This window comes from Archocentrus centrarchus, chromosome 16 (genome assembly GCF_007364275.1).
Source record: "Archocentrus centrarchus isolate MPI-CPG fArcCen1 chromosome 16, fArcCen1, whole genome shotgun sequence".
Classification (NCBI taxonomy): domain Eukaryota; kingdom Metazoa; phylum Chordata; class Actinopteri; order Cichliformes; family Cichlidae; genus Archocentrus; species Archocentrus centrarchus.
The window spans coordinates 31,881,685-32,131,526 of record NC_044361.1 but is presented as its reverse complement, the minus strand read 5'-3'; the positions used below and the strand labels follow the sequence as shown (position 1 = coordinate 32,131,526).

Sequence of the window (249,842 nt, the reverse complement as noted above, 5' to 3'; positions counted from 1 at the left end):
TACTTGGTTTGTAACTGTGCTCACTAGGGATATTTTATTTATTCGTTTTTATTTAGAAATAACAGCTTTGCCACAGTCCTGGGCTTCAGGCGGTTTCTTTTGTTTGGTCAGACACCCCATACTCCTGCAGGACCTCCCACATGATACCCTGAGGGACACGGTCAAATGCCTTCTCCAAGTCCACAAAGCACATGTAGACTGGTTGGGCAAACTCCCACACACACTCGAATATCCTTGAGAGGATAAAGAGCTGGTCCAGCGTTCCACGACAGGACGAAAACCGCATTGTTCTTCTTGGATCCGAGGTTCGACTAACAGGCAGGCCCTCCTTTCCAGCACCCTGGCATAGACCTTACCGGGGAGGCTGAAGACTGTGATCCCCCGAAAGATGGAGCACACCCTCCAGTCTCCCTTCTTAAAAATGGGGACCACCACCCCGGTCTACCAATCCAGTGGCACTGCCCCAGATCTCCACACGATGTTGCAGAGGCATGTCAACCAAGACAGCCCTACATCATCCAGAGCCTTCGGGAACTCAGGCGAATCTCGTCCACCCCAGGGGCCCTGCCACCAAGGAGTGGTTAAACCACTTTGGTGACCTCACTCCTGGCAATGGAAGTCATCCCCCTCATCCCCAGACTCTGCTTCCACTACAGAAGGCATGTCAGTGGCATTCAGGAGGTCTTCGAAGTATTCCTTCCACCGCCCGACTATAGCCTCAGTTGAAATCAGCAGCACCCCACCCGCACTATAGACCTTGTGAGTGCAGCATGCTTTCCCCTCCTGAGTCGCCTGACTTTTTGCCAGAATCGCTTCAGTTCTATGCCATCCGAAAGTCTTTTTCCATAGCCTCACCAAACTCCTTCAGCCACTGTCCAAGCCGCATTCTGCTTGGCTTGCCGATACCTGTCAGCTGTCTCCGGAGCCCAACAGGCTAACCAAGCCCGATAGGATTCCTTCTTCACCTTGATGGCTCCGTTCACCTTCAGTGACCACCATCTGGTTCAGGGGTTACCACCATGACAGGCACAAACCACCTTGCAGCCACAGCTCTGAGCTGCAGCCTCAACAATGGAGGTGCGGAACATGGTCCATTCGGACTCAATGTCCTCAGTCTCCCTCGGAATGCTGTCGAAGTTCTGCCGGAGGTGGGAGTTGAAGATCTCATGGACTAGGGCTTCTGCCAGGCGTTCCCCATCTGATCCAACTCACCACTAGGTGCTGATCAGTTGACAGCTGAGCTTCTCTTTTCACCCGAGTGTCCAGAACATATGGTCGCAGATCTGGTGATATGATTACAAAATGGATAATCGATCTGCAACCTGGGGTGTCCTGGTGCCACATGCGCTTATGGACATCCTTATCTTCAAACATGGTGTTCATTATGGACAAACTGTGGTTTCCACAGAAGTCCAATAACAAGAGACCATTCAAGTTCAGATCGGGCAGGCTATTCCTCCCAATCATGCCCCTCCAGGTCTCACTGTCATTGCCCACATGAATGTTGAAGTCTCCCAGCAAGACTATGGAGTCACCGGATGGACCACCCTCAAGCAACCCGCCCAGTGACTCTAAAAAGAGTGGGTAGTCTGAACTGTCATTTGGTGCATAAACGCAAACAAGAGCCAGGACCCATTGCCTGGTCCGAAGGTGCAGGGAGACAACCCTCTCGTCCACCGGTGAAAGCTCCAACGTGCAGGCAGCAAGCCGGGAGGGGATACGAGAATACCCACCCCAGCTCGCCACCTCTCACTGAGGGCAGCTCCAGACTGGAACAGAGTCCAGCCCCTCTCCAGGAGACTGTTCCGGAGTAAAGGCCATGCATTGAGGTAAGCCCAACTATATCTAGCTGGTATCTCTCAACCTCACACACTAGTTCAGGCTCCTTCCCCACCAGAGAGGTGACATTCCATGTCCCAATAACCAGTCTCGATAGCCGGAGATCGGTCCGCCAGGGCAAAACACATGACCTATGATCATCTGGGCATCCCTTCCTGTTACAGTATCCAGCCAGCATCTTAGCTGTTACCTGTCTGTCACGTACCAGGACTGGTCCCATGGCTGCCATACTTCTTCCAGCCTTTCCTCATGTATGGGCTGAGTCCACAGACTCGTGCAACCTATGGACTGTTTGCATTGCTGCCATGGACAATTTATAGACTTCACGCAGACTGTTGCCATGGTCATTTGATGGACTGTCTACCTAGACTGTTGCCAGTGACAATTCATGGACCGTCCAAACAATGCTTAATGCTGTTATCAAACTGTGACCCTTGAACTTTGTTGGTGCACAAGCTTGGAGAAGGAGCTCTTCAATGTCAAGTTTGTGTGTGACTGCAGTTGGAAAAAAGGAATATTTGAATAGAATAGAATAGATTTATTGTCATTATACAGGGTGTACAAGAGATAAGAGGGCCACTTCTGTCCAGTGCCATGCAGTAGAAAGTCACAATTTCTAAAATATAAATTAGAACTTCTAAAAATATACAGAAAATGTATAAAAATGTATAAATTTATACACAGAAAATAAAAATAAAATTGCAGTTGGTGAATGAATATTGGATATTACACAATATAGGAGTGATAGATATTGTTCAGTATGAATAATATAATATTGCACAGAGATGTGGCTGTTGCACAGTTACAGTGAGTGAGTGTGTGAGTTCACGGTGGTGATTGCTCTGGAGAAGAAACTGTTCTTGAGTCTGTTTGTTCTGGCTTTGATGCACCTGTCGCTCCTGCCAGAGGGCAGCAGGTCAAACAGTTCAAAGCCAGGGTGTGAGCTGTCCATGATGATGTTCCTGGCTCTGCTGATGCAGCGGGAGGTGTAGATGTCCATCAGGGAGGGGAGAGGGAAGCCAATGATTCTTTGTGCTGTCTTGCCTACCCTCTGAAGCCTGACCCTGTCTGCCTCGGTGTAGCTGCCGTACCATACTGTGATACAGTACGTCAGCAGGCTCTCAATGGATGAGCGGTAGAAGGTCAGCAGCAGGTTTGAGTCCAAGTTGTAAAAATTGATAAAATAAATAAATAAAAAGTTTGTAATTGATTTGTTTATTTCCTTCTTTTATATTAAGAACTAAATTTAAAAAGCATTATCAGTTATCTACAAAAGTGGTCTGAATCAGATCATCTAAGATTGATTGCTTTTGTCTCTGCCCAATAGCCTAGGGGAAATTGTGGTATTCTTCTCATTCAAGTAAAAGCTCTCAGTGAGGAAACATCACTTTTGTGATTATTTCTCCCCTTCAGGTATGTTTACAGTGCTTGATGCTGCTAAGTTAAGTTATAAAAACAGGTATGCTAATACTATTCTAAGCATTCATAAAATGCGCATATAGGTTGAAAAGTTTTGCATAGTGTATGTTTGTGTGAGCAAAATCCCACTCGAGAGTTAAGCCTAGCCTATGGCAGCATCGAGTCCTGCCCCATTTTGTGAACATACATGCATTTTATGGAGTTGTAAATTGTGTATATCTTTGAAATAATTCGACTAAAAGTTCTCAGTGAAGAAACATCAGCTCGTCACTTTTGTGATTATTTCTCATTCATTCATATAAACAAACCAGCAAAGAAGGTCATGAGTCTGGTGCTTTTGACCAAAAGAAGCAACAGGCACCAAAACAGTGAGGCAGTGTCTGAAGGTCAGGAATTTCATATATGAACCTCATTAACTTTGTGAACTGTCTTTTTGATGTATTTTTATATATACTGACAGACTGCTCACTATTCCTCTGAAACTGGAAAAGGAAGTTGTGGTAGAGGGTTGCAGCATCAGTATGGGGTGTGCTGATAACAGTGACACTTGTGGTTCAGAAGACTGTTGGGTCAGAACAGAATAAATTCAGCTCACAGTGAAAAATGTCTCTCAGCAAAACTACATAAGATACTTATCTGAAGCTGAAGTACAGTCATCAGAAAATGTGCAGTGATTTTCATAACTGACCATCACCGTTTCAAGTATAACCACATGAAAACACAGTACGTGAATCAGATTGAAAGTTGATTTAGACTTTGATTTATAGAACCAAATTCCCCAAAATCACTGTATCATTTTTTTCTGATGACACATGGATTTCCTCTTCTACTGCTTTTTATTGCTCAAACAGCTAAAAAAAAATACTCTAAAACTCCATATTTGATGTCCTACAGTGTACATTACAACATAATCTAAACTGTTGGCCTGACCTTTACACAGTAGATTCCACACAGCTGCCCCACTTCAGTTGTGTATTTTGCTGGACTTGTATATGCTATTTAAGTATGTGCATCTATAATTGTTAAACTTCAGCATAATTCATAAAAGCACCAGTGATATTTTAAACATACAGATGACCACACTTATTTCCTTTTGCAGCACTTCTTATTTCCTGTTGCAAGCGATCTTAATCTTGAGGAAAGGAAATGAGTATTAAACTGTCCCTAAGCAACAGAGAACAGAACTGTAGAGGCTAAATGCTACATGTAAAGCTATTTCTAATTAATTTCTTAACCTGATTATCAGGCTTACTTCAGCAGAGAAACATTGGGAGGAGGTCCATTATTAACCTACCAAAGAAAAGGTAAACATGCTGCAATTTTGCATCTTAGTTAATATTAACCCCTGGTGTTGGTTATTGCATATTATGGGATGAGTAGAGAGGTGTGACATACGTGACTCGAGTGTGACTCTATGTTTCCGGCTTCCAGCATTTTTCTTTTTCAATTTTGACCTCACAGGCTAGAATCTGCAAGTCTTTGATGAAGCGTACAGCTTGTCATTTTAGTTGCTGTTAAGTCCGGAATTCTTCTTCTGCTTGGTAAGTAAGTATATTTACCTTATCAAACCAAACAGAGCAGATCCTGTTTGCTATTGAAATTCTACAGCTGGTGGTGAGAGCAGACAGGCTCGTTTGTTTGGCGCTGGTCAGTAGTCAGAGTCATAAAAAGACATTTTCCTAAAGAATTTTATTCGCACCAATATAAAATGTAAACAGTAATAACAAATTACGAATCAACTGAGCAATGTCTCAAAGGGCTTATTTGACTTTGTTTTACATCAGATGTATTTGACTAGTTAGACACTAAATGAATGTCTGCTGTGGGTAAATCTACAATAACTGCCAATTACCATCTGACAGTTAATTTTGGGTTCACTGTAAGTTGCAGTTGTGTTTCAGTGATGGATTGATGTCTTGGACTTCTATATAATACAATTGGTCAATTAAGTATTAGATGAGCAACATGCTTAAACGCTGTTTGTAAACAAAGGTAAGAATACGTGCATACATACGCTGTTCTCACTGGTGTAAAACAGAAAGTAGTATTTCATTCTATAAACTATGATTAATACCTGTTCTTTCTTTTGGTTTAGGTCCATAATGGATTCAATAGTGAAAAGTGAGGTCATACTCTCAGTTTATATCATTTCATTCCTGATCGGCTTCCCCTGCAATCTCATCGCTCTCTATGCGTTTAGTGTCAAGATCCGCTCAAAGCCAGTTCCCACAGACATCCTGCTGCTCAATCTGACCGTCTCTGACCTGCTCTTCTTGATCATCCTTCCTCTCAAGATGCATGAGGCAGCCTCTGGTATGGAATGGAATCTGCCAAACTTCATGTGCTCCATCACCTCCTTCACCTTTTTCTCCACAGTCTACACCAGTTCCTTGCTGCTGATGGCAGTCAGTGTGGTCCGCTACATAGGAGCAGCATTCCCTGTCACCTATCTTCAGCTGCATAAACCTGTGTATGCAGCTGTTATTAGTGCTGTTATTTGGCTGATCTCAACAGCACACTGCAGCATCACTTTCATCATCCAGCACCACCCATCTCTGGCCAGCAACAACTCCAGTGTGTGCTATGAACACTTTACAAAAAAGCAGTTGGAGGTCCTCCTCCCAGTACGTTTGGAGTTTTTCTTCGTACTCTGCCTCATACCTCTTCTAATTTGTGTTTACTGCTACTTGCGCTGCATCTTGATTCTGTACAGCCGCCCCAGGATATCCCAAATGCAGAAACAGAAGGCCATTGGCATGGCCTCAGGCACTCTTGCTGTGTTCCTCATTTGTGTTCTGCCATACAATTTATCTCATATAGTGGGTTATTTCCAGGGACAGAGCCCAGAGTGGAGATACTACACACTGCTGCTCAGCTGTTTCAACACTTGTATTGATCCGATCATCTTCTACTTTTCGTCCTCCATCTTCCGCTTCACAAGTGAAAAGTTCATTTTTAGGAATTTTTTCAGGAATTTTAGGCACACTCCTCCAGGGCTGCAAGGGCAGGGCAACAGCTCTAGCTAAGACTAATAATTATTTTCAATAGAAATGGTACATATTCAGCTTATTTACAATTATTTTACTGCAAATTACAGACATGGGATCAGATATGTAATCGTATATTTAACAATTTATTTACAGAGAACTGTCTGAGACCATTAACACATCTTACCGCAAAGTATCTGAGTCCTCTGTTCAGAATGACTGTCAACCCACACAAACTATTTTTGTCTATTTAAAGAACAAAACAAAACAACAAAATGTGTAGAGTAAAAAGTGAGACCATTTGGAAAAATGATTTCCTTTAGAGCCTTTCATGCTTTGTCTCATTTGAACTTGTCACTCTTCTGTCCTCATTCTGCAAGTCATCTCTAAAGACAGTTAAGAAAGAGAAAATGTGTTTATTGAGGGTAAGACTTTATTTTTGGTGTATGGAAAGTTTGAAAATGTATATAGTTTTTTCATAAGTGCAAATCTCAGAACTGTGCTCACTCATAGCTGCAGTATTGTGAAGAAAGACTCTAAATAAAATATTTTTGATTTTATATTTTTTTAATCAAAGACAGCAAAGATTTTCATATTCAATTTTGTAATATGGAATACTAACTACCGATTTTCTTTACTATCAGCACAATACGTTAATTTTTATATGACTTGAAAGTGCTCATTTACATAAACAAACCTGCACAGAAGGGCCACGCAGCCTGGAATAGCAGCGCAAAAGAAACAGTCACCAAAACGCTTGCCCAGGAAATTGCCACCTCACCTCACTGTTAATGCCCACTGCAAGTGGCTCAAAGAGGTCCAGTCTGGTATGCAGAGAGTGACACGTAATAGAATTTATAAATCTAAAAGTAATGATCATTTCAGCTGGATGACACATGGTATATCTACAGTTCTCTACCAGCCATGAAATGTTTTGGAACTTTGCATGATATACTCCATGAATAATTTTAAAATAAAGAACACACACCCAGCAGCGAACGACTGGCTGAATTACTCACAAAGTGAGTAAATGAGAGAATGAGTAGTACATCACATAAAGTGCAACAAACTCTGCAAAACTAGCTGTGGCTAGTTAGCTTGCTTAGCAAAAGCCATCCTTAACTCACTGTGGTGAGAATTCTCTTTAGCCATGCAGTGTCTTTTCTGTTTCTTTTACAAAGATACTTTTGAAAATGACAATGAGCAGAGGTTCAAGAGGTTTGCTTAAATTTGGTCTCTTTAGATCACTCAGTAAGCCTACCTGAGTCATTCCTTCACTTGAAAGGAAGCTTTCTAAGATGTGTCTGCCTGGCTGACACAATATCTCTAAGGCTGCATTACTGCAAAAGACTCTTCTGTGCTCATTCACCTCTGTCTCAACAAATAAAAAAATATGGTCTCTGAGAAAAGGCTGCTGGCTAAAATATGTAGAGCGCAACCTGGAACCCACTCAGAAGTTCAATTCAATTCAATTCAATTCAATTTTATTTATATAGCGCCAAATCACAACAAACTGTCGCCTCAAGGCGCTTTGTATTGTGGGTAAAGACCCTACAATAATACAGAGAAAACCCAACAGTCAAAAACGACCCCCTATGAGCAAGCACTTGGCGACAGTGGGAAGGAAAAACTCCCTTTTAACAGGAAGAAACCTCCAGCAGAACCAGGCTCAGGGAGGGGCAGTCATCTGCCGCGACCGGTTGGGCTGAGGGGAGAGAAAAGACATGCTGTGGAAGAGAGCCAGAGATTAATATCAATTAATGATTAAATGCAGAGTGGAGTATAAACAAAGTAAATAAGGTAAATGAGAAACAGTGCATTATGTGAACCCCCCAGCAGACTAGGCCTATAGCAGCATAACTAAGGGATGGTTCAGGGTCACCTGATCCAGTCCTAACTATAAGCTTTATCATAAAGGAAAGTTTTAAGCCTAATCTTAAAAATAGAGAGGGTGTCTGTCTCCCGAATCCAAGCTGGAAGCTGGTTCCACAGAAGAGGCGCCTGAAAGCTGAAGGCTCTGCCTCCCATTCTACTCTTAAGTATCCTAGGAACCACAAGTAAGCCAGCAGTCTGAGAGCGAAGTGCTCTGTTGGGGTGATATGGTACTATGAGGTCTTTGAGATAAGATGGGGCCTGATTATTCAAGACCTTGTATGTGAGGAGAAGAATTTTAAATTCTATTCTAGATTTAACAGGGAGCCAATGAAGAGAAGCCAGTATGGGAGAAATATGCTCTCTCTTTCTAGTCCCTGTCAGTACTCTAGCTGCAGCATTTTGGATCAGCTGAAGGCTTTTCAGAAAGCTTTTAGGACAGCCTGATAATAATGAATTACAATAGTCCAGCCTAGAAGTAATAAATGCATGAATGAGCTTTTCAGCATCACTCTGAGAAAGGATGTTTCTAATTTTAGAAATATTGCGCAAATGCAAAAAAGCGGTCCTACATATTTGTTTAATATGTGCATTGAAGGACATATCCTGGTCAAAAATGACTCCAAGATTTCTCACAGTGTTACTGGAGGCCAAAGTAATGCCATCCAGAGTAAGTATCTGGTTAGACACCATGTTTCTCAGATTTGTGGGGCCGAGAACAAGAATTTCAGTTTTATCTGAATTTAGAAGCAGGAAATTAGAGGTCATCCAGGCCTTAATATCTTTAAGACATTCCTGCAGTTTAACTAATTGATGTGTGTCATCTGGCTTCATTGATAGGTAAAGCTGAGTATCATCTGCATAACAATGAAAATTGATGCAGTGCTTTCTAATAATACTGCCTAAGGGAAGCATGTATAATCAGAATCAGAATCAGAAGGTTTTTATTGCCATATGGGTGAACAGGTTCACAGCATTAGGAAATTGCTGCGGTACTTCGTGCTTACAGAAAAAAAAAAAAACAAATAAGTATAAAAACTATAAGACAATATACAAGTATACAAATTGCAAATATACAGAGATATTAGAGCTTACAAAATATACAGTGCAGAGACTAATTAAAAGATAAAAGAATGTAAACTATATTCCACTAATATGTACATCAGTGCAATCAGACAGGTGCATAAACATAGGGTCATCAGCGTTTGTGGAGGGTGGTGGTAACAGTCTTAGGGTAATTGTTCATGAGTCCAACAGCAGAGGGGAAGAAACTGTTCTTATGGCGGGAGGTTCTGGTCCGTATGGACCGTAGCCTCCTGCCTGAGGGGAGAGGGTCAAAAAGTCTGTGCCCAGGGTGAGAGTGGTCGGCTGTGATCCGACCTGCACGCCCCAGTGTCCTGGAGGTGTACAGGTCCTGGAGAGATGGGAGGTTACAGCCAATCACCTTCTCAGCAGAGTGCACAACGCGCTGTAGTCTCTGTTTGTCCCTAGTGGTGGCTCCAGCGTACCACACAGTGATGGAGGAGGTGAGGATGGACTCAATGATGGCAGTATAGAACTGCACCATGGTCCTTGCTGGCAAGTTGAATTTCTTCAACTGCCGCAGGAAGTACATCCTCTGCTGGGCCTTTTTGACGACAGAGGTGATGGTGGGCTCCCACTTGAGGTCCTGGGTGATGGTAGTTCCCAGGAAGCGAAAAGAGTCCACTGTGGTGATGGGGGTGTCAGTCAGGATGATGGAGGGTAGAGGGGCTGTGTGCTTCCTAAAGTCCACTATAATCTCCACTGTCTTCTGGGCGTTCAGTACCAGGTTATTGTGGTTGCACCAGGACACCAGACGTTTGACCTCCATCCTGTAGGCCGACTCGTCCCCGTCTGAGATGAGTCCGATGAGAGTCATGTCGTCTGCAAACTTAATAAGCTTGACAGACTGGTGGTCAGAGGTGCAGCAGTTGGTATACAGGGAGAAGAGCAGAGGAGAGAGGACACAGCCCTGAGGAGTGCCGGTGCTGATGGTCCGGGAGTCCGAGACATTCTTCCCCAGCCTCACGTGCTGCTTCCTGTTCATCAGGAAGTCAATGATCCACCTGCAGATGGGATCTGGCACGTTCATCTGGGACAGCTTGTCTTGGAGGAGATCAGGGATGATGGTGTTGAAGGCAGAGCGGAAGTCCACAAACAGGATCCTGGCGTAGGTTCCCTGGGAGTCCAGATGCTGTAGGATGAAGTGCAGAGTCAGGTTGATGGCGTCGTCCACAGACCTGTTGGCTCTGTAGGCAAACTGCAGGGGGTCCAGAAGGGGGGCTGTGAGGGACTTGAGGTGGGACAGCACCAGACGCTCAAATGACTTCATGACCACAGAAGTCAGTGCCACATAATGTAAATAAAATTGGTCCTAGCACAGAACCCTGTGGAACTCCATAATTAACCTTAGTGTGTGAAGAAGACTCCCCATTTACATGAACAAATTGGAGTCTATGAGATAAATATGATTCAAACCACTGCAGTGCAGTACCTTTAATACCTATAGCAAGCTCTAATCTCTGTAATAAAATGTTATGGTCAACAGTATCAAAAGCTGCACTGAGGTCCAACAGGACAAGAACAGAGATGAGTCCACTGTCAGAGGCTGTAAGAAGATCATTTGTAACCTTCACTAATGCTGTTTCTGTACTGTGATGAATTCTGAAACCTGACTGAAACTCTTCAAATAAACCGTTCCTCTGCAGATGATCAGTTAGCTGTTTTACAACTACTCTTTCAAGAATCTTTGAGAGAAAAGGAAGGTTGGAGATTGGCCTATAATTAGCTAAGACAGCTGGGTCAAGTGATGGCTTTTTAAGCAGAGGTTTAATTACAGCCACCTTGAAGGTCTGTGGTACATAGCCAACTAATAAAGACTGATTGATCATTTTTAAGATTGAAGCATCAATAATTGGAAAGACTTCTTTGAACAGTCTAGTAGGAATGGGATCTAACAAACATGTTGCTGGTTTGGAGGAAGTAACTATTGAAGTTAACTCAAGTAACAACAAGCATCTGTCTAAAGGCAACCTGTGTATGTAAGTAATACTTCTGACTAATCATTCTTATGTGCATGCCATATTATTCTCAAAGTGTTTCTTCACACATACACACACACACACACACACAAAAAAAAACCTCCAGCATCAGGTTGTTTGTATTGTTTTATTTAATCTTTGAAGCTATAAAACTGGATTGTTTGTTGAATATTTGACACAAATTTATTTCTAATGCTCTGAATTCAAAACCGGCCACTAATTGCTTTGTTAAGGTCACATATTTTGTGGGTAATGTCCTACAAGAATAAAGATACAACTCTCAAAGGTGAAAAAAGATATTTCTTCCAATCTAAGCATAAGTACTTTGGCTGTTAGTTAAACTGGGCCACAGGTATCTGGAAAGGTGTTCAGTGCCTTCAATTAATGAGCATTTAAATCTAACAGGCTGATTAATGCATAACACTGCTGAGTGCATTGTTTTTTTTTATGTGCTATAGCCTGGCATTGCTTCCAGCTTAGGAATTTTTCATGATGCTGATTAGCTTCATTCACCAAATCCTACCATTTATATTAACTATGTTGTCTAGGGATTGAAAATAAGCCGTACAGCTCCGATAATATCTGCCTATATCTTGGGGGGGGCGGGGGGGGGGGGGGGGGGGGGGGGGGTGGATAAAGACTACATGTATAGGTAATCTTCCCTCAGGCTCAATGGAAAAATAATTTATCTTAAATTCTGATAACTGCAGGCTTCTGGCCTCATGAAATCCAAATTACCAGGCTGATAATTTATTTTAGTGGCAGCACGTCACTTTATTAAGCTATCCAAGATAAAAGTCAACATGAGCTGCAGCTATTTATTTTAGTTAATATTAACCTGCTGGTGTCTGCTATTGCTCACTGTGATGTGCCCCGGTGTGTTGCGTGGTGTTTCCAGCTTCTAACATTTTATATCAGCTCATCTTTGAACTTAGGTTATGAACTGAAAGTCTTTGATGGAACGCACAGAATGGAGTGATGATTGTGAAGTTTTGAGGGCTTAACGTCAGGGGAATATAACACAGCTTGGTAAGTAAAAACATACCAAGATCCTATTTGCTACTGAAACTCTGCTTCTGCTGTTGAGAGCTGGCTTTTTTTCCCCTTCTTCTTCTTCTTTTTTGAGTAATAAAAAGGCATTTTCTTAAATGACTTTATCCATACTCATGTGAAATGATAATAGGTTACTAAGACTGAGGTTTTACCAACATCTAACAATCAAAACTGCAAGATGCTCATTTGTCTTTATTAGAATTTGATGTGTTTGACTTGATACATTCACTGTAATTCCAGTAATACTGTAATTGCATTTTGGAAGCTTTAAAATGCCTACATTAACTGCCCATTAATATCTGTCAGTACATTTATTATTCATTTATGTATTATTTATTAAAATTTTTGTTCATTTTTATTCATTGCTGGTTAATTTGATATCTTGGACTTTACGATAATATTATTAGAGAGGCTAGCTGTTTAATCTCTGTTTAATAGGTATAATATATCTATAATATATACACAATTGCAACTGTTGCAAAATAGAAGCTAATATGTAAACAGTTTGCTATCACTGTTATTTCATTAACTACGTTGCTATATATTGTTTACTTTGGTTTAGGTCCATAATGGAGTCCATAGTGAGCAGTGAGGTCATTCTCTCAGTTTATATCATTTCATTCCTGATCGGCTTCCCCTGCAATCTCATCGCTCTCTGTGCGTTTAGTGTCAAGATCCGCTCAAAGCCAGTTCCCACAGACATCCTGCTGCTCAATCTGACCGTCTCTGACCTGCTCTTCTTGATCATCCTTCCTCTCAAGATGTACGAGGCAGCCTCTGGTATGGAATGGAATCTGTCTCATTTCATGTGCTCCATCACCTCCTTCACCCTTTACTCCACAATCTACACCAGCTCCTTGCTGCTGATGGCAGTCAGCGTGGTCCGCTACATAGGAGCAGCATTCCCTCTCACCTATCGCCAGCTGCATAAACCTGTGTATGCAGCTGTTATTAGTGCTGTTATTTGGTTGATCTCAGCAGCACACTGCAGCATTGCTTTCATCATCCAGCACCACCCATCTCTGACCAGCAAAAACTCCAGTGTGTGCTATGAACACTTTACAAAAAAGCAGTTGGAGGTCCTCCTCCCAGTACGTTTGGAGTTTTTCTTTGTACTCTGCCTTTTCCCTCTTCTAATTTGTGTTTACTGCTACTTGCGCTGCATCTTGATTCTACACAACCGTCCCAGGATATCCCGGGTGCGGAAACAGAAGGCCATTGGCATGGCCTTGGGGACGCTTGCTGTGTTCCTCATTTGTGTTCTTCCATACAATTTATCTCATATAGTGGGTTACATTCAGGGACAGAACCCAGAGTGGAGGTACTATGCCTTTCTGCTTAGCTGCTTCAACACCTCTATTGATCCCATCATCTTCTATTTTTCCTCCTCCATCTTCTGCTTCTCCAGTGAAAAACGTATTTTCAGGAAGTGTAAACAGCCTGTTTGAGGGTTCATCAGTCCTAGCAAGATTAAAAATTACTTTATATTTAATATTGTATGTACATATTCATCTTTATCTTATTATTTTACTATAAATTATAGAAATTGTACCAGTATTTTAATCTGTTATTTAACAGTTGATATACAGCTGTACCTGAAACCCTTTCAGATATCTCAGCTTAAATGTTCTAAACTCAGCTTTGTTGATGATGATCCAGTCTTGTTCAACAGGTCTGTGTTGTCCTACATAAACCATTTTGACCATTGTATAACAAAAACAAATGCACATTTGGTACATATGCAAATTTCAAAATTTTAATGTTTTCCAGCAAGGTGGCAATCTTTAAATGTAAACTGATGTTCTCTGCAGCCCTGACACATTTTTCCTTTTTACATTAACGTGGGCCAGCCACTCTTCTGCACTCATGCATTCTGTAGGCACACATGTAGAATATACCTGCAAAACAATAACATAAGTCACCTGTAAAGAGATACAAAGATGATTTCTGCAGTGTAAAATTTTGGTGCCAAACAAATCATTGAACAGAAAATTATTTTTTCTGATGGCAAGATATATTTTTTGTGGGTAAGAGTAAATCTGTAGCAGCTTTAACAATGCATGCATAATATTTTCAGAAAAGTGTTCATACATGTATTTCAGATTTTTTAAATAAATGAGAGCGCTGTTGTAATTTCGTATAATGAATGTTTGCTGCATTTCCGAAGGCTGATTCACATAGGACTAATTTTCTATAATGACATGCAGTAACAGAACTTCTCTGAGCTCATTGAACAATGAGCTCAGAGCAACAAACCTGCAAAGAAGGTCATGAGAAGGGCCACCCAGCCTAGTATGTAGGACCAAGAGAAACGCCAGTCACCAAAGCGTTTGCCCAGGAAATTCACTGTCACCCCAGTGTAAATGGCCATTGCAAGCAGAACAAAGAGAGCTGGTACAGTGGGCAGAGAGATAGATACAATATAATTCTTATATGTAAAAATAATGATCATTTCAGTTTCAAAATGATTGTTTTCTGTGTCCACGACTCACTTGAAACAAAGAACATGATCCCAGCAGCGAATGAGCGGTTAAACCGCTCAAATGCAGAAAAGTGGGCAAAGGAGAGGATTCCTGCGATGATGCCAGCAAAGCATGACATAGCTGACAGGATCATAAAAGCACGAGTGGCATTCCAGTATGCTGAATAGGAGCAAAACAAGGAAATAACATGAAGATAATGCAGAAGTATGCTAGAACACAAAAAATACAAAGTGTTACGTATCACATGTGCTTTTATCCATAGAGTGAAATAGTTAAGTGGGAACAGGAGGAAAGTTAAGATGGCACAAATTGACACAATGATAATTTTAAATTATAGGATAGATAAATTTCTTGAAACTCCAGACCTTTAGGATTTCATTACTTTTCAATTTTAATCAATAGCACAGATGTTTCAGTGTGTGCAGCCATCAGGTCCAAAACTGAAGCTATCAGACACTCTGATTTATGGTAAATGGTAAATGGACTAGTTCTTATATAGCGCTTTTCTACTCAATCAGAGCACTCAAAGCGCTTATATGCTTATATACGCTTATATGATTTATCAGCAGATAACCTGTGAGAGTGGGCCTCAGCTGTGCTTTGTGGCATAATTACCAGTTTGCCAATTTTAGCATGCAAATAGGTTTACTTGCATAAATATAAGATTGTGAAAAATGTAAACATTATATCTGCTATGTTGCACTGTGATTATATTGTCATCCTGACATTAGAGCAAATGTCATAAAGGTCTGCTATAGACTTCAATCTAATAGAATGAACTTGTTTTCTAATGAAATTCCTATTGTTGTGCCTTAAAAGTAAGAAAAATGATTAGTTGTGATTAGATAAACAAATCTTGTCACTGTGGAGCATCACTGCTCCTTACGAAGTCCCAAATGTAATGGATTTGGGTCTAGGAAGATATTTCCCTACTTACCGATGCTGTCAGTCTGCATGTAGCACTTGCCAGACATGCAGTATCTCCACAGGCCCTGATGGGCAAAGCTGCCAGACAGACGATACTGCATCCAGTAGTCTGTGGCTGTGGAGACCACTAACAGGATGTTCCCCACAATGGCACAAAAAAGGCCCCCTCCCATGAAGCTGTACATCATGAGTGACACTATGACTGTGGTTAAGGCTTTATGCACTGTCAAAACAGAAAAGAAGATGGGAGTCACTGGTGCAAGAGTAAACTTGTAGGCATGAAATTGATCATTTTCTTTACAGCTTGTTGCTTTAATGTTAATTTTTTTTTAAGTAGGAAATGAATCACACAGTAGTGGCCTGAAGAAATAGAATCAAAGAGTGAAAAAAAATGCTACCAGATCTTTGTCGCAATAGTGACAGTCATTCATTCACTTCCTGTTTTTAAGATTTAGGTTTAACTAGAAAAGACAAACACATTCTTGTAAAACCATTACTCCACTTCCTGGAATTATTATTGAATTTATACTACCGCCATGTCAGTGAATACTGACATGGCACGTCAGTGCAAAGCAAAGTGGTAGCATTGTTATTAAAGCTATATTGATTATATGATAAAAACAGCTTTAATAATACACTAACATTCTTACTATCAAATTTAAAGTTCCTTTTTCAAAGGTGATGTTGCATGGAGAGCTATCTATCTATATGTGTGCATATCATTTTTATCTACACAGTTATCTGTAACAACAAAGCATCGGACAGCTGCAGGCCTGGACAAACAAATCATGCCAACTGCAGTGCAGTCAGCTCATAGCAACATGTGTTCACTCCGTCACTCTTTGAATGTGTTTTATGTACTTACAGCTGCTGCAAATACATTGCCTAGACTGACCACAAAAGAAAACAAATAAGGAAATGAACTGACACAACAAACACATAAAACTTGCAGTGCTCTAAAAGGCAGTGATAGCTGATACAAAGAGGTGCAGATGTAACCAGAGGTCATCTTGGGTTAACGGCATAGTTACATAAGTAATCATACTCATTTTCATTTAAGCAAAACATTTGCAAAGTTTCATGACTGCATCTTGTATTAATAATCTCTGTCCACAGACAGCTATAAACACTTAAAACTGCCCTTGTGGTAATTCCTATTACAGTTGGTGTGTCTGGGGCCACGTTTTGCCAAGATGACACATGCATACAAATTGAAAACAAAACCAGCTATGATACCAGCTATCAGACTGGTATCACCCCTGGTAAATATTGACAAATGTTTAAAACTGAACATATCAAACATCTGGTTCAGGTCACGTGGGTCCAGTTTTGCTCTGAGCTAACAGAGACAACATCCTCCACACTCTGGTGTGTGAACACAATATTTCTGACCGGATATACAAAAGAAACAGATAAATCTTGAATCTCAGTTTCTTGAAAGGATCAAACCTTTAGAAATGCATTATGTATTATGTGAAACTAAAGATGCTGAAAATAAAGATGCTGAAAAATGAAACACAAAATAGTCACAGTACATGAAAACGATGTAAGCTGGCTCACATGTAACACATATAGGTGCTGGTTAGCATCCAGTGACATCCATTCTATTTGATCCATTCTACTGCCATTAACAAAACCTCCCCCACCAGCATCTTACCTGAATTCCTCAGGATAAATCAACCCTCTTAAGTATCAGGCTTTCCTTAGGGAAAGAGTGAGAGAGAGTGCAAGCCAGGAGTGTGCGAATGTCAAAGAGGATGCTCTAGGCTGAATTCCAAAAGGTTAACCCCCCACTTTTCTGTTGATGGAGGCAAAATCCTTTAAAACAATTACCACAGTACTTGAGCTGGTGGGCAAAAAGCCACGTGACTCGTTCCCACTGAACTACATGTGAGTATTTGTGGAGGGGGTCAGGGGAGATGGGAGGGGTGATGCTATTGGCGTAAGGGGGAGGGTCTGGGATGCGAGGCCGCTGCACCACAGTCCTTGTCTGTTGTTCTGTTTGGTGTTCTGGAACTGTGGATGTGCAAAGGCTTGCAGTACTGCTGCAGTCAATGGAACGTGCTGAAGTGCACACTTTCTTTCAGTGTAACTGGGGTGTGGTCATGGGGACACATTAATGCTTAAAACAGATACATAAACTTATACAGTTCATACAGAGATCACTTTGCATGTTCAGTGAATATGTGATGATGTTGGCAAGGCAGTTCCCTAAGAGTAAAAGGTTGAAGTTTGTTGCATAGTTAGTGAAATATATGTTAACTCTACGCTGACTGCACTTACTCAGTTATCATTAGATAATGCATCAGTATTCTCAACAGCCTCTTCATATACACCTCTCAGTACTTTTGCAATCCAGTACAAAAATTCTGGCAAAGAATTGTCAGGGGCTAATGTGATATGGTTGGTGTTTGTTAGTTAGAAACAGTTTAAACTGTACTTTATTACACTGTGGGGTGTCTTTCTGTTTGACCCACCACAGTATAAGTCCAGCACCACCACTAACCACAACCTAAGTAATAACCATACAATGGTATTTATCTCTTTGACAGCACTGACCATGTTTTAATCTTTGCAAGAAAAATGATAGCATATAAACCGCATCTCATTAAGTGGTAGCACACAGTCACAGACGATATATGATACTATTTCAATCTTAGATGGCCTGTACTGTATTAACATCCAGGAAACTCTTCTTTCTCAAAGGTTGAAAAACCTGTGACAGCCCTTTTTAGGAGATTTTTGCGCTTATCAATAATAGTTTCTCTTTATCTCTGTCTACTGTCAGTGATCATGGATAGATTTTACACTACTGGGAAAAAATGTCAGCATTTTGGCAGCAAAACACACCCCCTCAGTGAAACCTCTTGTTCTAGATCATCATTTCTGCAGTCGTGATAATACTGTTTCCTCTGTCATCCGTCTCCTCGCCTAGAACTGTAGAGCTGCTTCTTATGTACTGAGCACAAACTATGTGCCATTAATGACATTTTAAATGTAAAAATAAATGACACCTTTCACAAGGCTATTTATTCCAGTCTATAATTGTAACTGTGCAGTGGTGCTCAGATGATGCTCCTGCCTACACATCAGATGACCTCATTTATTTCTAAACATGCCAACAGTCATTAGACAGAGACAAAGAGAAAGTATTATTGATAAATGCAAAAATCCCCTAAAAGGGGAATCACATAATTTATTATGGTCTTTGCTGATCTCTCATCATGCTGTGCTTTTTATTCACCGTTTTTGCATTTAGCATAGTTTTGCTATGAATGCAATCAGGGTCAAGAGGCCAAAATGCCACAGTCCCATACTTTTCCCTTGAAAAACGCTGAAGAACTACAGCTGCAGCATCATTTTGATCATGAAATCTGTTACTCAGACAGATCAGAGATAAGTTTGAAGTCAAAACCACAGCTGATCATGTATTCATACACGACTTTCACAAGATCAACCCTGGCTGCACATTTGCAAACCATATGATAAACACGACAGAACGAAATAGGCTGTTCCTTAGGAATTAACTGATATTACATTGCTTAAATTATAACTATTTTGTTCAGTATTTCAGAGCTGAAACAGGCCATTACCGTTAAATAAACTTATTGAGAGAGTAGTCACACTCTGGACTTAACAGCCCTTATTCGGTGAAAACAGAATACTTCCTCATGTTTTCAGATAGTGAATATTTCAGGTTGTGGCTCAAAAATGTAAGAATTCATGAGAAGGTCCAAACAGAATATTACTCAATAGGAAGTATGTTAGATGTTTTTTAGTTGTTTATGCATGAATAGTTAAACCAGAAAAATACAAAAATAGAAGGATGTGACCTAAAAGAAAACCAGCATTGACCAAACACTAATGAAGCAATTTCTTGCTTCTTGTGAAACCCCAAACCCCAAGTGCACTTCCTCAAAGTGGACAAAACATTAAGCATTAAACATTAAGCATCACACAGAAAGCAGCATTATTGTCATGATCCTGGGCCGGTGGCCCAGTGTTGAGTTCTTTTGTGAAGTTCTGTTTGTTCTATTTCTAGTTTTGGTTATAGTTTAGTATCAGGATTGTAGTTTGCCTTTGTTTAGTTTTTCATGTTAGTCCTGGTCTTCCCTGTGCTGTCTGTCTTGGCCCTTCTGTGTTTAGTTATCTTCCCATTGTTTCCTTGTAAATGGTATTTAGGTTCCCTCCGTGTTAAGTTTTCATACGCGTCATGTTTAGGCCACTTCCTGTTTTATTTTGACCATGTTGTGTCCTTGTGCTTTGTGTTTAGGTTTACTTCCCCTGGTCTCGTTAGTGTATTTCGTTGACCTGTGTTATCACCTGTTTCCCTTTTCCCTCATTATGTCTCTGTGTATTTAAGGTCTCTCTGTTGTTTAGTTCCTCGTCGCGTCGTCAGTCTTACGTCAGTTGTTTGTTGGTTTTTTCTGCTGTGTGCTCCATGCCACGTCCTTGTTAATGCCATGTTCAAGTCGTTTGATTAAAGCCTTAAGTTCAAACCTCCTCGTCTGAGTCCTGCACTGGGGTCCTCTGCCTTGCCTGCACCAGCCAGAATCCTGACAATTATGGGGTTTTCAAATTACCAAAATTTAAAATATATATCCCTGTTTCACTGTAATGTTTATAAATGATGCACACAAACATTTTAAAAAATTAGAAAAATGTAAGCGTTTAACATTTTATTGTTAAAACCTTGCACTAAAATATCCTCCATCTTCTGCTTCTCCAGTGAAAAATGTATTTTCAGGAAGTGTAAACAGCCTGTTTGAGGGTTCATCAGTCCTAGCAAGATTAAAAATTACTTTATATTTAATATTGTATGTACATATTCATCTTTATTCTATTATTTTACTATAAATTATAGAAATTGTACCAGCATTTTAATCTGTTATTTAACAGTTGATATACAGCTGTACCTGAAACCCTTTCAAATATCCAAGCTTAAACGTTCTAAACTCAGCTTTGTTGATGATGATCCAGTCCTGTTCAACAGGTCTGTGTTGTCCTACATAAACCATTTTGACCATTGTATAACAAAAACAAATGCACATTTGGTACATATGCAAATTTCCAAGTTTTAATGTTTTCCAGCAAGGTGGCAATCTTTAAATGTAAACTGATGTTCTCTGCAGCCCTGACACATTTTTCCTTTTTACATTAATGTGGGCCAGCCACTCTTCTGCACTCATGCATTCTGTAGGCACACATGTAGAATATACCTGCAAAACAATAACATAAGTCACCTGTAAAGAGATACAAAGATGATTTCTGCAGTGTGACATTTTGGTGCCAAACAAATCATTGAACAGAAAATTATTTTTAAACCTTGCACTAAAATATTTAATATAACTTTTTTTACTGAGCTAATCTTTATAATTCTTGTCACATTCAGAAAATACAGATTCATGATGCTAAAAACTTTAAATACAGACTTTCCAGTTCCTCTATTAATATTTTATTCACATCTAGTCAAGTTCATGTTCAGGTTATGATGCTAGAACACCCTCTGCTGCACAGATGTAAAATTTCAGCTCACCACGATGGAAACGAGCATTGTTGAGAGGAGCCATCACTAACCACCTTCCATCACTGTGTCACCACTAGTGGTGTAAAATAACTAGGTTATATTTTTTTCTAGTATTGTATCAAATATGCATGTACTTTAAGTGAGCATTTTAATTTAATGCTACTGTCTTAAAATTCACCATAATTCAGGGAACAGTTTACTTCTTGAGATTGTACTTATCTGACCTTGAGATGTGATTTAATTTTTTGTGTGTCCTTGTGTGGTTAGTGCGTGAGTGAGTGAGTGGCCTAAATAGGTGTGTGCGCATGTGGGACACGTGACCAGATGTTTTGGCGTGCCTGTTGGCCCGCTCGATTGGGGGTTGTGGTCTGGGGATACAGGTACCTCGGTGGTTCTGCTGGGTGTCAGCTGGTATTCGGGTCTCTTGTATTTTCCTCTGTCTGCCTCTGTCTCCTGGGGGGGCATTTTGTGGATTCTCACCCTCATTATCAAGTTTGTTTTGTGACAAAGACACAGACGTTCACACGCTGTCTCTCATGCACAGAGAACAACATTTTTGGTTTTGTATCCATTTTGCTTTTTGTCATTTTAGGACAGGTTATTAAAAGAAAAAGAAAAGAAATCTCCTACTTGTCCCACTGTGACCCACGTCCTCTCCTCAGTGTTTCCCAAAGTAAAGACAGGAGGACCTGGCTTTAAAGTAAAAGCTACTTCATAATTATGGACCAGAAAAGTAACTAATGATTATAATGCATGTATGTTGAAGAATTTCTAGAACAGCCCCACAGCCCTTTTTATAACTTTGGATTGCACCTCTCAGCCACATTTATCCATGTACATTTGTGTTCATCAGTTCTTTCCATTATGCTGCAGCATGTGGGTAATGCTAAAGATCTGTCATTAATATTTATTCAAATGCCACCTCTACCACTGGGCTAGAAGAGAATAATTTCCAGTAGGTCACACAAAAGACCTTTGATGAGCTGTGTGTATTTAAATGATTTTATAACAAAGGCTGATTCAAACAGACTGTGTCAAATCACATTCTGACTCTCGCCAAATTACTCTAAACAAAAGGTTAATCAAAGGCAAAGCAAATGTGATAGTGATAATGGGACGTAATGGTGAACCACAGCATGAGGATCAGGATATGCATACCAGCACGCCATTGAAGGAAATCAAACAGATAATGACGGCCTTATCTACCTGATCTGAAGCCTCAAATAGTTGCAGTGGCAAAAATGCAAACAAAATTAATCTATAAGAAGGAAACACATTCACAAAAAAAACAAGGTCCTCTGAGCTCATTACTTGCTCCATGAAGAAGGGGTTAAAGAAATGCTAAAGCTCAGAATAGTTAAGGTCATGGTAAAAAGAAAGTACACCCTTAGTCAATTCTTAAGTTTTACATATCATGACGTCAGAAAAAATGAAGTCATTACCATGTCTTAAAATTAGATAAATATAACTTCAGATAAAATAAAAAACATGACATATCACGCTGTCATTATTTAACAAAAACTAAGCCAAAATGCAGAAGCCGTGTGCACAAAAACTAAGTACACCCCATGATTCAGCATCTTAATTAATACACCCATAAAAATCAATCCTAACCAAGATATGGGAGAAAAACAATGTTTATTTCAAACACATATAAATGAATCAAGGTTTCTCATGAATGCTGGTGTTTACTTCTTTCAACTTAATTAGCAATTGAATAGATTCATGTCAGTCTATACAATCAACCCCCTTGAACAAATTGCCCGTTTGTGCCAGCTTTAGAACGTGAGGGGCATTTTGAGGGGCTGTGTGTGACTTCCTGTTCATCTTAGGCCCACAAAAATTGCATCTCTTCTTTTTGTTGCTACTGAAACGAGACCAGAATTGACACCAGGAAACATCAAAAACTTTTTGTGATCAGTGTGAAGACATAAATGTATAAATTTTATACTGAGCCAAAAGCATGGAGTCTGAGGTTGAAATAATAAATCACATAATCTTTCTTTTGTTAAACATTGAAAATGGGTCCCACAGACCCAAACACTGCACGAGAGTTAATGTCCCACCACAGTATTTCACTTGGGTGGCAGAATGAACGTTGATTGTCATAAATTTGCTGGTGTGCTTGGGATCATTGTCCTGTTGGATGACCCAGTTTGGGCCAGCTGTAGCTGTCGGACACATGTCCTCACATTGACTCCAAAATACTTTGGTATATAGAGGAGTTCATCGGTTGACTCAGTGACTGCAAGGTACCCAGGTCCTGTGGCTGCAAAACCAGTCTAAATCATCACCCCTCCATCGCTGTGCTTGATAGTTAGTTTTAGGTTTTTGTGCTGTACAGTGTTTGGTTTTTCTCCAAATGTGGTGCTGCGTATTATAGCCAAACATCTCAACTTTGGTCTTATCCTGGCAGTGTTCCAGAAATGTTGTGGTTTGTTCAGCTACAACTTTGCAAACCTAAGCCATCCTGCCCTGTTTCTTTTTTTTTTAAGAGATGAAGGTTTTTCTCCTGGAAACTCTTCCAAACAAGCTCGTTCAGTCTTTTTCTAATTGAAATGTTATGAACTTTTATAGAGGTGGTCACACTTGCTGATGATCAGTTAATCAAGTGGACTTGATTAGCAGCACCTGACTCCTATTCTCTTAATTTCTATGAGAGCAGTAAGGGTGTTGTTAGTTTTCACAGGACTGCTTCTGCATTTTGGCTTAATTTCTGTTAAATGACACAATGTAATATGTCATGTTTTGCAGTTCATCATTAACCTGATTTTAAAAACTGCTAAGAACCAGAGTATTTTCATTACATCCTGGTATGTAAAACCTTAGAATTTAAAAAGAAGGGCGTTTTTACCATGACTATAAATTCCCCAGAAAACTCAAAGAACAAACAAAGGAAGACAGAAACCAAAATTAAGATTTTATTAAAAAGTTTAAATTAAGAAGAATTTTATGCCAATATTTGTAAAAAATAGCAAAAAGCCAAAGGCCCTTAATGCTGGTCAAAGAAAGCACACTGCTACACGGGATATTAACACCTAACATTTTTAAGATGTTTGCATTGTTACTTGAATGTTTAAAACAACAACCTAAGACAAGATAAAAAATGGAACAAGCAATAGAACAAGCTTTTCAAAAATTAACACGCATACCAATGCAAATGTTTTTACAGATGTTTAGACAGTTGTAGCAAGTCTGACAGGTGGTGGAGGGATAAATGTGGGTGGAGACACAGATTTTTCAGAGAATTTCTAAAAGAAAAAAAAAAGAGAAGACACCTTTTCTGTAACAAATGGAAACAGTTATATACAGTACCAGTCAAAGGTTTGGACCTTGGAACCTTAGTAAAAAAAAGTGTTAAACAAGAACAGGTTTAATATTTTCGATTCTTCAAAGTAGACACCTCTTGCTTAGATGACAGCTTTGCACATCTGGAATGGCTTTCAGTTAACAGCTGTGCCTGTCAAGAGTTAATTTCTTGAATTTCTTGCCCTCTTAATGTGTTTTGAGATCATCAGTTGTGCTGTGAAGAGGTAGAGTTGGTATACAGTGAATAGCCCTGTTTGAGTCATATTATGGAAGGATCTACTCAACAAAGTAAAGAAAAACAACCGTCCATCACTACTTTAAGAAATGAAGGACAGTCAATCTGAAAGATTTCAAGAACTGTGAAAGTATCCTCAAGTGCAGTCGCAAAAACCATCAAATGTTATGATGAAACTGGCTCTCATCAGGACTGCCCCAGGAAAGGAAGACCAAGAGTTCCTGCTGTTGCACAGGATACGTTCATCAGAGTTACCAGCCTCAGAAAGTTAACAGCACCACAGATAAGAGCCTACCTAAATGCTTCACAGAGTTCAAGTAGCACACACATCTCAACATCAGCTGTTCAGAGAAGACTGCATGAATCTGGACTTTATGGTTGAACTGCTGCAAAGAAGCCACTTCTGAGGAAGAACAAGAGGAAGAGAATGGCTTGGGCCAAGGAACACAAGGAATGGACATTAGACCAGAAGAAATCCGTCCTTTGGTCTGATGAGTCCAAATGTGAGATTATTGGTTCCAAGCACCATGTCTTTGTAAGATGCAGAAAAGGTGAGCAGATGGTTCCTACCTGTGTAGTTCCCACCATGAAGTATGGAGGGTATGGGGGTGCTTTGCTGGTGACACTGTTGGCAATTTATTCAAAATTCAAGGCACACTTAACCAGCACGGCTACCACAGCATTCTGCAGCGACATGCATTGCATCTGCTTTATGCTTAGTAGGACCATCATTTGTTTTTCAACAGGACAATGACCCCAAACACACCTCAAGGCTATGAAAGGGCTATTTGACCAAGAAAGAGGGTGATGTAGTGTTGTGTCAAATGACCTGGCCTACACAATCACCTGATCTAAACCCAACTGAGGTGGTTTGTGATGAGTTGGACTGCAGAGTGAGGTGCCTACTTCGAAGAACCTAAAATGTGAGACATATTTTGGTTTTGACTGGTAAAATATATTTATTTGATATATAGAAAGCTTACCTTCTGTAACCTGCTGTAGTCAGGGAGAGGCTTCAGCATGTCATTCACGGTGATATTTGGCTGGGTGTGTTTTACCTGTGAGTGGCAAAAAAATACACATTAAAATAATCCATTGTGAATTTCTGAATTTCCACATGATGGGACTAATAAAAGGGATTTCTTTCTCTGAAACATGAAAATGTATTATAACACACAGCAGGCTGCTAAACAAACAATATAAGTAGAGTGAGGTAGACATTTTACCCCCAAAATCTCCCCATTAACAGTAACTATTAAAGCTACCCAGATAAATTCCTGCACGTTGATTATGCTGGCTAGTGAATTTCAAACCTTATTGACTGCTCTGGGAACTGGATATCTTGGCTGATGGCCTACAAAACACACAGAAAAAGTCAATAAGTAAAGTAAACAAGTCAGTGTTTTTAAATGTGATTTATATTTAGTGTTTAAATTTGCCTACTTCTGTTCCTGATGCAGTAGACACAGAGGAAGATGAGGCCAATCAGCAAAATTAGGAGCAAAATGCTGCAGGGGATTCCAGCTGCAATGCCAGCAATGACAGAAGCACTAAGCCTTTTACCTATCATCAACAGGACAAAATGTAAACTAAAATTTTACTACTGTAGGATCAGTATTAGCCATGAGCTAAGAGATGTCTCATACAGACTACTATGCTATACCTGGACCAGTTCTGTGGATCTGCGATGGCTCCCCTTCAGTCATACGAGCTTTGGGAATGACTCGAAACCAGTAGGTCAGTTTGGGATCAAGGAAAAAGATGTCCGTACTCCTGGCGGAACCAGGTTTCTGCTGGATTGTGCGGTATCCATTCAAGCTGCCTTTAGTGTGAGGGGGATTTACACTCAGGAGGTCTGGTCCTTTCATTTGGATGTCAAACCCTTTGCAAAACCACACACAATTCTGTTTTGTAGCATCACAGCTGACAGAGCAAACCAGATAATTGCAGCAGGTCTCACGATTTCACTGATCAATGTTAGAGGGTTATTTAATCACATAATTATATATACATATAAACAAGCCGATACTACTCATAACCAAATCTGGCATTTGATTTTCATAGCAGTTTCTTGCTAAAAATATTTTGCCCAAAACACAGCCCCACACAGGTTTACAGATGACTTATTATTTACACCCTTATCTGTTTCTGTTTTCACCCCTGTCAGCATGCCTCCTCATGAGTTTTGCAATGTCAAATCAAGACGGATGAGTCAGTGTGTTTTGTTTAGACTTACACTCCCCTCTAAAAGTATTGGAACAGTGTGGCCAATCCCTTTATTTCTGCTGTACACTGAATATGAAACAAAAGATCGACATCTCAATTTTTATTTCCAGGTATTTACATCTGGATCTGATACACAGATCAGAAGATAGCACCTTTTGTCTGAAGCCACCCATTTTTCTTATGAGCAAAAGTACTGGAACATGTGACTGACAGGTGTGTTTTGTTGCCCAGGTTGTGTCCTGTTACATTGATTATTCAAACAATAAATAGCGCTGTCTATGCTCAGTTTCAGATTTGGAGTAACCAACATGAAAACCAGAGAGAAAAACAAGCAATTGTGAAGCTGAGAGAAGATGGAAAATTGTTTGGAACATCCTAAAGAAGAAAGTTGTCACTGGTGTACTAAGTAACGAATGTCGAACCGGTAGACCAAGGAAAACTACAGAAACTTTTTAAGTGCTGTAAAACAAGACCCTTAAACAACTATTAATGACATCAGAAGCAACCTCCAGAGGGCAGGAGTGAAGGTGTCACAATCTGCTGTTCACAGAAGACATCATGGACAAAAATGCATAGGCTTCACCAGAAGATGCAAACCACAAATTAGCTACAAGAATAAGAAGGCCAGCCTGGAATTTGCCAAGAAGTGTGTGTCAGAACTGTGTATCAGCAGACCCAGCTGTAAATATCTGGAAATAAAAGCTCAGCTGTTGATCTTTTGTTTCCTATTTTTGATGTCAAACCCAAAGGTTTTCAGTCTACAGCAAAAATAAAGGGATTGGCCTCACTGTTCCAATACTTTGGGAGGAGAGTATATTCTTGTCAACCTAGAACTTTTCAGAGCTGCTTAAGTTTATCACCTGTAAGAACAGAAGTAGGTGGGACCTCCCAGGTCAACGTGATGACGGTTCCATTTCGGTTAGGGAACAAACTGGAATGTGAGATGGATGGTCCTGAAAAAAGAGAGGGATTGTGAGAGTAGGGGAGATCAAGCAAGGGCAGAAGAGGGGGGAGGTGGGAGTACACCAAAACTGAAGAGCTTTGTTTGAAAGGAAATAGCAGTCTCAGGTATTACTTAGCTCTTTTTCTGAGGGCCCATTGTGACTTTGTTTCAGGCAATGCAAGCAGAACTCCAAATAAGAAGAAGGCGGCAGAATTCATACAATCAATCCACATATTTAACTTTAGAGTCACTACAAAAATGTCAAAATTTTCTTTAAATATTTCATCCTTAAGTAGAGCTACATAACAACTACTTTCCGCTTCATAGAAATGTAACTTTATTTGAAAAACCCGTATTGCCTAAACCCAAAGTTATTGTCTTCAAATAGCATTTTATGTCCACAGCCAGATATCTACAGTTTACTGCCTTAGAAGTGAGAAGCTACAACCAGGCAATTTTAGTTATTTGTGATTATATTGTTCTATTATAAAAGCTGTTGCAGATTTGTGTCCATCCATCTGCACCAATTAATCAACTGACTTATATTTCCTTTACTATTTTACATACATTTTTCTGAATACAATTTTATACTTTTACTTATCTAGTACATGTAAATGTAGACTGTTTTTTTTTAATCTAATAGACTAATTTTACATTATCATGCAGATGATTAAAAGATCTGAGTATCCATCCTTTTGTTTTTTACACAAACCACATTCAGAAAAGAATAATAAGTAGCAACTTTCATCATCTGTTAAATACAGCAGTGTAAGAAATAAATGTCTATAAAAAGTAGACATACATACAACAATAGAATTACCTGAAAACTGAACAACAGTGTTATACCTTGTAAGTAAATTTCTCTTTTCTTGGTGCCGAGAGGGTTGCTGCATGTGCAGGTGTAGTTTTGGAGAAGGAAGTTGCTGACATTGTAATGATGCATCATAAGCTGTGTGGTGCTACTGCTGATCTGGTACATGGACCCGTTGGTGACAGCCTCACTGCCTCTCAACCAAGACACCACAGCCCTAGGCAAGGCCTCACTGAGACATTGGATAGTCACCACTATTTTGCCAACAGAGTCAATTGTGGTTCTCACAGTTGGAAGGAACCATACTGGACTACCTGGAGAACACAAGGCGCTTGTTTAGAATTGACCAGTAAAGTCAATAAAGCACATTATGCATAAACTGCTTGGTGGGGTTATGAATCAAAACTCAAAAACTTGCTTGCAGTGACATTGCACTTATTCTGTTTGACGGGGTGGTCTGCCGTGCACTGGATTGTTTTCCCATTTAGATTATCGGAGGCACTGATGGTTACGCTGAAGTTCCCTACTCCACCGCTGGAGTTGCTTAGTTCTGGAAAAGACAGCTGGGCCTGTGGGGCTCCCCCCGCCCATACGCAGTGATACTGCAGGTCAATGGCTTTCACTGAATCCACCGAGCACTCCGGGTTACCCGCTGGGCCCTCTGTACCAAGAAAAAATGTATCTGCTATTAATGTCTGGGTGCACATTTACATATCTTATTTAGACAAATGTAAACAATGTTGGGTGAGTGCCATGTATAATCCAAAGTATAAAAAACTAAATTATAATACTCGATACAGATTGAGTACTATTTCATAAGAAAATCTGTAATATGGTGACATGCGGAATTATGACTCTAGCCACCTACATGCACACATCTGAAGGATAAAATCTCTGTTTTTTCACATACCATAAACATTCAAGGTTATGTTCTTTTGACGCCTTTCTTTTGTATCTTCATTGAGCAGCATGCACGTGTAAACACCTCCTTGACTGGTCTGTACATTTGTTAGATTTAGGACTCCTTTGCGGGAAATGATCCCTCCACCAAAGACCCACTCAACAGCTGGCTGCGGGAATCCATCAGCCCAACAGGAGAGGTTCACAGAGTGTCCTGCTAAATAAAAAGGCTGAAGTGGATGGGCCTCAAGTGTGGGTTCATCTGGTCCATCTACACACCATGTAGAGTTATAAGAAAACACAGGGATATAAATAAATAGACTTAGAAGTATATTAAGGATTAAGAATTTGTCATTTTTAAGTTGTTAAACTTACACCACACAGTGACATTTTTAGCTGCCATTGCATTTCTGAAAGGGTTTGTCAGTAACACGGCGTACTCTCCTGTATCATTTCGGTTTGGCCTGAGGATCACAAGGCTCTTTGCTTCCATTTTCACAACATAGCGTGAACTGTTTTTTATCTCAGTGCCACTGAAGAACCACTTCTGTTGCTCGTAAACTCCTTGCAGCATACTATACTGTAGGGTGAAGTTCTCAGTTCCCTCTTTGACAAGACCCGACCATGTGCTCAGAGTCAAGTTCTGGATGTACTCTGTGAATAAAAACATGACGGGAGAGTAGAATCGGTAGATCTACTGTACTGGTTTTCCCTTTCAAATGCATCAGTCTCATTAAAGTGGCAAATACTAAAAGATAAACTGCATAACTTCTTAGATGTCTGATTTCAATTCTTTGCATTCCATGTATGGTTCATCTCAAGTGTTAAAACAGCTGTTTAATGCTTAAATAGTTATATTTTTTAATCTAAGGGATCTTTTATATTGTTTCATGTTGTGCCTTGCATTGTCTCGTTAAAATGTGCTATACAGATAAACTCACCCTGAACCCGTTTAAAGTGTTTTTGAGACCTCTTTCTGTAAATTTCATTCAGCCCACAGACTTGTAACGAGGACAGCCTTTAAATCTTCTTCCTACCACAATCAACAGAACATCTACACTGGGCTCGGTCAGATAGGCCTACTCACCAAATATTTTCAGGGTGAAAGTAGTTGAGACTCTTGGCATTCCAGATTTAACAATTTCAATGGTGTAGTCACCAGTATAGTTAAGTGGAACATTTACAAAGGTGAGGGACCCATTTTTCTCAGTCCTGAGCACACTGCTGAAGGCTCCAGCCACAGATGGATCAGCACTGGAGCTTATCGTCCATGTAGCAATATGTAAAACTCCCTTAAACCAGGTAACGACTGGGTCTGAGGCACCACTGAAGGAGACAGCCAGAGTCACGTTGCTGCCAGCTAAGGCATTCACCAGACTGGGGCCAGCAGGCAAAACCAGCAGCTCACAGCGGCCACCTGACAGGACGGAGCCAAGCAACGAGGTCAGACAGGAAACTGCAAGGTCATGCATTAAGTCTACTAACATTAACATAGTCCCCTCAAAAAACAAAACAAAACAAACATAAAAAAAACAAAAACTTAATGTTGTTTAAATTTTAATCTTCCAAACGGGAACAATGTCGCCCCCTTTTTTAAACCCCCAAATGACGGGTTATTTCGTAATACTAACATGTAACAACATGTAACTACGTTTTAATCTAACCTTGAAAAGTAAAAGATAAAATGGCCAGAAAAACCGCGCTTAATCTCTTGAATTCCTCTCGACACGGCATTTTTGTCAAACCTTAAGCGCGCCTGCTAACTGCAGCACAGAGTTGGCTTATTTTCGAGCTGTATTTCCAGAACAAAACATCAAGCGAAGAAACGTCCATGCAGAGTCCTAAAGCGGTAACTAATGTATCCTTCTGTCAGAGGAAGCTCCGGCGTTCAGCCAGGCGCGCGAGTATCTCACCTGTGCTGACTCAAAGCCGCGATTGTGCACGTGAGGGCACGCCCCTTATCTAATTACACACAATAGCTACTTTATTTTTATTTGCTTACAGATGAAAAAATGTGACTTGACGTCCATCCGGAAACCGGAAAACCCGGAGAAAACCCAGCAAACACGGGGATCTACTTTAATTAATATACCAGGTATGTTAATTAAAGGAGGGATAGAAAGAAACTACTACGAACTACTATACACCTGTGTCAGCTGGGGCCCTCATCTTAGCAGTCATACGGTGTTCTAATGTGGGAAAGTCATGAGGCCTACCTCCCCATGTAGGTTTTCATACAGTACCAGTTTTTAGCACATGCACTTGCTGCAGCCTAATGTGCATTTACCACCAGGCTTCTTATATGGTGTCCATGACCTTAAAAAGCTGACATTTGTAGTACTAAATAAAGAACACGTTTCATCAAAAGAATAAATGTGCTATAAAGTACTACAATCATTAGGCTATATTTTGAAATTATGCAGTAAACCCTTAAAAACTTTATTATGAAATGTTACTCTTTTCACACTGTGAGAATTTATCTTGGCTTAATGCTAAAGTTTTATTCTCAGACTGCTTTTACAATTTCTCAGCCTTTTCTTGTTTTTGAAAAGGCTTTTGCTGTTTTATTCTAAACAAACAATGCTAAATCTGTGTTGCATTCTCTCTGGAAAGGGTGGACTCCATTTTTATTAATTTATATTACTACTCTATGGTAACAACACTGGTATACATTAGAGATGAAAGATCTAAAATAAATTTTAAAAAAAATCACGACTTCTCGACCAGTCCCAAAATGAACATTATATAAAAAAAAAAAGCTGCACCCATTTCAGAGGTTTTAACCATGTGTTGCAGACTAAATGTTAAGGATTTCTCTAGCAGTACTGTGAGACCACAAGAAAAATCAAGAGAACAGAAACAGCTGTAGATGTGAAAAAGACTGGCTGCTTTATTGTTATTGTGATGTTCTGTACAATTAAAAGAGAACTGAGGCGCTTACGGTAAAGTTCCAATTTAGGATCATGTTCCCTGCTCATACTGAGAGACACTGTCTAGTCAAAACTTGAACTCAGTTTCAGTAGTCAAGACACAAATGCTCGCAGGCATCATCAACTCAACATGTTGGGTGGTTCTGTATTTACATACATCATTTACAAAAACTGCACCTCTAACATGTGATTACAGCTATACAAGATTTAACAGCTGAAATGCATCAAACTGGTGAATACAAACAGCAGCATGAGTGACAGGAAGAGTCTTGGTTTAAAATGACTGCATAAACACCACTCTTAAAAAGGTGCATTATGGTCCTATGAACCAAACTACCTCTGCAAGTTCAAATGCATATCAAAGATGAGATGATCCTTCTGGGCTTGTCTGACTGCGGGACAGTGCGTCTCAATATTGCTCCACTCCTATCAGTACCTCCCTGCATATCCTCAGGAGCCACAGTCTCAAACAGAGGGATTAGACCAACACATAAGCTTGTCCTGTGGTTGGGCTTAAGTAATTCAGTTCCATTATTCATTAAAGAGTCCTGCAAGGAAAGAAGAGAACACAGATAAGCAATTCAAGACAAGCATTGCAATTAACATCTTTAATTACTTTTTCTTCAATCACCAGAAGACGCATAATATCATTTGCCGCTACGCAATTAATATGATATTTTTTTTCCAAATGATGAGATTGTTATATAAAAAGGATATTAATGCTCTACACAAACAATTCTATCATTCATCACAAGAGGTAATTTTGCCGCACTCTTAAAACATTGTAATCAAAATGTAGATACAGGTTTATCATGGATAATTAATTTTTGGTATGCAATGTTCTATAACTAATTCAGTAATGATGCACTGTCACTTTTTCAAGAAAATCTTAAAATTAAAAATGTTCCATTATTGCTTAAAAAAAAAAAAAAAGGCCTGTTAAAATTACTTGATATGATATAAAAATGACCCTCAAGCCCCTAACTTTTTCAAACAAATATAATTTAGTTTGCACAAAAATATAAAGATTCTTAAGAAATACAGGTAAGAGATATAGGTGGAAACACAATAAGTGTATTAAATCTACTAACTGATACTGGTGATATTAAATGAGTTAATACGAAAAATAAATAAACTTGCAACTAATCTGAAACTCATAGCAGCCGATGTTTAAGGTTAAAAGTCACAGTTTTGAGCCTTCCTTCTTTTTTTCTTACTCACGCCGCTCAGCGGCCACAAAGCAGCTTAAAAAAGACCCGAACTACACTGCCTTGCCAAAAAAAAAAAAGGTCCGACACTAATATTTCGTTGGACCGACTTTAGCTTTGATTACAGCGTGCATTCGCTGTGGCATTGTTTTGATAAGCTTCTGCAATGTCACAAGTTTTATTTCCATCCAGTGTTGCATTAATTTTTCACCAAGATTTTGCAGTGATGATGGCAGATTCTGATCACTGCGCAAAGCCTTCTCCAACACATCCCAAAGATTCTCAGTGCGATTGAGGTCTGGGCTCTGTGGTGGCCAATCCATGTGTGAAAATGCTCCCAGAACCACTCTTTCACAATTCGAGCCCAATGAATCCTGGCATTGTCATCTTGGAATATGCCCGTGCCATCAGGGAAGAAAAAAATCCATTGCTGGAATAACCTGGTCATTCAGTATATTCAGGTAGTCAGCTGACCTCATTCTTTGCACACATAATGTTGCTGAACCTGGACCTGACCAACTGCAGCAACCCCAGATCATAGCACTGCCCCCACAGGCTTGTATAGTAGGCACTAGGCACGATGGGTACATCACTTCACCTGACTCTCTTCCTACCCTGATGCACCCATCACTCTGGAACAGGGTAAATCTGGACTCATCAGACCACATGACCTTCTTCCATTGCTCCAGAGTCCAATCTTTATGCTCCCTAGCAAATTGAAGCCTTTTTTCCTGGTTAGCCTCACTGATTAGTGGTTTTCTTAAGGCTACACAGCTGTTCAGTCCCAGTCCCTTGAGTTCCCTTTGCATTGTGCTTGTGGAAATGCTCTTACTTTCACTATTAAACATAGCCTTAAGTACTACTGTTGTTTTTCTTTGATTTGATTTCACTAAATGTTTAAGTGATCGCCGATCACGATCATCCATCCATCCATCCATTTTCTTCCGCTTATCCGGGGCCGGGTCGCGGGGGCAGAAGCCTAAGCAGAGAAGCCCAAGCTTCCCTCTCCCCAGCCACCTCCTCCAGCCCATCCGGAGGGACCCCAAGGCGTTCCCAGGCCAGCCGAGATACACAATCTCTCCAGCGTGTCCTGGGTCTACCACGGGGCCTCCTCCCCCCGATCATTCAGGATTTTTTCTGCCCAATTTCTTCCTCGAAGACGATGGGTCCTCACTGTCCCTCCAGGTTTTAATAATGCGTTGGACAGTTCTTAACCCAATTTTAGTAGTTTCTGCAATCTCCTTAGATGTTTTCTCTGCTTGATGCATGCCAATGATTTGACCCTTCTCAAACAGACCGACATCTTTTCCACGACCACGTGTCTTTCAACATGGTTGTTTAAAAAATGAGAAGCAACTCGTTGCACCAGTTGGGGTTAAACAACTTGTTGCCAGCTGAAAGATAATCGCCCATGCAGTAATTATCCAGTAGGAGGCTCGTACCTATTTGCTTAGTTAAATCCAGGTGGCAACTTCTTTTTTGGCCAGGCAGTGTATAATAAGTTCACTCTAGGTCATTTTCTAACACACAAAACCACTATTTTCTCCATCCACCTCATGTGAGGATTCTAAGCTTTTTTTGTTTGCTATATACATATATCTGCAGACATCTGGCAACTTTACACCATCATCTGATTAAGTAAAAAAAAAAAAAGTTATCACATAAAATTGCAAATGTAGCCCTAACTGGCATAATAAAATCACAGCTTTGAAAATTATTGCAGGATATTTGCAGTGTTATTTCCAGCAGCATGTTCACACAGCTGACACACTTAGTTTGCTGCCTCAAAGTCCCATCTGTAACACTCACACCGCACTTTGATTTCACTACAGACCAAGAGCAAACTTTCAACTTCATAGTGACGTGACTTTCATGTGGAAGAGGATTACTGATGAGACCTGGTTCTGCCTCTACAAACTAGCAGCTTTCAGAAGGTTTCAAATTAGTTCAAAATTTCAAAACCCAAATGCAGTGAAATAGTTCAGGAATGGCACCAGGATAACACTTGTTTCTTTCTTCAACATTCATGAGTTCCACTGTAACGTCCTGAAGGATGAGGGAGAACATCTGGTGCAAAAGCCCTGAACTGCTGCTGAGGCTTTTGGCTACACCGGCATTCATCGCTCACCATTTGCACAACTCTCTGCAACTTTCCTTTAAGTTCATTTCCAAAAAAAACCAAACTCAAATTGAAGGATCGCCATTTTAACACAGTGGAGGAGATCCAGCATGCACTGCTGAGGCACAGTTCCAAGGGGACAGAATGAGTGAGTGCTCTAAAAAAAATAGCAGGTGTGCTGGAAGGTGTTTAGTCATACCAGAATAGATGATCCTGATGGCTATAAAGATGTAGGTTTTACATTTTTATGGCCCCAAGTCCCATAACTTTCTGATGGTACCTTGTAAAAACTGATACTCACCTCTCTGTTAGGTTCTGCACTCCTGAGCTTATGTGATTAAGCCTCTATATCCTCCCTGCCTCTTTTAGTTTGCCCACCAGGTCCTCCACTGTCTCCACCTTCATCCCTGCCTGCCTCTGTGGAGGCTCCTCCACTTTCAACACCTCCAACCGTGACGTCAGGTCTACCCCCAAGTCTGCAGGCTTCATGGTAGCGATCTTCTTCTTCTTGGCTTTCTGAAATAAGTCACACACAAAGGATGGATAAAATTATTATTTTTATTACCTAACAGCAACTTTAAAAAGTAAACCCAGCAGTTAATGGGGTCAAAATTTCTCTCTAATTTTGTCCCAGAAATCAGCAACATGATCTTAATGACTTTTTAACCTCTTGTGTTTCTGAAAATCATTCCCTGCTGCTTACCATGATATTAGGCAGTGTGGCATATCTGGGGGTGTTGAGTCGAAGGTCAGCAGTGACCACTGCTGGTGTGTTGATCTTAATATGCTCCAGGCCACCATCGATTTCTCTTACCAAATTAATCTTGTCTCCTTCCAGTGACACCTCTGATGCAAAGGTACCCTGCAATGTTAAGATACAGCACACATTCAGAAAATGAAAAATTACAAATATGATAGGAACCCTTGTAGAAACAGTCCCTCCATTTCCATCTGCTACCCATCATACGGGTTAGTTAGTCCCATCTGCTGGTTTGCTGGTGTAACTACAACTTCAACCATGAATAATCTCGATTACAAGAGTAGTAATGTCAGTAATGATGTACCCCAATATCCAGATGAGTAAATAACTGTTGGCAAATGCGTGCATTCATATTTTAATTTCTCCATCTAATTGCTTAACCTGTACACTGCGAGAAAGCAGATTAAAGCGCACTCTGTTGGCCAGCAAGAAGAACTTCATTCTATGGATAAAGCAACTTTTGACCAGCTTTGTTGAGTTGTGCAGGATCAATGTAGATCTTACTGACTCAAACTAGCCTTCACTAATGTTGATAAGGTTAATGAAGGCTAGTGTGAACAGAAGCATATCCTCACATCAGCACCGCTACACAACACAAAAATATGTTAACTTTATCTAAATGACTTCAGAGCTAGATGCTTAGAATCTCAGTGTTGTTATTTTAGATTATCTAACTCACCTGAGCCCAGTCCAGTAAAGCTGCTGTCATCTGGCCAGTCTGATTGCAATCATCATCAATGGCCTGTGGAATAAACACAAGTTATTAAACAATTTAACAGCAGTGCAAGTATTCTTTAGAGTAATAAAAAAAAAAGTGATTTTTACAGTAGGATATCAATAAAAATTAATTAAAATCTTTAACCTGTTTGCCAAGGAGGATAAGCTGAGCATCCTCCTTTTTGGCCAAAGCTGCCAGGATCTTGGAGACCTGAAGGGGTCCCAGGTTTTCATAGTCTTTCCCACTCACTTCCACATGAATGCCACGGTCAGCCCCCATGGCAAGAGCAGTACGGATGGTCTCCTGAGTGAGGGAAAAATATGTCTAAGAGAACCTGTATTTTTTGGAGGGGTAGAGAAACATGTTTGATGATGCCCTTCCAATTATATTGACATAAATATGATATATCTTAACTACTTTCTGGTTAATTACAGTGAGTCTAACAGTTTATATGCATGGGATTTCAAAGGTTTTTCGTTTGTTTTTACATGACAGGCCTGAAATTATATATGTACAAAAATATATTTGTATAATTAGAGTATATCAACTCTTGTTAAAAGTTGAAGCTCAGCAGAAAAGAACATTTCTAGCTTCAGTTTAAACTAGAAAGAACTCTAAAAAGTAGTCAGTTTGTTAAATTACATTGCATATCTCGAGAAAATTAGTCAGCAAGACAGGACTGCAGAATATGGTTCCAGATCAATCACCTGTGACTGCTGTGGCCCACAGCTGACAGCCACAACCTCCTTAATAAGCTTTTTCTCTTTCAGCTTGACCGCCTCCTCCACAGCAATCTCACAGAAGGGGTTCATTGAGTGCTTAACACCATCCGTCACCACGCCAGTGTTGTCCGGCTTCACGCGAATCTGTGAAGAAACAAGGCAATGGCACAGAGTAACTGCAGGCGAGCTAGATTCATAATTTCCCTTACGGGATCAATAAAGTATCTATCAATCAAAGTAACCTGTCAGACACAGTGACAAACATGCAGTGAGCCAATGCAGTGTATTAAATGTAAACACATCTTATGATTGATGTTTAAACAGAAGCAATATAGCTGGTAAAAACTTCCATCGCTCTTGTTTTTTTTAAAAATGTCTACATTAATTAGTTCTAATTCCCAAACCCTTGGCATTAATGTGCTTTTATCATGACCTTGACTCTTCCAGGTAATACTGGTGATGGCAGTGGGTGATAGGACCTTGCTTTAATGTAGTTAATGTGTAATTTGCCAAAAAGTCAAGCTCTTCTATGTCAGACTAGGAAAAAACATATTGATGGACTCAAGTTGTTTTGGGGGTTTTGTTTTAGGATTGGGAGGGTATGTTGTGGAAAAGGTCTTCCCCAAGTGTTGTCAGGATATCTGCAGCATATTGTTGTTGTTGGCATTGCATGAAGTGGCTCTAACATTTCTGAGAATCCGTTTTGTAATAAACATACAAACAGCTGCTAATTCAAAAAGGTCCATGTAATGCATCTTCACATATACAGAATGCTTACCATTTTAAATATGCAATAATCAGTCAGACCAATATATAAAACACAGCTGATAAAATATGACCATATCATGAAAACATGACATAACAAGCACATATGTGTATTTCCCCCAAACCACAGACAATTTTAAAGAGAAAAAGGGGTAATGTTCTGAATAAGTACTGACACCTCTTCCTATCAAACAGCTGAATATGTGCACGATCACAGCCGCCTTGTCGCTGTGCAGATCCTGCTGAGGGCAGCTGAGGCAGGACTGCTCTTGCTGTATGCACCAGCTGATATCGCTTATTGATTCAAGGAGAATATTAAAAGGTAAAAAGTATTTGCATTTTAATTACTGTGTTCCTGTAACACACTACGCTAACTTACAGGGTACTTTAAGATCTGCGAAAGACGCTGCGCCGTTTGCATGGAAGACCTGCCAAAAGTAGTTTGCTGCCCTGCTAAGCACAAACTCAGCTCCTCAGCTAGAGACTAACAACGTTTCTGTCCAAAAAAAAAAAAAAAAAAAGACCAGTCAGTGGTGTGATGTTGTTCTTGTGCCACAACCAGCTGAAGACTGCTGGCTAACATTAGCTAGCAGAACACAGAATGTCAAATCAGTGAGCAAAGAAAAAATACTTTTTAAAACGTGAAAAAAAAAAAAATTCAGGTGATTTGACAGAAGATATTACCTTAACTGCGTAGTCAATGACACGCTTAACTCCGACGAGGACACGGCCAGACATTGCAGCTGAAATGTTTAAAGATGACAAACAGCTAACGCAACACAGTCACCGCAATGAACCTTCACTCAAGAAGAGTCGGAATTATTTCATGGTGAAACCAGAGCAGGGACTGACGTGACCGCCCCCCACTCCAGCCAATGAAATGCTGACATTACACAGCGTTCTGCGTTCCGATTGACTGGCATGCGTGTAAGACGGTTGCTAAATTCATCAAAAAATCGTCGGTTGCCCCGGTTTTAGTGACTGAATGAAAGCTCAAACTTATTTCGGTTGTTGGTGCAAGGGTCTAAAATTATTTACAATGTCACGTTATTGATTGTCTTATTGATAAACTTGCTTAAAATGAGTGGATTACAACAAACACCTGCGGTGCTCGCTATCTATCTATGTCAAAAACAAAACCCAGAGAAGAACAGTTCCGCTTTATCTGGGGCAAAGTTCATGGATAACAGTGACATAATGAGGGTCAAAGCAACTGAGCGTCGAACGATTACTTATTGATTTATGACGATCTTTTTTTTTAAATTTTCAGATTAGTCTTTTAATCACGCCTGGGTGTTCCTATGAGAATGTTTCTTTTAATATCAAAAATAAGTGGGGAAAAGTGTATTCATAGGTCATGTGTTTTACTGTATTTGTAAATTGTATTTGTATATTTAATTAGCCACAAGTCAGTGTACTCCTACTGCCGGTGTTGTGCCAAAAAGTGATCGTCTGCCAAAAAGTGATTGCCAGAAAATGATTGCCCATATTTAAACTGTTGTAAATGACTTGCTGACCTATAATCTGTGAAAAATATGTCAAACATTTCTCTTGTGAATGATATTAAGCCATTTTGAGTGAGAAACAACATTTCTGTCACAAGGTAGAAGCCGCAATCAGTTTTTGGCAGCAACTTTTATATATTCTTTATTTATCAGGGTAAAAACTGTGATTGGTCAGATTTTAAAGAGAAATCTGGCCAAGAGGGCAGCAGAAATCAAAACAAATATAACATTACACTCTATAAAGATACTCTACGTGACCAAAGAGGACTGGATTTATTATAATGTATGTGCAATAATGCAGAGTCATAAACATACTTGAAAAACAGGTCATTTCTTTATTTTATATTTAAGCCCTTCATAAATCCTATTGACTACACTCTATTCACCAATATAAGCAAAGACAATACACATAAAAGCACATAGAAACATCAAAAATCACTTTATGGCAGCCGATCACTTTTTGGCACAACACCGGTCCCAAGCCCGGAAACTGAGTAGGATTGCCTCAAGAAGAGCATCTGGCGAAAAAAGTACAGGAAGTGGTGGTGGCGATGTCAGGCAGGAGTCTCTGTGGACTATGTTGTTTGCAGATGACAATGATCTGTAGTGGAAGAGAGCCTGGAGAAGTGGCGGTATGCTCCGAAGAGAAGAGGAATGAAAGTCAATAGAAGAAAGACAGAATACATGTGTGGCTGAGAGGGAGACAGGTGTAACAGTGAAGATGCAAGGAGGAGAGGTAGTGAAGCTAGATGAGTTTAAATATCTGGGGTCAACCATCCAAAGCAACAGACACAAGAGAGGTGAAGAAGAGAGTGCAAGCAGAGTGGAAAGGGTGGAGATGAGTGTCAGGGGTGATTTGGGACAGAAGGATAGCAGCTGGAGTGAAAAGGATGGTTTACAAGATGGTAGTGAGACCTGCTATGAGGTGTAGTTTGGAGATGGTGGACAGTAGGCAGAGCTGAAGATGTTAAGAAGTTTGTTGGCAGTGACCAGGATGACCAAGATTAAAAATGAATACACCAGGAACAGCTTGGGTTGATATGAAGTTAGAGAGGAAAGGCTGAGATAATTTGGACTTGTGCAGAGGAGAGAAAGACGAAGACCAGAGAAGATTCACGGATGTAGTGAAGGAGGACAGAGGGTGACAGAGGAGGATGCTAGGGAGACGGTGAGATGGAGGCAGATGATCTGCCGTTGCAACCCCTAAAACGGAGCAGCTGAAAGAAGAAATATAGTCAGTTATTATTGTATTAGGTTCATGTTTAAAGAAGTGTTTTTTAAAAGAAGTTAGATCAAATATTTTTACTGTTGTGAAACGATCAGTGTTCATTGAAATTATTTTGTAGAGGACTTTATAATCATTTTTAAACTTTAATATGATTTTTCTTATTTTGCTCTGTAATAATGAGTAAAATCACGAAAGCAAAATAAAATAGTTTGAAATAATTTGTGTAGCTTATGTTTTTTTAATTATCTCTATAAGAAATCACTTAAATGCCACTTTGCGATGTAAGCCTAGGTGTTAACTAAAACTAATGCACTTATAAATAATTATGTACCACCGACACCTTACTAGTTCCGATCTGAGCCACAACATCGTGCCACTCGCTCGAGTGTAAAAAAACAACAGCTGCTCCGCGCTTAAGTTACTCGTAGAGCCTCTGCGTTACTATCAGAGCACCAACAGAAAATTCTTTTTGTTTCTATTTTAATGGGTTTGAGAGGGTCAATGTCCACCCTACGCTCTGGCTGATGTTATTTCGCACTTTTGTGGTTCCCGGGGGGAGACAAACCGAAGTAAATCGTATTGTCCGTGGTCCCCAGACAACAGCAAATCCCCCCGGCGCGACTGCTGACCGAGAGGAGTTACCTCGGATCATCCAGCGGCAGCAGCGGCCTCCATTTTAACTTCGACACCGAGCCGTACCTCACGTGTCCTGGGCTGTCTCTCTCACATGACCCGAGTGTTTGTTCCCGTGATCAGCACTTCCATCTCCGTCTGTGACACCGAATATCACTTTTTATTTCAACACTGATGGATATGCTTGAACCGAGTCTGGACAACGCAAGGTAACTCGGTCAAAATGGCTAACTGAAACAAGCTAGCCGCAACATGCTATTTCACACAGCTAGTTTACGGCGCTAAGTAAGGCCTGACCTAAAAAACTGCTGTCAAAACGAATTTAATGTGAAGACTTCACTTAAGTTGGCAACAAAGGTGGACGACTCTAGATGCAGGATAACTTAGTAGTTGGATCCAAGGATACTAATGCCCCCTTATATAAATAAAACATATTCATAGTCAGCATCTAAGACAGCTTAAGCTAGCCTTTAAAACAAATAACTGTGTTCTCAGCCACCAAAAGGCAGTTGCATTGCTGTGTTTTTCATTGTGATTGTGCTGCTGGTTGACTGGTTTCTCAAACATCACTTGCCGTCACTTAAGGTTGGAGGGTCAGTTATTACATTAATTTGATAAATATTTTTCACTATTAGCTGGTTGCGTAGTTTGTAAGACTGAGGTATGTCTGTATCCGCTTTGCAGCCAAGAAAAGCAAGAAGAGGAGGTCCAGGGATCTGAAGGTAGGGCTGTATTTACTAAGCTGTCATTGCAGTTTTGTGTGCATGTACAGTACTTTGTGAAAGAGCCACAAGCACTTTTTTTTTTCAGTACACTTGCTTTTCTTTACGTGCTGCTACATTAAGCATCTTTTTTTTTTGTTTTGTTTTTTTTTGCAACTCCACTCGGGGCTTGTTAGCTTTTTAATTACTTTTTCTAACTCCTGTTTCTTTATCCCCCCCCCCCCCCTTTTACTTGGAGACGGAACAGGAGAGGAGCAGACAGCTGTTACAATAGCCAGTGTTCCTCAGGCTGCAGCATTTGGCGACCATAACATACAGTATCAGTTCCGCACTGAGGGTGGGCAGGTAAGCAGCTAATGGATGAAAGTGTGGACACTACTGATTGTTGCTTTTTAATACTCATTTCAGAAAGAGTGTAAGTTCCTAATTACACGGGGGGCCTACGGCAGATTGCCTGTTTGGCACTCACAAGAATACACAAACAGGACAGAGTGCATAAATGTCCATGGGGTGTTTGTGCAGCATAATAATTACCAACTGAGAACTCTCCATTGCATATTCATAGAGGTAGTTGAAAAGATGTTGTGCATATAGCAAACAACAGTGTGATTATATATGTTGCTAAATTACATTTCCCACCACATGTATGTGTTTATTTGTAAAAGTACTCTAATTGGGGTTTTCCATACTAAGAGTGTTCAGCATAACTGTCAGAGCGCAGCGAGAAGAGCCACACTCCCACCAACAGTCCTTACTGTTTAAAGTTAGAATTTTCCTGTTATGCTGTGTTTTGGTTTTTCTGACTCCCTCCCCTATTCCAAAGTCAGGAGGAAAGGACACGATAAATTGCCTGAAGTTATCAATGTTTATAGTCTCTTTTTTTTTTGTTTTTTTATAGTCCTAAAATTGACTGTTGACCTTTGTCCAGAGTGTCTCCTTCCTGTTCACTAATGTGGTATTCACACCACTGCTGGTCAGTGGTAAACAGTGGGTTAGTAATGCCAGCATATACACTGAAGGAAAAAAACAAAGTATTGTGACATTCATGTTGGTTTACCCTTACTGGGTGATTTACACTGGGGGAAATTGAGTCAGTGAGCCATGTGGCTCAGGAATAAACAAGGTTAGTGTGAGAAATCATGTGATTTCAGTCTGGTCTTGGATTGGCATGAGGCTGCTGTCACATGTCAGTCAGGAGGAAAGTCACATGATAGAGGGATACAAATACTGATTCTTCGAACAAACAAGCTCATTTTCCTTCCTTTTTTAAAATTAAATCAGGCGCATTCTGAAGCGTAAGCATATTGTGTGGGATGGTGAGATCAATGCACAACTGAGGTTAGGACTGTAGTGTCAGATACTAGGCTGAGAAGTACGGAAGCAACAGGTATGATAAACAAATCGACAAGTCAGGTAAGATATTGTTTTATGCAAAGTGCAATAGTTTAATACATAATATAAATGGAGAAGTGGCTGGTTGCTATTTTTGTTTTCTTCTCGTTCTCTCTTTTTACCCGCGTCTGCTTTTGATTCATGCAGGTGACGTATCGTGTTGTCCAGGTGACTGACCAGCACCTTGATGGAAGAGATGATGCAGGAGGAGCAGTGAGTGTTGTCTCAACAGCTGCATTCGCTGGGGCTCCTCAAGCTGTGGCACAGGTACCAACATTTTACACTTTTGAATGTATTGAAGAGAAAATGCTGGCAGTGTAGACAGTTTTTGAAACTTGCTGCTTTCTTTGTTTTGTTGCTTTGTTTTGTCCTTTTGCACGCTCTCATTCTTGCCAGGCTTTAAAATTGCAAGCTTCCAAACACCATTAAAGGCATGAAAGAGACAACACAATATATTATGGGTCAATAATGTTGTTTTCTGAAAAGCAAGAAATTGAAGTTATTATTGTTCCAAAAATACAGTTTTGTCTGTAAATTACATCCAACAGTGCAGAGCATGGCTGTGAACAAGGGACACTAAACTAACTTCCCTGTGATTATAGTAGCAGCTTTAATTTCTCTTAGCTTTTCAAGATAGAAAAATGATTTAAAGGCTGAATCGTGTGCCTGAATATGAAGTCTACTCAGTGCAGAGTGAGTCACGGAGGTGTGCAGTTTCCTAGTTGTTGCACAAAAACTGCATCCAGACTCAGAGCACAGTTTCAGCTAAAAAAAAAAAAAAGCAGTTTTTCTAGCAAGAACAGACCAAATTTGTTTTCATTAATGCTATACTGATGGCTTGACTGACCTTGCTATTATCCCCACTAACAAGATCACTGCTGCTTCTTTGCCTCCCTTTATCCTAGCTGTCAAACGGAACTGTGTCTTGCTTGGGGCTTTAGTGGGGATACCAGTATTGAGTCTGACAGAGGATGAGGTGTGCGTTTACCTGCTGTGACTGCTCCATTGCTACTTGTTCACAGCTCTCCTCTTTCTCTCTCTTATCTGTCACAGGCTGTGATCCAGAACCCTTTCAGTAATGGAGGAAGCCCAGCAGGAGAGGCAGTGGGAGGGGAGACCCGCTTCGCTTACTTCCCCGCAACTGCGGTGAGCGACGGGACTGTGTCTGTGCAGGCCGCCACGGACCCCACACTCACACAGGCAGGGGGTGAGTCAGTTCTCACACTTAATTTGGGCTGAAGCTTATCACAGTGCTGCAGAGCTAATTAAGCCATTATTTTCAGTGACAAACAGGAGTGTGTTTAGAAGTGCCTTAAAGAGAGAATAGCTGCCCTTTTTTCAGGAGTGAACCATGATCCTGACAGTTTGGGCTGCTAACAAAGAAAGCAGAGCTGTATATACAGCAGATGTAACGTTAGGAGGTATAAAAAATATATATCAGCAATGCTGAATCCCTCCCTGTTGAGATAAATTGTTTATACTGTGGGTCTAAATATCAACATTTTCATTATGTATACAGCTGATCTAAATAGATCGCCTCACCAATTTGATTTTCCAGGCTCACAACTCCATGACGCCCACTGGTGGTGGTTATACGATGAAAGAGGGCTAAGCAAATATGTGCTCACTAACCTTTGTTGAGGGAGAAGAAAAGCAGTGCAAAGAGCTACTATTAAAATCAAATAATGACAATCCTGCACGCTGATGAATTCCTGTTTTGTTTTGTTTTTTCACTTTTTTATGTCCATTTTTTTTATACATTAGTTATACATTATAAATCTAAATATGTGTTGCAGAATCAATCTGCTCTGTGATTCCTGCCCCCCTCCCTCATTTGACAGTTTTGCTCAGTAGGTTGTTTAAAATAACATTTGTGTTGCTGGTGGGCCCAGTTTTCCCCAGCAGTGACTCAGCATTTTTAGAAGGGTCATTAGATGTGTTTATTAAAGTTGTGTTTATATGAGAAATTATTTAAAATTGCTCATACCGAGCCACTCATTTTGCTTGGTGTCAGATTTCTAACTTAGATATGTGATAAACATTTTTGCCATGACTAAAATATGCCTCCTCCAAGTCAAATATTATCAGATGCCAAAATTAAATTTGCCACACTTACAATGTTTACTTGTTTGCTTCATGTCACATGTCCTCCTGCTCTGCTTCTCTTCCTTTTTACTGCCATATGCTATCATTTGGCTTTATTAACTGTCCTTGTGGTTGTATGGTGGTTTTCCAGATGAGGCGGGTCAGAATATCACTGAATGCAGCTTCAGACAGCGCTCAGTTGACCTCAAGAGCAGGATGTAGGCTTTAATGCCTTTTAATAAAAACGGCCATCGGCTTACTCTGGGTTACTCAGCCAGGTCTAGATCTAGCAAGCCCACTGTTACTGCTAGCTGGCAGCTGAATGGTGGATTGTCATTATTTGTCTTCAGGGTTGTTATCAAGGAGTTGGACATTGCAGGTCTCCAAGGGTTTTATGTAGGAGAGTGTAGTGCCTGGGCAGCAGTTATTGTGGGAACTTGTAATTCATCACCCAGTGTTCCTGCTGCTGGCAGTGCTTCTTGCTGCCATTTTGGCCCAGACTTGAAAATGCTTGAAACTGGGATAGACCGTATCCTTGACATGAATCTAAAGATCCGAGGCTTAAGGAGACAGTTCAAGTGCCACACTTGAGATTTGAGGCCTGTACCCAGCAGGGCTGTGCCGTATCATATTGTCCACAATAATACTAGTATAAATATTTCCCTGATATAAATAAAGTGTCATATGTTCACTAGGGCACCCAGCAGCGAGGCAAACCCAGGCATGTCTGAGACTGAGAACTACATGCCAGCCTCTAGTAGTAACCAGTACTTTCCAAAATATGCAAGAAAATATGCAAACCAAAAGTAAACAAATGACTCAACCAAGTACTCGCTAGCTGCACTTGGTATAACACAGCAAATGGTGCTTTGAAATTATTGATTTAGTTACATGCAGCTGGTTGAACAAACTCGACCCAGGACACAACATCCCAGGTCGACAATATTGCTCAGTGTCAGTTTTATTATGTGTAAACAACAACTACTAATTCAAAATCTCTGCGCACCAAAATGCACAGTGGTTGTGTCAGATGAAAAAAAATCCACAAAAATAATTAAATGTAACTCCCACACACTGGCTCACTTATGGTCAACACGTTTATTAAACTAGAAGGGCGCTCAGTAGAGTGCTTACCTCCCCCACCCCAAATTTTCTGTGTGCCGATATTATGCTGCAACAGATCCCACCCTGTGTTATCATACTCTATCATAAATTACTGGATCACGAAGATTAGAAATGTATTTTATTAGGCTTTAAAAACTCTAAGGTATGATTTTATATTTTTATTTAAAAATTAGGCCCACATGGAGCGATCCCTAATTCCATGAAAATAAAGAAAAACAAACATTTGTTGAGATATGAATTGTATGTGATTTTTGTGTAGGGTTTGTAGTTCACTTTGCATTAGTGTGAGTATTTTAATTCAAAATAGGAAAAGACAATGAATTATCAGCAGTAATTATTTTTACCTGAACACCAAATTTCATCACAATAGATTGAAAAATTCACCGAGATATTAATTTTAAAATTTTGCCAATGATGAGATGGGAATTTTTTGTGAAAAGGTTTGGTGGCCTTGACCTTTGACCTTTAGCTTGAAAATCTCCAAGTTTAATCAATTTTGTTTCGTTTTGAGTTATATTGCTGACAGACAGACTGACAAATAAACAAACAGGGTTTTTTGTGTAATTATGTAACAATGTTGTGCAGAGTTGCGATGTTAAGTTCTTTTTTTGTTAAGCTGAAGTGTTAAGCAGTTGTGTTGTACTTTTACTTAAAAGAAACGAATGAATAAAGAAGGATGGAAATGTTTGCTGCTGCCTCCGAGCTGCAGTCACCAGCAAAGTGTTGTTCAGTATTTTTCTAATGATTCATCAGAAATGTCATTAGCGCAAATTTCCTTGAAGCATTACAATACAATTTTGAGGCTATATGGTCCTCTTTTTACACTCAGTGTGCGCCTATGTGTTGTTTGTGTCTTCTTGAGAGAAAGACAGAAGGTTTCTTGGGACACACAGAACTCATGGATTCATGTTTGTGGTTAACAAACACAGAATGAAACCGGCTCGTAAACCCAAATCCTTTTTCCCAGCTGAACAGCAGAGCTCAGTCACGCTCTAGAAAACGCCTACGTAGAGGCACGATCATGTGTCGTACGAGGTCATTGCGTTGATTCACTGATTGGGCTTTCCTTGAACCATTAGGTTTCTTTGATGTATCTCATCCATTACTAATTACTGACACAGCTTGTCAAGCTCATGCAGAACATCCACACACACTGCTTTTCTCTCTGGCTGAGCAGTGTGTGCCTACTTCCATCACATGACTTAAACCCACAGTAGTCAGACATCCTTAAGGCCATATCAGTTGATGCACCTCAGCTGTAACTTATGTAATAGGTTCAGTTAGGTGCAGTTTTAAAAAATTAGATTGGAGCCAAAGTGTTAATGCAGTTTGATATAAAAAGCAAAGACCTTAATGTGCGTTGAGCATGTTAAAATGTGGCCTTGCTCAGTGGAAGCATCTGCAGTCTGCTTGCTTTGTTAAAAGACTGAGTGTACCTTGCTGTTTTCATCTGAAAAATAAAGATTTTCTTGTGTGTTTTCTGTCAGCTACTGTGAGTGATTCTGCGTTGTTGTAGTCGTAGTTATACAGGCTGAATTTCTGTGCCAAGAAGTTATACGACCTCTTTGAGGGGAAAGGTTTCTGTGTGAGAGGACCTTCATTGTTTTGGAGGTATTTTCTTTTTTTCTTTGGCAGAAAATTGTGTTGCTCATTTTGTTGGTCTGTCAGGTTTGCCGTGGCTGACCCAGATGATAAGATTAGGTGGCTTATGGTGAAACACGTGGTTTTATTTGTTGATACTTTTTGTCCTTGAATATCTTAAGGTCTGGATGAGTAGTGTTTTGAATATTCTTCTGTCTACATGTTGATTGTACACAGTTAGAACTGTATCTGTACAAGAAAGGCCTGGGTTCAAGCTTTGCTAGTTGACTTGATCCTTTCTGTGTAATGTTATCCTTGAGTTTCCTCCCACAGTTTAAAGACACACACACGTTAAGTTAACTGTTGATTCTGAATCAGTCGTAGGTGTGGATGAGAGTTTAAATGGTTGTCAGGCTCTTTGTGTTGAGCTGCCTGCTCGTCCCTGCCTTTTGTCCAGTTTAGCTGGGAAAGGCTCCAGCCTCCTACCCCTGGATCCTGGTTGGATAAGCAGTTAAGAAAATAAATGACTCAGTCTTCTGTGAAATGTTGTGCCTTGCTCCTCACTGTTGACTGAATATACCTGTGCCTTCCACAGGTCAGTTTTATGTGATGATGACCCCCCCTGATGTCATTCAGACAGGCACGCCACGAACCATCGCCCCACGAACACAGCCGTACCCTGCGTGAGTATCAATGCTGTCATTTGCTGTTTGTGTGAAGGGGACAATATTGACATTGCAGCTTGAGACTTGTAAAACCAGGCATGTTTTATGACTAATGGTGGGGTTTAAAAGTGGGTTTAATGGCTAAAGCTTTTAAATAAATTTGATGTAATAACTTTATTATTATGATATGTCTCCGTTATTTTTGATAAGGACTTTACCCATTTATTGGAGCAATAAATTATTTGTGTTTAGCAGTGATGCTCCAGGGTGCATCGCCACAAAACACGTCCTTTCAAGAAACGCCATCCATCAGACTGTGAATTAGTACTGCCATAACAACGAGGGCATAGATTTTCATTAGAAGATAAATATAACAAGAAGATACGATTCTACATTAAAGAAGGTAGTGCGCTTTTTCAGAAAGCCTCTAAGATTGTGATGCATTGAAAAGGCAATAAAAATCAAGTAAAAAGCAAAACATTGAAAAGAGTGATGATAATAGGACAGCACTGTGAGCAAGAAGAGCTGCAGCTATGTGAGCTATGTTGTGTGTGCATAGACTGTGTAAAAGGATGTGTTTTTCCAGGCCATAAAAGGGAACTCCAGGGTGGAATTGCCTTAAACCTATATTCCGTCTGATGGTCAGCAGTTAGCAACTCCTCTGGTGGTTGTACAGAAGTCTATGAGGGAAATGGCCCTATTATTCCCCATCAAACATTTTCATAATGAGCGTTTGGTCTTAATCGCTAGTCTTATTTAACATACTAAGATGTTCATTTTGTACATTATAATCCCCATTTTAAAGTACAGTATACAGTAAAGCAGTGTATGTTTCAGTGTTGTGATTAACAAGAGTTGGTTTTGCAGTCAAGATAATGATGCCCAAAATATTCGAATTGGGGTGTCAAAAGTTCACAAATGAATGAGTGACATCACAGTGAATATTCCCATACTTAAAGCACAGTCTGCGTGTGAAAATGAGATAATTCAGCTGCATTATCTCACAACTGAACTGTTTTAAACCACTTTCCAAATTCAGGATTTAGTTGATGTCTGTTATTTATTCAGCACGCTGAAGTCATAGAACTCTAATTACTGATACAGGGGCACGGCGTGGAAGTAAAGGGGTTAAACTGCGGTGCAGCTGGCTGCAGTACTCTTATGTGAATAAGAAAATCAGCTATTTAAGAAATACCTAATTGTCTCATATGAATGAATGTGCTAAAAAGCATAACTGAAAGACCACTGTGATGTCCATCTAACCAACTGCAAAGCTCAAATTTCTCAGCCTCGCTGCTGCTGCTGTTTTCTTTTACTCCAGGCTGTTTTTCTTCCCAGGTAATCTCTCGCACATTCACCCTGACTTCATGGTTATGATTTTTTTTTTTTTTAAATAAGTTTTGCATATGGTGGCCACACATTTGTTACCCTGTTTCCTGCAAACTCTTAGACTGTTTATCTGTAAAATTCACAGCATGCGTTATTCTAGTCATGTATCAAAAGGGCTCCATCTCAGACTCTCCAACTGTTAGCCACATGCTGATGATTGCTGTTATTAAGATCATCAGCAGGCTCACCTGAGTAAAGGGAATTAATTTTAATTGCATGCAAACCAAGCTGTTTTTTTTTGTTTGTTTTTTTTTTTTTCTTTCCCCCATGGTTCACTCGAGTGCCAAAACACAAGAGCCATAAAACTGAGATTCAAGGTTCATGAATGTCATCTATCCCCCCCCCTCCCGTTTGGTACAAGCCAGTTATTTGCCTGCGTGGTCACTTAAAAATTAACACATGACCCAATATCAAATTGAGTTAGCTCTGAACCTAAGTGAGTATTCCTTTACTTTCATCCAGGCCTATATTTAACCTTTAACTCGTGAAACTGACTGGATTGTGGTCATTTGGATAGTACTCCTGTAAGGAGTAACATCCAGGGTACAACACTTTAATATTAGGCAGTCTTTAAGCCTTTATTACCTGTAATGCTAACTCTCTCTGTCTTTTACATTTCATTTCTTAGTGATTTTACACCCCCCCCTCCCCCCACTCTACCCCCAAGAACTAGAGACTTCTCAAAGATTCACAGTCCTTTGTTGTGAGCAGCTTTGAGAGGAGTTGTAAATTGGTGCATATGAATAATTTATGTGGTGTTATATTATGTAGCAGAGTTATATTTACATGTAACCTAATGAACCGTGACATTATCGTTGGCATGTGAGCATGTGTGAATGAAAACTACCCAACCTATCTGCCGTTCACAGAGATGAAAACGAGCTGCTGCAACACGAAGTTTTAAACTGGTGAGGACAGTTTCCACATTTCTCCCCACTCCTTTTACAGCAAATGAACTAATCAAATTAGAGCGCAAGAAGAAGAAGCACACAAACCTCTGCCCTTCACTTCTCTCCGCCCCTCCCTTCCCATAAGTCCCTGGTGATTCTCCTTGCTCTTGATGTGTGAGACACAGATGTAGCAATTTTTTCAGAGCTGACCCTGATCCATTGTTGTTAGTAATGCTTGTGGCAAATGTGTTTTTCCATTAGGACCGAGAAATCAGGTCATTGTTCTCCATCTGGAAACAAATGGCTCACTCCACACTGTTTTTTTTTTTAGTGTAATTTTCAAAGTGTCCTCTATTGTAGTGATTTGAGTTTGGTTCTCTTTTAGCCTAGTTTTGAAGTTGGTGATAAAACTTCTTGGACAGTATTTGCTCTCGATGTACATGTTGTTGATATAGAACAGGGATATTGAGATAAATGGAGCCAGTGGAAGCCATGTGCTTTCACTTGAATGATCACTTTTCCAAATAAGTCATTTGTGACTAACTAGGTAATACACACTCATTTTTGTTAAATCATCCATTGAGGGAATATAAAGCTCAGCTGGCAGGTTTTTTTTTTTGTTTTGTTTTGTTTTGTTTTTCTATGGCTTGATAAAGTCAAATTTTGGAAGAGGCTGGAGAGTGGAGCTAACATTGGTAAACGATTACATTTATCTTTCTACTGATCAATAAAAGACTGTACAAATCCTTTTGTTTTATACATTAGTGCTTCAAAAAATATGATGGTGCTTCAGCAGAGGGAATGTGCTCTTAATTTTTTGGGTTTCTTTGGAAACATTTACTCTCAGGAGCACTTAGATGAGGTGTGCAGAGAAAAACATTCCTCTAGGCATGTACATTTAGTTATTCAAACCATCATCCACATTTTTAACACTTTCCCTAAGAGTACTGTTTGGCTGCTGAAGCCATTATAAAGCTGAAATCCCATTAAGATGTGTTGCGATACATGTGAGAGTGTCGTTTGGCTTAGCCGACTATCTCAAACGAAGCTATCAGCAGTCAAGTTGTGTTGATTGGACACATTCGCTGCTGTAGAATAGAAAAACATTTTTTAAGGGACAGACAAGACAAATGGCCTCATAGGTCATTTATTACTTCAAGCAAAGTGTAAGCAAAACGATGCAATAAGCAGTAGTTGAATTCATTTTCAGGATTTTGTAGTCACCAGTGTTCAGTTAGTGAAACAGATGCTTGGGTGATGTGTGCACCCATCAGCTGCAGCTTTAAATGTAGGTGACGTGAATAACATTGATTACCTTCTTATAATGTAATGCTCTGTCGGGGAATCCTGGGTCCTGCCTTTAGTGTGGTGGATATGACTTTGACAGGTACCTTCAGTGTACAGTGGGCCACCTTTGATGATGTGTGAGTAGGTTACTGGTCTGTGAGAAGTGTCCCTGTCACGTCTCAGAGACTTAATTAACTGAATCCTGAGGGAGGTTGCAAAGACAAGAGACGATTGTGTCATTAGGTGTACACTGCAACTTCAATAGGCAGCATCTGGTTTTCTACTGTGTTGTAATTTTACAGCATAATAAAGCATTGCACTCCCTTCGGGCCACACCTGGGCAGAGGACAGTCAGCTAAAGTAAGAAGGTTGGCTGGTTCTCAGTATTCCAGACGAGGCTGCCTGGCTCGAGGCCGCAGGCATCAGGACTGCGTATGTGACCTCGTAGGGCTATGCATCATTTAGCATTTCTACCAAAGGCACTACCCATCTTCAGAGGCTCATTTTAAATGGCAATAACAATGGGCTTGAATTTAAAGATAACAGTGAAGAATGGTTTTTAATAGGCAAAGGATTAGTTGAATTTGGAGGATTGGATTGGATTTGTGCCCGATTGTATGAAGCGCAGAGATGGGAGATATTGTAGTGTATGAAAAGTGTTTTATTTCCTGTCTATCTGCAGGAAAATGGATGGACCCCGAACACCAAGAGATGAAAGGAGAAGAGCACAACATAATGAAGGTGGGTAATTAGTCATGATTGTGGCTTTTGATTTCATCAGACAGTCTTAACACAATGCAGTGTCTTGCCTAAATGGAACATTTTTTGATGAAAGAAAATCACTAAGCCCTATCAAAATATTCTGTTAAGCGTAGAAAACACCATCTTATTTTCACCGGCCACTAGAGGTTACTGTTGAGCTGTCAAAGTCGGTCAGGAAAGTTTGTAGTTACAGGATTCAGCAGATGAAATTTACTGGTTTTGTAAATCAAAATGACCTGTGATCCTTCACTGTAGCTTAAAATAGAAATCTGGAAATGCAGCTTGTATGTGTACACTTGATTTGAAAACAGTTTCTGTTTCATGTCTGTTCATCAGTCGAAAGACGGCGAAGAGACAAGATCAACAACTGGATTGTCACGCTTTCCAAGATTATCCCAGACTGCAATATGGACAGCACCAAGACTGGAGCAGTAAGCAGTCTTTCACTCGACTCATTACTGCTTTTTAAAAATTGCAATTTTTTTTTTTTAACAGTGTGGCGATGTCTCTATATTTCCAGAGCAAAGGAGGCATCCTGTCTAAAGCTTGTGACTACATTCGTGAGCTGAGGCAAAGCAACCAGAGGCTGCAAGAGAGTCTGAAGGAAGTGGAGAGGATACAAATGGACAATGAGTTGTGCAGGCAGCAGGTACGAATATCAGTCTTTGCTCTAGGCTGCAAATGCGGCATCAAGCGAAGTTTCCGTGACTTCGGTAATGTGTAAAGAAGGGCTATGAATGATAATTCAGAGTCTTCCTTTGAGGTGGTTGGGTGTAGCAGATAAATAAACTTGCACATAATAAGGCAGGCATAGTGGGCTGCATATGTGGCTGTGAAGATTGCCACTGCTTTGAATAGATTAGTTTGCTTTATAATTCAATGCAACAGTCTTTCACTTAAGTCTCAGAAGCATGAAATCCACCTAGCCCCATATGCATCTTCATTTCTCCAAAACAAACCCCCTGAGACTTCAGGCTGCATAGCTGATCATCACAGCCTGACAAAGTGGATCAAAGCGGTAGCACTCATATAATGAGAAGTGTTACCTGAAATCAGTGCTTTGAGAGACTGTGGGAATAATATACACAAGGGTTGTGTGATAGTGCATGCTAATGCACTCAAAGTATTGTGAAATCTTGAAGCTCTGAGGATGCCACGTCTCCCGCGTGGAATCCCGGGCCTGCAAGAGACCCAGTGATATATTCTTATTCTGATGCTCAAAGCTTAATATCCTTCCTCAGTCCCACAGTGGGGAGGCAATGAATTCAGGATTCACCCAGGGGAAATGTAGCAGAGATGACATACCTCAAGATTTGATAATCCAGTTGGTTGTGGACAGGGGTGTCTTTTACAAGGGCTGCACACACTGTTCTCTAATCCTGGGGATTGCATAGCCCTGTGTGTACATTAGACAGTCAGCTCTCTGTTTTCAAAGGAAAGTTTGGTCAGTAAACTTAAAGCTGTATTTTGCTGTGGAGAATGTTGATGATGCAAAAAAAAAAAAAAAACCCAAAACACTTTTCTTTTGTTTTTAAGATTGAAGAGCTGAAGAATGAGAATGCATTGCTCCGAGCACAACTCCAGCAGCACGGCATCGAAATGGTTGGAGAAACACCGCCACAGTGAATGAAAGGAGGAGAGCAGTGCAGGGCACACCCACTCAGACATATAACTGACACAGTGGAAAACAAAGCGAGACGATTTAAAAGAGAGAAAAAAAAAAAAAGACTTTCTTTTTAGTGAATGCGTCCTCCCCTGGGGTTCCCAGGTTGCGAACCCTTCACCAGTCGATTTTGGCTGCACTTGACTTTTCCAATCCTATTGAGATGACCACCCGCTGCAGCTGAGTAGAAATGTGCTCCAAGAAAAGGTGTCCACTCACCTTCATCAGGGTGCTTTACTGTAGTACTAGCTATGAAAGAGACCCTCTGCTGCCCTTGTTTATTTGTATTTATGTAGCCTCATTCATGGACTATGATGTTTGTTTTTTTTCCCCCCTTCCAAGTTTATACCCTTTCCCTCATTATTCATTTTGACTTAGTTCATGCTTTTATTCTGTTTGTGTTTTTGAGTTCTGTATTAATGTTGTTTTTAGCTCCTTTAACTTATTAGTCCGCTTGCTGACAGAAGCCTTGATGGAGACCGGTTATGATGAAATTTATGCATCCAAAAGAAGCTGACATCAAAGTATGAAAAACATGATTCTACAGACAGAAATAATGTGGCACACATAGCTTACCTAGACCCAAAGACAAACAAGAATCTGTGCTTGCTGATAATTCTGGGCTGATTTATGTAAATATGGCTTCTCGTGTTTTAATACAGATGATACAGAATGTTAAAGGAGATTATCTCTGGGAGTAAACAATCAATAAGTCATTAGTTCCATGGTGGTCCTTTGTCATAACAATTACCACAAAGTGTGTGCAATCTGTAAAGTTCAGTTTCGGGGGGGGTGGTATACTTGAAGTGTTGGGCATTTGCTGTTGAATGAAGTGGTATTTAAATGCAAAGTGAAATGTAAAAGTGTGGAACATGCAGACATGTCAAGCGCTGCACTTTGGATCATGGTCTGGAGAGGAGAGCGGTGCAAATCCCAACTTTTGCCAAATTATATTTTGGTACTATGGGTTTTGTTTTCATCTTTTGTTCACGTATGACTTACCTGTATCCCAATGCGTGCAAGCATAATCCCCACATTTCATTTCAAGCTGTTTGCTCTATTTTGGTATTGCAACACTTCAAATGGAGCTCAACGCACAAGGGGGTGGGGGGGCACCCTGGAGAGCAGTGCTCAAAGACTTTGCTCACTATGGAAAATGAGTACACAGAAAGTCTGTGTAGCAGTTCTTAGTTGAGCATGACTCATTCTCCACGAAAAGACTAAATAGTTTGCATGTGGGTAACTTGGAAATGATCTTACATTTTTCTCCACCCACGCTGGCAAACAATAAGTAAACTAATTGGTTGTACAAACAGCAAGAGACAATATTAACGTTGTTGTTGATGGTTTTGTGAATGAATATCCACAATGTGTTTTTTGTTGTGCTTTGGACAGTGCGAGTGGAAGAAAGATGTCAAATTTCAGAGCCACTTAATAGAGCGCGATTGCTTCTCCTCATATCAACAGCTCAGGATCCAGCAACGAAAAACCAACACTCAGACCCCGGGTAAAATCAGGCAGACTCTCACATGTTAATATCTCACACTCGCTTGTGCTTTTAAAGTGCTGTTCTGCTCCAGCAACTGGATTCAAACCTGGGAGGTATAGTGCAGGTGTCTGATCTATCAAATGAGGCTTCTGGCCAAAGTTGAATGACTGATGTTTTGCAGTAGATTTTTTTTTTTTTTTTAACACCTCAGTGAGGAGAGAAAAGAATGTGAAGACATGAATACTGCTTAAAAGATGGTTGATCACACATGAAAGGTCATTCATGGCTAATTCTGTTTTGTTGCGTTTCTTTTTTTGAAATTGCAAAAGGAAGAAAAAAAATCCTTTTTTTTTTCCCTCTGTGTAGCAGCCTCACTGTTCTCAGGTTAGAGACATCTTTTCTAAGCAAAATGGTGGAAAATAAAGCTTTCACTAGCTACAAATCTTTGACTGTGGTTATCACTAATTGTCTTTTACCAGATCTCGGAAAAACCAAAAGAATTATGTATTTCCTGTCTGTTAGTTACCACTGCATATGGAAGTTATTTTGGATTTCATTGTAATTTGAGATGTGGACTTCATTTCAACTTTCAGTTTTGAATAGATTTGCCATAATTAAACTTCCTCAGTCTTTGTTAAAATTCAACAAAAACTAACCTCATCATAAGGGGCCTGGACTGCGCAGCAAATTTAACATATATTTAGTCTTTTGTTTGTTTCTTTTTTCAATCTAGCCTTACTTATCCTAACATCAGCAGTCAGCCATCATTATTATTATTATTATTATTGGTTGTCAACTTAATAAATCAGCAGTTTTCCTTTTCAGTTATGAGTAAGTTAACATAAACGAGGAGGTATTGGCAGCATTTGACCAGTAGCAAACGTGCACACGTGTACTGGCAGCAGAGTGGGATATTTAATATTGCTCCACTGCTGCAGCAAAAGCAGCTGTGTGTGTGTGTGTGTGAGAGAGAGTCATCAAAGCGTGACACACTATGTTTAGTCTAATATTTAAAAATAAATTTAAAAAGCTGTGGTTGGCTGGACTTTGACTGGAAAAGTGCTATATTAATAAAGTCTATTTTAAACCAGGAAGGAACACCGGCAGAAATACTGACTGTGCATATGAAGACCTATCAGTATTATGGGAATATTACAAGTATATATTCAATTAAATTGGCATGTGTTACTGTAACAAAAAGTATTCGAATGGCGTGAAAGACAATTTTAACTGTCTTGTTTTAGATGGAAGGCCAACGATGTTAAACAGCTGGAGAGCAATTAAAGATTTATAAACAGATTTTAAAAAGTGGACTGAAAACCCGGAGTTAAAGTTACCTTTGCTAAGCTGCAGCCTGTCACAGTGGCTCCTGCTATTCTTTTTGAGCTGTTTCTTATATATTTTTTCTTCACTCTTTCAACTTTCACCTATTCTTATGTTTTACCCCCTCTAATCAGTTTCCCCCGGGATTACTAATTTATTCTGATCTGTTAACAGTGCTGACAGCAACAAGGAACCCACCAACCTGCTAAAATTCAAATAATTTGAAGTCTTGATTAGTGCATAGAAGTATATTGCAGTACCTTTTTAATGAGGCCATGTACATTTCAGAGTTGAACATTAGCATAAAAAAACAATTTCAAAAAAAAAAAAAGATTGGTCATTTTACATGAATCTTGATTCTCCTAAAACAAGTAGAGTTTCTCAATTAAGTGCCCTCAATCAGCTAAAATAATTAGACTCTTATTGGTTTTTTTTTTTTTTTTAATTTAAATCAGTTAGCATGAGGCTAACTGATACTGACTGTTGGTACAACACAACATACTATTTTGTCATCTAATTCCATTGACATGCTCTGAAAGGCACCAACACTGAAAACATGCTCCAGACATCCAGTTACCATCTCTTGAATCACTGAGGGGACACCCAGCAGGCAGCTACCAGCTTACAGCCTGCCCATATCCCTTAACTTTAAGCCATATTAAACTTTAACTTGGTGAGTTAACTCCATTTCTTTCTGTACATTTTTTATGAAGGGGCAAATTGGCTAACTAAATCAAAACACTTTTTTCTGACCAAGCTGTAAAAAGGGGCATTTATGCTATAATGTTGGTAATGTTAACATGGGAGTCTTTAAGGATTTGGTTCCTTTTAGAGCTGAATGGTGGCACAGTGGTTACCACTGTTACCTCACAGCAGGAAGGCTCTGGGTTCAACTCCACTGGCTGGAGTTTACAACTGAACTTGTGCTTAACTGGGCACTCTGGCTGCCTCCCATAATCCAAAGACTTACATGTTAACTGGCAATTCAAAATTGGCCTTAGGTGTGAATGTCAGTGTGTTAGCCCTGCAATAGGCTGGTGACCTGTCCTGGATGTACTTTGCCTCAAGCCCTATTATGTCTGTTGGGATAACCTCCAGTAACCCTGAACTAGATAAGCAACAGAAGAAGACAGATGGCTCTACTCTGAGTAATTCTGAAAATTGGACTTGGTTTTTCACTACATGTGGAACAATAAATTCAATTTGCCACCAGTTGAGGGTCCTGGAACTGACTTCCTTCAAAATAAGCTTTTTTTTTTTGCATTAGACATTTGGACATCATTGCAGAAAAAAGCATGGGTGTAAGTGATAACAAACAATTGCTTTTCATTTAGATGTGCCAGTTGCAGGGTTTTGGTCCTGGGCATGTTGGTTTAGCAATTTGGGACACCTACAATATGTGTTCTTTGCTGTGACCAGTTGGCATGTCTAACACAAATGTCTATATTCTCAGCAGGGGTTTTCCAAAACATCCGGGTTTAGGCATCCGCTGGAATGTCTTATCAGTGTTACAAGACTGGATGGAGATACAGCTTTAATTATATTTAGGAATTTTCTTTTAAAAGGATATACTTCCTGTAGGTTACATGTCCTATGTGTACTCAAATCCACACAATCAACTGATCAACACACTGGTAAGTATTAAGAAAACACAGAGGGCACCTTGGGTGAGAAAGATCAATGATGGATAAAAGCTGTATCCAAGCCCTTAGGGAGCCTGAGTTGGACACAGCAAGGCTGAAGCATTTAAGCAACTTTCTGCTGTTCTTAAAAGGATTTTTTTTGATATATTGACTGCAGAGTAAAATGCTATTTGCATCCAAACAGTAATACTGTTTAGAACTTAAAAACCCATGCACTATAGTATTCATTAGACTGACAGCATGTGTTAAATCTGATTTGTTTTTGTTTGTCAGCTGCCATTTAAACACGCATAGACAGCCAGGCAGGCGTCTATGTGTCCTTGTTTCTGTTTGAAGTGGATGATCTCTGATCCCACGTGCCTCTCTGATTGGTACATATGTGCTCTCTATCCATCTGCCTGTTTTCCTTCTTCACCCTAAAAGCTTTCTGAACCGACTCAGGCAAATCTGAAATAATATTGATTTGGGGGAGGAAAATTAAATGACATAAACGCCTGTTTCTTTAACAAATGTAATAGGAAGCATGTACGAGGGAGTCAACCCTCACCTCTCAGTCCAGATAATTCAGTTAGAATTAATTGATGTATTAAATGGAAGAAGAGAGTCTCTCTGCTTTGAGCAATGAACTGCTATTGCTAAAATTTTATTCAACTGATTTGAATTCAGTAGTTTATGTCTGGTCAGTACTCAACAAATGTCTGCTCCACATTTGCCTGGAGGAAAGGAAAAAAGCCACTTCTATAAAATCCTTCATGTGATTTGGAAGAATCCTTTTTTATTTTTTTTTTAAGTGTGTGTGTGTGTGTGTGTGTGTGTATGGGCATATCTACCGAAGCACATGGTTGAGTGATTTTCATTGAACTCATGCTGGCCAGCACATTCTCCTGGAAAGCCACAGTTTCATGGCCTGCAGGCTTGTCTTACCTTTGTGCTTTTTTAGCTACAGGAGCACACTGTCAGGAGCATGTATTGTCCACTGCCCGAGCTTGTTACACATTCCCCCTCTTTCTGAGGTTGTTATTTGTTGAAAAAGCCTGACAGAAAGAGTCTTATTCCACCTGACATACAATGCCCCCTCACACCACACTTACCATCTTTCTTGGGCGTACATTAATAATGACATAGCACCTGTCACACTCATAAGAAAAGTATCAGCACAAAGGTTTGTATTCTGCTGCTGCCATAAATGGAGGATAGGTATTTTTTTTTGTGTGTGTGTTTATTTGTTTTGCCTTTTTGTGCATCCACAGTGTCATATTTGACAGTACTTCCAGCACTAATCAAATTGACACATCAAACTGGTGCACGTTTTGAAAGACGTGCGTGCGTCTCCCTCTTAAAGCTTTGGGTCATGCAGTTTGGATTGCACCAAGCATATTGTTTGATGTACCATCACAGGGGGTAAACACTGAAAATGTTCCTGACTGGCATTGCCATTTTTGATCACAGATCTGTTTCTCAGAAAAAAAATTCTCACTTCAGAAAAAAAAAAAGAAATTAAATTAAAAAGATAGACTGAGAGATTTCTTTTTTTTAACCTGTTAGATTCAGTGAAGCCTGTGCAGCGCATGAACCCTCAATATCAATCAAATTAACACCAAATTAACCAGACTTTGCATTCAGTAATAAATCCATTTAATGAAACATCTAAATAAGACGGGCACTGCTCAAACGTGCATGCAAATAAACAGAAAGATGGTGATGTATACTCAAAGAAGAGTTTTATATTGTGCACATAAATGTACACATTTAAAAGAGTCTGTGTCTGACTTTACTATGACTTCCTAATCATTAAGATTTTCTAACCTCAACCACAAATGGTAGGCACAGATCCAATATTGAGTTGCTAAACATTCGAAATAGATACATTTAATTTGTTCAGTGAAGCCTGCTCAGTGAATTATACCCCAAAAGCCAGTTTAACCAAAGATTTAACATCTTTTCAAGCTATAAAAATATCATGCATAGCAGCTACATTTAAATGAAAAAGACAGTTGACTTGAAAATTAGAAGTAAAGCTTTTCACCTCGGCAGACAACCGCAGGTATGCTTTTACACTGACGTGACAAAAGAGGCTTTCCATTAAAAGGAAAATTGGGAAAAGGAGACATCTTCCCGCTCTGAAATATAACCATGAGATAGTTGCTCATAAGCTGCTAGATGCTGAAAAGCTAATTCATACTTTCATTTTGAGATGACTGCAATTGTTGCACTCTTACACTTCTAGGCAAGACTAAAAGAAATCTCACTTCAGTATCAAGCTTGTTCCCCCCATGTGGAGATACCAAACTCAGTTTGACAAATTAAAACATTTCATAGTGTTAAACTACATTTTTATGTTTGTAATGTTTACCTTTCCTTTCGCTCTCCTTTTGGGGCATGAAATGCCTTTATTACAGTTTTTGAAAATAGATAAAAGGAGATGAGGAAAGAGAGTTGAGCAATGACATGCAACAAGGGTGCACTTAGTCTTCATTTTATAATTTTTAACTGTTTTTCTTCATTTATTGTTTAAATAAAGTTGCTGTAGTAGTATGGATAGATCCTCTCCTTGCTGTTATTTTTATATATTAGGACTGGCCCAGCTTACTTAACTTTTGGAAGTTCCAGTAGCATATTGTACCCTCTCATTCCACACGGACTGGGGAAATCCCTGCAGTGACTGGCAACCCATTAACCTGTACTCCGTACTCCTCTCCCCGTGATGTCCCAACAGTGGTTCATTTGTGGCCCAGTTTTGAGAGAAGATGTAAGCTAGTGGGGAAACAGATGACTGAGGTGAGGGACAGTGTTTTTGTGTGGCAGGCAGATATAATGTATGGTTTGTTTTACAGCTTCCAATAAAGCATGTAGGACAGGAGAGGAGGAGGGGGGAGAAATGGATGGGGACAGCAGTAGAGTATGGTGATGAAACAGAGACAGACGGGGGCAATGTCCTCGACCAGGGGGAAAAAACGGGAGAGTGGCGCCTGCTGAGGTGAATCTGTCCGCCGTGCTGGTGCCGGGGTTTGTTTGGCAAGAAGATTCCTGCTGATAGCCACAGGGACTGTTAGGAGACATGCATGCTCAGGAAAAAACAGGGCAAAAATGTGTGCTTGGAAAACCCTCCTCTATGAGTTCTTTTATATATATATATATATATATATATATATATATATATATATATATATATATATATATATATATATATATATATATATATATATATATATATTTTTTTTTTTTTTTTTAAACTTCAATGTCAAACCTTTCATTTTTCCTTTTTCACACTCAGAGGATTGAAATATATTCTTTTTTTTGTCTTTATACTGTTAACAAGCGTCATACTCAGATCTCACGAGTCATGCTCAGTGAAGCACAGTAAATAAAATGACATGTTCATTATTTGTGGACATAACGTGCTGGTTCAGATAATGGAGTAGAGCCTCTTTTCATCCTACGTAAGCACAAAAAAGTATAAAGTATGATAATGTGAAGGTCTTGCTGAATATCGGAAAACTATGGATATATTCCATCAAATGTGGAGCCATTCATGACTGTATTTGTTGACACTAATGTTGTGGTCACCCAAAGCAAGCACACGGGCCAGTGGGGTTATCAGTGAACGAGACAGACTGACGCAGGGGTCCTGCGACATGTTGTTCCTTAATTGAGTCAGGACGTGCAATTGGAAAGACTTTGAAGGTATAATGAGAATTCAAATGGTCTCTGATTTTATCAGCCTGCACAACCCGACCATTTATCAGTTTGCACCTTTATTTAGCTGTTTTCTTATTTCATTTCCACCATTATTGATTTTTGTATTTATTCACAGCCTGATGTTTCTGTGGAGTAGTTTTCTTACGCTGGCTCGTTAATTAATCCGTAGTGTTTCTCGTGGCTTCAGTGGTAAAGGAGAGAGAGCTGGTTTTCCTGCAAAACTGCGAACAATCTGCTATTGTTCTCATTGCACCATTAAATAAGCATGGTTTTAATTATGCACTGTTTGAAATCTATTCAGAAACTTTGCAATTGCCAGAAATTTTTAAGGGAACAAAAGCAGCTGTTATTTTGTGTGTTGGTTCTTAATTGTCTGCTCTAAGAATGATGTATGAAAGTATAAAAACGTTGGCATTGAACAGATGCCGATTAAAATACCCGAAACAATGCAATTTGTTGTTGTCAAGACATAATAAACCTCACTACATTATTTTATATTCATCTTTAACACTTGCATGTTGAAACACCTTGACTCTCAAATGGAGCTTTTTAATCCTGGCTACTACTCTCCAGCTCTCAAAGGGATTTAATTTGGTTCAACTGCAGGTTCCTGTGTATTATGCAAAAACTGAACGTGTTGAAAATGAGGGGCTAATTATTCCATTTGAGAGGTTGTAATTACATCCTTTAAACTGAGCAATGGATATTCCAAAGTGGCTCCTTCTCCTTAGTGAAGGATTTCCTGGGTCGAAACAAGTGCAGCTCAGTCAGCCATGCAATAGATTGACCTATGCTGTCTAGGCCTTTTTGCTGGAGAATGTACAGTGCTCCTGCCAGGGTTCCTCCAGAAAAAAGAAAAAAAAAAAAGTCTAATTTACACAATACATATCGCGCTAAGAGATTGTAAAAATAATGGTCTACAGCAGCTTGTTCATGTGTGGAATTATGTTCTTTCAGTGGAAAGTTATTCTGTTTAAAAATCTGTGGATGATTTCATATCCTTCACAGACACTGGGTCCCACAATCAAAATAGATCACTGAATTTCCCCAAACTATAGCAGAAGTATAGTAAGGAGAAATGAAGAGGTCAAAAACTTCCCCATTGGAGTTAGGTAACTGCTGCCAGGAATGGGCTGGGCCTCCAGTAGTGATGAGGCAATATGGAGCCCAGCTGTGTATAAAAACCAGCGCAGTCAGCATGCCATCAAGCAGCAGAAGGACACGAGCTGACAAGGGTCAGTGAAAGATCTAAAGAAATTCACTTGCCCAGACAATCACCATCCATCACTGGACCTGAAGAATAAATTGAAGGTATTGTGGAGTTCTTCGCCGCACTGACACCCATGAGAAAGACCTATCAGCTCTAATCTTCAAAGGGTACAACAGCTTAACCATTTAAACCCCAGCCAAAATGAAGGCATTCAGCATTGCAGTTGCAGTGACACTCGTGCTCGCCTTTATTTGCATTCTGGAGAGCTCTGCCATTCCATTCACCGGGGTAAGAATTTGTCTTAAACTCATTTCATTTGCTTATTAGATGTAAATGTTTTGCCAGGACACTAAGATGCATCTCCTAAATGTGCATAATTCATTAACAGGTGCAAGAGCTGGAGGAGGCAGGGAGCAATGACACTCCAGTTGTGGCACATCAAGAGATGTCAGTGGAATCATCAATGGTATGTTCAATCGACTGGATGAATTAAGCCAATTACCAAGAACAAATTAAAATTTAAGTGGATGCGTTTTCCCCGCAGAGCATCTTGGTATATAGAGCGGATGGTGTTGAACACCTTGCTCATGTCTTTTTGTCTTTTACACAGATGCTGAATCACATCAGGCAAAAGCGTCAGAGCCATCTTTCCTTGTGCCGCTGGTGTTGCAAATGCTGCCGCAACAAGGGCTGTGGCTTCTGCTGCAAGTTCTGAGGATTCCCACAGCAGCCACAAAATATTAATTTATTATGCTTATTGTCAGACTCTAAGAAATGATTTTTTCCTAAACGCTTTCCCCAATGCATTTATTGTGGTACGCACATTTTGTATCATGTTTAAGAAGTATTAAGGAACAGCACTGAAAAATGAAGGGCTTCTCTTTTGTATTTATTTTATACATTTTAACATTTCAACCATTTTGTGAATTTCTTTTAAAGAACATTAGATGTGTGCATTTCTTTCATTGGAAATTAATTATTTCCCAGTGAATATAAAAAATTAAAAACTTTGACGCAGTTGCAAATATTCTTTGTGTCACTGTGAAAATATTAATCTGCAGCAGTTTGCAACAGAAGAAGGTGAAAAAAAAACATTTCTGTCATAATTATCAGGGCATATGATAAATGTGAGATTTGAGATTCTACCCTACATTAGAAAACGAAATCACTTAAAACACCTGACATGTTGAAGGGTTTAATAGTCAATATACATAACTTTCATTTACAATTAATATCACATTTTTTTTCTGTTTTCCATCACTGACAAATGATTTATATACTAGTAACTGAACTGACAGTTTAAGTTAACATTTACTGTTAATCACTGTTTTTCCATCAAGGACTCTTTTTAAAAAGATATAGCATGAGCCTTTATTGATTAGACAAACTACAAAGTAAATAAATATTCTTGAATGTTACCTGAGGTTTATCTGGGGAACAGTAAGCAGAAAGTGCGAGCAGAAGCAATTTTATAGTCATGAATTAGCCTTCTAAACTGGGACTATAATGCAGAGCATCATAATTTTTTATCTGCTGAAATGCATACTGCAATCAGCTCAAATTGATTATTTCTTAAAACGATCTGTAGAGTAACTGGAAATAACTGAAAGCAAATAAAATAAATCACTATTTATGGGGATGTGTGCACATGGTTCTCCTTCAGTATCTTTGTAAAGCATGCTTCAGGTTACCTGCTTACTCAGCAAGCAGTATTAGTGTTAGTGAAATAGAGAAAGAAATCTCTCTCGCTCTCTCTCTCTCTGTGCTCGTGCACCACTACCATGTCTGGTTGGTTAGCCATCACTAGTTTGTCCATATTTATCTGGAAGTCCCACAGGATCTTAGCTCAATCATTCTCAGCCACCTTTGGGAGTGTATCCCACTTTGACCTCAGGACTTCCAGGCCATACTCAGCACAGATGTTCCTGTATACCAGGGGTCATCGACTACATTTGTCCAAGGGCCAGAATTTTTCTTGGCAGACTCTGTGAAGGCCAGATGCTCTCATAATGTAAAATAAAATTGATATTGTAATATATTATAATTTGATATATTAACTTTCCTTTCAAATTTATGCTATTTTTAATGATGTTTTGTGCAAGTCTTGCACTTACATGTTCTTTTCTGTTATGTGTGCAGTTGTGCACGTGAAACACTAAAATGTTAAATGAGAGCAATGAGTTTATCGTGATTTTGATTGAAGGAACATATTTTTTCCTCCTCAGTCTTGATTTTAGCAAAATTCTGGAGGCTGGATGGAAAGCTCTGGTGGGCCGGGTGTGGCCCGAGGCTGCCATTGTTGTATATTATGGCAGCCACTTGGTTAAGCTGTTCAATGTATGCCCTGCCCAGCATCTTCCATCCTGCTGTTATGTGCTGGATTGTCTCAGGGGCAACTCTGCAGACCCTGCACCTGGGGTCTTGTCTGGTGTGGTAGATGCCAGCTTCTATCAGTCTTATGCTTGGAGCTTGTTCCTGTGCTGCCATGATTGGTACCTCTGTGCCCTCTTTCATCCCAGCTTTGTCCAGCTATTGGTAGGATTTTTCAATATCAGCCACTTCTATTTGCCGGTGGTGCATGCCGTGCAGGGGTCTGTCCTTCAATGATGGTTCCTGTTCTCACTCCTTTTCTTTCTGCTGCCTGAGGTATTCACTAAGCACATGTTGCGGCAATCTTCCTGATGTACTCATGGATCTTTGTTGCTTAGTGGTTCTGACATTCACTAGTCCTCGACCTCCTTCCTTCTGCTTAGCATACAGTCTCAGGGTGCTGGATTTGGGGTGAAACCCTCTATGCATGGTAAGGAGCTTTCTTGTTTTGATCTCAGTGGCTTCTGTCTCATCATAGCCAACTTATTATCCCAGCAGGGTATCTAATGACTGGCAGGACATAGGTGGTGATTGCCTGGATGTTGCGCTTCCCATTCAGCTGACTCCTTAGGAAGTCCTCCTAAAACTCACTGCACATTACCACCAAATGGCAGATTAGTCAGGTATGCATCCAGAAGTTCTTCTGGTATATAATGACTTAGCTAAATATCAGTTTAAAAATATAGCAGATTGTGGGTTGAATGATAAATTACTGTATGAACAAAATCACACCTGAATTAACACACTACAAGCAAGTATCCCATCATACTTTTATGCAACACTGATCTGAACTTCTTTTGTATCACTTAGTCATGAACATGTTATGTATATTATATTATTATCATACCAGACCTTAGAATAGGTGAGCTGAATATAAAAGCTCCTTTTACTAAATTATTTTGGGGGAAATGCAGTGCAACACCACAGCAGGAGTAAACTCACAACAACAGCATCAAAGATGCTGCCAGAATAAACAAGCTCATATTTTGTGATAAGCTGTGACCAGCTAGAGGAGCGCGCTAACATAGGAAAGTAAATTCAGGTTACTGTGCATATGTTTAATGCTTTCCCCAGAGCAGGCTACAAACACGGGCATAGGTGCATAAAACCAGTACACAAAGACAAATTCACTGGAATTAGTCAATTTGAACAAAGAATCCACTTTATAATAATAAATGCAAAATGATGGACAAGCATTGTAAAAGCATTTCTTCTACACATTGTGCATGCTGTTATATCATCACAACCGTCACGCACACTTGAGAGAAAGATTCCAACTGACACCCTTCAACATTTATTATAATCTAACAGCGGCGCCACTGTAAGTATGGCTGTTGTGCCTTTCATGTGGCGCATGCATGTGGAAACAAAACACATTCCTTGTATTTTGGCAAGATTAGCCAGTGAGCATACACAGAAGCAGGAATAAATAGGAGTTGAAATGTTCCAGCAGGCAACAAAAATTGAGCTATTGAATTGAGCTAATGAATGTAAAAAAAAAGAAAAAAAATAAACCCCGTTTTTCTTCTCAGCAAAGCTCTACTAAGAATGATTCAAGTTCTTTCTACAAATCAATTTTACATTTTGTGAGCTTTTGCTTAAACACCAGTGTTTTTTGGAAATGCGTAAGCAACATGTTTAAACTGCACTTTCCTGTACCTGTGAAAATGAAAGATAGAAGAAACAAATTGCATACTCAAATGCCTCATTAACAGTACTATACACTTTACATCCAAGCTTTAAAAGCAGAATTTTTCCTTTGGTTGAATTAAATGTTTTAGCTCTTGTCCCTTTAAGACCATGCACCATTTAAACTAACTTTCTAATTCTAATTAGAAATTAATTCTTTCAGCCACAATCTGTATAAAAATGTGCATACATCCCCGCTGAAAGGTTTACATGAGGGAAATGCACTGAAATATCAAATTAAAAAACTTGTGGGGTCAGGAAGTACCAAAGGTAACGAAGCACAGCTTCCAGTAGTTAGCGGAATGATTAATAGAGATCATTTGGTCTGAATACCAATACATTTTTAGTGATATTAATGTTACTTATCTGGTTCTGATTCCTCAGCGCTGATGTTCCACTAAACAAAACAAAAAAGTCTAATGTTAAGTATCAGCTGTTGTCGTGTTCTTTTTTTAGAAAAGGCAATCAAATTTAGCTTTCATTAACAAAACGTTTGATAAACCTCTGAAATTTGTAGATTACTCTGGGTGGCTCTGGCTCTTTTCACATCCAGAGCTGTGTCTGACATTGGGGGCACACGTAGCTTGTTTGTACATGCACTGTCATCATTATTTGGCCATCTTTAATATGAAAATATACCATTGTAACAGTGTATGACAGAAAATAAGGAAAACTAAACTTTAAGAATAATTTTTTAAACAAAACCAATTATTTTACATATTAAGTGGCCTCCATGCAGTTACTGCTAGACATCTCGTGCTACCTCTGATTCGAAGATTTTCATTGAACTGAATGAACCCTGGAAGTATTCAAATCAAACACCAGTTCATGCAATAAACTCAGATGGCCTACTTAATATAGCTAGGCTTTGCCCTTTATTATGTCCAAGCCAGCCAAATGCTATGAAAAGAAAAGAGTCATCAAAAGAAAATCAACATCATTGAGAGCAAATAGAACTTCAATAAGCATTTTTAATGACACAACAAGAATGAGTGCCAAAGGCACAACAAGCACAATGATCCCTGCGTTGTCTCGTCTTTGGTAGTTTAGCACCTCCACCCCAGGCAAGTTTGTTTATTGGATTTCATTCAAATTAAAGTAGCCTCATTGAGTGTAATAACGCGTGTTTGGAATTTTATGTGTAGGAGGAGAAAGTGACGAAGAGTCCGCAAAAGTTGAGGGATTCGGAGGCAGTATATTGTCAGTGAGATCAAGCTTACAGCTGGCAACAAGCCGCCAGATGGAACAGGCAAACAAACAGGTAGACGTCAAAGCTCATACAACACATAACATAAGTCTAGTAAGTTGAAAAACTCCCTTTCCTGTGCAGTGGGGACTTAAAAAGCAAATGAGAAACAGCTGTGCAGGAAGGTGTCAAATAAAACTTACTGAGGCCATCTAGTGGGCAGGTGTGGTATGACAAGAATGCAAAAGAATATACACTGCAGGTATGACTAAATGTAGCAAGCAGTAAGGCCCATGTCCCCACAATGCATTCACTCCTCTGGCATAGCTGATATTGCACATTCTCAATGCAACTTGTCTGTGTGCCAGTACCTCACAGTGTCAAAAGTATACATACAGGTACAAATACATGCACTAATACCTCCACTAATGTTTGGCTAAATGTCCCTTAGCTAGTTGCACCTCGACCAGATGCTTTTGGTAACCTTTACAAACTATAAACTCGCAGCATATATCAGGGTGTGATACCTGCCAACAGCAGTGAAATTTCAGGTTGAATTAAACGACCAAAATCTTCTTCAAAGTACCCTTTTACTCAAATCGATTTTCCAGAATTAAATTCAGCCATATTTCACAGTTGTGATAGTGCCTGCAGTATCAAGAAGGTAACTATTTGTCATAATTACATATAGATCTATGCAGTACACCCTTTGGGTAGAGCAACACTCCACAGTGCGTTTATGTGTGTGTGTTAGAGGAATAGAAGTGGCAAGATGGCCTAAGGGGCTTGAGACCTGGTGTGATTTAAAAGGACAGGAATGGGAATAGACAGTTGCTCTCTCACTCTCTTCCCCGTCTTTCATTGATCACCAGATACCTCAGAGGCTGAAGAGCGAACATGTTAATCGACTCCTTAGCTGCTGAGAAACAACCTCCCCCATCCCAAAGCTTTTGGAGAACATTTAGAAGAGTGGTATTGCTATTGACCTGCAGCCATCATTGAGATTCCAACTCTTTTGCTTGAAGAAAAGATCTTCCTCCTGCTGCCTATATCACTTCTCCATACACCTTGTATAATGCATCACACCATACCATTTGCATTTAGATCACCTTTTTCTCCAGCACTGCACAGTGTGTGTTGGGATCTGAGTCGATACTGCGGTGGGCTCCTAAGGAGAATGGATGGAGGTGGTAATGAAGGCGAACCACCAACACAAACAAGCCACCCGTCCGTTCCTCTGCCCAGCACCATGCCGCACCTGGAGTCGTTAGTTTTAATTAGTCGAGGGGAGTGATAGGAGCTCCCCCCCCCCACCTATCCACCCACCTATCCACCCACCTATCCCCTGTGGTAGAGAGCAGCTAAATACTGCTGTTCCCTCATACTTCTGCATGTTTTCTTTCCTTTTGTTATTAGTACTTAATTGCAACAACAGATGAAGAATATAACAGATTCAAAATGTTTATAAGACAAAAAGTGCTTCTATGATCTTCTAGGTCAATATATTGATGAGTCAGGACTAGTTAATTAAAGCCTTTTTTCCTGTTTAGCTGTCTGTTGTGGTATTTCTTCCAACATATGGCAGCAAGAGTCTTTGTAGAATCTGTATGGGTTGTAAATGCGAAAAAAAAAAAGTCAGTTGAGAGAGAGAGTGATATATAATTTGTCAAGTGGACAGCACTCCATAGCAATTTCATGAAATTAACCTCCTGACAGCTGCAGAAACTTGAACTGTAGATTTCAGCATCCTTAAACATTGCCTCCCCCCTGTGACCTCGCTCTCAACACTGATAAGACCATAGTCACCTACACTGCCCTGACATTCCACCCACACACTACACAGACGACTTGTTAGCTCAAGAAGAGGAAAAAGCAAAGGTACCGTCCTCTAAATTCAGGCAAAAGCATGAGATTAGCCACTAGGCACTGATAATGTCTCCTGATATTTTAGAGAACAGTATTGCAAATCTCCTGTTTGTCTAATATTACCGTTCCTATGATGGCTCCTCCAAGTTTTATCTATTTCATTCTTATTCAAAGCTGCATTTGGAGGATTTGGTTCCTGATAGAATCGCACTGCTCAAACCCCCTCCCTCCTCTCCACTGAGGCGTATTCCATGATTTACATTACCTATCAAATCTTCCAGTCTCTTGCTGTCAAATACTTTACACACCCTTCCAGCCTATACTGCAAAAGCTTAGGCTTTACCTCATCCTCGCAGTGCATATATGCCAACCTGACGGGATGGGAGGGTGCAGCATTTTTACAGACTTGTTTCTGAAAAAAATAAGTCCAGTGTTTTAGAAACCTGTAACACTCTGGCAATCACATTGGTATGTAAAGTCCTGTCTTGGTTCAGACATGTGGAACTTTTTTTCATTTTCCAAAGCTTCTTGAGTCCCAGCCACACTGTAAAAATGTATATAGTATAAAACTGTTGTATGCTCCAAGTTCAAGCTTGCACTGGGATATGAGGCAACTTGTGTGGGTGAAGTAATGCCTCTGAAGTGAAGCATAGCACTGGCTCGTCGTCTCTTACAGTTCGTTTCAGCAAAACTGAAAATGCACTTGGGGAATATTCTTTCCTGGATTGTGGCTGTACACACGAGAATCTCCACACCGTGCGCTCACATAGTGACCTTTAAATATTTCACTGCTTCTCAAAACCTGCAAAAAAAAATTGTGCTTTTATATATAATATTGCACATAGCCATGTGGTGATATCTGCATAAATCATGTCAGTGTTACACACGCTTTTATTACCCCTGGGAGGGCTATGTGTTTGAGTGCTGCGCAGTACCCCCTGGTCTATGTTGATTATATCAAACAATATGCAGCGCGACTGGAATACATAAGGAGACCGTGCACATCTCCCCCCATGGCTAAAACTCTGCAAGAAGAAGCTTTATCTCAGGGCTCAGTTTAATACTCTAGACTTCGGAGAAGCCACCCTGGGGTGGATAGATAGGCCTTGTCATTGTTTTACTGGCTCACACTCCACAATGCAGCTGTATAGGCTCCCCTGTGTGCCTCTAGTCAATGTAACGGTGCTAAAAATCGTAGAGCATGGATTTGTCATTCCAAATTTCACATGTGTTTCATCTCCTACCAGCCAAAGTGTAGTGAGTCACAAAAATGGATGTCATTTCATAAATGTCTGCATAAATGTAACTGTTTCATATCATACTGGCAGATTAAAAAAAAAAAAAGATAATGAGTTTCTTTTTTGTGCCCTACTTCAAAGAGACACTTTGCAATTTGGTGCATGTTAATATGGTGTTGTACGGACATGTATAGATTCATACCTGTAGCAAGGGAACATATTGCAAAACTGTGAGAGCGTGTCCAGAGATAAGTAGCTAAATTAGTCCAAGATTTATGTAACAAACTAATACAAGGCATATACATTGCACTGTGATCATGCATCAGTGCATTTTCATGTAATACTGTAATGCCGTAGAAGCCTTATTTAATCTGTTTTCACACTCTAAAGGTCTTTCTCTTTCTCGGTCCCTCCCTAAGCCTTCAATCACATCCATCACCATGAATGGCCGGTGGCCTGAAACAAGCTTGCCCCCATATAATGGATGGTTCCGATTAGCCGCCTCTGCGTATATGCTCGACGGCGGCATGGTGCGTTGAGCGCTGTGAGGCCGGTGATTTGTTAGGCCACGTGTGATGGTACAGTGGGAATGGATATTAGCAAGCCGTTTGGAGTCCCAGGAGAGCTAGGTTTCCTGCTGACGCCATCACATCTGTAGGGAAATGTGCGCATATGTTTACTGATCCTCAGTCTCCAGTGCTGCGTGTCTTGCACAAATAACTTCCTCCAATACTTAAAAATGAGCTTTGGTTGCACCATGCATCGATTTGGCATTCCTTCTCCATCCTCCTACCCCCGGTGTTGGCATAGTTTCTTGTCAAGGCATCCCCGCTTCTCATACTTCAGCTTGCTTTCCTGTTATATAGTTACACAAACTGCTCAGTGCATTTTCCTTTGGTGAAAATTCAGTTCAACTTCATTTCAATTCAGATTGTGCCAAAAAAGTCTGGATGAGTTTAAAGAAAGAAAAATGTGACGGGGAGTTTCTGGAAAAAGCAGCTAAAAAAAAAAAAAGCGGGGGGGGTTACATTCTTTTTTTTTTTTTTCATATCTGAAAATGGGTCAGTAAACAAGAAGATGATACAGGAATACATTTTGGTGAATAGCACATGTACTGATTTGTGGACAGCTGAATATCTGTGTAACTCATCTCTAGTGGTGCAGACACTCCAAGGATGCCCCAGACCAAAGCATTATGGGAAAGGAAGAAAATGCATTTGAAGCTAGTGCTGGAGGAAAATCATCCCTAATTAAGAAAACCCTTCTGTAGTTTGTTTGCTCTGCTGTGCTCTCACATTCATACCTCCACCCCCCACCCCCACCCCCACCCCCCAGTGCCTTACATCCTCTTATGCAATTCTGAACTGATTCCCTAAGAGAGGGCCTTAAAGGGATTTTGGAAGCACCTCTTGAAAGCAACATGTTAACAATAACAGCACAGCATTATTTGTTTTTCATGTCACCTCAAGGGGATTTCAAGAAGGGTCTTTCTGTATGTTCCTCAGGAAGCTAGCTGTAGCTTAATCCAGGCATTATTGTATACATTCTGTGTGTATGTTTGTGAAGACTCAGCTGTTACATTATTTTTTGAATGATCAATAAACTTGTTAAAAATAGTTGTCATGTCATTCTACTGCATGTCCTACTGGTCCTCATCAAAAAATTATCATAATAACTTAGATGGGGGACAAAGCCTTTCAAAAGGGGCCTCTTTTCTCCTTTGGGTAAAAGACACAAACTCGAAGAGGAGTTATTTATTAGAGACACATGCAGCATCTCTCCATCCTGCTGATTCAGCTCTCTAGTGGCACTCCAGAGCATAAATCAGCAAACTCGGGCCTCATTCCCCAAACATTCATCCATATATCCCTGCCCCTGGCCCTGAGAAGTGCTGCAGTATGTGTCTATCATCTGTTGCAACCATCCAAATCAAGGTTTTCCAATCCAATTGCATTCTGGGAGTCAAGCGGCTACTGTACAGCATAGCCTGGAGGGGTCCCCTTGGTGCTCAACTGTGACTCCCCTCAAAACACATCCCATCTGTGCTTACTGCTGCATGGCAAGCTAAATGGAGAGGAACAGAGTTTTGGGAAGGGGAGCAAAGATGCACCCAGCTGTTCCCCCTGTCAGAGGGACTGTGCTGATCCTAGATCCACCTTCTGAGTGCCACATTCAGGAAAGCACATTTTCTAGCCAATCAAAGACAGGAAGAACTAAAGGAATGGCCAGGCCTGTGTGTGTGTGTGTGTGTGTGTGTGTGTGTGTGGGGGGGGGGGGGGGGGGGGGGGGGGGGGGGGGCACAATTCAATAGGATTCAATAAACACAAACACATGCAAAATGATCACAAAGACAACAACATGGAGATGAAAAAAGTGCTTGTGCTGTTTGCTTGTGTCTGCTGCAGTTTAGCAGTATGTCTCAAATTACACACTCAGTAACATGAAACTTTGCAGCCATATGGTCCAGGTTGACATGATAGCATCACACAAGTGCTGGAGAATTGTTGGCTGCAGATCCATGATGTAAATCTATTCCACCACATCTCAAAGATGCTCTACTGCATTGAGATCTGATGACTGTGGAGGCCATTTGAGTCCAGTGAACTCATTTTCATGTTCAACAAAGTTTGCATTACTGTGTCTTTCTGGAAGCAGCCATCAGAAGATGGATGCACTGTGGTCATAAAGGGATGGACATGGTCAGATAGACTCTGGTGTTTAAACAATGATCAGCTGATACTATGGGGCCCAAAGTGTGCCAAGAAAATATTATAGCTCCACAGCTAGCCTTAACTGTTGATACAAGGAAGAATGGATGAATGCTTTCATGTATTTTAAGCAAAAATAACCCTAGCATCCAAATGTAGCAGAAATTCAGTCTCAGACCAGGCAACATTTCTGCAGCCTTCTATTGTCTAATCTTGGTGAGCCTGTGCGAACTGTAGTCCTGTTCTCAGCTGACAGGAGTGGCGTCTGGTGTGGACTTCTGCTGCTGTAGTGCATCTGCATCAGGGTTCAACATGTGTGATCAGAGATGCTCTTCTGAATACCTTTTTAAGTTACTTGAGTTGCTGTTGCCTTCTTATCTTATCTATCTGTTCTCCTCTGACCTCTGACATCAAAAAAGCATTTTCATCCGGAGAACTGATCTGCTAGGAAAATCCCAGTGGATCAGCAGTTTCTGAAATACTGAAATCAGCCAGTCTGGCACTAAATACCATATCATGTTCAAAGTCACTTAAACCACCTTTCCACCTCATTCTGATGCAACTTGAACTTCAGCACGTCACCCTGACCATGTCTACATTCCTAGATGCACCGAGTTGCTGAAATGTGAACAGACTGACCAATGAGTGTAATATCTAAATTAAATTTTGTTTCAGCTGTAACTGGACCATGAAATATCATGTTCAGAATCCTGAATCAAATTTGTTTAAAAAAAGGTTAAAAAGATTGCCAAGTTTGACCCAAAATAGGATTTTAAAGAGTTGTTGCTCTTTTCCCACAAATTTCACTGAAAGAATGAGATTGCAAATACAAGCGGGAGAAATGAGCTTCCTCCGAAGGGTGGCTGGCTTCTCCCTTAGAGACAGAGTGAGGAGTGCAGCCATTCGAGAGGGGCTCAAAGCAGAGCCGCTGCTGCTCCACATCGAAAGGAGCTAGATGAGGTGGTTCGGGCATCTGACGAGGATGCCTCCTGGGTGAGGTGTTCTGGGCATGTCCAACCAGGAGGAGGCCCCGGGACAGACCCAGGACATTATCTCTCAGTTGGCCTGGGAATGCCTTGGGGTCTCCCCTGGATCAGCTGGTGGAGGTGACTGGGAAGAGGGAAGTCTGGGCTTCTCTGCTTTGCTGCTGCCCCCGCGACCTGCCCCGGATAAGTGGAAGAAAATGGATGGATGGACTGATGGAAATTGATAGTGTCCATGTGTGTCCATGGCTGCTGGGTGTTTGAATTGAAACAGCTGCTACTTGAAGTTATGTCATTCTTGAAAACGTGAGGTTAAATGTAATCCATTTCTGCATTAAATAAACAACCTAAGTAGTTCATGTAAATGCAGTTATTACACTGAGATTGTAAGTAAGCTGTCATGATATGGGCTGTTGTTGGAGTCCTGCTTTGCTGAGTTATTCCTGTAGGCAGACTCCTCCTGGATGGGTGGAGTTTTTGGTGTTTCGTTCTTCGGCTGTACGCACCTGTTCCTCATCCTCATCATCCAGCTACAGTATCTAAGGACCAGAGGTGCCATCCATTCTCTGCCAGATGGTCTGCCTCCCACAGTGGTAATCAGGTCAGCTTTTCTCTCTCTGTGATAATCTATTCTGTACTCACCAGTTTCTCCCTCGTTCCATTAGCTGAAGAGTCTCACGTCTCCACCCCCAATGCCTGCCAACCCGCTCGGACCTCTCGCCTCCAGGATCAGTTCTCGACTTACCTGCCTGCTCGCCCTCCAACGCTCGCAAACTCTGGACTCCTGCGGCACCCGTCACCTCCCCCTCTTTGTAGACACTACCCTGAGCTCAAGTAAGACAGAGACATGCAGATTACTTTATTCGCATTATACTGGAAATGTTGTAAATGGACCTTAACCTCCTTCTCCCTAATCTCTCAAAGGATCATCAGTCCCTGGACGTCACTCTCTCACTCCCTGACTCTGTGCAATATCTGTTGCCTTATTTGTGTTAATAAACACTGTGAACTGTGATGCTGTTTTTGCCGGCTCCGCATCGCAGGTCCACATAGCTATAGGCTTACAAACAGTGACATAAGCGATGAAGCAGAGAACCAAGACTTTCAGTGTGCATCTTAACATATTTTTACTCAGTTACAAATACCAATCTAAAAGAACACAGAATGTACTGAAGCTGTCAAGGCCAAACCTGACTAACTCTACAAGAAAAAACTTGCTATGCTCAGAAAGGCTTTTCATTTTCACATCTTCTCTAAAAATAGTTTGTGGTAAGATAAGGTCCCTGGGGGAACTTGTAAAAAAACCCACTCCTTGCTCTACCTGTTTTATGTTGTCCATTATTCTTGCAGAGCTGATAAAGTATTGACTTTTAAGCTTGTAAACCATTATGACCTTTAGCTGTTTTTCTGTGGAATGATCAGAGCGAGACAAAACAAAGCCACCGACAATTTACCAGTGACCATTTACTCCGGCTGAAGGCTGGAAGAGAATGATAAAATATGCATAGGTGACACCAAATGAATACCAAGAATGACAGTTACTGATAAAACTTTTATTTTAGCTTTGTCTTCAAATCTTAATGTTTTAAACTTGAGAGTTGTCTTCAAGCACTGGACAACCATAAACTGATTCCAAACCATTCAACATTTCTGAAATATAATTCATCAATGAATCATAAAGAACAGTATTATGAATTTGAGCCTCTTTTATTCTGTTGCATCCTGGGTGCTTTGGGTATTTTTATAGAGCACTTTATTTCTCAAATGTAATATCTCTTTCTTCTCCGCCTTCTGAGCCTCTGCTAAAACATAAATCCACTCTAGACTAGCGTGCTCCACAGTCCGCAACGATTCCACCGTCTCGCAGATTAAGGCAGAGTGATCCAAACAACTTGGCAACAGTCTTCCTGACGCTGCACTGATTTGCAAACTGATTACCATGTAAGAAGAAAAAAACACAGCAGTGGATCTGTAGGGATGTCATTTTTTTTCTAAAAAGGAAGCAAATGACACAGAAAGTGTAAAAGAGGCAGAAGATGGCAGAAGAGGGGCGACAGGGTGAGGGAAGGGGGGAGAGGGAAAAAGGAAGGCTACAATAGTACTGATTGGGATGATCTATCTGACAAGATGGGGAGAAAATGGAGAGTCGAAGAAGAAGATGAGTTATCTGCTTTAGAAAAGAATAAAGTGGGGGTGGGAGATGATAGTGAACGTGACAAATTACCAACTCCTTCACCCTTACAAAAGGTATAAAGTTAAGAAATATGAGGTTTTTCAGTTAGTTGAGTGGAGAAGAAATTAATATACTGTAGGTACTTTAAAATAAGTCAAGGTCAAAAATGAAAAGGTACACACAACAGAGATGCAACACTGCCAAAAATAAATGTCATGGAAAAGATGGTAGTGCCATGTGGCTGTGGGCAGTCCGAATGTCTGCTTTTGTGTATTTGTGTGCACAGCCATAAGCCTGCAGCCAACCTCCCAACATGGAGTGGGCCACAGTCCAGAGAGCTTAGGTAATTTGACAGATCGTGCCACTCAGGCTGGTGATGCTTGCAGCTCTCCCTTGCTATGGATTGTTTCCCCAAGCTTGTTTGGCCAGGCTGGCATGCCGACATAAGATGAATAGCGGCTCCTTCTCTCGGCCTGTCTGTCTCTGATCTGTCCTCGCTGCTCCAAGGTCAGCCAGACGCAGAGCTGTGGAGAATAGGAATGTGGGCCTGGGTGGGCTGTTTGGCTGGCTGACTTACGGAGAGTGGAGAGAGAGGTATGGGGGCAGAAGCACAGGCAGAGGTGAGAGGAAGGTATGTGTGTGTATTAGAGTGAGAAGATAGATTTCAGGGATTCTACAAGTAAGGTACATGACTTGGATGTGAACAGGTCTGCAAGTGCCCTCTGTTTGTCCTGTGTGTTTCCAGTGTGCTTTTCTGTTTTTGTGTGTGCAAAGAAATAAAAACTGTGAGAAATACATCAAACACCATCAGCATGCTGCTGAGCTGGAGCCTGCATTCAGTTTGCTCGGCCACCTGCAGTTAAGTGCATTGGTCTCTGCAGCCTCTTGGAATGGAAATCACAACAACTTCTTCTGTTTACCCAACTCTGCTGTTAGATAAGAAATCATCAGCCCTAATAGATAATCTGAAGGAAAAGATACAGGCTGTATTTCAGTCAGAGGCACTTACCTACAAGAAATTGAAATGGTCATGTAATTTTGTTGATGGTTTTTTGAGGGGGCTCTCGATGAATTAGAGCAAAGAAAAAAAAAAAAACATCAAAAAGAGAGCCAATCAGCTAATAAAAACATACGATCAAGCAAACAAAATGCAATCTATGAAAGGGTTTTGGGGTGTTGAGTGTGATGTTACGTGACTAAAACATTTGATTAAAGGATTAAAGGAAAGCTAACCCAACACGTGCCGGTCACGGATAAAATCTTGATCTTGAGAAGACACGATGCATGCCTAATCATCAAAGTGGCCTCTTATTTTTATCTGGTCCTCAATGAAGCAAGAAAGAGGAAAATATACATGGTTGTGATGGTCTGGATGTAAGGCTGAGGAAAAACTCCCAACTTGGGAGACACGTGACAAATATTTGAGGGTCGGCTTCTTTTGAGCCATCAAAGATGGATTATTTTCAAACCAGTGGATCAAATAAACCAGAACATAACACAGTGTTTTGGTATGGAGGTCATTTTTGTGTGTGATGGTGTATTTGTTTTCCTGTGCTACATGAGATCAAATCTGTTTTTCCAGATTGTGACAAACTTGCTTTTGGCTATTGTTGTTACTCTTTACACCCACTTGTTAAGTTGTGGTTTTTCTGTACAGTGCGTGTGTGTGTGTGTGTGTGTGTGTGTGTGTGTGTGTTTAGTCTCTGGTTCTAGTATCTTTCTGTTTGCATACCTGAGGGGTGTGTGTACATGCGTGTCAGTGTTCGTACGTGAGCCTCGTGAGTGTACTGTATAAATGTCACTAGATCATCTCTTTGTGGATGCAGCTGAGTAAGTATAGCTCAGAAAAATCAATTTGTGGCCCACAGTGGGAACATAAAACCACATTTTTTTCATTATTTCAAGGCATGTTAGATAAGCTTTAGTCTTAAAGCCTGTAAATCATGTTGCATTTTTTCAGAATAACTCTGTTGAAATCAAAATTCATGTGAGGTTCTCTCTTGTTACGTTCCCTTAAAAGGTCCAGGGGATGTGGGAAAGTAACAAACAGTGTCCAGTTTGACAGAAAGGAGACAAGGAGGGAAAACTGTTAAAGTAAAAGCTTTTTATTAATAGTTGAACTAAAAGAGACAGACAGGGAAAACAACGGGAAAACAAAATCTGACAAAACCAGAAGTTAGTCATCAAACTAAGTCAAAGGGCCTCAATCACAAAAACACCCTCTTCTCCACAGAGCAGGAGTAAACAACCTCAACACGCACACAGCTCACAAGCTGCATCCAAAAAAAAAAAAAGAAAAAAAAGAAAGGCTCTTTGGCACCGGAGCACTCCTCTCTCTGGCCTCAAGTACACTGGCTTAATTCCTGAGTTGAATCAGCTGTACAAAAGGGTGGAGAAAGCAAGCCACACCCACTAGGTAACAAAAAAAAATCACAGCAGGCCCTGTTAGTGCTGTAACACTCTACTTTTATATTTTGAGCAACTGACTGCTATCGAACATGTACTTTCATTTTACATGTCATATGATTTGTGTTGGGATGGTGTATGTGTAGCAAATGATCTCTCGCTTGTGTGAAACACATCCTCCTCTTGGAAAAAAATTGGCCTTTTTGTAATATGAGTATTGCAACTTCCAGAAATGATGTTTCTCCGATATGCAGTCCAACACAGAGCCTCTGCATTCCTTATTTCATCAGCCCACTCTTCACCCCTGTGCCTTTCACTTTTACTCTTAACTTACTTCCCCCTCCTCACTCTTCCACCATCCCTGTACCCCCTTGTTCAATCTCTGCACTGTCAGTTTGTGGCTCTCGCCTCACCTTCAGTCATTGATCATGGTGGCAATAGTGTAGTGTTTGCTGGTCTGGAAATGTGTGGCTCAGCGGGGAAGGGAAGGAGATCAAACACTTTAATTACAGCAGACTTGTAGGTGGTGCCAGCTACAGGCAGCAGTCATGTAACAAGGACAGGTAGAAGAGAAACGCCTGGGAAAACACGGCAGTATCAGAGCAAATACCTCCTCAATCCAGATGCACTCACTCTTACACTTGCACACATATATTGACAAACATCATAAATACCTTGCCATTCTTGCGCTCATATATCACACTGACAGTGATGTGCCCTGAATATGTATCAAATATGAATGCGAGTGAAAGCTCTGCTGAACATATTTATAGGAAAGGAGATCAGTCACTTATGTGTGCAAACACCACAAATGCATTAGCATATATCAAGAGTCAAAACCAGCATGTGCATGGTGTACAGTATATAAACATTCACGCACTTCATCCATAGCTCACCTCTTAATCAAAATAACTAGCTTCATTAGCCAGTCTTCCACTAAAAATACATCATCCTGTAAGACCTAAAATCCTTTTGTCATCCAGCTTTTATCGCCCCACCGATTCATTTGTACGACCTGCCCCGATTCTGCAGAGAAATACCTAAAACGGAGAGAAAGTCTGACGCACACTAGCGCTGTGATTGATGTCCTGTCTCACTCATCCCAGTGCTGATTCAGAGCTCCAGGCACTGTGGGAACCAACTCTCTACTTCACTGGTTTTTATTCCTACCAGGTAGTGCCTCGCTGTCACTCAGGGCCCAGTCACGACTGCACACAGTGTCACCCAGCTGATCAGATGGGTGAGACACCAGGACTTGTCAGTAATACAGTGTTTGTAGGACTGGGGCTCAAATACTTGGGTGAGGTCAAGAGATAGGGCTGTGTGACCTAAAGGTTAAGAAATCAATGTGGAATGGCAATCGGCTTTGGCAACATGGCAACAGGGTGATAGATAAAAAACTGAGAGGCTGATGAAAAATAACAGGTAGGACAAAAAAAAAGGTAAATCATGAAAAGTCAACAGAGAAAGAGCGAGATAAAGAATGCCCGTTCTAATTAAGATAGCAACACAAAGCCTTTTGCTGTTAGGATTAGGTCATAATTGTTTGGGCTGCTTTGTGGGTGCCTGTCTTAGAAAGCAAATTAACTGAGTACTGATTTTAGTTTAGCCTGAGCAATGAAGTGTTTTCATTTTTCTCTATGAAAAAAAAGAAGAAACAAGTTGGCACAATGTAATCGAGGAGACCCATCCTGTGTTATTGTTTGTGAACATAATTGATATTTTAATTGAGATTCTCCACATATGTGTTATCCCTGACAAAGAAACTGAGGACAAATTTAGAGTGATGTGTGAAATAATACCTCAAAACTGATGGTTGTATTCTTTTAGCGTTTCATCATTTCGTATTCTACAATATTACTTTTTATCTGCTTAAATGTAATGTTTCAGCTATTCCCACAGAGACTGCCAAACACATATCAGCTTTATGGTTGTTTGGTCTGGCTTGCACCACAGAAATTTTTTTTTTTTTTTTTTCCATAAAGAAGCAAGGTCTTTGATATGGAGGATCAATTTTTCAGAAGTGTTTTTCTTTGATAAACAAGGGCCTTTTCCTCACCGGGTGAACACAGGCACAGGCTTGGACCTCACCCAGCGCAGGCTGGAACGAGAGCAGTCAAAGAAATTATGGAGAAAACAGAGAGAGTGAGACAGAAAGATAGAGGAAGGGGGGGTCTTGGAGGGGAACAGCTGAAGATGGAGGCAGCCGCAATGAAGAGTAGAGAATAAATATTTATGTCCTGTAATGTTTTTGCATGACAGATTCTATATTATATTTGAATGTGGCGCTACACCTCAACCATGAGAAATGTGCTGGCAATGAATTGTGCACGCCAATAAAGCACATTGGGGGATTTGGAAAGAAAGAGGAAGGGTAAACAGATAGTAGGGCTGTGCAAGAGGGAGAAAGCTATGAAAGATAAGTGAGAGAGGAAGGGACAGGAACAGGAAAGAAAGAAGAAAATAACTGATATGAAAGGAGGAGCTGAGGGAGGAGATACAAACAAAGCACCGACATCAGAAATTGACATCACGGGTATGGCAAATGGGACAACGTACATCAAGCAGATCGCGATAGTGTACACATGGAAAGATGGCAAAAGAATGAAAGAGAGGTTTGTGGCCTGTGGAGTGAAGGGCATGAAATGAATAGATCCAGGGGCCCACTGGAGTGTGCCCTGGGGGATATGTGTGGCTGGGTCACAGAGAGGAGTGGGCTGTGGGAGCAAGGATCGTTTTGAGCTGGATCTATAGAGCCAGGAAAGAAAAAACCTGACAAGGCCCATTAATTCAGCAATAGTAGGATCACCCGGGGAGGGGCGGCAATTTACATCTGCAATGAGGATGTTTTAAATGGTAATCTGTAAAATGTTCTATTTTCTATATTTATGCGGTATCATTGTTGAGCCGTGCAGCTTTGCACCATACTTACTTTCAACATATAATCACAACCACTTTTACTTCACATCTGAGTTTTGAGCCATAGGTAAAAATTAAATATCTAGCGTTTCGCTCTTTCTTTTTCTTCATATGAATAAAAAGAAAGAGCAGAAAGGTCGATTTTTCACACAACTCACACAACACAATGGCATGATATAAAAATGTGATTGCTGGAATATTTTGTCATAGGCAGGGATAGTATTAATTCATTTGTGGTTTAATGTAATTATTTTACCGCTTAAGGTAGTTAATTTATTTAAAAAGCAATTTGGAAAACAGAAAAATTTGGAAATAAATGTATGGGAGATACATTTAGAAACATAGGCTGGATGCAAATATTCATAGAACTTACATCCAGCAACTGTAATCAGTTAAAGCTTACATTAAAAAAACCTGCTGCATATCAGTCACAATTTAGTTCTTCTACATTACAGTAAAGCATAAATGGGGAGCCACAAGCCAGTGTACTCCTACTGGCAGTACCAAGCCTGGATAAATGAGTATGGTTTGGTCAAGAAGGGCATCCAGCATAAAAGCTTTGCCAAATCATAAAGAATGAGATTTCCATGCCACATCGATTGGAGTCCAGGTTAGCAATTACCGTGAGCTGGACAGTAAGGAAGGAGAAAAGGACACAGATGACCCGGAAAGGACGTGCAGCAGGTTAGGGTGATTAAGGACAGAAATGGAAATGTGCAAATGAGTGAAGGAGTACACTGAGGAGCTGATAAATGAAAATGAAAAAGGGGAGGACAGACAGAAGAACATTTTTGAATCAGGGAGTGCAGAGGATTAGTAACTAGGAAATGACAGCAGCTATGGATGAAGAGTGGAAAGGCAGTTGTGGAGCAGGTGGAGACCAGCGTCAGGGGTGATTTGTGACAGAAGGACAGCAGCAAGAGTGAACGGGAAGGTTTACAGGACGTAGTGAGATCTGCTATGATGTATGGTTTGGAGATAGTGGCACTGACAAAAGGACAGGAGGCAGAGCTGGAGGTGGCAGAGTTGAAGATATTAAGGTTTTCATTAGGAGTGATCAGGATGAACAAGATTAGAAATTAGTATATCAGATTGACAGCTCAGACTGAGGAGTTTGGAGACAAAGTTAGAGAGATGAGGTCAAGAAGGTTTGGATTTGTGCAGAGGAGGGATAGTGAATATATTGGACAAAGGATGCTGAATATGGGGCTGCCAGGCAGGAAGAAAAGAATTCCACAATACTGCAGAGAAGATTCATTGATGTAGTGAAGGACATGCAGAGGCTTGGAATGACAGAAGATGGTGCTGGGGATAGGGTGAGAGGGAGGCAGATGATCTGCTGTGGTGACCCCTAAAGGGAGCAGCCAAAAGGAGAAGAAGAAGACATTACAGTAAATGGAAAAGCAAAAAAGTATGAACTTGAAAGTGGATATTTGGCATGAGCACCTTTAATCTTCAACACAGCCTAAACTCTATTGCTGTTATGGTTCGAGCTCTGAGGAGGCCAGTCCATGACAGGCTAGAAAAACACACACTGTTCCACTGTGTGCTTTTCTATCCAGGTGTGTCTCTGTTTCAGATACTGCTCATCTGCTGTAGGCAGTTTTTTTTTTTTAGGCCTGCCACTTCTTTTGTCCTCCACTTGTCCAAGTTCCTTAATTTTTAAAGACACACTGCACATCATGTCGAGATGTGCCAAGTTTTTGTCTAATAGCTCTGTGGGTCTCAGCTTGCTTGTGCAAAAATACTATTTTACGCCTGTTGAACTTGTTTGGTATTTTTCATGGAGTCAAGCAAAGAAATGGTAAGAAATTATGTGTTCTTGTGGCAGGCTGCTAGTAGCACAGTGCCTAAAGATACATTTTACATTTGGATTACATTTGGATCTTTGCTAAGTTGTCTATTATGTGTAGATACAACACTGGTTCTTTCCTTGAGTTAGGTGCCTTTTTTATGCTTGAATGATTTGTAGGTCAGTGTGAAATGGCTTAAAAGCTTCAGAAAGCCTGGAGAACTATTGCTCAAAACCATTAAAAAAGTTACAAGAAAGTCATTGGAAGCAAAATATAAAGTATTGAGGAGCAGCTGTTCCAACATTCAGCAACTTACATAGAAAGGTTTTGTTTGTTTGTTTTCATTTATTTATCTTTTTTTAAGTCACTGGAGTGATATCATATTAAGTCCTCTATTTTCAGTATGAGAAACCATTATCATCCCTCTAGATACACAAACTCTCCTGACACTAAAACATGTGTATTTGAGTTTAAGAGAACAGTTTGTGGAGGTGGACTTCATTTATTTATTTGTTTATTTATCTCACACAGCCGGGACTTTCCATCAGATTGTGTTCACAGACAAAGAGCTCACCAGTTACATGACATTCAAGTGCATTCATGAATTGGTTATAGGCTGGATATGTGAGGCAAATTGTCAGTATTAAGACATAAATACATATATTACTTAATATAAATAACATAATATTGTCAGAGGTTAGTAATTTAAGGCTTTGGCTGTTTCCCAGGCTTTACGGTTTCAACACTGGCAGAAAATATGTCGACGGGACACCAAAAGGAGCTTGAGTTTCAAACTGAGTTACAAATGTGATAATGAATGAATAATGAGAAATAATGAAATATATAACAAAGACAGACTGGAAAAGAGGAAAAGTCCAATTCACAAAAGATTAATTTAACTGAGGTCTATCAAGTGGTTTGCAATAATTGCATTGCTCGATTTTGGTTTAATCCACGGGGAAGATGTCACGTCTACTCTTTCAATATTCCTTGTGCCACAAAAAAAAAAAAAAGAAAATGGTGGCAGCTGGTGGTGAAATCAATGAAGGCCTTTTTGTTTTGCTGAGCCTCCAAAAACCTGCCTTCAGCGTTGCAGTTAAAGATACTGACTCTGTAATGTGAAACAGTTATGACTGTGGAGTTATCACCAATATATGACAACTACAGATCTATGTCCATTTCAGCCACTTCTGCTTGCTGTTTTGGTTTGCTTTTCTATATTGTTGAGCCACGTCTGACTCAACTACTCCATATTTAACCATGGGCAGCCACTCTCGTGCACACACAATCTGATTGCAGGCTTCCTGCCCGGCGTGAAACGATGGCAAGCCAAATTATTTGAGTGGCTAGTGAACACATTCGAACACCCAGGAAGCCAGAGGGAGGCAGCTGTTTTACTGAGGAGTTGGCTGACTAAACCGTGGCAAAAGTGCCAGTGAATACTGGACTTCATTCAACAGGTGGTGAGAAAGAGATGTCCAACTGAATGCTTATGTTGCTCTGATTCTTCTGGATGTGTAAGCAATGTTTGTTAAATGTTTTCTAAACACATTAACACTGTGATAAATGAACTGTTTCTTTTTTCCGTGAGCTTGATTTGGAGTCTACTTTCTGTGCACTAGTCATCAAACTGATTCACGCATCTTTAATTTTGTCATCCAGTTTGAAGTTTTGTAACAAAATGCGCTGATTGGGTGATAATGGCCCGAATAATGCAGGGACAAACTCAGTCTTTGCATTTTATCCACATTACAGCCTTGGACTATATGCACGAGTTTGCCCATGTGCTTTAATGCCTTACAACACTGAGAGGAAGCACTGATGTGTGACAGACTTGCCTGATGGCTGGGAATGTGCTTTGCAGGCCATATCAATGGAAGTGTCTTCCTTGCTTCCCTTAAATGCGCTCAGACAGTGACAAAGACGGAGGCTGCAGACTGAATCACTGAAATGGACAGCCCTGGGACGCTGAGTGAAAGTCGGACAGTTTAGTGCAAAGTAGTTAGAGAGTGAAGCTCAGTCTGCTGGATCCTGGTGAAACAGGTGAGTGCTGCAGTGGTGCAGAGGCTGACATATGCCGAGCCAGAGGGGTAAGACCCCCTGGCTTCAATGTCATCTATCACCACTGTGTGATATGTGCCTGTGTGATGGAGAGAAAGGGAAAATTATGGAGAAAGAAGAGAAGAGGGCAGAAAACCTAGCAGGCACTGAACAGGGAAATGCAGCTCTGTTGGTTTCAGTATTCAGGAAGATGGGCTGGTACGTTTCATAATCCAGAACTGACACTGAGCAGTGCACAGCATCAAAGTGAAAACTTTCCAATTTGACATTTAAAATTAGTTTTATGCCTGTGAGTGTGGGCTCTATTCATCAACAAAGAAGGAAAACTAAAGAGAGTCAGTGTTACTTCATTTCAGAGTCTCAAAAGGTCACACCCACTGTGCAATCTCAAGGTGCATCATTGTGAGGTCAGTCTGGCACTTAATTGATACACATTTTATAGAAATACTGCATACTCCTTCCCTACCAAGTTGAAAGAGATACATACATACACGAATACACTGAAGAAGCTATATTCATTAGACATTTCTACTGACAAAGTCACAGACGCATTACCTGACTGCATTTTCTTCACCTCTAAGGAGCTTAAAGCACGATTCATTTAACTATTTTCTCTTTCTGCCTGCAACTTAACTGTTTTGATACACTTTCACTGTTGTGATTTCATTTTCAGACAGACCACTCAGTTGTAGTTAAAAACCTCTAAAAACCACTGGGCCTAATCTGCCCAGTATCAAATGTCCAGCAAACACAATTAAGAACTGGCAGGTGAATACAGTGGCTTATTTAGCTGCTAAGTGGCTAGGTATTTCCCTCAGGAGTTGGTGGGAACCAAAACCAGAGCTAAATGAGAACTATTACCTCATGCTCATGAGACCTCCGTATCAAATTACAAAGATTATTGTGTTCAGAGGTTGTTTCTTCTGTCCCCAAGTGTCTCCAGAATCAGTTCAATAAGAAGAGATCGTTTGAAAGAACTGAACATGATTTATTGAACAACAGAGTTTGAGTAATAAGTTTTATGGTGATTAGATTCCGATGAAGCTACACAGCAGAGTGGAGTCCAAATGGTGGTTGGAAGTAGGACAGGACCCCCTGGACTCTAGACGCTGGTGGTGGTGGCACAGATGAGGCAGGTGGAGACCTGGATGGGGGTCTCTGACTGGCCAGAATGAGGTGGAGACGGGGTGGATGCGGGTAACACAAATGAGAGTTTGAAAGGAAGAATGACAGAAGAGGATTCAAAGCACACCAAACAGAAGCTGATTGGTTCACAGGAGTCAGGGAAGAAAATGACGGGGCCAGAGTGATGACAACAGAACTAAGTTTGACAGTGTGAGAAAGAAGAAGTGATTTAAAGAACAGACCAGCAGCCCGAACACCCAGGAATGCAGGCAGATGAGTGAACACAGATCTTCTTTATTAAGCTCATGTCTAAGCTTCATTTATGGTAGGTAAGGGTATAAAGTTAGACTTCTGATAATTATATCAAAGCAGTTGGCCACATGGAAAGATGTGATCTGCAGATATGACCTGAGGATGCTCATTAAACAAAGGCTGTACTCTATACACTACAGGGTCAACTAAACTTAAACTTTACAGATGCAATAAAAAAAAAATATTTGCATGTTTTTCCATCCATTTGGCAGCCACGTATTTCCCATGTAAAATGTTTCAGTGGCTCACAAAAGTCGTTTTCACTAAATCTAAAATATCTGCAAAGACCTTTCTTTCAGAGCCTGAAATAAACCTGGATGATAAAAAGAAAAAGTCCATTCAGCGGAGCCAAACTTCGAGAAATCACACACACTCAACCACACAGGCACTACGCTTTATCATTCAAGTAATGCACACAATTTCCCTCTTTATTTGTACTTTCTTTTTTTCCCTTTTTGATGACAAGCTGCAAAGCCAGGTCCTTACATGACACACTTTCTTTTTGAGCCTATAACACCTTATAACCCCTCTTGAGTTCCAATTTATTATCAGGCAGCAGAATGAATAGTAGTTGAGGGACTTACAACCTATGATGTTCCCTTTCTTCTTTTTGTAGTCAAGGTAAAAAGGACACAGCTCAGCAATAAAGCCGTAAAGCTAATCACAGCTCAGTGTGTGCCCAGCATGCATTTAATACTTTAATGCATTTACCGTGCTATGTACATTGTGGCTTTATCCATCCATGTACTTTTATAGATGGATGTAATAATTAAAACAACTTTGAGGACCTGGTTCTTCAGTATAACACAATTTAATTTACTGACTAGAATTTCCAATTAATCTCATGCATTAAAGCAAAATGTTTAATTGTTTGTGAATTAAATAATGTGTTTTATCCTCTTTTTTTGTTGACCATAGTGTGTGTCTGTGGGGAGTTGTCTGTCAAAGCTGCTACTTAATTCCCTCTCAGTTTAGTGAAGACCTCTCTTCACCTCCATCACTGCACTGTGAAACATTTTGTTCTGACTACAGAGCTTTCTGCCTCTGTCCAATGTCTGCCTATTTTTTTCTTTTTTCATTTACTTCTTTTCTTCTCTTTTGCCGCAGGGCACAGCATGTCATTGCGCATAGCCGGTATTGCTGACAGGGTATGACGTTTAGGTGAGAATGCACAATGGCCTTGCAGGTCACTTTTATTCATTATCAAACTTAGATCACAGTGAAATATTCAGCGCAGCTGTTAATACGTGTCACCTGCATTGTCACTGTTGAGCTTGAGTCAAATTTCCCAAGTGTAATATCTGCCAATAGCCAGATGAGCTGATCACTTATTCTGAAATTACTTTCCACCTTCCCCTGAGCTCTCCTGTTGTGCTTTGAAATTATCTCTCTGGGCTCTAATATGCTGCTTTCAGAGGTAATCTAACAACATTACAATGTTAAATTGCTTTTGCTTAAGACTCGTGGAAGTGGTCACTATAATAAATCATTTTCTTTATGCGATGAAGTCAAATGAATGCTTTTGTTGTCAGTGCACTTACTTTACAATCACTGCTGAGAATATTCCTCATGTTTGCTTTGACTTATTTATTCCATCTAAAATATAATCATTAAAAATAAATATTCGGTTTGTTGACAGTCACGGCAGCCCCTACATTAATATTCTCAAGTGGGTCCAAATTTGGATCCAAATATTTGGCAATTTGAAAAGTTTCAGTGAGTGAGACCCACGCCTGCAGGATCTGTGCTGGGTTATGTGGCGGCTTTGGTGGAGCAGCAAACCCTTCTAGCACAGTTAATTTGCTCATCACATGGTACACACTGGAGCAAACCAAATATCTTTATAAAACTGATGCACAAAATCTAAAAAAAAAAAAAAGATGAAATATTTGAGTGTTTTCCTTATCAGAATTTGAACCATTCATCTCATTAGGTCTAGAAGACTGTTTCTTCCTATTCATGTGTGTGCAGGAGGCTTGGCTGCAAATGAAGGTAACTAATGTGCAAGCCTCAAAGGTCTTAAATTGAACAGTCCAGCATCCGGTATTCATTTCTCCATAATACATTAATAATGAGTTCTTGCAGGCAGTGAGGATGATGTTGTTAGCTCTTGGTTAGACCAATCTGTGATGTAGGTGCTCCGTATATTACTCTGATTTGATCTGAATCACTAAGTGTGCGAGAGCTGCGTGCGACTCAGGAGGTTCTGAAATAACATAAATGAAAGATAATGTGATGAATGAGATGACTGACTAAAGTTTAGATATTGTTAGATACAGAATGTAATGTAGGTTGGTGATAACAGTCTGCTTTAAAAAAAGAAAAAAAAAAGTTTTATTGCACCAAAAGCTTTTTGAGACTCTGCACACATGTCCTTTTAATATGACCATCATTACACCCACTGGTTTGTGATCTCCATATTTTTACTTTGGCTTTATGGCCACCACCACATTGAGAGACCATATTTAAATGAGAGGGTTAAGTGCTAAGTTATCAGTTACTACTACCAAGTCTAGTTAACAAGCTGTATCTGTAAAATGTATTATGGGTACAACACACTAATAAAATACTGCTATTTCACACACAAAGCACAGTTTTCTCAGTGGGAGTATACCTCACAGCAGACTGGATTAGGAAGGAGAACAATAACTAAACACCCTATCACTTAACTTTAAATGTGTCAGCATGGACAATGTTCAAATAAGAACTAAAAGTATTGAAATAGTATTACTCTATTGCTTTTCCCACCGTCTGCCTTGCTAGTAAATTTCATAGTGTGAATGCCATTTTCTAATCATTTGATGGTATCTCGATGATTCTTCAAGATACACTTTTATGATGTTTGGAGTCATTTTGGTACAAAGAGTCTGCATCTGTGCTCACCAAGATCATTCAATCCTCTTTCAATTTGTTTTTGAGTACTTTGTGTAACAATAGCTAAAAGACCTCCTCCTCCCTCACTGTTTAAACACCTGCAAGTAGTAACTCTGAATTTTCATCTTACACTTATTTACTTACTTTTTCATTTATTTATTTATTGTACATGAAGACATGCCTTTGCTTTTCTCTGGTTTATAGGTCAGACCCTAACGTGTATCAGATACTTACAATATTTATTAATCTGACCCTCTTAGATTGTGTCACTGGACCCCATAGTTAAGCTAATTTCCCTACATGGATGTTAATGTATTAAACATGTTTTCTTTTGCTCTAAATTATAAGAGTTCAACACTGCGTGTCTGACCAGCTATTTAGGAGCAAAAGGCACCACACTCTTCACGACAATTAGACAGAATTGCCAGGGAACTGAGTTCAGCTGGGAAATGCATCCCACTTGGATGGAAGACCAGCAGTGCATCTTGAAACTAAGCTTTTGGAAGCAGCCACCCAGAAGTGGTGCCTGAAGCTAGAATTATACTGCTCCACTCTCAGAGTCAATCTTTGCTGTGGCAAATGGGCACTTTTGGCCTCCTTAAGCAGGATCAGCATCCAACACCTGCTGCAGTATTGGGCTACAGGTGCGTTTTTGTCCCTTCAGGACATTAGTTAGCAGCTCAGACCATCTTCCCAAGACAAAAATGATGCAAACTTATGTCAAATGTTATCTGAAAGACTCCAGAATCCATATCATGAGCTTACTGGTCGTTCGAAAATACATTTGACATGTACAAGTACAAGCCCTTGGTAACATAACGAGCTATTTTGCATATAAAGTACCTTTTTTCCAGACATTTTTTTTTTGATTTACTGTGTCCTGAAAGTATGCATCCCCATTTGAATTTTGTGATTTTTATCACAACGCAATCAGCAGAGCAATGTGCTTATGCAGCTGACTACCTTTTTTAAAAAACATGTCCATCTGGAAAACCTTGAGAGAAATTTTTTCAAGGCAGCTTTTTTCATTGTCTTCACAGTGAGAAGCTTTTCACAGCAAGCTTTAAATGCTTGGGACTGAACATGAGGGCCATCACTCACTGACACCTTCTGCCAGAGCCACTTTTCACCAATGGCACTTGGCACATCTTTTTTTTTTTCCTCCTTTTTTTTAAAGTCAAATTCTAAGCAGTGTTTTTAGAGTGTCAAGACCTCGTGTCGTGTTGGTTCAAAGACAAAGGACCAGAGGAGTCCTGGAGAAATCAGATTCTCCACTTTTATTCTGTCACTCACGGGATAGTGTCGCAAGCATTTCTGCTGTGGAAGGAGTTTTTTTGAAGGCACTGGAGGGAAAAAAAAAAGAGGACACAGAACGAGATCAGTGAACGCTTCTCCACTTTGCCAGAGAGGAGTTTTCCAAAGGTCACAGTGCCCATTCACACACCAATTTACATTGAGTAGCACTCCCCACAGTTCTTCTGTGCCTTGAGTTTTACCCGGAAAGCCCGCCATAAATCAACCATGGACTGAATCCAACATCAAGAAAAATCTAAAAATTTCTTCTTCCATATAGGCAGTGGCAACAGAAGCTGCAAAAGAAGCTTTTTTTTTTCTTTCTTGAGATATTTCTTTGTCCTCTTAGATATCATTTGGTTTTCCTTCCCCAAGTTTAGTTCACAGTTGCTGTAGATCAAAGCACAGAAGATTTCACAAAGAATCAGGCTGTGAATCCCAGCGGTCACTTGAAAGGACTGACAAAATAAGTAAATAAAGAGCAACGATAAATTCTCCTGACATGTATTCAGTTAATCTGTGTTTCATCCCTGTCGAGCTCTTTGTATGATTAATATATCAATGCACACTTGTCTTAATTGGGGTAAAGTGAACAATTACTATGATGATCAAATCAAAATTAACCCGCTATTTTGCTGTCTTCTTTCTTTTCTTTTTTTCTCTGCACCTTCAGTTGTTTTCCCAGGATACTAGATATTAGACTTGCATGTGCAGCACAGTCAACTGAATGCATACACATAAGCCCATGAATATGAAAAGTGAGCACAACAGGTGGTGAAAGTCTGACAGCAAAGTATGATTTTTCTTGTGTACATATATGTAACAAACACATAGTCATAGTGAGCTGAACACCAGAGCACCTGCTTTAAGTAATATCACAACATAGAATAGCAGCACCTAGAATAGCCATTACCATCTGTTTTCACTCCCAGTTATTGATTAGATGTGCTTGTTTGCGGTCCAGAAGGTGTTGTAACAATCGTAACTGTGTGGTGTCTCTTTACGACAGTCTAAGCTTTTGTTAGTGATGTCACAAGTGTGTGCCACCGCTCCTCTGTGGAGAACGTGGGAGAAACGTTTTGGCAGATGGACGCATGGACCGAGGTGGACCTATAGTTTTGTCTCCCTAACTCTTAGTAATGTTACAGGTTGTATGAACACTGCTTATTTCATGTATGATAATGCAGCAGCCGTTCAACCAGGTTTTGTAAGGTTGGTGAAGAATATGTTTATTAAAGGACAACACTGTGGAATTCCTAGTACCAGTGCGATTGTGCGTTTTTGACGGTCTGCTAAGTACATTTGCCGCCTCCTCTTCACCACTGAACACAATCCAAATGTTACAGTGTCTTACATACACATATGTAAGACACTTCAACCTTTTAAAGTGAATACAGCCATAAAGAATTTCTGTGAAGTCATTAAACGCTAACCTTGAACCTTGTTTGAATGAATGAAGTCGACACTGTGAAAGGCTAACATTTTTTCCAACTGTAATCAAGACATTTTTAGTACCTAACTATAATTAAGCAGTTTTAGTTCTTAAACCGAGCCAAAACTCAGCTCCAAACATGAATTTTAAACTCAGGTGTCCTGGATCAAAGTCAGGCCACTGTCACTGTGTTGATTAAGATCAACTGAGCTACAGGCCAACTTTATTTAAAAAAAAAAAAAAAGATGAATCACTGATGAATTGACTAAAAAAAAAATACACAACTAAACTCAAACTAAGAGCACAGGATTGCATGTGGGCCAAAGGTGAGAACCAGGGGAACACAGGAAATGGACTCAGGAAGGAGAGCAGACAGTCTAACAAAGCCAGAGTGAAAGACGAGACTGGAGGCTTTTCTCATGTCTCTGATTTGTGTCTCCTTGTCTTCTCTGTCCTCTGCCTGTGACCCAGAAATCAATCTCAGTATGCCATGTTGAAAAGTGGCTCAGTGATATTCCAATTCCTAAAATGCATCTGGAGGACAGAAGAGTGGAGAGAGCAGGCTTACTAGAGAAGTTATAATCAATGATAGAGGTGTGAGACACATCTGGAATATACAGACCATGATTGATGCGTGATTGAACTTGTTGCTTTTCACTGTATATCTGTGACTGAGATTAAAAAAAACTCTCATAGTTTATCAAATTACACTATATTGTGAATTTAAAGTAGCCCTATATATAAAAAATGTTTTGAATGCTCAGAGATCATAAAACGCAGCAGCAGTTTATTGATTTGTTGAGCTAGAACAATTTATGATGCAGCTGTGGCTGCAGTCATATTTAATTGACATGGCTTTAAAATGACAGAAGCAAGGATGCCTCATTTAGTTAAACGCTGCTTTCCTCGGCTCCTCTCTCCTCGTGCAGCTTCCTTGCCTCCTCCTCTTGCATCTCTGTTTGAGAGCCATTAAAAAATGTGGTTGAATATTCAGATTTGCCTGAGAAAGTTTCTAACTGAGTGAAGTGACCCAGAAGTATCTGTGAAACTGACATGAGAGCTGGCTGAATTATCTAGAAACTTAGGAAAGGTGCTTCAGTGCTTCCTTCCTTTAGTGTAGGATACACTGGAGCATCCTTTATGGAAGGAAAAGCAATAAGCCTATCCCATAATTCATAGCAACACATCATCTGACCTTTGAACAAGTGGCAGTTATGGCATGTAAGTGTTCATTAATAGTGTGTTTTCTATTTGATGTCATAATCTGCTGATATGTTTTGACCTTGTGACGTTTTCAAATCAGGTCAAGGAAAAGTGATTAGGAAATGGAGGTCAGGATTTTAGACTATACAAACACACCCTAAAACACAAGGAGACGACACAAGGTGAGAAGATACATAATCTGAGAACTGAGAAAGAGGTTAATATACACAGAAGGCTGATGACAGGGGGAAGAGCTCAAGGTGGGGCAGAAAGTCAGTAAAGAGGGGAAAGGAACAAAAATCCCAAAGTAAACACCAGAAGACACAAGAGAAAATCAACCTCCAAACAGGAAGCAACCAAAAGACAACACTGAAAACGATTAAAAACACGAAGAAGGACAGATGAATCACGGAAGCCTAGTAGCACAAAAACCCATTGTATCAAAACATTTGAAACAGGTGACTCAGACCATGTACTACGCCTGATATCGCATCTTTATCTGCCGTAGTCCTCCATTTCCAAAATGCTATAAACACATAAGAAAGCCAAACCTGGGACTGTAACACTTACCTTATCACGAGTAAAGGCATCAAGATGATTTGTCTGATACATTATTTGTGTAGGTATGTTCTGGTATTATTTTTTTTAAATATATTTTTATTGTTGCCTTTTATGACTACTTCAATAAACAGTTGGTCTTCCTCTCACAGTTCAAACACATGCTTGTTAGGTTAAAACATATTGCTCAAAATATTAAAGGAACACTTAGAAAACACAACAGATTTCAATGATGGAAAGAATGATGATATCTATACTGATGTGGACTGGGTAATGTGTTAGGAATGAAAGGATGCCACATAGTTTGATGGAAAAGAAAATTATCAACCTACAGAGGGCTGAATTCAAAGAAAAGAAGTCCAATCGCCCCTTTTTCAAGCTCAAGAGACTAAGATGACCTGGATGATGAGAACCTACTCAGAAAACCTGACCAAAACATAATGTCCCAGAGGTGTTCTATTGGATTTAGATCAGGCAAGCATGGGGCCACTCAGTGGTATCAGTTCCTTCATCCTCCAGGAAATGCCTACATACTCTCAGCACATGAGGAGAAACCCAGGACCCACTGCACCACCATAGGGTCCAAGTATTTCATCCCTGTACCAAATGGCCTCATTTCAGGCAGCACAATGTTCTCCACAGCTTTTCCAGACACTTTCACATCTGCCACATGTGCTCAGGGTGAACCTGCGCTCATCTGTGAAAAGAACAGGGTGCCAGTGGTGGACCAGCGAGTTCTGTTATTCTATGGTAAAGCTCCACAGTGCTGAGCAGTGAGCACAGGGCCCACTAGAAGATATCACGCCCTCTGGCCACCCTCATGAAGTCTGTTTCTGATTGTTTGGTCAAAAAACATTCACAACAGTGGCCTGCTCGAGTGCTCATCCTGTTCTTCCTTGCACAAAGGAGATGATACCAGCCCTGCTGGCGGGTTAAGGACCTTCTACAGCCCTGTCCAGCTCTCCTAGAGTACCTGCCTATCTCTTGGAATCAAAACGAGCCCTTGTGAGTAAGCACTTGGCGACAGTGGGAAGGAAAAACTCCCTTTTAACAGGAAGAAACCTCCAGCAGGACCAGGCTCAGGGAGGGGCAGTCATCTGCTGTGAGTGGAGGGAGACAGGACAAAAAAAATGTGCTGTGGAAGAGAGCCAGAGATTAATAATAACTAACGATTAAATGCAGAGTGGGTATAAACATAATGATGTGTCATCCTGGAGGAGTTTGACTACATGTGCAACCTCCGTAGAGGCCAGGTATCACCTCATGCTGTCAGTAGTGACGCTCATTTACCTTAAATGAGGAGGGAAAAAATGAGCTCCACCTGAAAAACCATTTCTGTTTTGGGGGTTGTTTCATTGTTGCCCCTCTAGTGCAGCTGTTGTTAATTTTGTTAACAACAAAGCAGCTGAAACTGATTAACGACCCCCTCTGCTACTAAACTGACAAGAGAATATCCCAGAGGTTTACCTGACTTGATGCTATACTCTGGTTTAAAAGCGTTCCTTTAATTTTTTTTTTGAGCACTGTATAATTCTAAATTGATTGTAGGTATTAATGTGTGGGTGGGTGATTGTGGTCTGTTTTCAGTGTTAGCCCTGTTTAAGGTGTGTCCCACCTTTCGCACTCGACTACGGAGGAAAAAAAGGATAACGTTTTAATTTCATATCAGTCCATTCAACAGTTGCTGTTTTCAGTCTGAGTCAACCGACCAATATTGCCATCCTGAGAGCCACAAGTGCTCATCTATTTTAGAAAATCAAATTAGATGTTTGGATGCATTTTTACAGATTTATATTTGGAGCTGGGTGACAGACAGTATTACTTTTGATCTTAATAAGACAAATGTAATGGTAACACCTCCATTATCCTTTTGTTCAATAATTTTGTCTCATAAAAAAATGATTTCCAGAGAAGGTGTCCTCCTAACAGGTGGCATGCTGCCATGGTCTCAATGCCAAAATAGATTATACAAAAGGTGATGCTACTTTGCAAATGCATGATAATGAGATTCTCACTGAGTTGCAAATCTGTTAGTTTCAGAAATTTCAGTGAACGACATTATAACAACAGCTGCTGGCCTGTCATGACAACTCTATCAAACAAGACAAAGTATCCAGTCTTAGCATCCATTTTCACTCCAAACTGTCCTGTATCATTTCAGTTTAAAAATAACACCCAAAAACTTGGACACAACATCTGGTTAAATTTGATCAATGTGCATTCAGCAAAGAGGTTTTGAAGGAGGTCAAAAGAGATGGAAGAGAAAGCTGGTGGGGCTGAGAGATAGATGGATATCAGCTGGGTGATTGAAATGCAGAGCAACGGGGATGGACAAGTTGAGAAGCCGGTGATGCATCATTGATTGGCACCATCTCAGAGCCAGCACAGATACTACATCACCACTGAGGTGTTCGATTCAAATTGACAAATGTTCAATCATGTTTTGGAAGGGCAGAATGTGTTTAATTAATGGGTGAAGCGAGGGGTATATGTGACCTGTAAGCAGGGCAGAGGGGAAGGACAAACCTGTAACTCTTTCACACAAATTGCAGACAAGCTTGGCAGTGTCTACAATCAATACATTAATTATGGTAGTGTGTGATAATCAGGGAGTGAAGTTGATGACAGTCCTACTTTGATTAATGATTTCACTGGGAATCAGTCCAAGCACAAAGCAAACGTGCCAGAACAGTGGCATTAATAGTATAGCATATCTGGTATATGACCATTTAAATGTGTAGTGATAGACCATGGTAAATGGGTTAAAGCACAGCCAAGAAATAAATGGCAGCACCATAAACAATCAAACATTTAATGGCACATTCCATTCCACTTAACATATTCAATTCTGTATATTAATTGATTTTAAAAGCCGACTTGTTCAGTAACAAGAGTGCTGAGTCTGTTTCTGGATAGACTTTAATGCACTGTAGGCATATCAAAGTCATGTTGAAACCCTTAATACTTCAACTTGCACAGAAATGATTGCATTGCTGTAACTTTCTGTATCTTCCCTCATCTCACAATTCCAGCTCCGTCCTCTAAATTTTTTTTTTCCTCCTCCTTTGTGAACATTACAAACACAGCAGAAACATTCTGAGAAAATACAGTGTGGCACAGATTGATTATAGGTCGCTGTTAATACATCGGAGACCGTCACTGTGTGGGGATGTTGCTGAGTTTTGAAGGGGAAATGAATAAATCTAGCAGTAAACGCTTGTCTGATTGAACCGCACAAATAGCTGACTTTAGCTTCTTTTAGAATTTCAGCAAGCCTACACACTGATGAGGAGTTTATAGTGATGATGAGCGTATATACTTTTGTATACATTCCTGTTTGTCAGTTGAAACCTGCTTATCAATTCTCTTTCATTTCCCCCCCCATCAATCACACATCCCACACTGCAGTACTTCTTCAGGCAAAAAAGTGTTTCCAAGCAACGGCTGAACAGCTGAGACACAACTATCAAAGAGAAGACTAAAAACACAACCCAGTCGTGTGCAAGGCCATTTAGCTGCTTCTTCAAAATAGTTTGGGGGTTAAGCTGAAAGAATCGATACCTGCCTTCTCTCGTTCCTGTAAAAACATTTGCTGTACTACGAGGCGGCACCGAAGTTAATGGTAAAAAAGAACTTGCATGTTTAGCATGCTTTTTGTGCTGTAGGTTTAAGGGCTTCATTCATCAATCAGTGCATTTTAACAAGTCTGACTTTCACAGATGAATCTATTTTTTTCAGTGTCAGAAATCACATCTTTAGTCAGTTTAAACAGAGGCAGGAGATCTTTTTAAGATTCAGGCACTCATTATTTTGAAAGGCAACCAGACACAGCTACATATTACTTCTGAGAAGAATGCACTGGATTTTTCATTAAGCCACGAACAGAAGTCAATATGGTACTTACATGTTTGGCAATTTTTTCTTCTGCTTTGAAAACTTGCTCCATGTGTTGCCGCTAAAGGCTTGGCAAATGATGGATTCCCTCTCTCTCTTCAGTCAAGCATCTCTTATTCTCACTGTACTGTACTTAGTCTTCTGTACACAAACATTCTCTCTGGTAATTGTTCTTGCAAAACCGCACGATAGCCACATCAGCACTGATGATAATGAACTAATGGCGGCCAACATATTGCATGCATGGCACCAGTCCTGGAGCGCAGAATACTTAGCAATGCCAGCCACATCCACTCAAGACATTGTTCCAGAGCTCTGTGGAGGTTACCAAGTACGAAGACAGCGCAAAGGAACCACATATGTAATGAGCTGCAGTGGAAACAGCAGGGTAGATAGAGAATGAGATAGAAGAGTAATGAAAAAAAAAAGAGTGAAACATAGAGAGCAAATGGACTGGATGAGCTGGTGAGAGCAGATTGCAGAATTGTGTCAACGATAAGAGATGGTGAAATCAATTCTGCACAAATTGGGGAAGATTGATTTGTGAGTGAAACAAAAGAAATAGTGATGAGGGTACCCTGGGAGTATAAGGAGGGAGTGATGGAAGGATGGTTGAGAAATGGCTGCAACCTAGAAGTCAGTGGAGAAGTTCATTTTTAGGTTAATTTGGTGTTCTTACTAGGCTAATTTGCACTTGATAAATGCATTATCAATAACACTATCAGCATGTATTAAGTCTTCTGTTTATTTATTCTCTTTAATTCATAATCAATTTCCTCTCTTCATTAAAGCCATGCTAATATCTGTCCCCAGTGATCTTTAAGATGAATGAGAATATCTACAGTACCATTATTCTCTCACCTCCTCTTGGCAGAGATGCTGGACTGTGTGGGTTGCCTTGTGTGTCTGACAGTGTGTATCATTGTTAGATTTTTGCTTTTTTTTTTAAAACCATGGGAACCTTGGAGAGGCAATTAACAGATAATAATACATCCGTCACTTAATTGTTTATATACTGAAATTATGAACACTGTGATAATAATCACCAGTGATTTATGAATCATTAAGACCCTAAAAGAGTTGCACACACTCACGTAGTCCTAAAAGCAATTATTAATTTCAACATATATGCAGTTCTCATTTTGCACACGACCCACTGCCGGTCTTGCTTGACTTTGGTCATTTGTGCATCTGCTAAATTCATTACTGTAAATGTTAGAACTATCTGTCTGTTTGCCTGTGTCCCCGGCCTTGCTCTCTCTGTTCTTCATTCATCCACTTACTCCCTTTTTACACCTCAGGCAAAAAGCGAGGTTCCTCTCCTCATTAACCTCCCTGCCTCTCTCTAGCTCACCTCAGGCCAGCCCCACCTTAAGCTGCACTCATTACTGCTGAATGGGCTCGAGCTGGGTAGACGGAAACTGAGCTGAAGTTGTGAAGCAGAGAAGGTAAAACGGGGTGAGACGAATAGTCTGCTGAAGAGGGAAGACTGTGATGGTTGAGAGACAGGAAGAAAAAAAAGAAAAAAAAAAGGAGTGAGACACAACTAGAACGAAAAGAAAGGTGGAGAAAGTAGTGATTCACTTCAGAGTGGTTAAATGGGGGGAAAAAAAAGGGTAAAAGAGACAGAGCGACCAAGATGACAGGGACAGAGAATCCATTAGAGAACTCATGAGTGGCTGAGATGATATGTGAGCAAGTCATAAGCAGACATGCTCAAACTTTAAAACTGTGGCACTTGGCGTGGTTATCCTTGATAGATACCTACCTTCAGAAACCTGTTATTCATCAATGCCACATTTCTGTTGGCTTGAGACCACCAATTCAGGCTCTGAGCAAAGTGTTTCGCGGTGTCTCCTATCTTCTCCACCGTTTTTACAAGACTGAACTGCTTTTATGGACCTGTCTGCTGTGTCTTTATTGCTGACTCAGAGTTCAGTAATCCCTACAGATGTATTAATGATTAATGAGCTGCTGCGCTAAGTACAACAATTATGGATAGATATTGATGCAAAAGTAGTCTTGCTGATAATGAAGCAAACTGTTGTGTTTTTGCCACGACTGAATGTTCTGCTTTTTGCTACCCAGATCTATAGGATATGTAGGTGATTAATGGCTTAAGAAATGCTCTTTAAGTGCTATCATTAAAAAAAATTCTTTTAATTAGAAGGGGATCGTTTGTGGAGTGAGAGGCAGAACTTGTTCTCAGAGAGAGGAAAATTAACAGCGCTCAGCATCAAAAGCCTCCTTCAAGGCCAGAAGGCAAATAGCGGACACTAACTAAGGCAGTGATGTGACATGAAACATGACTGGCCGTTCTGACATCAGTCTGCTCTAATAAAGTAATTATGCTGATGGTTTTTTTCTTTTCTTTCTTTTTTTTTTTTTGGTCACTGTACTTCAGTAACTTTCGCCAGTGACTTGGATCTAGAAAGTAAGAATTTTGCGATGATGGAAAAAAAAATTTGACAGAGTGGAGAATTAAAATTAATGAAAAATAGCAGTTGCATTTTAAAAGCCATAAAAGAGAGAGGGCAATAAAGAAGGAGAGAGTGTTAAGCAGCAGACATGATTAAATTCCATCATCTACTATGGCTCGGCTCAGCGCTTTGATCTGGTTTCAAGGCCGCACTCTCTGACGTGCTCAGGCTCCGTTCTCAAAAGGTGACTCTTCCTGTGCCTTGTTTTATCATTTGCTATTACTCCATGCCTGTGGGGAAATGCATCCATGTATATATGCTCATGTGTGCCCACATACACTTCCCCACATACTCACCCTTAACAGGGAAAGATCATTTAGATTTGACCGTCAAAGGGAGAAACTTTTAGCTTGTTTTCCTTTTCTCTATTCACTCCATTCAACATCTCTGTGTTTCCCTTTCCTCTTGGCAACCCTTTCTTTGTCATCTTTTCTTCAGATTCAAATGCAGTTTCTCAATTTCAAGGTATTTTACAAGCATGGAATGGTGAGGCAGCAGCAATCGGCAGTGAAAACAATTGTACTTAAAGTGGATGTAATAACATCAATGACTGAGGCACTAACAGCAAACGCTGTGTCAGTAGTGGAAGTGAACTAAATGAATGGGTTCTGGTTAACAAATCAATTTTTTGAGATAAAACGTGAGGCCTGTTCTTTCCTGACATTTTTTTCTCTCAATTTTAAAAGTTTACACAGGATGAAAACCAATTAAATTACAGGTGATGTCAATCGACCTCTCTCATCTTCTCCTGACCTACTACTCCCTGCTTTTTTCCTTCTCATCTTTTTCACGTCAATCAAATATCCTATCAACACCCCCCCCCCCCCCACACACACACACACACACACACACACACACACCACACACACACACACACACACCTCCCACCATGCCTATTCCCACAGATCCATCTATCAATCTTTGTCCCTAAGCCCCTATATGAATCTCCTACTTCTTCCCCATTCTCGCCTTCTTCCATCTGCAGCCCTCCATTTTCCCGGCAACAGGGAGCTTGTATCACAATTTCCTCTTCAACTTCTTTCTTTCTTATCCCTCCTTGTTCCATATCATCCTTTCTTGCTTTCCCCTCCCTGCCTGCATGCTTCTTTGCACCTCTTGGGATGACATAATTCAGAGGACAAGCCTTTCAAGACCAAAGGCTCTCAGTCACTCTCCCTGTGTCCCGCTTTCCTTCAATCCTTCTCAGTGGGGTTCTCAGAGGGACAGTGATTACAACCAAGTGACTGATGCCTCTGCCATGCCAATTAATGTGGGGGGCTTAAAGATGGAGCAAAGGGAAAGAGGGAAAATGCGCCTGTGCCCGCATCTCCACACATTACCATACTAAACAGGCTGGTGGGGTGTCTCAGCCCAACTGGTAGCTCTACAGCAGACACTTCAGGGACAGGTTTCTCCAGCCAGACGTACTCCAAGTCAGACATGTTTGCATAAACTGCCCCGCTCTCCAGACAAACTTGGCGACATGTCCTTCTGTGTTTGTCCTTACAGTCAAGGTGCCAGCATTTGACATTATAGTATGGGTCTGCTTTGTACTCTATTAATTGGGTGTGAAATTACTGTCATTTCAGTCTAGGCACTAACATGGTCTAAGTGACTCTGCCTGTGGATGATAGGTGCATAGACTTGGGCATATACTGTTCATTTGAGCAGAGGCCTATACAGAGAAACCTATGCACACATACAGTATGCTATAATGCATCCTGCACAGTGCAGGATGCATTATAAAAGTTACAATCTATCAAACTAACATCACTGTTCCTTCCCCTGATGAGTAATGGTGCACTCAGACCCAGTGTAGCCATTCACACTCAGCCATGCATCATGACCCCTTTCATGCATTAGTTATACTCAGCAGAAAAAAAGGCATCACTGTGACTCTGAGAGTTCAACACACACACACAAAAAAAGCCAAGAACGAATCAAAGAAGCATGCTAGCTCCGTTTAATTGCCCCACGACAGCCCCATGAAGCTCGTTAGCCGAGTACAAGAAGAACTACAAGAAAATGGTCACTCACCAAAGTCACAAAACATGAAAATGGTAATAATGTAACATTTTTGCAGAGAGAATGGGATTATTAAGTCAAAAGTTAGTTACACTAATTGGTTACTGCAGCTAAAAGAACTTTCACTTACAGATAAATTAAAGACTGAAGGTAAAAACAGAAAATCTACTAAAGGTCAGGGCTCTGATATGACTACTCTAATTAGTGTTACTTTGGAACAGGATGAGGTCTTCCTCTTCAGCAAAAAGTCTCCTGCTCTTCTGTCAGTAAGAGGACCTTTTCATTCTACTAGTATATTACAACTTTCTTTTTCTAAAGAAGGTGCCCAGTCCCTCTTCAAACATTAGCCAAGCACAACACTTCATCTCAGCCTGTCTTTTGCATTGCTTCACCTTCAGCCAACATTTAGCATTAACTCTACACTCAGACTCATTTCTAACCTTAAACATGTACTTTGCAACTTGTATTATGTACGTACCTTTTCTTGCTATTGTTGATTTTTTTTTTTCCCTCTTTGTTCATTACACAAACATGTGCCCTCCATCAACGCAGTCTGAGATGAAAAGTGATCTTAGTGAGCCCTTATAATGTTCAGTGCAGCCCCTCCAAGTCTGCAGGAGCCCTCAATTCCAGCTCAAGTCTCGATGCTGCACACTGATGCAGGATTAATATGACTGCACCTGTTCTTCTCTGTGGTGTCGCCCTCCAAGGGACAAAACCAGACACTGAGACAATAATGCCTTCAGATAAAAAAACAATAATAATAATTAATGAAACAGAAAACATCAAACCAGACGTAACAGCCAAAATTACTCTAAATGCAATAATCATAAAGTATAAAGAGATAATAATGTTCGTTTTTCATTCTTGTATATTTCAGTCCTCAAATGATGAGAACCCCTATTCAGTAAATGATTATTTATCTTTGTAGCTCCAACATGAAATATCTTCTGTTTGCTCAAATTGGCACCTCTTAAAAGATGATGCACAAAATGGGAGAAAATGATGGTGGGACTCGTGCTGCTTTGTCATCACATGCCATTACCACTAGTTGATTGTCTGTTTTGCAGCTGTGTATACGTAGCAGGTGTATTAAAAAAAGGCAGATTTATATTTCATCGAGTAGCCATCTTCTATTAGTGTTTTCTTTTTGTCATTATTTTTCCTGCACAGTTTTTGTATTTATAGGTTTGGCAGTTTTTATTTTCTTTGTGTGACCTTTGACTTCCTGTGGGTGCCACTTGAGACCCTGCTGGTAAAGGTGAGTTTACGCTACTGCTCCTATTTACAGAGTGATTAAAGACACTGAAAGTGCTATGAGTTGGTTAACAGTGTGCTGTTTTTGTGTAAGACTGTAGGCTTGCCAAGTTTTAATAAAAGCCTACTAATAAAGTTATTAATCCACTTCCTGTGTGGCCTTCTGACACACATTTATTTATTTATTTTTTTTTACTTACAGCCCACATTTTGCACAGCTAACTTGTGGAAGTGGTACTTTCATATTTTGAGCAAATCAATTTTTAAAAATAAAATGGGAAGAATAATGTTTCCATTGATTTACAGGCCTGTGGTGCTCAGCAGGAAAGTCTAGAACCTTGGAATACTTTGGCCTCACTTTTGCATCGTGGGAGGAAGTAGAAATTTACATATGATGATGCATGTCACTCTTTCTAAAAATTAAGAAATATTCCTCTGTATCAGCTCTGCTTGCATGCTTACGCTGTGCTCAAGGTGTCACGCGGTTTGATGGAAGCTGGCGAGGTCTGAGGGTAATTGGCTGTGTAAAGTCTGCGTCAAAATGCAAATTTATGTCAATATTTTCTCAGGTGTTTCTACTTTTATCGCAAAAGTTGGAACAACAGAGTACAAACAAACTGCAATTTGTGACAGGTCTATAAATAATATTTGTGAGTACACAGGAACCCAGTTGAATTACTGATTGCAATCATGAATACCATTAATGAAACTTCCCAAGTGCAAATACTGTATCTGTTGTTTGGATCAGAGTTTTTAGTGTCACACAGAGGCAATCCTTCTATGCTAATGTGGAAGCTGTAAAATGGCTGTCCTACGGCATTTACTGAATGTCCAACTGAAGAGGAGGAGGAGGATATGCTGATTATAGGAACAGCATACCATGCTGTGCTTGGCTGAGTCGTTTTGTGCAAACAATGGTGTATAGTAAAAGGTGTATAAGCCCATTTTGAAATGGGACATCATTCAGGCCAAAGACCAGATCTGGACCGGTATTTATCAAGCTCTTTTGATGCACTATTGACCACTAAAAGCACTTTATGCTATGAGCAATATACACAGTGCTTTGCACTTAAGTGCTTTGTTTCACACCTAAACCTATGGGCTATTTAGAAACACCAATTAACCCTACATGAAGGTCTCTGTAATGTGGAAGGAAACTGAGGCGAGCACATTTAGCTCCTAAAAAGACCTGCGCTCTTTACTCTGGTGCGCCTGTGATCTTTATACCACTGCTGTTGCTAAAATAAAAACAGGAATTTTATTGAGCTATTGATTGTATATCTCTGTCAAATCCTTTTCTGCATCACAATAATCAAACCAGAAAATATCATTTTATAACAGCGGCCTAATAAACCATTGCTTAACATCATAAGCATTACTGGCTCCTGACTCCTTCTGCTCTATTGGATCTAATACTGAATAATATTTTTAAACAAATCAGCCTCTACACATAATTAATACTGATCTTTGACTAGCTGATTCATTAGTCAGAGTTTTCTTAGCGCTTGTCCGTTCACGTTCCTCCATCTTTCATCTGAGGGAGATATGTAGTCAGTTTATCCCCAGCTGTATTTATTCTGATTCTGTATTATAAATCAGCAAGCAATGCTTTATTATTTATATACTTGGTAGTAATAAAGCATTAATTTGTTATTCTGGGGATAAAGAAACAAATGGAACAATAAATTAGCTGATATGAAAATGATAGTCCAAGAGATGTAGTAAATTTTGCAAAAAAAAAAAAAAAAAAAGTGGACCCAAGGGCACTGAATAAGCTGTATGTTTCTGACCGAGAAGGCCAGCTGATATGATGCAATCTGACTGTAATGAACTGCCAAATGCTGGGAAAGTATGCAAAAAAAAAAAAAATTGCTATCAAAGTTTTCTGAGTTTCACAGCTGCCTATCTGTGTCTTTTTTAGCTTTAAAGCAAGATGATTAACTCACAGTGTGAATGGCTCTTTAGATCTTTACAATAGGCAACTGCTTTTTCCACTTTTAGTACCAGATGCAGCACAGACACTAACATGCTTACAAATGGCTCATTAGGACTCCTGCATAAATATAAAGTGTCTCTCTAAATGGGTTTATGTTGCCTACCATTAAGTCAGGAGTGTGATCAGATGGTGAGTTTTCTGCAGTGCCACAGACATCACTCAGTCCATGCAGTCAGTGCAAAACTTGAAAGTGTGCAGTTTTCTCATGCTCTTCACAAACTTCACCTCCTCTGTATCCTCCGACATGTATTTACATGAACTCGGTAATATCTTCTCATGGCAAGACAACCTGTCATTCTTCATTTTGTTTTCATACATCACGTCCAAAACCTACCAGCAGAGCCGATCTGGTTTCACCTGCCCCTTAGCCTCCTCCCCTGTCCCTGTAGTTACTATGCCTGCCTGTCCCCCTCTGGACTGTTTTCTCTGAGTACTGCAGCATCACCAAACTGGCTATAAATCACATTGCATTACCACCGCGCCGTGCTTCGCCTCGCGCTGTGCCCGCCCACCATACGCCTTCGATTGGCCGGTGAGGTTCCTCGGTCAGCCTCTCTGAGCGGGACATCGGCGCAATCGTAAATCCCGCCTCCTTTCTTAGGGCCGGTGATTGGGAGAAAGGGTTCTTTGCGATCTGTCAGTCATGCTCTTTTTTTGTGTGTGAGCCTCGCATTCAGTACTGCTGCCTGCGACGCGCGGAGTGCGGAGCGAGGAGACGCGCTGCATACCAACAGAGACATACGGCTAATTTTGGCCAGGACGCACAGATCCCCATCCCGCTCTGTGACAAAATTACATTTATATCTGGTCATTGGACAGTTTAAATTTTACCCTTTCTTCTCATGCATTTTCTTAAATATTTTTCTGTTCTTCAGTGTAATAAGAGCTAAACTAGAGTCTGGGATATTTGTTCTTTCTGTTGTAATATTTTTTTTTTCTGGTTGAGAGATTTTGCACCGAAGAAGATAAACAGCCCTACCCACCTCTCTCTCTCTCCAACGGGAGTCACCAAAAGGAAAAGTCAAGACTGATGTTTTCATCCACTCACATGTAGAAGCGTTTGGACTATTATTGTTGACACTCATTCACTGGGTCGATTTTTTATGAACAGATTCCCCGCAACGGCACCCTAAGGGAGGAATATCGAGACATTTGGCTGATAAAAAAAAAAAAAAAAAGCATAAAATCAATCGGAACTCCATCATGGGCTGCCCCCTCTTGCGGAACGCGTTTGCTGGTTTGATTCTGGTTCTGCTGTCTAAAGGTAAGTTCCTTATGAGCTACTTTAGTGATGTGCTGACGGGTTTGTGCTGCTGCGCCTCTACGCATGCATCTTTCATTTTTCTGAAAAACGGTTGTGGAGGTGAATACTAATGATGGGGGGGGGGGGGGGGGGGGGGGGGGGGGGGGGCACCTGCTTGTGAATCACGCGTGTCTACCGTGTACTACGCTTCAGTCTTCTATTTGCTTACACAGAGATGTAGAGAAATACTGTGTGTTTTTCTACGGGCGCACACCATTATGCGCGTACACGTGAGCGCAGCGCCAGGTTCATCTCTACAACAACCTCGTGGTTGAGTATATAAGCACGAGTGCTGCATATTAAGCTGTTTACTATAGAAAGAATAGACTCCCATCCGCTCTCTTCTGTGAACATTCCTTTACGTGACATGAATGGCCCGGTACCCCCACGCGCACGACGCATCATCAGTGCGGGTGGGGGCTGTGAAGTTAACGTGAGTAGGGGTAGTAGCAATGCAGAGACTCAAGAGACAGGCACTGTTTTGTTCTCTCGCTTCAAAACCAAGGTCGATAAAGAGACAGAGAGATCCATGTTGAAGGATGGACAGTTGGGAAGGCTAAGTTGGGTAGTCAAGCTTTAATTCCCTATTTTATTAGTGCTATAAAACATCCCCCCTACAGCACTACAAAAGAGGCAAACACACTTCATTCATCTCCCCTGAAATTCCTCCACTTAAAGCAGTTTAGTGCTCAGATAACTTGCAAAGCCAAAGGCCTTTAGGCTTCTTTATCACGAAGAACACAAACTTATGTTTTTGTCAGGGAACGTTGATTTTCATCTTCCTCTAATATTCTCTCCATGCTATGGGATGTCCCACCATATATTAACTTGTACAGCATATTCTCACCATGCACTATAATTTCCCTCTGCCCATCCATCACGGAAACACACACACACGCGCGCACACACACACACACACACACACACACACACACACACACACACACACACACACACACACACACACCTGGTTCAATTAGTCCTGCCTTCGTCCTGTGGGAAATCAGTATATAAATAAATTACTCTGGCCCTTAATAACAATAATTGATGTGTCAGTGCAATAAGATGTGAGGTTAACAACCTGCAGATGCAGAGGAGCTACAGCCCCCTACTCTGGGGCTCCTTGTGGGCAGGAGACCCCAGCTGGTTATGGTTGGCTTGACACAGCGAGCCCCTTCTCCACACCATGCAGTGAGCAGACAGACAGCCCTGCAGGACTCACACAGCACACAAAAACAATAGGCTCAGCACCGCACAAAACGAGCCCGGCAACCCGATTGAGTCTCATTTCAGTTTTAAGCCATCTGAGTTTGGAACCTTGGGGTTTTGTGGTGTGAAGGTATGACAGATAACATAAGCCACAGCTGAGGAATGATTGGGTATTGATGTGAGTTGTGCACATCCGAGTACATGTGAATCAGATTCATCTTGGGGAGAGATCATGCCTTCTCCTTTGAGTTTCTGTAGGTCCACAATGCATCCATCTTTTGAGGTGAAGAGCATGCATTATAAAGGAAGAACAAGACTGTTAAAAGGGCACAGTTCGCTGGTTGATAAATCATGCAGCAGTGGAATAATCCTTTGTATCTGTGCCCCTGAGAGTCAAACAAGTGTGGTGTGTGGTTGCTTAAATGGTTCACCAACACAGTTTAGCAGTTTGTGTGTTGTTATTACCTGTTTAATGATGTATAAGATAAAGTCCTCTAAATGACTATACTGCTTCTATGGTATGTTATTAATTTGAAGATATTTCATCCTCTGGAGATATTTCATCCTCTTATTATCACTCATTTAGTCATTCACACTATGAACAACAACTAGCATTGTATTATACAATGCCATACCAACCAGGTCAAGAAAGGTCTTTTTTGTGCTGCATAACACCATTAGGCTATTCAAAGGTTTCCTATTGGCTCTGCGTGTGAATGCAAAAACCATTCCATGGGTGTTACAGCCAGGCCCTGGCTTGACATCATACCTTTCTGTTCCTCATTAATTTTCTCTTTTTTTTCTTAAAATGTATGAATAGTACCATTAGACTGGAAAGGTGGATGACCACTCATACATGCAGGAAAATATCTGCATATTTCTTGCACAAAAAGCTGTCTGCAATTACTCAAAAACGGTTTCATCAGCGAACCAGTCCAGTGATGAAACATTAAGACTGGAATCCATCTCCACACACCTCCACACAAAATTAAATAATTTACCCTCTGTTCAGAGGATTTCTGTTATGACAGAAACCTGAAATATCTAATAATGGGAATAATGGCTTCACTGATTCACTGAAAAGTGAAGATGACAAGAGAAATTGCTCCAGCATATGGTAGTACAAAGGTCACAACAGAGGACATTTAAGGTTAATTCAAAGGATAGTATGTTAATGCTCTATTTGGATGTTTACAGATTTATGCCTTACAGACATGCATTGTAAGAAATTCCACTTTCACAATGTACTATATACAAAACATAGTAAATGAAAAATGTTTAAATAGCCCAACAGATGGGTCTTCCCACCAACATGATGGAGGTTCTGGTAAGCGGAAGTGTACAGGGCAGGAACACAGGTGAAAACAAGTGGGGTCGCTTTGCAGCCCTCCATCCTTCTTGTTTCAGCAACATATGGGGGCCAAGTGGGGTCAATGCACATTGCACGTTAGCACGTAAGCACCTTCCTTTTTCCCTGTCCACGCACACACACACACACACACACACACACACACACACACACACACACACACACACACACACACACACACACACACACACACACACACACACACATTCAACTGGATCACCAGTCTTGGCTTGGACATGAAGAGAAGGGAGATGCCAGCATCAACAGATGCCTAGTGCTCCTATTCTGGAGGGGCCTCTGTTTTTTCTCCCTCCCTTTGAAATCCACAGTCTCTCTGTGCTGTTGTTCTCCATGTTTGGCTTACAAATGCTTTGCCATTTTGGCAGGTTTTATGTATCTGCAAATGCTGGAGTAAGAGGGCCTGGATTTGGACTGAAGAGCCTTTGGGACTAGGGTTGGAGGTGTAACCAGCCTCGAGAGGGCCTGTGGTCTGAATGTTTTCCCTGAAGGTTTTGCTTTTTTATTTGCTGTTGTGTGGTCAGCTATAGTGCAGAGCACTGAGCATCTTGCACTGAATCTATTCCTCACATTTAGTGAAGCAGATCACATCTAAAGAATGCTCAGCTGTGATTTACTTGTCAGACATGGGCTTGATAGGCAACAAATAGATGAGTTTGATGTTGTACTTTATTTCAAATGTCATATTAAAAAAGTGAAATAGTAAAGGTGGAGAGAGGAGAACAAAGTTGAGATTTTTCCAATTCTAAAGCAATAGAAACACTTTATAAATGTACCAAAAGTAATTACTTCGAACTGAAGGTTGTATAAAATCACTTAAATTATCTTAATTAAATACTACTTCCAGAAATGAAATGACTATTGTAACTCTACTTGTGTGAATGCAGTGCAATGACTCATGTGATTCATAGCAACCACTAGCAGCATTTGTATTGAATTTCAAGGTTTTAAGGACACACATCAGGGACTGTAAAATGCAACCAATTCATTTTAATGTTTATTGTCTGCACTGGCGAAATTCTTCTTCCAGAATAGCAAAAACAGAACTCCCCGAAGTTGATTGATTGGTGCATAAAACAGATTAAAATTGCTGTTGCAGCAGTGGTGATGTCAAATGACCAAAAAAATAAAATAAAATAAAAAAAATATCAAAAAAGACTTTTGCTGTATTGTTCTTGTTCCCTTACAATGTGGCTTTTCCAGCATTTCCAGCTAATGATTTATCAGGGATGAATAACCACTCAAGCAATGACCGCTTGATCTGTCACACTGAAGCTGAGCTCTGCATCTCACAGGGATAGCTGCTATCAGGCTAGAGCAGTGACCGAGAGGTCACGGGTTGAAGTCCTTTGAGGAATGTTTAGCCAAAGTACTAGTGTGGTTGTTAGGTGGGTTCAGCACCACCTTGCCGCCCTTGAGATTGCTCCTGTCGGTTATGATTAACACTTCACTGGCCCTCACATATTGGTTTGGGGGGGTTGGCAATTACAAACAGTGCCAGTGTCATAAATAATAATTACAACAAGGCTTGTTTGCAATTATAATTGTAGTTAAAATATATGGAGTTCAGTGTAATGGAAAGTAACCAGACTGCTTTCAACTTGGGACAGGTAGTTATACCTTAAATTACTGCCGTAATTTACTTTGTTACAACCACCCCTCATCTTCCTCTTGTCCCACTCCCAGCCTATAGACTTGCATTATCTGCGCTGTGAATATGAACTTGAGCGGTGGTCTCTCAGCGCTATAAATGCTAAAGGGTTATTTTTTATTTAGTGCAAGTGAAGGATCATTCAAAAGGTAGCAGAGTGGGTGTAGAAGCAGTAGTAAGCAGTGGCTTACGTATTCATGTGGACCTGTGCCCACAGAGGGACGCACACATCACGCAAACATATGTACACACACAGACACACACACACACACACACACACAGACACACTGTGGAATAGTTGCTTTACTTGGGCCATTGGGAAGATGAATTTCAGCAATTTTCCCACTAAAGGTGTTAGCGGTAAAATCAATGGGAAGCCAATAAAAATGGGACATCTTTTTATATACATCAGTGTGGATATTAATAACTCTCAATGTTCTTCTCAATAGCATTCACATAGAGAAATCAAATAAGTCTCTGAACAGTGCAGATTTCTTCCATTTGGTCTGCAAATCTTCAGTCCACAGTGCAGATTGAGCTATCTGCAGGGAAAAGGAGAGAGGGAGGAGGGGAAAAAAAAAAGATGTTTTCTTGTTTGGTTATGTGGAGATGTTACACATTTAGGAGGAATGAATACTGTTAGAGGGGGAGAGAGAGAGAATGCCTTGTGATTTTCTTCCCTCTATTCCTCTTCCTTCTAGTCTTTTTTTGTGGCACAGAGTTAGTGTCATTGGAAACACAATTCAGATTAGTGCAGGCGGCTTGTCCTCAGGGATCCGAGAGGGACGAGGGTCCCGCTTTTCTCCCTGTCCTCATTACCAAAAGACAAGGAGCTCGCCGGCAAATCAATGGAAAAGGCTTAGGCACTAATGCAGGCCATGTCTGGTGATGGGACTTAGCTTTGTGTGTGTTTTCGTGCCTCAGTGTGTACAGGTCCCATTTTGTGTGTGTGTGAAAGTTTAATCATTTGTGCTACAGCAGAAGGCTGGAGAAAAACATTAGTTTCAAACGACAGCTGAATTGCTCGCTGTTGGCGTAACCTCAAAAGTCCTGGTTAACTGCGCTGATATTTACCATGGGGGTGTATGATAGCACAGAAGCCCTTTAATTATGCGGAGATAACGTAAGATTCATCTGTGAATCCATTTAGTCCAGTATTAACGCCTTTCCCATTGCAATTATTATTGCTGGGGGCATTGTTGCCATGGCTACCACTACTACTTCAATAGCCAGCAGTTGTGTACAACTTCCTTTACACTGACAAGAAAAGAGCAGCACCTTGGTCTTCCCTATCAGCAGCCCCCCTGCAGTGAATGTTGGCATAAAAATATGTCGAACAATCTACTCGTCTCACTGCTCAATCTGCGCCGCATCTGTTCTTGCACCGGTTGATGCTGCTGTCTGTTGTTCTTACATTTGCCTTCATCCCCTGTGTCTCTTATTTTGTTTACACAGGTAAAACTACTGGGTGCAACAAATGCTAAATAATGGTTTTATGTTGTGGATTTTCAGCCCTGCTGCTGCCTCTGACATCTCATGGTGCTGGAGGTGTTTTCTGGGTCTGCGCGGAGGGGAAGGGAGAGCAAGAAGGAAGAGGGAGAAATAAATAAAACTGAGGAAAACAGATCAATAAATATTTCAGCAGCTGCTCCCTTCACAGACTTCTCCTGAAGCCATGAGAGATGGAAAGAGAGACGGGGAATGGGAGGGATGGATAAAGTGGAAGAAAGACAGAAGGAGAACAGGGGTAATTGTGTTCCAGACACTCATTCACAGTGAACGAGAAAGATGGAGAGTGAACGAGAGCAACAGAAAATGGGGATAATTGTGTCCCGGACTTTTATAGACAGCGAGAGAAGGCATGAGTGAGGGGTGAAGAAGCGACACAGGGCGTGCTAACGAGCACCACATACCAACATTGTCTTCCTTGGGAACAAAAAAAGCCATCCAATAGAGAGCTCGGTCTCCCAGACTCTGGCACTCTGTAATAGTGACTATAATAGTAAGATTTTCTCTCTTCCTGACTTTCACATAATTCTAATTCCTGTCAGGAGTTAGCAGCAGACTGTGTGGGTGTGTAGTTTGTGCAGCGAGTATCTCTAAATGATAATGAGCCGGTCAACAGCTGAGACGGCTAACATGTTGCTGCGAATCAGGCGTGGCCACTGTCATTGTCACCGCGCACCCACTCATCAGCTGATAAGTTCTCACATTTCCGTGAAATCTTCGCACGCAGGATGCATATTACATGCAGCCTTTGGAGCACACAATGTACTGTATGTTTAATGCCGAGAGCAGAAAAAGTAGAGGAAAAAGACAGAGGGAGCTTATGAGGATGGACAGGCCAGAGAGATAGAGGAGTTATGAAAAAATGATTGAGGGAGGGCTTTTGGGAGGGAGCAAGGGAAGAGAGACAGATGGTGTGAGGGAAGAAGGGGAGGAGGAATTCAAAGACCTGCAACAGGCAGTGATCGAGATGGATTGATTTTGCGGCCAGATGATTAGGTGGAATAAAAAACATGGCAGGTTTATCCTGCCAATGAAAACTGTGTTTGGGTGATATTGCTGTGAGTGGGAGTAGTAAAATTGTTTCAGGGTCACTTGTTGTGTGATATTGCAGCATTAAGGAGCTGGTGCTAATGCGATATACCACTGATTAGGGAGTCATTCCAGCAAGGCAGCGCACCTCTAATAAGACGCTCATGCAGTGCGCCCACATAATAACAAGTGGATTGGTGCTTGTCAAGAATCCCGGCTACATGAAATATCATATTTAGATAGTATTTTAAGTTGCCAACATAGCAATCAAATGTCAGCATTACGTGTTTCGTTGTTGCTGTTTGGAAGGCTACATAATTAGGAAAACAAATCATGTTGATGCCCAGTTTCAGACAGTGCTTGGTGCCATCCACCGAAGCTTGCTCTGCTATTTAGAGATATGCCACAATTCTCTTGTAGTTTGAGGCTGGCATGTGCTTCTGGCTCCAGCTGTGAAGGTGCCGGTGGGATTTCTTGTATTAAAGTGTCTATGTTAGCATGACATGCTGACAGTAAAGACTCAGTTAGCCAGAATTTCACTAAGGATTTGGCTGTGACAGCCCATAAATTGACTTGCAGGAAATGTTCCTTTTTCTAAGCCCGATGTATTTGAAGTTCAGAAAAGTGCTGCAAATGATTTTTGAATCGAAAGATCAAAGAAAATATCTTATTTGTGATATCATGGTCCTATTGTGTTAATTGGGATGTTAGGTGAGGTTTCATTAAACATTTGTGCGCCATAGAATCTTAATTGGGTTTGGGAGAAGAGGCTGCCTGCATTATTGTGTTATGATATTTCACTAATTAAACGTGGAGTTGGATAACACTAAAAGCCCTTGCAGCTTTTCCCAGTTTTCTAATTCATTGAGTGGAATTCCATTAGTGTTTGGACCAGCATCGAGACAAATAGGAGCGCATTTTTCCACTCAGATTATTTAAGTCATTTCAAGGATATGGCATGCTTTTAAACTGTGCTTCAATCACATTTTCTCTCTGTATTTATTGAGGGATGTGGATGAATAGGGCTTACCTAATTTGTTGTGTAATATCATTCCGGGGGTGCCACTGTGTGACCTTCAAATTTCTTCTCAAGAATCAGCTTCTTTTAATGTTTCAAGGCTGTGGCACAACACATGTCAGTTACTTTATTTCTTGTCTTCTGTGTTTTGAGAATTAATATTAAATGTATAAAGCGTTTTGCCCAAATTATGCTCAGTGCAATGCATAATATCACTCTGGAGACGCAAGTAAAATTCTCCTATCATCCTGTCCTTGTCGGCCGCTGTTCGTGCCTAGCTGCAGCAGTTTTTGCAAAACTAGAGCACATGTACTGTAAATGTATCAATAAAAATGATTGCCAGAGCCTGTCATCCAAAGACTACTGGGTTAATGTAATGTTTGATATGCAGATTAAATATAGTGCTTGAAGCCACAAACAGCTTTAAAAAGCAAATATTTTAGCAGCTCTCCCTTTAGAAATGACTTTGTGAAATCGTTTTGTCACAGCACCAAAACATCTCACTCTCTCCCCATCAAGGGGGCACAGGCTGTATCGATGTGACCTTTATCCGGCCAGCAGACCTTCAGTTCCATTAAGAAATAATGAAGGTGTCAGAAAAGGGCAATTAGTTGCTTAATGTTGGGCAACAGTACTCTAATACAACATAGTGCTTTTGCTGACAAGTCAATATCTATCTGACAACAACCACTGTATTTTAGGACCAGAGTAAGAGCTTATTGGAAGAGCTGGCATTTGAGAAATGACTCGGATGAACTGGGTTTCTGAACCACTTTAAAAACAAAGCTATTTCTGCTGCAATAGGTTGAAAAAAAAACCCCAAAAAACTATTATAGGCTTAGTGATAATGTGAGATGCAAACAAAACAAAATGTGAGAAGCAGCGAGATAAACACACACACACACACACATCTTTGCAAAACAGCAAAATAAAATTAGTATCAGGTTGATATCAAAGCAAGACCCACAGTATTGAAGATTTAAATCAGATGTTCAGATATCTGAACCACTGGAAATAAAAAGAAAAAACCCTGTTACACATCACGCTGGCCCGTTTACTGTAAATATCTGTTTATCAAACCTTCAGTTAGCTCTGTTTGTTATTTTGGGTTTGACATTTGTAATCAGAATTGATCCGTATGCTACAGGGAGGCAGCTAAATCAGACATGACAAATGCGGGGCAGACAGTGCAGGTGCTTTCTCAATCAGCCTGACGTGATTGGTGCTCTCTTGAATCCATCATGATCAAGCCTTATTGACACTGGGCTTCTATTAAGATTTCTTTTGACAGTAGAGAGAAAAGAAAGATGGCAGTTGATCCAAAAAAAAAAAAAAAAGTTTGAGCAAAAGACTGCATTTCACTTCACTTCTACAGAGCATTTATAAATCCAAAAAATGTTGAAGGACTTGTGCTGCTGCTATTGATTTTCCTTTAATTAGATTTTCTTTTTTTTTTTTAAACCAGACTAGTTCTGTGTGCTGAATTAATGCAAAGAGTTATGATGGTGAGTCCAGCAGTGACTTTATGCATGCAGCATTCTGGATTTAATTGAAACATGTTTTGTCACAAAGATTTGGTATGAAGTGCTGAATATGGTTCACTTGAGAAAATATGATTGATATCATGTACTCAATAAGAAGCATTTTAGGCAATGTCCAATGTCATTTACTGCCTCATTTCTGCTCCCTGAATCACAGCAAGGTTTTTATTCTAAAAATGTCTGTTGTCAGCGTTTTGACAATAGAGTTTGATGTAGTGCAATGATCCCCACCCCCACCCCTCCCCCACACTTAAAGATGGGACTTCTAAATGAGCAAAGATTCCCTTTTATACAAGTGTGCTGCATGGGCTGAAAGCAGAGATGGCACAACAGAAGCTGTCAAGCCATATAGACTAAATGGCTTTGAAATGCTGCCTCTTTGAAACTGCAACATTTCAATTCAGAGGACAGCAATTATGCAGTCAAACGTGGAAGTGGATAGAATTGCATTACAGTAGTGCCACATTTAATATAATGTAAAACCCAGCTAGATTGTGCTTCACAAGTTATGCTTTAGCACTTAGCCCGGGGGACCCCGGAGCCCTCCTAACTCTGCCCGCACTGCCAGAGCCCGCTCTCATCTCATACGTGAAGACACGAGTGCATAACCTAAGGACATCTGTTTGCCTTTTCTGAGGCAACTTTATTTCTACAGGGATGTGGACATATGTGATAAAAGTACCATCAGCGTTGTTAAGCCATTGTCCGCTCTTATTACCTGGGGAACCCCACATCTTCACAACTGCTAATAAAAGCTGTCCCACCCTTGCCGTGGGGCCCCTGTAACATACTCCCTTTGCAGCAAGCTTAATGAGAATGTGCACTGATATTAATTACTTTATTCATGCCATGTTTAGTTCAACAAAGAGAGATACAGCCATTGGTTAGTATACTCCCCTGGCAGCAAAAAGCCACATTACCATTTAAGGTTGTTCACCTTAAATGGTTGTCCCCCCCCCCCCCCCCCCCCCCCCCCCCCCCCCACAGAATAACAATGTCAACCTTATAGTACACGACAAGAGTTAAATTTCTGTCTTGTTCCTTATTGTGGCACAAACAGGTAGTTCTCAAATATGTATTACACAAAATAAAACTCTTTATTTAAATGATGAGGTTTGACCAAATCACACCAAAAGGCGAACCGCAAAAGCACTGAACTATTGCAATAAAAAAGCAGGCCTATTATAGACAAGTACAGTTAGTAGCAATACAAAACCAAGTTAAGGCACAGAATAAAACTGAACAAAAGTAAATAGATCATTTAAAAAAAACAAAAAATGTCTCAACAGAAAGTCTGGTTGAACAAAAAAGTTTTTATGTCTCCTAAAGAAGTCCACAGAGTCAGCTAAATGTAATTGGAGTGGGAGACTTCTAAAGAATTGGTGCCACTGTGTGAAACGCCCCAAGTCTTCAATCTAGTGTAAAGAACAACTGACAAATTGTGAGCCTGCAATTGAAGAGTGTGAGCAGCAGTGTGTTTAAGAAGAAGATGGGATATACAGGCTGGAGCTTGTCCATTTAGTCCTTTGTATGTAAGTTTAAGAATATTTAAAATGAATTTTAAAAGCCATCAGGGGCATATTTAGAAAGGACAAAATAGAGATAATATGAGGCCACTTACATTTATACAAACCAGCATATATAAATTCTTACAAGTTCTTAAACGTGTGAACTGTAGCCAGAATTAAAGGCCAGATCCCCAGACTAAATTAAAACTGGTATAAAACGCTTGAAAAATGGTAAACTGTGTTTTGAGCTCACAAAACAAACCACTGGTCCAGCCACTCTGATTGAGGACAGCTGTCCCAAATTATCTGAAAACAAGATTGTCATGGCAAAGAATTAAAGCCTTTGTCCATCATTTCAAAAGCAGAGTTTAGTGTTGGCTGTTGGGAAGCTGTGAGAAGTCTACGTGTGCTGTCTACATTTTTGTTGGATAAATTCATAAAATTATCAAAAACCAGAGGCCACTTGATCAATCTGCGGAAAAGATCTTTAATTTTCTTGCAAGAAAATTAAGGAGCAAGTACATCAGTACAAGTTCAGTGTGTCCTCTCCCCTCAGCCATTTTTATACACACTTGAGAACGTGAAGAGGAAACAGGAAGGTACAAAGGAGTATTAAGGCCACACTGAGAAAAAAAATTGTGCATTTTGAGAATAGACTCAAAATTTTGAGAATAAAGTTGAAATACTATTTTGAGAAAAAAAGTCAAAAGTCATCATTTCAAGTCAAATAACAGCCACGGCTGCTATACCCTCTACAAAATGCCTTGGGTTGATGAAACAACTTGATCAGCTGTTGTATTGTGTCTTGTGAATCTACATATCCCCTCTGTACTGCACGAAGGTGAAATCATCGATATCCTTGCCTCTGACCGTTGCCAGTTTGTGTGGTTTTTCCTTCTGAGCCAATGCAGCTTTTTGCACCATCTCTTTAACGTCCTCATACTTAACATTACATCATGTTAAGTATGAGAGAAATAATTTCCTTGTTACTATAACCGATTCTAAAGTACAGTTTCACTAACTCATAATACAAGAAATTCTGGAGGGTGTAGCAGACGTGGCGTGGCAGTTGTTTGACTTCAAACGACTTTAATCTGTACTTTTTTCTCAAAATAGTATTTCGACTTTTTTCTCAAAATTTTGTCTTTATTCTAAAATGCACAATTTAGTTTTTTTTCTCAGTGTGACCCTAATACTCCTTCATAGGAAGGGACGTAGACAAAGGAAGTAACAGAAACACTGACATCTTTCAGTGTTCTGCTTAGTGCAGTCTCTAAAGGTCTCTGACTTAAATGGACAGTTGATTTTCCATCTTACTATAGATATAATTTAACATGTACAGAACATGAACACAGACAAAGGAAGCTCACTAGACATATAGTCTTCACACTTCTGTCTTCATTATTTTAGTGAAGTGTAAGTGTAAGACAGAAGTGTAAGACTTCTGTCTTACACTTCTGTCTATGAGTAATCGTGTTAAATAATTGTGATTTCAATATTGACCATAAATAATCGTGATTATGATTTTTTTTCCCACAATCGAGCAGCCGTACAATCTGCCCAGTTAAGAAGCATAAACCATTATGAGTCTGTTTCACCTTCTTTGCTACAAATGAAAGTGACAACAGGAGCACTGGAGAGGCAAAAACAAAATGGTTTTGCAGGTGGTGGCCACAGACCATTGGTCTCTTCTTATCCTTGCAAACCATTATTGGGGGTTTGCCTTCTTGTTGCAGTGCACCGATTGTCACTTTCATTTGTACCAAAGTAGGTTAAATGGATTCACAGTTGTTTATGCCTGAAGTTTAACTGAATTTGTGTTGTATCGGGATGATTGAGTGTTCCCAGTGTATGTAAACCTGATCCCCAAAAAGTAATTTTCCCCATACAAAAAGGGGGTTGGCCATGAGCTTTACAGCAAACGTAGAGAAATAACCATGCCAAAAACTGCATAGATTATATTTCTCATCTGACATTTGTTCATATTTTCATGCAAACCACATAAAGGCTCTGGACCCGTGTAAAATAAAGGTGACACTGAATAGAGCCCATGTGTCATCCTGTTTGCATTCAGGTCAGCACAAAGCAGCACCTGTAATGGTTCCTGCATGCAACAAAGTGGAAGGTGAGGACAAAACCATGAGGTTAGTGGCTGTACTGGAAAGAGTGCGGCCACTTCTGAGATGGACTGCGCTTTGTCCAAAGAATAATTGAGGCAGATAGAGTTAGCTGAGATCGAAACTCAGCAGATGGAGGGTTGTGTCTGGCTGTGGTTGGTTGTTTTATTTATTAGGTCTGCCAGGTTGGTTGCTGCATTCATTTCATGCCTGTGTTACCCCACCTGCATCTTCAGTTGACTTCAAGTAGCTCAATAATAAGGGAACACAAGCTTTTCCACAAAAATAATAATTAAGCAGCACCAAACTGTCATTTATTGTAATTATAAATGATTAATGTGTTTAATTTGTATGTATTAGCTTTAAGCCTTTGATCTCTTACGCACACTGGCCTTTTGATGTCTTATATTCCCTTTTCAGTTATAGGTTGTATTATTGAATACTGATGGTCTTTGATATAAACGCAAAATCCTGATTTGAGCAGCACAGAATAACTGTGGGTGAAAAACCAGCTCAGCTGTCATGCATTCACTAATATTTACTTACATCATGTTCCCTGGCATGTTAGATTTACTTTCATTTCATTTCACAGTTGTTCATCATAAAGTTAATTATGAATGATTGCAGACTTTTTCAGGGTTCAGATGAAATGAAATATCTAGATACTTAATAGCCCCCAACAACCCCCCCCCCCCCCTCATTTCCAAAATAAGACAGTAAATCTGTGCTGAATTTTTGTGGCTTAAAAATCAGGCTCAGACATCTGCTGTGTCTTAGACTGGGTCTGTGTATGTAAATGTAGCCCTGGTCAGAAAGTTGCTTGTGAATTGCTAAATTGGCAGAGGCAGAGAAAACTGAAGGGCAGTGGAGTCTGACCTCTTGGTCAGTTAAGGATGATTAAAAAAAACAAAAACAAGCCCAGCTTCAAGAATGCATAAAATACTTTATTACATGTGTAATATTTATTGATTTCATATTAACTTTTTATCTCTTCTGTAGGTCTCCCATAAGCAGTGATGTCAGTAACAAGTTACTTAGGAAAGAGTAATCTAACGAGTTAATATTTCCAATCCAGTAATCAGATTAAAATGACTTATCCAAGTTACTGTGCGTTACTATTTTTGTCATTTTCCTTAGTATAGAGATATATTTTTGCTTTCTTCTTGCGTCTTGAGGAGTGACGTCTGGCTGATGTGACTATTAAGTCATTTTTTTCAGCATGAGGGCAGTAACAGCACACAGCAACACAAACAATGGAGGGAGGAGAGAGATGTTTTCTGTTACAGGTATTTTCTAGCTGGAAATACAGGCACTATTTTGAGATTGTGTCAGCTAAAGATGACAGTATCAAGGTTAGTTGTGCACTCTGTGCTCGCGACAAAGTGCTATCTAGCTTCAGAAACACTACGTCAGATTTAAAGAAACATTTGGAGTCGCAGCGCAGCCCAGTCTTACGGAGCAAGTCCCACTTGGTGCAAAGCATAGAGCTGCAGCTAATGCAGGAGACCCCCCAGCACCCAAACAACAAAAGCTGGACTTCGATGCAAAAGCAGTAAGTGGGGGAGAGTTTAATAAGTTGGTTGGACAGTATGTAGAAGAGGAAATGCTGCCCTTAAACACGGTTGACTCGCCCTCGTTTCATGCCATAATAAACAAGATTCCTACTACTATCAATGCCGAGCTGCCTCACAGAGCAGCTTTTTTTTTACTGGTTGTCATCTTTATGTTGAGGCAGCGGAGCATGTTGTCGGCAGCTGCTGAATGTAACTAATAAAGTAACTGGTAATCTAACTTAGTTACTTTTAAAATCAAGAAATCAGTAAAGTAACTAAGTCACTTTTTAAAGGAGTAATCAGTAATCAGAAATCAGGTTACTTTTTTAAGGTAAGTACACGTATGCCATCACTGCCCATAAGTAGTATGATGAGAAGCAAGTGTGTCTAAAGAATATATCCCCACTCGGCCTCTTTTGTGTCTGTAACAGGAAGACCTACCTGTCTAAAGGATTGTCTGAGACCATGATCGAGGTAGTCAACCCTAGACTTGTCTCACGGTTCATCAAAACCCACAGGGAAAGCACTCTCCGCTTCCTTTTTTCTTGTAGTCCTTCCACATATCAAACAGGCAGGCACTGCTAAAAGATTCATGCACATGGGCTTTAGGGTCATTAAAGAATGATCCACAGCAAAGCTGTTTTTTCACCCTCATAATGAAATCCAATATTCATGAAATAGATTTTCCTCTCTGCTTGCCCACTCACTCTAGCCACAGATGTGTGTTTGCTGTGTATTTAGTCTGTGTATGCACAGGCTTGTTAGGCTAGCATGGGTTAATGGTATCCTAAAGGCGCATTTTCTGGCTACCCAGTTAATTACACAGTGTTGACGGATGACCTTGCCACACGTTACCTGTGTAAAGCAACGTTGAGTTGGCTCATATCTAAGCCTTTCTAAGATTGGGGTCAGAGTAAAGACCAGTTAATAAAAGCTTTGTTTAAAAATGTCCAGGGCTTCCAGTTGGATGTAATAAGAAAACTTAATCAGATAAGCAAATTTTTATCTAAAATACACGGTATGCAAATTTAGAAATTATTATTATTATTATTGCCTCTGCATGTCCTCCTTCACTACATCCACAGAGAAAATGAATTGTGGCAACCCCTGAAGAGAGCAGCCAAAAGAAGAAGCCCACATATCCATTGGTCTATTTCTAATATTGAAAAATTCAACACATTTTGGACTGTATACCTTTTGCTGAGAATTTATCAATCGTGTGGCTGTAGTGGTAAAGTGTGTGCATCAGCCCTCTACGCCTCTGGCATCAGTTTGCATGTGGAATTTGATTTGCTGCATGTGTCACTATCAAGTAATCATTAAACAGGACTCAGATGTTAAGACATAATTCCCCTCCACTCGCATGATGTGATGCTCTCAACAGAGACAGCACAATGTAACAACTCCAGAAACATCAAGAGACCCACGTTACAATCCTTTCTGTGATCAGTGTGTAAAAGAGGCAGGTTTTCGGGATCTTACCACTTGCTGGCATTATCAAAAAATGTCTTATTTTTTAATTATTTGGTTTAAGTGTACCTCCATGGAACACCTTAATGAACAAGCAGTTTATCAAATTTCTCTCATTTCTTCCGTGCACGTACTAGGTCCTATGAATGCTGGTTACCTCAGCCTCAGGTTATTAAGTGGACAGCTCATCAGGATTGGTGACAAGACTTAGGGTTGGACCTTCACTGTCTGAGAGGAAAGGGGGTGGAAAAGCTTAAAAGCTTAAAGTAATAATTCATTTCTGTATAAAATGGCCATGTAGGCTTAATTTAATTTTAGGGCTAGCAGTCGGATTAGATTTTAAATAAAAGCAAGCCAGTGACACCAGTGTTGATACCCCAGGGCAGTAATTGTGGTTGAATATTCATGAAGTTATATGGAGGATTGTGTTTTACAATAAAGAGGGGGGGAAAAAAAAAAAACAAAGAACATGTAAAATCTGGAATCTCTGTGATTAAAATTGTGCCAGCAAAATACCACTATCATCACTTGCATCAGTAGCAATTTTAATCAAGTCATCTTTTTTGTCATATCATCAAGACATTATGCCACGTTTGATCCTCACCACCTTCATTATGATAACCACCAACACTGTTATCATCCACACTGATAATCAGCTGAATCTTTTCTCGCCATCTTCTTACTGTTATCTCCATCTTTATCACCATCTTTATAATTCCCAGCATCACACTCGGCGCTCTGTGTTTTGTTGTTGCAGCAAGTCACAGTGTTTTTTTACTACAATTACATACTCCACTGAAGCAAAGGAGGTAATCCTTTCTTTCACTTTGATTATACTTTATTGCACTCATTCTTCAATCCACCACCACTCTGGTCATCACCCCCTCCTCATTTCCATGTACTCTCTCCTGGAATCTGCAGCCGGTAGCAGTTGTGGAAATTTGACCTCCTTTTGCCGCTCTGATTTTTGACTCATTTCCCTTTTATTATCACTTTTTCTGTCTGTGTATGTCTTCCTTAGAACTAATTTCCTCCTTTTACTTGAAATGTCTCTTTCTGTGCCTTTGGGTGTTCCTCTCTCAACCCATCTGTTCATCATTTCTGTTTCATTTAACCCACCCTCCTGTTTCCTCACTCTTATGTGATGGACCTCTGTTGCTCTTCCACTCGTTCTGTGAGATTGCTATGTAGCACCAGGCATTCTGTTCTGTGTGGAGATGTTTGGGCTGCAGATGGTATGCAACAGGGGTGCGGGCTCTTCAACTGGAAGGGTAGAGTGTGTTTGTGCACATTTGTATGTGTACACGGCCAGAATGCGCGCATGTACATGAGCGCATTTGTTAACCAGGCCTGTTCACAGTGTGAATCTAAGTGAATCCAGAATCCTGGAAGAAGTACTCGTATCAGGAGGTCTGTGTCTGTGTGCACACACCAGAATGTTCATGTGTGTGTGTGCGGCTTGAGCGCACGGCTGCATCATGCATGTATGCGTGTGACGACAGAAGGATGGGTCACGTCTGTAACGCCTCAGGCTTTGAACACATGAGGAGGCTGGGTGAAAAGGTCAACACAGGGTAACCCCTCCTCCTCCTCCTATGAATGAGTCATCACAGAAAGTGAAGGCCAGTGGAGGCTCCAGTGCAATGCGTACTACAAGGCCCTCTGATGGCCACCCATAGGGACAAATGTCATGTTATCTCAGTGACTGTGTCATCCACACCTCCATTGCCCCTCACCAGTACGTACACACTTGCAGGAAGGAGAACATTTGCTCCATTAGCAGGTGTTTTTTAATAGACTGAACACTGACAGACAGCCATGCGCTGAACAGGCGCTTTCTATAAATACAATCTTAACAGGCTTGCTTCATCCCATCCTGAGGTGCAGTAAAAAGGAACGCTCACACGCATACTGAATCATGCACACACACACACACACCTGCCTTCACACAGGCACACGTGTACACATATGAAGCACAAGTTCAACAAACAAGTGAATAAATCAGAGCTTGAATAAATCACGAGATCTGGATTTTTTTTTTCGTTCTTTCGTGTCGCCTCATTCCTACCTACTGCTTGATCTTTCAGCCTCAACAGGAAAAGAGAAATTGAATTAAAAAGTGCTTTTGATATCTCTTCCTTGCTGCAGATAAATAAAATGATCAGACTCTGTCAGCGGGATGACTTCCGTTCCTGTTTCCCCCTCCTCCTCCTTTCAGCATACCCTCATCCTTCCATCTCTTTACCCCTGCCTCCCATCCCACTACTTTCCTCTGATTGGAATCTGGAAACCCATTTGCTGTCTTGCTCTCAGACCCAACTCAGGCCGTGTCAGGTAGTCTACACACGTCCCCTTCAGTGCTTGTTCCCTCATTCCCCTCCCTCTCTCCTCCCTTCCCTTTTTTCTCTCTTTTGCTCTCTGCTTTCGTCTTTATCCCCTCGCCGTCTGCTGCAGACTCTGTGGAGAATTTGCCCAAATTACCTGTCATACTGGCAGCTACGTGTAAATAAGCCCGGAAAGTATGTCGCTTTTTCTGTGTCCCACTCCCTCCCTCCTCCTCTTCCCCCCTCCCCCCACCTCCACGCTATCTTGTCTCACTTCAAACCAGCCTTCCCCTCCTTTTCAATCCATCACATCTTTCCCCGATTTCTTTTTCTTTCCGTGCCCTCAACCTCAATCTTCCCTTCTTTCTTTTTTGCGTCTCCGCTCTCTCAGTTCTCCAACAGAACTATGGGGAGGCTGGGGAAGTCTTTGTGGTTCTTTCTAGTGGTGAAAATTAGTTTGTTGCTGACTCTGTGGGAGAAATTGCATGCAGAGAAGCAGACCATTGACTACCTGTCATTTAGCCTCTGGGCTTAGAGAATTAGAAATTTCAGCTTTTGGTCTGCTGTCCTGCTCCAAGCTGCTTTGGACGGTAGGGAGTTGGGGAACAAAAGGGAGGTGTTGTCTTGTCTGTACTCACCAAAGAGAAAACTGTTTCATGTCATTTAAGATGCACATAGTGCTAAATTTATATGTACTTCATCCAGCAAATGCTCATCCTAATTACTGCCCTTTTTAGTTATTCCCATATACATCAATACATAATTGTTCTCTCGACAGATTCCCATGGTAGTCGAGATGGATGGAAGTGGAGGTGTGCAAGTGAGGCCAGGGCCAACCTCTAAGTTCAATTTCTGTGTTGGAAGGTGTAATCATCTTTCACCCAGGGGTTACAGGTGCAAAGACTGTGATTTGGAGTGAGGGAAGTGGAGGATGTTTCAGAGAAGTGGGAAGAGTGATAACGGGGGGGAGGACATGAAGTGAAGTCCTTAAACCTTGTCCTGGTAACAGTGGCAGGCTGTAGCCAGACATTTTTGAAATTTATGGAACCCCCACCCCATTACACACACACACACACACACACACACACACACACACACACACACACACACACACACACACACACACACACACACACACACACACACAGACACAGACACACACTCCTCTCTCTCTCTCTCTAATTATAAGCAAATACAGGTGTCTGTTCTTGGTTGTTTCTGGCCTTTTAAAAAGTCTGATGGGACCAAACACTTTTAAAGCCACTGTCCTAGAATTAGGACATGTTTTAAAACTTGAGCTATTTCTTTCATCACAGTTTAGTGTGGAGTCGATGTCTTTAGGTTGATTTAGTACTGGCCAGCAGAGCTGGAAATCACTAGGGTTTGCCTACACAAATCCTGGAAACCACCTCTGTTGCTGAAATTGAGTACTTTTTTTTTAGCTCTTATCCAGAAGTCCAAAAGCCCAATTTCAGTGTTCATTCAGTCTGGGATTTCACGCTGCGCCTCTCTTTGTCATCAGATAATTTATACATTTGTTCATCTTTTACACCTTTTGTGGAGCGCTCTGAGTGTGAGGTGCCGGCAAAGGTTTGCAGAGATGATAGCACCTGTTAGCTAAAGGGGGCTCAATCATGAGCAGTCACGCACCACCTCACTATGATCCTGCCATGAGGGAAAGAGGGCAAGATATGCACACTGAGCCCAAGCTGTAATGGGGATGGAGTGTAAGTCGCCTAATTGGAGATGGCCTGCAGGAGGAGGGGATAAAGCATGGGCAGGAAAAAAAAAATCAAGATCTCGGAGCATTTTTTTTGCATGTTTGTGAATCTCCAATGATATGCAAGAGCTTCTGGATAAACATACAAATGCAAAAGAACACATACCTTTCCATCAAGTCATGCTAATCCATCTAGAGTAATGTACACACTTCCCAAAAGAAAGAAAACTGAGAGGGAAATACTTCCTCTGAGTAAATGTTTCCTGGTGAAATATGCACCTCAGGCCCTTTTTTTTTCTTTCTTTTTCCACGAGTGCAGGTTTTTTCAGAACGTAGAGGAGATAAAGGTGGATGAGCAAGTGTGGAGGGACATTCAGAGGAAACAACAGGTGCTGTTCTCCTGGTGGACCATCTTTTATCTCTGCTGCTTTTTTTTTTTTTTTTTTGAAATCTTAAAAGATGACAGTGAATCTTACAGCAACACAAGGTATCAGGGATTGTGAATTCCAGCCTTCTGCACCTCCAGACTCACACAAACCGATAACATCAGTGTGTTCCAGGCAGTGCCTTCTTTTTGTTTTTCTGAGACTAGCTTCTCCCCATGTTAGTCTAGACCCTCTGTTAGTTAGTCAGGAAGGCTGGCCAGAGAAGCAACAGAGAAGACGTTAAAAACGGACAGCAAACTGAGAGAGACCCCTTTGATCAGGGCAGCTCTGTGACTCCACACAGCCCTATTTACTCTGGTCTCCCTGACACACAGGACCCTCTTCCTCACTTCCTCTATGGTCCACTGTTAGTCTGACAAGCTGAAGCCAGGTTTGATTTCTCCCACGGTTAGTATGCCAAAGAATAAATGTAGAACAAAAGCCCAAACAAACATTCACAAATTAAAAAATGAATACATGAAAATGTGAGAGCCGTGAGGGGAAAAAAAAAAAATCTATCAGCATATTGTGAACCATTACAAGCGAAGAAGGAAACATGCTTTTCCTAATGAGCTCAGGATAAAATTCCCCTCCATGCCATGTTGGCTTTTCATGGCTTGATTTCACATCCATTTATCCGCCCCCTCACAGCAAATGGGCTTTAGAATTTATGCTTTTCTACGACAGTGGTGCTATCAAAGCGAAAGGCTGCCTTTGGATGGGAGACGAGATAATAAAAGGGGGTATACGACTGGATCAATACCACAGCACTCGTTTGTGCTCAGGCAGCAGCATAAAGGTGTAACCGAGATCGAGCCAGATGGCAAAAAGACACGGTCTAGTAAAGAAGTTTTGTAGGCTTAATTTTGTTTCCATTTCCTGAAAGAATAATTTATGTCCAAACTGCCAGGACATCCTCTGCTTTTTTTGAAACAACACAGCATTATGTTTTACGCTCTGCTGCTGTTTGGTTCTTCTTTCTTTTTTTTTTCCCCCCTCTGTTTGATCTTTTTTGTTTGTTTGTTTGTTTTCTTTTCATTCTTGTACGCAGGACACAGACAGCAAGGCGGAGCTGGATCACATACAGCTTTGACTCTCCAAAGATGATTGAATTCCTAAGCCCATTTCCCTTCAGAAAGAGAACGAGAGACAGCAGAAATTATGCATCTCCCAGGCGCTCCAACACTATCTTCTACCTTTTCATTCTCTTTCCAATTTAACTGCGTAACAAAATCCCAACTTTAGATTGAATGATACGACCTGCTTATTCGCTCTCCTGTTGTACTTAATACAAGCAGAAGCATTTTTTTTCCACAGTGACATTAAAAACAAAACTTTTATTGGATTTTCTCCATAAATCTAATTTAAACTTTTTAAAAGGAAAGGGCTAAGAGACACCAGGGTTTTGAAACATTGATTTCTGCACATTTCCTTGATGGGAATGCTTTGCAGCTGTACAAATGGGAACATAATGGTATCCCCATGATGCATTTTGATTGGATTACTCTAGTTTACAGGGAAATGTCTGCTGTATATGTTGGCATGGCAGTCAGAAGAGAGTACCTGAACCTGCTCAGACTGGGATTGATCCAGCACCCTGCATCACTACAGCACTTGTTACTCACCAGTTTTTCCCCCAACCGCTAAATTATCTGGAAAACCTGAGAAAATTAGTCCTAATATCCACTTTAAGAGCTAGCCTGAGTGTTTGTGCAGCACCGTCCAACAAATGTGTCTGCCATGGTGACTCGAGGTTGAATTCTCAGAACTTTAGTTGCAGTCAGCTACACCATTTAATGATAGTGAGTCTCCTACAGGAAGTACATCTGCAAGGACTCTTAGTTGTGTGTGTGTGTGTGTGTGTGTTTTTTTTACAAATGACGTCTTAGAGGGATTTTATTTGCTGTGCTTCCCAAGGTTTGTGGATTTATGCTGCAGCCCAGTGGGAGACAGAAGCTTGTCTGCTGTAGCCTTCCTTTGCTACTAAGAGGGGTTGTGACTGTGCCACAGAGAATAGCCGGGGTCCTGTCAACTTCTCCACATTTTATTGGAAACAAAACTGAGTGGGAGGAAGAGGGGAGAAAGAGTGAGGGTATAAAGTGGGGAAAGATAGACGTGGAACAATAAGAGTATTTGTTGTAATGGAGACGAGAAGTCATGGCAGTGTCGAGGGAGAACACTTTGCAGATGACAGTAGCATTGAAGAGTATCGTTAGCTGTGGTGGGAAGGCGTGCAAATGAAAGTGAAAGCGGGAAAAGGATTGGTGAAAGGAGATAATGAGGTGGTCAGAGTTGAAAAGGCAGCTGCACATTTTGCAGCAAGGATGAGAAGGAAGAGATGAGACAAAGGTGACATACACACAGAGAGACATAAACCCAGCTCATGTATTATTGCTGAACATATTGACTAAGCTCGGGAGGCAGAAAAAAAAACAGAATGACTGACTGCTGTGAAACCAGGTACTGATGGATAGGAGCAATGGGTGGCAGAATGACAATAGCGTTATTTAGACGAATGAGGCATTCAATCTTCTTTGTGAACAACATTGTTGAGCCTAGCGAGCATTCAGAGCATTGTATATAGTTCATCCTAACTTTGTAAACAACATCCTTTCAGAAGTTTATAAGAGAGTAATTGTTATCCCTCTAGGTTAGAGGCAGATGATCGGCCGACAGAATGATTGCCATCAACACTCCCAGGGAGGGCAAAATGCATGTTTAGCATTGCTGATTGTTTTTTGAATGACTAATACAGGCAAATACGAAATGGTTGTTGTCTGTACCACTTTTTCCCCCACGGGCCACAACCTCTTACAGAGGCAATTAGACACTGAGCAAAGACATAGACGTGCGAACAGAGGGAGTGGTACGTCTGGCTCCTTCTCCCCTTGAGGGAAAACCGCTGTCTGTGACCTTGAGCAAGGTGTGCAATTTTCAGTGAGTGAGCATGTGACAATTGCAGCAGTTGCATTGAACACAGTCTTATCAATGTGGGAGTCAGCTCATCGAGCTGACACGCAGATAATGATATGACTGAAAGAGGAGAAAGACAAAATGTTTAGAGGGAAACGCTTTCGGCTCAGCACGTCTTTCTGTGAACATGCTCTCGTCCTTGGCCTCAGCCCGGGTTTGGCTGTTCTCTGGGTGTGTGCGTGCGACGTATTCACCAATGTGTTTTCATTGTGTGTGTGTATGTGCGCATGCCCATGTGAGTCTGTGCATGAGTGATCTGTGGCTAGGGCCATCCCTCAGGTGTCTGATATCTGATCGTCTGGATTGATCGGCCCAAGGAGAGCGTGACATTCAGCTCATACTATCATGCCACATGCTCACCCAACAATAAGACTGTGGACCAGCAGAGCTACAGCCCTTTGTTACAGGGAGTTAATTAGGCCTGCTTGAATCATGTGAAAAAAAGAAAAGGGGCGGGGGGGGGGGGGGGGGGGGGGGGGGGGGGGGCTACTAGGAGTTATTAACTTCCCCAAAGTGAAGACCCTGTGGTGGAGCTTTCCACAGCTATGATGCAGTTTTGGGGGGGTTCCCTCATGCTGCTGTAAGGTGAGTCCCTGGGGATGTCAGCTCCATCTTTAGATGAGACATAGAGGCTTTTAGTGGGGCTCCAGGCAGCACAAGCAGTCCCCCTGTCTGCATTGATCTCTCAGCTCTTTATAAGGAATTGTCATCCATGACAATAAAACGCACCCAGGCATGGCTATCAGACATAGTGCCCTAAACCACAGACGTCAGTATGTCTGTATGTCAAATAAAAATTGCAGTACATGTTAATTTTTGCTAATGGGCGAATGGAATTTAATGGCCACAGTAAAGAGTGCACAGTACCTTTTGACTTAAGTGAATCCATCACAGCTCTGTCATTTCTGTATTTGCTCCGAGCGTGTTGTAAGCTTACATATTTTGCTGGTTTTATATACATTTGTGTCATTTTTGAGCAAAAATCATCTGTCCGTGACTGAGTCGATGTGTATCACATCCTGAACTGCCTTCCCTTAGCTTAACTGTATTTATTTATTTATTCATTTTTTTATATGCTGTCTGTGCTGTTTTTCCTTATTCTCATCTACGTAAAGCACTTTAAAGGAAAGCTACTGTTCCCTATTTTCTTTCATATAAATAATCTTTGATTAAACATGGCCAAAGGTTCAAGGTAAACATGTAAAAGCCACCCATTCAGATGTCTCTGAACACTTTGAAAATAGGTTTTTGTAGTTTTTTGCCAAGCTGATGTCAGCTCATCAAGGATATCTTACTCCAGAAGCAGCGCACCATGAAGTCAGACTACTCTGTGGGAGTTCCACCGAGGCTGAGTCTTTCAGAGGTAAAGCTGGGGATGTGCTTGCCACTCAGTGAAGGTTGTGTGGGCAAATATTTCAAAAATTTAGTAGTAAAACTTGTCAACATAAAACACATTATTCCATCAGCGATAGCATGTGTAGAATATCGTAAGTATTTGCTTTTTTGTTGTTTTGTTTTTTTTCAAGCCTGCCTTATTTCAGCAACACAATGCCAAGCTATATTCTGCAGAATATAGCTTGCAATCCAGACGTTTCACACAGTGGAAACACATTTTGAACAGAAAAACATGACAACCGCTGGGAGACTGAAATTCTATATCAAGCCAAAATAAGGAAACCATTTCACTTTCAGGACTAGAATCATTTGCCTCGGAGACTGTTGTTCAAAAGAAAAAGGTGGTACAACACAGCGCTGAGTCTGCCCGTGTCATAACGTTTTTTCAAATGTGCTGTCGGCATCAAAATTCAAACGAGCAATCAATAGAAAAGAAAGAAAGAAAGAAAGAAAAAAACATGTTTCGATAACAGGCCTCTAAATAGTTTAAATTATTTGCAAATAGTTTCATTACTGTTTTATTCATAATTTATTAATTGCACAGTATACTGACCTGTTTGAAAATAGGGATGTTCACTTGATCTTGTAAGGCACTCTTGGATTTGTCTTCGGCTCAGAATGCAGCGGAGGCCAAACACACAAAAACACTCTTTACCTACCTCTCAAATTATTACACAGGACTACAGGAGCTACCTTCTTATGAAAGAGCGAGAATCAGGGCTCATCAGAAAGATGTGACGTTTTAAATGAAAATAGTTACCGTCAAATAAAGATCACAAGGAAGAATGTTTGTTTGAAGGATCAATTCAGCTGTTTCTTTTTTGTTGCTGGATTATAGTTGAAGCTAGCCTCAAAAGTATTCTGCAGATAATTCCCTTCATATTCATTTATTAGTTCACAATTAATGCTATAATACCTCTAAATGTCCCAAGATTTGATTGAAATGCGAAGAAATAGAAGAGAGGCAGAAATTCAGGATACAACAGAGGAGGTAGAAAATTGAAAAAGAAAGTAAAAGCGATTCAAGATTTAAAGGATATGTGAAGGCAGAAAGGAGGAAAGCTGATTAAGAATCAGTCCAGGAATCCACTGACAGAGAGAAAAGCAGGCTGGAAAATCTGAGAGGCCAGAAAAACTTTTATGGTCAAACTTAATGATTTTTTAAAAGACCTAATCTGAATCCAATCAAGTTCAAGACACAGCCTTGAAACCCTGTGAAATACTTAACAAATGTATTGGCAAAGGGCGCAAGACTTTATAAGAACTGTTAATTTGTTTATTACTGCAGTCAGGGGTTATTTACCTTAAAGGCTTGATAGTTACAGGAGTTAAAGTGGTCATTTACAATAGCTCAGAAACACAAAAAGATGTTGTTTTTTTTGTTTGTTTGTTAGTTTTAATCTTTTAGTACTTATTTGTGAATTAAAAAAAACAACCCACAAGTCAGTTTGTGTATTATGTTGATTAAAAATACTGTTTGATTTAAGTATGTTATTTTTTCAGTGATATAATGTTTCTTTATGTGAAGGCTTTTTCTGACAACAAATCTAACCCAGGCCATCAATTTAATGAATGGTCTTTTCTTATGTGAGCCACAGGGCCACTTTCTCACAGCAGAGCAGTGGGAGACCACGACAGCTCTCCCCATTCAGTCAAATGTTTTTTCTTCTTGTATAAGTTCCCCCTTACAAAGCTTTCTCAGTAACTGCCAATGGTGGGGGGTTCTGCATCTGCATACCCAGAAAGACCTGTGCTCACATAGCTTGACACGATAGATAATCGTCTTATGGAGATTTTTTTAATGAAGAGTCTAATTCTGTAAAAAAAAAAAAGGAATTATTAACTGTTATCAGAGAGCTCCATGGTGGTGCTAGAAGTCACAGTGGATCCCTTTGGATCTAGATCAAGAGTCCTTCTAGTCAATGATCCCACAAGACATCATTAACATTATCTTGGATAACTGGCTGCAGGGACAAATACTTTCTCTAATTCCATTTCCTGAGTAATTCCCACTCATGAAAACCTCTTTAAAATGTGCAACCTAAGCTTGGTCATTACAGACTAAATGAGGTAATTCAAGGTTAGTAAAAGCAGACAAAGGATTTCATGGACAACTGATGAGACATTATTCAGTTTTTACATTCAGTTTTCCGTGTGCTTGTTGCTCTGGTGCCACTAGTATTTTTCTAGTTGGCGTTGTCTCGATAGCGCTGACATCGTAGTCTGCATTGTGCATTTCATCTGGCCAGCAGCCATGGTCATCAGTAGCAGTTATGTCTGTCTTTGATCATCAGTTGGGAGGGCAGCGCATCGCACTTCACAGCACCTGGTTGCCTCACACCCCCAGATACCATACACCTACCACTCTTCCCTGCAGTCTGTTGTGTCCTTCCAAACTCCTTTAGCTACTCCTGCACTCCAGATGTCCACCACAGCAAACAGGGGGGGGGGGGGGGGGGGGGGGGGGGGGGGGGGGTGTCGTGTAAACAGAAATGTGCTAAAAGACTTGAACAGATTCAGCGTTGCAGGCTAGAAGATTCCTGTATCTTTCTATTTATATAATTTCCACTGGAAAAAAAAAATATTTCTACTACTAAAAGCAACAATGTCACAAGTATGCAAACTAGGTATTTGCTGCAATTCTAATTAGTGGCTGGAAGAAGGAACCAAAGAAGCAGCAGGTTCAGAATGAGGTGAATAATTTTATGGTGAGGCAAACTGTTTGTGACACTATTAGACATGTGGCCCTCAGATGGTCCTTTGCTGATGTAATTGCATATGTTTAAGTCACTACTTGTTTAGCTCCCAGAGATCAAAGGACATGACCAGCAGTTTCTTAATGCATGTATTTTCTGAGGTCAGCGCCCCCTTTTTTCCACCAGTCATTATATGCAGGGTATCTTCTAAACCTTTTATAATTTGCTAATGTAGCATTTCAGCTCTGAGGTCTGCTGTAATAATACATTCCTCTGAACATTTAGCCTTATCCGGGGTTTTGCTCAGAAAGCACTATTAATGTTCCATTCCAATTTGTTATTGGTAAACACTGTGAAATTGCATGAGTCAACAGCTTCACTGAAGACCTGATTTGCATGAGTTTGCCTTTTGAAACAACATCCTCCCTCTTAAAGTATGTTTTAGTCTGCACCATCTGGTCCTTAGTTCAGTGCTGTATCAAGCACTGAATAGTCAATCTCACACCAAGAACGGAAGGTTTCAATTTTCTTCTCAATATAGCCATTTGTTGCATCAAAAAACCAGAGTAAATTATATGATGAAGGACTGTATGTCATTTGCTGCGCTGAGTAAACCCTAATGACTATTTTGTGGATGGACTAACATTCGTCTTCCCTGTAGATCTCTGATTCCTGTCTTTAAGTTTTTGCTGTGAAGAGTGTTTATTTTTCTCATCTTGAAATGCCAGACAGAACAGACCATAAAATTCTCTGCTGCATAGCAGTTGCAGTGAATGTACCTAATGTGTATTTTTATCACGCCTTTGAAAATGGGTGACTGCCAAGTGGAAGGATAATAAGATGTGGAACGTGCGGGTGAATTTTAAAACAATTCCAATTTTGCCCTCCGTTTCCATTATCATAATCTTCAAAGATGCTTGTCTTGTTCATTTTGCTCATGACCCCGGCAAGTAAGTCATTGAATTTCCTGAAATAACTGCAAATAAGAGAGCCATCATTAAGATCCCCAGTGTGTAGGAGTGATAGGACAGCAGAGACTTCAGATATGAAAGGACATCCAGTTGATGGCTTTGCAAATGATCTGAACTCCACTCATGACATGAATGCAAATCTGTCAAGTTTCCCGTTCCTTCTGCAGTGCTGACTGACCCCCATAATTAGATGAGTACTGAGAGATGTGCTCAGCTTGTAGCAGTGCTGATGTGGAAGAGCATGTTTTTTTTCCCATAGTTTAAAGGTTGTAAGACACAGGGCAACTCTGATAGTAACACTGTACCTTGAATTGACTCAGCACAGTGGTTTAAGTCTCATAAGACTATTTTATTGGGCTCTTTCTTTGCTGCTTGCTGCCAGCACATTACTGCCTCAAAAATGGCCCCAGTAGGTGTGGAGATTTTTTTTCCATATCAATGACAACAATATAACAGAGAGCCCCTTTTTGATCATTAGATAAATATACCAGCCTTTTCAAAGCATCTGTGTTTAATGTCATCTTTATGCAGGCAGCCATATAAAAGCTTTACATAAGATAACACTAGAAGAGTGGATCCAAAGACTGTGTGCATCACACAGATACAGATACCTGCTAATTAGTGGTACATATCGTAATAACAAAAATAGCCTACTAGAAATTCACTCACCAAAATAGAAAAAATGGGAGCACAAATTTCCTAGAAAGCCTGTTAGTACAGGCATGCACACAGCAAACCATTTTATTTGTCAGGTAATTCGATTAAGAATAATCCAAAAAGCACCAACACCTCAAACACAGTTTGAGAGGTCAAGTTCAGTGACTTGACTTGATGCAGGTGAAGCCTGGCTGACAGCTGCCTGCTGCAGCTGCATCCCAGTCACACTGGCCGTAGCTGTAAATTCACTCTCCATACAGCTCAAGGAATAAATTAGCTATAGAGCCCAAAACTGTTTTGCTACCATGCCGTAAACATATTTATATCTGCTGTAAAGTAGGGCAGCATGGGAATCCATTCCCAGATTTACTCACGTTTGGAGGCAACCTCAAGTGGCCACTCGAGGAACTGTAGGTTTTGGGACATTTTTGAAGAGGATAATATTTGGAAGGGTGGACTGCAGTGAGAACAAACAAGATCTATGAGAGAATAAAGGAAAACAGAAAAGTGCATCTATACGCCGGGTTTGCCGTGGGTGGAAACCAGGGGCAGGAGGCAGGACGACGGGAAGGTGAATAGATGACACCAAAACAAAGGACGCGAGACAAATAGAAATAGACAAACAAGAAACAGAACTCACAAAATAATAAACAAGATCCTCAACCCACTGCAATTTTCAAACGTCCTGATATAAATCTGAAAATATATGCAGTCACAGCATAATCAAATAAGACTACAAAGGATTGTGATTCTGACATTCAACATTTTTGCTGCACAGATTTTGAAGCACCTCGAAGCAAACTTGTGCTACATGATGTAAGCGTATATAAATAAAACTGATGCGAGCTGACTTCTTACCCACAGCTGTAGTGACCCGAAGCAAGAGCAATTATGAGACGGTCGCAGAGGGCAAAAACTGCAAAAAAAAAAAATGAAATAAATTTAAAAAAAAGGATGCATTTAACAAGCAAAATCACAGAGAAGGGAGAGATCACGAACAGACAGCACTGAAAAGGACAACTGCTAGTCAGTATGGTGGCAGAAACGAGCCAGGCCTGCAGTAACCATGGGCAGAGGAAGGCTCAAACTAACCAAAATAAAAGTTAAGACTTTAAAAATGTGACACCTGCTCTAACTCGTGTATGGCATAAAACAATTTAGTCTTCTTCATACTTTAATATAGCCGGATTTTGTTTTTGTGTTACAGTTTCTGTGCATAAAAAAATAAAACTAATGATTTCAGGAATAGAAAGAGATGCCAGCACAGCCTTCTTTGGCTCCTATGACATCAGGGCTCTTTTTCTTTTGTCATCTAGAGTTTCCAATATTACTCTGGTTTTTTCCCCCCATCTGACATTTCTGCTGCCTGGGGAAAACAAAAGCGCTATCCTCTTGCTGTCCTGTTTGCGCAATTGAGCCTTCATTTCCTCATGAGATTTTGTTCCCAGTGGTGGAAAGTGTTGCATAATGAAAGCAGTGTCTTAATCCTTATGAGCAAGGCTCATAAGGAACCAGTCTAATGATTATTCTATAGCCAGCACATACTTCACAATAATTACAGTGTTACCAATTTAAGTTTTGGGAAACACTTTCTCCATCTAGAGGACACAATTTATAATTGCTTTTGTCTTTCAGAACATTATGAGGAGATCATTAGGAAAGGATCATTTCAGTGCAACTGGCCAATGAACCAAGCTAAAGCCATCCCACTTTGAGATGAATTAATGTTAATAACCACTTATAATTTTATATTATTCAGACTAATTTTCTGATTGTGTTGTTGGAGTCTACACAACACTTAAATTTCTTTTTGATGAACGAGAGGACAGTGATTCAAAATCTATTTGATCAAGCCTGTATTTTTATATTGACTCATTAGACTAAATTATTTTCCCTGCGTAATAACATCTTTAGAGAATATAATCAGAAAAGTAAATATTTGTATGAAACAGGTTAGTAAAAACCTCTAGACCTTCATTCCAGTGGAATAAGTTAATGATAATTGCATTGTTCAGTTTTATTTAAACTATTCAAGATTTATTTTTTTAACTTCCACCTTTTTTTCGAAGCTTTCCAGCTGCATGGTATCAGTCATTATTCATTTACAGTATCACTTGTACATGTTACATACAAATTAGGACTGCAGAGCGTTGTTTCTGTATAGAGGGCATCTCTGGCTGGCTCGGGGCTTCCATAGCACCGTTTTATGAGCTTCCACTGAAGTACACAAAGCCTCAAGGTGAGCTGGCACATCCATACTTGGCCTACTTTACTGAAACATCCTTATTCTCCATTCCTCTGCCAAACATTTCTCTTCCCTCAATGTAATATTATCAAAATGCATTAAAAAAACATGCTCCTCATGCTCTTCATGGCTGAACAGTTCTTGTGTTTTTTACCATTTGGTGAAAATGCTTGTAGAGCTAATTAAGATAAACATGTCTTTTTTTGTTTGTTTGTTTGTTTGTTTGTTTAGTTTGTTTGTTTCCTGAACTGAAATGCTGACCATCTAATCATTTTGAGAAGTTTCCCATGAATATGGGAGCTGCTGTACAAAACATTACCGTACTATGGTGGTTAAAAAAACAAAAAAACAAAAACTCATTCCTGAGAAGAAACAGCAACTGGTGATAAGCAAGTGCAATAAATTATGCTTCTCTTTACTCCAATTTTTATTTATATATATATATATATATATATATATATATATATATATATATATATATATATATATTTTTTTTTTTTTTTTTTTTTTTAACCATTTTAGTTTTATTTAGAGTTCATTTAAAATGATTCTAGTGAGAAATGTGTGCACACAGCATGTCACAGTGTAATACAGCACAGTCAGTTTGCACATTTGATCTTTTTATTCCAACTATTTAATGCTGGAATGAATGTCTATTTGTATGTCTTACAAAACTGCAAGACGTCATTCGAGGTCAGATGTGAGGTGTGCAGGGTCCAGGACACACATAATAGAAAATACAAATGTGTTGAGAAGCAGCTGCTGCACTTACAAAGTTCTGCTCTAAGATGTAGTGAATGGTAGTTTGGGATCAAGGGACACAGCAGGCGACAAAGAAAACTCTTGATTTGCTGTGTTAGAGAGCTTTACCAAGCACAGTTCTACGTGGCACTGCAAAAAAAAAAAAAACTAAAAGTGGTGGAAAGAAGAATGCAATGCAACACATTGATCCATTTTCAGGTTTGTTGCGGCCACATGGCGCTACGGTAATACAAATTGCCATAGCATTACAGTAAATAAATAAAAAACAAAGTCACTAGACCACATTTGAGGTTATAGGATTGTAATTTAACTCAATATTCACACAGAGGACAAGGTAACAAGCATAAAATCCCCTACACCTGGATGTGGCGCGTGTCCAACTGGCTGTCGGCAGCGCGGAGCCAGCAGCAGGCCGAAGGACTAAAGTGACATGCTACATGCATTTTGCCTCTGCTGGTGCTTCTCCCATCGAGACTTATTGTTTTATTCTGTCACTTATTCGCCTCATGACCGCTTTAATCGAATGCAATTTAAGCCACTTACATTTTTCATACAGTGCGCATTAGCGACTTAGTACTGCCTCAGTGGGCCAGGTTAAGGACCTTCCTGAAGGGCATTGTCATTGTTACATGCTCCCTCATCTTGGGACTTATCTGTTGTCTTGTAAGTTTTCCTTTACTGTTCTTTCTCCACCTTAGTGTGGAGTGGATGCAAGGGCTCCTTCATGCTGGGGCTCCTCAATGGGAGGCTTAAAACCCATTTACAGGCTTGAATGGCCTGGTTCTGCTCCAAAATACATCTTTTGTTTTCACGACATTTTTTTCCTCTTGTATTGACTGGACAGTATATAACACTGCATGAGAGGAAAGGCCCAGAGTGTGGTGGTATGGGAAAATAAAGAAGAAACATTAATCTCTCGGTGGCCTCCCTAAGCCAGAGCATATCAAGTAAATGACAGAGTTGTGGCTTAACATTAATATCGCATGCACTGTTCGAACAGAGACATTAAACTTTATGCATGTTAGCCTTTATTTGTGTGTTTTTATGAATGTGTTCAGCCCTGATGAGCATATTCAACCTTGTAAAGAGACCCTCCCATTGTTCACCTAATACAGCTTGTTAACTTATGCTGTGGCAGTCCAAGGGCAGAGCTTATTTTACATTCAGTATTCTGGTTTACATAATAGTTATGTATTACTTATGAAGCTGTGTACAGCCCAGGTGAGATAAATCCATCAGGGGCAAGATGTGGAGCAGAAAACAGGTGTTATCTGGGGTTTTAAATATTAACAATAAAAAACAGTGTACTTGTTAATGTTGATTGCAAAGACGTTTATGGCCTTGCACTCCACCACTCTTCTGCTCACTTATCCCCTTGTTTTGGTGCATTTTTTTTTTGTTTTACTTCCTTCATCTTCCATCCCATTGGTCTATCTAGCCATCGTGGAGGTTGTCAGAGATGGAGGAGAGTATTCTGGCCATAGAAACCCACATCGATCTGCTTGCCCGCAGTCCACACCCAAACATGCTGACTCCCAGCAGAAAATAAAGGGAGACAAAAAAAAAAAAAATCAACCTTCAGCTCTTTTTATCCTTCTCCACCCCTCCATTATCACAACCGTCAACAATACGGGTCACTCTCACACTTTTTTCTTTCTTTTTCCTTCTCCGTGATCATGCCACGCCATTTTCCGTCACGCTCTTTTCTTTCCCAACAACACCATGCTTACATCAGATGTGATTTTCCCCTCTGTTTGCTCTCCCGTTCAGCATTTTTTTTTCATCCTAAGATCCAATTTTCCAATTCTCCTAACCGTCTCTCATATTTCTACCTCTCATCCATCTATCTTTCACCCGGTCCTCTTTGCATCCTCTCTGTTCTGCTTCCCCCCCTGCACAGCTATTGCTCTGCGTGCACAAACACAGATGACGAAACACACACACACGCACACACACACACACACACACACACACACACTTCCATTTCTCCACCCCCCCCCCCCCCCCCCCCCCCCCCCCGCCCTCCCACTGTTTGCAGCCCATATTGGAGGCTCAGTCATAGGGGATTAGCCACAGACTTGATCAGAGTCTCAGTGGTTGCCAAGGTTGAATCTGTGTGGCATGAAGATTTACACCAGACACTTAATAACACACATGTTAAGGCCTTGATCTTGATGTCTGTTTCTTAGCTCTACAGGGCAAGTTGGACTGCTCATTGTATGCTCTGAAATTAGCTTTCTGCAGACATGAAAGGTCTGCACTGTGCACATTATTTCTCACCACCAAGTAAAATATTTAAACCTGAATAGGTTTTGGCATGTGTCAGTTATCTGATCCCATCAGCTTTACCTTCTGCCCTCTAGGTGTCACATTATCCCAAGCAGTAGAAGTTATAAAAATACTCATTACAAAAGATATTCCTGTCATTAGAAAAAAGAGACACCTACCTAACAGATTTATTCATGGATTAAAATGAAATAAATCAAGGTATTTTTGAAGAGCCTAACACTTTGTACCCTTGGGTTTTTGGACATATTAAATCATAAGTTTTGGATAATTATTTCATTCAAAATGCATAACACTTTGGAAAAGAACTCTTCAAATATTAACTGGCTGAGGATTTCAAAGCACAAAAGTGCAAAATTTCTTTTTCATGAAACGGGGTGCCCACTGCTGTGCGACCGTGTGCACATCTGATCTCTCATTCTTTCTTTCTCCCAGAAAAAAAAAAAAAAGGTGTCATATGAAATTCTTTGAAAACAACTTTCACTGAAATTTCCTTGATTGGTGAGATAACATGCCCTACTTTTTTTTTTCAGATCAATCACCATTTAGAGTTGTGAAAGGATTTGCAAAATGCCTCGATGATGGCTGCTCTGGCCCGTGCTCAAGCATTAATTCAGAGGCCCTGTGATTTAATGCGTTGCATATTCACTGTCCAATAAGCAAGGCGGGAGTACATTATATATTCAGTTTTCCATCATACAGCTCTAATTTATAGAACATTTTCATCAAAGCCTGAGCCAAGCTGCTAGATCAATGGGTGTCATGTCTCCTGATTTAGATTGATACTGGGCGACAGGAGAATCAGTAACAATTCAGCTCGCGTCTGTTTACAGTTTGGTATGCAGCCATGCTATTACGATACCGAGGCTGCCAATGAGTTGACAGTCAGAAGGCTAAGAGCTTCCCCTCTCTCCACTGTGATAAGACAGATCTGATCCGCTCCTTCGCTTGGCTGATGTCAGCAGTATCATTAGAATAAATGAATCACCATATTGCACTGTCTCTGCTTCTTCGCTTCATGCATACGAGAGGAGGCGGCTATTGGCAGAAACCTGTGTACATGCGCCGTTATTTTGCTTTTCATTTATTGACCTCTGTGCAATAACACATGCATCTGAGCTATCCAAATGCAGAAAAAAAAAAAATCCATGTTTATTTACACAAATGAGTGTCCATGTTCCTCGTTAGTTCTCCAAACGAGGACTTAATTAGTTAATTGGCTTGTTACGCCGATTGCTCCCAGGGCAACCGGTGTGGGTTGGCTGTCATTCATAGGAGTCTTCAACACACAGTAATAGAGGAGGAGCTCTCCAGACCAATGTGAGACAAGGAGGCAAGCAACAGGGGGAAGCACCGTGAGAAAAATGTGGTAGTCGCCAGCTGATTTAATAAAGTGTGGCAGTTCAGTGGCTCGACATTCCAGAGTGGGATGGTTGCAATCTCTCAGTCTGCTCTCAATTTCACAGCAGAACAGTGGGTGAGGGGTGACTTTCAATTAGCAGAATGAGCTTAATTAATCAGTGAGGAGGTGATCTGTAATGGGGACCAGCAGCATCGCCTGCTCATCACTGTGACGGGGTGAGGGGGTTTTGCTGGTTCTGTCACCATGTTGTGGTGACCTTCACTGCTACAGATGGGGACCCACAAAGTGCACACATGACAGCCTAGGATCGCTATCATCCTCATTACCGAGCAATATGGTTGAAATTTCTTTCGTTGTCGTACATATTGCAAGTGACCTATGCATGACGGTGTTGTCAGCTACAAGGTTTGGAGCATGACAGGAATACTCCGCATTGAAATTGACTCATCAGATTGGTAAATTAGATTTATCTCAGGGTCCTTCTCAAAAATTTCTCTAACGACTTCATGCTGTACTTGCCATGAGGGCAGAGATAATGGAGCAGAGAGCTGTAAACATTTCTGATTAAAGAACGTGTGGTAATGTGAAGAGACCAAAGAACCAGCTTCATTATAACAGCAGTTCAGTGGAAATCTACATGTTTACTTTTTATTAAATGTGTGAAAATATGTAAAGGATGTAAAGGAAGGAATTTTACCAGAAGAAGGTGTTTGTGACAGCAAAATACTTCTTCTGGTGCTCTTCTCCTAATTTTAATCAAATTGCCTTAGGATTACATAACTATAGTTCATCAGTAGGGCTAGCATTACAGGTTTATGAACAGTTCATAGAGTTTTGTGCTGCCCTAAGGATTTCCTTATTTTGTTTTTGGCTGCGAGGAAGTTAAAAATAAAGACAAACCTCATTACGTCCAGAAGCGTTTTCAGTAGCAGCCCGTGGAAATCAAAGACTGTACCTCATTTAAATGTCTCCAATTTCCCCTTCAAGACCACCTTCTCATGCCTCCCGCTGTCAGCACAGCTGATATTTTAGATTAATCCCTAGAAATTCCATCTCAACCACTTTCACCGCGTGCTCGGTGACTTCTCTATGAGCATCAAACCAGAGGAGACAGAGCAAGCAACAACTTTTCAAAGTGACCTGAAGTAGTCGTGATCACTGGGATTGAGAGCCTGCTCATTAAGCTCCGTGAATTCATCCCCCAGGATTTGCCACTCCAAGTTTTACTGTCGAGTCCTGATGTATCTGGAGGAGAACAGTGCCACTGTATTGTGGCACACACCGCACTGAAAATGCGGGAGGTTTTGGCTATACCAGCATAAGCTTCCCCTGCTTTACTCACATGACTTGGCCTCCTGTAATTTTATCAATTTCCTCAAAGCTAAAATCAAGTTGAAGGGCTGCTGTTTTTAATCACTGGTGTTGATCTAGTGGTATAAGTGCAAGGGGAGCAAACAGGACTTCCAGGGAGCAATCTAAAAAATAGCAGCGAGGAAGAGGAACAAAATTGCATATGGTTTTTAATTTTTATGGCCCAAATAATTCCTGTAATTTTTCTGCTCATGCCTCTCAAGTTAAGGAGCCTGCTGCAGGGTTTTTCTGGCTTTAGGTGATGCAATGGGCCTCAGCTGTGAAAATTTCAACTCAGATGAGCTTCATAATACCTTCTGTGCTCCTCGCTGTGCTGTGACGCAACAGACTAATTGGCCTGATGTGTGAATTTGCAAGGTCACATTAATACAATGTAGAGATATGTTGGAGCATGAAATTATTTACACATGAGTAAATATGTGTGGGGAGCCTGTTTGGTGTGTGAGTTTGCCCTCTTCATATGTATGAGGTGTATACATGAGTTACGTGGAATGGCGTGGGTGTTGATGGTGCATTCATATTGGCAGTGGACTCGACAGATCTTCCTCTTAAGGCTAAAATGTTTGCACTTGACTAAAAGCAGTACACCCACATGCAACCAGGCTTTTCATAACTAGCTGGCTATTACACAAGTTGAATGCTGATGCTAGCAGCTCTATGGGATCGCTCCTTTTTTTTTTTCTTTCTTTTTCTGTGTTTTCTCTGTAGTGATACTGTAACGGCATCATAGATCGCTCCAGAAGCAAAGTTTCACAAATGATGTTACAAGGGTGCAAATTATTGTCAAATCCATTTGCTTTCTATTCATCACCGTAGCATTGTGTTTTGTTTAATTGACTGTGAACCTGCTGGTGTGCATCCAGCTCGTGTTCAACAGACGCCAGGCCTTACAAATGAGTCTGGGGGGAAATAAGAGGAGGCAGCAAATTAGCCAATTCGCATGCATGTCAGAGTGCTGAATTTAGGGTGACGGTGGAGTGATGGACCTGATAGACAGAAGGAACAACATGAAAACATCTACAACTGTGAGAAGGTCTACTAGTTGCATATTTTCTTCTTCACTGGCACAGAAGAGGTTTGTGCTCCTCTTCTCCATGTTCTGCTCAGTCGCTCTCATGCTGCATAGACTACTAATTACTGAGGTACATGCACATAAAAACATTATTTTCTCTTCATTCCTGTTGCATTTAAATTTATGCCTTTGTACCAGATCCATTCACTGGAGGTGAACATTCGTGACACTGAAATTAATTTGCAAGACTGCTGCATGGTGCATAAATGCTGAGCCAGAAACAAGCAAATGAATACCCACTATATGAGACAGTGTATATGATTTTCTTGATTTGCTGGAATAAGTCTTTGTATAACTTTGAAAGGCCAGCCAGTGACATGGAGTGGCAAAGAGATCACAGATCACTGGATTTAATTGCCACTGAAGGGTCAATATGAGCTTATGGTGTGCATGTGCATGTGTGTGAAAGAGAAGGACAATAAGATGGAGACAAACAGGAAGTGAGTGGCATCTTCCTCCTACTTGTTTTCTGTTTTAGCTCTTATCATGTCAAATGTCCCATCACTTTAACATCACATTGTCACTTTCTCCACAACACAACTTCAGGGCCTGTTTCATTAGCTGCTATTCCCAGTTGCAGTCATTGTTTTGTTTTTGTTTTCATTTAAATTACACTTATTTATGCACTATGAAGATGTCAACTTTAAGAATTCTGTCAGGATCTCAGTCACTTTTGACCCTTTGTCTCGTGCATCGGCTTGCCGGCTGTCGCTCATATACTTTATTTTTCCATATCCTCACACTAAACAGTGGGCCACCAGGCATTTTTAGGCCTCCATCAAATGGAAGTAAGAGTTGATATTCCTGTCTGAATGACATTTAAACTTGTGTGACTTGATAATGGCGGGGTAGCTGCTCTAAAAACTAGCCTAGGACCTCTTGACACAGTGAGGGCTGCAGCCTCTCACTTCAGGATTCATGTTTTCTAGAAGCTGTATAAGTAGCCTAGGCTGTTTGGATAATTGGCAAATTAAGTGGTTTCTCTATATAAGTCAGTAAGCCCATCGTGTTCGCCTCCTAGCAGGCTGACACTGACAGGCATATATTTAATAACTATAATTAGCGATATCCCCTATTTCCTCATTTTGACAAGAGTTCATCTGCATGCAAAAAGGATTGTTGTGCCAAGATTTATGTCCAAGCTAATGTATTTCTTTGCTGTATAGGAAATCCCCATTATCCATATCACTGTGGTGATGCTTATCATAGCAACACTGCATCCATTAATTTTGTCACAAATTAGCTAATAATTACACAGCAGGGGTAATTATCTAGTGTAATTGTTACCAATATTGTAGTATCAATAACTGACTGACGACGTTTGACTTTCAGGAACACGTGTACGCTGCAGCTGTTACTGCAACAAATCAGTACAATGATTTGTTACAATGAGACCTACTCTAAGAAAATGTGAAGTTGAACTTGATTTTTGCCATAAAATTTTAATCCATTCACTGTGCCAATATGGGAAATCCCTTATAGCTTATATCAAGTGATATGTTGAGCGAGGATTCCCATCTAAGAAGAAAGGAAGCATATTCTTTAAGTGTAGTCCACAAGAATGTTTTTTCAGCTTTTTAAGAACTAATTTTAATTATACAGCTAAAATGCACTGTATATTATTAGGTTTCATTTGTTGATACAGCTGGCTATGTTTCTTCTGAGGACAATTACTGGGTATTCCAGAATTTTCTTTTCTACAGAGCAATTCACCACCTGGCATCAAAGTCTCCTCCAATATCAGCGTCTCCTGCATCAGCCCAAGCTGTGCCAAGAACTCATTAGAACCTCTGAGTAGAAATGAGTGTCTTGGGACAGAGCGAATGGGGAATAAGCAATACCACCGACTTTCAAAAATTCCAGCAAGTAGATCCCACGCATCCATGCAGAATAAGGATTTTTAGCACAGGTGGAAATGGATCAGTCACTTTGGATTGGAAGAACAACTCACGAGAGAAAATGCACTAAGCCTGCACGATGGTACAAGCTTAATGTATTGATTAGCAGAAAGGAAAAGGTAGCATCGGAGACGGGGACAGCGTGAAATGCCAGTTCTGATGTGTGAGCTTTAAGACTTCATAGCTTCATAGTAACACAAAAAGTATTAAAAGAATCAATTTGAGCTCACCAATCCAGTTATCATAGTTATCTTGCAAATCAAGACTGCAGTCACTGGGGTTAAAGGTGTTTGCATCACTATTCCTTAACTTCTGCAATGTGTAGTTAATGTTTCCAATTCTTGATGCTCAACATGGCCAAAGTTTTAAATGAGATTGGTGCATGTATAAATAATCTCAGTGAGCCAAAAGTTCACGTTTCAAACTGCTCTAAAACTTCAGTTTCCAATGTTTTTTTTTTCTTCTTCTGCTCTTGGATCTCTATAATGTCAAAGACAGGGTATAGCAGTATCAATAACCTGACCTTATTATGACCATATTATGGTTATCTCAGGCTGTGAGCACTGCAGCCCCACCCACCAGCTCTCTCTGACTCAGAAAGTTTTTCCATCTCTTCAGAGCGGATTACTCGATAACTCTTGGAGCTTGGCCAAAAATGCTTTTTCGGTGGTGTAGAAAAGTTTAATTTGATTGCCTCTCTCAAAAATGAATGCACAGGACAACAATGGATACAGATTCTTTTTTCAGTCCACCAACAGCCTATTCCCCACCTAACCCAGTGTACAGCTGGACTAGGCTAATAATAAAATACAAGGCTATTCCTTCTGTAGCTGAAGCACAATGCTGAGGAGTCAGAACTCCAACAGTACTATGATTACAATAGTAATAACAGTAGTATTATTCACTAAAGCGTGTCCTTCATCTGATATTTGATCCAAATGGCTTCTGACCACAGTTTCCATGAAGACAATGGTCACATTTAGCTAACATACTTTTTTATTTTAAGTCCTGCAAACCATTTTTACATGTGTAAAAGTTGTTATAAGCTGTTGTTCATGGAGATAATACACATTCACTTAAAAACAGCAGAATTGCGTTTTACTCGCTATACCTTTGGTTTTTCCTGACAGCAGAGTTTTCCCAGTCACCATTTCATTGCATTTCCTTCATATACACCTTTTGACAGTGACAAGAGGCAGAACAGAGTCTTTGCAGTCTTACGTTTGTCGTCAGAACCTCCACAGAAACAAAAATTGACTTAAAGGGAAGGTGGGCTTCAAGGGAAGACAGCTAAAACAGCTTGGTTCAGACACTGAGTAAACTGACTGGATCAAGGACCAAAATAAGGTAAATATTGATGTTTTTAAATCCATATTTATCTTTGCAAGTTCATTTAACTTAGCTTGCAAAGCTACTCATGTAGAATCCACAAAATAATATACGGTGGATATGATAGTGGGTTATATTCACAATTTAATCAATGCACTGATACCAAAGTACAAAAATATGTTACAACAAATAAAATTCTTAACTAATAACATATGTACTGTAAGCAATATGTAGTTAAAGTATAGATGTCCCTTGACTACTTTATGCACAAATTTAACATTTAACAGCAGTGCATCATATTCTGAACAATCGTGTGTGTAGCATAGCTGTCCTGTGAGAACCACATATCTCTAAAGAGTCAGCTTTTCATGAGCTCAGACAGCTCAGCCCTTTTTTAATCTTTGTGACAATGCATTTTCCAGCTAATCCAAGAGAGTTATTAAATAGTTTATTTATCTTAAGAAGTAGGGCAATTTTCTCAACCCATAAAGCAGCACTTAATCCTTCAGTTTATCACAAACATTCAGCATCACCACATTTGGAGATACAAGGTTTTCACCAGACAGAAAAGGTATGAAAATGAAAACCGGTTGGACACATGTTGTTGTTTTTTTTTTTGGTTTTTTTATCATATCATTTAGTCAACATTCTTTTCAAGGGAGAATTGGTCAAGAATGCATCTTTGCAAGGTTACAAATATGATAAAATCAGCTTTACAAAGTGGAGTAAAAAGTATAGTATTTGCTTTTGGAATGTTGTGGCACGCAATCATTAGGTAGATGTTAGATGTTAGATTCAACTCATTGTCATTGTGCACACAAGGCACACAACGAAATGATTGTTCCAGATCCCTCATCCAGAGACGAGCATCTGCGGTCACGCAGCCAGAGACCAGCGTTACCGTAGCACAAGCACCTTGACTTTGTGCTAAAGTTCAGTACTCGAGTGCGTGCATTCCACCACAGACCACAGTTAATCAGTGTTGCCTGTCCAGTGCATGTGTAATAAGGCAGCTCCGGTCTGCAAAGCAAGAGTATTAACACGCTTGAACGGACTAATTAAAGGGATCACTGTAAATCATTTCTGTGGCTGCTTAGCGGTCAAAGCGTGTCCTACGCTCTGACCTTTAGCCTTTGCCAGCCAACTCTGCTCACTACACCCGCCTGCTGGACCTGTCCACTGGATTCAGGCTAACAAGCTATTAGACCATCCAGATGGTAACAGTGGCTGGGGAAACAGGCTTAAGCAAGGCTGATCCATTGTCTGCTGCAACTCTGTGTGCGGCTGAAGCCATTTTGTCTCCCTGGAAGCTGTCTCAAGCTCATGGTTGCAGGCTGATATGAAGTGAAAAAAGTAATTCTATGCGTTTTTCATTGAAGTCATTTCACAAGCACTTATAATCTCTTTAGAGGGAAGAAGAAGAAAGCTACTGCTGCGGTTCCTTTTGTTTCCTCTCTTCCCCATCAGAAGCACTCTGGAAAGGAAGCAAACTGGAACAAAGAGACAACAGGGACCAACCACAGAAAAAAAAAATAAATCTGCTGATTTAATCAGGTTGCTATGCCTGTCTCTCACCAAGTGGGTTTACTCCCTGCCTCCAGAACAGGAGGGGGCTCCTGCAGCGACAGCAAGCATCTCACTGATCTAGTGTAACCAAGAGAAGAGATAATGTCACTCTTCTGGGGGGCATGCAAGTTCAGGTACTGTTTAATTATCATCTCATTAAGAAATGTCTTCTAGACTTAAAAATTAAATGAAACAGCCAGTGTGAATTATTATCCAAATGACCAGTTGAATTTGGTAATTAAGGCCAGGAGTGAAGAGGAAATGAGCAAGCCAGTTGGACTCTCAGGAGGAAGTCAGACCACACCTGGCGTTGGCTAACCTTCTCCTGCGTGATGCTCCAGCCCACGGAGCCTCAACATACTCCCACAGCTGCAGCCCCCACTAGGATATCCCAGCACTGGAAGACTAATTTAGAGCCAAGTTGGACGATGAAATCATGGAAATAAGACTGGCTGCGCATAAGAAACACATAATTTCTCGCCAATCCTACTCACTGAGCTAATCAGGAAATCCTGCAGGAGTGAAACTGGGTCTCAATGTGTTATGCAACCATTCCAGCAGCACCTCAATGTAAATCTGTGTTAGGTAATAAGCAGGAGGAATACAACAGAGCCAAAGCACGAGTCAGGTTTTCCAGTCTCTGGGGAAATCACGTTTCCAAACAGCACTGTCATCCGACCTCATATTAAGAAGCAAAGCTAAGGTACTTAGGTGTCAAAAGAAAGCAGGGGGCTTTGATTTAATGTGCGTCAATGTCAGGCACTTTGTGACAGCTGATGGGGAGATATACAGTGGACTGTGTACCATTTAACCCACATGACACACTCCCTGATTCACTCTGGCTGCCTGACAGATCCGCAGCCTCAACTGGGTGAGCTGACTGACATAGTAACTCACAGCAACATGAAGTCTTATTACAGGTGGAGGGGGGAATGGAGACCCACGAGGCTATTCCTTGAGCCTTCAACCCTCCCTCTGCTTCTGGAGGTGATGGCCAGGATGCTAAGAGGCCAGAGGCTGTTTTTAAAGATTGCGCTCATCAGATCATGAGGTGAATAAATTAAAATGAAAGGGTGAGTGAATGGCGACATCATCAGTGGAGGCAACAAGCGGCCATCTAGTCAGATCTGAGGGGGTGTGTTTGTGTTCTTCAGATCAATAACTCCTAAAATGATGCCCTGAAAGACAATTTATGAGGCATAAAGGACAGACACACTGGGCCATTTCCAAGTATCCAACCTTGGATTCTGAGATTCCTTTGTCTGATTCTCTCATTTATTTTTTACCCCTTCACACACTTTCTATCTGATTATCCATTATTGTCATTTCATTTGTGCTCTCTTTGCCAATCACTGGATTTGGCAGCCAAATTATCCAACTACTCTTTCATCTTTTAGCGTTTTTTGTCACCCATCTTTATCTTCCTCTGCCTCTCCTTTATCTTGCCACAGCTACATCTCTTTCATTAACTCCTCCCCTCTTTCGTCTCTGCCCCCCAAATCCCCCCCACCCCCCTCCCTTGCTATACCACTGTGCCAGCTGTGTGATGAGCCAGGGGCTGATAAGCGGTGGTCAGCCTCTCTCCAGATGGCAGCCTGAGCAGCAGCTGCCTGGGGGGGGTGGGCCTGTGGGTGGTGATGGTGTGGGGGGTGATTATAGTGTTGTTGCATTTCCAGGTGAAAATGGGCACGCACAAAAGAAAATCAATTGTCGGCAGCATGCTACGTTTAGCCTGCTTGAGCCACAGTTTGACACACACGCAGGAAGCCTCTCTGCTGCGTGGTTTCTGCTCGTTTGCCATGGGTGCTGTGTGTGATGGTTCAGCCTTGTGGAATCACCACTTGAGAACACCACCGCCTCTGGTTGCGGAAGTGGCATGCTTGCCTTCCCATCTGACATACTTCTACCATGGCAGCCTGGAGGAAACAGTCTCAGTGGGGATTGCCTCCATATGCGGAAGAGGCAGCACTCTAAGTGTGAGCAACGCTGGGTTAAGCGAACTTGTTATGCAACCACATGAATTTGTTGAGCGTTGTCTGGAAAAAGAAGCATATCCTCCCACAATATTTGAGTTTAATATGAGTCACTGATGTGCCATCGTACTCCGAAACATGATATAATCCTAATCTCCTTTACCTGCAAAGCTGCACATGAAATCAGTGTCCTTCTATTCCAACCAATGTCTCTATGTGCATTCACAGTGTGTGTCTGATTGAGAGGCCGTTGCAAGGGGAAAAAAACACTTAAACAGGCACTAGTTTCAGTATTTCCAGCAAAGCCAAAAAATGTCATAAGACCAACTTTAGCAGCTTTCACACAGTACTCAAATCTTTCAAATTGAAATGAAACCTGATACAGACACTCTTTTTTTCTACCCACTTTTGACATTGAAAACCTCACATGCACACACACACACACATACTGTAGGCCTGACACATACCACTGAGCTCCCACTTACATTTATGTTCACCTGACTTGCTCTGTTGATTTCCCCAGAATATTTCTACAATTTCCTCCCATTTCTCCCCTCTCTTAAGACCCCCTTGTCTTAAATTTGGATCCTAACAAGGGCTAAACTCTCTCAGCAGCTCATACATCCACTTCAAACAAGGCCTGTTTTCTTAGAGCTGTCGGTGGGAAAAGCCAGCGCCAGCAATAGAGGGTCTCCAAGGGACTTGTATGAGAGAAAAGGGGGTGGGAGAGTCAGAGTGGAAAGAGAAGGATTGGGAGAGAAAGGGAATGAGGAGAGATACCCCATGTGCATGACAATGAGGAGGCCATTCAATTAGCATCGCTTTATGGCCCCTGATGTTGATTACCTCAGACAGGCCAGCAAGTACCATCCTTTTACTGATTAAAACCAAGAGGAGCACAGCAATGAGACACTTGGAGGGATTGGTCAGACAGCGGAGGCTTTCTAATTTCTGTTTCATAAGTAAGGAGAAACAAGGTCAATATATTCTTGGAAACAGAGCCCACTTGTGTTTGTCACTCCTACCACCAGGTAATTGGATGTAAATGAAACACAAGCTGGGAAAAGCAGTGAGTAGTTGTCTTTTTTGAAATGGCCTTGGTACGTATGTCTTGCATGATTCTCATCCACCAAGGAAAGTGGTGCGCCACATGTGATTAATTACACTCAGAAATGCCATTACCCCCCACTGAGTAATCAGGATGGCTTCCAGAGGTGTTCTGCACTGATTGCCAAAATGTGTCAACAGTGTCAGTCTTTAAAGATTGTCCAGTCCTGCGTGCATTAGGGTGGATGATTTTCAGTTTCAAGAGTGGACACAGCTTGATGCTCTCTGACTCCGTTTTATTAAAACAGTAATCTAACCCCCTTTCACGGAAAGTTTATGCAATCACTAGTATATACAGTCTTCTAGACATCCCTCCTGTGAATGCACAGTGATGTGATAATTGACTCCGCCACATTATGTTCAGCAGGAAAAAACACTGTCAGAGGCTATAAAAGCTTAAGATATTTTAGTGTTTGAAAACCAAGATCCCCCTTGACTAGTTTTGAGTTTTGCACCATCAGTTAAGAGCCATCCAGTGCCAGCAGGCAAAATCAAAAGACAAGCGGTTCACCCAAACGGCTTTTGAGTTCCTAAAAATATTCAGCATGTGTTTGTGCTCTCACCTGCTTTCATGTTTGTCCTCCTCTGTTTTCATGGCTTCAGTCAAGGTGACACTGTCATCAAATGTCAAGCGGCGTAATTGTGGGCACCGGAAAATAAACACTGACATCAGAGCCTCAAAGGCCACTTGCAGCAAAAATCTGTGTCTTATCTGCCTTCTAAAAAGGACTGTGACAGACAGTTTTGACATCCAGTATGGGGGCTGATGTAAGAAAAGAGAGGAGGGACGGATGCAAGGGGGGGGTGCTCGAGCGTGTAGCGTTTTTAGTCTCAATTTTGCCACTGCCACAGTGATGGTTGTTGCTTATTTAATAATTGATCCCAAAGCCACTGACCCACTCAATTAAATCCTCCACAATTCCATCTTATATTTTCCCTTTTCGCAGAGAATGTAGAGAAGACAAATAAATAAAGCAATTTCAATGTTCAAACAGTTGCGGGGAGGGATAAACAAGCGTAGGGAATTGGTAAATATGATTGCCTCGGTAATTAAAGAAAGAAGGCGGAAAAGGAGTGGAATAAAAGGAAAGGGGAACGGACGGGAGGATGTGTTAGTCATATCTTAGACGTTTGTGAAAAGATTACACGAAGAAAAATAGAAGCGGATTACAATGGGGCAAGAGGGGAGGAGACATGAGAGAGGGAGTGCACTGAGGCACGAATTGGATGAGGTCTCGGAGGCCCCGAGGTGTAGACTTAGACCTACTCTGTGAAAGGCCAGTGGATGCGATGTGTGTGTGTATTTGTGTATGTGTACGTGTGTGCAGGCATACAAAAAAGTATATGGGACAGAAAGAGATAAGGGGAAATAAGGGGTGATATAAATCAAATATACAGAAAATGTTTATATACAGTATAAATACATAGTGGTGAGAGCTGCTGTTTGTGCATGTGAAAATGTATTTCTGTTGCATTTTTGTTTCTTCTTTTTTCTTTCCTTCAGAACATGGATACCCATCAAGCTCCCCCATTGAGTTCCCCATGGCCTTTGCTGCCACAGCTTTGATGGGGGGTGGGGGGTGGGGGGCATATGCCTGTGTGTGTGTGTGTGTGTGTGTGTGTGTGTGTGTGTGTGTGTGTGTGTGTGTGTGTGTGCTTCTGTCTTTCTGCATACAGTGTGTGGTTGTATGTACATTTTGTGTGGCTTTGTGAGTGCACTATGGCTCACCGCTCCTCTGAACCTCATTCACTCAAAAGTGCAGGCAGCAATGGAAAGTGAACAGCGGGTGGACGTGCACTGGGGTGGAGAGAGGGTGGAGAGGTATGAATCGCGGCAGGCTGGGAGTGACGGTTTTTACGTGGGGTGGCGGCTGGCAGCTGGTGGTGACGCTGCCAGCAGTGCTATGATGGCAGAACTTGGAGGAGAGGATCTGGCCAGTGAGTAAGCGGCAGACTAGATCAATGACACTGCGGGTGCGGCTAGAACAAAGTGCCCCAGCCCTGTGTGTTGATGTGGTGGAAATTGCATCTTCAAGGAAACATGCTTGATGAGATTGTGGGATCAATAGAGGACGAGGGCTGCCAGGCTGCCGAGCGACTAGAGAGGCAAGGGAGCAGAGGCTGGGGCTGAATGAGAATGGGGAGTGCAGACCAGAGCTCCATAACCTTCCTCTGATGGTCTAATACAATATGTCACCTCACCCACCAGAGGGGTTGAGCCAGCGAAGTGGGAGGAAAGGGCCTGCCAACAGTAACGGCTGTTGAGGTCTTTGGAATCCAGAAGTAAATTGAACAGATTCAATTCCACCACAGCAATCCGGGGATTGGCTGAGATGTTTTAAACAGGCTGTGGTGCTTAATAGCCCGCTATGCATGCAGCAAATGTTAGCGGTGTCACCACTCAAGCATCCTGTCTCGTTTACAATAATGATATAGATTAATGAGCTCAAAATTTAATCAGTATATCCACATGTCAATGGATGGCCATGACCACACACAGAGCATACAAAGTAGGGTGATGGACAATTCATGTTTGTGTTTAGTTTACAGAAGACATTGGAAGATAATTAACAAGAACATGTTGTTTTTTTTTTCTCCATCTTCTTTTTCTGTCTCTCTTTCATGAACATGAAAAACACACAAAATTCTACCTCAACAAGTGCCTGATCACAAACTCATTCACAAGGTCTCTTTGAGACAAACGCACGCATGCACAGACTCACACACACAAAACACTCATCTAAGTCGAGCAATGCGGCAGAGATTTTTCCCCCCCCTCCCCTTCTATACAAGGCTGTTTCTATGGCAACAAGCTCCAGTTTCTGGCACTGAAGAGGGGAAAGTTACAGGAAGTATGAGCGGCCTCCAGGAGGCAGGCAGTGGTATTGTTGGAGGACTGACTTGGAGAGTTGGGGGTTCGAGAGGATGGCGGCTGTGTAGGGGCAGTGCATGGTCTTAATCAATAGTAGCTGATTATTCAGTCTCATCACTTCTTTAAAGCCTTAGATTTAATGTTTTGTGATCTGTTTATCTGTTTTCATGGCCTGTCCTTCTCTTTCAGCCAAATCAGTTTGTTTAGATTCATCAACGACTCCAGATTGACTTCAAGGCATCTGATGCCAAAATTTATATGCAAATGGGCGGCCTTTGTGGTTCCATCTCAGGGCCTGATATGCAGGTCAAGGGTGCCCGGAGACAGACAGCTTGTTGCTTATTTCTTTCAGTGTGTTAGTTTTCTGTCTTTCTCTTTCCCATTAAGATTCCCCTGCCAGTCCTTTTCTTCCCTCCCTCTGGGCTTATTGAATTATTCTGTTCACTTTTGAGCTGATTTCGTGGAAGATTTATCAATGCCTCACCTATAATCTTGGCAACAAAGTGACCAAGGCTTTGTGAGTTCTTGAGAATCTTTCAGTCATGAATTATAACACTAAGCATGGATAAACATATTACAAATGCAGCACCATGCAACTGTAGCGTGATTGTCTGACTCAAGAAATTTTTTTTTTTCTTCCCCTGAATAAGAGTGTCTGTTTGTGTTGCAGAGTATTTGCCTGAAGGGGACAGGCTGATAGCTTGGCAGTGGAACTGGTGAACAAACTGGAGGCCATTTTCACACCTAAGTCTTGCTTGACTTAGTGCAATATTAATATCTCTCTTCATCGCCAGCCTCACCTCTCCCATCACCTTACTTCCTCTCCGGAGAGATTTGCAATGTGACTGCGACAAACATCTAAGCTTTTCCTTTCCTCATTTTGTTACTCTTGGTTGCTTCGGCTTACGTTCACAGTGTCTTTTTCTTTCACCTTCCTTTTTTGTTCCTTTTTTCTGCTCATTGTCACTTCCTTTCCCTTTTTTATTGTGTCTTTCTTCCTTCAGCTCTTTTTTGGCATATACTTCAAAATGACTGTGATTGGCATACCCAAAGAGAATCCCATATCTTTCATGACTTTTAAAAATGAATTTTTTACATTAAGGCAAGGCATACACATGTATTTTAATGCATTTCATTCACAGCATTCGCCTCTACTTGATCCCAATGGATTTAACAATTTGCACACTTAACAGTTGGTTTACAAGGTGAAGTGTAGAGAGTGAAGGTGCAAAATGACTTTATTTATGAAGGTTGAACTCAAACATTGTACTTGCATCAAAGGTAGACATATGGGGTACTTGATAGTACTGTTCATTGGCATACACTATTAAGACTTATGCCCAGGGTTAAGTGGAAGAGTTTTTATTAAATCATGGACTTATACCTCAATCTTGATCACAAGTTCTGTTGCTGCTCTCCGATTGCTCTGCCTCTCCAAGGGAAAGCCAAAAAAAAAAAAAAATCTTGACAAGCTTCCTGCCTTCTCTCTTAAAGATGTCAAAGAACTACTGAACTATTCAGAGTTATAATTTAGACAGAAAAAATTGGGGTGAGCTGGGCTAGGACATGTTTGCAAGTACATAAACTGTCTCTGCCGCCTTAGCTGCCTGAATAGAAAGAGATATCTTGCTCTCCTGGTGAACCAGTATTCAGAGTGATTTAGCTGGAATCTGGCTGCCCAACTTAAAATTCTGTGATCATCTCCAAAACTTTGAAGATGCCTCTGACTGGTCTTCTGTAAATGAGTTTCTTCTCTTTTTTTTTTTCTCCACTGCATTTGGTTCATAATCCTCCCATGAGTCAGTGTTTCTTTTTCTCTCTATGTTCTCTTGGCTTCTTTCCCTCCGTGCGTTTCATCTCCACACTCCTTCTACCACTTTTTCTGTCTCTCTTGCTCAATATCTGCCTTGTTTACCTTTGTTCTCCCTTGATCAGACTTAGAAAAGCCCAAGTCATCTGACCCTTGGTACCCTGTCCTGCATCCAGCCTTTCCACAGGAATGAACAAATCTGATGATCAATTCTGTGTCCCTTATTGCACACACGCACACACACACACACACACACACACACACACACACACACACACACACACACACACACACACACACACACACACACACACACACAACAAACTGTCTAGCTGCATGCCAGCCAATTACCACACCACATCTCCAAACACTGCTACCTGTCCCCACTCCCCACCTGTGTGCCTCCATGCTTCAATCTGTTCTCATCCACTCCCTTGTTCCATTACAATCCACACTTAGATGAGTTTACTTTTATCACATTTAATTACTCGCTGTGCCAAAGTTCTCCCTCCTACAGGGCTTGGACCTTAGATTGTCTTGCACCTCCACCTCCTCCACGAATCCTCTAACAGCTCCTGCCCTGTCTTCTGCTTGTTCACAATTATCACCTGAGTCTCTTTCTCTTTTTTTGCTGATTGTTTGTTGCTATCTTTTTTTCTGTTTTTCTCTCGCCCAAACTTGGCCAACCCAGACCCCTGCTGAGCAAGCACCCTGGTCTTCTAGATTTTTTTTTTTCTTCACTCAGCTCTAATTTGACATGAGCACCCATTTTGTACACCTCTGAGTCCTCCTCCTTGAGTGTGTAACAGACATGTAGTGTGATCTCATTAAATACGCATCTGTTACATAATTCCACTAACACTTGCTAATGGGTATCTCTGTCATTTAGTCTCATGGCTTCTTGTGTTGTAGAATAATGGAGGAATATTTCCTGGCTCAGCTTAAAGACTTGAACTGTAGTTTTGTCATCAACTGTTTGCACATGGTGTCAAACTTTTTTTTTTTTTGTATGGGTTGAAGCTTGGCAGTAAGTGAACTGTGAACTGCTTGATTTACAGACCTTTGAGCTTGTTTTTCTGCAAGCTTGTCTAGACTGATCCAGTGAGTCTTAGATTTTCTACAAATGGTCTTCCATCACACTTCAACACTGCATTATACTTGATATATTTTAGTATGAGGCTCCAGCTGCTTCTCTAGCATCTCCACTGCAGTGTGGGTGTGATGGCAATGAAAAAATGAATGTCCGACAAATGTTATTGTGGCTTCAGCTTTCACCCCCCTGAATTCTTTGCCCTTTTTATTGCCTAATTTGTTTGGCCAAGTGTTGTTGGATTAGACATGTCATCCTACTAACAGGTACCAGTAGCCACAAGGTCAGTGGTTAACAGCTTACTTGAACTACTCTGCTACCTCCTGAAATGCATATTTTTCAGTTGAAATGTGCATTAAAAGCAAGAATAAAGAGACCCATGGGCTGGGAGGTTAAAGGCTGTGTCATCCTGTTAAAGCTGTTTACATTTGAGCAGGTCTTAAGGAGACGAGGTCAGTCTATCATTCCCGTAAAAGAGGATTGTAAAGATTCCTGTTATATTTCCGAGAAGAGAGAGATGCATGTTTGGCTTTACTGTATTCATTATAAGTCCAAACTGCTAGACTAGAGCCCTCAAATCTCTTTGATAGCCCTTTTCCAGCAAATAGAAACAACCATGTTGAACAAGGATTAGCCTTTCTGTACAGGTGTCAGGTTGTGTTAACAGCAGAGCACTTATTTGTCCCATTCATCTGTAGTGTTTTTGACCTCTTATCCTCCATCTGAGCAGCAAGCATCCTCCCTCTGACTCTTCACCTCAATTTGCTGCTTCACATCCACAAGGCCCAGGCTTCAAAGTTCTTGTGACTGATTTGTCTGCCTCTCCTCCTGTTTCAGAAGTTCCTTTTGAAGCAAAAGTTCAGTCTGGAACATTTCACGACCAGCTTATTTTCTATCCATTTCCTTGATTCTCTATTGATTCCCATCTGCCTTGGTCAGGTGGAAAAGGAGATGAAAAAGAGAAGAAAAAAAAAAACGACAAAAAAAGGCACCACGCCTAAGGAAGCTGGTGGATCGATGTTAGCTTGACCTCCCATGGGGGGTTAGAGCCAGTGTATTTCTGATGAAAGTAATTAACCATTTCTGGCTTGCCAGTCTGAGCTCAAACAACACACTAACAAGAATGATTTGGGTTTTATTTAAATTCCCTAAGCTACCTCTGCAGTCAAGATTTCCATGCAGTATTCAGCAATCTTCCTTCATATTGAACTCGCAAATGGTATTACTGTGAGATGTTGGTTGTTATTGAAAATCGTTAAAGAACATCAAGCTGTGACCTCAAGGCCAACTTTGGAAATGATTAAGGCAAATAGCTGTATCCAAAGTAAGCACAGACAGTGTAATGCACTGCATTACTAAGTCTTGTCCTGCAGCAATTTATCTGCTTTTATTGCATTTCTGAGACTGCTGTCACCAGCCTGACACACTGACGGGAACTCAGAGCATTTTGTGCTGCGTCCATGAACTACGGTGCAGGGGGAGAGTTGTGTGGAGAAACAGAATGATACTATTCAGAATCCCAGCTGCTTTCCCTTAAAAATACAAATTAAATTGTCATGTTTTTGGTGAGCCAGTCATTAATTATGGTAATGTAGTGGACCTCAAAACCTCAATTCACAAGCTGCACGCAGGAGTCTCCTCTGTGTACTCTGTATCTCCGTGCTGTATTCCTAGAGACTCCTTACAGCGCTCCCTCACCAGTCGTCCTCCATGGCTTTGGCCAAGCGTGCAAATGGCAAATGGACAGTGGGCGCCCCAGTGGCCCTTTCAGCCCATGTCTTATTCATGAGCATGGGTCGGTGCGATGCCCCTCGTCACACACCATGTCAGCAACACACTCTGTCCTGTGCAGTGAAGCCTCTTACCACACTCCCCCTCAAAACCTCTTCCTACCCACTAAAACTCCCGTGACATTTTCACTTTATATGCTGCTCTGCTGCTATCCTGCCTACCAAGGAAGGTGATAATAGTAACAGCAAACCGTAACGGCATGAAACACTCAGCTGAAAAGTAATCCAATGCAGCATCCAACTTGCAGCTACTCACTGCTCCACTCTAAGTCACACAGATGCTGCGTAAATATGATAATGTGATTACTGGTGGGGGTTTCTTATATTGCAGCACATCAGTGAGGAGAATGTAATGTTGTGGTCAGGCTTCAGGCAAGAATACAGCCTGCCCATCCCATCAAGCATCTCATAAAGAGCAGAGAGGGGGTTAGATGATTACATGGCTCTGTAGTTTCATGAAGATGGGTCCAGTTTCCCGGGAACCATGACATCAGTAGTCTGACATTCAGGATGAAATGTCTACTGTGCAGCACTGGCACTGCTAAGCCAGTGAAGTCAATAAAGTAATAAAGTTGTATTGAGTACCAGGCTTTGTTTAAAGGTCGGGTCGTTTTTGGTGGCCAAGTGAAGGTGCTGGCTGTAGAGGAGGCGGTCGCACTGTCAACAATAATATGTGAGCTCCAGCATTAATTGTATTCAGTCTAAGAACAGAACAAGAAAAAAGTCATCTGTCATTTTGACCTGATGTTGAAACAATGATTTTCAATTTCTGGCATTCCAAGGCTAAAAGCAGTGACAGCCTCAATTGCTATTAATCATTAACAAAAAAGCGTCCACGCTGAATCTTTGTGAAATAATCAGAACAAAAGCATCAGAGTTTTTTGGTGGGTTTATTTTCATTTTTTGTTTGGTTTTCTGTGAAGGAAACACAAAACCTTAACATAGTGTTCCTTTATGTTTCTTTTTCCCAGTTGATTGAGCCCCACCTGCAGTGGCACTTTGCCCCACCAGTGGGGCTCACCCTGCATTTTGAGAACCACTTTTTTAAAGCAACAATACCGACAAGAAGTTTGCCCCTTGAGACTTTGTTTTAGAGGGTTATACTGTGCATAGGTGAGTAGAATGAAGCCATATTTTTAGTGGCTTCATCTTCTTTTTACTTTTTTTTTTCCCCCTAAGTTCTGGCAGCTTCATTGAGAATCAATTGATCGATTAAATTTTAATAAGACACCAGTGATGGGCTCTCTGCAGGGTTTAAACATCCAATCTATCATGGCCATGGCACTCCTTCTTTCGTCTTGTACTAAGCTCTATCCATCTCTTTCTCCTAAATGGTTTTGGGAAGGGAAAATTATCTCTTGATTAAAATTTAATTAAAAGCCATTTAAAATGTTCCCTCCTCCTTCACTGCCCTTAACAGAAACAACTTTCCCCTCTAGGTGGGGAGCATCCCACTTTGGTGACCACTCAACTATCCCTGGGACGCTGATTGTTTCCCAGCTTCTTTTATTACACCTATAGATCAGTGCAAATAAGGTCCAAAAAGAAGGTTAATGAAAATGCCTTTTTCCTCTTGCTATAGTAAATAACTGATCTCTGGGGGTCTAAATGGAGATCACACCAACTACTCACTACTATCTGTCCTGTCCCCCCCCCCCCCCCCCCCCCCCCCCCACCCCCCCACCCCCACCTCTGGTTTATATTTTAGTTGAAGAAAGCAGAAATCAACTCTAATCCACTTATCTCATTGATTTAAGTGGCTCTGACCCTCTAACCCTGCTTTGGCTGGAGATTATATCTTGGGCCCTGTCTCTATGCTGTCCCCTTTGGCCTGAGTAAAATGCAGAGGCAAGGGTCAGGATGCAGAGCCACATAGAGGTGGCAACGAGGATTCCATCCTCTCAATTAGCCTCCTCCTGAATCTCCAGGGAACTTTGGGGGCTCAGGATTTAATTAAGCAATTGAATAGATGATTCCCATTTGGCTGGCTCGTGCTACACTGGCTCCCCCTGTGGAAGGTAGCAGAAGTAATTTGCATTTATGTGGACAGGGTGCTGTATCTCTCTCAGTCCCCTTTAACCACCCTGGTGGCAAAGGAGCAGTACTGCTTCTTTCTAGTAAGTCACATCTGAGTGTCTATGAGCTTATGGATCAGTGTGCCTTTGTGAGTTCATGTGTGTGTGGTCATCCTCCGGCTGTGCTGCTGCGCCTTAATGACCCGTGCAGTGCCTGGGAACTGGGGGTGTCACGGCATCGTGACTAACAGCCTGGGCAGATTGGCTGTTGCCAAAGCCACAGCCAAGCCCCCATGCACACCGCACTCCTGGCACACACACACACACACACACACACACACACACACACACACACACACACACACACACACACACACACACACACACACACACATATTTCTACTGTGTGTCTCCTGCTGCTTAGATTCCTCTAAATGTGTTTATGTTGCTGTGGATGGCTGCCTTAAGACGTTATTATGAATTTATGTGTCTGCAGGCTAAAGATGTGTGTATGAGGGCAGAAATGTGCATGTGCTGAGTGCATCTATATGGAAAGATGAGATTGATTGTGCAGTTGTGACAGGCTGCAGCAGGAAGGAACGTGTATGTGTGTAGCTTAAGAAAACATCAAACCAGAGCTGATTTAACCTGCTGGGGTTTCCTGGGGCAAAAATATGTCCCCTTTATAAATTCCTGTTTTTTTCCTTCATCAGGTGAAATGCACAAGGTGGAGCAGTGAACTGTGAATCACTCTTGTTGAATTATATCTAACTAAGCAGTGTAGACAACTGTGGTCCTGTTCAGCGATATTGCCCTAAGTCTGCAATGTTTCAGTCACTGTGTCTTTTTATAAGCACAGATGTTAATTTTGGAATAGACACCATGTGCCTGAATGATTAGGACTTGCCATTAAGATTATTTATGTCAATACACTTGTGAGAGTACAGACAGCTCCCAAGGCATTATTTGGTTTTCTACTTTATTTATGCTTATTAAAAAAACAGCCTTAACAAGTCTCTAAACCTTAAAATGAGGTCTTGAACTAATAGATGTTATTATTATTATTCGAAAATCTTTGATCAGAGATTACACTGCTAAACTATTACTATTCTACAGTCTTTGTCATTCAATTTTCCAGATTATACTAAAAGAATATTGACGTCAAATAATCCATCCTTAAGCTGTTTTCAGACATGCACCGCAGCCCTGAACTTTCTAGACGTGATTAACATAATAATCTACACATCCATTTTCTTAACTGCTTATCCAACGGTGGGTCACACAGGGGCTGCAGTCTATCCCAGCTGACATTGTGTGGAAGGCACGGTACTCCATAAAGAAGTCACCAGTCCACCCAGGGCTAACACAGACCACATCTTTACCAATTTAGAGTCATAAAACCTAACACAACCTAACCACTGCGAGAAGAAAACAGGAGTAAATAAAGGAAACCCATGCAAGCACATGCAAACTCCATGCAGAAAGAAAAACTGCATTAGAGTCTGTCGTCAAACTCCAAGGCAAAGTACTTCGAGGTTCTCCTCCACCGATGCACATTAATGGCTTGCTTGGGAAATCCAAACTAACACGCTACTGTTGACAGATATTTGTATGCCCACCAACCACTTTCTCATCCAGACTCATTCAGCCTTAAGTTTTTGGTTTTCTCTCTACAAAGTGTTGCTGCACCAGAGCTTCGGTCTTTATTTACATCTGCTTCCACTTTGAATCACTTAAGGTCCCTCTGGCAAATTAATCTTAATAATATCCTGCAGTGTGTGTGTGTGTTGTGCCGTTATCTTCTAAGCGTGCACGTGAGTTAGATCTACGAGAAACAAAAAAATTCTCTGATGTTTCTCCTTTTTGGGCGTGATGCAACCTGATTTCAAAACTGGTTAGATTCTGTCGTTTGAGCTCAGCATTAGTTCACTCTAGGTAACATTTAAGAGACCAGAGTTGGAGGATCTGAGGAATCTGGAAGGAGCAAAGCTAACAAGCAGATAAATCATCTTGAGCTAGTCCATTTAAATCTTAACATGAATTCTAAAATCATGAAGAGCCTTTAAAATGTGTTTTGTTTTGGTGTGTTATGAATTATCTCATTTATTTGAGGAATTCTTAGGGAGGACTGTCCACAAGGCATTAAAATGAAGAAAAACAAGTTCTTGTGGTTCCCCAGACAAGAACGCTTCCACGGGGGTAATGTTTCAAATTTTATTTCCAATTACAACTTTGGCTTCCACATATTATAAAATAAGATTGTCTAGATAAAAAATATTCTCGGGCTCCATTCTGATTCACAGTCATGCGCAAAGAAACCTTTTCCTTTAAAGCAGTGCACCTTTGCCCCTTCCTGAAAGCAAAAACTCACTTCCTGTCAGGCTGTTGTAGTGTTTCTTTATTTTGAGCCAAGAAAAATAGATCCCTTGGTCAAGAACTATAGAAAAATCAATTAATTTGTTTGGAAAAATAATTTCAAAAAGTTATTAAAAGTTCAGCAAATACAGGATGATAAATCTCAGTGCTGACAAAAATAATTAAGCAGCCCTATTCTTCTAAGGAAACTCTTGTGACTTGTGCCGCCACCACCTTATAAAGCAGTTAGTTGAGGTTGCTCTGTCTGCAAAGAGTAAAAAAAAGCTGTTGGTCATACATGAGCTAACAGAAAAGAATAGTTAGTGTGTGACATAACTGTCTTTTTATATCATAGTCCCTCAAGACTAGGTAAAAGGTCAAGGAGCATCCCTCAGGCCATTGCTCCGTTTGTTGATGTTATACTTGTGCACACATTATGTGTGTTGTTTATTTATTTAATTCCAAAAATAAATAGCCTTGCTTGTCACCTCTGTTCGAGAAAGAGGTAGGCCACTGGACCACAAATTAGCACATGTCTATCAGATTAGATACTCATTTGCAACAGTATCAGTACCAGCGGTGCCGTCTTCACCGGTTCTAGTTGGCACACAACTACAGCACCTCTGCAGGCATGCAGACACACACAGCCCCTCCCCTCACTAGCAGTTGAAGCTGTTGACATTAACTTCCCGCAACCCCAGTCAGGCAATAAATGCTTTTCCCTAACAACTGGTGGTTACCATGGGGTCAGTGACCAGTCTTTAGGCCTGTGTTACTGGAAATTTCACAGTGACTGCCAGCAACGACTCACAACCTGTTGAGGAATGCTCATTTTTCCCTGGTGACCCGTGGCTGCCCGGCAGTCGCCTCTGTGACTGAAGCATTCGGCAAGTAGTACTTAAACTTAGGAATGTGATATAATGTTGCAAAAATAAAGTAAACAAGCATGTTTGTGTGTGAATATTATTAGATCTTTCTGTCTGTCTTCTGTTTGTGATATTGCAATAACTACAGAAAATGGTGGGGAAAAATTGTGTTATTAGCCAAATTAATCAATACAGAAAAAGCAACAAACATTTCAAACATGACATCAGTGTTTTACATATTATCTCCTACATACATGTATAGGGACACCTTGGTATGTCTGCTTTCACTGACTTGTGTTGGTCTGTGTGTGTGTTCACATGTGCAGTATACTGAGCTACTGAGCAGGTGAGTGATGACCACTGCAGTGTTTTGGTCAAAGAGCTTTTGGTTAGAAATCACAGGGCACTCAAGTGACTTGGTTCAGCCTGTGCCTCGTATAGATACAACCCCTTCTCACAACACAAACATGCACACACACACACAAACACACACAAAACTGTTCGAGTTATAAAGAGAGTGAGAAAGAGAGAGCGAGAGGTGAGGGGAAGACAGAGCCCACATCCTTTTAACTGGGTCTCATAAATCACAGACAGCAGCATGGCAGGATTATGTTGTCAAGTAAAAAAGTGTGTGTGTGTCCGTGTGTGCTAAATATGCACTTTTTGTGGTTCTGCCTATGGTAGGACAGGTGGCATTGGCACAGCCTTGTTCTGTTGTTGTTTGTTGGAGAAAGAGTACATAAACCCACCTCACAACGTAGAGACAGCTGAACAACTTAAAGAGGCTCATCTGAAAAACTGAGCAGGTGGAGGGAAAGCTGAGAAGGAGATGTAAAGGTTTCACGGTGAGGCAGAGGGGGGGGCACCGAATGTGTTTGTATATGTATGAGAGAAACTGAGAGTGTGAGAAAAGAATTAGGATGGTTCAGTTGATTCATCACGAGAGAGAGAATGAAGAAAAATGCTTGAAAATGCATTCTGATAGCATGGGGGAAGTGAAGTGGGAGTATATTTAGAGGCGGAGGAGAAAAGATGGAACGAATGAGAGTGAGAGAGATGGCGGGGGAGAGAGTCCATCATAGATCTGTGGTTGCAGCCTTCAATCAATTATTAACGCCATGCAGATTAGCAGCCGAGCCGACAAACGATGCAATGATGGCTGTCAGTTTCCCCCGCACCGCCGCCTACCTCAGGGAATGATGGAGAATGAGAAAACGACAGAGGGAAAAAGACAGAGGGGGTGAGCAATGATGAGAGATGAGATGGAAAAAAAAAGTTGGAGCAGACTTGTTCTCTCGAAGAGAGACTGAAGGAGTTACAAAGTATAAGCATGTGAGGAGTGTGATATGTTAATAAGGCAAGCCAAGCAGTGAAGTACAGTCATCTGCTTTCAGTACTGGATAAGGTACAGTTTAGTTCAGTAGACAGAGATCCTGAGGCCATAGTTTGGGAGCTAGTGTGGGAACATGCTGCAAAAGCTTTCTAAGGCACTTATTCTGTCAAAAACCCTGCTCTTCATTTGGGGAAATATTGTAAATCAGTGAGGTTTATTGCTTTTTTTGGTGCAATGGCAATTTTGATAATCAATGAATAATTTAAGCCATCTTTAAAAAAAAAAAAAGTTTAAAAAGTAATCTTTCAGCTTTTTAAAAATGTAAAAATATGCATGTTTCATGTCAAGGCAAAGTGACTATTGATGGCTTAATAGACCGTGGACTTCAAAAGTGCTGTTCAATCATTTTTTTTCCAGAATAAATCAATGTCAACTGAAAAAACTGACATCAGTTAATAATTAGAGTAATCGTTAGTTTTATCCCTAGGCTCCTCCATGTTGCAGACATTATATATTTGCAACATGCAGATCTAATGCATTGATTTAAGTATTTAATGCACTCAAATAAGCAAAAAGAGGCATCGACAGTGTGTCATTTTGCGCTATTTAGTATTGCAAGGCAAATCACATCTTTATAAAACTTCTTAAAGCTCATTTTAGTTTCAGTTCATTTGTTTTGTGGCTGATACTCTCTTTCTCTTTTATTCTTCATATCTTTTATCTTGATTTTCTTCTATAAAGCATGTTACTGCCATTTACTTTAAAATGATGTAAAGCACTTTACAGGCTTTTTCAAAATGATCTTTTCCTTCTGTTTTCGAAATGGCACTAATACATTTGCTTTGCTTTTTTATTATTTTAAGCAGTTTCTAAATTGCATTTCAAGACTTTATGATCCCTCCACGAATCCCCACCTTATCGTGATGGAGGGGTTTGTGTGTCCCAGTGATCCCACGCTCTATATTGTCCGGAGGCATTTGCCCCCTGGTAGGGTCTCCCAAGGTAAATTGGTCTTGGGTGAGGGGCCAGACGAAGAGTGATTCAGATTACTCCTATGGTAGAAAGATCAAGAGTTACCATGGCCCCACCCTGGAGCCAGGCGGCTCAAGGGAGAGCGCCTGGTGGCCAGGCCTTAGTCTGTGGGGCCTGGCTGGGCACATCCCAAAGAGAAGACAGGGGCCCACCCTCCAGTAGGCCCCCCCACCTGCACGAGGCAGCACAGGGGTTGGGTGCAATGTGTGTCAGGCAGTGGCCAAGGGCCCTGGTGGACCGATCCCCAGGTATTGAGGCTGGCTATTGAAACATGGAACATCACCTCTCTGGTTGGGAAGGAGTCTGAGCTAGTGTGTGAAGGTGAGAGATACCAGCTAGATATAGTCAGACTCACCTCAGAGTCTGACTATAGCCCGGGCTCTGGAACCAGTTCCCTGGACAGAAAGAAGAGTTCATCTGTTAGTCGAACCTCAGATTCAAGAGGAACGATGCAGTTTTTGTCCTGGTCTCCTGGTTGCAGAACGCTGGACCAGCTCTTTATCCTCTCAAGAATATTCGAGTGTGCGTGGGAGTTTGCCCATCCAGTCTAGATGTTTTTTGTGGACCTGGAGAAGGCAGTCGACCGCATCCCTCGGGGAATCCTGTGAGGGATGCTGTAGGAGTACAGGGTGTCTGGGCCATTGTTTCGGACCATTCAGTCCCTGTACAACTGCAGCAAGAGTTTGGTCTGCAGTGCTGGCAATAAGTTGGACTCGTTTCCGCTGGGTGTTGGACTCTGCCCATCTTCTCTGATTCTGTTCATAACTTTTATGGACAGAGTTCCTAAGTGGTGGAAGGCTTGCGCCTTGGTGGCCTCAGAATCTGATCTCTGCTTTTTGTGGATGATTGGGATCCTTTTGGCTTCATCAGGTGGTGCCCTCCAGCTCACACTGGAGCAGTTTGCAGCTTAGTGTGAAGGGGCAAGTATGAGAATTACCACCTGTAGTTGGAAAAGGGTGAAGTGCTCACTCCAGGTCAGTGACGAGTTGCTGCCCCAAGTGGAGGAGTTTAAGTATCTCAGGCTCTTCTTCACAAGTGAGGGGAAAGGAGAGTGGGAGATTGACAGAGTGAAAATCACTGCGACTGCAGTGATGTGGACGCTGTACCGGTCAGTCATGGTGAAGAGAGAGCTGAGCATAAAAGCAAAGCTGTCAATTTACCAGTCGAGCTACATTCCTACACTCACCTATGGCCATGAGCTGTGGGTACTGATCGAAAGAAGGACAAATGAGATTCCTCTGAAGGGTGGTTGGCCTCTCCCTTAGAGATAGGGTGAAGAGTTGCAGTTATTCAAGAGGGTCTCAGAGTAGAGCCGCTACTTCTCCACATCAAAAGGAGCCAGTTGAGAGGGTTCAAGCATCTGACTGGGATGCCTCCTGGGTGCCTTGGGTGAGGTGTTCTGGGCATGTCCTGCTGAGAGGAGGCCCCAGGGCAGACCCAGGACACGATGGTGAGATTATATCTCTCAGCTGGCCTGGGAATGCCTCAGTGGTCCCCTGGATAAGCTGGAGGAGGTGGCTAAGGAGAGGGAGGTCTGGGTTTCTCTGTTTAGGCTGCTGCCCCCGTAACCTGGCCCCAGCTAAGCGGAAGAAGATGGATGGATGGATGGATGGATGGATGGATGGATGGATGGATGGATGGATGGATGGATGGAGGGATGGATGGATGGATGGATGGATGGATGGACTTTATGATTTGTAAATTATATTGCGTGATAGAAGATAACGCCTGTAGTTTGCTATTTTAGTTTAAGACCTGAAATGGTTATTACAAGGAGCAGTACAATAAATTCTCTGATTTTGTAAAAAAAAAAGTAGAAACCATAGTGCTAAATTATTTCTAAAAATTTGATGTGTTATATAACATGTTTGCTAATTGAACATGTAACACAGTATTGGTGTGAGATTTTAAATAGAGTGCAGCAGCCGCAAAGAAAATCATGTAACACCAGGGAAAACAAATATAACTTCAAGTCTGCATCAATAGACTGTGTTGTCTCACTGCAGAAAACCCCAGTGTCTAGGAGTTTTTTTTTTTTATTTATTTTTTATCACAGGTGCTTTGTCTAAAAATGTCAAGAGTATAAAAACACAGTAAGGTGATGTTGCCCACTTTCCCAGAAAGTTTGGAAATATATAAAAGGACTTGAACTTCAGACCTCTGCTTGGGAGAACAGCCTTCAGATGGTGCATTGAAATCAACCAGAATTGTCAAGGGAAGTGATGATGATGATGAGGCAATTTGCAGAGGTGAGAGAAACAGCAGAAAATCGGGGATAAGAGAAGCAAAGTAGGTGAAAAGGGAGAGGAAAGCTTTAGGCTGAAGGATTGTTTGGCCCTATATGGCCTATATAATACAAGGTCTAGCAAGATCACCACAGCCTGGATGCCCTTGAGTTAGCACAATTAACCTGTACGCCCATTAGGACTATATATAGCTATCTATAGAGCTTAACATAGAATAGGGTTGAGAAATGCCCTTTCAGCATGTTAAATCTCCCCAAATTTATCACTCATTATTATCCTACACATGGAGGCACATGCAAGAAACCGAGTACATAGTGTTCCCACTGATGGTAAATGGACTAGTTCTTATATAGCGCTTTTCTACTCAGTATGAGCACTCAAAGTGCTTGCACACCCATTCATACAAGCACTTCCATGTTTACTAAGCTAAGTGCTTTTAATTATCTAACCTTCATACTGCAACAGTCGGAGAGCAACATGGGGTTAAGTATCTTGCCCAAGGATACATTGGCATGTAGCCTGGAGTAGCCAGGAATCGAACCGCTGACCTTCCGATCAGTAGGTGACCTGCTCTACCTACTGAGCTGCAGCCACCCCTGTAGCTGGTCCTGTATTTACATTATTATCTTTATTCACAGAAAGATGTCGGGCAGAAGAAATTAAATATGCTTACCTGGTGATTACACCTGGGTTCAGTATAGCTGGTAGGCATTTCACATTTCACCAAATCTGAGATCTATCTGGAAATGAAAAGCTCACCCCAAAAGAAACATTTTGTCACATTCAGTTTCTGTTTTAATGTGTTTTACATCAGTGGTTCCCAACTTTTATACATTATAATTCCTCAATATAAAGTAAAGTTCACTGGTAAAGGTTCACTGGTAATTGCTACTTTCAATGTTGCAAATGGCATCAAGTTATAAATAGATATTACAGTGAAGCAGTTTCAGCCTTTTTTTTTTAATCTTCTAATGTTGTTTCAGTTGAATTGTTTTTGGAGTCAAGAGGAAGAAGTAAAAGTTTCCATTTTTTTATACAAAAAGGCAAAAGTCAAGAAAAAAAAAACAACTTTGTGTGGCTAAATTATTTTTGTAAACTACTCTTTAATATAGTGGTTTTCTCTCAGGTTCGTCACATACCACTGGTACAGACAATCTGGAAGAACTAAACACTAATTTTCTGCCACGTGTAATTTAGCTGTAACCAGGGATTAAACTGGCTGGCAGGTCGGGGAACCTTAAGATCTGATTTAGTGGTGAAGCAGAGAAAAGTGTCTTCCCTCAGTGCTTGTATTATAGGTGGTTAGTACTGTCACCTCACAACAAGAAGGCTCCCAGTTCAAACTTTCTTGCTGGCTGCTGGCTCTGTGCCTGCTTGGGTTTCTTCAGGGTACTCCGGTTTCCTCCCACAGACCAAAGAAATGCTTGGTAGGTAAACTGGAGGTTCTAAATTAGCTGTGGATGTGACATTGTGTATTTATATTTAGTCTCTTTTTATTAGGGCTGTTGAACTGTCCAGGGTGTACCCTGCTTCTCTTTTTATGCACCCACCCCTCTTGCAACCCAAAGTTTAAATTTAAGAGGATGGATGGATGAATTTGTACTGCATGCACCTGCACTCAACAGTATGTTAGCAGCTACCACTATTCTGTTTCCATTCCAACCACTTGCCATAGTGTAAAAGCTGTGCTTGGAAAGTTTTACTAATGAGCACTATTAGCTTAAATTCAGATTGATGACCACCACCCTTGACCCGTGAGCATAGACACATCAGTCTGCCCTGCACCAACCAAAATTAGTCCATTACTGTAAACTTTACAGTATCGCCAACCACCCAGTTCATGGCCTGCACCTACTGCCCAGCACATCTCACACAGACTTTGAATAACTGAAATAATTATCATTTAATTTATTCATGTCAAGCACATTTCAGAAGGTGAAACCAAAGAAAATCAGTAACGCATAATCTGCAGAGTAAGCATGAGAGTGATTAAATACACTCTGAATAAATGACTTTTACACGCTTTTAATTTCTTCTGGTTTATCAAATGTCAGGTGCTGGCCACTCCTTATCTTTTAAATATTTTTCCCTCTTACCCTTTTGTCCTCTCATTCTTGCACCTCCAACATTTAGAAGGTTATCACACATAAACAATAATAACATACTTTAGCTGATAAATACGGCTGCCGTCTGATAACTAGCAAGACGGACAGACAAGTTTCACATTAAACAGATTGTGTGTTTGGTGTCATTTGTGTGTTTAAGACTTTGCATTAAAAAAAGGAAAATTAACCCAAATTCTCAGTTTTAGCTTGCTTCCCCTCTGTAGCTCTAGTTAGATGCATGATGTCCCACATCTGCAGCTTGATGTCTGCATGTGTCTGTATGGGATGTAAGTGGCAATAAACAGCAAATAGGCTTTTGAAATTATTTTATTAAGGCTTTGAAATATTTTGTCGATCAAATATTTGTTACAAATCTGGCTTCATCCAACAGTTCATGCATGCTTCCATTATTGATGCCTTTACTCATTCCTTAATGCATTTGTAGGCTCTCAGAGACCAAGGGCAAAGTAAATTAAGGATAGAGACCTGCAAGGTGTGTGAGCTGAATTAAAAAAAAAACAGATAAGGGTGTGGTGCTGGTTGAAAAGTTAGAGTGTGAAACACAAGTTAAGGTTTGCTTTCCTTGCCCGAAGGCTCCCTTGCAGGTAAAGAGGTTTCAGGCTTGCCAGAAAGGAACAAGGCTTTGCAATTAACCAGAGTGCCACTGAGGGGGGAAAAAAGGGAAAAAAGGATGATGAGAGAGAGAGAGTGCTGTTAGAAAATCCTCAGAATGGGGGTATTTGTGGTCACACTGACCATCTGACTGAAGTACATATATCAGTATATCCATGCACTGGAGCAAGTAAGGTCACATTCCCCAGTGTGTTGGTTTCTAGCAACTTCTTAAAGACTATCTATTGCTGCACCTCTCTGTCTTTCTTTCTCTCTGCTTTTCCCTCTTGTCAAGCTAGCACCCTGCCACCAGTGGCTGCATGCTGCACCATCTGTAGCTGTAAAATGTCCAAAATTCATTAGTGGAGCGAGGCAAGGGAGGCGAAGAGCAAAAATCTACCAGGAGAGTGACACAGAGGGAGAGAAAAAAGCAAGCTGGGAAAAGAGGGGACTAAGAAGGCAGGGGCAGACAGGGTAACAGAAACTGAGTTTTGAAGCTTTTTAATGAAACATCTCTTTCAAAAGAATGTAGAAGAGTATTAACAAGAAAAAGGAAGAGCAGAAGGAAAGAGACAAACTTAGAGAAAATAGAGTGGAGTACATGCACTGAGAAAATGAGAGAAGAGAGAGATGAGGCAGAGCAAAAGAGAAAAATGAGAGGAATGGAGTGAAGCAAATGGAGAAATGAGGCGGAGACAAAGTGACAACAGAGAAAAGCTTGGGGATAGGGGAGCCAAAGAGGGAAGAAGATGAGGAGGAGGACTAACGGAGGTGGGGAGGTGGGGGGGGCCTCTGCATGGCAGCAAGATGTTCCTTGAGCCTGTCAGAGTCTGTCTAAAGATCAGGATTTGTGTGACACATCTGTACTAAATCTCTAACAACGACATTCTGCCTCCCTCTGTCTTTATCTGGGGAGCTGTGTCTCTCACTCATTTTTATCTAATTTTCTCAATGTTTTTTTTTTTTTTGATCCATTATCGCTGTTCTGTTTCTGTCTTGCTTCTCTTTAAACTTACGTCATGGCATTTCTGCTTTGTTTGACATAATCTGCGGTGATAGGTGACACAAAGCATAAGAGAGCAGATTAAATGCCATAAAGGTTCTGAACCTGGAGACTCATGGGTAGCTGGATTTATTCTGCCCATCCAATAGCAAGTCTCTTTCATTTCTCTTGTGCATTATTTATTTTTTCGACTCCTCAGATTTCTATTATCTTTGCCCTCTTTTCTGCACTTCATTGCATTTCATTTTTTTTTTTTATTCTCCTTATTCTCTGACTACCTCAGCATTCCCAGGCAATGCTTACACCCCCACCCCCGGCAGCTCTTACACCGTCATCTATCTGCAGCACTGACTCATGATTCCCACGAGGGCTGCGAGGTGACAGGGATCATAGAGCTTTGTGGAACTTGTATGCTCAGATAAGCAGCTGAATTAGACGTAGGAGAAGATCAGCTGTGGCATTGCAGAGGAGAAGAGATGAGCAAGGGGCTGAGAAGATAAGAAAGCAGTGAGGGAGAAAAAAGAGGGGAGTAAAAAGAGGTGGAAGAAAAATGGCAAAAGGAGAAAAAAAAGAGATGTTATGGTGGGATAAGGAAAGAGAGGAACAGCAAAGTGTTTGAAAAAAGATGTTTTACAAGGATTTTACTCCATCGCAAATGCAAATGCAGACAGATGCAGACATCACAAATGTGGAGCTGTTCTAGCCAAGCGTAGTTTCTGCGCACACAAGTATGCACCGGCCGCACAGAGCCTTGGGCACAACCTCTGAAAAATGAATAGCTGGGGTTAGCTGGGAGATAGTTCATAGAAAATGTAACTGATGAGGAGAGTTACAGTGGTTAAACCTGTTGACGTCTACAAAGATTTTGGTAGGTTCATTCTGGTTCAGTATTTGAAGTAATTGTTTATCTTTGTTTTCTTAAAGTCAACATTTGCAACTGGCCACCTAAATGAAGTGAATTTAGAACTGACTACATGTATGATGGTGTATTTGGAAGTGATAGAAATAAGAAAAGGGAATCGATCTTGTCAGGCTTAGCCACCGTGACATCACCCGACTCTTTGTGAAGTCCAGTTGTGAAAACTCAATTTTGTCACTGCCTTTGTGTGTGTGTGTGTGTGTGTGTGTGTGTGTGTGTGTGTGTGTGTGTGTGTGTGTGTGTGTGTGTGTGTGTGTGTTAGGGGGGGTCAGAAGTTTCCATATTTGGATCAGAGGATGGAGTGTTGAGTTGTCAGCTAATGCTGGTAGCCTTTGTTGCACATCCATGGACAGTATATTGCACAGAATCGGGTATCTTGCTAATTATTGCAAAGTACTGTAGCTTACAAGTAAAATACTTCAATTTCACTCATCAAAAAAGTAGCACGGACTTATTGGACTTCTGTAAGTACATTTAAACAGTTTTCACATGAGAACTTTGGACAGTTTGACCTTGACATTTGACCTTTCTGACATGCTGACATGTTTCATACAGCAGGAAAAAGTCTGTTTTAGACACATTCACGCTACTGGAAATGTGACTTTTGGTTCAGGTGAGAGAGTGACCTGGATAGTGCAGGCAGAATGCTGCATAAAAGATCGGCACTTGAGGTAAATGCACTGGACTATTAGCTACACTGTTGACATGTCGGCCCAATCCAGCACTACGTGGCTCTGATAATAGGGAGCTGACAAGTTAAAGAAAAGTCAGTTCCAATTCCAGAAAGTTGATTCTGTTCATCTGAGTTACTTGGATGACTGACAAAACATTTCTCCCACTGAAAACTCTGCGGATTTCCTTACCTGGATGATTGAGCATGCATCAAGATGTCTGTTCCAATTGCATTTTCACATGCCAGGTGAGATCCAGTAAAGTTCAGGAATGCAGTGCATGTGCGAAAACAGCTTTTACAACATGACAAGCTATATTGTTTGCCAAGAAATAGTATTAAAAATTCTCCAGAAAGAGCCACAAATGCTGTCAAATTCAGTGACTCTAAATAGCTGTGGTAATGATCAGTAGATACAGCCTGTTGGCATCCAGCTGTCAGTTAAAGTGGCTATGCAATAATGCAAATAATAGTGCAAGCCTTCAGCCATGATATCGTTTAAGCTAGTGAGTTATAAAAAAGAAAATGTCAGGTTTAAAGGACATAAGTAATATTTCCTGAATCTGACTTTCTGCTCTCTTGCTCTTAGAGTCCAATTTTAAGGAACTACATGAAATGACTAGCTTTGATAAAAGTAGAAGAGTCATTTCACTGAAAAGTGGGTATATTACTGAAGTAAATAACCTCGCCATAAAAAACCTACAAAAAACTGAAAACCACAGACTGATGATAAATTGCATAACAGTATAAAAGAATTACAGTTTTCTTGGAAAAATTTTACCTGATTTTTTTTTTCTCTGTATTGTTTCTGTTGAAAATGGCTTTTTATTCAGGTTTAAATGTACTAATTCAACACAATCACATCCTGCAGGTGGTTAACTTATATCTCAGGGGTTTGATTTTAATCCTTTGCACTGCACTCCTGTGCAAATTTGGGAAGAAAAACATCTGGCTAATGTGCTGTTGGGTTCATTTTCAAATCACGTCGGTGCCAATACAGTTATGAGTGAGTAAAGAAATAAGACACCTTGAAAAAAGGTTTAAATCTCAGTAGCACTACAGCCCCTTTGCTCACTTCCCGAATAGCTATTTCAATAAGGAGAGATCATTAGGAAAAGTTGAACATTATTGGTATACAGAATTCAGTTATTCAGTCTGACGGTTGAAGCAGAATGGAATCCCGAGTCTAGACTGGTGGTGGTGGTGCTGAAGATAAAGATGGAGGCTTGGCTGGCGCACTTAGTGATTTGGATGAGGTGGCGATGGGGAGGATGTGGGTTGCACGAATCAGTCTGCAAGGAAGAATGACAGGTACGCAGTGAGATTTAAAGTATGCAAAGTGGAGACTGATTGGCTCGAAGTAGGCAGGCAAAAAGACGATTGGACCAGAGCGATGATGTCAGCTCTGAGTTTGACAGCATGGAAAAGCAGAAGTGATGTGAAGAATAAACTAAGCAGCCAGACACCAGAAAAGCAGACAGAAGAGTGAAAGCTGATCTTCCTTATTGAACTTACGCCTAATATTCATAATAAATGAAATTTAAAGTTAGTCTTGAGTCTAACAGTCTTGATGTGCTATATAAATAAAATGATCATTGCTGTTGCCATTGGGTGTATTTATTCATATGTGTCTGGATTAGCTTTAAAGGTGGATTTCTTTTTTTTTTTGTAATCATTCCTTATGGTAAAGAATTTACTTTCACCAGTCATTTCCATACACACATTTTTACAGTTTCTGACATTTGCAGTATACCCTGGCAGGTGTGCGTGCTTTATTATTAATATTTCAATTTACGTCTCAGGAAGATGGTTACATCTTGATGCCCCATTGTTCCCTGGTGCATTTTACGCTGTAAAAAGACACTTGAAAAAATGAATTATTCTCCAGTTTCTTTTGCTGTGGTTGTCAACAACTGTCAAGGTGATAGACCAAAACAATTGCATGTGTATATAGAAATTTAATACCTGCTATTATACTGTCATATGGGTATATGCATATGCATAAGGAATGTCTGCAGCCTTCACATGCTTGCGTGTGCTTGTGGGCACAGCAGTAAAATTGTTTTGCAGCTCATTCACACATGAGGGAGGAAGGAGCCAGAGATCATTTTCAGTGCTCCACATGAAGGAGCATTAATCCAATTCAAACAGCTCCAAGGAGACGGTCCTCTAATAACTTATGGTGACTTAGGAATTTGTTTATATTTGTAACAGTGCACTGAAAGATTAATAACCACCACAATAGGAGTTATACGGCAGTGTCTGCAAGAAAACACAAAAACAAAATGCACAAGAAACCAATGTGTAGAGATAAATGAAAGGCAAATTAGCCAGTGGCATTGTATTTAATTACACATTACTTCTGTCACAGCTGTAGTTATGCTACTGATTTCCTCCTATTCCTCGATAGCCTCCGGCTTTGGTAAAACAGCTTCATCAGAAACATGAGCCAGCAGATTCAGTCTACCAGGGCTGACATAAATGCACAGCTTAGTTTCACCCCAAGTAACTGGCTGCATGCTTGTTTCCCCCTCAAACAGACTATGACACATTAATTCACCTTTACCTCTCTTCATATCTCTTAGTTTTTCGGTATTTTCTGGATGCCAAACACAAACCGCTCTCAGTTTTGCTCAACTGCAAAGATTAAATGGACTCTCTATTGATTGCTCTTTTCAAATGCACTGGCCCCTCTAAAGAAATATCAAAAGCACACCATCACCTAGTGAAAGAAGGGGCTGGAGGGTGAAAGGGGTGGGGGGAAGACTTTTCTTCAAAGTCTGAAATATTTTTAACTCAGTGGGCCTCTTTGCTCCACAAAATGAAGAGTGCAACCAGTTAACATGCGAGCAAGACAATCATGCTGTTGAGAGAATGGATAAGGGCTTTTCTGCAACTGAGTGGTGGCACTATGCTGGTGGTGGCTAAAGCTAGCTGGGGTGTCAACTGGCTCCCATCTGGTGTGCAATAAGGATACTGAGAGAAAGAGAGGGGAGCTCCGTGATTTGGTTATGGAGAATACATTTTTGCCAAGTAAGCCAGGTAGCTCATAAAAGAAAATGACGTCAACCAAGCTCCCTCCAACTTACAGCCCTGAGCTTGTGCTGATGGTTTGAATGTCTGCCACGTGCTCTCCAACACAGCTGTAGCCAGACAAAACTGGCACAGTGGCTGTGTGTGCAGGATCTAGTGGTGACAACTCACAGCACTGGAGCAACAATGGTGAAAGCTGCTGCGATTCAGAATGCAAATGAACCCCATCCACAGCTGTAAGGATAGCTGTGGGCACAGCCAGGCAGAATCTAACTGCACACAAACAGGCAGAAGTGTGTGCAAACACATGCACAAAAACACACAAACATATACACACACAAAAATATTCACAAACACGCACGCAGCAAAAAAGATTTGCACAATCTTGCATATTGCACAAATTCACATTCATTATCTCTCTGCACCTCTCCCACTCCCACACACACACACACACACACACACACACACACACACGCACGCGCGTGTGCGCACACACACACACACACACATGCTGATGCTTACTTCATCTATACTTGCCAGCATCTTAGTGCACTGCAGCATGCCTACCTTCCTTTTCTCTACATCTCCCATTTGGTCCCTTCGGAGCTCCCTGCTAAGCAGGTGTTAGCTGATTTCTGTTCCCACAGGTAATTCTGTTTTGTTCTCCACAGCAAGTACTATTGCTGTGAATTATTCTGACAGAGCCTTACTCTTGGGCTCTGGCCCTCACCTTCTCCGCCCTCCTGCCCCAGACTATTTTCCTTTTCTTTACCCAAACTCTGTGGCTCCGTGCATTCTCCCCTGCTTGGATCTCCTCCCTCACCATCCCCTGTGGTGCAGACAGCAAAACCCATGGACAAGCAGCCCAGCAGTCCAGAACACATTAGCCCACACACACAAACACACACTTGCCTGCTGCAGTGAGTATACACACAATCAAAAATTTTAAGTCAAACACATATGCTGAGAAATATATACGCATACATCAATTTATGGACACACGCATGCTTAAATGAAACTCAGGAGCACTCTAAACCATCGCATTCCAGTAGTACACTCAGTTTTTTTTTTGTTTTGCATTCATTGAGCTTCGAGTGTGTTGATGTAAAAATCTTGCTGGTTTGTGGTAGCCAAAATTTGGTTCCCTCTTGTTTTGCTGTTTGCAAAAAGGCAGAGACAAAGAACGACTTATTTTAGATTGCCCATTACCATGGCGATTTCAGACAGCAGCTAATTGCCCTCCATTCAGTCATTACAATTAACTGTTCTTATTGCACTGTTTGAGTATATTACATATTTTGCATATTTCTATAAAAAATATGTCATTATCAGAATGAAATGAATGTTAGTGGGAAAATTAATAAGCTAAGTCAGTGGTTGTGTTGTAATGGCTTATGCATGCAAAAAAAAAAATTCTAAACAAAAGCTAAATTAAATCTTTTATTCTGCTCCACAATGACTCGAGACTTTGTTAGAAATTTACTGAATGCATTTGCAGAGTATCTTTTGTCTTTCATGGAAATTGCATGATTTCAGTGTAAGTTAATGTCCAGATTAACAGAAGTGGCAGTAATTTCCAGGCTTTTGTCAAACTCTGTTTTCCTCATTATTCCTACTTTTCAAGTCTATCATAAATCACCATTGGCAGCTTATATTCCTGTGGTCATCCATTTCACACACATATGGCCCAAACACTCAGCTGACTTTTTGATGCTTCATTCCTTTTGACTCCACTTTACAGCTAGTGGTCCTATCAAAAACAACTGCTCCCATGCTATTACACTTCTTTGTTTCCTGTCACTGTCGCCCGGTAATTGTTGTTTTTATTGTAGCCTCTTTGAGGCTGAAGTGTAAACTATAGGGCAAACCTCGCCACTGTGCTGGAAGCTTAATCACACGGCTGGAAATATTTGTTCGGTCTCTCGGCATTGTATGAGTAGATGCGCTATAAAGATGAAAAATATGGAACATCAGAACAAACTGAGAGTTTTATTACATATTTTATCGTAAAATGTAGGTGGTTTCTATTGTTATTTACCTTATATAAAAAAAAAGTCACTGTAGTTTTGTTTTACATGTAAGCTTTATGTCATGCAATTTATAATAATGGAACAATGTTAACAGAGTTAAAAATGAACATTATGTGACATTGCAATGTCCTCCCATGAAAAATGACAGGATCAGCCATTTCAGCAACTGACGAAAACAAATGATAAAGCCCCCCCCCACCCCACCCCACCCCCCCGAGCAGATGTAGAAATTATGACTCCTGGCCACTGGGAAATTGACTGCTATTCATTTCCAAGTTCCCTGCCAAGATTCAAAGCTTGTTGAAGGATAACTTTGGTATTTTCTTATTGTCGACGAATATCATGAAAATATAAAAACTAACAAGCATTTTCTATGTATTCCAAAAGCCTGATGTAGCCTTTTTTGCTGTGCCATTGAACCTCACAGTTGTCCAAACACTACTCAAAACACAACTGACTCACACTATTGTACAGCATACTGTATCTGTGCATTACAAAATATGTGGGTACTATTTAGAAACTGCTCCACAGGCTAATAACAGTAATCACGTTCACAGTCAGAGAGCCTGTACGGTGCATGGTCAAATACATGCAGTACGCAGGTTGTGGTGTTTAAACAATGTTCAGTTGCTACAAAGGGGCCCAAAAAGTTCCAAATAATACCCCCCCCCACCCCCCACCCCCCCCCCCCCCACCCCCCCACACACACACACACACACACACACACACACACACCATTACATCCCCACCACCAGCCTGAACTGCTGATAGAAGACAGGATGGATCCCTGATTACATGGCATTTGTGCCAAATTTCTTTGCTGCTGTAGCCCGTCTGCTTCAAAGTTCGATGTGGTCTGCATTCAGAGATGGTCTTCTGCATACGTTGTTTGTAACAAACGGTTATTTGAGTGACTGTTACCTTCCTGTCAGCTCAAAGCTCTCTGGCCATTTTCCTCCGACTTTTGGCGTCAACAAGGCATTTTCATCCAGAGAAACTATTCAGCTCACTGGATATTTTCTTTTTCAGACCATCCTCTGTAAATCCCAGTAGATTAGCAGTTTTTATCCTCCCACACAAAATAAAGCAGGAGGATTTTGTCATCATACTGTCCATCTCTCCATCTAGGTGTCTGTGAGGGTTTACCTTTCCAGTCTATAAAAACCATATGCTAATGATGTACAGCCCTTTCGCCTGATTGGCTTAACCTAATCATGTGAGCATATCGTGCTGTGTGATTTGCTGTACCTACTCAAACATTATTGACTGAAAAAAGGAGATACTGGGGATTCCCCACATATAGGAGCTGACCTTGGTCACTGAACAGCTGGCAGTAGATAGATAGTGAGAAACTGGAGAATCTCAGGTTTCTAGGTAAAGAGCCAATCTACTTATATTAACATCAGTTCTAGGCTTAGCTTGTGATGCCAACTTTTGATTGGCTGAGTGATGTCTAACATGCTGGTCTGGGTTAAGTCATGGCCATAAATAGTACAGACTATGAATCATCATTGAGCAATATTGAAGCCATACCTACTGCTCAGCAATATTGCTCAAATGTAAACAACATGGTTGCATTATGTTTTGTACATAGTTGCCTTATGATTATAGTGATGTTATACATAATGCATTGATATCAGCAAGTTATATAGTATTGGTATATTATGTAGTAACATTCCTATACACACATGAGTATAATTTGATGTGAATACCTTGTAAGTGTGCATTACATGGCTTATTGTCATTGATTATATAAATAGAAAGACATTGTGTAGGATACACCCTTGTACAAGAGTGCAATATGTACTGCCTGTTCTATTATGTGGTTACCAAACAGTATTTGTAGAAATGCTAAAGAAAATCACAGAATATCTATTACAGCATGCTTAAAATTGATTTGATTTAATGAGTGTTGTTAATATTGAAAACATATTTTTGCTGGAATATGTATCATATCTTTACTAACCCAGCGGTGACTTAAAGTATTTGGATACAAGTTTAAGGCAAAGCTCCAAAATAGGGCAAAATAGTTGTGCAGAAGGTAATAAGATGTCTGCTGAAGGGTTTTTCTATTAAGAATTGTGGCTGTAATGTTATCCTGACTCAGAACAACCCGTTTAGCACCACCAACAACAACAACGTGTTTAAAGTCACTTAAATCATCTTTCATTCCCATTCTGAACTCCGGCCGTTCTCGTGACCGTGACTATGTGCCTAAATGCATTGGACTTGGCTGATTAGATATTTGAATTGACAAGCAGGCGAACAGTTCCTAATCAAGTGGCTGGTGGGTGTAGATTTGATTCAGCGGTGAGATGATTCATATAGGCATACTGTTTAAAAAGTAAAATATATAACACAGTCAAGCTGAAAGGGAGGGAGTTCAGGAAACAGTCGAAGTTAGCATTACCCTGTCTTTTTTTTTTTTTTTTTGATAAGAAGGCACTAGTAAGCAATATCTGAGCTGTGTGTGCAACTGCATTCAGTGCTGAGTAATACCCTGAACACAGCCCCACAGTGGAGATTATTACTTTCATTTCCAGAACTGTTTGGTCACTTTGTCAACCACATGTTAGAAGGCAAGCATGCCCCACGTACAACAAGCTTTTCCTCCAACCTCGTGGAGGGTGATGATGCCCACCCTATGTTTCCTGAAAATATCGGAAATATATGGAATTACACTCTGGACACTGTTTGTAGTGGATTTGTGAGACCTCAATAGAGACCATCAGTAAGACAAGAAAAGAAAATCTGAATGAAAATTGAAGGATTTATAAAAACACAGTTGCAGTGCTACGAGAATCAGACTTTGTGAAAGTGATCACTTTCACAAAGTGTTAGGTGTAACTGATTTGTAATATCCGGCAGACCATTTTGTTAGGATCTGGAGGTTATCCAAGCTGTCATAGAGTGAAAGGTAGAGTACACATTGGACAGGTCACCAGTCAGTCACAGAGCAAACACAGCGAGACAGACATTCACACCTAATAATGGCCGTTGGTGCTTAAACAAACATGCAGCAACTGCTGGTACGTGCGGTGCTTCGATGTCATTTTGGTTTACTGTGCACCGCTTGATTTTTTTACTTTAGCATACTTGTCCAGGTTGGAGACGAGTGGGTTGGTCTTTTTGTCATTTCAGTGATTAATACAGGAGCTCAGAGATTCCCAGATTACAGAAATGGAGATGTGGCAACCACAAAGTGAGACATTCTGGAGAAGAAAAAAAAATGCTATAGCTATGCTTCCTGTTTAAACTTCTCATATACCTGCACTGATGGAGAGGTTTTTTTGACTGTTGAGTGCCAACAGTCAAAAATTTAGAAGAATACTGTAGTGAATCCGCCGCCCTAAATGCCAGTATAAATGGTTAGAGGGCCGAACCTTCTTCATGTGAAGCAACAATGCTAACCATTGCACAATGTGCTGTCATCACTTGTCAGCATTGTTGTGTAAGATTAAAGAGGAATTTACAGTATTGTGTTTTTCATTCAATTCCAGCAACTTTGTGGATTTGCTCTATAAAAATGTGTTATGCATTTTGACAAGAGAAGTATTTTCCAATATATCATAATCTCTAAGGTATACTGTGTAGTTTTAGACCACTACTGACTGTATGGATGCAATGACCTGCTTTTATTTCTTACACAGTTACACAGTCAGTGGTGGTACGGCTTCATGTACCATGTGCATGAGCAGAAAACAGAAGACAAAACTAATAGCAAACAGAACATAAATGTAAACAATGCAGATTTCAGTACATAAAACGGCTTAACTTAATTAGCTGAAGATTTTCTGAATAATTTTAAATGTGTGTCAAGTGTATCAACAGGGTACGTCTGCAAAAAGACTGATTAAATCAGTCTTTTTGCAGACGTATTGTAAAAGAGAAAACACGCACTCAGAAGTTGCATTAAACTCTGAATCCACAACTCTGATTTACTTGGTGCCATAGAAGGCACCATGTTGCTGTTAGGTTGCTTCTACTATAGGTATGATATTCCTTTTGTTGCCAATAAACAATGTTATTGTCAGAGGACACTGGATGCAGAGCTAGTTGCAGTGAATCAGTATTTTAAGCTTCTCTTTTAAAGCTGTGACAGCACTTAACCACAAATCTGTCAAATTACCAGTGCACAGGGTGTATTTAGGGGAAGTCTACAGGGCCTTGTGTAAGGCGGGCAGGCAGGCCGGCACGCGTGTGTGTGTGTGTGTGCGCTAGCTGAAAAAGGAAGTAACAGTTTAACTGCTATATTGATCTCAAGAGTGCTAAGGGGTTTAGGCGTTGGTCCAAGGAAAATAGGGGGTAAAAGAAAGCGGAGTGGGGCTCGTCCCTGGTTTTAGAACGCTCTGCTTTTCTCCCCAGCCATGCTTGATTCAATGGTAAAGATCTGTGGCTGCCCATTGAAGTTGTACAACTGGTGCATTGAGTACTGTATGGCTCTGTGCACTCTGCAGTGCTCTATTGATTGATGTGTGAAGAGGGATTAGTAGGTGGGAGGGAGCTGAGGGAAGGGAGATGCTGGGTGGGAGTGAGCGATCAGAGGCAGAATTGTGGATGCAGCATGTGTACAACAAAAACAGGCAGATGTCACATCTTTGGTGACGCCAAATTAGACACCCAAGGGTGATGGCCTGCTTTTTTGTAAATGTTGATTATTTGCGTGCGTCTGATTTCAAGCTCTGTTAGCAGAGCTTGAACTCACAAGCACGCAGTGTATGTCAGAATGGTGTGAATATCTGGGCCCTACAAGGCCAGAAAAATACATGACCTTGAATGACAAGCAGCAAAAAGTCCATCGATTGCTCAGAATGAGCTTACTGGTGCACTTAATGTCAAAATAAGCTGCAGTCACGTAAACACTCATTTCAGTCATTCCGCTGCATTCTTTCAACAGGAAAAAACATATTTGGTCTGAGTGGGGAAAAAATGACATTACCAGACAGATTCAAAACAATTCATTCACCGTGACTTCCCTGACATTTCTTAGATTTCCTGTCAAGTGGAATCCCGCCGACATCCATTTTGCTTCACCAGCAATTGTGAAAAGCAAGCGACCTGCATATCCATCTTGTTGTGCTGTTTGAGCGAGGGATCCAGGTGGTTTCTCACTGCTTGCCCATCACTCTCTCTCTGCTCTCCTGTTGCTCGGTCCCTGACAGGTGGTGCTCAGGGTGGAAACAGCCGGGGGGAGGGGGGGGGATGCATTGTGAGGGTGTAGATGGTTTGAGTAGTGGAGTGAAGGAAAAGAGGATAAGTAGGAAGTGGGTAGGCAGAGGGGAGGCTTCAGAGAGAGGTGGACACGAGGTTGGATTCGGGCCGTCCAGAGTTAATGGGATCAGACGAGGTAGAGAAAGGGATATCTGTGCTGGTTAATGTTTAATCCCCCATCCCCAACCCCTTGTCTCTTGCCTACAGTTCCCTGCATCTGATAATCCTTGGGCTGCCTCTCTTCATCATCAAGGTGTCGAAGGGAAGTGCCTCTGTAAATATTTAATTGGCTGCAGCATGCCGGTGTTAATTATGCGGGTGTGTTTCTCCTTTGCTTTGCTCTCTGCCCCAACATTCCTGACTGTGTCCTTGCACTTTTCTCTTCTCTTCATATTAATGTTTCTCTATTGCTCCTTCTATTATTGTTAATACTAAGGCCAGTACTGGTATTGTCACACAATACTATTGCTACAAAACTGCTATATCTGCTTCTCTTGATGTAGTTACTGTTAGTACATCCTGTAATTCTGTATTCCACCGCAGCTTTTCCTCTTTCTCAGTAACTTTCTTTCACCTCGCCCTGGTTATCAATCTTCAGCTTTCCCCTTCCACCTTGTGCTATACCTCTCTCGTTCTCTTTTCAATTTCAAAACCACAGCAGCCCCCTTTAAAATGGATTATTGTTATGGGTTTCATTATAGCCTCTGCTGTTATCCGTCTTGACGCCAATCATGCTTTCAGAAGTAGCTTTCCCTCCACTCTGTGTTTATTTGATCGTCAAGGGCAATGCGAAATAGATGAACAGTACAAAGACAGCCTTTCAAGGACTTTGCAGGCTAAAGTTGTACAGCTCAATAGGGCTATACTCATAAGTGTCTGCCAGTAGCAAGTGCAATTACAAACAGGCGCATGTAAAAGTCAAGAGAATACAAATCACATAATAGATGTCTCGTGGGTACTGAGCAAGCAGCCTTGCAATGCTTTTACAGACAAAAGACACAATGTAGGGGAGCACAGAGACAAAAACACCGGACCACAAGTGGAGGGAATTATGTCCATGCCTACGTATGGGCAGCAACAGATAAAGTGTTATCCACAGATGAGCAAAAGAGGTTTCTGCTTCTGCAGGGTGTATAAAAACAGAATTGAGTAGCATTGCAGTAGCATTGTGTAATCCCCCAGGCATCCCCATACAATTTTATTCTCTTAAAATGTCAGATCCAGACTTGAGGCTCAATGCTGTATACAGACAAAGGCTTAAGGGGGTCATCTGGGCAGCATTCAAGGATGCATTTGTGTCTATGCATCTGCACGTATGGTTCTGGAGGAAGGGGCTTCCATTTATGTGCTAAGCGGGTCATAGCAAGGACAAAAGATACCAGTAGGCATGACAAGACTGTATCTGCCGTTGACAGCAGTGAGCAGGGAAATTCAATATGCCTGTGGCCACACCAACACCAGGGCCCACTGCAGAGTTCATCACCAACACTGTCTGGCACTGTTTTTTTTCTTTCTTTCTTTTTTTAATTATTCATACGCCTTGTTTCATTGTACTAAAACAGTGAAGACACAATGTTTGTATGTGTATATGTTACTGCATTTTGAGTCAGGTTCAAGATTCCCCGTTGGCAAGCACCCTCCTTTGTTGGATGTCAAGATTTCTGAATCATCCCGGTGGGTGCAGTTTATCATACTATATGCTGAGAGCCCCAGGAGGGAGAAGAGAAAATGGAGGATTTGAGTTAGGGATCAATAAAGCTGAATGCAACAGAGAAATCGAAAGTGACATCTGAAGATTCTGTTTTGGCCAGGCAACAGCACAATAGTGGTTCCACACAGGCCTCATTATTGTTTTGTTTGGCCGTGTCTGTTGTGTTTGACCAGCGACATTTGAATTAATAGCCTGAAAGGAGTAAACAGCATGGTGGGAGACACATGCTGTCATTGAGCAAGATGATGTTTACATTTTGTTTTACATCCAACACTCCCAGTTCACACTGCGGAGCAACTCTTTTTATTCCTTCATCAATAGAAGCAATCATGATTTATAACCACCAATAAACAATACATTACAGTATTTTATTTTATTCTATTGCCCATGTTTGACACCTGTGCTGCAGTGTGCTGTACTCTGGACGCAAACTACTATTATTGGCTCAATATTTTGCTTAGCTTTTAACAACTGTATCAGGTCAGGTGATGCATGTTTTTGTTCATGACTGAACAAAGAATTGGTCTTTCTCAGATGATAATAAAATATTTTCAAAAAAGTAGTACAGTGGAACCATAGCAATTATATTTAAAAAATGTAAAAAACAGGCAAAATAAATTTTCTTCACTATCTGTGCGTGCATGTTGACATCATTGTTCCAACTCATTTTCATCAGGTTTGCTTACAAATCCACATGTAGTTGACATCCTTGCAGACTTGGTTTGCATGCATTACAATCTGTATTTTTAATGTTATTTTGGTATCAACACAGACCTGTGAGGCTCATAATAATATGACTGCTTTTCACTGCTTTTGGGGGGGGCATAAATCCCAGTACTGCTCTGGGGGCACCTTTGTCTCATGACAGAAGTGCTTTCTCAAATACAAATGCTGGTCCTGTTGCACTGATGCATTCGAAGTGACAGGGGTCAAAAAGGGTTATACGATGGTGAGCGTGTGCTTGAGTCAGGCAGATATTATGCTAAATGTTTGTGTGTGTTCCTCTGTGTGATTTATTTATTTCTTTTTTTGACTCGCATGTGTCTACATGAAGTCGCATTTGTATTTTCCTCGGGGAATGTGAAGGGAATCTTTTCTATTTTTGTTGTCACGATGGCCTCCTTCATCTCGATGGGTCTGGTTCATAGAAGAATGTGTGGGTGTACTCCCAAACTTGCACGTCTGTGATTTGTCCTGTGAATCACTGTGGGAGAGGAAGTGTGTGGTGAATGTGTTGACCTGGTTATCATGTTTTGCGGCGCTTAGGAGCGCAGGAAGGGTGATACAGGTTTTAGAATGCAAGGTGCCAATCGAGCTGTGAAAATGGGAATTGAGTAGGGAAATGGGACTAGCTCCCTGCTGGTTTGTAACCTTCGCAATGGTGTGTGGAGCATTCAGCATATGTATACATCTTTTATTCAATCAATATGAGTGCGTGTGTGTGTTGCATGTGTGTCTCTGTGTTACATTATTTGATAAATTGCATCTTTTCTCTGTGTGTGTCTGTAAATGCGTCTGTGGGGTAGTATATTCATGACATTATGTCACACAACAGAATTGAATTAACCTAAATATAGTCAAGTGTGTAAAGTATAGAGCACTTGAAAGGGAACAGCTAAGGGCTTGAGTTGAGGACCATCTAAGTCTTATATGGGAAGCATAAGCACCACAATGGCATGCAATATTACTCCCGAGTAAAATCCACAGACAGCTTTTAAACACTGGACATGATGACTAATGCGCTACGCCCCTCCTTTAAGCCTTTCCGAGAGGGAGGGAGAGATGGAGCCAGTTCTGGGATCCTTGGCCAGCCTAGATAGCACAGCAGCATCACCCATTAATGCGATTACAGCTTTTAGTGGGAGATTTTCAGGGCCAGTTTTATTCTGAGGCGTCATTAGTTTATCCTCCTTTCTTGTTCCCTGTCGGTGTGTCAGCAAACAAATGTACACATTCACACCGACGAGGAACCATCCCCGAGACTCTCTCTGCTTATATGCAAAATGAATACATAACACGCACATGTAACCATATACATGTGAACATATGAATACACATGCATCAATATAGTGTATATTTGCCAATGTGCAGCCACACAAGCCAAACCATACTCACAGTTAGGTTACAAAAAAACAGGCATAATTAGTCCTTATTTAAGAGATGATAAATTAGTATGTGGTGTAGTTAGCAGAACTTCCTCCTATGCAGTTTGAAAACCTTTTGATTAGCAGTCCAAGATGTGCATTATAATTCGGAAGCCTTTGTCATTATTCTCTGTAATCAAAACATGATTTCACAAAGACCCTCCTTTAATTTAAACCACCCATTTCCCATCTATTTAGTGGTGCACTGCAATCCATTTTGGGTCTCATCTCTTAGCAAATGCTTATACGGCATGCTTAATATGTCTTGGAATTTGTGTGGCTGCTTAACAAACCGTGAGGTTCTTCTTAGCAACTGACTGCAGCAGGTTCATTTCATAAAGTCACGATTTATTAAACCTCAAGGCTAGACAGCAGTAAAGGCCTATATTGAGGTCATCTTTCAGGCAGAGGGAAGAAAAGATTGTCAGAGATGGAGAGAGGACACAAGCCGAGATATCTAGTGTCATGCTGTGTTTTGGCAGAGTTTAGATGGACAGAGCCAGGCGTCTTACGGGGAGCGGCATGCCTCAATAGACAATATCACTGCCAGCAATAAGGTCTTTGAGTATCTTTGAACGCAGTACAGCAAAGTTTGCAAAATGACTTCAAAATGACTTTTTTTTTTTTTTTTTTTTTTACCTGTGCGTGTCGGACACTCAAGTAAGCACTCAGGTGCTCTCAGGATTTGTGTCTGTTCTTGTGTCAGTTTGTAATATATGTTTGTGCTCTTGCAAGCATGTGCCTCTGTTCCCTTAGTGTGTGTGTGTGTGTGTCTGTGGGTGGGTGGGTGTGTGTATTGGTAGGCAGGATGAGCATCCCTTCTGTTACCGTTGCTGTCCCTTCATTTCACGCTCCGGCAGCTCCGCGTGAATCCTCTTCCCTTTGCTCATTATCAGTGCTGTTCAATGAACGAGCAGCCCACCAGAATGCAGGGTAAAACCAAATCATTATTCAAGTATGGGGGTCAGTGCAGACATTGTGACTCTTTTGTTTAGTATATTTATTACTTTCCCTTCAGAACAAGCAGGATGCAGGACACATCTCTGCCCTGAATGATTTTGTGAGCTAGTCAATATTTAAGTAGCTTACCTGAGATAGATGAACACCAGCGGAGTGTCTGGTGTTGTTATTGGATGCTGATTGCACTCTTCTCTCATTTTTCTTGGCAGGGACCAGCGTGCACGGAGCAGAATTCGGGCACCTGCCGGACAACATTACAGTGCTGGAAGGCGAAAGCGTTACTTTGAGGTAACTCTTGATCCTACACCTGCACCAACTGATTACATGAAAAACATGTTTGCCTCTCCACCACCTGTCACACTGGTTTAATTGCCAATCCTCTGTCATATAACTTAAATTAGGCATCTTATCTGGTGCCATATTTTCCATCTCTGTTTATTGTAGCTAACTGACCAATATCTGTCAAACGCCACTGGATTCATCCAGTCCTTCTGCAGTCATATTTTCTTTTAACTTAGATGTAACGGTAATGAAGTCCAGTCCTGCTCAGTAGGTAGATCCTCTCTCCATCCAACCACAGCTACCTAGCTGTGAGTGATAAATCGGAAATCACAGCTTTTCACTGCTCCCAACCAAGCAAAAAAAAACAAAAAAATGCCATCTTGCTTTTTTTTTTTCTCTCCTTGCATAGATGTGACCTGGCTTGGCAGTACACTCAGCAGTGCTAAAAAAAAAAAGTGCTAAAAAAAAAATCCAAGTCAACATCACTTTCATCACCTTTAAACCTACATACCTCCAACAACTCTGAACAGCTCTGAGTTCTCTTTTTCCCTTAAAAGAAAAAAGAGTGGGCCTTCCATTAAGTTTAACACTGTTATTCTGAAGCCAAATACATTCTGCCAATTTTACTAACATGAAAATGCCTCTAAAGGTTCGAACCTACAATGTTATCAGAACATTTAACTTAAGCAGTTCAATTAATAATGTGTAAGAAAATGTATAGGAATGAATCATTCAACCATAAAAAAGGACCATAACGCAAGGGATGAACCTGTGTTTTGTCAACACATAAGAGACAACAAAGAAACTACTTTAAATTGTAACTTTAGACACTTTGTTACTAGCAGCGTGTCACAAAAACAAATCATTTGTTACCATTTCTGAATCTATGAAAAATCCCAAAGATAACAGAGTTTGACAGGCATAAAATAGCATTTTTACACCAACAAAGAGCTATTAGCCAAAATCCAGAAAAGAGCAGACACAGGACCTGAGAGATGCTTCTGGCACTTCAGTTGATCTGTCGGCTGTTCACAGAAGGCTCAACAGAAATGGTCTCAGTGAAGGGTGGAGGTCTATAAAACAGAGTGGAGGCTCTGTCATAGTTTGGGGTGCATTTCAGCCAGTGGTGTTGGCGATCTTGTCAAAATCTATGGAATCATGAACACAGAAATGTACCATCAGAGCTTCATCCACCTCACAATACCATTTGGAAGGTGGTCAGGACAACAACGCTGTCAGTGCAGTAAAAGCATACCTGGATATAGAAAAACACAAGATGGAACACTATCAGTCATGGATTGACCTCCCCAGAGCCCAGACCTGAATAGTATATTACATTTCAAGCAGTGTGGGATCATCTTGACAGTGAACAGAACAAAAGACAGCAAACATCCAAAGAAGAGTTTTGGAAAGTCCTTCAAAAAGCCTGGAGAAGTACTCCTGAAGACTACTTAAAGAAATTACAAGAAAGCTGCTGAAGAGAGTTCAGGCTGTGTTGAAGAATCAAGGTGATCATACCAAATATTCTCTTTCGAGGTTATTAGAATTAACTTATATTCTGCATTTCCATTTATCTTTTCACATGTTTCCCAATTTCCTAGCAAAGTTTAAGTAAGCGAGGAGTTCCTCAAGACATTTGCATAAGACTGCATTTGGGGAATTTTAACAGCTAACATCCAAACTCTAAAATCTCTGCTCTTAATGTGTCTTTTTCCATTTATAGTTTGGAGTCAAGGAAGCTGTGCAGTAGTGTAACTTTATAAGCATCATCTTATTTCTGGCTATAAACTGTGGTCCCGGTGTTAATTAGAGTGTGATTTAGACTGGTTTTAAAGCTTCTTCAGTGGGCTTGTGATGGCATGTTTCTTAATCAAATGTGTGCAAGTTTAGTCTGTGCCGGCCAGCAAATATCTGTCAAACAAAAGACTAAAAAGGTTTATAAATAAACAAAATTTTAATGTAAAATCACTTATGCCCAAGTGGCACAAATACTTGTGTTATGCTTGAGACAATGCTGTTGTGTTGGCTTTGATGCGGGCCATTAAGATGAGGCGCATTTGATGCTATTATGGTGCTCATTTCCTCTGGGCTTGCAGTCCTCTAGCAACATCATCAGTACAGAAGTGATTAATTTTAAAAATAGATTAACAGAGCGTTTGTACACAGATAATGAATTTTTATGATGTATTCTCTCTCAATTCAAGCACACAATTCACAAACAGAAAACAAAGCTTAATTTAATCTTAATTATTAAAGCATATTTTTCTTCCTTTATTCTTTTACCTGCTAGGAATATGAACATTAGCCATCCTTTATAGGCTGTTTGTTAATGGCATCCAAGTTTACCTGTTATGTGGTTGTTTTGTATTATGGTGCTATTGTCACTGACTTGACAAGTGATCTAAGTGATCTACATTAATTAAAATGTATTCAGGTAAAGTCAATTAAACATAAGGACAACAGTTCAAGTTAGTTAAGGACATCTAGTGGCCAAGCCAGGAATGAAAGTCACACCTTTGGCACCTCGTACCTCTTTTGCACCACGCGTCAGACTTTGGTGACAACAGATTTCAGACATTTTTATTCAAACATGCCCACAGACTTACAACAAGCCTCAAAACGTGCACATCTTGGACTGCATTCAAAGCTTTCTTCCAGATAAAAACAAGGTAACTGAACTGTAAATCATAATTTACAACCACTTTTTGTGTTAATGTGTCACTAACAAGCTGTTTTATGATTTATCTCAGCCAGTGTTTTATAACTTGTCCCACATTACAGCTCCTATATAACAATATTAAATGTCTACTCGTGTGCAATGTATTACCAAAGAGTTTACAGACAAAACCAATAAAAGGACAAGTAAAAGAAGCCTGTGGCACTGAGTGGTGAGACATAACAAATACAGTTACAGGGTCTGGGGTTACTGAATGGATTGATGAGTATGATAATGAGGTGAATCGCAGGCTATAGCCTTGGCAGTCACAGTGTTTCCACCTAATTGAACAATCAAGACTCACCATCATTATCAAAACAACAGAAGAGGTACTATTTTAGGAGAATGCTGTTTCTGTTCCTAAAACTCAAAGAATTCTGTTCTAAAGTGCTTTGCTTCAGCAAGCTGCTCTGGTGGCTCGTGGATGCCTAACACTGTGGAAATACTTAGCACGGTGATCTCAGGTTCACAATTCTGTGAGCGCATAAGCCCCACCCATCTCTTATGTGAACCTTTTTCAAGGGGCAGACAGTCATAATAAATTGGTTTAAAGGGAGGAGAATGGGTGCTAAAACAGCTCAGTTTCTGACAGTGAACTGAAGGGCGGCACCCAGAGCAAATATAAGATAAGTACGAGTCCAGGATTCAAATTATGGAGCTTAACGTGAGCATAATAGTGTTTTTCTTTTCATATGTTATCCATTTATGTATTTACCAACTTTCACCTACTGCAATGAAATATTAAAGCAGGTAAAAAAAAAAGAGAGGGAGACAGGTGTAACAGTGAAGATGCATGGAGTAGAGGTCGTGAAGGTGGATGAGTTTAAGTACCTGGGGTCAACCATCCAAGATAACGGACACTGCACAAGTGAGGTGAAGAAGAGAGTGCAGGCAGGGTGAAGCGAAGATGATAGTGAAGTCTGCGGTGATGTATGTTTGGAGACAGTGGCACTGACAAAAAGAGAGGAGGCCGAGGTGGAGGTGGCAAAGTTGAAGATGTTAAGGGTTTTGTTAGGAATGGCCAGGATGGGCAGGGTTAGAAATGATTCAATCAGAGGGATGAACAGTTTGGAGACAAAGTTAAAGAGGGTAGGCTAAGATATTTTGGACAGAGGAGGGATAGTGAACATATTGGACAAACAATGTTAAACATGAAGCTGCCAGGCACAAGGAAAAGAGGAAGACCACAGAGAAGATTCATGGATGTAGCAAAGGAGGATATGCAGAGGATTGGTGTGACAGAAGAAGATGTTAGGGATAGGGTGAGACAGAGGCAGATGATTCGCTGTGGTGACCCCTAGAGATAGCAGCCAAAGGAAGATACAGCTGTACTGCTCATATTACACTTGTTAATTACTTCCTGTTTTCCCCACAGATGCCGTATTGATGAGGAGGTGACCCACAAGGCCTGGCTGAACCGCTCTAATATCCTTTTCACGGGGACAGATAAGTGGTCATTGGACAGGCGTGTAACACTGGTCAACAGCAACAACAGCGACTTCTCCATTCACATTGACAAAGTGCAAGTAACTGATGAGGGGCCCTACACCTGCACCTTCCAGGCCAATAACAAGCCTCGCATCGTCCATGTCTACCTCATTGTTCAAGGTCAGCAGCTGAGTTTCGTCAGAACAGGAATCCATTATAAGTGGCTCTTTATTGCATGCAGTAGTGATGGATAATGTCACTAATATATCTAGAGTGAAGATTTGATTGCCAGTGCTACTGCAAAAAAGTATATATTATACCCATGGTACTGTAAACTGCCCTGGATCTGATTAAAACGTTTAATTAGGCATTTTGCTATTCATCCAAACATAGTGTCGTCAAGTGGGTGTGATTGAAGTCTGACATCCATGGAAGCAATTAAAAAGTTCTATGGTTTCTATGACAGTGCGTTTCAGCATTAGCTTTCTGTTAATTCATGACTGAATAGAAACCTAAAATTTATGATACGCAACTTAGTCGTTAAAGTTTACGATGTCTGTGTTTAAGGTATTTATGTTTGTATGAATGTGAAATTAGTTGTGTCTTCAAGTCTTAGTTGGCGTGTGTGTGTGTGTGTGTGTGTGTGTGTGTGTGTGTGTGTGTGTGTGTGTGTGTGTGTGTGTGTGTGTGTGTGTGTGGCTACAGTGAAGCAAGACCAGTGCAGTGACAGATGAGCCCATTTGTTATTTTCATGTGGGCTGTTAAGATTACTTGTCTTTATAAACAGAAAGTTAGGCAGATCAGATGGATGAGCCTGTAGGTTGAGTAGATGAGGAGGCTGTCCAATTGCCTGACTAAATAACTGACAGTACTGGACCTCGACTGGAGCTCAGTCATCAAGTCAGCAGCTAAGTGAGTGAGTGTGTGACTGATCCTCAGTGACATGACGTATCGATGCAGGACTACCTGGAGGATGGATCTAAGACCTTTTCTCCCTGCCTGTGTCAGTTTTTGTGCATATTTTGGGCTATGGAGTGCAAAATGTAGCTATACATCACCAGCAGAGTGAAACCAAAACATTTTAATAGGCTGTATTAGGTAAATTTTACAGGAATAAAAACCTATGGTCTAGCTCACAGCTCACAGGTGGCAGAGACAATGTCAGCTGCTTTGCTGGAGATTTCTCATCATGCTGCAGCCAAGCTAACACTCTTGTCTGCAGGGTCCAAAGCTTGGCACAGATGACCATATATACCCAATTAAATGCTCAATTCCAAGTCGCCCACATTTCCCACCCTAGCTTGATAACACACAAAATAATTACACCCTCAAGTCAGTGTATCAAGAAGGAGCAGCTTTACCACCACTCCAATCTGGACTTTATTGCTGCAAGTATTCAGCTCCAGCAAGATAGAGAAAAGGATCTTCGGTAGATGGCTCACAAAAAAGTAATCTCAGGGCCAGGCTCATTAAAAACAATGATAATGGGCCATTTAAATTCAAGGGCCACCTCGTTATCAAACTAACTACATGCATAGCATCCCCAACACTTTGAGTTAGGGCCAAAATGGTTTTCAGGGGTGGTCATACTTACAGAAACAGTAGAAGTAGAAATTCCTCCAATACCACTTTTACATGCGCCCTTTCTTTTTAAAGATAAAACGAGAGTCAGTGTCAGGAGAGGGAAATGTTAATGTCCATTTGCAGCAATTTAGAATTGTGCGTTTTAAGTAGACGATCAAGAATATTGTTGCACAGTTCACTAAAAGCTGAGGCATAGATCGTTAATCGGCAGATTGCGTGTCTGTCTAAGGTGCAGAGAGGTGCATCGTACGTTTAGCACCTTAACAGGTTGTACAGCTGGACCTTATTAATAATGTATGCTGTAAAATTTTAATTTTTTAATAGTGTAATCTTGTTTTTCAGTGCCAGCCAGAATCGTCAACATCTCAAAAAATGTGTCGGTGAATGAGGGGGAGAATGTAAACCTCTATTGTCTGGCAGTCGGCCGGCCTGAGCCCACTGTCACCTGGAAAGACCAGAAATGTAAGCTACCCCTTTGTGCTTGCTTGCCTTAACATACAGAGATCTCTTGTTCACAGCTTCACCTTTATCTCCCTGTCTTTACATTCATCCCTGACACTTGTTCGCCTGTTAAAGTCTTTTTTTCCTTCCAGCCTATGAGCTTATCAGCATTCAGCTCATGTTCACATCTTTATTCCTCGTTTCTGTGTCATCATTCTTAAACCCAGCTGTTTAGTTTGTCCCCATCTTAAATTCATACTTTCACATTTCCCCATGTCCCAATGTTTTGTCCCAAATAACCACACATTATATGTAATTATCCCCACCGCACCGCCCGTAATCATCAGCATCTGTCTTCATCCATCCTGTCGACCAGCATCACGGTGCCAACAGCCACTTTTGGCACCAAATCAGCTATTTTAAACCTCTTTTGGTGTGAAGAATTGGAGCTAGTTCAGGGTGGTCAGGAAGCACGTCTTGACAGATGAAGTCAGTCAGTCTATTTGGTCTAATCAGCACAGTATTATTCCATATGAGCTCCCATCTTTGTCATCACCAATGTCCAAAGTCAAGCAAATAGCCTTTACATGGCCTCGAGAGATTAAAGAGATCTTTTTTTTTACTGTTTTCAGAACTGTAATTTTCTAGTTCTGTGTTATCTGTTTGACACATAAAGAAAATTGCTATGTACTGTACTGAATATACCACTGTGCTATGAGTCAGAGTTTCAGCTGCTTGCTTTCAGAGGAAGGTTGGGATGTTAATTTATTTTGTTGCTGTTTCTGTTTTGTGGGATAAACTGGATGCTTAGGAGCCCTGTGACAACGGGTGAATTATCAAAACTGAACTTTGCTGTTTGTAACATCAGCATGTGTGCCAGAAAGTTTCATAATATCTTTTGCAGCTGACAGATGAATAGAATAAGGAGCTACAAAGCAATAAGGATCATTATTTTACAAGGTTTTTTTTTTTTTCATTGTTGGTTTCAGCACTTTTCACGGAATTTCTTTTCACACAACAGAATTGGCTAACTTGTAGCCTGACTACGGCAGCAGCCACACAGATCAAATGCAGTAGCAAGCAGCAATAATAAATAGGTCAGTGTGAACAACTGCTCAACACGATGTAATTATACTGCCAATAAATGCACAACCTACTGTAGTGCTGCACTTACAGACAGCTTTGAGCTTACTCAGAGGTCTGTTCCTTCTCTCTTTCTGGTTGTGCCTGGGTTATCCTGCTGTGAACACCATGTCCTTCGCTGTACAGTTTGTGCTTATGAACCTGCACAGTACAGTATGGTACCTCAGGGAGGGACAAACCCAGTAGTGATCACACACACGCACAGACACATAAAAATATAGAGGAGAAGAGGAAAGCATGCATGGACGCACACCTGCAGCAAACACGCACACAACCTCGCATCACAAACTCTGTGTAGTTGTCCTCTCTTGAAAGTCTACAGCATTTCTCCTCTCTCAGCAATAATCCTCCCTCTCTAACCACCCCCACCATCTCAAACCGCTTCCCCACCCTCCTATAACCCCCTCAGCTTGCAGAGAAAGAGATAGGGCCTACATTGCTATTCCGTAGGAGTCTCTGCAACCAAGCCATCAGTTGCAGAGGACCAGGGGTGGTAGAGAAAGGGGGGGGGGTCGAGCCCAAAGAAACAGCAAGAAGCTGCCGGCCATCTGTCCCCATTACTCAGAGACTGCATAGAGAAACTGCAGGGAGGGGCAGTGAGAAGAGGAGTGAAAGTTGAGTGGAAAATGTGTATGCAGTACACCAAGACATGGTAGAATGGGAGGCTTCTAACCACCTGAAAGGTGAGAGGGGATATGGTAAAAGGCTTTGACCCCTGTGCATCTTGTCTGCAGTTACCAGACTCCTTATTCTCATACAGGTAGTAATACTGCTCGGCGCTGTTCCTTGCAGTGCCGAGCATAGATACAATCTGTTGCACGCATTCACGCTCACTGGCATCCATCAGTTGACCCACACAGAGGCATACAGGCATTTTGTCTTATCCAGTTAAATAGACCAGCACAGCACAGGCTTATCATTTGACATACCATCCATTAAAGCCTGCAGTAACACAGACATAGAATAGATGCTTATGGCTGTGGAAGGATGGTGATATTCTTTTGGTGCAAACTAAAACTCTGCGACAGGATGATAATTATAATGCTTGCGTATGCTTATAGAATATATAAGTAGTTAGTTACAGTCGGTGGCAGTAGATTGGGTTTTGATATTTCTGGTAGGTGTTCTATGGGCTCGAATACGAAACTCAACAGCAGCGCCATTATAATTAAAATATGGTTTGCTTGGCTCTAATTCAGTGCAAAGGCTGGCAGCAGGAAGGTAGTAAGCAGAGGCAAACAAATCCAAATGGGCGACAGGCTTAAACACTACATGGGCACAATAAAGGATAGATGACTAGATGATAGATGACTGTCAAATGACCTGTGTATGTTGGCAAGAACACTGTATAGTGAGTTCAGTTTATCAGGCACAGGTGATTTGAGACTAAGGAGCATGTGTGCAGGTGGGTGGGGAAATTAGGTAACCGGAAAGGAGGAAAGATGGCTTCCAGTCAACAGGTGGTCAAACACTGTTGCCAGAAAAACTTTTTTTTTTCAACTACGAAGTGCTCAGCACATATGTTGATCACTGTTCTTTAAGAAACAGAAATGTTTGTGGGGTGGTGTTAATGTGTAAGACTGGCACTGTGTTATATATTGGTTTAAGTCTGATGAATACACCAAACCAACAATCTTTTAATCCATTGCCTGAAATTACAGTCTTTCCCAGCTTTGAGCACATTTGTAAAATTTGGAAAGTTGGTCCCAAATATGTAATGACTCAATAAAAGTGCTGGGAACTGTGAAATCTACCAAATGTTACTCAAATAGATACATTTAAAAAAAAATAATTTGTTGGGGTCTTTTTAGCTGTGGCTTCATAGTAGACGTTGGGTCGCTCTTGGTTTTACATCCCATGATCAAAAAGGAGCTTGAAATTTTAATGAAATATTTAATATTAATATAGTTATGGGCATTTTAAATCCAGTTCTCAATTGATAGATCTGAAATGCAGGAAAGAACATGGCAAAACGTACTTGGATGAAATGTTCTTGAGTAAATTTAGCCATGCAGGTGAAAAACACTGGAGTGAACTGGCGTTCAAATTCTACTGTATCATCTGGATCAACTGACAAACATTAGAGCCCCATTATGCCACCAAAATAACACATCATCTGTTAGAACACCCATCTCTGTTTTAACCCCACATCAGAACATTCTGCCTTGACTGTAGTTTTTGTAATGTAAATGGATGAGAGGAGCAGAAAAATCAAGTGACCTGATAGTCTAGTAAGGCTCAAAGTGCTGCCAGGGAAATAGAGCACAGTTTCGCTGTTGCAGGCCAGAACTCTTGATCCATTCCCCCCTCTTATTCACATACCCCGTCTCTTCCAAGGTGCAATCCAACTATCTCTGGTGGTCAGGAGTCAGGCTCCTTCAAAAGCCGTAAGTGGTTCATGGAGCTGTATTTTACAGACCATTGTGGGAGTGCCAAGGGCTGGCTCCACTCAGATATGATCTCCCACCAAAGTGGAGAGAGGTGTGCAATGCAGGTCCAGAGATCTCAGGGGATGGAGAGGGAGGGGAATAAAGGGAGAGAGCAAGGACTGTTTTACAATATTACATCACCCAAAGATGCTGTGGATAAAAAGTCCATGAAAAAACCCAATATCAAATAACCGCCCTGACATCTGTCACTGTTTCCCTCTTTGTGTTGCCATTTCTCTCCTTTTTTCTTTATCTGTACATCTGTGTATCTCCTTCAGTCTCTTACACAGTATCTCTGTCAAATTACCACACTGAGTCTGTAATTCTCACTTTACAACTCGATTGCTCTCATTTTTTATTTGCGTTGTCCTTTTGATTTCTTTCATCACCTGTAACATCCTTTGTAATTTCTCCAGTGTTAGCGGTCTGATTCTATCTTTTCTCCCCTTTTCCCTCTACACTGCCACAGCTCCCTTCCTCTTGCAAAGCTGGGTGCTCTGCCTGCTTGACAGAGACGTCACAAGAGAGCAATATTTATTAGACTAATCGAATGAGTGAATAACATCGCACCAACCCCACCCCATCAACCACGGCTCGCCCGGGTGGCACAAGCAGCCATCGCGGCGGTTGTCGCTCGCTGCTCAGCCTCTGCTGCAGCAGCTGCAAATAATCGTCTCCAGCTCAGTAGCCGCACTAATAATCCTCCAGTATAATCTTCAATTAGAACCGCCACGCTAATCTCTGACAGGAATAATCGTGGCATTTAGCGTCTTTTTTATGTGTGCGTGTTTGCGTTGGTGTTCCTCTCCAACGTACTCAGGAGCTGTTTGTGTGTTTATTAAGGGAAGTAAAGGTTTACTGATTGACAGTGGCTTGTGTGTGTGTGTGTGTGTGTGTGTGTGTGCTTTTATTTTTTTTTGGGGGGGGGGGGGGGGGGGGGGGGGTGTGAAAGGGAAAAGTGTGCTTCAATTTAAGAGCTGGATTTCCTTGTTAGTGGTGAGATTATATATTATGTCGTGTTCCACAGTGTGACTTCTTTAATGGGGTAAAGGCGAAAAAAATAAAGGCCTAATGGTTTCGGAGGCTGTGAGACAGCTGGCTGCTGTGCTTACAGGAGGGGGGGGGGTGCACACTCACTATCATTCTTCTTCTCTTTGCTCTCTCGCTCTCCCTCTCTCTCTTTTCCACTGTCGAGCCAATAACACCCACAGCATCCATTCCCTCACATGAAGGAGCAATAACTTGTAGCCTGTCCCCTTGACTCTCCCCTCTGAAGAGATTCTGTGGCTGTTTGTCGCCCAAGGAAAGAGACTGAACGTGTGAGACTGACTAATTTGTTTTTTTGTGCACCTGGGAGTTTGTCAACATCAAATAACAGCCAAATATTCTGCTCGCTACGTAATGTGGTGAATGAGTAGCCTCCCCCCTGGTGTGTCCGGTGCTGAGAAGCAAAGCTTACAATTTCCTCTGACACCATAAAAGTAGTTAAAGAGTCACTGCTGTCACATTGTGTTTGCTTACTTAGCATGTACAAAAAAAAAAAAGACAACTGAACAAACCAGCATTTGGGCCATGAGATAAAAACTGATAATTAATAAATGAATTAATACATTTTTCTCAGATTTTTTCAGATAAATTTGGCACAGATTTTACATGGCAGGTCCTGATGCAGACCTGCCATTTATCCAGACTTTGGACCAGTATAGGTTTAAGCAAATAATTAATCTGGGTCTCATGCTAGCTTTAGCATTAGCTTCCACTACCAGCAATCTTGCTCTGTTTTGTTGTTTAACAGGCTCGGCTTTCTGGTATAGCTACACGATGAATGTTATTTACATTTGATATCTCAACCCTGAACATGTTTGATGCAAGCTTTTCACAGGTTCTAACTTGGCACTGAGTATATTTATGTTCCTAAATTAAGAAATATAATACATTTGACTTCATGGTGTTTATTTGGATGTGTACATTTCTTTAAGTAGTCTTCAGGAATAGTTCTCCAGCCTTCTTGAAGGAAAATTGAAGCTCTTCTTTGGATGTTGGCTGCCTTTTGTTCCATTCTCTGTCAAGATGATCCCACACTGCTTCAGTAATGTTGAGGTCCAGGCTCTGGGGAGGCCAATCCATGACTGATAGTTCTCCATTGTGTTTATTTCTATCCAGTAATGCTTTTACTGCATTTGACAGTGTGTTTTGGGATCACTGTCATGCTGAAAAATGAAGCTGTTGCCAGTAAGATGCTTTCCAGGTGGTATTGTATGTTGGATCAAAATCTGACGGTACATTTCTGCCTTCATAATTCCATCAATTTTGACAAGATCCCCAACATCACTGGGTGAAATGCAGCCTCAAGTCATGACAGAGCCTCCAGTGGGTTTTACTGGCTGCAGACACTCACTATTGTCACTCTTGCTTGACTTCCTCTGTAGATAATGGCAACAATTTGAACCAAAAATTTCAAACTACATCCAGATGCATTTCTCAGGTGCTTAAATGATTCATAGGTCATTGTTAAGTGGCTTAAACAAAAAAAAACATCCCTCTGAAAATGGTCAGGTACAAGAACTGGACTGAAAATGTGTAAAAATGCAGTCAATGTGCAAAGAAAAGCTTTGAAAGACTTTCCGAAAGCTTGGAGAACAATTGCTCAAGACCACATTTTAAAAATTGCAAGGATATGTATTTCCTTGGAAGCAAAATATAAAGAAATGAGGGGCATTTGGGCCATGAGATAAAAACTGATAATTAATAAATGAATTAATAAATTTTTCTCAGATTTTTTTCAGATAAATTTGGCACAGATTTTACATGGCAGGTCCTGATGCAGACCTGCCATTTATCCAGACTTTGGACCAGTATTAGGAGCACACAAGCTTGTGAACCCCTGAAACTGTGTTTGTGTCTCCTCCTGGCCTCAAACTGTGAATCTATCACATGTAGGGCGAATGTGTTAACCACTACTTGACCAAGGTCAAGCTACCATCAGTGTTAGAAAATACATGTTGTTATCTGATAGCTGCATCGTGGCCTCTTCCATGCTCTTAATTTATATTAGCTATAATAAGCTGTATCTCAACTAGAAATACTTAGATCTGTAGCCTGAGCCATCTTGCATATGATAAATATTGAACTTTGACTTCTACCTTATACCATTAGATGGGTTGGTAAGTGAGGGGGAGTTCCTGGACATCACAGAGATCAAAAGGCAGCAGGCAGAGGACTATGAATGCATCACCAACAATGGTGTGGCCCCCCCTGACCAGCGTAAGGTCAAAGTCACAGTGAACTGTGAGTATCCCACCTGTGTTCCACACAATATGAGCTTCTTGTGCACAAGGATGTATTAATAATATATATGTTAATGATTTAGATGCTTTATTATGTATACGTTTTAAATTTGTTCTCTGCGGGTGTTTTTTAACCTTGTGGGCAGACCTGACTTGACTTTTCAGTGGAGGCGAGTATTTACACATTACTCAGTGCACTTCCTGCATTTGTTCTCTAGACCCTCCCATGATCACAGACATGAAGAACATGCCAGCCCATTTGGGGAAGACAGCCATCTTGCGCTGTGAAGCCATGGCAGTTCCACCAGCCTCCTTTGAGTGGTACAGAGACGATCATAGGTGAGACTACTGTCGAGTTAAGAGCCAATTTGTCTGATGCTGCCCACACTCTGCCTCCTGAATCTTTGAGTGTATTATACTTGATACTGTTCTACTTACAAGGAAGAGGCAGACTGTGTTTAGATCAGGTATATGCTGATTGTGACAGGTGTATTTGTTTTGAGCCTGCTATTTGCTAGCCAAATTAGCATTCCTTTTAATATCACAGTGAATTACAGGTGCACCCTGCTTATCGGGCTAGAAAGATGCCAAGCTGGCGTTGGCTGCAGAGGCCCCAGGGGCAACTCAGGGTCTCATGCAGATGTAGTCATGTCCTGTTTCAAAAACCTAAGTCCACAAACCAGTGGGTAAACTCACAGTGGCTATCTCCATCTTTTGCATACGATCCATGGGCCACACTGAAAATAGTTTTATGGAAAATGCCTTTCCCCGAGTGGTTAAGTTAAGAAAATAACTTTCTCTATAACCCGTCAACTATGTGGGTGTCATTAACTCATGCTTTTGTTTTGTGGCATTGATTCGATTGGTTGACATCTCAGTGCAGCAGCACAAAAGTAGCAGTTTGTCTGGTTACAGGGAGTAATTATGAGCCACAGCCAAACTGCTGTTTTATAACCATCTGTCGATAAACAGAAACAAAAAAATAGCAATAATTAAAATGTGACTTGAGGATTATTAAAATCCATTCAGTGTGCAGCAGGTTAGAGAAAAGGGGAAAAGAAAACAGATGTAGCCATTTAAAACTTAATAATGTATTCATCTTTTTTTGCGTGTCTTGCTTTGAAAAACCTCAAAACAAGGAAACATGAGTCATAAAATTTTTGGCAATTTTGTTTCTTCATTCTCATGAACGAATGGCCAAAAGTTAGTATTTTCACTCATAAACACCATATTCAATTTTAGGTGGTTTACTGTAGATGTGCTCGTGGCTGCTGATGTACCTAACCTCTGACACTAGCATATATTTGAGATAATCATGTATATCTTGCCATCTCTGGAGAAATATTAGCTTGGTGGCAACATATTTCCTCTATATTACACACACATTAAACTGCCCCTCCAAGTTTGTAAAAGGCCCCAGTGAGCGTAGACGAGTCAGGGTGATTTGGCATCAGGCAAAGCACGACACAGAAGTACTTAGACAAGGCTTTGCTAGCCAGAGAGAGTTGTTAATAGAGTATAATAGGCCCCGATAGGACGTATCAGTTATTTATGGACTGAGACTACAAGGTGAGACAGAGCATAGAGACGAGGACTATGCTGCACGGTCGTCTCTCGGAGTAAAAAGTTTCTTCTGCATGCTGACTCAGGTGTGATGCTACTTTTTGTCACCCATTTTCTTGTCTTTTCTTTCTACTTTGTTCCATTGCCTTCGCTGCTCTGTGACGACTACCCAGGCCGGTAGAGAGTGACAACACCCTAAGGATCAAAAATGAGAAGACACGCTCGCTGTTGCTATTCACCAATGTGACAGAGAAACATTTCGGCAACTACACCTGCTTTGCCTCAAACCGTCTGGGGGCTTCCAACGCCAGTATGCTGCTGTTTAGTAAGTTATCACACAGAACTAAATGCAGGGACTTTGCATGCAGCAGTGTATGTGTATGCAAAGCCAAGATTTCAAAAATACACTCATATTTGACATCAATCATTGTGCAAGACTTGTAACAGATGTGACCCACTACCACAAAATTATATGCAATGACATACTGTTTTTTCCGTCTTTGCCCGGTCTGTTTACACTCTGCACACAGCACAGCATTTTCTCAGCCTTCGCCTGACTCCTTCTTCCCATTTTCGTTATTCTCCGCCCCATTAAAGCTTTGCTTGCGTATATTACCATCTCTCTCTTTCCCTAGTTCATTCAAACTCTCCGTCTCTCGTTCGTACACATTCCTGTCTGCACGCACACACACACAGACTGTCGCTTGACTCTGTCCCGTTACCCAAGAAGTTGTCATTTCTCTCGGAGCCCAATTCACATTAACCGTCCCCAATGAGCGATTTCCTACCCTTCCACCCCCCCCACCCCTCGCCCCACTTTGGTGCATTCAGCATTACCATCTTAAGTGAGTCCTTCATCTATCCCCTTTCTTCTTTCATTCCTTTGCCCATTATCTCGACCAGTCTCCCTTCAATGACTCACTCCTCCGTCAGACCCATATATCTTCCTGCTCTCTTTTTCCACCACTGCTGCCACTTCTGTCAGCCTATCTCTCCATCATCTGTCCTTCTGCCTCCTCTTTCCTTCCTAATCTCCTCCTGCCATCATTAGAACACAACAAACTCCTTTCTGTTCTGGACCGGGCACAGAAAATCACAGCATAATCGGATACCTTTGTGGCATTTCTATTCATACCCTGTCCCTCACTGTCATTGGCTTCCCTGACTTTGTTTCCCTGCTCTTATACTGATTGTTTCACCATTTTAAAGGTGCCACATGCAGCATTTTAACATCAACAACCACCGTCACATCAAAATTGGCATATTATCATAATTACCCCCTACCAATGAGTCCATTACTGAGACCACTGGCAGTCTGTACTAGGTTTCACTTCACACTGATAGTTTATAAGCCACCAGGTTAGATTTTTGAAACCTAGTAGACTGCATAAAAGCACAAAATAGAAGCGAACAGGTTAATTAAGGGTTCTTACAGTTACCCTTTCAAAAGTTATGCAATGCCGTGGTGCAAATAGCATATTCTTGGTGGTATGCTGAATAACACTGAACAAGCTGCTGTAAACACTAGCTTTCAGTTTACTTTCTTCATGACAGTTCTTAAACAGTCAGGTGAAGAGGGCTATCTTGCATCTATGGTGGCTCAGTGTGTAAGCTCCAAGGTTACCTCCTCTAAAATGTGACTACACATCCCATCTCAGGACCACCTTATCACAAACAACACATATACCTAGCATCACAGAGGTGATACCTACGGATGAAATCTGACACTGCTTAACTATGAATCAAAACGTACCCTGGAGAACCAACAACAGAACTTCTGTTGAGCACTTCCTCAGTCTATTAATCCAGTTTTACACGGCATTTAATGGCTTTGTAACTTCAGATGAACCACGTTTCACAGTAGCCTTTTTTAAAGCTTTTTACACATAGGTTTAAGCAAATAATTAATCTGGGTTGCATGCTAGCTTTAGCATTAGCTTCCACTACCAGCAATCTTGCTCTGTTTTGTTGTTTAACAGGCTCAGCTTTCTGGTATAGCTACGCGATGAATGTTATTTACATTTGATATCTCAACCCTGAACATGTTTGATGCAAGCTTTTCACGGGTTCTAACTTGGCACTGAGTATATTTATGTTCCTAAATTAAGAAATTTAATACATTTGACTTCATGGTGTTTATTTGGATGTGTACATTTCTTTAAGTAGTCTTCAGGAATAGTTCTCCAGCCTTCTTGAAGGAAAATTGAAGCTCTTCTTTGGATGTTGGCTGCCTTTTGTTCCATTCTCTGTCAAGATGATCCCACACTGCTTCAGTAATGTTGAGGTCCAGGCTCTGGGGAGGCCAATCCATGACTGATAGTTCTCCATTGTGTGTATGTCTATCCACTTACTGCATTTGACAGCGTGTTTTGGGATCACTGTCATGCTGAAAAATGAAGCTGTTGCCAGTAAGATGCTTTCCAGGTGGTATTGTATGTTGGATCAAAATCTGATGGTACATTTCTGCCTTCATAATTCCATCAATTTTGACAAGATCCCCAACATCACTGGGTGAAATGCAGCCTCAAGTCATGACAGAGCCTCCAGTGGGTTTTACTGGCTGCAGACACTCACTATTGTCACTCTTGCTTGACTTCCTCTGTAGATAATGGCAACAATTTGAACCAAAAATTTCAAACTACATCCAGATGCATTTCTCAGGTGCTTAAATGATTCATAGGTCATTGTTAAGTGGCTTAAACAAAAAAAAAAACATCCCTCTGAAAATGGTCAGGTACAAGAACTGGACTGAAAATGTGTAAAAATGCAGTCAATGTGCAAAGAAAAGCTTTGAAAGACTTTCCGAAAGCTTGGAGAACCATTGCTCAAGACCACATTTTAAAAATTGCAAGGATATGTCTTTCCTTGGAAGCAAAATATAAAGAAATGAGGGGTGGTTCAAGGCTTTTGCATAGTACTGTATGCTGGCAGCCTACCGGTTTTAAGTACACACTGATATCAAATGAGACCAAAAGCTCAGCTGTTTCATCACAAAAACAAATACGCCATCCCCCTCCTTTTTTTCTAGCAGTTAGAAAATAGGAAATGTAGTTCATATTTCAAGAAACACCATTTCCCTAATGTAAAACACATTGTTTACAGTAATTATGTCAGGGTATCAGAATTAATTCTGTTAATTAACTGTAATATGTTTAAAAATTTATACAAGCTGTCACAGATACAGACGCCTCATTTCCACCAGTGGTTGTAGCGATCTTTGTGTTTTTAACAATGCATTTCCCTGCTGCCCCCCCACCCCCCACCCCCCTGTTCTCTTTATCCAGGACCAGGGGCCCTACAGGGGCGAGGGACCGGTTTACGGGCAGGGATGAGTGTCATCATGTGCGTTTGGGTTTCCCTCTCTGCTGTTCTTCTGCTGAAGGTGTAATGATCAATCTCCACCTGGAATCGTCCTTAAATGTCCCTGAGCACCCCACCTCTCCCTCCCCACCCTCGCTCCCACTCAACGGAAGGAAAACGGAAATGAAATTCTTTAATTGCGAACCCATCACTGTGAACAAAAAGATTATGCATTATTCCAGGAGCCATTGAATCATTGCATCAAACACAAACCTCCCCACCCCACCCACCCCACTGACACCCCACACACTCACACGCACACACACACACACACACACACACACACACACACCACACCAGTACCCTCAATTCAATTTTGAGGTCAGCTCACAGTCATTATCTCTTCCTCTCTCTCTCTCATATACAGTAGTTCTCTCTTTTTGTTTCCCAGAATACCTTGCGGATTTGTCTGACTTGGTACTTAGCCTCATTGTTTTTCCCATTATTACCACTGGGCTGATGTTAATAGAGAGTGTATATTAAAGATAATTGTGTTAGTGATCAACAACAAAAATAGATTGTCTAACAAGTGGAAGATCATTTATGTAATATACTACATAGACTATTGACTGACCTACAATGTTTGCCTTATGGAAATTATAAGTGAAATCACAATGTAATGGTGGATATTTAATGAAATGATATGATGAAAATGATGAGTTATAATGTGACACTGGCAGTCATGTGACCTTTTAAAAATTGTCCAGTTGGTTGCCATGTGAATTGTCACCCTTTGGTCTCACACCTGCAAACTCACGTACACACACACACACACACACACATACGTGTATGGTTTTTATTTTAACTGTGTAGCAGATAAACTGCTATGAATGATGTCAAAATGTATTTAAAAAAAAAAAAAAAGGCTGGGTGGTGATGGCGTCAGTTTGAACTACCCCTTTATGTAATTTGGGGAGTTTATATTAAGGTTTCGCATGTAGACTCCCTCACTACCCAAACCTTTTTAGTCCCCCCCCCCCCCCCCCCCCCCCCCCCCCCCCCCCCCCCCCCCCCCAAGCCCCCCCTCCCCCCCGTGCCCCTCTGTTGAGCGTGCTCTGTCTAGTCGCCCTTCGCATCGCTATAGTGTTCTCTGCTCTGTGTCTCCCCCTCCTCTTCCTCCCCCTACTCTTCCTACCCAGTGTAAATATATGCAGTACGGAGGCCATGCTGGCAACTTCAAGTTGCCTCGGGATGAACAACATCTCCCATAAGCCTTGACTATGTGCCACTGTTCTGAAGCAGCAAGAGACTGTCCACTGACAACAATATCTTCTGTTTCAAAGCTGAGGCTCCATCCTCTTTGTCGCTTGTTGATAGCATGTACCGGTTAGAGATGTTCCTGTTGTGAGTCCATACTCCCTACACGCCCTTCCTTCCCTCCCTGCCTCCCTCCTTCCCTTCCTCTCCCTTCTTCCCTGCACTGTGTCTGTTTTACTCTGCAAGGTTACCTGCTTTTACTTTTTTGGTGTTAATAATACTACCGATGATGACGATGATGATGTTAATAAGTATTTGAATAACTATGAATAGTAATTCCATGTGAGAAAAAAAAAATGAACAAAACCCGAGGGTAAAGAGTCGTGCGTGGGGAAAAACAGTTTTTGTACTTTATTCACACACATTGAACAAGTACAATGAAAAAACAAAACAAAACAAACAAAAAAAAAAAGGTGTAAAGTTTTCGAAGTGACGTGCTCTATTTTACCATGACAAGCTTTTTAAAAACACATTTGAAACACTCTGAGGGATCATTTCAAACAGCTCCAGAAGCTGTGAATGATACTGTAATTTATAGTTTGTAACAGTTTATGTATTTGACTCTTTTGTCATGCTGTTAGCTGCATTACACACACACACACATTTACTGCACATTTCTCCACTTATCATAGTGTGTCTTGACCAGCTAGATAAATGTCATTTTCTGGTCGTGGCTGTAAGTCAGTCCTAGTTCTGCCACACCGCACTGAGATAAAGATGTAATTAGCCATTACCTGTGGCTGGCTAAGTGAAGGAGCCCGGGCTCCACCTGTCCTTCCTGCCGCCCAGTTATGGCCCCTATAAATCAAGCTCAGTCCTGCAACTGACAGGAATCCTCTTCAAGGACAACCTCACCTTGGTGCACCAGTACTCCATCCACTGTGTACCTGTGACATGCAGGCATGGGCACTACCAAACCCCCCATGGCACAATTATCCAGCCACTTCCCCCACACAGCACAAACAGTGGGAAGAAGGCATCTATTTCAATATGGCAGCACCCTTTTCTCTTCAAAAGCACTGTTCCACTCACATGCAGAGACTATATGCAAATTTGCCATAACGAGCCTGAACATAGAGACAAGTGCACCCCGGCTGAGCCCTGACTACACCGACATGAAAGGGGAATTACTCAATATTGAGTCAAATGTCTGAATGTGTTTTTATTTTTTTATTTAATTGTTATTTTACTCAAATTTTTTTGGTTCAAGCCAGCAATAACCCCTAATTCTACTGTGCAAGAGATGTCAGTCATGGTTAAAGCTGTGGTGTAATATCTGAAAATCTGCCATTAACAAGGTAAATCAAATAAGTCTGTTGTTGTACTTTTATTGTGTACAGTACTCGGAAATGATTGTGAAGCTCTGTTTAAATGGCCCTTATTCTAAAACATTACATGTTGTTCTCAAAATGTCTTGCCCGCTGCAATGTATTTTGGTTGTCTGTGTGACAAAACACACACTGTGCACGCATCTTGCTGCTCCATAAACAATGATGGGTTCCATTTCAAGCACAAGAGCAGGTCATTTGGTCAGTGTTTCTTTTTTTTCCCGTCTCAATCACTTTGTCCTCCTCTCACTATCTACATGTCTCTTATGCTTTTGTTTTAGGTTTCTCACTTACCATATTGTTCCATGTAAGCGTCCCACTGGATTTTTCAGTGGCGTATAACATCTGTATGTACATAATCTGTCCTTGATGAAGAAAAAAAAACAAAAACAAAAAACAGATGATCATAAAAAAAAAAAAGTGGACAAAAAAAAAACATATCGTCATGTTTTTCAGCGTGGGTTTGAAAAAGCACGTCAATATTTGTGTGTGGATGGATTTTGAAAAAAAAAAAAAAAAAGCAAGCAACTACTGTATGTTTTGTTGAGGTTTGTCTGTAAAGGGTAAACAGAGGGGAAATTGGGGAATATCACCTGCCATGGAGTGGTCATAAACAGAATTTGAGAATTTGTACAGAAACATCTGCAAAAGCACATGACTCCATGCATCATAATGTATGTGCAGTGCTGTGCAAAGGTTTTAGGGCCTACAAGTGTTCTATTTATCATACAAATTTTTGTTCATAGGAAAAACTAAATCAACCGATGAATATTTCATGAGACCATTGTGTGCTTTTAAAATGCACCAGTTCTTCTACCAGTTCTCACTGGCACAGTGTTCTTAAGGTACTTGGCAGGTGGAATGAAGTGCAGTCTCACTGTCTTCTGTCGTTTTTGTGTATCCCCATCCTGACTCGGTAATGTTGAGATAAAGAAACTGTGGGAGCCAGAGCATTTCTTACAGGAATCTTTGTTCTTCTTGTTGCTGATGGAATTTCTTGACTTAAGCCTTCCTGATGGTATGTGATGGATAACAATCTAAACATCTAAAGTACATCTGTTAAAACCTTTGCACAGTGCTGTAAGTGAGTCACACTTGTAGTGTAACAGAAGGAGAGGGTGTTAGCGAGAAGCAGCAGATCCCCTGGGTGCAACAATCTGAGGGTGGATGAGGATGCTGCTGGGAGAGCACCCGGTCTGATGGACCTGTGGGAGGATAGCCTGACAATGTAAATCCAAAAGCTGAGAGCCAGAGGGAGATGGGATGACACTAACCAGACAGTGAGCTCTCCATTTAGGGAAAGAAGACAGACAGGCGCTCATATTGCATTTCCAAATATGAGTGCTGTGGTCTTTCCCAGGGGACGGTGTACCACACTATTTACGGTTGCACTATGTAATATGAATAGAATTAACATAGCCTTCATCACAAACACAGTCTGGCCTACTTCAAGTGGATAAATAACACCCCAACTGGGGTTCAATGAGTTTACAGTGATATAAACAAGACGTTTCCTGAGCCCCTAATTACATTCGCCGCACCCTGATGAGAAAGTGTTGATTGGCTCCTGTAGCTGAAGGTTGTGATGATCTGTTTACAGAATCTTTTTTTTTTTTTAATGTGGTGCCATCAAACTGTTGTTTAGATCTCAAAAAAAAAAAAAAATAGCATGTAGTGTTATTTAACAGTATATTGCACTGTAAAATCTATACTTTTGTTAGATTTACGTTTATGGTAAGATTTATTTGATGAATTTTATATGTATACTTGTATTTTTTTCATTAGTTTTTCAGCTTATTTTTTACAGAGTTATAAATTTGGTTTTAAGAGCAGGGATTTTAAAATTACTTTGAAGTGCATTTCAAAGCACTCTGCTGTTTGCTAAAAGGAATCAGGTAATTAAGCTCCAAGCTGGGGTGTAAGGACAGATACTGCACATTACTCCTGAAATGTTCCAATGAAATAATAAAATAGTAATTGTACTTCAAGACTGAATAGCGAAATAAATGTGAGCCTGAATAAGGTGCTCAGGTTTCTTTGTTTCAGCCTCAGCCTTTCCGACAACGCCCTCGCTACATAGCACAGATCCTGGACAGACTTTCAATTCAGAACGCAATGGTTAATCAATACATTCGACTGAATGGCTTTGGAATAGAGCAATTTCTCCCAGGCTTGCCTTACCAGATCCCCAGAAGCTGGATTGATCAAGTGTCTATAGACCAGCCTTAGAACAGAGAGCATAATTCATCATGCCTGATACAAGACACCCCTAATTGCACATTGATTTTAAGCCCTTCTCTGAAACTATTTGGGCAAGTTGTAATGTCAGCTCAGTAAACTATGTGTTCACGGCTGTGGTTCAGATCGGGAATGAAGAATTAATCATTTGTTTTTCTTTTCAAGCCTATCCCAGCTGGTATTTGTTGTTTGTTTTGCTTCCTTAAATACTGTAAACTGTAAAAAGATCCTTCCTACGCTGTATGTGTAATTTATTGGGTGCAGTGGTGCTGTTGTATTTTACTAGTGATGATGAGATAAAACATAGAGATTGTGCAGTTGCTAGTCAGCAGCCGTTGGTACCATGTATCTAGAGGCATATATCTATATAATACACACTTACAAGGTGTCATTGTGCAATAAAATAATAGGACATTATGTGTACTATAATTTGATAATGTGATAAATTGATGGCATGACAGCACTAGAGTCAGTGCACCAAAGGGATATGCAATATAGGCTAACAATTATATATGAATGATTTTCATTGTGCTAAATCCCCTGATCATGTCCTTTACTGCAAAGCACACCTAATTCCAATATATTATACTAATTATACATTGTTTACCAAATATCTACAGGCTCATTCAGTTCTCATGGGCAAAGTCAATGTTGCAAGTCTATTAAGGCCTAGTACTTTCCCATTAGCACAGCCAATGAATGCATTGGTGTACAGCTTGCTAGACAGGATTGAAAAAGGAGAGCATGAGAATGAGATAGATAGATAGATAGATAGATAGATAGATAGATAGATAGATAGATAGATAGATAGATAGATAGATAGACAGATAGATAGATAGATAGATAGATAGATAGATAGATAGATAGATAGATAGATAGATAGATAGATAGATAGATAGATGTGATCCACTTCAGGTGTTCTGTTTATATTTTAACCCTCAGCTTGAGGCAAAGATGTTGGGCCACAGAGTGATCAGTTTGCCCTCTTCCTCTCTGTGGCCACAGATGGAGGCTTGTCAATCACTCACCTCTAAGAACGGGAGCGTCTGGCTAATTAACAGCATGCTGCACTCCGCCAGCTGAGCAAAAGCAACATTCGCATGGACTGTGCAACACAATTGAGGCATCTCGCCCACCATGTCTCCCCTAGTCATTAAGTCGCCCACCTCCCATCTCCAGCGTAGAAAGAGTCCCATTACTTGGCCTCTCTGAATTGCCATCCCACGCCTGGCATTTTCCTTGTCAGTCAACCAAGGGGTAAATATTGGTTGTGGTGCTGAGAACTGACAGGGGAAACTTGGATTTCTTTCACAAGTGACAGCACCAACTGGTGTTTTTTGCTGATTTATATTGTAGTTATGAAACAGAGGGGATGCCAAACTGTGGTGAAGTTACACTATATACATGTGTTTTGGGTAATGTGAGCTGGAGGCTGGGATACGTGGCATGATAGCTTGTAGGCACGGGTCAAGTGTTATGTGCATCAAGAGGGAAATAACAGTTCTCAGACTGCAGGAGCCTTCACTGCAAAGTAATGGAAAATGTCTCATTTAGAAACTAATAACAACTTTTACCTGGAGAGTCCACCGTGTATAATTGCAGGAATGACCGCACTTAGGTTAGTGTCAAATGTGGAACCCATCTCTCCTTCTTTTTCTCTCTGCAGACTCTCGATTTCTTTTAATCTTGCTGTCCTCGTTTCTTTTTGTGCTGTGATAACCTCTAGAAATGCTCTCCCACCCCTCAGTGCTCCAGGTTTGCCAACTCTGCTGTTGTTGAAATAAATGCTGTGTGTGTGTGTGTGTGTGTGTGTGTGTGTGTGTGTGTGTGTGTGTGTGTGTGTGTGTGTGTGTGTGTGTGTGTGTGTGTGTGTGAGTGTGTGTGTGTGTGTGTGTGTGTGTGTGTGTGTGTGTGTGTGTGTGTGTGTGTGTGTGTGTACCCAAGTGTCAGTGTTCAAGTGTGCATTGTGTTCCACAGTGAGCATGAGTAATTCAAGGGCCGTTGCAAGTAGTGTGCAGTATGTCTGCATCTCTGTGTGTGTATCCGTGCGTTCTCTTAGCTCCACAGGGCAGGTTGTTTGGTTCATTCAGATTACACACCTGAATTACAAGTGTGTGTTACATTTTTCAAGATCTTATCAATGTAAACACACAAGACAGAATGAAAAGAACAAAACATTTGTCTTCCACCCTGACAGATGTTCAGTGCTGTGAAGCGATGATTGTACTTCTTTTTGATTAGTTTACTTGCTAAAGTTGTCTTTTTTTTCTCTTTTTTTTTTTTTTTTGCTTTCAGAGTGTATTTCTTTCTTTCTTTTTTTTTCAAAATCCATGAAGTGGAGTTAAAAATGATATAAAGTGGAGGGAGATAAAAAATAAAAATCAGTTTTGTTTTTAACAGAACTTTTCTGTGTGTGGTTTGTTGCTGGAAGCGGGGCTCTCTGTTGGCCCCTGTGGTTAGAAAAGAGGTGAGGCCAGGCGAGTTTTGCTTCAGCTTGCTTTTTTCTTCCTGCTGAGTACAAAGCATCTGTTTTTGTGGTGTTTGCAGGTTTGTCTCAGAGGCTTGATTTTTTTTTTTCTTTTTTTTTTCCAAGTAAGCTATCTGAATGTCTGGTTTGATGGGACACTTTCATAAATGCATCATATTAAATTATTTTCCCACAGATTATATAAATGTCATCAGTGGGCAATAGCCTAATGGTCTGTAGCAATTGCCAGTCATTAATATGGAAATCATGGCTGTCATAATGTGGTTAGAGAGACATTCTAGTTTGCAGTTACAAATCAGAGACTTATACACAGGTGGAAACGCTTCACCTGTCTTCCTTTTGTCAGTGACAATTATCCAAGGCTTTCATCTTCAACATGAACACAGTTTAACATATTCAATAATGAATTATCAATAAAATCATTACAAAAGAGCTTTGGAGCTCTAAGCTGTTCTAATTACTTTTCAAAACACAATACAAGTACTTCTTGTATGGCAGAAAAACCATCAGGTTCTATTATAAATTTCTTGGAAATTATTTTTACTTCAACTGGCAATTCAGTAAAACTTGCCATTGTATAAAATGTGTTACTAAGTATAAAGTTGATACATAATACATCAGATGTGTAAGAGCTGAAAGGTGACACCTAACTTTGATTGTGTTCAAGTTTTTACAGTGTTAAAGTGGGGTGCATACAGTAACATCACTGAGCAATAAGCAATTGCCAACCTTTTGTCTCTCAAAGTCACTGTCTGAGCTGAGCTGTCCAATTTGAAAGTTAAATCATGTCTCTTGCAGTTTCTGAAGTTCCTTTACTTACAAAAAGCAGAGCAGTGCTCCTTTAAGTTACTGTAATTATAGTGTTTTTAGAGTTGACCCTCTAAAATTTCAATTAGGTTAATTAAGTTTGGAGCAGGCCTTTTCCCCTCCACTTGAAATCATATTTTGAACTTTCCCTTTTCCAGCTTTAATGATGATTATTTCACCTAGCATTAGATGTTTCCTTCCCTCAGAGGACACAGATCTGAATTCATTACACTGCTGCTCATTAGAGCACTGAGCAAATTCATTTTTACAGCTACTGAATGAAGAAGAAGTAAAAAAAAAAAACAAAAACAAGGATAATAACACACATTAAATCAATTTTAAGCCCCCAACAAGAGAAAAAATGTTTGTTACTAATGCTCAACATGGCTGAAATCTCATGTTTGTTACATTTATGTGCAGGTTATTCTGTGTCATGGGATTTTTTTTTTTTCTTCAAAACTGACACACATATTTTTAGAGGCATAGCAACACTGTATAGAGAAACAGAAACCTGTAGAAAAACCTGTAGAATAATGATAGATTGCTCACCATTGCACTTTGCTTTCTGTCAACGTGCAGACAAAGTGCCTATTTGTTTGCCAAGACACTGACATATGTAGTTTTTCACCCCAACAGTGTCTGAGGTTTAGGTTTGTGTTCAAGCATGACCTATTAATGAACCATCACCTCTAACCATAGAGTGCAAAAAAGGAAAGCTGACACCATCAAATTTTAATGCTCACCAAGCCTTCAGACTTCAGCGCACCTGAGAAATAATTTCACCACTCGAGCTTAGCAGGGAACAACAGCATCATGGCGCAACGGCCTCAGCTGTGCTTCCTCCTTTTGCTGGCACACCATGTACCAGGTCAGTCTGAACGCATGTCAGCTGTGTTAGAAAATGTGTTATTGTTATATAATTATATATTTTTAGTTATGTTATCCTGTTACGTTTGTAATTTCCTCAAATTGTTGCATTTTATTAAACCCAGCAATGATTATGAAATAACTGCATTATAATTATTTACTTATTACACCGTAAAATTTACCACCAGTACCAATGTTCATTATTGATAATCTTCAACATTTTTGATGAGACATTATAGTAATAAAATAACACTACTTCAAGTGTGTAAAATTCTTACACACCGTGCATGAACTGAGGTCCTGTATCCAGAAGAATATTTGGAATATCTGAATTAATTTGTCATTTTCTCAAAGACGTCAAGTGGATGTCTCACAATTTCTAATATTTCAGCTTGATGATATGACCCAAAATGTCCATCCTTGCTCGATCTTGCTATATCATGAAGAATCCTTCAAAAAAAAAAAAAAAAAACAATCCTTGGTCCAGATTTGGCTACAGATTGACTCCTCTTTTAACTTAGTTAACAAGTAACAAACAAAAAGACAAACCAAGCCAATCACTTAATCTCCAAACTGCAAAAACAGTCAATATAAATAACGTGATAAAACCTCTTTCTGGACTATGATTTCTGTTTTTTTTGTTTTTTCTACTCTACAAGTAAGTGTTTCTCTATCTATCTATCTATCTATCTATCTATCTATCTATCTATCTATCTATCTATCTATCTATCTATCTATCTATCTATCTGTCTGTCTGTCTGTCTGTCTGTCTGTCTGTCTGTCTGTCTGTCTGTCTGCCTGCCTATCTATCTATCTATCTATCTATCTATCTATCTATCTATCTATCTATCTATCTATCTATCTATCTATCTATCTATCTATCTGTCTGTCTGTCTGTCTGTCTGTCTGTCTGTCTGTCTGTCTGTCTGTCTGTCTGTCTGCCTGCCTATCTATCTATCTATCTATCTATCTATCTATCTATCTGTCTGTCTGTCTGTCTGTCTGTCTGTCTGTCTATCTGTCTGTCTGTCTGTCTGTCTGTCTATCTAATTTCATCATTACGCTTCATAATCACTTGCTCACACTTGGCTGCAGTCACTACAAACAGACCTCTTGAAAGCTGGTGAGACCCTTTGTGCTTGAATGTGTCTGCAGAAGTGTTTTCTTGTATTATCTTTTGTTCAGTGTTTTTGATAGTGGAAGCTGTTCAGTAAGTTGTGCATTACGAACTAGGTAATCATTCTTCTGTTTGTTTTTTCTTCTGTTGAGTTTTATGTCTGATCTTCTTTGTCTGGCATATCTCACTCCCAGCTGTCACCCAGGCAAACTAAGCACACATTTTAAAGTATTTGTAGTTGACCCACAGGTCTGATCTGCACTTTTTAAAAGTTGTTTGTATGACACGTTGTATTAATGGCTCTGTCTTTAGCGCTGACAGCAACCCCGGAGGGACTGAGGGTTAGGCAGCATCCTCCATCTCTCAGTGTGATGCGGGGTGAGACGGCAACTCTGTCCTGTCATTTCAAAGTTGAATCCCTAAAGTATGGGGTTCAGTGGTTCAAAATGAACTCGGAAAAGCAGCTCATCTCAAACTCATCCAGGCAAATCGTTGTGGTGAAGAATCAAACATCCTCCCTGGTGATCGCTAACATTGCTATTCAGGATTCTGGGTGGTATTATTGTGAGGTGAACGTCCTGAAGAAAGACCCAGAGTGGGGCAATGGCACCGAACTGGTTGTCTTGGGTAAGAAACAAATAGCTGGTTTCAGAAATGAACATGGCCACAATTCATTAGGACTGTTCCGCTCGGGTGATGTTGCCATGCTGTTAATTATGTCTCATTTGTATCTTTTGTACACCGGAGCCACAACGTTTAGTGTGAGGCAGCTCGATACAAGCGCCAGCAAAAGCCATGTATCACCATAAAACGAATGACCAGGCTCAATCTATAAAAATTCAAGTCATGTGAAATTCCCTCAGAGTTCATCTTTTTGCCTGAGCAGTTTCATGACAGATCTAGAAATAATCACCCCAGCACCATACGCAGTGCCTTGTATCGATCTTGCCCAGGGAATTGAAACTCCCCAGAAAACAAGGCAGGGAGGGATGGCCAAATTATTATGTGGAAATCCTTCATGCGGAAGAAAGCTTCCTTTGATATTCCCTGATTGCAATGCCGGCTCCACCAAATAAAAATGGATATTGCATGTTTTTTTCATTCGCATTTAATTTCTTATTCAAGATTTATTCTGTCAATTTGAATAATTTAATCAGAATTTCATTGTTATGAGTCTATTTGTTGTTAGTAAATTATGCAACATTGGTTTCAGATGATATACAGTTCAAATACTGGACATTAGTAGGAGCGGTGGTTACGCTGTGATTCAGAGTAGCAGTATAGGAGGGCCCATGCAACATTTTTAATGCATGATTTCATTTTTATAGTGCAGCCCTATATAAATTTTTTAACCTCCTTTTTCAGTGGCACTGACTGATTTGCAGATGCATTTTACATTTATGCGCACCCTGCATATCTACTGCAATTTGTGCATTTTTACCCTGTCATCAGTTAACTATTTCTCCTTAAATCTTAACTGTTTACGTGGCTGCATTATGACCGATACTCATCATTTGTATTTTAATATTCCAGCCCTATTTTCCCTCACTGTACATTATACAACTGTAATAATATACAACAATTTTACTGCTCTTTTCTGATGTCTGTACTTTGTTTAATACCTTTCTTTTACTACTAGCACCACCTTCTGCTCCTAAAATATACCTCCAGATTCCCCCAGATCCACAGACTGATCAGTGTGCTCTCCTCTGTTTCACTGGAGGCTTCTACCCCAGTAGACTCACTCTCACTTGGACCTACCAAAGCACAGCAGCCGTTATCGATCACCTCTCAGTCACCAATTGCACCCTTCCTGCTGACAACCCTCACAGCAACCTGTCTGAACACCCGCCCAATGAGTCCCTGCTGTCTTCAGATTCGTTGGTGAACTCTGAGCCTCACCGCCAGTCGAAGTGTCTCCAGGTGATGGACAACCACAGCCAGGAAATGTATCTCCTCAGTGTTTTTTTCCTCCCAAATAAGCAGTCCTTGAAAACAGGGATAACCTTCATGTGTTGGGTGCAGGACCACCCTGCCATGACAACTGCTCTGACTGCCTCCTTCACTTGGGGTAAATAAGGCAGGAAAATTAACTAATTTCCTGAATATGTTAATCTTATACAGCTGAAATTTGTCTCAAAGGCATCTGAGGAGATAATGAATGTAGAATTTTTTTTATTTTTTAATAATTTAAATTCCCTCTTCGTATTTCTTTTTAATCAAATTGTTATCTTCAATATGAAAAGTGGGACTTTATGCCACAGGTTTTAATTATTTATCATTGTTTCTGAAAAATCGTGTTTTTTTTTCTCTGTCAGTTCAGCATGACAGATGGTTCTAAATATTACGATACCTACTGTTTGTTAAGGAGAAGGCTGTCAGGGGCATGAATCACCGCTGTAGCAGATGTAGAGCTCATGTCACAGCACAAACAGAGCTCCTAGCTGCTGAATTCATCTAACTTTGACCTAGAATTTGAAAGTGAACTAATTTAAACTGGTGAATGAATTAAAGCAGCTGTTTTAGCTTCAGCCTGGATTTTTTTTTTTTTTTTAGAATTTTAAAAAATTGGGGATTTTTATGCTTTTTTTTTAATACTTTTGATACTTGTGATTGCAGTTGACTTTTTATGTGAACCTTTGCTTAGCTGGCAGTTTCCCATTTATGCATAATGCATTTATTTATTAATTTATTTTACATATGGCTCTGCTCTTGATGTTTCAGGCATCTGATAAATGTAAGCTCAATAATGTCCCTACTTTTAGATCTGACAAAACCACCTGACCTTTTAGCTGTTAAACCAAAGACTGTTAAAGCTGTTAAACCGGTTAGGTGCTCGAGGTAGATACAGCTGGAATATTGAATGCGTATGCCTGAAGCACCTGGAAAAGAACAGTAAAGGTCAAATTAGTACAATGACAAAAACACACAGTCAACAAAACAATGGGATCAAAGCACAGATGTTTATTAAATGGACATTAGCACTGCAGTGTCACTCAGTGGTTTGTTAGGCCCTGTTTTTGATGCTTCTGTATTAGCATTGTAGTTGTTTTAAGTTGTGCTTTTAACAGTTTTTGAGCCTTGATCATAGACAGTATAAGAGGTGAATGTAGCTTGTGTGACATCACCTTCTGAAGATACATTTTGAAGGCTTGACAGTCGCCATCTTGGTTGCAAAAAAAAAAAAAAACATGTGACTGTGAAACTGCATGCTTATTAGCTAATGATTCATTAATGACAACTCATTAGCCAATGAACATCTGGTATCATACCACAGATAATCCTCCAATGTGAAATATGATATGACCAATATTTACAAAACAAATATAATTTTTTATTCAATATGACACAATATAAGTGATTGGGTGTATTAACTCAATGGGAAAATGTTTACAGAGGTCACGACTGAAAGATGTTTTCTCATAGACTTCTATAGGACCAGAAGTCTATGAGAAACCACTGGTATCACCATCTGGTGGCCTTCAGATAGAATCCAGGTTTTCAGGCACCTCTACATTGGCTTAATTTTTTGTGGCCCAGAAGTTACAATTTTGGTCAAAATTTAACATGCACTCATCATGAGCATGAATGTAATGATAATTTGGGGCTTTTGATGATTTCTTTGAATTGTTTGTTTTCCAGGGTGGAATGATAGCACATCTTTAATGACTCTTCATGGCAGAACTGGCAGACTTCATTTAAATTAGCTGATTTCCTGCACAGACCTGGCTTTTGAAACACAGTCCACAAATTTTCAATAGGATTGAGGTCCGGGCTTTGTTAATCCATTCCAGAAGCTTACTGAAGCCATTTCTAAACAACTGCAGATCCTAAGATCATCAGTTCAAATAACTTGTAAATAAGTACAAGTTATTCTGATGTGTCACCATTTTTCCAAGGTCTGGAAGAAAACCCAAACTGTCTTCCTCAGATGACAATGGAAATTAGTTAGGATGTTCAGGAACAACGCAGAAACCACCTAGAACTGGAAACTGGCTTTACTGTGGTTACCACATTGCATTCACTGCAATGTGGTATGAGGCTGGCAGGATCATAGTCTGGGGCTGTTTCGCTGCCAGTTGTACTGGTACATTGCACAAAGGGGATGGAATAAGGAAGAATGAGGACTAGCTTCAAATTCTTCAACTTCCCCTCAAATCAACAGTTGACTGTTGGTTTGAGCAGGACACTGATTCCTAACACATCCGAACTGGTTTAGAATGGATGAAGCAGGCTAGCATCAAGCTTCTGGAATGGTCCTCCCAAAGCCACGACCTCAACCCTACTGAAAATTTGTGGACTATGCGTAGCCCCTTAACTGGCAAGGGCCCGGTGACGGGCCGTTTGTAGTCCCTTTTATATGGCAGGCTAGACCCTCCCATTTTTATTGACACGTCATTCGGCCAATCATGTAACTGGCTGCACCAAATCACCTGACAAAGCTACGTGACGCCCTCTGAGTATTATTGGCTCTGGGAAACCCATTTCTTAACATTATTGGCCGAATGAGGTGTCAGTCAAAATGGGCGGGTCTAGCCTGCCATATAAATGCACTTCATTCGGCCCGCGGACCAGACGCAGCCGATTAATAGGCTATGAAATGGGTTTTTCAGAGCCAATAATAACCAGAAGGCGTTATGTAGTTTTTGTCAGGTGATTTTTTTGCTGCCAGTTAAGGGGTTAAAAACCGAGTCTGTGCCAAGAAACCAACCAATTTAAATTAACTCTACCAATTCTGCCTTGAAGAGTGGTCAAATATCCAGCCAGAATTATGCCAGAAACTTGTTGATGGCTACCAAAAATTTCTAGTCGTGGTGCAACTTGCTAAGGGACATTCAAGCAAATATTAGTGGGGGTGGCTATATATTTGAACCTGTATGTATAATTTTGACCCTGTGTGGATTAGAGAAAATCCAAAATAAATTCAAATTTGCACACCTAATTCTTGTTTTTTAAAGTCATTAAAGACATGCTGTACAACTATTCTGCCCTGGAAACAGAACACTTCAAAGAAATCATTAAAAACCCCAAATTACCGTGACGTTTATGCCCATGATAAGTGCATGTAAAGATTTGACCACCATCTTTTATACTATGGGATTGACTCACTTTTGGAGCCAGCCTCAAGTGGCCAACTGAGGAACTGCATTTGTCGTGTATTGGCTTTTAATTTGTTTTAGCCCTGCAGATTGCTGCTTGGCTGAAATATGCTAAAATAAATGTTAAAGCTAAAGGGAACTACAGATTCATTATTAGTTGTTTTTTTTTAAATACTTTGAGGAGCTTGAGGTTTTTCTGTATACAAGCTTGTATCTTATATTTTATCAGTCAAATATTTATAATGCAGCTGCCCTTCTTATAAAATAAGGATTCCCCAGTAGATTGTTTACATTCATCCCAGGCCAAGAGCAGCTTCGACCACAGATCCCGTAACCTTGTAAAAGTGGAAAATGAGCTGGACTTTCACTGGATGCCCAAGAGCTTTTTTTTTTTTTTTATCTTCTTTACTGATCTATGAGAAAATTCCTTTAATAAAACAATGTCTTCACTGACCAGTTCATGAACGACAGGGCCTCATATACTATGTGTCACTTGCTCAGTATTCCCTGCTACTTGACTCTTAATCTGGGTCACATATTGATCATTCCAAGGCAACAGATTGCTTGCAATACTGCATACTTGAACAAATTAATGATTTTCTCCAATCAATTTTTATACACCTCTCCTCCCAGGGAGGAGTAGACTGTCCATCAGCCAAAGCCAACTCAACCTTCTTGATTTAATTCTGTCATGCTCAATAACATAAGTCATTGCTAATCAGTCTTTATTTTCTTCTCTTCTTTTTTTTTTAAATTTGTTTTACTGTACTTTAGATGCGCCTCCTATTGAGCTGATTTTATACTTGAATATTCTCAAGATGTGTTTCCTCTCTGCAATGACCATTGTTTTTTTACTGGAAGGTGAGAATAAAGCTCTTTAGCAAGAATTGCATGTAGTTGCTAAAAAAAAAAAATCCTTAATTTATCTGCTCTTGCCCCCCACAGCAGTCAAACATTTCTGGGTGAAGGAAAAATTATGTCTGCCATGTGAGTACAATATATTTCTCTACCTTTGACAAACATATCATGCACAGACACACACACACACACATTCATAAGGGGCTGATTTTCCTATTGCCTTATCCCTGTAACCTGTCACACATTGTTAAGAAAAAGTCAACAGTGACACAATAATCAAATATTGTCTTCCAGGAAACACAAATGAAAAGGAGAGAAAACAAGAAAGGATTGCCGGCTGCTCGGTGCAGCTCATCTCAGCAGACCAACCTTTGACAAACAGTATTATACAAATTCAACTCCAAAGTCATCAGCGGAAAAAAGAAAATCTGAATTATCAGTGAATGACCTGCATAGGCCTTTCTCACTCCTTCATGTGAAACCTTCTCCAGATTTTAAGCCACATGTATTTATATGTATGGATATATTGATATATATTCTGCTTTGCTCTCTCATGCTATATAATCTGTAATCACCAATGTATACTAGTGATTTATCGCTCTAACTTTTTATTCTATGGCATGCTGACTCGCAGGTTTTTGGATTTGTTCATTGTGCCAGTGCCTGTTAACCCACACATCTTAGTCATTCACTGGGGTCTGTTTGTCAAAATGAATGATTCATGCATGATCCACCTGTCAAACAGATACAGTGATCATCTCAACCTCTGTGCAGGCCTAATCCTCACAAAACAGGATTAGAGCCGATGCCAGCGCTTGTTTGTGTGATAGCATTGTTGATGTTTGCAGCGTGTGGGGTGAGATCTTGATTCACTTTTTTGGAGGAAGTTCATTTTAAATTTAGGCCTGCCCACATTGCCAAGAGCAAAAAACATACTGCCAGAAATTATGAACATTAAACAGCAGAGTGTGCTGATGGATCTACAGTGTAATCACATTAGTGATGTCAGAAATCAGGGGCGGGGGGGGGATATTCAGCTCAATAAACTTTCTATTGCTCACACTTCATCCTTGTTGTGTGTGTGTGTGTGTGTGTGTGTGTGTGTGTGTGTGTGTGTGTGTGTGTGTGTGTGTGTGTGTGTGTGTGTGTGTGTGTGTGTGCATAGATAGAGAGACAAACAGAAATATGCATGAAAAACATTTACATTTGATCACAACTGAAATCATTTAATTCAGGGTGTCTTTACATGCACTTTTATTATTCATCATCCACTCTTTCAAAAAACAAATTAGTCATTATCTTTTCTCTCTTTCTCTCATTATCTTTTCACCTTGCCTGACTGCTGCCCATGTTGTGGTTATTAATTACCTCAATTTATTACTGTACAATTTGTTTATGAAAATACTGTTTGTGTGTTTTACCTTTTCCCGTCATTTACACTCACACGTGTACACAAACAAACACTGTTTACTCTTACTGGCATTTTTTTTTTTTTTTTTTTTTACAAAATAATGCAGCAATAATGAATAATGAGTCAGAAATTATGCAAAATGTATGTTCTTTATTTAAATATGAAAATAATGTGTGTGTGTGCGTGCGCACGCAGACATCTCTTGCTTTATCACTCTTTTTATATATTATATATAAACATAAGAACAGCCATCATCATGCAAGAAATATTACAGATGCAAACATATATACAGTTAAGGAAGCAAACCATCCTACATTTAGAGCTCACATTTCCTCTTCCTCTGCCTCTTCTTCTTCTTTTGCCATGGCTGCTTGACACATAATGACCATATTGTTGCAAACAATATCCTGTGCATGACTAAAGATGTTGATTAGAACATTTAATCTCTAATTGCAGAGAGATGACGTGCAAAGCTTTTGCTTAGATATTCATTTTGTTACCATCTCTACTGCAGTGCTTCCACCTGCCTGCATTTAAGGAGCTCAGTACTTCTGTGACTCTGTGCAAGAAATGTTTTTATATCCTGGTGACAGTTCAAAGTAGGCTGTCTCTGTGGTTTTACCCGTTGCACTGCATAAAAAATTGGCATGGCATGCTCAGGAAGACTGAAGGTTACCTGTCTTGTCTCATTTCCAAAAAGGAATCTCATCAAACAAAAATGTACTGCACTGAATAAAGCCAAGTCATTTTCCCAAATGTGTAAACATTAACATGGCATTAATTTTCTGCTTTCGGGGATGAAGAAATAAGAAAACAGTAAAGGCAGCTGCTTACAGGTCCCTTTCTGTCAGCTCAGATAGCATTGATCTCCTCTTGCGTGTGTTCCTTATCTTGTGTAGTCTTGGTAATTCCCCCGCACAAGGCCTGGAGCAGGTGACAAGACATGCACCTCTGGAGACGGATTTTAACCCCTTCTATCACACTACCCACATTCCCTCTCACAGCAGAGGATGAAAAGTAGAAAATTAGAGGGTCTAAACAGGCGTTGAAGGTGCTGCACAGCAGGGCCTGGTCTCTCCACTCAGGACTTTTCCAGTTTATAAAACCCACAATGTGTGAGATGTTGTAGGGTCCAAAACATAAAGCAAACACCAGCAGCGTTCCCAAAGCCATGCCCATGGCCCGGAGGCGGCGGCGGCGGTCAATGTGTTGTAGCTTAGAGAGAATTCTGATGAAGTTGATGTAGCAAAAACTAGAAATCAAAAAAGGGATGCAGAAAAGTACCACACAGAGCTCCAGGCGCACAGGCAGGAGGACCTCCAGCTGAAGCTCAGTGAAATTCTCATAGCATACGTCAACCCGGCTGTTACCAATGGTAGAGTTAGCTGAGGCATTGTGGCTTTCAGTGGTAACTGGAAAGTGTTCTGGGCCAATAAAGGGTACAATAAACACAATACTGAGTTGGGCAATGGAGAAAATCCAGAAGAAGATGCTGGCAGCGACAGCATACACAGGCCGCCGCTTCAGACTGTGTCGAATGGGGAAAGCCACACCCAAGTAGCGCTCTACACTGACAGCCGTGAGGAAGAAGGTGCTATTGTAGATAGTCATGTAAAAGACAAAGCCAGACAGCGGACAGAGGACGTAGGGCATATCCCAGATCATGTCATTCATCACTTCCTGCATCTTGAAGGGCAGAAAGAGGAGAAAGAGGAGGTCGGAAATGGTCAGGTTGAGGAGCAGGATGTCAATCGGTGTGGGTTTCTGCCTCACTTTTTTACAGAAAGTGTAGAAGGCCAGGACATTGGCTGGGAGGCCCAACACAAAGGTTACGATGTAGACAGAGAGACAAAGCGTTGTGTTGCACCGCTGCATGGTGGCCTCTGGTGTGAATCATCCAAGTCAGTCAAGGATTGAGATGTGTCACATTAGATCCTTGACGGTGGCGATGAATAGACTGCAGCACAGGGAGGTCTGATCTGTCGGGGAGTCCGGACCACAGAAACGAAGGCTTCTTATTGGCTCAGTGTCCTGGAACAAACTCAACGAGACAGAGCAGTTTTTCCGTCCCCACCGATAAACCGGAGCTCATCGTTTCCTCTAGAGCTGTGAGCTCTGCTGACAGAAGAGAACGGGAAAGAGATTACCACACAGCACAGCAAACTATTTTAAACTCTAAGTATAGAATTGACATTTGATTTAAAAATGTGCTTTTCATACAATCATTTTTTTCATACAATCATTTTTTTCCTACAAGATGAAAAACCGTAGGAGGCATCGCGAAATAAACTGTATTTCTTTTCTTCCTTCATTCGCTCTTAATTTCCTTTCGCATCACTACTTCAGAGTTTATTGTGGTTGTGTATTATCTCTTAATGGGGAGACAGTGTTTTTGTCTGGCATAAGAGTTTGTATACAAACCATAATACTGCATTATTAGTTGTTCCTTCCTTGTAAATACAGTGCAGCAATGCTTTTATCATTAAGTCCCAGCCCGTGTTCTTACTGTATACACAAATACTGGACATGTTGTTGAAAGCCCTCATAAACTTAATGAGTTAACTACACCAGGGAAATTAGTGTCTCACAGCTTCAGCTGGTACAACTTTACAACTTATTTCTGTCTGTATCTGCTTCCTGCATCATGAAGGAAATACAAAGTCAAGACAGCAGCAAGGAAATGCAAATAATCTATAACTCAAATATTAAGAAATATTAAGACAAAGTTAGTGTCTTACCATTTATAGAATGAACTCCATCAAGTGAATATGTGTGACAGACACTCTCAGCTTTTATAGTCCAGTGACACAGAAGAGGAAGTTTTGGTTTTGTTTTTTTTTTTTTTAACTACTTTCCGGGATAATATGATGAAACCAGATTTTTCACCAGTTTAAGCAACTCGAAGATGTCCACAATGGCGATTTTTATCAGCACACAAATCCTCACTCCTTTCACAAACTTCAAATTTTGACGTTTTTCCACAGAAACTCAGCTCACCTGCTCTTTCGTAGCACAGCCTCATGTGGTAATTGCTGTTTGGTTTGACCTCCTCTGTTCGCTTCACCTTCAAGCTGCTGTCTCCCACACATCCCCCTATTACCTGATAATCTAAACATCCAGCACGCAGATAATAGAAATTATTATTAGTGAGCTGTTACTGCAATTATCTCCCATGCCCATCAAACAGGGTTGTTTGTTTTCTGTTTTTTTCAGTATGAATGGCAATGGGACGGTCTCTATAAGCCTGTTTGATCGTAGGGTTCTCGATCCATATTTAGTCATCAGTGCCCACTGCTTTCTCCCCTGTGCTTCTTTATTATGAGGCAATGGAGAAAAGCATTTTACAGAAGAGTTGACCCGCTGACGGAGCCGTCCCTCCCTTTACAACATGTTGTGAGGACAGCGGGGCCAGTGATACGGTTGCTGCTGTTTGAATAGTCATATACTGCACACAATAATAAAAAATCTAATAACCCGTGACTGACTTGAAGACTGGCAAGGCTTTACTTTCAGAGATTACTCTGTTTCCCGCTGCAGCTCAGAAACACTCAGAGACAGAAGAGGTCAGGGGCATTTTTTTGTGTTTACCATCTAATATCATGAACAGGTTTGAATGGAGAAGACTGGGTAGCCCTCATTTATTTCACAAAATCAGAGACATGAGCTTTAGAGGTTAAAATGACTCAAAGGTGAACAAAGAGTCCTTTTGATGTTGCTTAATGTATGTAAATCACTCTGAAGCAGTTTGACTTGTGCTTAAACGCTTGACTCCCATGTCTGAGTTTTGGTATTTTGTCTGATCTAACTTCGTATTAGACATTTCCTCCTTTACCCTGTCAGTCAGTTCTTGCTGCTGCTATTGATCCTATTTAGAAGCCTTCTTTCAACTTCCTCTACACCCCAGACATGACCAAACAAAAAATGTGTGCGTTTCAACCAGTGCACTTCTGTCTGAAATCATCTTGTTTGTATTCCAGGACACAAATTTGAACAAACACACAAGCTGGTCTGTCCCGCTGTAGGAGCTGATTTTACAGAGTGACATCATGTAGTTTCTAAGATGCTGTCTGTCCAAAATCTTTACTGTAACACTTTGGAATGTTTCATCATCACTGGACTGCCCGCTTTAATGATTAGCTGCAGATAATTCAGCCTCTTGGCGAGAGACAGAGAAACAAATCAAAAAAGAAGCATACACTTCTCATTTTATTTTATATTTTATTTTCTTCTATAAAATGATGTCATATTATTTTATATTATTGTTGTTGCCACTACAGATGGAAAATCTAAAAAAAAAAAAAAAAAAAACTGTGATGAATGTTGAAACAGAAAGCACGCAAGGGCTTCGATCATTGAACAATTTCTTATTTTGGTCAGAGCTTTAAGTAAAATGATGAGTTTCATCATTCGTAGCAGAAAGAGGAAGATGGGAAACTTCAAAGAACGTTTGCAACCACCAGATAAACATTTTCATTCTTTGTTCATTTATAGTCCACTGAAAGTATAACAGCTTTGCTACTTTATTCATATTTTTATTTCTCAATATCAAGCTCTAAATGCATTTTCAAATTCACACAGCTGGAGGCAAAATTCTGGTAGGCAAATGCTTACAATGTTACTGCTTTAACTGGCTTAACAGTAGTCAAAACAATATGTTTTATGAAAACATTTACTCTACATTACATGAAACTATATACACTCAGCAGCCACTTTTTTAGGTACACCTTGCTAGTACTGGCTTGGACCCTCTTTTGCCTTGAAAAATACTGGAAACATTCCTCAAAGATTTTGGTGTAAATTGATATCCTGCTGGAAGAACTGGGTATTTGTCTAAGTGTGATAATAAGATGGATATGGTAAGCAACAATACTCAGGTAGACTGTGGCATTTAAATGCTGTTCAGTTGATACTAGGGGGCCCAAAGTGTGCCAAGAGAATATCCCCAACACAATTAAACAACCAGCAGCAGCTTTTGTGCTGTTTAAGCCAGATTTTGACCCTACCATCTTAGGGTCACAGCATAAATTAAGACTCTTTTCAGATCTTGTACAGGCCAATTTTGGTGAGCCTGTGTGAACTGTAGTCTCAGGTAGAGACAATAAGCGTGGTCTTCTGCTGCTGTAGGCCATCTCCCTCGACTGATGCTCTTCTGCATACTGTACCTTGGTTGTAACAAGTGGTTATCTGAATTGCCTTCCCAGCAGCTCGAAGCAGCCTGGCTATCAACAAGATATTTTCATCCAGGACTGCCAGTCACTGGATACTTTGGATACCATTCTCTGTAAATCATGAATGGGAAAATGCTCAGACCACCCTGTCTGGCACCATGCCACATTCACATAAAGTCACCTTTCTTCCACATTCTGATGCTTGTTTGAACTTCAGCAGGTCGTCTTTACCATTTCTGCTGCCATGTAATTGGCTGATTAGATATTGGTGTAAATGAGCAGTTAAAAAGGTGTACCTAATAAAATGGGTAGAGAACACACTAGTTTTCTAATTCCCCCAGATTCCAACCTCAGTTAGAAGAGTTTTCCTCTTCTGAGGAAATCTGAGGAATCTGCTGTCAGATGCCTGCTAGTGTGATTATGGCATTATTACAGAGTGACTAGTCTGAATAATGAGGGGGTTGAGGTGGATAGATGGCACAAAACACCATTATTATCACTGTTTATTAGTCTAACATTGTGATGAAGGCATCCTAACATGAAAAGAAACAAGAATTTGAAGCCAAAAGCTTTGCATTAACCTGAACCATGGCCAGTCCCTGAGGTGAAAGTGTAACATATTCTAACACTCAATAGTGACGATTGATAATCACATCACATCAGAATGTACAAACTATGTTGTAACCTTTCATTTACAAAAACATGGAATAATAATACTTATTTTTAGCTGTAATAAAGCACTATGTAGGCGTGTTAGTTGGGATATTACTCGTGCACTTTAAGGGCAGTGATGAGCTTCGTGGAACTACAAAAAGAAAAGGCTGATTCATTTTTTCAGGTGTGGTATGTGTGCTCATAAAGGCACAAAATAAATAAACATTGAGGTTCCAGGCACAAGTTGCGGGTATGTGTGTAAAAGGAAAACGGGGGGGATTTTCCCAGTGGTACTGGACAGGTTGAGTGGTGTGAAAACAGGCTGTGAATGGCAGCGACAGACTCACAACCCTTAGGTGTTTTTCAGCGCTCTGAACACTGGGAACGTAGTCAGACAAAGCTGATGCAATAGGATGATATTTGTGACAGCACACACAAAATAGAACAAGGACATGGTTCGGATGCACAATGTCGAAGTACAGAGAGAAGTGTTCAGAGCGGCAGTCTGTGCGGTTACTGAAGCAGGAGGAATAAAATCAGGCATTATGTTAGCGAGATCTGGAAATATTGTTGTGTGAATCCATCAGGCCTCAATGATAAAAAAAATATATTGATGGAGAGTCCTCTGTCTACTTCAATATAATGAGGAAAAATACTGATACTGACTTTTCATCGTACTATTTTACCACAGTGAAATAGCTACAGTAACTACCCCCACAAGAGGTTTTTTTTCTTCTAAGCCAGTGTCCCAGAGGTTAACTAGACAGAGTGGCCAATAATGCTTAATGGAGCTGCTAACTATAAATTAATTACACGAGGGCTTTTCTTCTCATGTACTCTGAAAATTTACATTAAATGCAGGGATATTAATATGAATGTTAATATGAATTAATAATTAAAGATTGTAATAACTGTCAGCTATGAAAAACCTGCATGAATTTCATAATGTCATGTGATAATATTAAGATAGTAAACTAGCCGTTCCTGCATCCATCTGGTTTGCGCTCAGTAGTAAAGGCCACTTTGAAGTTCAGTTGTCACGGCTGTTACATGGTGTCAAGTGTCTGTGCTGCTGAAGAGCACAAACACGAGCAACAGGGACAAGAGCTGCTTTGTTGTCTTATCAACAGGCTTTTGAAGCGAAATTGGAGGAGGCTGGAGATCATGACGTAGTAGATTAAAGTGGACATAACTATGTGCTTCACCTTCATGCTTCAAATATAAATGAGTACTTATGAGAAAGAGGAAGGAACTAAAAAAGTTTCTGTTGAGGTAACCAACACCATTGATTGCAACGATTGCAAAAATGTTCCACCCTCTTTTTCTCAGTTATTTTTGAGAACTAAATAAACTTTGTGATCTGTCAGTGGTTAAATTAATACTCATATTCTTTACGCAAGTATGACATAGCTTAAAGCATTTAATAACCTGCTCGTGTGAAGAACATTTTACCTTCGTATAGTAGGCTGAGTGTTAGGTTATGGTGGAACTGGCTAATCATAAACCAGGGATTATGGCTGGAAGGGATGATCAGATGATTAATGGAACAGGCAAATTAGAAAGGCATATAAATTTGTGTTTCTCTACCTATGTTTACATATATATATATATATATATATATATATATATATATATATATATATATATATATATATATATATATATATATATAACCCTAACCCTGGCTGTCATGGGGTGAGAGGTGGGGTACCAGTCTGTTGCAGAACTGACACAGAGAGACAGACAACCATTCACACTCACATTCACACTTATGGCTAATTTAGAGTGACCAGTTAACCCAACATAGCCAACCCAATGTATTTGGACTGTGGGAGGAAGCAATAGTACAGCCAGAGCCCACACAGATATACAGCAGTTAAGTCTATCTTTAAAAAAAATATTTATTGTAGTCATGAGATAACTGTTAATATGTAAAATATTTCACTGATGATACTAAATATGGAATTGGTGTCGTGCATCCAATTGATGTTGTTTATAATGGACAGCCACCTGTACATGAGTCACATTATACTGTTAATTTCAGAGTTTATCTGATCAGCATGTTTGACTCACAGGCTCAGCTGCCTCTGATGAGTACATTTGTTTTGGTCCACATTTGAAGAGCCTAACAATATCCTAAAACAAGACTATGTTAGCTGCGATACATGAAAAAAAAAAAAAAAAAGATGAATGCTACTGAAATCTGCATCCACATTAAAACCTATAAGACCTTGGATCATTTGAAATAAATTAATTAATTATGTTACATCAAGTAGATATTTCAACAATGAGGAGATTGCTGCTCTGCGCTTCACGGGCTTGAGCATCCCAGAAGCTTCCTCGCTAATCCCTCTGTTAATACCCAGAGCATGAACCTATAAGCTTCCTTATGTTTGTAGCAGGCAGGGGGAAAAAAAATAACAACATAATTCTCCCATCTCGACAGAAGAGTTCAGTAGCTTTTAGCTAACATATTGCTATTTGAAAGAGTGACTTTGGGTCCAACATATCTGGACTTATTTAATTCCCAGTGGTACAGCAATGAAATAAAGCTTGCTATGTTGAAAAGATAATCCATTTGGCTGGCAACCTTATCAAAGATGAACTGAGCCTAAAGAATAGCTGTGTAAAAATAGACACCAATAGAAAAGTCAAGGCAAAATAAAATGATTTTCAGCACTAACTAATTTTTTTTATAATCATCACTTCATTTCTTTCTAATAGAAATACCAAGAGGAAAGTCCTGTAGTCCCATTACAAAATGCTGTGCAATTTACACTCATTGCCAAACATGTGCAATTAATATTTCAGATAATACGTCCTTTGTGTAAGTCTCTTTAACACAGAATCCAATATTAACTTTCTGTATAACTTATGATCAGCATGACCTTTTCTCTGTTGGGAAAAAGGCCAAGTCACACACCTGCACAATGAATCCAGTCATGGAGGCGTTTATTGGATTATCTGCTGTTGCTGGGAAATCAGAGTGGTAATAAAAGCAAAGCTGCTGCATGCATGGCCGTGTTATTAGATCGGTCTGATGTCTCAGACACTTCATGCTGGTGGTTTTGAAGCAGTGATGGTCTCACGTCATCAGACGCTCATCGTGATTAATATGCAAAACAGGGAATGGCTTGTTGATTATTTATGGGACTTGAAGAACTGGGCTCTTTATGTAGTCTTTATGTGAAAACCAGCCAGCATGATTTATCTGCTTTTTATTTACACTGAAATTAGATCCTTGATCACTCCAGTGTCGCAGATACTTTGATCCAGGTATTGAATACAAAGTGCGTTTAGTCACTTCATTTCCATTAAAGGGAGTTTAGCTGTGAAACTTCAAAATGAGTAAAACATACTGAACTGGATAGCCCAGATGTTGAAAAGATGCCTATGCTCAGACCAGAAGCTTGGATCACTGTGATTTAAAAAAAAAAAAAAAAATTCTTCAAAGATCAAAAAGCATAGCAGTTAAAACGCATCTCATTATAGGGGCAGAAGAGAGTTAAATCAATGGTTTTGTCAAACAGCGGGTGATTGGCAAGATGAAAGGAGCCTTCCACTGGACCAAAGCCACAAGACCGAGGCATCACACTTATCCTTGGAGGTAGATGAAACTTGAAAGTCACTAGTCTTCCAGATCCGAGTGTGAAAATTACTCAGTAACAACAGAGAATACACCTCTTCAGTGTATTTGCAGTGTAATACAAAAGAAAGCAGAAAAGCAGCTGTGCTTCCACGTTAAAGATCAGATGAAATTTTAATGATCGCCATGGGGAATATTAGCCACATTTGGGAACATTTAGATGAGAAGGTAGCTGGTGATGACCTCACACCAGCACTTTTCTGTAAAATGACTAGCTCTAATACCAAAAATTGTTCTGCCTGATTTTACTTCTCAAAGGAGATTACAAAAAGGTGACTGGATTAAAAAAAAAGAAGTCTCATTATTAGAAATAATTTAGTATATAATTGAGGAAGACCTTCCTCAGTGGCAGAAACCAGCACTATTAATTAAAACTATTATACAGGGAAGTGGTTACAAAACCTAGACACACTGAATTGCTGTTACTGAAGAAATTTCAAGGATTTTAAGAACACTTAACTTATTAATGATTTTCTTTGTTTTCTGTCAAATGTATACAGGTTGCAACGGTGGGTGCGTGTATTAAACAGTGTTTTGACAAGTATATCTACAAAAGCTTACAAATTCAGGCTGCCCTAAACACGCTGTCTCAGACCTTTTTGAGTGTAGCTCTACCTAATATGGTAAAGAAGCTCAAGCCACCTGCTGCTCAAACCTTCTGTTTGTGAGGGGCAGCCAATCAGAGAAAAGCTGGCTTAGGGCCCAGTCACACGGGACTGCAGACAAGTTAGCAATCATCTGGCAACCACCAGTCATCAGGCAAAAGCGTGTATTCCACGAGTGTTTGCTGGGGGGTTGTTGACAGTTCTTAGCATGAACGTTGCTGCACCAGAAACCTCTTTGACTTGCAGGACGCCATGGCTGCCAGCAGTTTGCGTGGAAGAAATGTCTGCAAACTGTTCACCAAGCACCCAAAAAGGAGCCCATTCACCTCCAACGTAAAAGCTTTGAGCGATAATGAGCAACATTGTCTTTGAAGGCAAGTGTTCTCTATTTCTAATAAGATACACAAGTTGTGATTTTGACTTATTAACTCAAATTTCGAGTTATTGATGGCAATTTTTTTTGTTTTTGTTTTTGTGGCCAGACTTCCATGCAAACTATGGGTGACCACTGCAATCTGCTAGTGCCCAAAGCAATCACAAGGGGCTTTTGGTAGAGCACCCTCTTTGCGACCTGGAGTCACTTGCCAACTGACTGGGGAATTCACGTTTTTTGACTATCAACCAGAGGCTGCCAGGGAGTTACTGACCAGTCTCTAAGCCTGTGTGACTGAAGCCTTCCTTGGAGGGGTAAGGGCCCTAAAACAGCTTGTTTCTCACAGAAGCCTGAACTGATAGTCTGCATAAAGGCTCAGTAAAAGATAAATAGGGGTTACTGTGAATGATTAAATAAAAACTACTCTAATAAAACCCAAGAAGGAGAATATGGTGTTGGAAAGTAGCACAACAGGTCCCCTAAATTTGGTTGAAAATTATATGAACGTCTCCAAGACATTAAATATTTAGGAGAAAATCAGCAACAATGAGTGATTCAGTTTTGATCATTTCTTTGGTCAGGATTTATTTTTCAACCTGTCCTGTTCAGCAGCGTAAGCAAGAAAACCTATAATCTGCATGCTGTGTTGAGCCAGACACTTTTGTTTTGCCAAGAGGATCTTTAAAAATGTTCCTCTTTTTATTTTCTTTTTATATACTCTTCATTTATTTTATTAGTGATATTGGTATGATACAGTTTACCTATACTGGAGCTGACAGGCAGAAAAGAAGTGACAGAAACGGGGGGGGGTTAAAGAAAAAACAGAGCACATATAATTGTTGCCATTTGCTGCGTCTGTAACAAAGCACAACAACAAAAAAAAAGGAGAACAAACAGCACCTGGAAGACAAACATGAAAACAGAAACAAGCACACAATTTTGCTTTGTTTCTTTGTGTGCGAGTGAGCGAGTGTTTGTCATGAAACGTACCTGATACAGTAATGATGGTGTGAAGCTGCAGTGTCGCTCCCCAGAAGCCCGAGACGGACAGAGAAGAACCCAGAAGACCCGGGCTGTCCGCCGCACCCCAGGAGTGCCGACGAACCGCGGCCACACATCCCGATAACATCCGCATACCCACCCCAGCACAAGAAAGAGGGAGGCCCAGCCAGAGCTCCCTCTACCAAAGGGCAAGAGCATCAGAGAACCAGAGCAGGCAGCCGACCCCACCAGAGGTCAGCCACCCCAGTGTAAGCTGAGAACAGGGCCCAGGGCCCCAAGCACCCAAGAACTGCCCGGCACACAGCAGACACTGCTTGCCAACCACAATTAAACACCAAAAAAATAGAATAAAGCACTTCTAACTACCAAGTTTTCACAGGAAAGTAAGTGTGACTCTGTGAGATTAAATTAAATGCTACTGTATGAGCAGGAGAAACATGCATAGCCAAAAAATTGCCACAGCCATCAAAAAGCCTTATGTGGAATTCCTTTACAAAAATAAACTTAGAGTAATGAGGTCCAATACAAATACAAGCAGGTAAAGCTAGTATGTCAGAATTCTGCCACAACTACATGCAGTCATTTGAGAGCCACTTGTTGTAGAACGTCCTCGAACAGTTAAAACGTTTCTAATGAAAATGGAATTTTAGACAGAGATACCCATCCCTAGAAGAACATCTATTTTCACTTTACAAAATGTGTTTTCAGGGCATCTAATATTGAATTATTGATTATAGCAGCTTTATATAAATGGACTAATGACTCCTAATTAAAGCATCCACATGGAAAATGCACTGCCATGCTAAATAAACAATTTAATCTCTTATACATATTACACATTGAGCAGCAAAAGAAACTAGGCTTTGAGGCCTCTAACGATGCCACTGCAGAATTTAAGATAAATAAAACATAATCTATACTGCAGTGTTTTTGGATTTTAACTGCTCCTTATTCAGCTTCATTTTTGAAGGCTTATAGAACAACAGAACTTTTTGTAGGTCAGAAAAATGTCACTTCCTTGAGACCTTCAACATACATTACAAAATCCCCTTCAAAAGCTCTTCAAATATATATGATAGAGAGCAATTTTATAAACATGAAGCCTGCCAAAAAAAATTGTAAATGTCACTGTTAACTCCTCCAAAGACCTGCTTAATGTGAGGTCACATGGCACCGCAGTGGCATTTTGTGGGGCAGAGATATTGTGCGATTCCCTGGGATGTGGCTTTTTTTTGCAACACAAAGTCGAGGCAGAATAAGCGGAAACATGTTGGTACTCACAACATCTGCAGACAATGTTGATTTTTAGTGTTGGTTATTTTCCTGATTAAACATTTAGTTTTAAATGCCAGAAATAATAACAAAAGCCCATCGTGGGTTTGCAGAAGTCATGTCTGTGATTAACTCTGGAAAAACTAATTAGTGAGAATGAAAACCAAGATCATTTTGACCAAAGAAATCAATAGAGTTCAAAATTAAGCTTTTAAAATTTCAACTAATTATTTCAACACAATTTTTCCTCCATACCACCCACACTGCACTCCTACATTGATTGGACTTGTGCATGCACTTAGGGGCTGCTACTGTTTTTTTGTTTGTTTGTTTGTTTGTTTTTGGGGGGGGGGGGCATTTTGTTGTTTCCTTGTAGATCAAGAGTAAAACATGAAGTTGGAAATGACCATTAAACTGTAGATCATCTTTAAAACATGTCAAAATCAGGTCTAAAATCAGATGTATTTCTCCATTAGTATTAAATCTATCCATTTTCTTCTGCTTTATCCAATTCTGGGTTGTGGGGTGGCTGGAGCCCATCCCTGCTGCCATAGGGTAAGAGGGTGAGGGTAAATCCTGAACTGCGGTACCATAAATTAAGCATTTGAATCTCGGTCTCTTAGGTAGAGAGGAAACCAGGTAGGTTAGTTAGAAACATCAATTTCTAACTTATCAGCAGCATGTGGCGCCGTTTGCTGGCCTTTGTTCTCAGCATTCATCGTGTCGTGTGAAGGTAGGGGGTTAGTGATTTGATTTGTAGTCGTTTCTGCAAGGTAGCCACTGAATTCTTTACAACACTGGTTACTCTGACTAGCCTAACAATTTTAGTTGGCAGTACAAGCACATGCTTTGTGTTTGAGTAGTAACAGGCTGTTTGCAGGGACTACTGCTCCCGTGTGGCCTGGTTTATTTTCTTCCTGGTGGGGTAAGATTCATAGTGTTCTGTGTTTGAGCTGGACTGAACTGGAGCGTAATTGGTATCCCCCTTGTGTTATGACCTTCCTTGTGTTGTCAAGTCAGCTGTAGCATGCTATTATAGTCCATTCCAGTGCAATGATTGGGATGCACCACAGCATGCATCACGGACATAATTTAAAGGTAGCATTAATTTTTCTTAATTGTAACCTGTAGCCATGTTTTGTTACTTTATCTAAATCAGTACTTAAATCTGGAAAAAATGTTGCCATATCAAACTTTAAGCCGTCTCATGTTTTCAATATTTTATACAATGGTAACACTTTTCCACCACTTTAGTTTTTTTTTTGTTTTTTTTTAACTCACTTCCACAGCACACATCAAGTATCAGATGTTCAGGTACTTTTTTTTTTGGTCTAATTCTTGTCAGCCAGTCATGGCCTACAAAAACACGTCCTGTTTCATCAAAATTTGGTTTAAAAGTGAAAGGTGAAAAGTCTTTTGAAAGGTATTCAACCATTCACCGACTGACATATATCCACTGGGAAAAGTTCAGTTAATTAGTTATAAATGCTGAATAAATAGACATCAATCAATGAGTGTGTGTGTGTGTGTGTGGGGGGGGGGGGGGGTGTTACTATTCTAAGATGTAAGGGCAGCACGGTGGTGTAGTGGTTGGTACTATCACCTAGCAGCAAGAAGGGATGTCCTTCTTTTCCACCAAATTTATACAAGGATGTCCTTTTTTAGAGGTATTCTTCTTCTTCTTTCAGCTGCACCACAGCAGATCAGCTGCCTCTATCTCACCCTGTCCCTAGCATCCTCCTCTGTCACTCCAACTCTCCTTCACTACATCCATGGACTTCCTCTAAGGTCTTCCTCTTTCCTCCTGCCTGGCATCCTTTGCTGACTTTCCCTCCTCTGCACACGTCCAAACCATCTCAGCCCATAAGGTTTTGTCAGTTTTACAGCCTGTATATATGACTACATGGCTGTAATCATCATTTAAAGGGCGCCTATTTTTATTCTTGGACTAGCTTTGCATGATTTACAGTTCAAAGATAATCTTTGCTCATCTTACACGAGACCTTAGCGTAGTCCTTTAGGTCGCTGAAACAGGCCATTTGAGCTTCCTCCTCCCAGCCTTTGAGACAACTTTCTTCTGATTGGATGCCACTCACAAACAAAAGGTTTAAACATGTAGGTAGGGCTGTTGTACTCACAGCCAGAGCTGTGCTCCAAAAATGTGGGAAAAAAAAAAATTAGATTTCAAAAGTAGTCATTGCTGCTGCCGAGCCTAAATAAGTAGGGCAACACATCCATATCAAATAACGTCAAATAGAGTCTGAAAACCGAGTGAGAAGGCTGAAGTCTGAGCTTCTGACCTGATTTGAAAGTTTGGCCATGTTTAATATAAGCATATATATATATATATATATATATATATATATATATATATGAAATGTTGTACGATGATCTCACAATATTAATTATATTTATATGTTTTTATTTGTTGTCATTCACATGTATAAATCAGTAATGAAAATAATAATAACAAATGTGTTTCAGTACAAAGTGTTTCTGCCTTGATTTTGTTCTATTTTAGGAAAATACTTTGAATAATGTTACCATTAATGTTTTTTTATGTTTTCTTTAAAAACTCAAAGCCCTTTGAGATTATAACTGTGACTAAAGGCTTTGCCAACAAATCTCCCTCCACGTACTGCATACTGCAGTCAGAAATTTGTAATGAGTTGCTAGAACAGAGATAAATTTATTACAGCTGACTAATCTGTCAGTCAAGAACAGTTCCTACTGTGGGTGTTCAAGATATATTTAGAGTTTAAAAGTAGTCATTCCTGCTGCTGAGCAAAGTAAGTAGGTTAACACATCCGTATCAAATAACACGCATGCTGTTTTTCACAAAAATGCACGGATGTAAATAAGAGCATGATTATTACCTGGAAACATAACTGTAAAAGTATACAGCACATGGAGCAGAATGACCATAAGCATGGGAACAGTGGCATCATTAAGCTTGTGTGTTCAGTAGGCTCTTTATTGTACCCTGCAGCACGTGAACTGATAAAGCAGTATAATCGCGCAGTGCAGCTGTGAAACACCTTTCCTTGAGTACATACGTCATAACTTTGTGAAAACTCTTTTGATAAGATGATGAACAATCCCTACTGCTTAGGTATGTTCTGGTTAGGCATCAATAACCACCTACGGAAACAAAGTTCAAGGCTATCTGGCATCTGTATCACAGAGAAGGCGTGTTTTTGGTTGTGTTTGTGCTTCGCAGTCACAAGAAAGAATGGCCGGTAGCATAAACCAGTCCTGGAGAATGAAGTCTATCCAGCTGGTGGCATGCAAACACAGTAACCAAGCAAAGCCTCTGTTCTGCAGGGTATTTAAAGCCCCACTGACAGCCCTACGATTAAAGGTATGCAGGACTTCACTTCAGGTGCTTGATGAACACATTCTTAAATTGTAACACAAGTTGTGGTCAGGACGTTTTTTGCGTCATTTCAAAGCACTAGGTACTACCTTAGCATAATTTCTGAAAGTTGCAGTTTTCCTACCAAGTGTTGAACCACTATTCTTAGCACGTGTTAGGTATGTGACAAGCTGGAAATGAGACTTCTCTGCTCTATTTAATCAAGCCCCTGTTGCAATGCAGGTTTACTGCACCCTGCCTCACACTGGCATTCAAAGGAGTTGGACTTAACTGAACTGTTAGAAAAACAAAAAAAAGTCTCAGAGTTCTATTTTTCCCCCCATAATAAACTGTGTAACGTGGAGAACAGCAGAAAGAAAAACAAAACTTCTGTGGATACTGTGGCTGCAGGTTTACGTCTGCATTCATGGAAAGAAGAAATAGTGCAATCTTTCTTCTAAAGTTTAACTTGCTCAAAGTTCATGCACTCACAATTTTGATCCAGTGTAACCAGCTCAGGCGGGAGCTTCAGTTCTGACTCTGTTCACTAACTTTATGACTATTTTTCTGCCTGTGCACTCTACATTTTTGGCATTTGCTTTTGCCCTATAAATGTCACTTATGGCCACAGTGGTGGCCATTATATATATAAAATCAGCCTTGCTTTGCGGTTTTTCTCACTTGCTTTGGACTCAGTTTTCAAATAACCACTGAAGTTGTCAAAAAAAAAAATGTGTGAGATCCTTCGGAGAGAACATTTCTCACAGTTTGTTAGCTTTTTCAAATGCTTTGGGTCATCTGTGCTAAATGCTGGAACAAACACTGGTTGTAAATGTACCAAAAATACTCCTCAGTTTGATAGTTTTATTCTCCCAAATATAAGTCGTAGTGGTATTGTGCTGGGTTGTGTGACCATTTTTAGTAGCGTACATGCAAGTGTGCTTTTATTCTCCACACAGCAGGAAGTACAACTTTGTCTCCTGGGTTCAGCCTCTGAGGAGTATACATTGTGATTCACTTTGGTAAAAACATATTCTCAGAAAAATAATAGTTTGATGCAGCAGCAAATGTCTGAACATTTTGTCAGCCATGGTGTACACAGTGTAAAAAAAAAGCATTTTCAGTGGTGTTGATTTATTCACTGTCATGGACTTGATTTAAACACATGAATTAAAGATTTGAAATTAAAGCCTAATGTGCATGAGCTGTTTTGGGGAAAGTGTCATGACAGCTGATAACTTAAAATAAATAAGATCAAATCTTTCAAGAAAAGTGCCAAAAACAACTAAGAAGCCTTCATAAGCCACAATCTGTTCCTGTCAATAAAATGATTCTAGATGTGTTTAGATACAAATTATGTGGATCAAAAACCATTTTGTTAAAGAGTTCTCTCGAGCAAGTAACTGCAGTGGTGATGTCTCGCTGTTCTTGGCTCACGAATAGTTTTACTGAGTTGTGCATCTGCTCAGTTTTGCACAATCATCTTTCTTTTCTTTTTTTTCTGCTGATGTTGGATTTTTCACAACTTAATTATGAGAACTAACTGCACTACAGCTCTAAGAATCTGCTTTTTCTGAACACCGAAGATGAATGTGCACTTACTTCTAGGTACCACTAACTGCCGGTTGCGGCATGCAAACAGGAAACCTGTTTCATTTGACAACTTTGTACGTGTTAATTGTGGTGTCATTCTAGCAGAGGACATTGTCTACGTGCAGTTTCATATTCAGTCCCCCATTCTAAGCAGCTCTAATGTACATTTATGGTACAGCTCAAATTATTTGCGGCAATGATGGGAAGTGTCTGTGAATGTGTCTGCGCATCTACAGAAGGGTGTTCATGACAAATGGATTTTTTCATTGCTGCCTGTTTATGGCACAGAAGATTTGTTGAATAGGGTTTAAGACGCAGAACTTCTTCAATTATTCCAACTTGTTTTGGATTTATTTTACTGTGAGCATATCAATAAAACAGCCTGTCTTTATTTGAAAGCAAAAGCACGGTGAAAATATTAAACACAGCACGATACGCTCAATTGATTAAACAAAAGATTACGCTGATACACAAAAGTCTTTGAAGTTGCTGTGTTTGATACGTATCCCAGAAGGCAGCAGGCACCTTTATACTTCTGTAAACAAGTCTGTGACAATTAGGGATATCACTATTGCTGCACATTACTCTATTTTTTTTTATTGTGCTTTATTTTCCTCAGCCGGACCACAGACAAAAATTACTTTGCCTTTGGCTCGCATTTACTTTCAGCACACATCGTCAAAGCTGCACAGATGGTGGAGGCCTTGAGGAGGAGGAAAAAATGGTGGAAAGTGATCAATAGATGTAAAAAATCTTCTCACATGGCTCCCCCTTGTGGGTTAGGAGGAGGCATGGAGACTGCAGTTGACAGTGCAGTTTCGACTTATGATTTACATTTTAGACATTCCCATCTAGAGCGATTTACAGTTAGTGAACTGCTGGGGATTCACTGTCCTGGTCAAGGACATTTTGCAAGGATAAATGAGTGTGGGACAGACTAGAGCTATAAATTTAGAGTCATAGCCTTTTTCAGCAATCCTGTGTGCAAAGTTTAATCATAAATTTGTTTCATTTCATATTCCTCTGACACCCATATTCACATGCTGTTTCACTGAAGGGGTCAGTGCGCAGCAGCAGGGGTTCAATGTCTTGCCCAAGGACACTTTGAGAGGGATGGACAGCATTGATCTCAAAGGGCTTTGCAGCTCATCTCAATGATCATATGGACATGAGAACTACCATGCCTGACCCCCCCCCCCCCCCCCCCCCCCCCCCCCCCCCCCCCCTTTCTTTCGCTTTGTGGGGGAGTAAATCACCATCGACGCTGTGAAGAAAAGAAAGGCGGTATCATCAATTTTTATTCACTCAGAGAGGTTACTTAATTGAACTAAATTTGGTCTGGGCTTTATAGCCGTTCCTCCATTATTTCCAAACTCTAAAATGCCATCAAATATACAAAAAAAAATATGCATGCCTGCTGAGCTACGCTGAATTTAAATTAAGATTGGATTAGGATTATATTAGCCATCTTGTGGTATTAAGGTTTTCCGAGCAAATCTACTGCAGTCTCCTGAGTAAAATCAACACTGGCTCTCTGCACACTTGAGTCAGGAAAGCTCGCTGCTGCAATTTGACACACTCCAAAACGAGCATTCATCAATACAGAAAAATGCCCTCTTTGCACACACAGCACTTGAGTTATGTTTTCCTTTAATTTATGCCACCAAAGGGATGCGTAAACAATTACTGGCGGCAGTCACAGTAAATCACTTTAAATCAGTATACTAAAACAACACAAGCAGATTTACATGCAAATTGGCCCAGGGAAGGTGGCGACATAAGCTTTTGAGGTTTACTGTGCCGCGTGTTTGACGACTCCACAATGTCTTGCAATTCCCGTTGAATGGTTTAGGCCATAAACCACACACTTCCCTCCAAAGATAGCAGGCATAGCATAGTATACAAAGTATTTCATTTGTAAAACTGCTACAAACTTTTCATAAATCACAGCTTTCATCTGGAACCCAGTAGGCAATGCTGTAACCTATTCTGGTACCAGGTACTCAAATGCACTCCATCTCCACTCATTACAGTGCTAGACTACCGTGAAGTGTCTCCAATAGTGAGCAGCAGGACTGTTCATCAGAGGTGACGTACAAGTGGGAGCAGGGGATTGGGAGACTGATGGAGCTGTGATCCAAACACACACTCCGCACCTCCGCAGCAAGCCGAAGGAACAGATTTATCTGAGCAGAATCAACAGCAGCACTCGGTATACACAGGCGCCATGAATAATTAGCACTATAGACACAGTGAGCAGAAATATGGCCAGACTGCAAACAGCTCTGT

At 40.7% G+C, this 249,842-nt stretch overlaps 9 protein-coding genes across 11 annotated transcripts; 5 read left to right on the top strand and 4 right to left on the bottom strand.

The window, feature by feature from the left end:
• Nucleotides 1-3,210: 3,210 nt before the first annotated feature.
• Nucleotides 3,211-6,534, top strand: LOC115794987 (free fatty acid receptor 2-like). The gene is made up of 3 exons (XM_030750718.1): nucleotides 3,211-3,252; nucleotides 4,720-4,799; nucleotides 5,354-6,534. The coding sequence occupies exon 3, from the start codon at nucleotides 5,361-5,363 to the stop codon at nucleotides 6,282-6,284; it is 924 nt and encodes a 307-aa protein (XP_030606578.1). The 5' UTR covers nucleotides 3,211-3,252; nucleotides 4,720-4,799; nucleotides 5,354-5,360; the 3' UTR covers nucleotides 6,285-6,534.
• Nucleotides 6,535-12,160: 5,626 nt separating this feature from the next.
• On the top strand, nucleotides 12,161-13,680 carry LOC115794219 (free fatty acid receptor 2-like). The gene is made up of 2 exons (XM_030749596.1): nucleotides 12,161-12,208; nucleotides 12,795-13,680. The coding sequence occupies exon 2, from the start codon at nucleotides 12,802-12,804 to the stop codon at nucleotides 13,678-13,680; it is 879 nt and encodes a 292-aa protein (XP_030605456.1). The 5' UTR covers nucleotides 12,161-12,208; nucleotides 12,795-12,801.
• Nucleotides 13,681-13,996: 316 nt separating this feature from the next.
• On the bottom strand, nucleotides 13,997-17,471 carry lim2.5 (lens intrinsic membrane protein 2.5). The gene is made up of 5 exons (XM_030750596.1): nucleotides 17,300-17,471; nucleotides 15,653-15,865; nucleotides 14,725-14,874; nucleotides 14,489-14,623; nucleotides 13,997-14,130 (listed from the first exon to the last, which is right to left on the bottom strand). Exons 2-5 carry the CDS (start codon nucleotides 15,828-15,830, stop codon nucleotides 14,069-14,071), a joined length of 525 nt encoding a protein of 174 aa, XP_030606456.1. The 5' UTR covers nucleotides 15,831-15,865; nucleotides 17,300-17,471; the 3' UTR covers nucleotides 13,997-14,068.
• Nucleotides 17,472-24,186: 6,715 nt separating this feature from the next.
• On the bottom strand, nucleotides 24,187-31,730 carry vsig10l (V-set and immunoglobulin domain containing 10 like). The gene is made up of 12 exons (XM_030750657.1): nucleotides 31,596-31,730; nucleotides 30,681-31,010; nucleotides 29,969-30,247; nucleotides 29,604-29,864; nucleotides 29,108-29,354; nucleotides 28,729-29,003; nucleotides 27,800-27,892; nucleotides 26,377-26,595; nucleotides 26,157-26,276; nucleotides 26,027-26,067; nucleotides 25,697-25,771; nucleotides 24,187-24,420 (listed from the first exon to the last, which is right to left on the bottom strand). The coding sequence occupies exons 1-12, from the start codon at nucleotides 31,621-31,623 to the stop codon at nucleotides 24,346-24,348; spliced, it is 2,043 nt and encodes a 680-aa protein (XP_030606517.1). The 5' UTR covers nucleotides 31,624-31,730; the 3' UTR covers nucleotides 24,187-24,345.
• A 729-nt stretch (nucleotides 31,731-32,459) lies between these two features.
• On the bottom strand, nucleotides 32,460-39,634 carry etfb (electron transfer flavoprotein subunit beta). Its single transcript, XM_030749903.1, has 7 exons — nucleotides 39,500-39,634; nucleotides 38,036-38,194; nucleotides 37,473-37,631; nucleotides 37,290-37,352; nucleotides 36,554-36,712; nucleotides 36,152-36,366; nucleotides 32,460-33,071 (listed from the first exon to the last, which is right to left on the bottom strand). Exons 1-6 carry the CDS (start codon nucleotides 39,551-39,553, stop codon nucleotides 36,196-36,198), a joined length of 765 nt encoding a protein of 254 aa, XP_030605763.1. The 5' UTR covers nucleotides 39,554-39,634; the 3' UTR covers nucleotides 32,460-33,071; nucleotides 36,152-36,195.
• A 2,316-nt stretch (nucleotides 39,635-41,950) lies between these two features.
• usf2l (upstream transcription factor 2, c-fos interacting-like) lies at nucleotides 41,951-57,673 on the top strand. 3 transcript variants are annotated; one of them, XM_030750047.1, is made up of 11 exons: nucleotides 41,951-42,390; nucleotides 42,866-42,903; nucleotides 43,142-43,248; nucleotides 44,443-44,562; nucleotides 45,349-45,502; nucleotides 49,682-49,769; nucleotides 52,010-52,048; nucleotides 54,000-54,058; nucleotides 54,416-54,510; nucleotides 54,600-54,728; nucleotides 55,616-57,673. In XM_030750047.1, exons 1-11 carry the CDS (start codon nucleotides 42,356-42,358, stop codon nucleotides 55,703-55,705), a joined length of 954 nt encoding a protein of 317 aa, XP_030605907.1. In that variant the 5' UTR covers nucleotides 41,951-42,355; the 3' UTR covers nucleotides 55,706-57,673. The 3 variants fall into 3 exon arrangements, with proteins under 3 accessions (XP_030605907.1, XP_030605908.1, XP_030605909.1); XM_030750048.1 differs by lacking the exon at nucleotides 52,010-52,048 and having other exon boundaries at nucleotides 41,952-42,390; nucleotides 55,616-55,705; XM_030750049.1 differs by lacking the exons at nucleotides 41,951-42,390; nucleotides 42,866-42,903; nucleotides 43,142-43,248 and adding an exon at nucleotides 44,162-44,316.
• Nucleotides 57,674-65,114: 7,441 nt separating this feature from the next.
• hamp (hepcidin antimicrobial peptide) lies at nucleotides 65,115-66,055 on the top strand. The gene is made up of 3 exons (XM_030749834.1): nucleotides 65,115-65,394; nucleotides 65,495-65,572; nucleotides 65,717-66,055. The coding sequence occupies exons 1-3, from the start codon at nucleotides 65,308-65,310 to the stop codon at nucleotides 65,819-65,821; spliced, it is 270 nt and encodes an 89-aa protein (XP_030605694.1). The 5' UTR covers nucleotides 65,115-65,307; the 3' UTR covers nucleotides 65,822-66,055.
• A 43,636-nt stretch (nucleotides 66,056-109,691) lies between these two features.
• Nucleotides 109,692-212,629, top strand: iglon5 (IgLON family member 5). Its single transcript, XM_030750219.1, has 8 exons — nucleotides 109,692-110,211; nucleotides 194,392-194,470; nucleotides 198,556-198,788; nucleotides 200,535-200,654; nucleotides 207,362-207,493; nucleotides 207,711-207,831; nucleotides 209,229-209,380; nucleotides 212,340-212,629. Exons 1-8 carry the CDS (start codon nucleotides 110,151-110,153, stop codon nucleotides 212,441-212,443), a joined length of 1,002 nt encoding a protein of 333 aa, XP_030606079.1. The 5' UTR covers nucleotides 109,692-110,150; the 3' UTR covers nucleotides 212,444-212,629.
• A 17,551-nt stretch (nucleotides 212,630-230,180) lies between these two features.
• LOC115794720 (free fatty acid receptor 2) lies at nucleotides 230,181-231,952 on the bottom strand. The gene has a single exon (XM_030750359.1). It carries the CDS (start codon nucleotides 231,758-231,760, stop codon nucleotides 230,738-230,740), a length of 1,023 nt encoding a protein of 340 aa, XP_030606219.1. The 5' UTR covers nucleotides 231,761-231,952; the 3' UTR covers nucleotides 230,181-230,737.
• Between the last annotated feature and the right edge of the window lie 17,890 nt (nucleotides 231,953-249,842).

Excerpts from the sequence above, each read along its gene's own strand:
- LOC115794987 (XM_030750718.1), top strand. The coding sequence starts at position 5,361 with ATGGATTCAATAGTGAAAAGTGAGGTCATACTCTCAGTTTATATCATT.
- LOC115794219 (XM_030749596.1), top strand. The coding sequence starts at position 12,802 with ATGGAGTCCATAGTGAGCAGTGAGGTCATTCTCTCAGTTTATATCATT.
- lim2.5 (XM_030750596.1), bottom strand. The coding sequence starts at position 15,830 with ATGATGTACAGCTTCATGGGAGGGGGCCTTTTTTGTGCCATTGTGGGG. Across the intron at positions 14,875-15,652 it reads CATGCAGACTGACAGCATCG|CATACTGGAATGCCACTCGT; the intron begins GTAAGTAGGGAA and ends GCTCCTATTCAG. Across the intron at positions 14,624-14,724 it reads GATCATGTTCTTTGTTTCAA|CTCTCTTTGTTCTGCTTGCA; the intron begins GTGAGTCGTGGA and ends CCACTGTACCAG.
- vsig10l (XM_030750657.1), bottom strand. The coding sequence starts at position 31,623 with ATGGACGTCAAGTCACATTTTTTCATCT. Across the intron at positions 29,355-29,603 it reads CATAACCTTGAATGTTTATG|AGGGCCCAGCGGGTAACCCG; the intron begins GTATGTGAAAAA and ends TTCTTGGTACAG. Across the intron at positions 26,068-26,156 it reads CTACTGCATCAGGAACAGAA|GCCATCAGCCAAGATATCCA; the intron begins GTAGGCAAATTT and ends TGTGTTTTGTAG.
- etfb (XM_030749903.1), bottom strand. The coding sequence starts at position 39,553 with ATGTCTGGCCGTGTCCTCGTCGGAGTTAAGCGTGTCATTGACTACGCA. Across the intron at positions 37,632-38,035 it reads GTGGGCCACAGCAGTCACAG|GAGACCATCCGTACTGCTCT; the intron begins GTGATTGATCTG and ends TCCCTCACTCAG. Across the intron at positions 37,353-37,472 it reads TTATCCTCCTTGGCAAACAG|GCCATTGATGATGATTGCAA; the intron begins GTTAAAGATTTT and ends TTTATTCCACAG.
- usf2l (XM_030750047.1), top strand. The coding sequence starts at position 42,356 with ATGGATATGCTTGAACCGAGTCTGGACAACGCAAG. Across the intron at positions 45,503-49,681 it reads CACACTCACACAGGCAGGGG|GTCAGTTTTATGTGATGATG; the intron begins GTGAGTCAGTTC and ends TGCCTTCCACAG. Across the intron at positions 54,511-54,599 it reads ACAGCACCAAGACTGGAGCA|AGCAAAGGAGGCATCCTGTC; the intron begins GTAAGCAGTCTT and ends CTATATTTCCAG.
- hamp (XM_030749834.1), top strand. The coding sequence starts at position 65,308 with ATGAAGGCATTCAGCATTGCAGTTGCAGTGACACTCGTGCTCGCCTTT. Across the intron at positions 65,395-65,494 it reads CTGCCATTCCATTCACCGGG|GTGCAAGAGCTGGAGGAGGC; the intron begins GTAAGAATTTGT and ends ATTCATTAACAG. Across the intron at positions 65,573-65,716 it reads TGTCAGTGGAATCATCAATG|ATGCTGAATCACATCAGGCA; the intron begins GTATGTTCAATC and ends TCTTTTACACAG.
- iglon5 (XM_030750219.1), top strand. The coding sequence starts at position 110,151 with ATGGGCTGCCCCCTCTTGCGGAACGCGTTTGCTGGTTTGATTCTGGTT. Across the intron at positions 200,655-207,361 it reads CACCTGGAAAGACCAGAAAT|ATGGGTTGGTAAGTGAGGGG; the intron begins GTAAGCTACCCC and ends TTATACCATTAG. Across the intron at positions 207,832-209,228 it reads TGGTACAGAGACGATCATAG|GCCGGTAGAGAGTGACAACA; the intron begins GTGAGACTACTG and ends ACGACTACCCAG.
- LOC115794720 (XM_030750359.1), bottom strand. The coding sequence starts at position 231,760 with ATGCAGCGGTGCAACACAACGCTTTGTCTCTCTGTCTACATCGTAACC.